Source organism: Pinus tabuliformis, chromosome 4_1 (assembly GCF_031772625.1).
Source record: "Pinus tabuliformis cultivar Carrire ecotype Pingquan chromosome 4_1, CPIR1, whole genome shotgun sequence".
Taxonomy (NCBI): domain Eukaryota; kingdom Viridiplantae; phylum Streptophyta; class Pinopsida; order Pinales; family Pinaceae; genus Pinus; species Pinus tabuliformis.
The window spans coordinates 53,896,401-54,184,758 of NC_142303.1; the positions used below are offsets into that span (position 1 = coordinate 53,896,401).

Consider the following 288,358-nt stretch of genomic DNA (forward strand, 5'->3'; position numbering starts at 1 on the left):
AAAGGTTGTGTTTGAGTCCGTCAACCAGCAGAGCATCATGAGCTTTTCCTTTTCCATTGATCAGATTAACTGTTCCTCTTCCTGCAATTTTGCCAGTTCCGCTTCCAAACGACACATTCCCTTCCTTTTTGCTCAGTGAGATAAATTTCCTTCTGTCTCCTGTCATGTGTCTGGAGCACCCACTATCCACAAACCACTGGTTTCCATTATTTTGCGCAAATAGAGCCAGGCCGCATTTGTCCATTGTAGAGATCTTGTTGCTCGTCTTTCTTCCTTTGAGTGGGCAGTTTTGTTCATAGTGTCCATTATTGTAGCAAAAAGAACAAGTCAGATCAAATTTAGTCAAGGGATTGAATGAATTGAAGGTTTTGTTTTGTCCCTGTCTTTTGGGAGCATATGAGTTGATTACTCGGTCCTTTTGCATTGTCTTTTCACTTCTGCGAGCCATACAGTGTCTAGCTTGGTGACCGAATTTTTTACAGTGAAAACAGTGTCCAAGAAATATGGTTTTGAAGCAACCACGGTTTAATTCGCTTTCCTTTCTGAGAATTACTCCTCCCTCGTCCTTTGGATTTTTGATGGGCCCTTGGTGGAGTACAGGTTTGTATTTGTTGTAGTGTCCATGATTCGACTCCACATTCTTCTTTGGAGTAACTCTTTCTTCATTCTTGGAATCTGAGATGCACTTTTGATAAGATACTTTTTCATCTTTTGGGTTGCAGGAAAGTGCATCGGCATAGCTTTTCGCACTATTCTTAGTGCTTGAGGATTCTCCCTTGAAACCTATTCCAGACTTATCATGTTGAGGTTTTTGATTTTTCATAATAGTATCAAGTATTTGAGAGCTTTTACAGCCCTTTTTAATTTGCTCCAACTCCTTTCTCAGAGATACTACTTCGGCCTCACGTTCTTCACAAGTCTCTTCTTTTTCCTTAAGCTTTGTTTCCAAGAGATCTTATCTCCTTCTTATTTCCTCGTTTTCCACTTTGAGAGAGATAATTTTGTTCCATAGTTTCTCGTTCTCTTCAATAGCACTTATTAACAGTTCATCCACAATTCCTTCTTGCCCCGAGTCATCATCATCTGTGAGTGCCATGAATAATGCTTCTTGGCTTTCATCATGATTCCTTTCCTCATCTGATTTCTTTTTGATGACCACAAACTCATCCTCATCAGACTCATCTTGCTTGGAGAGAAGGTTTTTCTTATTGAACCCTTTCTTTTTGTATGTCATTCTTTTAGAATTTCTTTCATCCTCACTGTCATGTTTATTAGGACATTTTGCTGCATAATGACCTATTTTACCACATTTAAAACAGATAAGAGGATACTTACCTTTAAGCTTAGATCCTCTCTTCAGCTTTCATACATATTGAGCCAATTCGGATTCCACATCTGACTCATCACTACGGTCATTCCTTTCTTTCCCTTTCTTTGACTTTGAGGCCTTGAATGCTGCATCTTTGGAGCTAGGGCCACCTTTCCTCATTTCATAGGCAGTGAGAATTCCATGGAGTTCATCCATTTTGAGGGTGTCAAGATCCTTTGATTCTTCTATAACACTTATTTTGGAGTCAAATCTGTCTGGAAGAGACCTTAATACCTTTTGTACAATAGTACTTTCTTCAACTTTTTCATCCAATCCTTTCAGGGAATTTACCACTTTAGCTACTCGGAGGAGGTATGCTGCAATATCTTCTTCATCTTCCATCTTCAAACTTTCAAATTGTCTTCTGTGAGTTTGAAGCTTTGCCTTTTTGACTTTTGAGTCTCCATCGTACAAGCTAACTAGCTTCTCCCACATTTCTCTTGCAGAGTTACAGTGCATGATTTTTGTAAACTCAGAATCAGTGATTCCACTAGTGATAGAGTTCATGGCTTTTGCATTTGCAATGTAGGCTTTCCTCTCGTCTTGGTCTGTTGGAAGAGTAGAAGTCGCTCGGTATTCAGTTTGACAAAAATGCCAGACTTCAGGTCCAAGAGACATTAAATAGTAAGTCATTCTTTTCTTCCAAAACCCAAAGTTAGTGCCATCAAACAGAGGAGGTTTTCCTAATGCTTCATGATTTCTCATCATGGTTGTTGATCCTTCTTCAAGATGTTAGGCTAGAATGAAGAAGCCTGCTCTGATACCAATTGTTGGAAATACTGATGGGGGGGTGAATCAGTATTTCTTTTTCTCACTATTGTTTTACTAGTTAAAACATATATGTTCAGAAACACAAAATGAACAGCAGGAATAAATGCTTTTATTAATATAACTGTGCAGTAAAATAAATACAATAAATAGATTGTCACAATTGGTTGCCAAGCTCCAACTTGGACTTTGGTGAGGCTCCAACCTCCTGAGCACCAACTCTATTTTGCCAAGACACCAATCTTGGACTTAGGAGCACCAACTCCCAAGGACTTCAATCATGTTCTATTCTGAGGCTCCAACCTCTTTGGTATACACTGGTGTGCTGCTGCGCTCTTTTCAGGTTTCCACTGCTTCTGCTGCCCCCTTTTCTTCTGCTGCTTCCACTATCTCATGCTCAGGTTATACCGTCCACGAACGACAACTCAGTTCTCTGTTTTTGCTGCTTTTATATGCTCCATGCCCCTGTCCATTCGTTTCCTCTTACGTGCTGGCTCTTTGGCTTCCTCCTCACTTGATCGCTTGACACTTCGGCTTCCATTTCTTTGCTTTCTTTTTTTTTTCTTACAGGCTTTATCGGTGCTTTTAATCACCCATCGGAAGCCACCACCTGAGCGTTTTAATCAACCATCGGAAGCCACCACCCGAGCGTTTTAATCACCCATCGGAAGCCACCACCCGAGCGTTTTATCAACCATCGGAAGCCACCACCCGAGCGCTTTAAAGCCCGCAAGCCTTAACCCCTGCGGTCATATATCATATAATATATCAATACACGGAAGCCATATAATCCCCACTCTACTTCCAATGCTCGAATTCCAAATCTTTATAATTTCGCCTTTATAAATTTTGGCGGGTCCGGATTTCGGCGGCCTCAATAAACCCTTAAGCCCTGACCTCCGACGAGGTGCGGACCCGACGCCCTTTTAGACTCCCGTCTCTATATTGAATTCGGGTGTGGGATATCGGCAGGTTCGCTTCAGCGGATTTGTAACGCGAAGGTTTAGCGGACCCGATCAACCCATTAACTCCCTTCTATATCGGTTTCGAATTCGTCATATCGGCGGATTCGTATCGGCGGGATTGTTATAACAAAACGGGTTTGCGGACCTGATCTCCCATTCAACCAACCTCTATATAATTTCGGCTCCGGATGATTTGGTGATTTCGTTGATCGCTACCTTCGAAATGATACAAGTCCTCCGCGGACCCGATATGAAATGCACCACAGTTTATATTTTATCGTATCCGCCTCCGCCCAATGGTAATTCATCGGTGATCGGCAATCGCTCGTCGCGCGTTATATCTGTATGCATCTGTCGATACAAAACCGGACCCGATTTGGCATTTTAACTCGATATATATTATATCGCGTCCATTCTCATCCCTAAGGGTTCCGATACGATATCGCTGCGATATCGCCGATATCCCGATGCGATGGTATTATCGAACCCGATAAGCTCCACAGGCAAATTTAATATGGTTTCAAGTCCGCCAGTGCTCCGCTAAGGGTTTTTGGCGTCGATTCTCTATGTTAATAGCTTCTCTGCTCTCGGACTTTAGTTAACCCAGCTTTGCCTCCACTCCCGATAGGTGTTATCTGTGGCTGTATATGAGTTCTGCTTCCTCTATCGCTCCGATAGCTCTGTTTTTGGCATATATTACAAGCAACGTTCCTCTTGCTCTGATATGGCTCCCCAATGACTCCGATGGCCCTATTTGCTTGTAATATATATATGTCTCCTCTTGGCTCCTCTTGCTCCATCTACTCCTCTCGGTCCACTCTGTTTGCTCCTGTAGCTCCTCCTCTTTGGCTCCGATATGACATATACATATGTGGTTCCTCTTGCTTAGTCTGCACCTCTTGGCTCTGTTTGCTCCGATAGCTCCTCCGATATGGCTCCTCTCTGCTCCAATGTGGCTCCTCTGGCTTGGTCTGCTCCTCTTGGCTCCTTTTGCTCCTCTTGGCTCCGATATGCTCTGTCTCCTCCTCTTGAATATTGCCATATTGACATCAATGACAATCTGTGTCCAACAATCTTGTCCTGTCGGTCCTTCATTTTCGTACTGCTCTCTAGCTGCCCCTTAGTCCTTTACAGGACAACACATAGAGACTCCAAGAGGGCTACCACCTAACGTTGTTGCAATATACACATTTTGATCCAATCTGCTCTCTAGGTTGGCCAATACCTGAGCTCCAATCTACCTTCTAGTAGCCTCTTTCATCCATCAAAGAGCTACTCATAAGGCTAAAAACTTCACCCAATATTCAACTATCTTTATCACTTCAAGATTGCTTGTATAGGGCTACTTTGGTCACTTTCTTGTTGCCCTCCACCAACCACTAAGTGCCCAATCCAATCATTGTGAAATCTGCTCCTAATTGAAGTCCTATTTTCACCCAATTCAACTTCAATTCACAGCTCCCACGGGCTGCAATACAACTGATCCAAAATGGTCTAACTCCAAACCCAACACAAGGCAATTTACACACCTAACTGCTCACTGTTTGGGGTAGGTTCCACTATTGTCAGTCTGGTTAGGGAAAGAAACCAATCCCAATCTAACCCTTGTTTTCAACACTTAAGCCCTCCTATGATCCAGGTGGATATTGGTGGCCACTCCCCTATTCCACCTAGACCTCTAGTTAGTTTCATCTGTTTCCTTGTTTATTTCAACATTTACTATTTTTAGTAGTTTTTCAGGTCTTGAACTTCCAGAGCAATTTTCACCCCCTAAATGACGTTTTTTTTTAGATCTGTAGTAGGCTCGTGACGTAAGGGCCTAGAGAAAATCCTATAGTACTTGAAGAGACCTTTCCAACAAGGTGTCGTACATGCCAAATTGATATAATATGACCAAGTTACGACCCCGGGAAGTTGGCTTCCCAACTAACCCCAACGGGGCCCACAAACGCTTGGCATTACATCTCCTAGGGTTAGGGTTTTCACTTGTTGTTCAATAATAAATAGGCCCTTAAGCCTCATTGTAACATAGTGCAGAGGCATGTAGTCACCACATATCTTCTCAGAGGTAAGCTACCATCGATCGATCTAGTTTATTTCTGTTCTGTTTGTAAACATATTTCAGTATTTTGATATTAATGAAATGAAGTGTTATTCCTATTGCATCTATGTATTTATCGTTATATATGTAATATGTTGCGTTCCTATTTAATTTTGGATCAGTGGTATCAGAGCGGTATGCTCTTTTGCATGTCCCCAACGAGGTCAAGGTATAAGGAGTTAGGGCTCAAACTGGTTGAACCTTTGCAAGACCGCCTCACAAACAACGATGACCTCCCATGGCAGAATTAAAGAAAGACTAGGGGTAGGAGATCCTTTCAAAATATTTCTCGAGGAAGATCTCGAGCGACAGAGGAACGCAATGATGGATAATTTTGCTTAGATCCTCTCACGGCTACCCACAGGTGACACATCTTCATTCGGCAACCACTCTGGAGGTGCCAACCCTTTTAAGGTACACATTAACTTTGATATTCCCATATTTGAGGTCCAGATAGATGCAGATGCCGTAGATAAATGGTTGAATCTGTTGGAAGGATATTTTTCAGTTCAAGACTTTTCCAATTGAGAAAATATTACTTTTGCACTTCTCAAAGCCGCCCCACACGTCAAGCACTGGTGGGAAACCTACTGTGAACAAAAGGATGAGAGGGAATCCTCACTATTGATCCAGGTGGATATTGGTGGCCGCCCACCTATTCCACCTAGACCTCTAGTCGGTTTCATTTGTTTCCTTGTTTATTTCAACATTTACTATTTTTAGTAGTTTTTCGGGTCCCGAACTTCGAGAGAAATTTAACTCCCTAAACGATGTTTTTTTAGGTCTGTTGCAGGCCCGTAGCTATGCATGATCCTGTGACAAAATGTGTAGTACTCAGAGAGACATTTCCAACAAGGTATCGTACGCGCCAAATGGAGATAAAATGAGCAGGTTATGACCCCGGGAAGTTGGTTGCCCAACTAACCCCAACGGGGCCCACAAACTCTTGGCTTAACATCTCTTAGGGTTAGGGTTTTCATTGTTTAGGGTTTTTCTCATGTTTTTCAATAATAAATAGGCCATTGGGCCTCATTATAACACAGTTCAAACGCATGTAGATGCCACATCTCTTCTCAAAGATAAGCTACCATAGCCCGAGCTAGTCTTGTTTCCATTCTGTTTGTAAGCATATTTCAGCATTTGATATTAATAAAATGAAGTGTTATTTCTACAACATCTTTGAATTTATGGTTATGTCTATAATTTGTCACGTTCCTGTTTAAATTCAGATCAGTGGTATCAGAGTGGTCTGTTCCTTCTCTATTTTTCTTTGCATGTCCCCAATGAGGTCGGGATATAAGGAGTTAGGGCTTGAACTAGTCCAACCTTTGCAAGACCAGCCTCGCAAATCCCAACGACCTCCAATGGTGGAAGAAAAGAAAGACGAGGGGTCAGGAGATCCTTCCAAAATCTTGCTCGAAGAATCCCTTGAGCGACAAAGGAACGCGATGATGGAGAACTTTGCCCAGATCCTTCAACGGCTACCAAATGGCAACGCATCTACTTCCAGCAGCTACTCTGGAAACGCCACACCCTTTAAGGTACATGTTAAATTTGACATTCCCATATTTAAGGGTCAGATAGATGCAGATGTCGTAGATAAATGGTTAAATCTGCTAGAAGGATATTTTTTTCTTCATGATTTTTCTAGCCGGGAAAATATTACTTTTTTTCTTCTCAAAGTCACCCCCCATGTCAAGGACTGGTGGGAAACCTAATGTGAGCAAAAGGATGAAAGTAGGCCTCACTATTTTCAGCCGCACCCACTTGTGATTCATTCCAGGATGCCATTAAGGAGTAGTATTACCTTGTCAGGAGCTATGAGGATAAATAGATAAAGTGGACCACACTATGACAGGGAAGGCACAAAGACGTGTTAGAGTTTACAATGTTTTTCATACCCTTCGCACGAAGTTGGGTATCAAGGATTCTGAGAAACATTTCGTACTCAAGTACTATGGTTGCCTACATAGGTACATCCTGGATGAGATGGAGTTCCTAGACATCTCCTCGCTCGGCATGACATACCGATACACTGTCAATATTGAGCATAATCTTAAGCAGAAAACGCAAGACTTTGGATCTACAAATCCAAAGCAAGGGAAAGGCGCCCCCAAACCGTAGAGAAAACGGCAACGTCAAGGCAGGATGACCCAGCATAAGATGTCGAAAGCCGTAAGCAAAGAAAAACACCATGAAGACAAATAAGGACATGGGATAGTGGTGTGAGTTCCATAAGAGCTCCACTCACAACACAATTGAGTGTCAGGCCAAGCAATCACTGGTGGCCAAGTTGAAGACTTCTGAGTCCAATGCACTTCCGACATTGAGTCAAAACTCGATAAAGGGAATGAAAAAGGGAAGCATATCATTGACGTGGAGCCCAGTGCCACTATGGCCACCACCAAGATCCAGAAGATTGATCCTGAAGATCCAGAAGAGGGGGAGAGCCTATTCTACTCACAGATGTGGGTGAAGGGTTCTCCGCTGCAGTTCATTGTCGACAATGGGAGCCAAAAGAACCTCATTTCAGCAGAGGTCGTGAAGCGAATGGACCTACCAACTATAACACAGCCACAACCATACACCATCGGGTGGCTTTACCAAGGGCGAGATTGTCAACCAGAAGTTCCACCTTCCCTACATCATCAAGTCCTTCACGGATGAGGTACTATGTGATGTCGCTCCTCTTGAAGTTTGTGATGTATTATTAGGACAACCATACTTATGGAAGCAACATGTTTTTTATGAGTCTAGACCTCGCTCTCTTATTATTTCTTTGGGTACTAAGTTATACAGGATACTGGAGGTAGCCCCGCTTACCACCATCTCTTTGATCTCTACTAAGAAATGCAGTAAGGTCATCTCCCAGACTAGGAATTTTTTTTTATTTTTTATTTGCTCTCAAAGTAAGGGGAAGGTCGTGGTCACATCCATGGCCCCCAGGAAGGGTTCCTCCATGCAACAAAAGCAGGTGGATACAATCATGGGAGAATACAAGGACATCTTCTCCTCACCCATAGGGGTACCCTTGCATTATTAGGTCAAGCATTCAATCGATCTTACTCCCGGAGCACCTCTAGCCAATGGGATGATATATCGTCGCTCCATTATGGAAAATGAAGAGATCAAGTAGAAAATCTAGGAGTTGCTACAAAAAGGGCACATCTGACCAAGTTCCTTGCCTTGTGGGAGCCCGAATGTACTTGTACAGAAGAAGGATGTGACCTAGAGGCTCTGCATTGATTATTGGGCATTAAACAAAATCGTAGTCAGGAATAGGTATCCAATCCCACAGATTGATGACCTGCTGGACCAACTCAAGGGGCCCAAGCATTTCACTAAGATCAATCTAAAGTCTGGTTATCAACAGGTTCCAATAGAGCCCAAAGATGTATGGAAGATCGCCTTTAAATCCAAGGAAGGCCTTTTCAAATGGTTGGTTATCCCCTTCGGGTTGAAAAATGCCCCTACTACTTTTATGAGGCTAATGGATGACATCTTGTGGCACTTCACCAACTCGTTCATGGTGGTTTATCTAGACAACATCCTCATCTTCAACAAGAGTTGGGAAGAACACTTGCAACACATTCAGTAGGTCCTTCAAACCCTTCGGCAACACAAACTGTGTGCCAACTTAGAGAAATGCACCTTTGGCATGAGTCAGGTCCAATACTTGTGTTACATCATAGATGAGTGTGGCGTGCATGTGGACCCGACTAAGATCCATGTCATTCAAGATTGGCCAGCCCTGACCACTCTAACGGATCTTCGCAGCTTTTTGGGCCTTGAAAATTTTTATTGGAGGTTCATGTTGGGATTCTCCCATATTACTTATCCTTTGAGTCAGATTACTAAGGGTGGGGTGAAAGCAAAGTTTCCCGTTTTCGAGTCCCAACAGAAGGCGTTTGTTGAGTTGAAGCACCACCTCTGCACTGCACCAATACTCACCCTGCCATACTTGCAGCAACCATTTGAAATCGAGACAAACACCTCAAACTATGTTATTGGTGCAGTCCTCACCCAGCATGGGCATCCAGTGGCCTATCATAGTGAGACACTTTCTGATACAATTCGGAAGTACCCCACCTATGATAAAGAGATGTATTCCATTGTGCAGGCTTGCTAATAGTGGAAGCACTACATTCTGGGGAAGGAGACGGTCATCCACACCGATCACCGACCTCTTCAGTTTATATAGACACAGGGGAAGTTGCAAAACGATCGCCATTAGAAGTGGTCTACATATTTGCAACAATTCCACTTGAACATTAAATACAAAAAGAGTAGAACCAATCATGTTGCAAACTGCCTCAACTGGCCCCCAGTTGTAGCATTGATTACTGTTCTCAACTCTTGTGGTCATGAGACCTTTGGATGGCCGCAATTATACAAAAATGATCCAGAGTTCGCCTCCACATACCAAATGCTAGTAGATAGAAAGAAAGTTCTCGATTTCCACCTCCAGGATGCATTATCATTTTAACTAGGCCACCTTTGTGCTCCTTCAAGTGAGTGTGTCAAGCTAACTTGGGAGGTGCAATACATTCGAATCGCAGGACACTTTGGTGTGGAGAAAATTGTGGTTGTACTAAAAAAGTACTTGTATTGGCCCAAACTCAGACTGGATTTTGGGAAATATATCAGATCCTGCATTATCTGCACCATTGCCAAGCCAATCATCAAGAAGCAAGGCTTGTACACTGCTCTGCCTACTCCCAGCCAGCCGTGGGAATCCATTTTCATGGACTATATGTCTAGCCTCCCTTCTACCGAGCATGGTAATGACTGTGTATTCGTGGTCATGGACAAATTTTATAAGATGGCTATATTAGCGGCCTACAAGAAGAGTATCACTGCAGAGGACAATGTCAAACTCTTCTTTGAACAAGTATGGGTACATTTTGGGATCCCGCAAACCATTATATCAGATTTGGATAGCAAGTTCCTGAGCACATTTTGGTCAAGCTTCTAGACACTATTGGACACCAAGCTCACCAAGTCGTCAACCTTCCATCCCAAGACTGATGGACAGGAAGAGGTCATCAATAGAATGATAATGCACATACTCTGCATGTACAACTCCAAGCATCCTCGATCCTGGGATGAGAGTCTTCCATATGTGCAGCACAATTATAATAGAGCTCTCCATAGCTCGATTCATTGCATTCCCTTTCAAGTGGGTCTAGGATTTCAACCATTGTGTCTAATTGATGTTGCCATTCCTCACGTGACTACACAAACATAATCCACACATGTATTGTCTAAGGTTGATAAAGCAACTAGATTTATTGAACGCATCCAACACATCCGCCAGTAGGTTCGTGACATCCTGGAGAAGTCATATTCCAAGTACAAGCAACAACATGATCAACATCGGGTGCCACACAAGCTTCAGGTGGGAGACAATGTTTGGTTGCATTTGTAGAAATAACACCTTACTGGAGCCCATCGAAAGCTCAAGCCACTCTGATATGGTACTTACACCATTACCAAGGCTGTGGGAGACAATTCTTTTGAGCTCAGAATTCCTCCATTCCTTGGCGTGCACCCAATGTTCAATGTGGACCGCCTTCAGCCATACTTCCCCCCATTACTGGACACATCAGACATTGTAGAACATCTCACACCAACAGAGTTAAACCCGGGCTGCATGGAAAAAGCCACAACTAATCGGATTATGGACACATAGGTCAAGAACACTCGTCAGCAAAAGATCCAACTATATTGGGTTGTCAAAGTTGGCCAACTCCTGCACCAAGGTAAGTGGCTCACCAGGGACCACGTTCAGCATAAATTTCCTCACCTCATGGAGGCTCTGCACACAATGGGAACCATTGCTTCCTAAGGGGGGAGGAATGATCCATGTGGATATTGGTGGCCACCCACCTATTCCACCTTGACCTCTAGTCAGTTTCATTTGTTTCCTTTTTATTTCACCATTTACTATTTTTAGTATTTTTTCAGATCCCGAACTTCAGAGTAGTTTTGACCCATTAAACGACGTTTTTTGAGGTTCGTTGTAGGCTTGCAGCTGCAGGCAAATGCCTGCGGCCAAACCTATGGTACTCGAAGGGACCTTTCCAACAAGGTATCATACGTACCAAACAGAGATAATATGACCAAGTTATGACCCCTGGAGGTTGGCTGCCCAACTAACCCCAATGGGGCCCACAAACTCTTGGCGTTACATCTCCCGGGGTTAGGGTTTTGGTTGTTTAGGTATTTCTCATGTTTTTCAAAAATAAATAGGCCCTTGAACCTCATTGTAACACAATTCAGAGGCATGTTTCCACCACATCTCTTCTCAGAGATAAGCGACCATTGCCGAGCTAGTCTTATTTCTATTCTGCCTATAAGCATATTTCAGTATTTGATATGAATGAAATGAAATGTTATTTCTGTTGCATCTTTGTATTTATGGTTATATCTATAATTTGTTTTGTTCATGTTTAAATTCGAATCAATTGTTTTCAACCGCACCCACTTAGGATTCTTTCTGAGATGCCATCAAGGAAAAATATTACCCTGTCGGAAGCTATGAAGATAAATACATAAAGTGGACCACGCTACCGCAGGAAAGCGACCAAGATGTGTCGAAGTTCACAAATGTTTTCCATACCCTCCGTACGAAGTTGGGTATCAAGTATTCTGAGCGTGATTTGGTACTCAAGTACCACGAATGTCTACACAAGTAAATCCAAGACGAGATGGAGTTCTTGGACATCTCCTCGCTCAAAACATCATACCGATACGCTATCAAGATTGAGCATGCGTTTAAATAGAAGAAGAGAGACTTTGGATCTGGGAATCTAAAGTAAGGAAAAGGCGCCCCCAAACCATAGAGCAAAGGCCAAAGCCAAGGTGGGGTGACCCAGCACAACCCGCCGATGCCGCAATAAAATAACAACACCACGAAGACAAAGGACATAGGGAAAATGGTGTGAGTTCCATAAGAGCTCCACTCCCAACACAAGTGAGTTTCGGGCCAAGCAATCACTAGTGGCCAAGCTGAAGGCTTCCGATTCAAACACATGTTTCAACTCTGAGTCAAAACCCGACAAGGGCAATGACAAAGGGAAGTAGATCATTGACGTGGAGCCCAGTGCCACCGTGGCCACCACCAATATCCAAAAGAATGAGCCTGAATATTCAAAGGAGGGGGGACGCCTTTTGCACTCACAGATGTGGTTTAAGGGTTCTCCACTGCAGTTCATTATCGACAGAGGGACCCAAAAGAACCTCATTTCAGTAGAGGTTGTCAAGCGTTTGGGCCTACCAACAACAACACATTCACAACCGTACACCATCGGGTGGCTTCGCCAATGACGAGATCTCTACATCAGCCAACAATGTTGCCTTCCCTACAACATCAAGCCCTTCACGGATGAGGTAGTATGTGATGTTTCTCCTCTTGAAGTTTGTGATGTATTATTAGGACAACCATACTTGTGGAAGCGACATGTTGTATATGAGTCTAGACCTCACTATGTGATTATTACTTTGGGAAATAACTTGTATAGGATATCAGAGGTAGCCCTGCTTACCGCCATCTCTTTTATCATTGCAAAGCAATCCAATAAGATCACTAAATAGACTAGGAAATTTGTTTTCTTTATGATTCACCCTCAGGGAAAGAAGAAGGTTGTGGCCACGGCTTTCGGACAAGGCTCCCCCGCACAGCAGCAACAGATGGACAAGGTCATGGAGGAGTACAGTGACATTTTCGCCTCACCTACAGGGGTACCTTTGCACTATCAGGACAAGAACTCCATCGATCTGAACCTGGGCATGCCACTACTCAATGGACCAATCTATCGATGCTCTGTTCTGGAGAACGATGAGATCAAGAGGTAGATTCAAGAGTTGTTGCAAAAAGGGTACATCAGTCCAATCTCGTCACCCTGTGGGAGCCCGATTGTATTGGTACAGAAGAAGGATGGGACCTAGAGTCTTTGTATTGACTATTGGGCACCGAAAAAGATCATTGTACGAAATAGGTACGCAATCCCACAGATTGATGACCTTCTATACCATCTCAAGGGGGCCAAATATTTCAACAATATTGACTTGAAATCCGGTTACCACTAGGTGCCTATCAAACCCTCTAATGTGTGGAAGACTGCCTTCAAATCCAAGGAGGGCCTTTTCGAATGGTTGGTCATGACTTTCAGGTTGACGAATGCCCCTGTAACCTTCATGAGATTGATGGATGACATCTTGTGACCCTTCACCAATGAATTCATGTGGTGTATTTAGCTATCATCTTGATCTTCAGCCAGAGTTGAGAAGAGCACCTCCACCATATCCGAAAGGTCCTTCAAACCCTGCGACAAGACAAGTTGTGTGCCAATTTGGAGAAATGCACTTTTGGAATGACCCAGGTTCAATATCTGGGGTACATCATCGATGAGCAGGACGTGCATGTGGACCCAGCCAAGATACAAGTCATTTAGGATGGCTAGCCCCAACCACTCTAAAAGAGCTATGCATCTTTCTGGGTCTTGCCAATTTCCACCATAGGTTTGTTTTGGGGTTCTCTCATATCACTTGGCCTTTAAGTCAAGTCACCAAGGGCGGAGAGAAAACAAAGTTTTTTTGGTTTGAAACCCAATAAAAGACATTTGTTGAGTTGAAGCATTGCCTCTACTTTGAATCATTGCTCACATTACCAGACTTGCAATAACTAATTGAGATTGAGACAGATGCCTCCTACTATGCTATTTGTGCAGTTCTTACTCAAAAGGGGCATCTAGTGGCTTACCACAGTGAGACACTTTCAGACACAGTATGAAAGTATCCCACTTACGACAAAGAAATGTATTCCATTGTGCAGGCCTGCCGTCAATGGAATCATTAAAATATGGGGAAGGAAGCGGTCATCCACACAGACCACCACCCCCTGCATACAGACACAAGGGAAGTTTCAGAATGATTGCCATCAGAAATGCTCCACCTACCTACAACAGTTCCATTTGAACATTAAGTACAAGAAGGGAAACACCAATAATTTTACAGACTCCTTCAGCCGACCACCAGTCACGTCGTTGATCATTGTGTTTGAATCCTATGGGCACGAGACTTTAAAGTGGCCACATCTTTACCAGAGCGATCTAGAATTCGGCAATACATACCAGACACTCCTATAAGGGAAGCAAGTTCCAAATTTAAACCATCAGGATGCACTGTTATGCCACCTAGGACACATTTGTGTTCCTTCAAGCGAGCATGCCAAGATGATTTGGGAGGCACACTACAGTCAGTTCGCTGGACATTTTGGAGTAGGGAAAATAGTGGCAGTATTGCAGAAGTATTTTTATTGGCCGAAACTTCGTCAAGATGTTGGGAAGTACATTAGATCATGCACTGCCTATGCCATTGCCAAAACAACCATCAAGAATCAAGGCCTATATACTCCTCTACTTACTCCTAGTCGACCTTGGGAATATATCTCCATGGATTACATGTCAAGCCTTCCTTCTACTAAGCATGACAACGATTACATTTTCGTGGTCATTGACAGATTCTCTAAGATGGCCATCATGGCGACCTGCAAGAAGAGTATCACAACAGAGGCCACTGCTAAGCTCTTCTTTGAGCGAGTGTGGGTACACTTTGGGATCCCATAGTCCATTATCTCAAATCAGGACAACAGATTCCTAAGTGAATTTTGGTCAAGTCTCTGGTCGATGTTGGATACCAAACTTACTAAGTCCACGATGTTCCACCCCCAAACTAATGGCCAAACAGAGGTCGTCAACAGGATGATCGTACACATTTTGTGCATGTACAACTTGAAGCATCCATGCACATGGGATGAAAACCTCCCCTATGTCCAACACAGCTACAACAGAGCTCTCCATAACTCAACAGGCCATAGCCCCTTTTAGGTAGGGCTGGGATTTTAGCTGTTATGTCCCATTGATGTGGTCATACCATTTGTAGCTACTCAAGTAGATTTGGCTCACATCTAGTCTGAATTCGACAAGGCTAATAACTTCATTGAGTGAATTCAACATGTCAGCTAGAAGATCCATGATATATTGGATAGAGCCAATGCTAAGTACAAACAGTGCCATGATCAACATCGAGTGCTGCACAAGTTCAAGGTTGGCGACAAAGTTTTGCTACATTTTCAGAAGGAGCACCTCATTAGACCCCACCTCAAGCTTCACCTGCTTCAATAAGGTCCATACACCATCACCAAGGTTGTAGGTGACAATGCCTTCGAACTTAGCATCCCATCATTCCTTGGTCTTCACCCAGTGTTCAATGTAGACCACCTTCATCCATACTTTCCACCATTGTTGGACACATCCGACATTGCAGAACAACTCACACCAATAGAGCTCAACCCGGACTACATGGAGAATGCCACAATTGATCATCTCATGGACACACAGATCAAGAACACTCACCAACAGAGCATCCAACTATGTTGAGTTGTTAAAACAAGCCAACTTGTTCACCAGGGCAAGTGGTTCACGAGGGACTAGGTTTAACAAAAAATTCCTCACCTCATGGAGGCTTTGCACGCAATGGCGACCAGTGATTCCTAAGGGGGGAGGACTGATCCAGGTGGATATTAGTGCCACCCGCCTATTCCACCTAGACCTCCAGTCGGTTTCATCTATTTCCTTGTTTATTTCAACATTTACTATTTTTAGCAGTTTTGACCCCCTAAACGACGTTTCTTTGAGTTCCATAGCAGGCCCATAGTCGTTGATCCGAAAACACAGAATTGACTGTTTGCTCAATTTCACCAAATATTAACTAAGGTTTCTTTTATGTGAATGAATGAGAGAAAATTGATTTTTAAGTGCCTTTAAACATAAACTTGAAATCTGAACATAAGCATAAACAACAAAGAAAATAAGAAGCAAACTCAAGATATTTGATGATGGAGTTCATCCCTCCTAGACTACATCTCTGGGTCTACTTCCAAGTGGGCATTCGCTATATTAGGAATGCTCAAAAAGTAACTTTACATAAAATTTATCCATTTTAGACTATGCACGCAGGCACCAATGGCTATTGTCAGAATGAAGGCCTTGACCTCTGCTCTCCAACGCAACTTTTCGTTCTCAAAAAGGCCCAAGGATGGCCAAGTTATGCCCAAAAAGCCCTATGACATGCATAAATAATACAAATTCCACAGACTCACTATTCATTTCTCATTGCAAGGGCACACTGGTAATACTTTTATAAGGCCGAGGGCAGGTCCCGGGGTCAAACACGTGAATTTCCCGAGATTTTGAAAGGAAACAATAGCAATTGTTGGAACGTATTACAAAACATGGCATTGAATTGTTACATACCCGCTCCACATATTTAATATATATTTTAAAACCAAAGTGTTATATTGGACCGACGGATAACCATATACCATATATAATATATGGTTTCAAACTTTGCATAAATATAAACCGGTGGTTTTATCCAACTAGCATTTGGTTGGAAACATTCGGCGGACATGTTAACTTTGGAATAATTGTTATAACCAAAGTCCTACAATAGATTGGCAGTGATGTGGTTATAACCAGCGGTGTCATATAACTTCAACCTGTGGCATATGAATGGAACCTTAATCCGACGGTGATAAGTCTTGTGGCAGGTGGTTGTAACAACATTTAATATATGTTCACTATGCCATTTGTGGAGACTTCGTTAACCATTTAACTTTGGAGCACTGATCAAAAACATACGTTAGCTTTGGCGGAGCCGCCATATATGGCGAGCTCTGCCAACCCTACCCCAACTTGCCTAATAACTAAACCATAAATATATGTATGTGCCTTGCTATTAATAAATCAAACTCGTGGCATGTTGGTATAGTTTTGTAGTGTGAAGTTGGAGGTCACGAGTTCAACCCCTGACCCTGACAATTGACCTGTGCCTTGTTTTGACTTTGACTGTTGTGCGTTGACTTTGACCTACCACGTATCATACTGAGAGATTGCCACTTGGCCCGCTCTCGCCAATTTTTTTCTTGTTGGAGGAAAACTTCAAAACATGTTTTCTCCCTCATACGGAGGCCATTTTTGAAACCAAATATACTATCAGAATCAATGCGATGAGCTCTTTGACGTGGCGCTAGTTTCATGATCATCTGAGGCTTTTGAAATTTGAGCATTACGAGGAAAACTTCAAAACATGTTTTCTCCCTCATACGGAGGCCATTTTCAAAACCAAATACACTATCAGAATCAGTGCGATGAGCTCCTTGACTTGGCACTAGTTTCATTATCATCTGAGGCTTTTGAAATTTGAGCATTATGAGGATCCTCCTAGATCAGATATAGGCAAGGCCTCGCAATAAATCTTGTAGTACTCAGAGAGACCTTTCCAACAAGGTATCATACACGCAAAATGAACATAATATGGCCAAGTTACGACCCCCGGAAGTTGGTTACCCAACTAACCCCAATGGGACCCACAAACTCTTCGCATTACATCTCTTAGGGTTAGGGTTTTGGTTGTTTAGGGATTTCCCTTGTTGTTCAATAATAAATAGATCCTTGAGCCTCATTGTAACATAGTTTAGAGGCATGTAGCCGCCACATATCTTCTCAAAGATAAGATATCATCACTAGATCTAGTTTAATTCCATTCTGTTTGTAAGCATATTGCAGTATTTTGATATTAATGAAATGAAGTATTATTTCTGTTGCATCTTTGTATTTATGGTTATATCTATAATTTGTTGCATTCCTGTTTAAGTTTGGATCATCCTAATTGCTGCGGGCTCCTTCATAGGATAGGAACCTTCCATACGCTGAAGTTCTAGGCTATTTCCAACCCTTGTTCAACACCTAAAAGACCTATGGTTGGGTTTCATCCCTCCTTCAGGATCCTATACAGAATTGCGACCTACTTTCATAGGAGTACCCACACACAAAGTTACCCAAAAATAATCCAGTCTTACCTCTCTTGAATGTGACCCTGCTACTAGATAAATTAGGTCCCCAAATAGTCATAAAGAAGTTCCCTAACAACCTTCTTCTCCTTTGTTGGTTCTCCTTTCTTATTTGCAGCCCAAAACATTGAGAAGTCCTCCTCAACGAGCTCCTTCTTTGTCATGTGTTTCACTTTTGGATGTGTGAAAATCCTCCATCTTCACCTTCTATTTATACACAATAGAAGGGCTCCTTCCAACATCCTCAATGGGATTTTCCAGTTGTCAAGGAGGCTTATTTAAATCAATCCGACCTTAACACATATGGTGCAAACCCACTCCATAACTTCAAAAATTCATATCTCCATTTCTACAACTCAGAAACAGGTAATCTTCGTTGTGTCGGATTTGTCTTGACGCGAGATATCATATTAATCCTTTACCTGTCAAAATGTGTTCATGGTTTTGGCCCAAATCACGATGGGTACAAAACCCCAACCTTGGGTTCCAAGCCCACAAGTGACTCTTGTGGAGCTTTTCCCTCCAAACCATGAACCCTAGGGCTTGGTGTACCTCCCAAGCTACTAAAAAATAAACACTCCCTCTTAGCAAGGGAGGTACTTCCAAGACTAGGAAGTAACTCATTATCATCATCACTACTCGCAACACTTGCCCAAATCTTGGCACTCACCACTGTAGCAATCCCTGTAGCATGAACTATGCCTCTCTTAGAAGTGTTGCTATCATTAGAAGTGTCTTCCTTCTTCTTCTTCTCCTCTATCAATTTCCAATCCCTCCATGATACCTTTTTTCCAAATGTGGAAGCACCCTTGATTCCTATAGACCATGCGCTCTTCTTGGGCTACAAAGTCTCCCTCTGAATTTGCAAGCTCCAACTAGAACTCGACTCCCTCTGATTCTATGGAATCTGGACCTTCTTCTCAGAAACCTACTCCTCTAGAGCCTGCACTTGCACCTACTCCTTTGAATCCTGCACCTGCGCATGCTTCTATAGAACCTGCACCTGCTCCTTCTTCTTCTTCCCATGATCCATAGGCTTGCCCATCAGCCTGTATAGACCATGCTCTCTAATTCCAAGCACAATCCCATTGGAGCTAGAGCCTCTAGGCCTAGGTTGCCTTCCCATCCTGGAACAAGACCTCAAACCCCTTCTTCTCGATCATCGAGGCAGCTATCACTCTATATTTGAGTCCTGGTACAAACAATACATCTTGGACCTGCATCACACATCCTATCTCCATCCCAAATGGCACAACTACCGATCCTCAGATCTCCTTCTGACTCTTGTCTCCCAACACCATGTGAAACTTCGAGTCCTGGTGCAACGTCGAGTCCCATTCAGCTAGAGTCTCAAAAACCTCATGTGACCCTATCAAATATTTCGTCACACCACTATCCACGTACCATCAATCCTCATCGATAATACCCTGCGGAAATGAGAGATCATAGCAAAGTCCTCCTCCTCCAATCTCCTAGTGAGAGAATCTATCTCAACAGAAGTGGTAACACCAATGACTGCTTTCTTTTCTCCTTCTAGTCATCTCCCTTCTTCTTCATCAAACATCTCAACAAAAAATGACCCATCTCGCCATAGTTGAAACACTTGAATTTACTCAAGTCCTTCTTCTGCTTACCCTTCATTTGTATTGTAAGTGCCATGTCATCCTCTGAAGCCCTCTTATTTGGATGAAGATCCTCATCTCGCAACACTTCTTGAATGAAGTCATACTACAACCTATTCCAGAATGACAACTTCTCTCTAGCAACAATCCCTTCGATGAAGGGCTTCCATTCCTCGATGAACCCTTTCAAAGCAATTCTCACCATATCTGAATCTGAAATAGTCACAGTGATGACAGCAAGCTCATCTCTAACATGAGACAATCTCGTAATATACGAAGTCACACCTTCACCCTGTATCATCTTGGTGGACTTCAACTTATCCTGCAATGCCAATACCTGGTTCTCATTCTTATTTTGGAACAAGTTGGGGATATCCATCCACATCTCATGTGTAGTGTTCTTCTCGAACAAATGAGGTATTAGGAATCCTTCACACCATCAAGGATGATCAATCTTGCCCTCGTATCAGGCTAATCCTCGTACACTTTCAGCTCCTTTGGGTCAGTTGGCTTCTTGATGGCTTTCTCGACGAACTCCCAGATCCTATTGAAATGCAAGACCAACTTGATCCTTTCCTTCTGTTGACGGTGTTGGACCCGCGAACATTCAGGGGATCATCCCGGTATGAAGTCTCGACTAGACCTCACACCATTTGGTGTGGGAGCCCCATCTAGTATGATGGACCAGTTTCCATTGTCTTAAGGATTTGCCTCAACTCTTACTTGTCAGCACAAGAGAGTGATCTGCTTTGCCTTCGAGAAGTGAGGTTCGCGTGCATGGTGATTGATAGTGTACTAGTGTCAATGGCTCTTTCACTGTAGAGGGAGAGTGTGAGAGTGAGTACCAAGTTGGTTGGGATGAAGTCTCAAATCGGCTAGGAACAAACAACACAACTAGACGTGCACAACTTCCAGAGGAGCAGCCCACACAGATGTGGTAGTCACAACACACAAGGTAAGATAACACGTACAACACTCAACATGACTCCACATGAGTGCAACAGTTGTTACAACAAAATTTATGTGAAAGGTTTGTCTGATGTCTGGGGAGATAGCCACAACGGACGAGACAACCTTAACACCATATACAACACATTTTCATTAATAGATTATGTATTACAACAAGTGAAATAGTTCAAGTGTTCAACATAGGTTAAAGCAACATGCATTACAAGTGTTCAAGATTAGTCTTACAATAGTTACAATACATGTGTGAAAACGTGTTGGCCTGTTAGCAGGCTTCTGAATTAAGCGAAAGTTCCAAGACACATCGTTACACCATACATCACTAACCCCGAGCGCGGTGTATTGGAGCCACTACTTATTCCTCAAAGAAAAGATTACAGACTATCTTGGCTATGTGGGAGGAGCTAAGGTGAAAAGTCCTTTCCATGTACAAATGAGGGGGTATTTATAGCCAAGGGTGAAACTGACCCTTGTGGCTATTCGACTACCCTCATGACTATTTGACTTCCATGACTTTTCGACTTTACATGACTCTTTGTACAACAAGTGGGTCTCTTGGACTTCCACGTTACATTACATTGATTTGACAACATGGCCCGCAGTGGATATGTGGACAACATGACTCGACATGACAGAGTTGGTACATTTGTGCTGTTGCTGGACTACATGTCGAGCTGTAGTGCTGCTGGGAGATGGATGTCTTCAGGGTGTATCATGGCTTCACCTCCGCATGGAAAAGTGCGTGGAGTCTTCGATGGTCGTTGGTTCGCTTGATGTTGCTTTGGCACGTTTCTCCTTGCTTGTATGTTGGAGGGCTTGATAGGCTCATATGTTCGCGAAAGGTGCATGCTTGTCCATTCATCCGTCCGTGAGCACATCTTGCATGTTTGCTCGTACGTCCGTCCACGAACACATATTTGCATGATCATCCATTCACGAGCACATCTCTTCGTATGCATCGTTCGTTCATCCGTGGGTGAACCTGTCTTTCTGCATGTGCTCCCTTCGTTCATTCCGTTCGTCATCACGCCATGTTTGTTAGTGTACCTGTGCTTGCTATCACTCATGACAAGACAACATCAAATCCAAAAATCTCCTAGTCTACCATGACACATGATCATTTCGGATGCAGGTGACCGGGAGAAGCAACAAGGTTGCGAGGTGGGATTATAGCTCCAGGCACTGCTGATGAAAACTGCGCAAGAGTCATTAGGTGATGAAGATGGGCAATCCAAGTCGACACTGACTATCCGCAAAGTCTGGCTCGGTTGGAGGGAAAAAAATGTGCAAAATTTTGGAGGGACAGTCTGGGCTGCAGGAAGGGAAGGCAAATAGAATCTACGCATTTTCTGGAATGAGCAGGTAACAGGGGCTTGACAACAAAATTTGTGCAATTTTCTGGGGGAACAGGCTAGGCTGCATGGAGGATCAATAGGTAGAAATTGCGCAGGTTTTTGGAGGAACTGGCTGGGAGCCTGGCATCCAAAACTGTGCAATTCCTGGAAGGAATTGGTAGTTGGCTGTTGGGTCAATGGTAGCAGAAACTGTGTAATTCCCAAGGGGAACAGGTAGTCAACTGCCGAGAGCTTGGCAGTAGAAACTGCGCAATTCTTGGAGGGAACTAGTAGTCTGCTGTTGGGAGCTGCTGGAGTGGGAAACTGTATTGAGGCTAGGAAGCTGACCTGCTGATAATCTCTGTGCAATTTCTGAGCTAAGCAGACTGCTGGGCAATAAAATTCTTGCTCATGAAAATTGCACAATTTTCTGGATGAGCAGTCGGTAAACTGTCGGGAGGACTGACTGGAAAAACTGAGGGAGATAGGGATGGGCACTGGGTGTTTGTCCAGCCTATCTGCGCAATTTATTCAATCAGTAGAACGAGCAAGGTCAACGACCTCTACGCAATTTTTTAGGGGAGTCAGTCCCGGGGTGGCTGTCGGGTCCGACTCTCCGGGTGGCCAGCATGAAGATTGAGTGAATTTCTTGTGAGCGGCGAAGCTTGAAAAGCCTTGCTTGGTGCTTCTGCGCTGTTCTGGGTGACAGTCGATTGGGTCGATGGTGGGGTGATGGTACGGCTATCAGAGGGGAGTCTGGTCATCAAAACTTCAGCAAAATGACTAAGTGTGTGAACGAATGAAAGATGCAAATGTGATCTTACAAACACACACACTCATGAATTGACGATGAGACGACTCAAACCAACCAGACACACATGTTCAACATGATTGACGGATGGTGTAAGAGATAAGCGTGACACTCGTGATTGATCGTTGATCAACCATGATGACACTTGTGTGACAGTGAATGTGACTCCGTGTACAAGTGCAACAGATGTTTTCATAGCGAACATAACATGTACACACAAAGTGAAGACCTTGAGCATGACCAAAACATGGTTGCAAGCAAGACACTGACATCAACATGCAGAAGCTTGAGTGGAATGAACAAGCAAGGTGGGTGTGAAGGCTCACACGAGCTCACAAAGTGAACTCGAGTGTATGCAACCATCAAGTGAAACTCTCAAGGGAGGCTCCAAATTTGGGTGCAGGCTCCGATTAAACCAATTTGAATAATACAACAGTCTATGGTATACAATATACAATGAGAATCTTCGATGCAACTTCTATGTTGTATCTTGTCTTGTCGGTCCTTCACTTCCATATGGATCTCTAGATGCCCCTTAGTCCTTCAAAGGACAACACATAGAGACTCCAAGAGGGTTGTCACCTAACACTGCTGCAATTCACTTTTGCTACAATGTACACTGGCTAATCCAATCCGTTCTCTAGGCTAGCCAATTCCTGAGCTCCAATTTTCCTTCTAGTAGCCTCTTTCATCCATCAAAGAGCTACTCATAAGGCTACAAACTTCACCCAATCTTTAGCTATCTTCTTCACTTCAAGATTGCTTGTCTAGTGCTACTTTGGTCACTTTCTTGTTTCCCTCCACCAACCACTAAGTTCCCAATCCAATCACTATCAAATTTGCTCCTAATTGAAGTCATCTTTTCACCCAAGTCAACTTCAATTCACAGCTCCCATGTTGAGATTTTCTGTTTTAAATAAAATAGGCAAAAATCTCAGTGTGTGACAACAATAGGAATTTGTTGCTAGATTAGCTCCAGGTTGTTGGGAGAGAGTTAATGCATCCTAAATTTGATGTGAGAAGATTTATGAGGCAGTTAGATTCTCCTTGCTATAAAATAGGTATCCATACGGATGGTTTGAGAGTGGTGTGAGAGTTTGTGAGGATTTGATTAATTATGTAATCTCCTGTTTGATTAATAAGATTGCCGATGCCTATGTTTGGTGGACGTAGCCCAGATTGGTTGGGTGAACCACGTTAAATTGCTGTGTCTCCTGTGCTTGATTTTATTTGCTGAGTATATGTTTAATTTGCTGTGCATCTTAGCTCCAACAATTGGTATCAGAGCAGTTGGAGGCGTGGCGCAGCTGGACCGGACTGAAGGTGGAGCACAGTTGAGCGCTGGCTGTGTTGAACTTCTGTCCGCCTGCGTGGAGGTTTCTGGTGCGTGGATCATTGCTGGTGGTGCATTGGATCAGGCAGCGTGCTGGAGTGCAGGTGTTGCTGGAGCGTTGGTGCGCACTGTTGTTGATGCGTTGGGCATGGACCAACTGCTGATGCATGATTGAGCCTGCGTGGAGTTCTGGAGTGCTGGTGCGTTGAGTCCCGGAGTGCTGAGCTGATTGGACCCGCGCTGAGTTGAGGTGGTATTCAATCGATTGCTGCGTGGATTCCAGTGGATTGCTGGAGCATGGATCGTGGATTGCTGCGTGGATTCCAAGGTTTGCATTTCACTGTAATCAGCAATGGTGTGGTTTCTGTGATGTATTATTTTTTGAATTCACTGGCTCATTAAGCGGTACCAGATCTATTTTTTTAATCCTTGACAAATCTGTTGGAGTACACCAATTTGAAGCGCTTGTGGACGTTGTGAACATTGTTTTGATTTAAGCGGATTTGAATACACAACTTCCAAGTTTGAGGAATTAATCACAGTGAACCATCAATTTTTTAAAAATTGGAGAGCAGAATATACGCTATGAGAAAACTCTAAGCACTTCATAAATGATCGTCATTCGATTATCACAGCAAAACATTGCTGCCCGTATGCCTCTCACGAGTGGCATTCAATGATCTTTTTGATAATGAAGTTGCGTTTCTTTAATCAATGAAATCCCAGATCTGAAGGATTCTTTTCCCACAACAGCCTCGGCTTCTTGCCTGCAACAGAGTGTTTGCCCAGAGAATTTAGTCCTGTACAACGTAAATCTATTGAGGTACATCCATCTTAGCCTCCATTTAAACGCCTGGGTTCTTTATGTTTGAGCTTCAAATTAAATTGGGTTGATTCAGATCAGAGATTTTGCATCTTATTCCTGTTTTTGGTGACTAGAATTTTTTTTTAAATTTTCAGATCAGTTTGTTTTAATCAATCACACGGATGGAACAAATAACGTTAATATGCGATATCTATGTTTTGGAAAGTGTATTTTTTCAAATTTAATTGAAGTGTTAGGCAAGATGTTGGGGGGGAATTTTTTGCGATTGTAAGGCATAGGCAATTTTTTTTGTTAATTGCTGGTATTTAAACATTGGTTTTTTGGAGATTATTGTGGTTTTTTGGTTGATATAAGATGGCGAGAACTCAGAGTGCCCGGTTTGAAATTGAGAAGTTTAATGGCAAAAATAATTTCGAGATCTGGAAGGTGAAAATGTACGATTTTCTTGTCCAACATGGTGTGTCAAAGGCGTTGTTGGGAAAATCCAAACAGCCTTACAACATCACAGATAATGAGTGGGCCGAGATGGATGAAAGAGCGATAAGCGCAATTCGACTGTGTCTGGCTGATGATGTCCTGTTTAATATCGTGTCGGAGACAACAGCTGCTGGTTTGTGGATGAAACTGGAGAAACTGTACATGACTAAATCCTTAACCAATAGGATTGTCCTGAAGCGACAGTTGTACAGTTTGCGAATGAAGGAAGGTACATCGATTGCTGATCATTTAAATGCTTTTAATACTCTTCTTGTGCAATTACAAAGTATAGAAGTAAATATTCAATCCGAGGATAAAGCTATTACTTTATTGTGCTCGTTGCTCGAATCATGGGATCATTTTGTTACTTCTATAAGTCTTAGTTCATCAAAAACTATTGAGTTTGATGATGTAGTTGCATCCTTATTATCGGAAGAAACAAGGAGAAGGTCGAATTCAAAAACCTCTACATCAGAAGCTATGATGGTTAGAGGTCGTTCGAAAGAAAGACGCCCCAGGAGGCCGAGCGACTCACGTTCAAAGTCGAAAGGGAAGAAGAGTAAGCTAAAGTGTTGGTTTTGTGGCAAATCAGGGAATTTAAAGAAGGACTGTTGGAAGCGACAACAGCAAACTTCAAAAGCAGATTCTTCGACAGAGAAGAAGGAGGCAAATACGACAGATACAGGTTCGGCATCTGGTTCAGGTATGAGTGATGAAGTATTATCAGTTAATGTGTCAAATCATGGTAAACATTGGTTGTTAGATTCCGGTGCATCAAACCACATGTGTATTCATAAAGACTAGTTTACGACATATAAATCAATTGATGATGGTGTTGTGTACATGGGTAATGATGTAACATGTAATATTGTGGGGATTGGGAGTATACAACTGCAAATGTTTGATGGAACAACTAAAATGTTAACTGATGTGAGGCATGTACCAGATTTAAGGAAAAATTTGATTTCATTAGGAGCACTTGATTCAAATGGATATAAGACTGTAATTCAAGGTGGAGTAATGAAAATTTACAAAGGTATTTTACTAGTTATGAAAGCTAAGAAGGTAGGAAATCTATTTCAGTTAGAAGGAAGTACAGGGTCAGATTATGTGTCTACGGTGTCTGAACATGACAGTAGTTCCATTCACTTATGGCATCAAAGATTGGGGCATATGAGTGAAAGAGGGTTAAAAATTTTGGCTGATCGCAAGTTACTTCCAAATCTAAAGTCTGGAAAGTTAGATTTATGTAAGCATTGTCTGTTTGGAAAACAAAGTAAACAAAAGTTTAAAACAGGCAAACATACTAGTAAAGACATACTTGATTATATCCATTCAGATGTTTGGGGACCAGCTCCTACAACCTCATATGGTGGCTCGTCTTATTTTGTATCATTTATTGATGACTTTTCTAGGAAAGTGTGGGTCTACATGTTGAAAAGGAAGTCTGATGTTTTTTCAGTTTTCAAGCAGTTTAGAGAATTGGTAGAAAACAGCACTGGTAGAACAATAAAATGTTTAAGAACTGACAATGGTGGTGAGTTTACTTCCAAGGAGTTTGACAGCTATTGCAAGGATGCAGGGATCGAGAGACATAAGACCACGGTTTATACTCCTCATCAAAATGGAGTTGTTGAACGCATGAATAGGACTCTTCTAGAGAGAGCAAGGAGTATGTTGAGTAACGCTGGGTTGCAAAAGGAGTTGTGGACGGAAGCGGTGGCAACAGCTTGTTATGTGATAAACCGATCTCCATCGATGGCGATAGGCTACAAGATTCCGCAAGAGGTATGGAAAGGACACCTTTGTGACTATTCTAAACTTAGAGTGTTTGGTTGTGATGCATATGCTCTAGTGCCTAAACATCAGTGAACTAAATTAGATCCAAAATCTAAACAGTATATCTTTGTTGGGTATGGTGTTGGAACAAAGGGATATAGATTGTGGGATCCTACTACCCGCAAAATTATCATCAACAGAGATGTAAAGTTTAATGAATCCTCTCTTGTACAGTTAGATGTAGATAGTACATTGAAACAGGATGATGTCTCTGACTTTCAGCACATTCAGTTTGATAGCATTTCTAATGATAGTCATGATGACCATAGTTCAGATACTAGTCATGAACAGGTTTCAGAATCAGAACATGAACAGGGTTCAGGTTTAGATCATGAACAGGTCTTAGATACTGATCATCAAGAAGTTCCTACAGATGGTAGTCAGCCAATCGAGGAAGCGCCAGAAACATCCTTAAGGAGGTCGACAAGAATCAAACAGCCACTGAGAAGGTATGATGATTATGTCACTTCTGTTGCATTTACTGCTAATGACGATGAACCTCTGTGCTATCAGGAAGCAATAGAAGGTTCGAAAAGTGACAAGTGGAACGCAGCCATGAAGGACGAAATGATGGCCTTAGGTAAGAACGGCACATGGGATCTGGTTGAGCTTCCGAAAGACAGGAAAACTATGGGGTGTAAATGGGTTTTCAAGCTGAAACGAGGTGTGAATGATACGGAAGATAGGTACAAAGCAAGGCTGGTTGCAAAAGGGTTTTCTCAGAAAGCCGGCATTGACTTTCAAGAGATTTTTTCACCAGTAGTTAAAATTGTTTCAATTAGAATGGTGTTAGCATTAGTGGCTTTGCCTGATTTAGAGTTGCAGCAGTTAGATGTTAAGACTGCATTTCTACATGGAGACTTAGATGAGGAAATTTATATGGAACAACCGGAAGGGTTTGTTCAGCATCGCAATGAGAAATTTTTCTGCAGGCTCAAGAAGTCATTATATGGCCTGAAGCAGTCGCCTTGGCAGTGGTATAAGAAGTTTGATTCTTTCATGTTGAGTCAGAAATATGTTAGAAGTGAATATGATCATTATGTTTATTTTAAGCAATTTAAAAATGGCATATTCATTATCTTAGTATTGTATGTTGACGATATGCTTTTAGCAAGCAAAAGCATAGAAGAAATCAACAGGTTGAAGGCTCAGATGGCAAGGACATTTGATATGAAAGATCTAGGAGCAACAAGACAGATTTTGGGCATGGAGATTTTCAGAGACAAGAGCCATGGTAAGCTATGGCTATCACAACAAAAGTATATTGAGAAAATACTTTTGAGGTTTGGTATGAATAACGTGAAGCCTGTGTCAGTCCCTTTAGCTTCCCATTTCAAGCTTTCTTCCAGTTTATGTCCTAATACAGATGAAGAAAAGGATTATATGTCTCGAATTCCATATGCCAATGTAGTAGGATGTTTGATGTATGCGATGGTGTGTACACGACCAGATATTTCACATGCAGTTGGGGTTGTCAGCAGGTATATGGCAAATCCGGGTAAAGAACACTGGTCAGCAGTGAAATGGGTGCTTCGGTATTTGAGAGGCACAAGTAGTTATTGTATTACTTACAATAAGAGTAGTGAATCTGTTTGCGGATATGTTGATTCTGATTTTGCAGGTGATTTGGATAAGAGAAGGTCAACTTCAGGGTATGTCTTTACTCTTGCAGGTGGAGCTATTAGCTGGATGTCAAAGCTACAAAACATTGTTGCTTTATCCACTACTGAAGCAGAATACATTGCTGCTTCGCATGCTTGCAAAGAGGCGGTTTGGTTGAAAGGTTTGCTTGGTGAGTTTGGTAGGTTACAGGACAACATCAGGTTACTTTGTGATAGTCAAAGTGCAATACATTTGGCTAAGAATCCGGCCTATCATAGTAAATCAAAGCATATTCCAATTAAGTACCATTTTGTAAGACAGGTTATCACTGAAAGGGGAGTCTCTCTTGTAAAGGTGCATACAAAGGAAAACTGTGCAGACATGTTCACGAAACCAGTTTTGTTGGAGAAGCTACACTGGTGTTTGGCTTCTCTTGGCTTGCAGAAAAGATAAAATAATAAACAAACAGGGCATCAGGCTAATTGTTGTCAAGGTGGAGATTGTTGAGATTTTCTGTTTTAAATAAAATAGGCAAAAATCTTAGTGTGTGACAACAATAGGAATTTGTTGCTAGATTAGCTCCAGGTTGTTGGGAGAGAGTTAATGCATCCTAAATTTGATGTGAGAAGATTTATGAGGCAGTTAGATTCTCCTTGCTATAAAACAGGTATCCATATGGATGGTTTGAGAGTGGTGTGAGAGTTTGTGAGGATTTGATTAATTATGTAATCTCTTGTTTGATTAATAAAGATTGTCGATGCCTATGTTTGGTGGACGTAGCCCAGATTGGTTGGGTGAACCACGTTAAATTGCTGTGTCTCATGTGCTTGATTTTATTTGTTGAAGTATATGTTTAATTTGTTGTGCATCTTAGCTCCAACATCCCACAGGATGCAATACAACTGACCTAAAAAGGTCTAACTCTAGACCCAACACAAGGTAATTTACACACCTAACTGCTCACTGTTTGGGGTAGGTTCCACTATTGTTTACCAAGACCTCATTAGGGCAAGAAACTAGTCCCAATCCAGCCCCTGTTTTCAACACTTAAGCCCTCCTAACGGTTGCGGGTTCCTTCATAGGATAGTCACCTTCCATACCCTCAAGTTCTGGGATATTTCCAACCCTTGTTCAACACCTAACAGACCTCTGTTTGGGTTGCATCCCTCCTTCATGATCTTGTACAAAATTTCGACCTACGTTCACATGATTACCCACACACAAAGTTACCCAAAAATAGTCCATAATTACCTCTCTTGAATGCGGCTCTACTTTTAGATAACTTCGATATCTAGAAAGTCATAAAGAAGTTCCCTAACAACCTTCTTCTCCTTCGTTGGTTCTCCTTTCTTATTTGCAACCCAAAACAGAGAGATGTCCTCCTTAACAAACTCCTTCTTTCCCATGTGTTGCACTTTTGGATGTGTGAAAAGCTTCCATCTTCACCTTCTATTTATACACAATAGAAGGGCTCCTTCTAACATCCTCCATGGGCTTGTCCAACTATCAAGGAGGCTTATTTAACTCAAGCTGACCTTAACACATATGGTGCAAACCCACTCCATAACTTCAAAAATTCATATATGCATTTCTACAACTCGGAATCGGGTGATCTTCATTGCATCGGATTCGTCTCAATGAGAGCTACCATCCTCATCCATCACAATGTTGAAATATTCAAGTGGAAGATATCTTCAAAAACAATCCACTGGATAGATAAGAGATCATGTTCTTCATGTTGGAAATACTGGGGGGAGGGGTGGTGAATCAATATTTCTTTTCAATTGTTACTTTTACCAGTTAGATCATTTATATTTAGAACACAAAATGAACAATAAGAATAAATGATTTTATTAATTTCTTTTTCACAATAAATCAAGTACAATGTATATAGGGCTCCAACCCTAGATGAGGACACCGATCTTCAATCTCCCAGGCTCCAACCTATTGCCAAGCACCAACTTGGACTTTTATGAGGCTCCAACCTCTAGGGCATCGATCCTACCTTCTCAAGGCATCGACCTTACGTTTATAGGCTCCAACCCCTAGGGTGCCAATCCCTCTCTGGTACAGACTCTGATCTAGTTTCTTGAGGATGATGATCCTCTAGGGCTCCAACCCTATCTTATCCAATGTACCAACCTTGAGTTTAGGAGCACCAACTCCAAGGACACCAATCTTATATTTTCCAAGCACCAACTTGGACTTTCCAAGGAACCAAACTTGTCAATTCTGAGGCACCAACCCCAAGGGCTCCAACCCTATAGCTTCACTTTGTCAAGGTATGTGTGGTTGAACTTCATAGCTCCCAATGTCTTCTTCACCAAGCCCTATCAATCTTCAGTTATCCCTTCACTTAGTCTCCACGTCATGTCATCAATGACAACCTTGTTCTTCACATGAAGGTGTCACCACAACTCTTCGTGTTACCCAAGCAAAAATTCTTCAAGATCGCCTCATGATGGCTTCAATGCATCATGGTCTTCAATGATGTCTCAAAGTGTCTTCAATGGGATGCTAGATGAGTCTCCAAGATATGCTCAAGAATATCCCCAAGGAAGCTACAAATCCACAAGATTATTCTTCAAAGCAAAGCTTCACAAGTTCCAAAGATAATCCTTCAATTTGTCATCATGACAATGTTCCAAAGTAACTGCCAACCCAAGTCTACTGCTAGGATTGTTTCAAGATGTCTACATAATGCTGCTTTAAGGTCTTATCCAAACAAACTGTCAACTCTTCAATGTTTGCTGCAAAGGGTCTTCTACAATTTTTCTCCAAAGATGTCTTTAATAATTCTTCAAGGAGACTTCAAGGATGTTTCAAGAAGGTCTTCAATACTAGTTCTAAAAATGGCTTCAATTAGTGCTTCAAAATCTTCTTCGAAAGTTGTTCATTGTTCATGCCTTCAAGTTGTTCAAAGGTCGCTATCTTGTCTATCCCTTCCAAATTTCTACAAAAGAGTGGAGAGTTTTATAGGTACCAAGTCTGGAGTGATGACAAGTCTGAGGTGATGTATTCTTTCACAAGTAATTATCCAAGGTATCTTTAATAGGCAGCTCTACGAGTTTCTTATAAGTCCTTCAAATGTTTTCAAAAATTGATCAAGGTGTCTTTAATAGAATTCTCCAAGAGTATTTCAAAAGGTGCTCCAAATGCCTGCTCCTTTAATCAAGGTTCCAAATTTCTTCAAGTTTCTTATCCAACAACAGGATTTGTCCACTTCAAGATTTCTTCAAGGTTTCCTTTAGTTTGTCCCAAAACTACTCCTATAACCTGGGCTTCCAAACTGCTTTCAAAATTTACTCTAATAAGGTTGTCTCCAATAGTGCTCCAGGTGGAGACAAGGATGCCCACTCTATATTAGCTCAACAAGAAGGATTAGATCAAAGTTCTGGTCAAGAAAGTCTGCTTCAAAACATTTATGCACAAGGGTCAACAACTACTCCAAAGTCTACATAAGTCTGTTCTAAAACAATGCTCAGTAATGCTTCAAAGAACTATATACAAAAAAATTGGTTGTAGCTTCCAGAAGGTCCTCTAAATAAAGTCTGATCTTTAAGAGTGATAAGGTCTGCTTCAAAGAGGCCAAATAGAAGCCTCAGGACCAGGTCTGTTCCAACGATTAAATGTTTCAGGTCTGCAGTCAATATAGTCATATTTTCACACTTGACTGCTCATGAAATTCACTTAGATGGGCTTTAGATAGAGTGTGAATTGTCTTTAGATGGAGGCCACATGAAGGTCAAATTAGGCCTCTGTCAGATTTGGACAGGGCCTCAAAACAGGCCCTTGTTTCTCCACAAATTTGACTCTAGATATCACAAAAAATATGCCTAGAAGACTTCCTTAATCAACTATCTCATTCTGCTTCCAAACATTAGAAAAATACTCCTCCTTTCACCCTTGATCTCTCCCTTTTATTCTCCTTTGTCCTCTTTATAGCTTCTATACCTTTTATGTCCTCCTCAGCTTTTTATCTCCTTTTGTGGTTCTTCTCTGAACTGATCACTGAAATCTGATGGTTAAAATGAGGAGTCTGAACTCATATTAATACTAGTTTGATGTTTAAGATTAATGGACGTGTCTTATGGAGGGAGGTCGACATGACAGGCCTAGCACAGGTCAGCTCAAGAACCAAATTAATATTCCTAACTTAAAAAATTAATATCTCCCAAACTATTTGGAGTTTCGGGCCAAGTAATAGCTCATTAGAAAGCGAAAAATATGCTCTAAAGGATGTAGAAGGTCTCATAGAATTCTTCCTCTAAGATAGTAAAAATATTTTTTAATGTGACCGTCATTTATTAGTGTAGAAATGGAGGTATGGCAGAATGCCTTTGAGTGTTGGGCTTCTTCATAGTTTGTTTTCTTCATTGTTTGCCTTCTTCATCATAGGGTCATAATTTCATTGTCAATGTCATCGATTCACCATGTCATTAAGATAGTGCAATGATATGTCATCAATCATATTCAACATCATTTCATCATGTAGTCTTCCATCACCAAGATCATCTGAGGTAAGGACATTTAAGGTTATGGCTTTACACCATCATCAAGACCATCAAACGTAAGGGCATCATCTAGTCCTTCATCAAATGTGGTCATTCATCAAGGTAGTCCACATAAGTCATCAAAAGCTTCTAGATCATCAAGGTACATGATTGGTACTTGGTACTTGGCACTTCTTCATGAGTGATTTGACATCTTCCTCGATGGATATCATCATCTGGCATCTCAAGAATATTTTCCATCCCGGCCAATGCCATATTGACATCAATGACAACCTTGATTAACAATCTCCCCCTTTGTCATTGTTGGTGTTAACACCCAGGTTGTTCCCTTTGACTCTTGAGGGAATACGGCCAGGGTAACCACTAACCAAGCTTTGGATTACAGGTTCTAGCCTACCTGTAATCAGAGAGGGATCTCTCTTTTAGTTTTAACTTTGTTTTTTGAAGATTTTAGGCTAGTTATGAGGTGAAAGTTTTGTTTAAATTTTGGTTGTCAGCTATTGTTCAAAGAAGGGCATGCAAGCATCAAAGAGAGTTCAGTCCATTGGGCATGTGGAGTCCAGAAATGAATAGGATTTGATGTCTGTGATAAAGAGAGGTTCACTGCAAGGCTAGATGGGTATTCATGATACAAACTTTGATTTTTAGAAAAGAAACAGTATAAATTACACCAGGAAAGGCAATCAAGAGTTCTTTCACAGTGCAACACGAAATGAAGAACAAATCCTACTCAACAGCAACAGAGAATTATTGAATAAAGACTTATCATGTGATTAGAGAAAATAGGAGCATTTAAGAATTCCATAGTTGCAGCTAACCCTGAAGAAAACATATTTAGTAGTAAGGATTGAGTTTAGGGTGTCTTTAATGGACAAATCCTGAACTAGTCTTTTACCTTTCTACCAAGATTAATCACCATACATCACAGACAGATTAAGTAAGAAATGAAATACAAATACGGTTAGAAAACACTTATTGTAACACGCCATAGCACGAGAATCCTGCAGCAGTCAATAGTTTCATCACAGCACGTCCAAGCCAAACAGATTTTTTGGAAACCAACAGCTCCTTTGTATTATATCTTTCAGAGAATATACAGCCGAGTTCTCTTGAACAAGTGAGCAACAACAACCCCCAATAAGCTATGCGGGGGTGCATATATACAAAATATCACAAAAATATCTCAGCACTGAGTTATTGCATAATAACTGCTCCTACCAACTTTCTAAGATATTTTTTACAAAATTAAAAGCTACTTAAATGAATATACAACAGCTGCTTGCTGTTTGTCAGAAATTCTTGACTTTTGGGGGCAACTGGGTCTGCCGGGTGTTTCATATTGATTCTGGGTAATAAGCCCTTTATTGCTTTGTCGTGCTGCAGCTATCTCAGCCCCGTCATCTGCATCTGTCGGTGTTGCTTTAGTGGCCAAATTGGTTTGTTGAGTTGGCTCTGTCCACTCTTTTCCAGTCATAGTAAATATATCAATTTTCTAAACATGATGACTTATAATTGATGTATAGAAATTTGGTGAAAAATCTATTTCTTCACAGCAATGTCTGTATCATGCTTGTCCACCATTCCTGAGTAGGCAACTGATGTCTCAAAATTGTGCCTAAGGTTTCATCTACCTCAGTATATTTGTAGTAATTTGGAGGCACTTCAAATAGATGTCTAATCTCATTCATGATAAAAAACAAATTCTCTATTCTGTCATAGAGACTCTGCCCAGATGCAGGCCCTGTTTCCTCTGGAGCACTTGATGCTGCAGTGATCTGATTTGTAGCAAATGTATTTACCCTCTTGGCATAGTTTTCATGAGATAGTAACCTTCCTGCACTGTTTAGTAAGCTGGGAAGGCCTCTGTTATGAAAAGCTGTAAATTTCTCCATGAATTTGTTCACCTCTGTCTGCATTTCCTGGCACCTTCTATCCAATGTTTGCACATGATTTCTCAAAGTGAGCACCCTTTTTACTAGTAAAATGGTATCAGTTCTGTTAGAGATACCCATTGCTGCCAGCTGGGGGCCTGTGCGATTGTTAAGGACATTGATCATCCTATTGGCTATCTCAGGCATATTGCCTAGAGATGCCCTTGCTCTTTGACTTTCTTTTTGGGCCCTGCCTATGAGATCTATATGCTCATGGATGGTTTCAATATATTGCCATTGATCTGTTATAGACTGACCAATATTGGCCCACAGGACTTTCTTGATTTCAGCCACAACTTTATCAAGAGAGAGCTCTTTCTCCAGTTCTTTTATCTTCTTCTCAAGAGCCCTTACCTCTCTTGTTTTTTCAGCTACACTCTGCTTTGATTTATCATATTTTTCATTAAGTGTAGCCAATTTTTCCTTGGCTTCATTTAATTCTGCCATCTGGGCCTCCAGAGCTTGAAGTACTTTCATCATATTTTGCATATCAAGGCTGGGTGCCTGTCCTGATGTTGTTGCTGGTGCTGCTACTGAAGGGCCTGCCTCTGGTGTTTGTCCTATGGGAGGACTTATAATTTGAGGAGGTTCCTCAATGTTAATTACTGGCTGAGGGGGCTGAGATATCTGCCCTCCTTCTTTCTGTTTCAGGGCTGCCTGTAATGCACCCTCGGTTTCTATCAATCGTCCTTCTGTTTCTACCAATTGTTTGTGTAGTGTCAACAGCATGGCCACTACATCTTGAACCTTTCTCTGCTGAGCAACATCTTCTGTTTGGGGGTGAAGGGTTGCTGGAATTTTGACCATCTTCCTCAAAGCTGCTATATCTTCATCCTTTTTCTTCATTAGCGCCTGCACAGCTTTGGGATCACTTGGGTCATGCCCAAGCTCTATAATGATATCTTCCAAAGACCTAATCCTGTTGTCTTTGGCTTGAGAAGAAGCTTTCTCAAATTCTAGTTGGGCAGTAGTATTATGGAGAGAATTTTGCAGTTTGTGTGTTAGAAATGTTTTATCTGCAAGAGTAGAGTAGACCATCTCACCCGTTTGCTTATGTAGCTCTATTTGGTCCATTGGGTGGATGTCTTTTGCAAATACCTCTAGGTTGGTTCTGATGTAATCTGCAGCTGACTGTGGCTGCAGCATGGTAGGCATAAAATGGCTCATAGTCATCTTCCCTTCTGCAATGTCATATGCTGACATGAGCCTCTGTTGATTAGTGGGAGCCATCTTGAGCAAATGATTATAAAGCTGGATTCTGACTGGCTCATTCCTAGCTTTTATATCCATAAATTGTTTCTTGATTCCAGACTCTGCTCTTCTTTGCTAGCTTGAGGAACTGACCTCTCCTCCAAGCGGTCTCTCTTGTTCCTGCTGGAAGGAACTGGCTGATGCTTCCATACTAGGGGGGCCCATACCCATGGATGGTCCAATAGGCATCTCTTCTTCAGAAAAATGGTTTAATCTTTGCCTTTTCTCCCCTTGTTGACTTGCTGATGTAGTGAGGGGAGTTTCTTGTTGTCTGTCCCTCTTCCTAGTTCTCTCTTCATTTTTTGGGGTTTGAAGTACTGAGGTATCCATTGCTGTTTCCTGCCTTGGAGGCACACTCTCTTGAGCCTGTTGCTCTGTGGACACAGGGGCCTCAGCCATTTCCTCTTGCTGTTCTGCTTGTTCTTTCTGCTGTTCTGTTGTTGGGAGTGTTTGCACCTGCTCCATTTCTTTTCCCTTATCTGTGCTAGCTGCTTGAGGAGTAGTTTGAGCTGCTTGCTGGGGAGCTGTAGAAGATGAGGCAACTGCTCCAAGTTGAATATGATGAAGAGAAAAAACCTGCCCACAATATTCCAAGTCAGCTTCCTTCTCAAGTTTCTTTGCTTCTTTCTGTGTTATTTCTTCTTTAGAACTTGCCTCTTCTAAGGTGCCCTCTTTCCATCTTAATAGATTTGCATATTTTTCAATATGAGGCAACCTGACATGATCATAGCTAGCCAACTTATATTTGACCCTTCTAAGACTAATGAAATGATTGGGATCATAGGGTATCCAGAGGAAACTGGTTTGCAACCCGAGGCGTTGCAGGATCTTATCTGCTTCTTGCCATGCCTCTTCTCTTTTATTATAAATAAATGGGCCTAGCTGGTTTCTGACTTTGAGTTGTACCTTCTTATTTTTGCTGTGGAAATGGACCATGTCTGCATTTCCAAATTGTCTGAAATATTCTAAAGCAAAAAGTCTCATAGGGACATATCTTGGTAGCCTATATGGGGCTAACTCACAACCATATATTCTGATCACTGTATGGTGTTGGTAAAAGTACCAATCCCCAATGCTGTAGGCCTTTGAGAGCTGGAGGATTCTTTGCATCTCATCTGTCAATCTTGGAGGAGGGGAACTCAACAGCAAGGACATGGCTGGATGGATAAAAAGGTCTATGAATTCACAGTAGCTATGTGGTGAAAAAGATATGTGATGAAAGACTGAAGACAAAAATACTACAGACCTTTGGTTTCCCTGAGCATCAAACTTCTTGAGAGTAATAGGGAAGCTATCAGGCTGATAAAATAGGAACAAGTGATAGATGTAAGAAGTGTATCTAAATATCCTTTCCCTCTCTAAATTCATCAATTGCTCATGAATTTTATTGGCAATGTATGTAGCATAATCATAGTAAACAGAAGGAGGCTTTCCAGGGGAGAAGATAGACATCATGGCTAGAATAGTTTCATCAACATCCTCAGATGATCTGTATCCTAGGACATAACTGATCATGTCCACAAGCATTTTGCCCAAGTCATTGAGATATACATTTCCAATAGGAGGAGTCCTCACAGTTTGAGAGCCTGATTGAATGAATAGTTGATTAATCTCTATGATTTGGGCACTGGACAGCTTGCCTCCTTGCTTTATCAAGTCCATCATAGATAGAGGAGTCAATGGCTTTGTAGTGTGAAAGTGCAGCATTTGATTTATAGCCTCAGGGGTGACATGGAACAAAACTGAGCCTCAGGGACTGAGGACAGCTCTCTGACATGGGTCATAGTTGGCACTGCATCGATGGATTAAATCTGGGAGGATATTGACTTGAGGAAGATTGAAAATGGGAAAATTGGAGTCCCAAATCCCTAGAATATCATTTCCACTGAGATGTTCGGCTTTCAGCTCATTGAGTACATGAATATGGTATCTGCTGTACTCAGGGATTACTTCTACCATTTGGTAGTCTCTGTCAGCCAGGGCCAGCCATTCTAGCTCTCTTTGTGGGGCATTTAAGGGTGCAATGTTCAATGCCACTGGTGTCTCCATGGTCAATTGATACTTTGAATTGTATTTGAACTTGTTTTTCTGGGCACAGCAACACAGAGCAATGAATTTTGCAGGAGCAGGGCAATTTGCAGAGGGGAAGAGGCAAACTGGGGTGAAAATAAGTCAAATTGCTCCTAAGATAGATTCAGAGAGCAAATGTCAGGATTTGGGACTTGCTTTCCCGGTGAATTTATCTAGCAGAGGTTTGGATTTGCGAATGCGCAAACAGACTGCGAATTTGTGGAATTTCGGCACAATGGGGACTTCTGTGAGGGAAATTGGGCTTACAGAGTGGAAGAGGATCACTGGTTCATGAGAATTTCTTAAACTTACTGTGTTTTTCTTCTCTTAGCTTGTTCAGTGAATTATGTGAAAAACCAGGCGCAGAGGGGAAATTTTGATAAATACCTGGTATACTCGGGAAATGGTGGAAGAGCAGGTGAATTCGGGGCGCTGGCAGCACGGGAGCAGTCTTCGAAGTTGGCTGGTAAACGACGTTCTAACTCACGCAAAAGCACAGTGCATGAATATTAAAAATAACGCGAAAAAAACGGGTTTTTTGGGCAAAATAGTGAAAATTTGGCTTTTGGCGCGTTTTTGTCAAATGATGTCAGCATGACGTCACGGGTGGGGTCAGGTACGGAGTGATGACGTGGCGGCCAGTGAGTGGCTCCATGTGGGTAGGTGACATGGCGGACAGCTCGGAGTGATAGTGGATAGAGCGGGGATGCGACGCTGAGGTGGCAGTGATGTACGCGTGACATGGAAGTGACGTATGGCGGAGAAACAAAGGCGGTAAGTGGTAATTTCGGACCGCTTATTGTACAGAAGCGGTTTTGGCAGGCGACCTCCCGATACGACTTGGGAACGACACGTGTCTGAGCCCTGACGTCATGCTCTGACGGATTTTGGGAGCTATCGTCCGGGCATCGGAGGCGGTCCGATATTGATGTGAGCCATCGGATGGGAGGGCCCAGATCCGACGGACGACGGACTGTGGAGGTGCGGGATGGATACGGAGGGTCCCGGCGGCATTTAAATAATATTTCCTTTTGTTTTTTGTGTTGAGCACGCCGAGAGATAAAACTTAGGATATATGACATTTGTGGGTTTTATGGAACAAGCGGGTAGACGACATGTTTCTTTCAAAAAGGCGCTAGGGCTATTAAACCAACCGGTTGTTAGTTTAATTCCCAAAACAAGATATGAACACAAATTTGCACTATTGCCCAACTGTTTTAAAGCTATATTGCCTAGGGAAGGGGGAATATATACTTGTGGGGCTTTTTACATCCAATAGTGATATAATGATAGGGAAAAGGGGGACATAGGGAGTTAAGAAATAATAGAGTTAGTAGTTAGTATGGGGTGGGGATGTAGAAGAGAGGAAGCAAACACTAAACTTCTTAGGGAACAAACTTAGTTAGGAGAGTAGATCAAAATGAAAAGATTTTTACACAGGAAATGTGGCTCTTTATGTAACAAGAATCAACAAAAGAGTTTGATTTCTCTCATGAACCAAGGTGATAGTGGGATGTTAGTAAGGAGTTTGATGGGGAATGATTGGGAAGTTAGACATGCTTTACTTTGTTGCTACAAAACTGCTGAATAGGAAGATCTGCACTGGCCACCATGTAATTCCTTTGCTTAGGCCAATGATATGAAAGAAATCATGCTTCTGCAACCCCATCTACCTACCCATTCTATTGCCTAGCATTTTTTGTTACTTCAAGGAGGGTGCACTTAGATTGGCAAACCCTCAATTGCTCTTTTTCTTTTCTTTTTCCATTTTCTTTTGATTTCTATCTAAGGCTAGCCTTATTACTTCCAAGGCCCCAGATTAAGCAGTTGGGAACCTTCATTCTCTACCTGACTACTGATCTGCCAAGATTGAACAGTTTGGACAGATTTCTTTCTCTAGTCTACAACAAAAATTGAAATATGGCATGACCCAGCTTAGACTGTTGGATCACCCATTCAGAAGTAGGACATGCATCAAACAATTGTAGATATGTGTTTTCCAAAAAATATGAGATCTTTGCATCACCAAAGTAGAACATATTTGGCACTTCCCCTGCCAATCATGAAAAATGAAACTTATTGGTATAGGTAGCTAACAGTGGCTCCACTTGGGGATGGTTTTTCTACTTTGAAAGACCAAGAACAGCAGGTCAGAATGCCTTGGCTCTTGACTTCTCATCAAAACTTGAGAGCTTTCTCTTTGGATTTCAAAATTGGAATCTTTCACCATTGTGGAACTTCTGAAATAAAAGCCTTTTGCTGCTTATTTACAAAACTTCTGAAGCTGAACTATCTATATGCTGAAAGAAAATACTATATACAACTGATAATGTACAGGGCAAGGCCATGCTATATACATGGAAAGTAGTCAAAATAATGCTTTAACATCCGGCCATTTACAGGGCCCTCTTCAGCTTCAGTGCCATCCAAATTCTTCAAGAAATAAGTGTTATTTCCTTGTACTGCTTGAATTACAAAGGGTCCCCTCCAAAGGGAGTCAAATTTGCCATGCTTTCCCTTGTCTTCTCTTCTTGAATCCCATTTAAGCACTTTATCACCAATAAAGAAATCTTCAGCCTTGGTTCTTCTATCAAAGGCTTTCTTCAGCTTCTCTTGTAGGACTTGAACTCTGCTGTACACTTGATCTCTGGTTTGTTGTAAACAAATTATCTGGTTGATTCTTCTTTGCATGTCATTTGGTTCAGCCTGACTTTCTTGAAGTAGCTTCATGACAGGGACCCCTAATGATGAAGGGAATTTGGCTTCCATTCCATAAACCAACTCATATGGGCTGACCCCAATAGATCTTTTAGTTGTTAACCTGTCTGCCCATAAGGCATTTACAAGCTTCTTATGCCAATTTTTCTTATTCTCTTCCAGTATCTTCTTAATGATGTTGATAAGACTTTTGTTAGATGATTCAGCTAAACCGTTGCCTTGAGGGTAGTATGCAGTAGAATGGCCCAAAGTAATATGGAATTTATGGCAAAAGTTCACCATCTTCTTGGATCTGAAAGCAGCAGCATCGTCTGTTATAATCTTGTCAGGACAACCAAATCTGGAAAGAATATTAGTTTCAAGGAACTGAATGATAGTAGAATCATTTGCTTGTCTACATGGAATAACCTCAATCCATTTAGTGAAATAATCTGTGGCTGTTAGGATCCATTTATGTTGGCCTGAAGATGAAGGATGAATTTCCCCAATAAAGTCCAAGCCCCATTGCTGAAAGGGCCTTTCTGTTGCAATAGGCTTTAAGGGAAGTGGTAGTAACTTTCTTTTTCCCTCAAACACTTGACACTTGTGACATGAAGTGGTAAAATTTTTAACATCAGAGAACAGAGTGGGCCAATAGTAACCTGCCCTTAATATCTTATCCACAGTGGACTTCCAGTACAAATGTCCACCACAATCACCTGCATGGAATTCTTTCATAACATTGTTAGCCTCATCCAAATTTAAGTAATTCAGCAGTATACCTTCATGATTTTTCCATAGTAAATTACCATTTATAACACAAAATCTTGAAGCTTTCATTTTTAGAAATCTAGATTTGGTTCTAGACAATCCTGGGGGAGCACACAAGTTTTGCAATATATAACAGATATCAGAATACCACAGGGATTGTTCAAAGGCTGCATTGATCTTTGGAGTCGCCAGCTCCGGTTCATTGTCCAGTTGGTTAATATCCAAGGCTTGGAAGTTTGCTTCTAACATCAATTTAGCCAAACCTTGCCCTTTTATCAGTTTTGTAGGCCTTATTTCAATGTCAAATTCTAAGATGTTAGCAATCCATTTTCCTCTTCTGCCCTCTAAGCTTTCTTGAGTCAGTATGTCTTTCACAATGGGATTTGGTACATAAGCAATAACATGGGAGTATAGGATGTAAATCCTAAAGTCTTTGATGGCCTTGACCAAAGCATAAGCTTGCTTTTCCATGATCTGATATTTCAGAGGTGCATCTCTAAGGGCTCTACTAAAGAAAGCAATAGGTTTTTCATTCCCTTGATCATCTTTCTGCAATAAGACAGCAGCAATGGTATGCTGGGAGGCAAAAGAGAAAATGATAAATTCTCTGTCAAATTGAGGATTTGTTAAGACTGGGGTTTGGGTAAGGGCCAATTTAATACCTTCAAAAGCTTGATTTGCTTCTACTTTCCACTTCACTTTTGAATCCTTTTTTAGCATGTTGTTTAGTAATCTGATCAATTCTGCTAAGTTTGGGATAAATCTCCTTAAAAAGTTGATCTTTCCCAAGAAGGCTTGTAATTCTTTAATATTTCTTGGATGGGGCATTTGCAAGATGGCCTGTATTCTGTCTGGGTCAATTCTAATGCCATCCTTTGAAATGATATGACCCAATAGCTTACCTTCTTCCAAACCAAATAGAGACTTCTTGGGATTTAAGGAAATTCCATATTTCCTACATGTTATGAATATTTGTCTCAAGTGTTTCAGATGTTCTTGGTCAGATTTTGAGAAAGGTGTGAGGTCATCTAAGTAAATAACAAGGAAGTCGCGAATCTCTTTAGCAAAAGCAATATCCATTGCTCTTTGAAATGTAGCTCCTGCATTTTTCAACCCAAAAGGCATTTTGACATACTTGAAAGTTCCCCATGGGGTTGTGAATGTTGTTTTATCTTGATCATCAGGGTGGACTAGGATCTGATTGAAGCCTGAAAATCCATCAAGCAATGAGATTCTTGAAGCTCCCACCACTCTTTGGAGAATGTGATCCATTTTAGGTAAGGGATAATTGTCTTTGAGGGACACTTGATTCAAATTCCTTAGATCAACACAAAGCCTAATCTCACCAGTTTTCTTTCTTGGGGACCAAATTTGAAACCCAATCTGAAAACCTGATTGGTGCTATGATACCAGCTTTAAACATTTTTTGTACCTCTTTCTCAATTGAAGGGAGAAGCATGGGATTGATTCTTCTTAATTTTTGCTTGAATGGCTTTTGATTAGGCTTGAGAGGGATGGTGTGTTGAATAACAGAGGTGTCATAGGATTTCAAATCCTCATAACTCCATGCAAACACATCTTGGAACTCTTTAAAGAGGTCAATGTATTTGGGCTTTTGGTCAGGAGGTAAAGATGCAGATAATTTTATTATCTTGGGTTTTTCAGTAGTTCCAATGTTGCATTCTTCAATGGCAGCATTAAGGGGTTGCATTTTTGGTTTTCTAGGAACATCATTTGAGTCAAAAATGTCCTCCAACGGAGTCAAGCCTGTTGGTAGAAAATTGTCTTTTAACTGTATGATTTCAGCCTCTGCACCAGTTATTTCATCAAAATGCAATTGTTTAAGTTCTTGTATATCTTCCTTGTCAAAGGTTGTTGGACAAAGTATTTGATTTGTTGTTTTGGGCGATATAGTTGTTTGGTTCTGTTCACTTAGTGGTTGTGTGTCTTTCACAGAATCAACATCAATGTTCAAACCTGAAAATTCATGCTGCAAGGTCAAGAAACTATTTATCTGTGTGTCATCCTCAAATACTTGCCAATCTTTAACATTGTTTGGGATAGAAGGTCTGTGTTTTATCTCAGCTGTAAAACAATGGTTGGGTTCAAAAGGCAATTTGCATGTACTGGCAAATGTAGCTAAACTATGTGCATGAAGGTTGTGGGTCCTAGATATTTTGGTCATTTGAAATTCAGTGAAAGCCTTGAGTATTTCAATAGTAGCAGACCTGTATGATCTTAGTCTTTTGTCATTGGTGACAAAATTGCCTTTCACTTGTTGAATAATTAGATCTGAGTCTCCCATGATTGAAACTTTTGTGGCCTGCAAGGATTTTACCAGTTTGAGACCTAGCAAGAGCGCCTCATACTCTGCCATATTATTAGTACATCTGAAATTAAGCCTATAGGCTTGGCCTTCTGCATGATTGCTTTGTTTGTTATGAATCCACACTCCAACTCCTGCCCCTAATTTGTTGACTGATCCATCAAACTCAAGAGACCAAAGGGTTTCTTGATTTAGGGGAGATTTAACAGCCTCTTTATGACTTGGAATTATAAGCTGGAGATCTTGTTTTTCATCTGGTTTGTCTTCTAGAATGGTCTCATCAATTGGTTGCCTAACCTGGATTTCTTGGGAACTTGATTGCTCATTCATATGCAGGTCTTGTTCAAGTAAGACAGATTTGTCATCAGATATTGGACTTATATCATCATTAAACAGAATGAAGGAATCCATGTCAGAATGGACTGCACAAATAGGGAAATTTTGAGGTTTTTCTTCACTGCTCACCATGTATTTCATGAGTGATTCTCTGTATAGCCTCTTCGGTTGCCCAAAGACAGAGATGGTGGCATATGACATATCCAATTGTAGGGAACCTTGGATTTTAGCTCCCCATGATCTTGATAACAACATTCCATATCTGGGTGGGATATCAGCAACTACAACATCCATTAAAATTGTTTTATTTGGGTACTGGACAAGGGAAACACGTAGATCTTTTATCAAGCCTAAACACTTAACTTGGCTGGAGTCAAATGAAAATAGGTCCTTATATGGTCTTGTGATGTCTAGATTCAATCTCTCCATTACTGACTTAGGCATAAGGTTATGAGAGGCGCCTGAATCAAACATTGCATTGTGTAATATCTTATCATGAATATGCAAGCTGACATAAAAAGGTAAGATCCCAGTACTTCCTGTCTTTCCATCAACTTCTGGACCGAAAAGTAATTCTGGGGTATCATCCAACACATTGACATCATCCTTATTATGGGTCAGGTGAAGGGACTTCTTGATTTGTTGCTTGTAAATGTTATGTTTGGCTAGCTCTGAAAGAGGAATGGCTATCTTTAATTTACCAATTTCAGCTTCTAAGTCAAAGGGTTTTTCATATTGGATCTTGGTGTTCTGGTTGACAACTTTTTCTTTCTCAATTGAGTTTTTTGAGGTTTCTTCTTGACTTTCAATTTGATCTTGAGGTTTGTCCTTTTTGCTCACCTTTTGAAAAGTGTTACTTGGATTGTGCTGTAGAGGCGGTGTAGCCATGGGTTGTTGATTTGAGGGAAATGCTTTAGTTATCTCTTCAACTATTACTTCATTTGTAATTGTATCAGTTTTGTCAATTGGCTCTGTGATAATAACCTTCTTAGGCAGTGGGGTATCCTTTGTTTTCTCAGGCTGTGTCACATTTATAGTTCTGCTTCTCAATTTGCATTGCTTATGAACTTCAAAAACAGCTGTGTCATAGCCTTGTTTGAAATCAAATGATTCACCTGATTTAGTTTGGAACTGATTGATGTCATTGTCCTTGTGATCCTCTTGAATCAGAAAAACTTGTTGATCATCATTCAGGCCCATCAAGTTAATGTGGGTATCATCTATCTACTCACTAGAAGTGGATGCTTCAGCATAGTTTTCTTGGAATGGAGGCCCAATCTCTGGTTCAGGGCTGGCCTTGCCAACATTAGGATTTTGATTTCTTCTAAAATTGGGATTCTTGATAGGATTATTCTGTGGTGCTTCCCATGATGACTTCCTCTCAACTGATTCTACTCTGTCACCTAATCTATGAATACCGGTGATTTTTGCATCCAATTTCTGATCCCAGCCTGAAGGCTCTTCTTTGAAGGTAGTCTTTCTTTCAGTTCTGGTCCTATTTCTCCTAGCTATCAGGTTGGCTTCTACAATGACTGTTATATCTTGCATCTCAGCTAAAGTTCGGGGAGCTCTCTCTCTCAATTGGTATGCCATATCTGAATCAAACCCATCAGGAAAGGTGTATAGGGCCAGATCAGGTGGGGTCTGAGATTTTGGGGAATGGCATTGTAGACATTGTTGAATCGAGCACAATAGTCCAAGACAGTTTCTTGGGGACCTCTCTTGATAGCATTGTATTCAGATAAAATATGGAGTGGATCCTTTTTCTTCTCCCATCTGTTGATAAAGGTTTGGTACAGGGCTTCGGGGTCAGCTATGGAGTTTTCTGGAAGTGACCTGAACCATGATCTTACATCTCCGGTTAGACTTTGCACAAAAATTTTCATTCTGACCCCATCATCATCTATCTCATAATTTTCAAAATAATCCTGCATTTTCTTAGTATGTTGAAGGGCTGAATGAGAGCCAGTACCATCAAAATATGATATTTTGGTTTGATAATCTTGGGGCATAGGCCCTGGGTTGGCAGGTAACTGCAATGGAGCATATCTGTTAGCCATGTTTGGTGGAACAATAGGGATAACAGGAATGAATGGGATAAGTGGAGGAAAGGGGATGAGAGGGGTATGTGTAGTTGATGGAGGGGTTAAAAGGACACCTTGTGACGTGGATGCAGAACTAGGAGAGCGTGGAACGGTGGTATGAGGATGTAGAGAAACCTTAGCAGGGGTTGGGATATTAGTTTGAAATCCTGCTTCAGAACTTGAATCTGATAAAGTCCCTTCTGATTTGTGTTTCTTAAGGATTCTTGGAATCAAGTTTGGGTTTTGAAACTCAGGTGATGGATCTGGATCTGGGTTAGATCTTGTATGATGAGTTTTCTTCTTAGGAGCCAGTTTCTATGATTTTCTTTAGGAGAATTTTCTTAAGAAGTATTGATGTTTGACAAGGACTGATCAAGTATCGCACAATTGTATGGAACTTAAGACTGAATAAAGATTGACTGAGGCAGCTTTTATATACTCCTGCAAGTGCAAAGCAGAGGCAGTTTCTAAGGCTGTCTGGCTGTCACTCAGGCTTTATCTACAGTATTAAGAATCAAACAGGGGTTTATGAACTTCACTCAATTCCCCAGTGGAGTCGCCATTTATGTTAACACCCAGGTTGTTCCCTTTGACTCCTGAGGGAATACGGCTGGGGTAACCACTAACCAAGCTTTGGATTACAGGTTCTAGCCTACCTGTAATCAGAGAGGGCTCTCTCTTTTGGTTTTAACTTTGTTTTTTGAAGATTTTAGGCTAGTTATGAGGTGAAAGTTTTGTTTAAATTTTGATTGTCAGCTATTGTTCAAAGAAGGACATGCAAGCATCAAAGAGAGTTCAGTCCATTGGGCATGTGGAGTCCAGAAATGAATAGGATTTGATGTCTATGATAAAGAGAGGTTCACTGCAAGGCTAGATGCGTATTCATGATACAAACTTTGATTTTAAGAAAAGAACAGTATAAATTACAGCAGGAAAGGCAATCAAGAGTTCTTTCACAGTGCAACACGAAATGAAGAACAAATCCTACTCAGCAGCAACAGAGAATTACTGAATAAAGACTTATCATGTGATTAGAGCAAATAGGAGCATTTAAGAATTCCATAGTTGCAGCTAACCCTGAAGAAAACATATTTAGTAGTAAGGATTGAGTTTAGGGTGTCTTTAATGGACAAATCCTGAACTAGTCTTTTACCTTTCTACCAAGATTAAACACCATACATCACATATAGATTAGGTAAGAAATGAAATACAAAAACGGTTAGAAAACACTTATTGTAACACGCCATAGCACGAGAATCCTGCAGCAGTCAATAGTTTCATCACAGCACGTCCAAGCCAAACAGATTTTTTGGAAACCAACAGCTCCTTTATATTATATCTTTCAGAGAATATACAGCCGAGTTCTCTTGAACAAGTGAGCAACAACAACCCCCAATAAGCTATGCGGGGGTGCATATATACAAAATATCACAAAAATATCTTAGCACTGAGTTATTGCATAATAACTGCTCCTACCAACTTTCTAAGATATTTTTTACAAAATTAAAAGCTACTTAAATGAATATACAACAGCTGCTTGCTGTTTGTCAGAAATTCTTGACTTTTGGGGGCAACTGGGTCTGCCGGGTGTTTCGTATTGATTCTGAGTAATAAGCCCTTTATTGCTTTGTCGTGCTGCAGCTATCTCAGCCCCGTCATCTGCATCTGTCGGTGTTGCTTTAGTGGCCAAATTGGTTTGCTGAGTTGGCTCTGTCCACTCTTTTCCAGTCATAGTAAATATATCAATTTTCTGAACATGATGACTTATAATTGATGTATAAAAATTTGGTGAAAAATCTGTTTCTTCACAGCAATGTCTGTATCATGCTTGTCCACCATTCCTGAGTAGGCAACTGATGTCTCAAAATTGTGCCTAAGGTTTCATCTGCCTCAGTATATTTGTAGTAATTTGGAGGCACTTCAAATAGATGTCTAATCTCATTCATGATAAAAAAACAAATTCTCTATTCTATCATAGAGACTCTGCCCAAATGCAGGCCCTGTTTCCTCTGGAGCACTTGATGCTGCAGTGATCTGATTTGTAGCAAATGTATTTACCCTCTTGGCATAGTTTTCATGAGATAGTACCCTTCCTGCATTGTTTAGTAAGCTGGGAAGGCCTCTATTATGCAAAGCTGTAAATTTCTCCATGAATTTGTTCACCTCTGTCTGCATTTCCTGGCACCTTCTATCCAATGTTTGCACATGATTTCTCAAAGTGAGCACCCTCTTTACTAGTAAAATGGTATCAGTTCTGTTAGAGATACCCATTGCTGCCAGCTGGGGGCCTGTGCGATTGTTAAGGACATTGATCATCCTATTGGCTATCTCAGGCATATTGCCTAGAGATGCTCTTGCTCTTTGACTTTCTTTTTGGGCCCTGCCTATGAGATCTATATGCTCATGGATGGTTTCAATATATTGCCATTGATCTGTTATAGACTGACCAATATTGGCCCACAGGACTTTCTTGATTTCAGCCACAACTTTATCAAGAGAGAGCTCTTTCTCCAGTTCTTTTATCTTCTTCTCAAGAGCCCTTACCTCTCTTTTTTTTTTTCAGCTACACTCTGCTTTGATTTATCATATTTTTCATTAAGTGTAGCCAATTTTTCCTTGGCTTCATTTAATTCTGCCATCTGGGCCTCCAGAGCTTGAAGTTCTTTCATCATATTTTGCATATCAAGGCTGGGTGCCTGTCCTGATGTTGTTGCTGGTGCTGCTGCTGAAGGGCCTGCCTCTGGTGTTTGTCCTATGGGAGGACTTATAATTTGAGGAGGTTCCTCAAGGTTAATTACTGGCTGAGGGGGCTGAGATATCTGCCCTCCTTCTTTCTGTTTCAGGGCTGCCTGTAATGCACCCTCTGTTGCTATCAATCGTCCTTCTGTTTCTACCAATTGTTTGTGTAGTGTCAACAGCATGGCCACTACATCTTGATCCTTTCTCTGCTGAGCAACATCTTCTGTTTGGGGGTGAAGGGTTGCTGGAATTTTGACCATCTTCCTCAAAGCTGCTATATCTTCATCCTTTTTCTTCATTAGCGCCTGCACAGCTTTGGGATCACTTGGGTCATGCCCAAGCTCTATAATGATATCTTCCAAAGACCTAATCCTGTTGTCTTTGGCTTGAGAAGAAGCTTTCTCCAATTCTAGTTGGGCAGTAGTATTATGGAGAGAATTTTGCAGTTTGTGTGCTAGAAATGTTTTATCTGCAAGAGTAGAGTGGACCATCTCACCCATTTGCTTATGTAGCTCTATTTGGTCCATTGGGTGGATGTCTTTTGCAAATACCTCTAGGTTGGTTCTGATGTAATCTGTAGCTGACTGTGGCTGCAACATGGTAGGCATAAAATGGCTCATAGTCATCTTCCCTTCTGCAATGTCATATGCTGACATGAGCCTCTGTTGATTAGTGGGAGCCATCTTGAGCAAATGATTATAAAGCTGGATTCTGACTGGCTCATTCCTAGCTTTTATATCCATAAATTGTTTCTTGATTCCAGACTCTGCTCTTCTTTGCTGGCTTGAGGAACTGACCTCTCTTCCAAGCGGTCTCTCTTGTTCCTGTTGGAAGGAACTGGCTGATGCTTCCATACTAGGGGGGTCCATACCCATGGATGGTCCAATAGGCATCTCTTCTTCAGAAAAAGGGTTTAATCTTTGCCTTTTCTCCCCTTGTTGACTTGCTGATCTAGTGAGGGGAGTTTCTTGATGTCTGTCCCTCTTCCTAGTTCTCTCTTCATTTATTGGGGTTTGAAGTACTGAGGTATCCATTGTTGTTTCCTGCCTTGGAGGCACACTCTCTTGAGCCTGTTGCTCTGTGGACACAGGGGCCTCAGCCATTTCCTCTTGCTGTTCTGCTTGTTCTTTTTGATGTTCTGTTGTTGGGAGTGTTTGCTCCTGCTCCATTTCTTTTCCCTAATCTGTGCTAGCTGCTTGAGGAGTAGTTTGAGCTGCTTGCTGGGGAGCTGTAGAAGATGAGGCAGCTGCTCCAAGTTGAATATGAGGAAGAGAAAAAACCTGCCCACAATATTCCAAGTCAGCTTCCTTCTCAAGTTTCTTTGCTTCTTTTTGTGCTATTTCCTCTTTAGAACTTGCCTCTTCTAAGGTGCCCTCTTTCCATCTTAATAGATTTGCATATTTTTCAATATGAGGCAACCTGACATGATCATAGCTAGCCAACTTATATTTGACCCTTCTAAGACTAATGAAATGATTGGGATCATAGGGTATCTAGAGGAAACTGGTTTGCAACCCGAGGCGTTGCAGGATCTTATCTGCTTCTTGCCATGCCTCTTCTCTTTTATTATAAATAAATGGGCCTAGCTGGTTTCTGACTTTGAGTTGTACCTTCTTATTTTTGCTGTGGAAATGGACCATGTCTACATTTCCAAATTGTCTGAAATATTCTAAAGCAAAAAGTCTCATAGGGACATATCTTGGTACCCTATATGGGGCTAACTCACAACCATATATTCTTATCACTGTATGGTGTTGGTAAAAGTACCAATCCCCAATGTTGTAGGCCTTTGAGAGCTGGAGGATTCTTTGCATCTCATCTGTCAATATTGGAGGAGGGGAACTCAATAGCAAGGACATGGCTGGATGAATAAAAAGGTCTATGAATTCACAGTAGCTATGTGGTGAAAAAGATATGTGATGAAAGACTGAAGACCAAAATACTACAGACCTTTGGTTTCCCTGAGCATCAAACTTCTTGAGAGTAATAGGGAAGCTATCAGGCTGATAAAATAGGAACAAGTGATAGATGTAAGAAGTGTATCTAAATATCCTTTCCCTCTCTAAATTCATCAATTGCTCATGAATTTTATTGGCAATGTATGTAGCATAATCATAGTGAACAGAAGGAGGCTTTCCAGGGTAGAAGATAGACATCATGGCCATAATAGTTTCATCAACATCCTCTGATGATCTGTATCCCAGGACATAACTGATCATGTCCACAACCATTTTGCCCAAGTCATTGAGATATACATTTCCAATAGGAGGAGTCCTCACAGTTTGAGAGCCTGATTGAATGAATAGTTGATTAATCTCTATGATTTGGGCACTGGACAACTTGCCTCCTTGCTTTATCAAGTCCATCATAGATAGAGGAGTCAATGGCTTTGTAGTGTGAAAGTGCAGCATTTGATTTATAGCCTCAGGGGTGACATGGAACAAAACTGAGCCTCAGGGACTGAGGACAGCTCTCTGACATGGGTCATAGTTGGCACTGCATCGATGGATTAAATCTGGGAGGACATTGACTTGAGGAAGATTGAAAATGGGCAAATTGGAGTCCCAAATCCCTAGAATATCATTTCCACTGAGATGATCGGCTTTCAGCTCATTGAGTACATGAATATGGTATCTGCTGTACTTTGGGATTACTTCTGCCATCTGGTAGTCTCTGTCAGCCAGGGCCAGCCATTCTAGCTCTCTTTGTGGGGCATTTAAGGGTGCAATGTTCAATGCCACTGGTGTCTCCATGGTCAATTGATACTTTGAATTGTATTCGAACTTGTTTTTCTGGGCACAGCAACACAGAGCAATGAATTTTGCAGGAGCAGGGCAATTTGCAGAGGGGAAGAGGCAAACTGGGGTGAAAATAAGTCAAATTGCTCCTAAGATAGATTCAGAGAGCAAATGTCGGGATTTGGGACTTGCTTTCCCAGTGAATTTATCTAGCAGAGGTTTGGATTTGCGAATGCGCAAACAGACTGCGAATTTGTGGAATTTCGGCACAATGGGGACTTCTGTGAGGGAAATTGGGCTTACAGAGTGGAAGAGGATCACTGGTTCATGAGAATTACTTGAACTTACTGTGTTTTTCTTCTCTTAGCTTGTTCAGTGAATTATGTGAAAAACCAGGCGCAGAGGGGAAATTTTGATAAATACCTGGTATACTCGAGCAATGGTGGAAGAGCAGGTGAATTCGGGGCGCTGGCAGCACGGGAGCAGTCTTCGAAGTTAGCTGGTAAACGACGTTCTAACTCATGGAAAAGCACAGTGCATGAATATTACAAATAACGCGGAAAAACGGGTTTTTTGGGCAAAATAGTGAAAATTTGGCTTTTGGCGCGTTTTTGTCGAATGACGTCAGCATGACGTCATGGGTGGGGTCAGGTACAGAGTGATGATGTGGCGGCCAGTGAGTGGCTCCACGTGGGTAGGTGACATGGCGGACAGCTCGGAGTGATAGTGGATAGAGCGGGGATGCGACGCTGAGGTGGCAGTGATGTACCGTGACATGGAAGTGACGTATGGCGGAGAAACAAAGGCGGTAAGTGGTAATTTCGGACCGCTTATTGTACGGGAGCGGTTTTGGCAGGCGGCCTCCCGATACGACTTGGGAACGACACGTGTCTGAGCCCTGACGTCATGCTCTGACGGATTTTGGGAGCTATCATCCGGGCATCGGAGGCGGTCCGATATTGATGTGAGCCGTCGGATGGGAGGGCCCAGATCCGACAGACGACGGACTGTGGAGGTGCGGGATGGATACGGAGGGTCCCGGCGGCATTTAAATAATATTTCCTTTTGTTTTTTGTGGTGAGCGCGCCGAGAGGTAAAACTTAGGATATATGACATTTGTGGGTTTTATGGAACAAGCGGGTAGACGACATGTTTCTTTATAAAAGGCGCTAGGGCTATTAAACCAACCGGTTGTTAGTTTAATTCCCAAAACAAGATATGAACACAAATTTGCACTATTGCCCGACTGTTTTAAAGCTATAAGGCTATATTGCCTAGGGAAGGGGGAATATATACTTTGGGGCTTTTTACATCCAATAGTGATATAATGATAGGGAAAAGGGGAACATAGGGAGTTAAGAAATAATAGAGTTAGTAGTTAGTATGGGGTGGGGATGTAGAAGAGAGGAAGCAAACACTAAACTTTTTAGGGAACAAACTTAGTTAGGAGAGTAGATCAAAATGAAAAGATTTTTACACAGGAAATGTGGCTCTTTATGTAACAAGAATCAACAAAAGAGTTTGATTTCTCTCATGAACCAAGGTGATAGTGGGATGTTAGTAAGGAGTTTGATGGGGAATGATTGGGAAGTTAGACATGCTTTACTTTGTTGCTACAAAACTGCTGAATAGGAAGATCTGCACTGGCCACCATGTAATTCCTTTGCTTAGGCCAATGATATGAAAGAAATCATGCTTCTGCAACCCCATCTACCTACCCATTCTATTGCCTAGCATTTTTTGTTACTTCAAGGAGGGTGCACTTAGACTGGCAAACCCTCAATTGCTCTTTTTCTTTTCTTTTTCCATTTTCTTTTGATTTCTATCTAAGGCTAGCCTTATTACTTCCAAGGCCCCAGATTAAGCAGTTGGGAACCTTCATTCTCTACCTGACTACTGATCTGCCAAGATTGAACAGTTTGGACAGATTTCTTTCTCTAGTCTACAACAAAAATTGAAATATGGCATGACCCAGCTTAGATTGTTGGATCACCCATTCAGAAGTAGGACATGCATCAAACAATTGTAGATATGTGTTTTCCAAAAAATATGAGATCTTTACATCACCAAAGTAGAACATATTTGGCACTTCCCCTGCCAATCATGAAAAATGAAACCTATTGGTATAGGTAGCTAACAGATGGCAATATTCTTTCCCTTTCAACATTCTCTCCCCCTTTGACATCAATGGAAAATGGGGTGCCCAAGTACTCCCCCTATCAAACTTCTTCTTTTCTTCACTAATAGTAGTTCTTCATAGGTATGTTACTCCCCATAACATGGTGCTCTTCTTTCTTGCAATGTGGTTCATGATAGATGTGCTTACATTCCTTTATGTGATGAACCAACTCCCCCTATCTGCACAACCTCCTCTGGCTGAGGAAAGATTACCTGCTTAGTGATCAAGTGGAAGACATCTTCAACAACAATCCATCTGATATATAAGATATCATGTTCTTCAATGTAGTGTTCCTGAAAAATGATCTATCAAAGAATGATTGTCAATATAGCTCATCAAGGATTTCATAGGGCCCATTCATGGATGGCTTCTGTAAGAATGCTTAATCATCATAAGCTCCCCCTATCTGTATGCATGGTCTTCCTTTTGGCAGAGTCTCCCCATCAAATACTTGGAATATCAAGGATAACTTCATCAGGTCAAAAACATGTGTTGTTGGCTCGAGTGTTCAAGGAACTTCTTGATTCAATTTGCTTCCTTCTCTGGCACGGTTCTAGCTTGTGTAGGGGCCCAAGTCAAGTTACAATCACATGCCATATGTCCAATGTTATGACACTTGAAGCACTCTATGTTGTTCATGAATAAGAATTCACGACACTTGAAGCACTCTTGTTGTTCACGTTATCAGCAATCTCTGATTTCCAGACTTCAATGCCTTGAGTCTTTAAGAAATTCCTCATTCTTGCTTCCCATATATCAAAGTTTCCATTGAACAATGGAGCCTTCACAAATTTATTGACTTTAATTTCGGTGGTTGAGGGAGACACATTTTTAGGAGGATTGGAGACTTTCTTCCTTGGCTTTGCCATTTGTGTTCTAATGATCAACCTTAAAGCTGTTAGGCTTTGAGTGAAGGTACTGGCTTTGAAACCAATTGTTGAAAATACTGAGAGGTGGGTGAATCAATATTTCTTTTCAATTGTTACTTTTACCAGTTAGATCATTTATATTTAGAACACAAAATGAAAAATAAGAATAAATGCTTTTATTAATTTCTTTTTCACAATAAACCAAGTACAATGTATATAGGGCTCCAACCCTAGATGAGGACACCGATATTCAATCTCCCAGGCTCCAATCTATTGCCAAGCACCAACTTGGATTTTTGTGAGGCTCCAACCTCTAGGGCACCGACCCTATATTCTCAAGGAACTGACCTTGCATTTAGAGGCTCCAACCCCTAGGGCACCAACCCTTTTCTGGAACAGACTCTGATTTGGTTTCTTAAGGAATCCGATCGTCTAGGGCTCCAACCCTATCTTATCCAAGGCACCAACATTGAGTTTAGGAGAAACAACTCCAAGGACACCAATATTTTATTTGCTGAGCACCAACTTGGACTTTCCAAGGCACCAAGCTTGTCAATTCTGAGGCACCAACCCCAAGGGATCCAACCCTATAGCTTCACTTTGTCAATGTATGTTTGGTTGTACTTCACAGCTCCCAATGTCTTCTTCACTGAGCCTTGTCAATCTTCAATTATCCCTTCACTTAGTCTCCACGCCATGTCATTAATGACAACCTTTTTCTTCACATGAAGGTGTCACCACAACTCTTCATGTTACCCAAACAAAACTTCTACAAGGTCACCTCATGATGGCTTCAATGCATCATGGTATTCAATGATCTCTCAAAGTGTCCTCAATGGGCTGCTAGATGAGTCTCCAAGGTATGCTCAAGAATATCCCCAAGGAAGCTACAAATCCACAAGATTATTCTTCAAAGCAAAGCTTCACAAGTTCCAAAGATAATCCTTCAATTTGTCATCATGACAATGTTTCAAAGTAACTACCAACCCAAGTCTACTTCTAGTTGCTTCTAGGACCGTTTCAAGATGTCTACACAATGTTGATCTAAGGTTCTATCCAAACAAACTGTCAACTCTTCAATGTCTATTGCAAAGGGTCTTCTACAATTTTTTTTCCAAAGATGTCTTTCATAATTCTTCAAGGAGACTTCAAGAATGTTTGAAGGAGGTCTTCAATACTAGTTCTAAAAATGGCTTCAATTAGTGCTTCAAAATCTACTTACACAAGTTGTTTATTGTTCACGCCTTCAAGCTATTCAAAGGCCACTAGCTTGTCTATCCCTTCCAAATTTCTACTGTCAAAAGAGTGGAGAGTTTTATAAGTGCCAAGTCTAGAGTGATGACAAGTCTGAGGTGAGGTATTCTTTCATAAGTAATTGTCCAAAGTATCTTTAATAGGCATCTCTATGAGTATCTTATAAGTCCTTCAAATGTCTTCAAGAATTGATCAAGATGTCTTTAATAGACTTCTCCAAGAATAATTCCAAAGATGCTCCAAATGTCTTCTCCTTTAATCAAGGTTCCAAATTTCTTCATGTTTCTTATCCAACAATAGGATTTGTCCACTTCAAGTATTCTTCAAGGTTTCCTTTAGTTTGTCCCAAAACTGCTCCAATTACCTGGGCTTCCAAACTACTTTCAAAATTTACTCTAATAAGGTTGTCCCCAATAGTGCTCCAGGTGGAGGCAAGGATGCCTGCTCTATATTAGCTCAACAAGAAGGATTAGATCAAAGTTATGGTCAAGAAAGTTTGCTTCAAAACATTTATGCACAAGGGTCAACAGGTACTCCAAAGTACACATAAGTCTGTTCTAAAATAATGCTCAATAATCCTTCAAAGAACTATATACAAAAAATTTGGTTGTAGCTTCCAGAAGGTCCTCTAAATAAAGTCTGATCTTTAAGAGTCATAAGGTCTCCTTCAAAGAGGCAAAATAGAAGCCTTAGGACCAGGTCTGTTCCAGCGATTAAATGTTTCAAGTCTACAGTCAATATAGTCAGATTTTCACACTTGACTGCTCATGAAATTCACTTAGATGGGCTTCATATAGAGTGAAAATTGTATTTAGACAGAGGCCACAAGAAGGCTGAATTAGACCTCTGTCAGATTTGAATAGGGCCTCAAAACAAACCCTTGTTTCTCCACAAATTTGACTCTAGATATCACAAAAAATATGCCTAAAAGACTTCCTTAATCAGAGATCTCGTTCTGCTTACAAACTGTAGAAATTCCCACTGTAGATCAACAGATTATGCAATATACTAAAACACAATACAAGATCTACTTCTACAACACTTTGCGAAAGCTTAATCAATTTGAGCATGATCAATTGAACACATATAATTGATAAGAATGAGAATCAATCACACATAACACGGAAGAAATAACTCGGGGAAAGCCTCAGCCTAAAACCCCAACTCTGTATTGTCCTACAAGTGGAAATATAGTCTGGATTACAAAAAGAATCAGCTCACAAGCTATCCTGCTCTCTCTGCAATCCCTCTGCTGCTCATAGACAGTCAAAGGCCTCTCTCAAAGCTTCTCCTCTGCCCTCCAAGCCTCCTATTTCTTTGCGCAATTTTCCTTGGGGTCCAGTGCAGCCACTTGTGTGAATTGGCCTCTTCACACACTCACTAACCTCTAATCCAACTATGCAATCCTGAAGGAGATAAATCCTTCTCCATCCAACTGATAGTACACTGTCCCTGATCTGAAATTGAAACTACTTGTAAATGCTTTGCAAGGTATTCAATTCAGTAACATACATGTTTAGAAGATGTACATGTCTTGCAGTTAAAAACAAATGAAATTTTCAGTTGTTCATGACCCATTTAAGTATAGTAAATTTTTTTCCTTTTACTGTTTAACACACTAAAACGAATTTTTTCTGCAAAATAACTCAACCACAGATGCAAAAGAAGTTGATAAAGCAGTTCACCCCTCCTAGGCTACATCTGCTGGGTCCAAGGCTCCCAAATGGGCATGTCCTTGCTTTGATTAAAAGCTCAAAATGAATATACAGCTGAATAAAAGCCTCAACAGGCGAAATAGACTGTAATACTGGATTTAGAACACTCAAATCCGTCAGGAACGAGTACTGGTTCTCCTCCAATGGGTACCTACAGCCCTATATAGCTCCCACAATACTGGCCCTGGTGGCTCCTAGAACTTCCACGGAGCAAAAACACCCGCAAATGACCTCTCATTGCTCTCTAACCTGTGCCAATGGCTTCAAAATCATCTGAATAGTCAAAATCGAAAAAAAAATTCGTCCAAAAAGGACTTCCCTAGCCAAAGTTATGGCCCATTGAAGTTTTCCTCCAATTGGGCCTAGAATCACTCCAGCTAACTGTAGTTGAGTCCAGTTAACTCCCCCAATTATGGCGGGATCGCCCAAATTTGGCAGTCTGCTGAAAATCCACCAGTCTAACCGCACATTACTCGCCAGTTATCCGTTTGATTTAATGCATGTGAACGAAGTTCGGTGGTGGTTAGGCTCTCCATCAGATTTCGCGCCATGCCTTTTAATGAATGGTTAATAAAATTGAGTGTTAACCTCTGGATTTCTTGCATATGTGAACACATCAGCGTGACCGTTTGAATTTGGGCGCGCGGTTAGGAGTTAGGCCTGTGGTTCCGGGCGCGAGGTCGTATTACGTGGGGGCTGGCCCCCTTCGGGCCCTGCCTCAACACAATTCAAACTTTTAAAAAAGGTTTTTGCCGCCTCCATATCAAAACCCACAGCGTTGGCCTAACGGTAAGACTGTCCATTGATGCGAGGGAGGTCCCGTGTTCAAAACTTACCAACACCAAAAGTTTTATATATGCGCCCAATATAGATATGATGACGTCATCCTGGGCCACGTGGTGGCCTCTGGGCCTGCCACGTGGCAGCCTACCATTCGCTGCCGAAAAGGAATATTCTCTGGAATATTTTGGGAACATTCTATTTCAAATTTTTTTTGAAAAAAATTCAAAATTTCAATGTTATTGGGCAATTTTTCTTTTTGGCATAACTTCCTCATACGGAGACCGTTTTTCGAACCGTTTGCAGCACCGAAATCAGGAGGATGAGCTCTTTCCAGTCATTCAATTTTGAACCAGTTTTGAGCACTTTCATTTTTGAGCATTTTACGACACTTGGAACATGAGCACCTGATCAGTCCCTCCTCTGATCTCAACTGGGTCTCTGTCTAAACTGACATGCATGAGTTATTCATGAGAGAATATTCAGTTATCTGAAGTGCAGCATTTATATGCAAGCATGCATTAACTAACTGAACTCACATTAATTTAAACAAACTGTTTAAATCAATCTAACTGGACTTGACTCAATTAACTGAGCCAAATAATTACAACTCAAATTAGAACTCATCCTTATCTCTTTAATTGATGGATAAATTCCTCAATTAATGGAGAAACTGTTGCATGTCCACACATAGACTTCATGTTTGATTTTTCACAACTAATTAACTCATGGTGAATTAATTAATTTATTTTCAAACATCTATTACGTTCAAATTCAAATTTTACTTCCTATTTTAGTCCAGGGACTGACTAAAATTGGAATCCATCTTGAACTGCTAAAAATAGCAATGCTATTTTTATCACTTCCATTTTTCATTCCCTATTGCTCAATCCAGCACTGGTACCCAAACTACTATTTATAGCAGTGCTATTTTTAGCACTTCTATTTTTAGCATTTCTTGTTGCTATTTTCAACACTCCCTCTCAACAAGAAAGGAATTCAACTCGAACCCGATCATGTACCTTTGGAATGTTATGCATGCAACACTTCTCCCAAGTGTGGTTGCTCCAGCAACTTTAGAAACAAAAAGAACTCCCAACTGACCTCTTTGTTGGGCTAGAAACATACTCTGATGCTGAAGCTCTACCTGCTGCTGACAAGTGCTCCCTCTCTGACCTCTGAGCTGCTGCAACACTCCATGCATCTCACACCATTGCACACCTCTCTGTGCCATCCTGCACTGGTGCAACACTCTTGTGCCTCTCACATTGTTGTAGCCTACTAGCTCTACACAGTCCTGGGACTCCTGCACTGTAGCTCTCTCTGCCGCTCCATCCGCATCTGTCTCTACCCAATCAGCCAGTCCTGCTACTCCTCGTCAGGGCTCCTGTAGCAAAGTCAAATCAAAGAGGTTGGGTACCTCAAGGATCCTACCCCTATTCCAGCCTTCTTGGGACGATCACTCCACATCGCCCACCTCGTACCTGGAGGTATGGATGCATGTGATCCCTCTGCCCACCTGGCTCAAAATTTCCCCCTACTAGAGGTCTCTGCATGAGTAGATGTCTCTACTCGATCTCCTCTCAACTTCTCTAGTTGTGGCTGCTCCACAACCTCCTGAAGCTGCTTCACCAATTGTGGCTCCTCCACAATCATCTGAGACTTCTTCTGGCACTGCATGTTGAGAGGTAATGTACTCTCCCTCTCAACCACCAAGTCTCCATCAGTTGCCTTGCTCCTCAAGGCTTTGCATGCATCTTGAACCTCAAGAGCATACAGGTTCTTGACCCATGAACTGATCTGCTTCACCTGTCTAGTGATGATGTGTCTAAGGAAAACCTTTCCCTTACTGAAGACTACATCATAGCCTCTGTCTTCCAGCATCGCGATCGACACCAAATTTCTCTTCAGTCCTAGTACATACTTGACATCGGTCAAGGTAATGCGAGCTCCATGCTCCCTCTGAAAAACAATTGTGCCTACACCTGAGACACTATACTTTTCATCATTACCCATCGCTATGAGTATCTGGAGATCTTTCTCCTCCAAAGTACTAAACAAACTCTTATCGCCGGTCATGTGGAAAGAAGCTCCACTATCAAGAAACCAACCACTTCCCACCATGGATGAAACCATGCATGCAAATAGTGTGAAATCCAACTCGAATTGTGAGGCCAGTGCCTCACCTTCTGATCCTTCCACGGATCCCTTCTTGGATTTCCTCAGTGGATAATTTGTAGCAAAATGGCCCACCTCATGACAACGAAAGCATCACACTTTCGATTTGTCAAACTTCTTCCCACCTTGGGAAGAACTGGATTGGGAAAGAGAATCCTTCTCCTTCCCCTTCTTCGCCTTACTCGCTAAGGCGCAGTTTTCTTCATCCTCCATGGATGAAGAACCATCTTTGGTGCTTCTTCTTATCTCCTCTTGCATCAGATCCGACCAAAGTTGTTCCCAATCTGGCAGTTTCTCTCTTCCATTAACCGAGTCCTGGTAGCTATGCTAGCTCTTAGGAAGATCGAGGAGTGCAAGACTCACCATGTCATCATCGGCCATCGCAATCCCTACACTTCCAATCTCATCCCTGCATGTGGTGAGCTTGTTCAGATACATAGAGATCATGTCGCCCTTTTCACACTTGATCTTCCGAAGCTTGTTCTTCAGCGCCAGCTTCCTCATAGATCTTTCAATGTTTTCCGCATTGAAAACGGTGTCTCCTTCCCATGGAGACTCGAGACTATGTGGTCTCGAAATCCCTCCAGAAGAATCCTCCTTGCTCTAGCCACACATTTCCTCCATTCTGCCAATTCAATAGCATCAGTCCGCTTGGGGACTTCTTGATTAATGAAGTCCTTTAGATCGTTATCCTCCAATACTGCTTCCATGCGATCCTTCCAGGCTATATAATTTGAACTACCATCAAGGGCATATTCGAGTCTTAAACCATTGAACGCCAGAGGTGAAATAGAGATGTGATAAGAACTCGATTTCTATATTTAGGAACCATAAACTTCGAACTTCTCCCTTCTTGTATATTATTCTCTCCTTGACCACCTTTGCTCCGATACCATGTAGAAATTCCCACTGTAGATCAACAAATTATGCAATATACTAAAACACAATACAAGATCTACTTCTACAACACTTTGCGAAAGCTTAATCAATTTGAGCATGATTAATTGAACACATATAACTGATAAGAATGAGAAGCAATCACACATAACACAGAAGAAATAACTCGGGGAAAGCCTCAGCCTAAAACCCCAACTCTGTATTATCATACAAGTGGAAATATAGTCTGGATTACAAAAAGAATAAGCTCACAAGCTATCCTGCTCTCTCTGCAATCCCTCTGCTGCTCATAGACAGTCAAAGGCCTCTCTCAAACCTTCTCCTCTGCCCTCCAAGCCTCCTATTTCTTTGCGCAATTTTCCTTGGGGTCCAGTGCAGCCACTTGTGTGAATTGGCCTCTTCACACACTCACTAACCTCTGATCCAACTGCGCAATCCTGAAGGAGATAAATCCTTCTCCATGGATGAGTTTCCTTTATAGGAAAAATCCATCCAACTGATAGTACACTGTCCCTCCTCTGATCTCAACTGGGTCTCTGTCTGAACTGACATGCATGAGTTATTCATGAGAGAATATTCAGTTATCTGAAGTGCAACAATTATATGCAAGCATGCATTAACTAACTGAACTCACATTAATTTAAACAAACTGTTTAAATCAATCTAACTGGACTTGACTTAGTTAATTGAGCCAACTAATTACAACTCAAATTAAAGGAAGCTCATCCATGGAGAAGGATTTATCTCCTTCAGGATTGCGCAGTTAGATCAGAGGTTAGTGAGTGTGTGAAGAGGCCAATTCACACAAGTGGCTGCACTGGACCCCAAGGAAAATTGCACAAAGAAATAGGAGGCTTGGAGGGCAGAGGAGAAGGTTTGAGAGAGGCCTTTGATTGTCTATGAGCAGCAGAGGGATTGCAAAGAGAGCAGGATAGCTTGTGAGCTGATTCTTTTTGTAATCCAGACTATATTTCCACTTGTATGATAATACAAAGTTGGGGTTTTAGGCTGAGGCTTTCCCCGGGTTATTTCTTCTATGTTATGTGTGATTGCTTCTCATTCTCAGTTATATGTGTTCTCATTGATCGTGCTCAAATTGATTAAGCTTTCGCAAAGTGTTGTAGAAGTAGATCTTGTATTGTGTTTTAGTATTTTGCATAATCTGTTGATCTACAGTGGGAATTTCTACACAAACATTAGAAAAATACTCCTCCTTCTAACCTTGATCTCTCCCTTTTATTCTCCTTTTTCCTCTTTACAACTTCTATACCTTTTCTGTCCTCCTCGACTTTTTATCTCCTTCTATCATTCTTCTCTGAATTGATCATCGAGATCTGATGGTTAAAATGAGGAGTCCGAACTCATATTAATATTGATTTGATGTTTAAGATGAATGGACGTGTCTTATGGAGGGAGGTCGACATGATAAGCCTAGCACAGGCCGGCTCAAGGACCAGATTAATATTCCTAACTTAAAAAATTAATATCTCCCAAACTATTTGGAGTTTCGGGCCAAGTAATAGCTCATTGGAAAGCTAAAAATATGCTCTAAAGGACGGTGAAGGTATCAAAGAGAAATTCTGCCTCTAAGGTAGCAAAAATCATTTTTTAATGTGACTGGTCATTTATTAGTGTAGAAATGGAGGTAGGGCAGAATGCCTTCGAGTGTTGGGCTTCTTCATAGTTTGATTTCTTCATTGTTTGCCTTCTTCATCATAGGGTCATAATGTCATCGTCAATGTCATCAATTCACCATGTCATTAAGATAGTGCAGTGATATGTCATCAATCATATGCAGCATCATGTCATCATGTAGTCTTCCATCATCAAGATCACCGGAGGTAAGGACATTTAAGGTTATGGCTTCACACCATCATCAAGACCATCAAAGGTAAGGGCATCATCTAGTCCTTCATAAAGTGTGGTCATTCATCAAGGTAGTCCACATAAGTCATCAAGAGCTTCTAGATCATCAAGGTACATGATTGGCACTTGGTACTTGACACTTCTTCATGGGTGACTTGACATCTTCCTTGATGGATATCATCATCTGACATCTCAAGAATATTTTCCATCCCGACCAATGCCATATTGACATCAATGACAACCTTGATTAACAGGTTTTGGCCCAAATTACGATGGGTACAAAACCCCAACCTTGGGTTCCAAGCCCACAAGTGACTCTTGTGGTGCTTTTCCCTCCAAACCTTGAACCCTAGGGCTTGGAGTACCTCCCAAGCTACTAAAAAATCAACATGGAGAATCGAGTTTACAGAGGGTGAGTCACTTCATCTTTCCTAAAGGTTAAAAATAGATTTTTTGGGAGCGTTATGAAATGTTAGACCATGGAGAATTGAGTTTGCAGAAGGCGAGTCACTTCACCTTCCCTGAAGGTTGAAAATAGAGTTTTTAGGAGCGCTATGAAATCATTTCGTAGCGCCTACAACAAGAATTTTCTGCACTATGTTTTGGCGTCCAGTTTGCCTTTTGCCTTGCCCATTTCCATCATCTTACTAACTTCTCCCAAATCTCACACTTTTGTTGAACCCTTCCATTGAATGAGCCAGTTCCCCTCACTTCAAACCTATCATAGATATACATCTATCACAAGTGAGTATTATTAGGACTCTGTCCGTCGGTGAAAATCCAAGAAGATTAGGGGACTTAGGATGTGGTGATATAGGCCTTTGTCCTAGGTGCTGTTGTTCCCTCTAGATTTTGCCTATTCACTAGGCCTGCTAGTTTGTGCAACAATAGGAAACTCTTCCAATCTTTTGACAAAATATTGTGGTTGAGATTGCCTTCATTTTCTTAGAATCATGGGTTGAACTAGGAAGTTGAATGCCTTTGAGCGGGTGTCTCCCATGGCTTACAACCTAATCTATAGATGGAGGTGATAACCTTTCTCTTACTTAGGCAATAGATTTGCTTAGCTCCTAGTGAGGGTGAATTGCAATCTTCTCAAACTCCAAATCTAGCCAATGGGCTCTAGCATCTAGTCTTATGCAACTAAAAAATGGCCATGCATCTCTTAAAGCTTTAGTGTGGTGACTATGGCTATCTAAAATTCTTATTTGAATTAGTTTACATATCGATCACCCTATTCCACAATGAAATCTCAATTCCTTTTCCATTAAATTTTGTTTTGATCTCAATGATAACTTAAATTGGAATTAATTTTGAAGAATATATATATATATATATATATGTGTGTGTGTGTGTGTGTTAATGACCCAAGACACACATTCAACAAGAGTAGATGTTTACCCCTTTAGTATTGGTTTTTACAAGTGGCTAAGGCTTGTTATATAATTCGACTATGGCTTGCTATATAATTCGACTATGCATCAAGTAAAAACCAATACTAAAGGGGTAAACATCCACTCTTGCTGAATGTGTGTCTTGGGTCATTAACCTATTTCCTTATTTTCTTAGTTAAGTAGGAACATTTTAAGGTCTTACTTCATCAACATATATCAATTCTTTGAATTTATTATGAGTTGAGAGGGATCAAATCCCTTGAGGTGCAAACCTTTTTTTAGAGTACAAAACTTGAAGATCAACTTGTAGATGTTTGTAATCTTCCTCATATAACTTCTAAACCAACCAAGATATTTTTATGTTTCATAACCATGATATATAGATATATCAATCTTAGGTTTAAGAGGTGACATCTTATATTTTTATTCGCTTGATGTATATTTTTTAAGTGCTACTTGTTAGCTCTAGATTGATTTTGGAAGGAATCACACACCCCCTATCCTACAAAGTGTTTTAGAGGATTTCAATCTAAATAGTATCTCTAAAACGACTCATATTTCATACTATTATCATTAAAACTATAGTAATGAGGTCATGTGCTTTTAAGTCATATCTAACCTTAACTTAAAAGAAATTCAAACAAATACATTTATATTTACCTTTTCTTTCACAACTAAACATTTCTATTTTTATTTTTCAAGATTAAATTTAGGCTATGGCTTACCCTATAATATTAGATAAAAGAATGATTTGTTTATGAAAAATATTGTCACTTAAAGCTCAATCAAACTTAAACACTCAATGAGATATATGTATATTGTGACAACTATTTTGTAGTGATTCGTGTCAATTTCAATGACAAAAAGATAGATGCAATGATTTCTTATGAATCTTAGGAATTAGGGGATGGACCTCAGTGTTGAAAGTGAATCATGGTCAGATTTGAAATTATACAAAACATGTAAAAAGTGTGGTTTAAAAAGAATGGATTTTTTTTCACAATTTTAATGAAGTTGTTAGAAATCTAAATTATAAATGTGAAGTTTTAGAATTTTAGGTGTTCCACAAGTTTTTATGAAATGAAATGATATTTTAAGGTCCACGTGACTAAAAATGGTCTATGAGACCATTAGTTCCCTGTTTTTCGCTCTTTGCAATTCAGTCCTTTTCCGATTCAAATTGATGATGAGCTGACCGAACCTTCCAACAATCCCCTTGCTAAAAAGACAATGACAAGAAACTGATGCTAACATGTTCTCATAACTTTCTCTGATGTCTTTGAATGCATCACATTCCAAAATGAAATGTTTTTCCGATTCCACAGCTCCAGACGTATAAAATGTACACACCCGTTCTTCTCAAGCTTCTTTAGGCCTTTTCCATTGTCCTGTTTCACATCAAAGTTGATGTGAGTTGGTCCTTAATTGAGCAATAAGAACCTTTGCCCTCCACGAAATGCTAGCTCCAATGAACTCTTTTTGTTGTAAATCACACGTAGGATTGAATTTCTCAATGTAATATTTCTTCTTTCTATCTAAGTCTTTCCCCATACCTTTTTACGAAACTTCTCCATAACAAAATTCTTTAACTCCTTATTATTTGTGGAACAAGAATTGAAAAATGTTAAATCTATTTTCACAACTAAAAAAACTATTCAAACACCCCACTTTCAAATTTAAAAAAAAAATAAAAATAAAATTGAACCAAAAAAATATCATTGTGGAGGCGCATAACAATAAAAACGCTGAATCTATTTTCACAATTAGAAAAACTATTCAAACACCCCACTTTCACAATTAAACAAAAAACCCCAAAAAAACTAGATTTGAACGATAAAATCATTGTCGAGGCGCATGTCTAGACCAGTGCCATGTAAAATATATAACGCAATGGGATAAATGCCACATAATACAACCAACGTACGATAAACATTTACACACATTAACTCCAAGTGATACATAAACGATATTTATCTTCGCTCCCAACGAGTGATCAGAATTGAATCCAGTACAACAACCAATTAACACCAGGCTCTCGCACACGTGATTTTCTGCCATAGAATTAAGAAAACCGGATAGAACCCTTCTGTTCCTAAGGGCCTCCAGCTGTAGTTATGCTCACTGACCATTCTCTCACAAAAAATATTTGTCAAATTCAACAGCATTGTCCGACCTGAACATCAAAATGGATGGTCTGGAAGGGTCTATCAGCAATGCCGAACTGGAGGTAGCACCACAAATGGACATCGTTATTGCGGGTGGTGGACTGGCGGGCCTTGCTCTGGCGCTGGGCCTTCAAGAACGACACATCCAAGCTCACGTGTTCGAATCCCACCCTGTTCTCAGCGCAGCCACAGCTACTGTAATAGGTATTGGCAGCAACGGTATCACTGCCCTGGAAGGCATTAAGCCCGGACTCACCACCGCAATAGCCGAAGCAGGCGCTTACACTATAAAATTCAGCTATAAGTCCTACATTAATGGACAGGAAGAGATATCCAGAACCACAAGAAGGTCCTCTGGTGATTGGATCACTGTGCGATGGGAGTCCGTTCAGCGAATTCTTGCCAGCTTCCTTCATAAATCCTCAATTTACTTCTCGCACAAACTAATAGGATACAAGCCATTCAAGGTCGGTATATGTTCACATTATATTCTAAAATTCTGTATATGACTAATTAATTATGATGGTGATATATATATACCCATCTCGAGTTAATTAATGATGATACATGCAACAGCGTAGAACCATCTCGACTTTGAAACATAAACAATGGTTCTACCTTCTGCCATTTTTGTGAACTATGGTACCTTTCTCTCAGCTTATTATACAGGGTTTGAATTGGTTTGGTAACCGTTTTTGGATATTAGCTATATCAGATATGAGTTTGTGTGCCCATATGAATATGACTTTGAATTTGAATATTAATTTAATTTAATATGTAAAATTTAAAAAATATAATAAGATTTTAATATGGAATGATGTATTTTTTTATTCAAGTGGGAAAATCTATCATAATTTAGTTGTCAAACTAATAGCGTAGTTTTAAAAATCGGAATCGGTCACTGGACCGGTCCACTTAATAAACTGGGTTTCAAACTAGAATTGGTCAAACTGGGACTGGTTAGATCTCAATGAACCGGTTTTAAAAAAATACATGAAATAATTAATTTTTAATGAAAAACTATTTTTAAGATTTAAAACCATTATTCCAAACCAATATACACAAAATATGCAAAGTTTGCTAATATATATACCCATGTAAAGGTGAATATATCAACATGGCACCAAGTGCAATACATATTAGCAACAAAATATATAATCAACGAGGCTCTAAATGACCTCTAGAGTTCAAAAACAAAGCCTACAAACTATGGGGCCACTGACCTATTACAAGTCTACATATATGATACTAGTGATCAGTGTTATCACTTGAAACTTCTCATCATGATCAAACTCAGTTGGTTGAGTTTCGACTCCCAAACTTTGCAACTGCTTGAGTCACAAACTTATCTACTGGTTCAGTGACTTGAGTCTCAAACTTTTGAAGGTATTCTGCCCTAATATGCCCTATCACTTTATTTGGTGCTCCACATAGCTTTACATGGCCTCCTATCCCAGCCAATTGTTGCTTGAACCTGTTAATATCCCTTCCTTCAATAGATTTTTGGCAATATTTGCAGATCATTTTGCCATCAATCATATCACAATGAGTCCATGTAGTATCCTTGGATTTTGGAGGCGTGATGGCTACTACTTAGCTCAAACTCTCTACTGTGTGAAAATTCTATCACTGCAGCAACTGATTTACTTTTCCTACTTATTCCACAATAAGTTATTTATGAAATTACTTCAATAAACATTAAAATAAATACTGCCGCAGATATCACAACGTAATACAGAAACAAACATATGCACAAGAATCAACACATTGACAGTTATTTTGGACAATAGTCCCGGAAAAACCCAATGTGGGAAAACCGGTGCAACAAGGGAGATTTTTATTATTCAACAATTCTTCAGTACAACAGGGTGCCAAACTGGCATACCCATAGAGAGAAAAATTCTCCAGCACTTCTCCCAATCCCAGCGTCAGCTCGACTGACCTCTGCGTGGCTCTCAGACCCTCTGCGTCAGCTCCTGCTTGACTGCGTTAGCCTTGGACCTCTCTGCGTCATCCACGCAGGCCCAGTTAATGACTACGCAGTCTCCTGCTGCCTCTACGTCTGCCTGAAATGCCTTGCGTCTGCCTCTCCTGCCTCTGCGTTGATCTCTAGTGGCTGATCCCGACCCTCTGTTCCGTACTTCCTGTCTCCTGACTGCTCACCAGACCACTGGTTCAATTTCTCAGCTAACCCCGCTCCAGAAATTGAACTGACTGGTCTCCCTCAGTGTGTTCTCCAAGTGACCCTCAAGCCTCTTATACTTTTCTGGTTGATAGATCAACGACTGAGATTAAGTCCTTAATCAACGACTAAGATTATAAGTGGCTTGATCCATGACTTTTGGACCATTCTAACATAGTTTTATATTAATTCACATTAATATTTTAATTTCCCTAAGTTTAGACTTAGGGACTCCATTAAAAATATTAATTATTTAATATCTCCCAAACTGTTTAGAATCTGCCCAAACCCTTTCTGGGTATTGGATATCTCATGTGCTTTAGCCTCTCCACAAATTTTCGTGGCTAGAGCACATCCGATGCTACCCCAAATCAACACTCCCTCTTAGAAAGGACTGTGCTTTAGTAATAGTCACTGAGTATCACCCTGATCATCCAGCATCGGTTCTTGTGCTGATGCTAAGCCTCCCTACCCAACATCCTCTGCACTGCTATGTCCTGTGCTGCTGCACATGGCTCTGCCACTGTCACTGTTGCCTCTGTACGATAACTCCCTTTGCATCTATGCTGTTATCACTCTCGTTTCTGCTATTGAAACGGGTTCTTGACCATCCCCATCTTTTCCCTGAAGTAGTCAAACTTTGTCTTCCCAAGGGCCTTGTTGAGGATATCCACCACCTGTTCTCTTGTGGGAGTGTAGCTCAACTGTACAGCTCCTCGTTGGACAAAATCCTTGACAAAGTGACACTGGATATCAATATGCTTTGACCTATCATGAAACACTGGATTCTCAGAGAGCTTGATGCAACTCTGATTATCACACATGATCCTGGTTGCCTCCATATTCCTTCTGAATAGGTTCACAAGCAGTTTTCTATGCCATATGGCCTCTCACGAAGCTGTGCTCGCTGCCATATATTCTTCCTCCGATGAGCTCAGAGCCACAGACTTCTGTTTCCTACTGCACCAGGGGTTCATTCCTGATCCAATGTTGAAACAGTACTCAGAGGTACTTTTCCGATCCACTAAACTTCCTGCCCAATCTGCATCAGTAAATCCACTCAATTTGATATCCCTACCTTTGGTGTACAAGAGTCCATAGTCGATTGTTCCTTGTAAATACCCGAGAACGTGTTTGGCTGCTGCCCAGTGTGCCCTCTTCGGTTCCACCATGAACTGACTGAGGGTGTTGACAGCGTAGCAAATGTCTGGCCCGGTATTGACTAGATACATCAGGGCCCCTATGAGCTACCTGTATAGGGTGGGATCGACATCCTTGTCTTCTGATGCATCAATCTTCTTCCAGTTGGTGATCATTGGCGTAGCCATGGGTCTATAGTCCTCCATCCCGAATCTTTTCATGATCTCTGTAGCATACCTCCCTTTCCCAAGGAAGATCTCTCCCTTCTGCTGCCAAACTTTCAACCCTAGAAAGTAGTGCATTCGTCCCAAATCCTTCATATCGAATTCTGTGGCTAGGTTCTTCTTGCAGTCCCCAATGAGTCTGGATGATCCTGACAGAAAGAGATCATCCACCCACAATACTGAGATTAGTGGCTCGTTCTCTACAACCAGATAGTAGAGATTCGGATCCGCGTCACTCTTGACAAATCCCATCTTCTGCAAGTAGCCATCTATTCGACCATACCATGCTCTCGGTGCCTGTTTCAGCCCATACAAGGCTTTCTTCAATCTACATACATGAGACTTCTTCTCATGAGTCTCAAAGCCCTCTGGTTGTTCAATGTATACCTCTTCTTCTATTACCCCGTTTAGAAATGCCGTTTTGACATCCATCTGATGGATCTTCCATCCCATCTGGGCTGCAAGAGATATCACGGTCCTAATAGATGTATACCTGGCTACTGGGGCGAAGGTCTCCTCATAGTCAATCCCTTCCTTTTGAGCATACCCCTTAGCCACAAATCTGGCCTTGTATTTATCAACACTATTGTCTGCAACGTATTTGATCTTGTAGATCCATCTTGAACCTAGCACTGATCTGTCTTGAGGTCTTGGCACCACCTCCCAGACATTGTTCACCCTTATGGAGTTGTACTCCTCCACCATCGCATCTAGCCAAACCTGATGTTGAATTGCCTCCTTGAAACTGACAAGCTCTCCATCCTGAGCTACTAATGCCTGATATCCATCTGGCTGTTTTCACTCCCTCTTATTATTTCTTGGCTCATCGATGAATTCCTCTGCATCTTGCAGAATCTGACGAAGTTCCCTGCTAGTTCTTCCTCTGCTAGCATGTGTTTCTGTTCGCTCCTCCTCCTCATCCTGAGAGTCTTCCTGATCTGAGGAAGAATTCTTTACTTCTGTTGGTCGAAGAGGCTTAACCAACAGTTCCTCTTTCGACTGCTCCTCGGAAGGCATCTCGCGAGATGAAAGCCCCGTCCTCCATGAACTTTACATCTCGTCGTACTACTACCTTCCCGCTCCTGGGAAGATAGATTCTGTATGCCTTAGCGTTCTCACTATATCCCACTAGATATCCCTTTTCCGCAGTCTGATCCAGCATCTTCCTCTTTTCTTTGGGTACGCAGCAATATGCTAAACTCCCAAATATCCTGAAATGACTGACTTCATGTGCCTTCCTTGTGAAGACTTTCTCTGGAGTAATTTTGCCCAAAGCCCAATGAGGAGTCCTATTCTGAACATAGACAGTTGTGTTGTATGCTTCCGCCCATAGGAATTTTGGCATATCCTGATCATACATCATGGCCCTAGTTGCTTCTACAATAGTCTTGTTCTTTCTTTCTGCTACCCCATTCTGCTCCGGATTGTAGGGAGCGGTCCACTCTTTTCTGATGCCCTCCTTAGCACAAAAATCAGTGAAGTCCTTATCGACATATTCTCCACCATTATCCGAGCGCAAAACTTTTATTTTCTTCCCAGTCAGATTCTCCACCAGAGCCTTGAACTCTTTGAATCGACAGAAAACCTCATCCTTGGTTTTCAGAAAATAAATCCAAGTTTTCCTTGAGTGTTCATCAATGAAGGTAAGGAAATACTTGGCACCACTGAGAGCTTTGATGGACATAGGTCTACAAATATCTGAGTGTATCAATCCTAGTACACTCTTGGCTCTGTGTTTGCTCCTAGGAAATGCTGCTTTGGCATACTTTCCTAGAGCACATCCCCTACATACATCATCTCGTTTCGTACTCAGATCCTGAACTCCTGTTATAGTGCTCTTGAGAATTCTCAGAGCTCCATGGTGCAAGTGACCCATTCTTCTGTGCCATAGTCTCCATGAATGCCTATTAGTGCCATTGGTGATTCTAGTTGTAATCTATACAACCTATTACTTTTGATCCCGATCTGCACTCTCTTTTTCTATCCTGGGTGTTTGACGTATACCTTCTCCTTGATAAAGTAGACGTCATAGCCCTTGCCTTGTAGTTGCGACACGGAAAGTAAGTTCATCCCCAATCCTGGTACTTGTAGCACATTTGTAGCATGGAACCATTCTCCAGATTCTTTTTGAAAAACTATGGTACCCTTCTCTACTGGAGTACACTTTGCCTTGTTCCCCATGGTGATCAGAAAGTTCATCTTCGCTTCTCGATATTCTGAGAAACACTCCCTGATTCCCATCATATGCCACGAGGCGCCACTGCCTATATACCATACTTATGATGATGCAACATTAGTCATACACACCACTTCTTCTTCTAGCCTGGAAGCCGACATAGAGAAATCAAAATCTCTTTCTCTTGTGCAATCTTTTGAAAATCTGTGTGAGTCCCTTGACGTGGATGCCTCTGCATCGTGGTCTCGACCCATAATTGATTTTCCCTTTTTGTCTCTGATTACTTGCTCTGATACCATGTGAAAATTCTATCACTGCAACCACTGATTTATTTTCCCTACTTATTCCACAATAAGTTATTTATGAAATTACCTCAATAAACATTAAAATAAATACTGCTGCTGATATCACACCGTAATACAGAAACAAACATATGCACAAGAATCAACACATTGACACAGTTATTTTGGACAACAGGCCCCAAAAAATCCCAATGTGGGAAAATCGGTGCAGTAAGGGAGGTTTTTATTATTCAACAATTCTTCAGTACAACAGGTTGCCAAACTGGCTTACCCACAGAGAGAAAAATTCTCCAGCACTTCTCCCAATCCTAGCGTTAGCCTGGCTGACCTCTGCGTGGCTCTCATACCCTCTACGTCAGCTCCTGCTTGACTGCGTCAGCCCTGGACCTCTCTGCATCACCCATGTAAGCCTAGTTAATGACTGTGTAGTCTCCTGTTACCTCTGTGTTTGCTTCTCCTGCCTCTGTGCTGATCTCTAGTGGCTGATCTTGTCTCTCTGTTCCGTACTTGTTGTCTCCTGACTGTTCACCAGACCACTGGTTCAATTTCTCAGTGAACCCCGCTCCAGAAATTGAACTGACTGGTCTCCCTGAATGTGTTCTCCAAGTGACCGTCAAGCCTCCTCTTATACTTTTCTCGTTGACAGATCAATGACTGAGATTAAGTCCCTCATCGACGGCTAAGATTAAATCTGGCTTGATTCATGACTTTTGGACCATTCTAACACAGTTTTATATTAATTCACATTAATATTTTAATTTCCCTAAGTTTAGACTTAGGGACTCCATTAAAAATATTAATTATTTTAATATCTCCCAAACTGTTTAGAATCTGCCCAAACCCTTTCTGGGTATTGGAGATCTCATGTGCTTTAGCCTCTCCACAAAATTTCGTGGCTAGAGCACATCCGATGCTACCCCAAATCAACATGTTGTTCCACTACTCAAGCAAAAGCTCAACACTCTCCAAGCTCCCAATCAAACTCACAAAAACTCCAAATGGGATGTGTGAGGCAAATGAGGGGGGTGAGCTCCTTTTAAAGGCTTGGATAGGGTGTTTTTGGAGGGAAAGAACCCTTACTTTCCCTCCAAAACACATAGGAAGTTTCCAAAAAGACTCTGTGTGTGTCCACTGTGGTCTTGGCATTTCAAAAAGACTCTGTGTGTGTCCACTGTGGTCTTGGCAATGAATCGGCCTGTTTATGACGAAATCGACCGGTTTGACCATAAACCAGTGTTAATTTTAGTTAACAATAGTATGTTCTATGCTTGGCACAATTTACTTCAATGTTCCTTAGTAGCCCAAAATCAATTTCCAATTTCCAATAACAATCACTATAATCATATTGACAGTAAAAGCAGATAGAACATAAAACAAGCTGCAAAAGACAAGCCAAGACGAGAGGACACCAGATTTGGCGGATGCCAGGGAAAAACCCCAATGTGGGGAAAACCCTTTGATCAATTCTTCTTATTATTAAATCAAATTGACTTGCCTAATACAAAGTCAAAACAACCCTGTAAATTTCTGCAGTCAACTGCAGTCAAACTTCAACCCTATCTAGAAAGTCAAAGCTGGTCAAAACAACAACAATTCTTCCTTGAAGCAGCTCGGTCTTCCTTGGTCAAACTCAGCTTGATCAGGAGGTCAATTTCAGCCCAAAACAACTCAGTCAAAGGAGACAGAAAACTGATGTAATTTTCTGTGATCAAACAACAGTCAACCCTAAAGTCAACGCAGGTCAAACAACCCAGAATTTCTCAGTTTTTGTTCCTAGAGATGTGGCCTAGAAAAATCGAACCTTTGACCTCAAAAACGCAGTCAAATTCTGTTAGCAAGTCCTTGGTCTACGCTGGTCAAACCTGTCCCAGAACTCTGAAATTTTGCCCTGTAATTCTGCCCAGAAAACTTGTCCTCCTTGCCACACGTGTGAGAGAGAAGCCGCCCAATGTTGTATGAACCAATCAGATGAAGAGAGAGAAGAATGTGCCAAATGAGGTGTGAGGTCTCTTGTATTTATACAATTCATTGTGGGTGAAGAGACACATCCATTGGGCTTTTTGAGCCTATATGATGATGAGGTCGACTTGGACAATTTGCACGTGTGGGCATAAATTCAAAATCACACTTCTTCTTGTCCGAATGAGATGATCTTTATACCAATCTTGGACCTCTTGGAAAGAGGAATCCAATGCAATCATCATCTCCATCAAATGAGCTGTCCCAAGGCGGAATTTGGCCTTAGTTGCCAATTTTAACACTCCCTCTCGACTAGGGAGAATTCCACCTGCCAATCCATCTGTCGTCATCATGCCTCATGCCATCCTATCATCATGTACTATCTTTGTCATCTCATCTCTGCTTTGCTAAACCATGAAGTAATAATGAAGAAGAATTGAGTGAGTCACAAGATCTTACCACTCTCCACTAACAACAGTCAGTCCAAAGGTAGAACCTCAAATGATCCCAAATCAAGTTGTTGAACGCCATGCATCCTAGACATAGGGAGTACGACAGTACACGATGTGTCTATCGATAGTGCTATATTCCCTATCCATGTTTCCCAACTCATTGGCCAGATCAGAGGTACTTTCAATGAGTCCCGGACTACATGGGTAGGATGTATGCTGGGGCATCAACAGGAGCAAGTGAACCACTCATCCTGCTCATATGCCATAGGAGAAGGTGAACTACTCATCCTATGCATATATCAATCACAGGGGAAGGTGAACCACTCACCCTACACACATGTGTCTAGTAGGGGAAGGTGAACCACTCACCCTACACACATGTCATAATGGGGTATCACAGGGGAAGGTGAACCACTCATCTTGTGATTGCTCATAGCTCCAAGAAGTACCCCAAGCCCCCAGGAGCTCCCATATCTCAGTGTCCAACTCAGGCGAGACCCTCATGGGAGGGTCTTTCCACGGCTCCAAGTCTCTCTTGGAAGGTTAAGAATTTGACCTTCCCCAAAGGCTTCGTGAGAATATCTGTGACCTACTCATCAGTCTTGATGTGTTGGAGCCTTATTGCTCCCCGTTGTACCATATCCAGGATAAATTGGTACTTGATATCAATGTGCTTGGAGCGGTCACGGAACATGGGATTCTCTAAAAGGTGAATCCCACTCTGGTTGTCGCAGAAGATCATGGTGGTATCCACCACGTGCTCAAATAACTCACTGAAGAGATTCCTTGTTAGTTTTTGGTACCATTGGTTGTGTTCTAGCCATGAAAATTGGTGGAGAGGCTAAGGCACATGAGTTCTAAAGAACCCAAAAGCCGTTTGGTGAAATTCCACTTGGATTGTATTTTATTAAAATAGTTAATATTTTTAATGGGGTTCCTAGTCTAAACTTAGGAAAATTAAAGTTTTAATGGGTATTAATCAAAATATGGGTGAGAATGATCTAGAAGGTGGATCACGTCAAGTTTTAATCGTAGTTGTTGATTAGAGACTTAATCTCGGCTGTTGAAGTCCCAACAAGAAAAGTATAAGGAGGAGGCTTGGGTTCATTTAGAAACACACACGGAGAGAACGAATTGATTTGGAGTTCGATTTCTGGGGCTAAGAAGATGAGAATTCGAACTGAGTGATCATTTTGAAGCAGAGGGGCAGGGATAGTGCGGGAATACTGGGCAGAGAGGCAGAGAGACACTAATGGAGGCAGCGCAACATCCAGAGGGACTGGCGCTGGGCCAGTCTGGGCACATGCAGGCCTGACACAGAGCTAGAAGGGCTAGTGTAGAGCAGAAGATGCCCTCCACGTAGAAATCTGAAATTGTCGAGGAGCTGCCAAAACAGCCGGGAGAGGTTGACGCAGAAGCTTCGAGAGGCAGAAGAGACAACACAGGGCTAACACAAAGCTTGTAAGGCCTATGCAAGGATAGCCGGGGTTAGCCAGTTTTGCTGTCGAATCAGCTAGAATCTGCCGGGTGAAGTGAGGTAAACGCACTCAGTTTTCTGCCATTATATTTTCTCTGTCACTGGATTGTCGAGAGGGCAGCCAACATCGTATTTAGAATTATTGCTTAATAATAGAAAACCCTCAGCGCTGCTGCGCCGATTTTCCCGCATTGGGTTTTTCCGGGGACTATTTTGTCAAAAAATCATTGTGTCCTATATATCTTGTTCTTTCCTCATTTTTTTGTTTTATGTAATTAAAGTAGTGTAGGTTGCAAAAGTAATTTGCTTCAGTATTCAGAGAATAACTTGATGAATGAATATTAAAATCAAGTAGGTGAAGTAGATTCAAATTTGCTGCAGTAGGGGTTCCTTGAGGATTAGGAATTTTCACATGGTATCAGAGCATTGATTTTGAAACAGGAAGAGTAGGTCCAATGTTGAGTAGAGAGGCCAATAGCTGCATTTGGCAGCAATTTGAATCCCCTTGAAGGGATTGCGCAGTCCTTGCCGGGAAGTAGAGATTCCGAGGAAATCTCTCTCTGAGAGAGTCAACAAAGAGGTACGATTTCTAGTTCGTGAGTTTGCAGAGGCAGAGAGAGTGACGCAGAGCCTCAACAGTGCTTGAAGGGTGCAGTTTTTGGCGGGGCAGAAATCCGTCGGAAAAAGAGCGAAGACACATACAAGGGGAATTTTCTCCTCAGAGAACTTTTTGCCAAAATGTTCAAATTTCTCACTTGCTGGGCAGCTGAGCAGTGTTGAACAATGACTAGAGGAGTCAGTTCGATAGTTTGGGTGAGATGGCATCGCATGGGCTCAGAGATTAGGACAGGTTGGAAGGAGCTTCCAACTATGTCATATGGAAGACCAGAATCTTAGTTGTTCTGGAGGAGTACGTTCTCGAAGCTTACGTCAAGAGTGTTGTGGCTGTTCCCACTGACAATGATCAAAAGAAGAAGTACAAGGCCGAGCAGGGGAAGGCAAAGAGGTTCATACTTGATGGAGTTCGAGATCATGTGGTCTCACACTTGCAAGGCAAAGATATAACCCGAGAGATGTGGGAAGCTTTGTCTTCATTGTATGAAGGCTCTTCCGAACAATGGAAGATGTACCTAGAACAAAAGTTGCAGCGAACATTGATGCAGAAGGGAGAAGGGGTTAACTCCTATCTTCAATGTCTTCAGGACACTAGAGATCAACTTGCTGCAGTGGGGTCTACTCCTTAGTCTACTGCGATGGTAAGGACAGCCTTGAATGGAGTCTCGGATGAATGACATGTTTTCGTCCAAAGTATATTGGGCAAGGAAAGACTACCTTCATGGGAGGAGATGTGGGCAACCCTTCAACAGGAAGAATTAAGGAGGGATCTTGTTAAGGTCAACCTTAATGGCAGCAGTGGGAGTGGCACGAAGAGTAAGGAGGAGGAGGAGAACGCAACTCTAACGTCAAAGGGACAACAGAAGCCGAAGCGAAAGAAGGACATTTCGAAGGTGAAATGTTTTAGATGTGGTGAGATGGGCCACTTTGCATCCCAGTGTCCTTTGAAGCAAAAGGATAAGGATGAGAAACATGATCCTAAGGTTGCTCCAACAAAGATTGACGAAGATGAGTTTGCCATGAGTGCCCATGCATCTCCAGGAGGGAAATGGGGCAATATTGAGCTATAGTCGGGAGGACTACATGTGGGCAGGATCCTTGAGGAGTCCACCTCTTGGATCAATTCCTTGCTACGGGAGCCCGAGATTCAGCAGTAGCGAGATGGACTTAGTGTCAGATGATGCAGTGGATTGTTTGGAGAGACAAATGCAATAGCCTGAGACCAAAGACTGATTAGCGTAGAGCAAGGTTGACAACAGTGCAGAAGTCAGTAGTAGCGCAGAAGATTCAGAGGGTTAGAGACTAGTAGTAGTCAGATTCCAACATTCATGGTATTATGCTGAACACAGTTAAGTTTAGTAATTTTGATGTTTTTCAGTTGCTTCTCTCAGCAACTGAGTTGCAGACGAATGTAGTGTTAACAACATAGAAAATGCAGCATTTGAGAGGGAGTTGTAGTACAAATGCAACAGTGGAAATGACAGTGTCATGGGCAGCTGTATAGTAGCAGCAACAACAGTGCGGAAAGGAGATGCTTCAGAGACAGAGCAACATACAGTTGGACATTGTTGCTAGAGCACTTTCCTTGCTAAGAGGGAGTGTTAGTTTTTGGTAGCATCGGTTCTGCTCTAGCCATGAAAATTGGTGGAGAGGCTAAGGCACATGAGTTCTAAAGAACCCAAAAACCGTTTGCTGAAATTCCACCCGGATTGTATCTTATTAAAATAATTAATATTTTTAATGGGGTTCATAAGTCTAAACTTAGGAAAATTAAAGTATTAATGGGTATGAATCAAAATATGGGTGAGAATGATCTATAAGGCGGATCAAGTCAAGTTTTAATATTAGCTGTTGATTAGAGACTTAATCTCGACCGTTGAAGCCTCAACGAGAAAATTATAAGGAGGCTTGGGGTTCATTTAGAAACACACATGAAGAGAATGAATTGATCTAGAGTTCGATTTCTGGGGCTAGGAACCTGAGAATTTGAACTAAGTGATCATTCTATAGCAGAGGGGCAGGGATAGTTTGAGAATACTCGACAGAGAGACACTAGTGGAGGCAACGCAACATCTAGAGGGACTGACGTTGGGCCAGCCTGGGCCCACGCAGGCCTGATGTAGAGCCAGAAGGCCCAACGTAGAGTAGAAGTTGCCCTCCACGCAAAAATCCGAAATTGCTAGAGAGCTGCTGGAACAACCGGGAGAGGTTGAAGCAGAAGCTTCAAGAGGAAGAAGAGACGGCGCAGGGCTAACGCAGAGCTTGGAAGGCTGATGCAGGGCCTACGCAGGGCCAATGCAGAGATAGCCGAGGTTAGCCAGTTCTACTGCCAGATCAGCTGGAATCTGCCGGGTGAAGTGAGGTAAACTCACTCTATTTTCCGCCATTATATTTTCTCTGTCACTGGATTGCCTGGAGGGAATCCAACATTGTATTTATAATTACTGCTTAATAATAGAAAACCCTTAGAGTTGCTGTACTGGTTTTCCTGCATTGGTATTTTTCGGGGAATATTTTGTCCAAAAATAACTGTCCTATGTATCTTGTTCTTTGCTTAGTTTTCTGTTTCATGTAATCAAATTTAAAGTAGTGTAGGCTGCATAAGTAGTTTGCTTCCGTATTAAGAGAATAACTTGATGAATGAATATTAAAATCAAGTAGGTGAACTAGATTCAAATTCGCTGCAGTAGGGGTTCCTTGAGGATTAGGAATTTTCACATTCCTCAACCAAACAACTTCACAACAAGCCATACTAGCTGCAATATATTCGGCCTCGGTGGTGCTTAGTGCAATCGATTTTTGCTTCTTGCTCATCCAAGAAATTGACGCAGATCTCAATGAGAAGCAACATCCAAACGTGCTTTTACAATCCACCACACTGCCAACCCTATCAGCATCTGTGTATCCATGCAACCTCAAATTCTTGGCAGTGTATCTCAGTCCATAATAGATTTTGCCCTGGAGATATCTCAAGAGATTCTTAGCAACAATCCAATGTATGTGATGAGGTTCGACCATGAATTGACTCAACGTGTTCACATCAAAGCATATGTCAGGATGGGAGTTTACCAAGAACATCAGTGCCCCAACGAGTTGTCTATATTTGGAAGGGTTCGCCAATTCGGGCCCAGCAACACTTCCACATAGCTCCTTGAAGTTGAGTTCCATCGGAGTATACATAGACTTGCAATCCACCATCCCACATCTTTAAAGCAGCTTCACAATGTATTTTCCTCACCTGGATTTTGCCAGACCTCCAGGCCTAGGAAGTAGTGCATCAATCCTACGTCCTTCATCTCGAACTCGGAAGCCAACTCCTTCTTGCATTGATAAATGAGAGGGTCTGCACCTGTCAAAAAGAGATCATCCACACAAAGGACCAGAATGAGAGGTCTGTCATTCTCAATCTTGAAATATAAGTTATGGTCAACATCGCTCCTTGTAAATCCCAACTTCATAAGATAGCTATCAATCCTCTCATACCAAGCCCTGGGGGCTTGCTTCAACCCATAGAGGTCTTTCTTCAATCTGCATATGTGTGTCCTTTGATCCTGTACTTCAAACCCCTTAGGTTGTTCCAAGTAGACTTCCTCCTTAAGCGATCCATGCAAGAAAGCAGTGTTAACATCCATTTGGTGTAGGCTCCATCCTTGAGAGGCAACAAGAGCAATAATTGAACGGATAGTGGTATATCGGGCAACTGGTGCAAATATCTCATCATAGTCCACCCCTTCCTTTTGAGAGAAGCCTCGAGCAACGAACCTGGCCTTGTATTTTTCAGCACTCCCATCAACTCCATGTTTGATTTTGTAAAGCCATTTCAAGGTGACCACAGACTTGTCCTTGGGTCTAGGAACCACATCCCAAACATCATTCTTCATGATTGATTCATACTCCTCATTCATCGCATCCTTCCATACTTGGTGTTTCACAGCTTCTTCGAACGTACAAGGCTCAGATTGAATAATGGTACTCATAGCAGCAAGGTATCCTTGATACCTGGTGGGCTTCTTACTTTCACGAAATGTCCCTCTTGGAGCAATATGCTTTTCAACATCTTCGAGAGTGTCTTTGAGCCACAACAGTCTTTTCCTTGAGGTAGAGGGATCACTAGGAGGTGGATCAATGGGATCCATCGGACCTTCAACATTGGGCATAGGATCATCGAATGGATTCCTCCTGCTTTCCTGTAGCATCATCATTTTCTTTTTCTAGAATGGGGAGATCTCTGGCTTTCCCAAGAGCAGTGTCTTCATCGAATGTAACATCATGGCTTACTTCCACATCTCGTTTACCAGGCACATAGATTCTATATGCCTCTGAATTTTCACTATAGCCCACAAAAGTTCCTTTCTTCCTACATGCTCCCAACTTGTTTCTCTTCTCTTTAGGCACATGAAAATATATAGGACAACCAAATATTCTAAAATGAGAAACATCAAGTTTCTTATTAGTGAAAACTTCTTCGGGTGTCTTGAAATTCAATGCTTGATGTTGACACCAATTTTGAACATATATGGCGGTATTTGTAGTTTTTCCCCATAAGAACTTTGTTAGACCTAGATCATGAAGCATGGCACGGGTGGCTTCCATGATTGTTCGATTCTTCCTTTCAACAACTCCATTTTGCTCGGAAGTGTATGCAACGGTTGTCTCCGTCTTAATGCCAGCTTCTCTACAATAGTCATTGACTTCATTTGATTCATATTCGGTCCCATTGTCAGTCCTTAGTATTTTGATCTTCTTCCCTGTTTGATTCTCCAACAAGGCTTTGAAAGCACGAAACCATTTGAATACTTCCTCCTTCTTCTTCAAGAAATAGATTCATGTTTTGCGAGAGAAGTCATCCACAAAGATAGCATAATATAAGTATCCTCCTAATGATGTTACGAGCAACATACCAGATAGATCAGAATGGACCAGTTGAAGAATATCATAAGTCTGACTTTCGCTTGAGGGGACTGGTCCCCTTGTAAGTTTCCCAACTGCACAACCCTGACAAACACTTTCATGATTCATGTTGAAATCGGGCATATTTGTGACCATCTTCCTTACCCCAAGTAAGGCTTTGTAATGAAGGTGGGCAAATCTCTGGTGCCATAAATCAGATTGAAGAGATGTGTCGCAAGACATGGCTCCCAAAGGACTTCCTCCAACTTGATTGTTAAACACACATGGACAGCAAACAATGTGAAAGATAAATCAGTGAGTACATTTTTTTATTAACAGGAGATGTAAATTTATAATACAATGTTGTGACTCTTGGGTTTCAGATCCCAAGGTCTCTTGGACTGCTTAGTCTTTTCGGCTTCCACACTAACCCTTTAGGATTAGGTGTCCAACATTCCCCCCCTTAATCCGAAGGGTTATGTATGGGTCCAAGAAGAGAGCTGTAATACAAAATGTGCAAAAATGCATGGCAGCACTAGGCTGAATGTGCTCTATGAAATGTTGGTATAAAGGGCGGTGGTTTAAGGATGACCACCAACACTGGAACGCTTAGTGCAGTTCCCGGAACTCTTCCAAAACTGGCAAGAAACTGAAGTTTTATGCTAGAGGAAGTGATCCTATTGTTTTAAAGAGGGAAACCTTCAACCATAAAAGGGAGGTCTCACCCCGCATAAAAGGTAAAACTTCAACCTAAAAAGGGAAGTCTCAACCTGGATGGTTTAAGGATAACCAACAACTCTGGAATGCTTAATGCAATTCCTGAACTCTTCCAAAACTGGCAAGAAGCTGGTGTCTTCTGCTAGAGGAAGTGTTCTCAATCTGTGATGGTTTAAGGATGACCAACAACTCTGCAATTCCTGGAATTCTTCCAAAACTGGCAAGAAGCTGGAGTCTTCTGCTAGAGGAAGTGTCCCAGATTGCCAACTGAAGGCATGTTCAGGCATCTTTGTCTCTGGCTACAACTCTGAAACTGGTGTGGCAGGTTGTGGCTCAGGCTCGCTTGATGTGGCTTTGAAGCTTGTAGATGACCATCATTTCCCCCCCTGTCAGGTACAAGGTGAGAAGATGGAGAAGACTCAACTGCAAGACTGTTCAATACTCTGGAACAAGTTCTGACATGTGTTTGGAATATCTTCTTGGCTGTTGATGCCCATTGCCAAGAAGCGATCCATCCAAGATGAATCTTTGTTCTTGCGGGACGTTTGTTTCTGAAGCATCTGTGTGAAGAATGGCTGGTTTTATGACAGTGCTCACATGGATGAAGATCAAAACAGTGATCTTTCAGATGGCCAACTCGATCACAGTGTTGGCATTTCACGATCTGTTGTTTTTGTTGTTGTTGTTGTAGTTTTGGAAGAGGGGCAGAATATGGAACAGCTGAAGCTGAACTGTCATGAGGAGCAAGTGAACTGTCATAAATGAATCCAGCACTCTGAAACTGAATGGGCTTGGCATAGTCTGGAATATGAAAGGACAAGTCCTTGTCATATCCAAGACCAGTTCTGTGCTTGTTGTGGACAAGCTGTTCCCAAGGTCTGATGATGGGCTTGGGAAGTGCACACTGAGTTTCTGCATCTGTATATACACCTGCTTCTTTATTTGAATGAACAGTAACATTATTGTCTTGCTGCTGATGGGTGGTTGTATCAATGCTCTGAACAGGTTCAGAATGATGTCTATTTTGATGTAGCTCTTCTTGTTGTAGCTGTGATTCAAGCTGCAAAAAATCAATCTTTTCCTGTGCATTTTGTAGACATGTCTGAATTTCTGAGAGAAAATCCTTACTGATTTTGACTGTCCCATCAGGAGTGGAATGAATTAGGATATTCAGTAACTTTAATGCATCTTCAAGTCTGGTCATTTCCTTCATCATCTTATACATTAAAGAAACTGATCACGACTATCAACCAGCAACAATCACTCACAATTTAATGTCATTGCAATATCCTTTATAAATGTGAGCAAATGAGGAGCATGCAACATAAAAGATTACAATCAGCTCACCAAACTCTTTATACAGCAGTGGAATCAAGGAATGTCAAGCTCTCTGAAACTCTAGAATGTGAAATCATACTTCACTTCATCAATACATGTCTATAGATCAACAATGTCAGCAGTACCAACTCAATAGATGCTTTATCATAGGCATTTACAAAGAATAATGTGTCAATACTGTCATATCAAATCTCTAAATCTAATCTCTGTTTAATGCAAACAGTCAACAACACTCCTTGCATCAAAGATTAGAGTACTGTATAGGCAGGTTCGGATTTTTAGCTTACAATTGTGCCTTCTTCAGAATTATGACACAAACCTGGGTAGATGTACTTCTACTGCATCTTTCAGAGTCTTCAAATCTGATTCTTATTTCAGTCTTCAATGATTATGGAATGTCTTGCTAGATGATCCACTTAGCGTTAGAGACCATAATGCTTATTCAACCCTTGAAGACCGAACCTCCAAGACCGCAACCATTTAAAACTCCAAGCCTATTGATCCTCTGGAAAATAAATCAATACTCGCGAATATTTACTTAAGTAGAATATGCTCACAGAAAGACTTCACGATAGCCAGAGACAATGAAATAGTCTGCACTTCCAGATTGTAGCAGCTTGTTCAACCAGCAATTAATAGAGGGTGCAATCAGCTTGCAACTCGAAACTTTATGCAGTCAACAGTAAACCCCAAACCATGATGACAGGCAGCCCCAATGCACAGTTAACTACAGCAACTTGGCCCAGATTTTATTAGTGGCTCATTCAGCTATAAAGGACAGTGACCACGGTTCTGGAAACAAATGCTGGAGGAATTGAAGCAGGGGCAGACACAGCTAGCGGCCGACGCCCTTTTTCTTGAAGGTCGTTATCAGACAGAGGTGTCAACAGTTCTTGAACAGTTTGTAAGAAAATTATGTGATTTCTTCAACATTACACTTCAATATATATACAATGCAGCATATGACTATGTCATTTCTCTGTATTAATATATCACTATTTTGAAAGCAGCGTAAAATACTTCAAACGTTTTTAATTTACTGGTGTAGAGAACCAGCAAGACGGCCTCGAATCCGGCAGGTGCTTTGATCAACAGTCTTCACAGCAAATGCTTGAATTAGAGCTTAAGAATTTGACAAACTATGTCTAGTCCGCAACGTGTGCGCAAGCGCCCGTTGGTAGAGACGTCTTTGCACCAGTACAAGCTTCCGAGCCTATTTGTCCATTTTATATCTCCGCTTTAACTCTGTCTTTGCTTCTTCTTCTTCACAAATCTGCTTCACTTTTTCTCAAATTGGTTTGTGCAAATACGAGGCACAAGCAACCAAGTTATCTTCTTTGATTCATAACTTGCAAAACACATATGTATTTCTGGTCCTTCATAATGATATGAACTTCCAAGTGCTATGAGCAACTTACGGAAGTTTCCAACTTGTATGTGCAGCCACGTCTTCTTCGAGAGACATTTTGGCCCGAATATAATATGCTTTCCTCACCATCAATAGTTCAGCTGAAGATCGAGTATTAGAATTTCTAAAATCAATATATTCTTTGCATTACACTTATTTATTTCATCATGAGATATGACCGTATCATGTTCAGTAGAATCTTAATAAAAAACAACGGTTGGTTTTCCTTGTTCAGAACAGGAAAAAATTGCGGATGCAAAGCAAAGGGATGTTGTGATGAGGCACTGTGAGAAGCATTAGACTTGTAGTGAAAAACAAATTCGAGCTTTCTTTCCTATCACATTAATTTAGAACCTCCACTACGCCTATACCACTAATGACAGAAGATAGGATGGTTTGAAATAAGTTAATGCAGTAGAGAATAAGTCAACAACTACAACAATGAGTCGTAGATCCCAGAGAGTGTGTAAAAAATTTGGTCACACCAAATGAGAATTTTGACGAGAGTTTCAGCACAGACAATATAAAGGGATATCTACTATTGCATTTTGCATCTTGTTAAACTGGAGGATAAACTGCTGCTTGTTGATATTGAATGATGAGTACGGTTCGCCTTCGGAAACCTTTGTCCGTCCACCTACGCCTTACGTTTCATATACAGAGATAACTGCCAGAGCGTGTAATGCAATAGTCGTGATCTTTGCCGATACCAGAGATAACTGCCAGAGCGTGTAATGCAATAGTCGTGATCTTTGCCGAAGATATAACATAGAACTTAGAGGAAAAAGGCAAGCCAGAGCTTGAATAACTTTAGTGGTCTTTGCACCAGCTAAAGCTTGTCCCTGTTGACGAAGGAAAACGAGTCACCAACCTCCATTTTCGAAGAGCTGACACTGATGTTCGTTAAATCTTCCATCCTTGGTTCGCCCATGGAGATCTCCGTAGCCACTATATCTCATTACACTCATTACACTCACAACCTATTCCAAATGAACAGTCCAACTACAAGCAAAGCATTAATCCTGAAACGGACATATGCGCAGTGAAACAGATACTGGATTTTGGGAATCTCTGTCAGAACCCACAAGGAGGAGCACAGTTACTGGGATTTCATGATTGACAAGGGATCATTTACTGCGTTTTACAGCGATTTCGCTGAGAGAGAGGAGTGTTCGTTCATAAGAATAGGTCTGCACAGTACAGAGGAATGGCAGAAGCGTTTTTTCATTTTTGCATGGGAGAATACAGAGAAATGCAAAGAATAACGCACACAATGGTATCAAAAACTGAACAGAATAGGCGTTACTACACAGTGGCGCAGAAGCGTTTTATGTAGAAAGGCCACAAAACAAAACAAGTCGCTCAAGTATGAGCTGACAAGGGCAGAAATACCGTGTCAGTGTCAGGCCCAGAGCGCAGGAAAGAATATGGCGCAGAATGAGGAATAAAACGCTCAATAAGGTGGCAATTCTGATCAATTCTAATTAGTAGAAAGACAGAACTGACATGTAGGTAGAGACCACAAAACAAGTGGCTCAAAAATGAGCAGGGCCAGAATTCGCCTGCTCTGATACCATGTTAAACACACATGGACAGCAAACAATGTGAAAGATAAATCAGTGAGTACATTTTTTTATTAACAGGAGATGTACATTTATAATACAATGTTGTGACTCTTGGGTTTCAGATCCCAAGGTCTCTTGGACTGCTTAGTCTTTTCGGCTTCCACACTAACCCTTTAGGATTAGGTGTCCAACATTGATAAAGACCATCAACCCTAAATCCAAGTGCAAATGCATCTTTAGGGTTTTTCCTTCTTTAAATCCCGGCTTAAATCCTTGACCTTGTTTCCTTGGACCAACATTGTTCTTCCTTTTAGCATGAGCGGAGAAATCAATAGGATCATTTCCATTTGAGGGCTTATCTCTCTCCATCACCCTTATTTCTTCTTGAGTGCATCTAGTCAATAATTCATCAAAACCCAGAATCTTGTCATTGTTGAGGATGGTGGTGTTAAACACATCCCATGCTCTTGTATGACCTCCAAGTGCAATAAGAGTGAGCTCCCTGTCACCAACAACTTTTCCAATAGATAGAAGATCATTCTTGATTTCGGTAATCTTCATGAAGTAGGATTGAATGGACTCTCCTCTATCCATCTTGATGTCTTTCAAATTGTTCTTGAGAAAAAGGACTTGATTTGCATTGTTTACTTTGAACATCCCTTGTCATACATCTCCTTATATGTTTCAATATCAGAAATATAGACAACCAAAGGCTTGTGAATGGAATCTACAATAATTTTCTTAACTTTGACCTCACCTTTCTTGTACTTTGTTTTTGCAGCAACGGGTGCATTTGAAGGAGGCTCCACCATTCTTCCCTTTACATAGTTCATAGCATCATTCTCTTCCAAAGTCAAATCCAAAGACATTTTCCATGCATGATAGTCAGATTTGACCTTGAGCTTGTCTTCGGATTTGAAGTATGATGTAGTCGTCATTGAAGCTAGACTAATATTCTTGTCCAACAACTTTCCCTAGTGATTTCTTTTCTCACTCTTATTTGGGCTTTGTCTTTGCCTAGGCTTAGATACCATGTTAATTTTAGTTAACAATGGTATGTTTTATGCTTTACTTCAATGTTCCTTAGTAGCCCAAAATCAATTTCCAATTTCCAATAGCAATCAAAATAATTACATTGACAGTAAAAGCAAATAGAACATAAAACAAACTGCAGAAGACAAGCCAAGATGAGAGGACACCAGATTTGGTGGATGCTATGGAAAAACCCGAATGTGGGGAAAACTATTTGATCAATTTTTCTTATTATTAAATCAAAATTTAGCAGAGAGAGAGAGAGAGAGTGCAAAAGTCAAATTGACTTGCCCAATACAAAGTCAAAACAACCCTGTAAATTTCTACAGTGAATTGCAGTCAAACTTCAGCGCTAACCAGAAAGTCAACACTGGTTAAAACAACAATTCTTCCTTGAAGCAGCTCGGTTTTCCTTGGTCAAAATCGGCTTGATCAGGAGGTCAATTTCAACCCAAAACAACTCGGTCAAACTTGGTCAAACGAGAGAGAAAACTGCTGTAATTTTCTATGGTCAAACAACACAACCTTGAAGTCAATGCAGGGCAAACAACCCAAAATTTCTCGGTTTTTGTGGCCAGAGATGCGGCCTAGAAAAATTGAACCTTTGACCCAAAAACCACAGTGAAACTCGGTCAGCAAGTCCTCGATCAACGCTAGTCAAACCTTTCCCAGAACTCTGAAATTTCCGCTTGTAATTCTGCCTAGAAAACTCATCCTCCTTGCCACACGAGTGAGAGAGAGAAGCTGCCCAATGTTGTACGAACCAATCAGATGAAGAGAGAGAAGAATGTGTGAGTAATGAATGTGAAAAATGAGGTGTGAGGTCTCTTGTATTTATACAATTTGTTGTGGGTGAAGAGAGACATCCATTGGGCTTCTTGAGCCTACATGATGATGAGGCCGACTTGAACAATTTGCACATATGTGGGGATAAATTCAAAATCACACTTCTGCTTATCCAAATGAGATGATCTTTATATCAATCTTGGACCTCTCGAAAAGAGGAATCCAATGCAATCATCATCTCCATCAAATGAGCCGTCCCAAGGTGGAATTTGGCCCTAGTTGCCAATTTTAATAATTGGCCGGTTTGGTCTGATTTTTGTGTTTTTTGGCTAAGTCGGCCCTTAAATTGGGTTTTTTTCCCGGTTTGACCAGGTTGCCTAATGGACCGGCCAATTTGACCGGTTTCCGGTTCATGCTGACCGATTTTTAAAACTATCACTAATAGTGGGACAGTTATCACTGACTATTATTCCCAAATGCTAACTCATCACTGTTATTCAAGGAAAACCTCGCCACCTGGAATTACCTAGATGGTGGTCCATAAGGGCGCAAGTTTTTACTCTTGTCAGATGCCACATGGTCTTGGGCCATTAACGTGTTTCCTTATGTATGAAGATTAGCTCTTAGCCAAGCAAAAACAGTTTTAGGGCATACTCCAAACACATGGAAAGACATGTTGTATTATTAAAATATATATTTATAGAAAATATTTTTTTTAAGTTATATTCTATATGAGCAAGTTCGGCATTGGAGAGGCTACATCATAGTCCAAGAATAACACCTGAATAGGGCGGGGAATTGAACCGATGAATTAACATCTAGGAGTATCTTAAAATCGCATCCAATCATCATCTATCCCAGACCTGTGGACATATTTTATAAAAAAATATTAAAAAAATATATATTTTTCAAATATTTTTATTATTTTTTTTAATTTTAAAATATTTTTAATTTATGATTATGAAAAAATAGAATTTGTATTTTTTAACTTTTTAGAGTTAGAATTTTTATTTTTTATTTTATTTTATTTTATTATATATATATATATATAATTTTTTTTTTCATATAAAAAAGCTTTAATTTTATTCAAAGACAAAATTACATTTTTGCAGATGCCTAGAGAATTACAACTACATTAGCCAAAAGGCCATCCAAAAAAAAACACTTCATGAGGTAACAAAAAAAACTGAGAAGCCAACAAAAAAGGCTAGCAACACTTTAAACAAAGCCTGGGCACAAGCTGCCCAGATAGCCTTGAAAATCCCATAGAAACTGCAGCAGAAACACAACAATTACGAGATCAACCACAAAAGAAGAGAAAAGAGAAGCCAGGGCCAAAGCAGCAGGGGAGCCACTTTGACCCCGCCTGTCACGCCCCTACACCTGCGGTAGTCTTCCAACCGCTTGTAGCAAGGTGCGGTACCACCGAACGCTTTCTTTTCACCAATACTAACATTCATGGACTACACCTACTTTCACATTAACATACTTAGCTTGTGTTTCGCAACTAAGTAAAATGCAATTATCCTTTATACTTAATGAAGCCCATACTCATTCATTATCATCATGCAATTATACCAAGAACAACAACAATTGCAACAAGTATAAAGGGGAGGGGCAACTCCCCGTAACGTGAGTCTGCCCGACAATATATTAAGACTATTAGTTTTACAATGTACAAGTGTGCCTTGCCAAACCAAGTCTACACTTAGCCAAATATTACAACCGAGAGGCAACCCTGCCTTTTACAATACATGTGCACCCTTGCACAAAGAGAAGTGCTCACCCGAGCCACTTAATTCCTCTCCACCAAGTCCTGCACAATCTGCACATATACCAACTCCTCGGCACGCTTGCCCACACCTCAAACCGGCACAAGATACTCCAAAACCGCACCTAGATAGTGCGCATGAGCTATGCGCAGCTCCTATCTCCCTTGCGCAGTTTTACCCCTTCTCCTTATGCGTAGAGATGATGTGAGTTGTTGAATGTTGGAATGAGCTCTCAAAGCTCCCATACTTATACCCAAACTTGCGTGGGTTTACAAGGGGTGTGCAGCCCCTTGGCCGACCCCCAAAACCACCATCCATGCGCCCATAAGCCTTATGTACAAGTCGGCTTGTACACTTCTTCCCATCGCATATATATGTAATACGCTCCAACACTTAGTCGCATAAGTGTTTGCATATCGTCGCATATTTTGTCACATTTTCTCCGCAGCTCGTCGCACGCCCGTGTCGCCGCGCCCGCCCGTCGTGCAGCCCTCGCCCGCCCGTCATGCAGCGCGCGCCCACTTTGTGCGCCCGTGCCCGCCCGTGCGCCCGCGCGCCCGTCGACCGCCCGTGCACCCGCACGCCCGTCGACTCACCCGGCGCCCAACCGCGCCCGCGCTTGGGTAGAACTCGAGGACCTTACACCACCCCCTCAACTACCATCTCCACAACACAACGGGCAAGGGTGCCACTCCAAAAATGACCCCACAGCTTTCAGTAACAACCAACGTGATCCAGGTGGATATTGGTGGCCACCTGCCGAGTCCACCTGGACCCCCACCATTGTCTTTCTTAGCATTTTCAGTTTCCTTAATTGTAGCACAGTTTACTATTTTTAGCAGTTTTTCGGGTCCTGAACTTCCGGAGCCGTTTTGAGGCCCTAAACGACGTTTTTTTGGGAATCTGGGGCAACATGGGTCCATGGTAGTACTCGGATAGATCTTTCTAACGAGCTATTGTACGCGTCAAACGGAGATCATATGCCAAAGTTACGACCCCGGGAAGTTGATGTACCAATTTACCCCCAAACGGGGCCCACAGTTTGGCGTTTCATCTCCTAGGGTTAGGTTTTGGAATGTTAAGGGTTTTCCATTGTTTCTCAACAATAAATAGGCCTTCGAGCCTCATTGTAACACAGTTCAGAGGCATGTAGCCATCACATCTCTTCTCAGAGATAAGCTACCATCGCCCTAGCTGGTTTATTTCCATTTCTGGTTGTAAGCATATTTCAGTATTTTCCATTAATGAAATGAAGTATTATTTCCGCTGCATCTTTGTGTATATGGTTATCTCTGTAATTTGTTGCGTTCCTGTTTAAATCCGGATCAGTGGTATCAGAGCGGTCTGCTTTTTCTCTGTTTTTCTTTGCATGTCCCCAACAAGGTCGGGATATAAGGAGTTAGGGCTTGAACTGGTTGAACCTTTGCAAGACCAGCCTCGCAAATCCCGACGGCCTCCCATGGCGGACGAGAAGAAAGACGAGGGGGCAGGAGATCCCATCAAAATCTTGCTCGAAGAAGCCCTCGAGCGACAACGGAACGCGATGATGGACAGCTTTGCCCAGATCCTTCAGCGGCTACCCAGAAGCAACGCATCGGCTTCCAGCAGCTACTCTGGAAACGCCACACCCTTTAAGGTACAAGTTAATTTTGAAATCCCCATATTCGAGGGTCAGATAGACGCAGATGTCGTAGATAAATGGTTAAATCTGCTAGAGGGTTATTTTTCTGTTCATGAATTTTCGAGTCGGGAAAAGATTGTTTTTGCTCTTCTCAAAGCAGCCCCCCATGTCAAGGACTGGTGGGAAACCTACTGCGAGCAGAAGGATGAAAGTACTGGCTCACTATTTTCAGCCGCACCCACCTGGGATTCGTTCCGGGATGCCATCAAGGAGCAGTACTACCCTGTCGGAAGCTATGAGGATGAATACATAAAGTGGACCACGCTGCGGCAGGGATGGGACCAAGACGTGCCGGAGTTCACCAATCTTTTCCATACCCTTCGCACAAAGTTGGGTATCAAGGATTCAGAGCAACATTTGATACTCAAATACCGTGGCTGCCTGCACAAGTACATCCAGGAAGAAATACAATTCCTAAACATCCCCTCGCTCGGCGCAGCATACCGATATGCCGTCAAGGTCGAGCAAAAGTTTAAACAAAAGAAGCGAGACTTTGGGTCTGCGAATCCAAAGCATGGGAAAGGTGCCCCTAAACCACAGAACAAAGGACAAAGCCAAGGCGGGACAGCCCCAGACAACCAGCCGAAGCTGCAAGCAAAGAACAGCGCCGCGAAGCCGAGAAAGGACACTGGAAAATGGTGCGAGTTCCATAAGAGCTCCACTCACAACACAAGTGAGTGTCGGGCCAAGCAATCACTGGTGGCTGAGCTAAAGGTTTCAGAATCAGATGCATGTTCTGACTCTGAGTCAGAACCCGAGAAGGGGTATGAAAAAGGGAAGCAGATCATTGATGCGGATCCTAGCGCCACTGTTGCTACCGCAAAGATCCAGAAAAATGAACCAGAAGATCCAGAGGAGGAGGAGCGTCTCTTCCACTCCCAGATGTGGGTAAAGGGCTCCCCGATTCAGTTCATTGTTGATAGCGGGAGTCAAAAGAACCTCATTTCGGCAGAGGTCGTGAAGCGGTTGGGCTTACCGACCACAGCACATCCACAACCATACACCATTGGGTGGCTTCACCAAGGACGAGATCTTCGCGTGAGCCAGCAGTGTCGCCTTCCATACAACATCAAGCCCTTCACGGATGAGGTATTGTGTGACATTGCTCCCCTTGAAGTTTGTGATGTATTACTAGGACAACCATACTTGTGGAAGCGACATGCTGTGTATGAATCAAGGCCTTGTGCTGTTATTGTTACATTGGGAAATAAGTTGTTCAGGATACCAGAGGTAGCACCACCTGCCGCCATCTCGTTGATTACTGCAAAACAATGCAGTAAGATCATTTCCAAAACCAGGAAATTTGTTTTCTTGATGATATGCCCTTAAGGAAAGAAGAAGACAGTGGCCGCGGCCTCCAAACGTGGTCCCTCTGCACGACAACTACAGATGGACAAGGTTGTGGAGGAGTACGAGGACATCTTCACCTCCCCGGCAGGGGTTCCTCTGCACTGTCAAGTCAAGCACTCCATCGATCTGACCCCAGGTGCGCCGCTACCCAATGGACCAATCTATTGGCGCTCCGTTCTGGAGAACAATGAAATCAAGAGGCAGATTCAGGAGCTCCTGCAGAAAGGTCACATCTGTCCGAGTTCATCGCCCTGTGGGAGCCCGATCGTGTTGGTACAGAAGAAGGATGGGACGTGGAGACTCTGTATTGACTATCGGGCGCTGAACAAGATCACTGTCCGTAATAGGTACCCGATCCCGCGGATTGATGACCTCCTAGACCAACTAAAGGGGGCGAAATATTTCAGCAAGATCGATCTAAAGTCAGGATATCACCAGGTACCAATCGAACCCTCCGATGTGTGGAAGACTGCCTTCAAATCCAAGGAGGGCCTCTTCGAATGGTTGGTCATGCCTTTCGGATTGACGAATGCTCCTGCAACCTTTATGAGGCTAATGGATGACATCTTGCGGCCATTCACCAACTCCTTTGTAGTAGTATACTTGGATGACATTCTGATCTTCAGCCAGAGTTGGGAAGAGCACCTCCACCACATCCGACAGGTTCTCCAAACACTGCGGCAACACAAGCTATGTGCCAATTTGGAGAAATGCACTTTTGGCATGACCCAGGTTCAGTATCTGGGATACATCATTGATGAACAGGGGGTGCATGTCGATCCAGCCAAGATCCAAGTCATTCGGGATTGGCCCTCTCCAACCACTCTAACAGAGCTCCGCAGCTTTCTAGGTCTGGCCAACTTCTACCGCAGGTTTGTGTTGGGGTTTTCTCATATTTCTTGGCCCTTGAGTCAAGTCACCAAGGGCGGGGCGAAAGCAAAATTCTTTTGGTCTGAATCTCAACAGAAGGCATTCAGGGAGTTGAAGGATTGCCTCTGCACGGCACCAGTGCTCGCGTTACCAGATTTACAACAACCATTTGAGGTCGAGACAGATGCCTCTGACTATGCTATTGGGGCAGTCCTTACTCAACATGGACATCGAGTGGCATATCACAGTGAAACACTTTCAGACACAGTCCGGAAGTACCCCACTTATGATAAAGAGATGTATTCCATTGTACAGGCCTGCCGACAATGGAAGCATTACATTTTGGGGAAGGAAACGGTCATCCACACAGACCACCGACCTCTGCAGTTCATACAGACCCAAGGGAAATTGCAGAATGATCGCCATCAGAAGTGGTCTACATACCTGCAACAGTTTCACTTGAATATCAAGTATAAAAAGGGCAGCACCAATAATGTTGCAGATTGCCTCAGTCGGCCACCGATCATGGCGCTAACCACCGTGCTCAACTCTTGTGGGCACGAGACTTCTGATTGGCCACTTCTCTACAAAAGCGACCCAGAATTCGGCCACACATACCAGACACTCTTGGAGGGTCGGCATGTTGCAGATTTTCACCTCCAGGACGCCCTATTATGCCACCTCGGTCACCTTTGTGTTCCTTCAAGCGAGCGTGCCAAGATGATTTGGGAAGCACACTACAGTCGGGCTGCTGGGCATTTCGGGGTTGAGAAAACAGTGGCAGTACTGCAAAATTATTTCTATTGGCCGAATCTTCGACAGGATGTTGGGAAGTACATCCGATCATGTACTGCCTGTGCCATTGCCAAACCAACCATTAAGAAGCACGGCCTCTATACCCCGTTGCCTACCCCTAGTCGACCTTGGGAATCCATCTCCATGGATTACATGTCAGGCCTTCCTTCCACTAAGCATGGAAATGACTGTGTTTTTGTGGTCGTCGACAGGTTCTCGAAGATGGCCATTATGATGGCCTGCAAGAAGAATATCACAGCAGAAGCCACTGCTAAACTCTTCTTTGAACGAGTGTGGGTGCACTTTGGGATCCCACAGTCTATCATCTCAGATCGGGACAGTCGGTTTCTCAGCACATTTTGGTCCAGTCTCTGGTCAATGCTGGACACCAAACTCACGAAGTCCACAGCCTTCCATCCTCAAACTGATGGCCAGACAGAGGTTGTCAACAGGATGATTGTGCACATTCTGCGCATGTATAGCTCAAAGCATCCACGCACATGGGACGAGAGCCTCCCCTATGTTCAGCACAGCTACAACCGAGCTCTTCACAGCTCCACTGGCCATAGCCCTTTTCAGGTGGGTTTGGGATTCCAGCCACTATGCCCCATTGATGTGGCCATGCCCCTTGCAGCTACTCACATGAATTCAGCTCATGTCCAGTCCGAAACAGATAAGGCCACCAGCTTCATTGAGCGCATCCAACATATTCGCCAGCAGGTCCATGACATTCTTGAGAAATCAAATGCTAAGTACAAGCAGTGACATGATCAACACCGGGTGCCACACAAGTTTCAGGTGGGCGACAAAGTCTGGTTGCATTTGCAAAAGAAACGCCTTACTGGAGCCTATCGGAAATTGAGACCACTCCGATATGGTCCTTACACCATTACTAAGGCTATGGGAGACAATGCATTTGAGCTCAGCATTCCCCCATTCCTTGGCCTGCACCCAGTGTTCAATGTGGACCGCCTTCGGCCATACTTTCCACCATTGCTAGACACATCCGACATTGCAGAACAGCTCAAACCCACAGAATTAAATCCAGATTGCATGGAACAAGCTGCAACTGATCGGATCATGGACACACAGATCAAGAACACTCGCCAACAGAATATCCAACTGTATCGAGTTGTCAAAGCAGGCCAACTCCTTCAGCAGGGCAAGTGGCTCACCAGGGAACAAGTTCAGCAGAAGTTTCCTCATCTCATGGAGGAGCTCAACGCAATGGGGACCATTGCTTCCTAAGGGGGGAGGAATGATCCAGGTGGATATTGGTGGCCACCTGCCGAGTCCACCTGGACCCCCACCATTGTCTTTCTCAGCATTTTCAGTTTCCTTAATTGTAGCACAGTTTACTATTTTTAGCAGTTTTTCGGGTCCTGAACTTCCGGAGCCGTTTTGAGGCCCTAAACGACGTTTTTTTGGAATCTGGGGCAACATGGGTCCATGGACCCATGTTGCCTCCCAAAGTGGTAGTACTCGGATAGATCTTTCTAACGAGCTATTGTACGCGTCAAACGGAGATCATATGCCAAAGTTACGACCCCGGGAAGTTGATGTACCAATTTACCCCCAAACGGGGCCCACAGTTTGGCGTTTCATCTCCTAGGGTTAGGTTTTGGAATGTTAAGGGTTTTCCATTGTTTCTCAACAATAAATAGGCCTTCGAGCCTCATTGTAACACAGTTCAGAGGCATGTAGCCATCACATCTCTTCTCAGAGATAAGCTACCATCGCCCTAGCTGGTTTATTTCCATTTCTGGTTGTAAGCATATTTCAGTATTTTCCATTAATGAAATGAAGTATTATTTCCGCTGCATCTTTGTGTATATGGTTATCTCTGTAATTTGTTGCGTTCCTGTTTAAATCCGGATCACAACGACATGAGGGCATCAGAGCCATGAGAAGCCACCATAAAAAAGTTGGCCTAGAAGCCCACCCACGGCAACAAAACGTGGCCTCCATGATAACCTTGAATCCCAACCAAAATGACGGCCCCAAAGCACGAGGACCTTGCACCAGCAGTGGAAGAGGAAACAAGGGAATAGGGCCATAGGGCCCAAGGCAGCCCATGACATACTATCACGTCGACAACCTTGGGAGCGTCAACAGTGGAAAACAAAGACAACGAGAAACGAGCAACAGACACCATGAACAGATTGGCCCCGGAAAGAAACCACTTGAAAGGGCTCCCAACACGCACCTCACACCTCCGGAGGAACACCCATGAAACCACGCCTCCGATGTCACCAGCGAAAAAAGAAGCCGCAATGCCGAGCAAGGGGAGGCATGAAACCAAGGGCGAGGATGACTAAGGTTAACACCTCTGTCCACAACCCCCTCAACTAATGCAAAAATGTATTTTTTTTTTTTAACTATTAAACAATAGTTTAATATATTGAACAATATATGAAAAATTAAAATGTTCCCATTATTTTGTTTAATCAAATATCGTGATTGAGATCTGTCCTGGTGTCTATATTGAATAGGTCCAAGATATTTGAAAAATTAAAAAGCTCACATAATTTTGTTTAATCAAATATCGTGACTGTGGGCTGTCCTGGTACCTATATTTAGTAGATCCAAGATATCTTTTAGTTCAATCCATTTTCACAAACAGAGATGCAACAAGGGTCAAGGGATCAGTCTAACTCCAATGCTCCTCCTCTCAAAAGCCCTGAAATAGGCCAATCTACTTAATTTTGAATAATCTATCATTTATTTCATCGGTCTATAATTTATATATATAGTGAATATAAAATTATATATATTTATAAGGCATAGATTAGTTAAGAGAATATAGAAGATTATATATTTATAAGGTGTAGTTTAGTTTTTATATATAGGGAATATTTATATTTATAAGGTATTGTCATTGATGTCAATATGGCATTGGCCGAGATGACAAATATTCTTGGGATGTCTGGTTCCAGATGATGATGTCATGGCTCGTGTTTGACAAGGATGCCATCAATTAATATGTCAAGTCACTAATGAAGAAGTCTTAAGAAGTGCCAAGTGCCAAATGCCAATCACGTGCCTTATTTGATGATCTAGACCTTAACCGTTGATGACATATGGAGGACTACACTTGATGAATGACCACCCTTGATGATGGCACTTGATGAGTTCTTAATAACATGGTTGGAAGACTAGATGATGACGTGGAAGATCTCATTTGATGGTTGGAAGACTACCTTGGAACTTTCCTAATGATGTTGCCAATGACATATCACTGCACCATTATATGATGACACGGGATGATATGTTGAAGTTTCTAAGTCTAATAGTTAGAAACCCTCCATGTACTTTCTGATTTATTTCTGCCTACTTGTTTTGATTAATTAACAAGTTATTTACCATGTAAATACTGAAAATAAATACAAGTACATGCTCAACACATTACAGATCATCAACTGAAGGAAACAAAAACAAGCACACAAGTGACATCGTTGTTTTTGGACCAATGTCCCCGGAAAAACCCAATGCGGGAAAACCGGTGCAGCTATCTGAGGGTTTTATTATTATGCAGTTTCTGAATACAATTTGGGTGCCAAAACCGACTCACCCAACAGAGAATAATCTCGGCAGTAGTACCTCTTAGCCGGAGATAGATGTTTTGGTTGAAACCTCGGATAATCACTCTGGTAGCTTCACAGCTCCAATTTTCCCCACGAAACCCCAACGTCAGCCTCTAGGGACAACGTTAGCCCTTTCTGGCCCAGCGTTAGCCCAGCGTCACTTTGGCTTGGCTTGCGTTAGCCTTTGGAGGCACTGCGTTAGTCCTTTGGCCCTTTGCGTCACTCATGCTGGCCCTCTGAGGCACTGCACAGCTCCTGGCTACCTCTGCGTGAGCTCTGGCTGGCTTTGCATGAACCCTTGGCTGGTTCTGCGTCCTTCTCTCTGGCTACTGTGCTGATCCTCCTGGTGCTATCTTTGCCTCTCTGCTTCTGTATTCACTGCCCCTCAGCTGCAACTCTGATCACTCTCTCAACTTTCTCAGCAATCCCAGCCTCAGAAAGTCGAAATCTTGATCTCTCAGTGTGTTCTCCAAGCGACCCTCAAGCCTCCTCTTATACTTTTCTCATTGACAAATCAACGGCCGAGTTTAAGTCCCTAATCAATGGCTAAGATTAGATGTGGCTTGATCCATGACTTTTGGACCATTCTAACAAAATTTTATATTAATTCACATTAATATTTTATTTTCCCTAAGTTTAGACTTAGGGATTCCATTAAAAATATTAATTATTTTAATATCTCCCAAACTGTTTAGAATCTGCCCAAACGCTTTCTGGGTATTGGAGATCTCATGTGGCTTAGCCTCTCCACCAATTTTCGTGGCTAGAGCACATCCGATGCTATCCCAAATCAACATTCCCTCTTAGCGAGGACTGTGCTCTAGCAATACTCCTCACTGAGTATCATCCTGATCATCCGGCATCGGTTCCTGTGCTGATGTTAGGCCTGTTGCCCCTCATCTGCACTGCTGCATCTTGTATTGCTACCCATGCCCCTGCCACTGCCACTACTGCATCCGTACTGCAACTCCCTCTCATCCTGTTGCATTATGCTGCCCATAGCACTGTCACTGCTAACTGCTGCACTGCAACCCACTTACTGAGAAGTAAGTAACAGATCTCCCAACTCTGACATCTCTGTCAGGCTAGAGACACCCTCGATGCTGAAACTCCCTCTGTCGCTGACAAGTGCTCCCTCTTTGACCTTTGCGCTGCTGCAACAACTCCATGCATCTCGCACTGTTGCACACCTCTCTGTGCCATCTTACACTGGTGCAACACTCCCGTGCTTCTCGCACTGCTGCCTCACGCTGTCCTGGGAATCTTGCACTGTAGCTCCCTCTGTCGCTCCATTCGTATCCGTTTCTACTGACATCCGCCAATACTGCTACTCCTCTTCGGGGCTCCCGTAGCAAGGTCTAATCCAAGAGGTTGGGTACCTCGAGCATCCTGCCCCTCATCGCTTGTAGTTCGTCTGACTACAACTCGATGTCTCCCCACTTTCGCTCAAGTGGCGTGTGAGCACTCATGGCACAGTCATTGTCTGTCTCCACTTCCTTCTCTGCCCTTGCTGGAGCAACCTTGGTCTCGGAGGCCTCTCCCTCGCTCTTCTTCCTTGGACACTGGGTCGCATAATGACCCAGCTTCCCACAGTGGAAGCATTTGACCTTGAGAGGTCCTTCTTATTTCCTTTCTCCTGCTTTCCCTTAGATGCTAGGGCAGCATCCACCTCCTCTTCCTTCTTGATTATGTTCCCCTTGCCGTTGCTTCCCGCTTTGCTCAGCCTTCTAATCTCTTCTTGGCGAAGAGCTGCCCACATTTCCTCCCAATCTAGAAGAGTTGCCCTGCCCAGTATGCTCTGGACAAACACCTTCCAGTCTTTTGAGACTGCGTTCAGGGCTGTTCTCACCATCAATTCTTGATTCGGTGTGGCTCCTATGGAAATCAGCTGATCCCGGATCTCCTTCAATCGACCAAGGAAGGGGTCGATCGGTTCTCCCTTCTGCATCTGGTATGATCGCAGCTGATTTTCTAGTAACATCCTTCTCTGCATAGAAGTATGCTGGTGCAATTTCTTTAGGGCCTCCCACATCTCATTTGTCGTGTCCTCTTCGGCAATATGTGGTACCACATGGTCCTTGACCCCGTTAAGAATGATGCTCTTGGCCCTCGCCATTGTCTCCTCGTACTTGTCGTTATCAGCTGGGTCAACTGGGATAACTATCGTCCTCAAGGCGAAGTGCTTGACACGATTCCTGTCTAGAACAGATAGGATTCTGGCCTTCTAGACTACGAAGTTTGAGGCTCCGTCCAATCTGTCCTGGTCTCTTACCCCGTTCACTGCCATCTTGCTGCTCCTCTACTTCCCTCCTGGAATTTCTTGGTGTGACTCCCTCTGAGCCTCGATTTCCCTCCTGGAAACCCTTCTGCTAATGTCGAGATGCCCCCACTCCGATCGTTAGTGCAGCTGCACCACTGATCCGGATTTCTCGGCTAGAAATCCTCGGTAGCAACTCCCTCCTCCTTGGCCTTGCCCTGTTAGGTACTGTTCTGACTACAGTACCCCACTAGCTCCACTTTGCAACTTACCCACAGCTTCCTAAACCCTAGTAAACTGAAGGTTAGAGCTCCTAGGCTCTGCGCAATCCCGACACTGGCAAATCAGCTTCCTCAGCCAACTGCGTCAGCTCTCCTGGCCTCTGCGTGAGCCTATCTTTGCCTCCCTCAGCCTCTTCTTAGCTCAAACTTGATGACGCAAGCACTGTGTCACCCCTTCCTTGCTGCTTCTCTACTAGGAACAACTTCTGTTACTCGAAACAACGGTTTTCTATTGTTGCTGCTCTGCTCGGCTGATGTCCTCAGTTCTCCTGTGATCTGCAACCACCCTCTGATACCATGTTGAAGTTTCTAAGTCTAACTGTTAGAAACCCTCCATGTACTTTCTGATTTATTTCTGCCTACTTGTTCTGATTAATTAACAAGTTATTTACCATGTAAATACTGAAAATAAATACAAGTACATGCTCAACACATTACAGATCATCAACTGGCGGAAACAAGAAAAAGTACACAAGTGACACCGTTGTTTTTGGACCAATATCCCCAGAAAAACCCAATGCGGGAAAACCGGTGCAACTATCTGAGGGTTTTATTATTATGCAGTTTTTGAATGCAATCTGGTGCCAAAACCGGCTCACCCAACAAAGAATAATCTCAGCAGTAGTACCTCTCAGTCGGAGACAGATGTTTTGGCTGAAACCCCCAGATAATCATTCCGGCAGCTTCATAGCCCTAATCTGCCCCACGAAACCCGAACGTCAGCCCTTTCTGGCCCAACGTTAGCCCAACGACACTTTGGCTTGGTCTGTGGCAGCCTTTGGAGGCACTGCGTTAGTCCTTTGGCCCTCTGCGTCACTCACGCTGGCCCTCTGAGGCACTGCGCAGCTCCTCGCTGGCTCTGCGTGAGCCCTGGTTGGCTCTTTGTGAACCCTTGGTTGGTTCTGCGTCCCTCTCTCTGGCTATTACGCTGATCCTCCCGGTGCTATCTCTGATTTTCTGCATCTGTATTCATTTCCCCTCAGTTGCAACTCTGATCACTCTCTCAATTTTCTCAGCAAACCCAGCCCCAAAAAGTTGAAATCTTGATTTCTCGGTGTGTTCTCCAAGTGACCCTCAAACCTCCTCTTATACTTTTCTCGTTGACAAATCAACGACCGAGATTACGTCCCTAATCAATGGCTAAGATTAGACCTAGCTCAATCCATGACTTTTGGACCATTCTAACACAGTTTTATATTAATTCACATTAATATTTTATTTTCCCTAACTTTAGACTTAGGGATTCCATTAAAAATATTAATTATTTTAATATCTCCCAAACTGTTAGAATTTGCCCAAACCCTTTCTGGGCATTGGAGATCTCATGTGCCTTAGCCTCTCCACCAATTTTCGTGGCTAGAGCACATTCGATGCTACCCCGAATCAACATGATACACTCATTACTGGATACTATCACGATGACATGGATGTCCTACATGATCTTATGATGATGAAGAAGCCAAACAATGGAGAAGCCATACTATCCCAAACATTCCTCATGTTGTCCCAAACTTTTTATGCATAAAATTTAAGGTGAGTCACAAAGAAATTTTTTTTTTCCACCTTGGAGGCATCTTTTTTCAGTGGGACCTAGACCATCTTAAAGGGGATTTTTTCTTCTTTCTAATGAGCCCTTACTTGCCTCGAAACTCCCAGTGGTTGCTGAGAAAATGAATTTTTAAGTTGAGAAATATATATTTTAATGCAAACCGTCATGAGCCAACTCATGCAACTTGGCCTCTCATTCAAGTGACGTGTCTCCTCACCTTAAACACAAAACCAGTATAAATATAAGTCCGTCTCCTCATTCTAGCCATCAGATTTCGGTGATATTTTTTGAGATTGAGTAAATTCGGACAAGAATTATAGGAGAAAATAAGAGGCTGAGGAGGACATTGAAGTTCACTGTTTGGGCAAATTTTTAAGGAAGTCGTGGTTGAAGTTTCGGTAGTTTTATTAAAATTGGCAACTAGGGCCAAACTCCATGTGGGTCATATTATTTATGACAGTTGATATTTTTATTGGATCCCTCTCATTGAGAGGTGTAGGATTGATCTAAAGATCATCCGATTCCGATAAGTATTTATGAAGTTATGCATTTATTTATGTTATGGACAGATTGTTAAGTTGGCCAGCAACTTATGTAGGCTCAGAAGCCAAACAGTCATGTCTATTCAACCTCGACGTTTTAGTATAAATAGAAGAGGACTTCAAGTCATTTCTACACACACTTGGATCTCTTCCTCTCTCTACTTGTCTTTGGGTTTGTTGTCGCGCAGACTGACACGACAACGCTCAGACCGGGGGCTGTCACTCTGATCCCCGATCCCTCCGTTTAAGCCTGTCTCCCGCGGCTAAGGGGGGTAGTCCCTGTGAGATGATGAGGCCAACTGTCGACCAGTTGGTTGGGAGACACGAAATACAATTAAGATAGGCACTAAAAAGATTTAATTAATTTAGCAGACCAGTGCCTTAAGAGATTATGGTTAAGATGATTGCTTGTTAGAAACGTAAATCGTGAACAACAATCAAATGCTCTTAGAATGATCAAAACGATATCCAGCAACTGGAAATTTAAAAAAAAGATGAATGCTTTAAACCACCACGAATCATAAATCATTAACCAGATATAACATATTCGTATCTCGACTTGAAAATTTAGATCTCAGCATGAAAGATATAACATGATAGTTCCCGAAAAATCACTGGATCTGACGAACAGGAAAAATTCCGCAAAATTTTTATCCTTTTTTTTTTTTTAACTAACTATATAAAACCAAAATAATATATATATATATAAAAGAAAACTTTGAACATAGACTAAAACAATAGATTAAAATCTAAACAAAAAATTTAGGACTAAAAATTAAAATCTATGTTAATTTAAAATTAAGATCTAAAAATTTAAAATCCAACTAAGCCTAAGATTAAAACATAAAAAGAAGGAAAACAAATAAAACAAGAAGTGAACCCTAACTAAACCTACGTAACCATACAGAACCTCAGCACGCATTGTATGACCACAACAAACAAATACGATTTACCTGCTGCGTAGATCCATATCGTAAACTCCAGCTGCTTGAACGATTGTATCTCAGTCACTGGAGGAAGGAGGTACGTGACCCAGCCTCGAAACTGATAAAATTTCTGCGGTGAATGATTTTAATCTGGAACAGATTTGCTACCTGCTCGGTCACGTCAAAGGCTGCCTCGAAACACGCCGTTTTCCTGACGGTTTCTATGACGATGATTGGATCTGCAGATCAACTGTGTAAATATACAGTGACAGCGTGAGAAAACCGGTTCGAAATTACCAAATTTTAATATCACGCAGAGGGCTGGACGTGTGGGTAAAAATCCCTCATGGCAAGAGCTGACGAACACTTGATACCACTTGTTCGTTTTGATGATGGACGCAACTGACAGTTTGAATGTTGCTGCACAGAGTGGGTTTCGTTGGTATCGTAAGCATAACCAGATGCGTGAAATGGCTTGGACGCTTTGATAGGGATCAATGCAAAAGGTGGAACTCGGCTTTTGGTCTGGAAAAGAGAGAACGCTAAGTGCTTCGACACTGGAACAATTTCATGCCACCGTATGCAGTCTTCAAAATTTTGCCAGGTGACGGATATCTTGCATTATCCAGCTTTTCGATGGCGGTGACAGTTGCATGAGTATTTAGGCGTAGTTACAGGTTGCTATGTCAAGTGTCCAAATGTACCAATCCAGAGCTGAATGAAAACTGTGGCCACGCAAATCTGCTTTCAAAAAGGAAAAAGAGATGAAATTGTCCCTGTAACAAAATTAAACACTGAGAAATAACCAGAGAATTGATTAAACCCTTGAAAGTCTCAAAGAACACCATGCAACCTGTAACTGCAATGAGAAAACAAAAACCAAGAATAATGTGCGCAGCAAATGAAACTAAAACCCTAGATCAGCAAGAAATTTACAGATTTGGCCCCTTAACAGCCAGATTCAGCAATGAGCACAGAAATATTTTGAAGAAATAAAGATTTCAGATTTTCACTGTGAAGAACTTCAGAAAATCTCTCATGCAAATAAACAAAATAAACTGAATGATAAACCCAGGATCAAATTCAACTGGGCTCAGCAAAAAATGCTTGTGGGAGTTGGCTGGTTCAGCCGAGAACTTCCCCTAACGCCCACAATTTCCTTCAGAAAGGGTTTTCTGCACAACTCAGAAACAACCATTAGTAAAGAGGGAAAAATGCTGCTAGATCTCAGGAAGTAATGGAGATACCTGCCATTACTTCAGAAACCCTAACAGCACCCAAACCCTAGCAAGTGAACAAGATACCTGTGCTCACAATACTCTACAAAAAGCTATTATTAACGGCTGAAAATAACATATACAGAAAATTAAACAATCTCACAGCATTTCAAGAGAGTAACACCAGCAAGATATGGACCCCAAAGTCTTCTTTTATTAACCAAAAACAGATTTACAAGAGAGCTTCTTCAGTCTTAGACTCACAGATCCCATGATCTGAACTGACCCCTGGCACCCTACTTAAAGGAAATGACTCCAACGGCTAGTTCGAGTGATCCATGCTGAAAAGATCTCGACCGTTGATGAGGATCAAGACATCTCTTGATCTCATCCGTCGATTTATTAAAAAATAATATTTTACATGCATTCACTTAAAATATTATTATTTTATTAGTTAGGGTTTTTGCTTTATTTTTTAATTTTTTATTATTTTTTTATTTATTTTAATTTTTTAATTTTTAATTATTTTATTAATTTTTTAATTTCCTAATTCAATTTAAAATGGATCGCCGAACTAAGCCTTCGGAAACATCACCTAGGACCTAGGACTTAGGACTCATGAGGGGATTTACAACATTTTTCGACCCTCAAGACACATTTCATGATGACTTTTCACAATTTACATCTCAAGGGGACAAACCCACTTAATACAGACCCTCACAAATCACCCAGCTCTGCGACACAACGATAATCTAGCAGATCAACACACTAGGATTCTCCTAAAGTTCTAATGACAAAATCCATCCCGGCTTTGGGGTCAGGTTTGAAGGAAAACTCTGCCGATCCATGGATCGGTGAGACGAAAAACCTTCCGGGACGTAGATTACCACTAGAAAGTTAGGTCCACCTAGGCAATTTACATACATGACTCATATCTGCTAAGACTATTTACAATTAATACATGCAGACTGGGTTTACAATTAGATTGATCAAGCTGCTGATGACTGCTGGATGGCACGGACACATAGATCAGGTGCTGCCCCTTTCTGCCAAGAAAAGGGGGGGGTACTGCATGGGTAGTTGACCAGTGGAGGTCAACATCTGGCTCTACTTGGGGACACGTTGCTGCTTGCAGGAATGTGAGAATCCAGAATCTGCATTCATACAACACCAAAATAAGTAGCGTCCATCCAAAATCATCATATAACATTAAGCACAGGAAAGATAAAAGCTCTTCATTTATTGACTATCTAAAGCAGAAACAAAAATGCGGAAAAAACAAGGAGTAGGGTTAGAAATACGATACAAAGGATGCCCTACGGCATCAGATGTGTTCAATATAGTGCATACTGAGCATTTGCCTGCTTTCAGGCAAATCTGTCGGCTGCTTGTCGGATGTACCATGTCCAATTTTGCATATGGTAGGACTCTTTCCTATCCGAAAATCAAGCTGCTCGCGGCCGTCTGATGCGTCAAATCTTCTTCTTATTTTCTTTCTCTTGCGCTTTTTCTTTCTGGCAGGTTGAATTACTGATGACCTGGGACTTTCTGTTTCAAAACTATCAGATGAAGTATGCGTGATATGTCTTTCTTTAGCCTGCATCTGATCTTTATCATTCTTAAGTCTATCCGGATCACCTTCAATTAACCACCTAATGACCTCCTCATAATAAGATGGAACTTGTTGCGGCAAATGAGAAGGCTCCTGGTTTCTCTTATCATCTGACCATTGTTGAATCTTTTGAACTTGTATTCTAATGGCATCCATCTGACTAGAGCATTCATCCCTTATAGCACTGATTTGTATGGCATGGTGTTCTTGCATGTGTTTTATTACTTTATCATTCTTTTCCTTTATGTCCATCAAGCAATGTTGCATGAAATTTATTTCTTCTTTATGATTCGCTTGCATGTCAGCCAACTGATGATCCATAATTAATAACTTGTTTTGCATAGAATCAATTTCCCTATCATGATCAGCTTTCATGGTCACCATATTTTCTTCTAAGACTGACATCTTGCTTTGCATGCTTCTAATTTCTGTTTCATATTTAGTTTTCATGGCCTCAATTTCCTTAGCATGCTGATTTTGTGTGACCTCCAACTCCCTATTACGTTTTTCCAGGTGGGTGCATAAAGTTTTAACATCATTGATAAGACTAGTTTGATTGCTTTCCATATTTCTTACCAGCATCATTAGATCTTGTATAATTTGCTTTTGTTCTTCCCTTTCACTATCATTTGTCCCTGATTTTTCACTATCATGAACTTGGTCTGCGATATTTCCGGTGGATGACACATTCTGATCTTGAAAACTTTCTTCAACAGCTGGATTTTTTATAAGATTACTTTCTTTCTTTTGCACAATTTTAGAGGTAGAAGGCAAGCTGTTTGGACTATCATATCTATCTTTAAAAGCATTGAGAATGTCTTGTAAAGAAGTGAAAAAATCATTAGGAAAATTATTAAACCAATTCAAGGCATCACCCTCTAAAGAATGGACAAATAGACGCATCTTGAAATCTTCATGATTATATTGAGGAAGTCTACAATATATGATCATTACACAAGTAAACATGTTTAAATGCTTTCTAACAGCGACCGAATCACCACCCGAGAACTTAAATAATTTAGAAATGGCCTCTTTCGGAAGATCATGGAGATTATTAGTAAAATGACATGGTTTAAATGAATAATCCATGATGAACAATAAGGGATCAAATGGATGATAGAAAGAGATTTCTGCTCAAGAAAATTAAGAGATGAAAGAAGTGGAGTCGCCACTTGAACAATGAATCTGATTCTAGGATCCAAAAAGTAACCACAAGCAGATATGAGGAAAGCTTCTTGTCTGGGAAGAATGAGAAAGTGGAGTCGCCACCCAAACAAGAAACAAACCGAAGAGATGCTACTGATATGGCGAAAAATAAGGCAATAAAAGATCCAAATGATAACCCAAAAGGTTGAATTTGCCAGCTCAAAAAAGAGAGATGAGAAAGATGAGAAGGTGAATGTCGATGAAACTTCCAGGAACAGAAAAACTCTATCCCCGGCAACGGCGCCAAAAAATGTTGTTGCGCAGATTGACACGACAACGCTCAGACCGGGGGCTGTCACTCTGATCCCCGATCCCTCCGTTTAAGCCTGTCTCCCGCGGCTAAGGGGGGTAGTCCCTGTGAGATGATGAGGCCAACTGTCGACCAGTTGGTTGGGAGACACGAGATTCGATTAAGATAAGCACTAAAAAGATTTAATTAATTTAGCAGACCAGTGCCTTAAGAGATTATGGTTAAGATGATTTCTTGTTAGAAACGTAAATCGTGAACAGCAATCAAATGCTCTTAGAATGATCAAAACGATATCCAGCAACTGGAAATTTAAAAAAAAGATGAATGCTTTAAACCACCACGAATCATAAATCATTAACCAGATATAACATATTCGTATCTCGACTTGAAAATTTAGATCTCAGCATGAAAGATATAACATGATAGTTCCCGAAAAATAACTGGATCTGACGAACAGGAAAAATTCCGCAAAATTTTTATCCTTTTTTTTTTTTTTTTTTTAACTAAATATATAAAACCAAAATAATATATATATAAAAAAAAGAAAACTTTGAACATAGACTAAAACAATAGATTAAAATCTAAACAAAAAATTTAGGACTAAAAATTAAAATCTATGTTAATTTAAAATTAAGATCTAAAAATTTAAAATCCAACTAAGCCTAAGATTAAAACATAAAAAGAAGGAAAACAAACAAAACAAGAAGTGAACCCTAACTAAACCTACGTAACCATACAGAACCTCAGCACGCATTGTATGACCACAACAAACAAATGCGATTTACCTGCTGCGTAGATCCATATCGTAAACTCCAGCTGCTTGAACGATTGTATCTCAGTCACCGGAGGAAGGAGGTACGTGACCCAGCCTCGAAACTGATAAAATTTCTGCGGTGAATGATTTTAATCTGGAACAGATTTGCTACCTGCTCGGTCATGTCAAAGGCTGCCTCGAAACACGCCGTTTTCCTGACGGTTTCTGTGACGATGACTGGATCTGCAGACCAACTGTGTAAATATACAGTGACAGCGTGAGAAAACCGGTTCGAAATTACCAAATTTTAATATCACGCAGAGGGCTGGACGTGTGGGTAAAAATCCCTCATGGCAAGAGCTGACGAACACTTGATACCACTTGTTCGTTTTGATGATGGACGCAGCTGACAGTTTGAATGTTGCTGCACAGAGTGGGTTTCGTTGGCATCGTAAGCATAACCAGATGCGTGAAATGGCTTGGACGCTTTGATAGGGATCAATGCAAAAGGTGGAACTTAGCTTTTGGTCTGGAAAAGAGAGAACTCTAAGTGCTTCGACACTGGAACAATTTCATGCCACCGTATGTAGTCTTCAAAATTTTGCCAGGTGACGGATATCTTGCATTATCCAGCTTTTAGATGGCGGTGACAGTTGCATGAGTATTTAGGCGTAGTTACAGGTTGCTATGTCAAGTGTCCAAATGTACCAATCCAGAGCTGAATGAAAACTGTGGCCACGCAAATCTGCTTTCAAAAAGGAAAAGGAGATGAAATTGTCCCTGTAACAAAATTAAACACTGAGAAATAACCAGAGAGTTGATTAAACCCTTGAAAGTCTCAAAGAACACCATGCAACCTGTAACTGCAATGAGAAAACAAAAACCAAGAATAATGTGCGCAGCAAATGAAACTAAAACCCTAGATCAGCAAGAAATTTACAGATTTGGCCCCTTAACAGCCAGATTCGGCAATGAGCACAGAAATATTTTGAAGAAATAAAGATTTCAGATTTTTACTGTGAAGAACTTCAGAAAATCTCTCATGCAAATAAACAAAATAAACTGAATGATAAACCCAGGATCAAATACAACTGGGCTCAGCAAAAAATGCTTGTGGGAGTTGGCTGGTTCAGCCGAGAACTTCCCCTAACGCCCACAATTTCCTTCAGAAAGGGTTTTCTGCACAACTCAGAAACAACCATCAGTAAAGAGGGCAAAATGCTGCTAGATCTCAGGAAGTAATGGAGATACCTGCCATTACTTCAGAAACCCTAACAACACCCAAACCCTAGCAAGTGAACAAGATACCTGTGCTCACAATACTCTACAAAAAGCTATTATTAACGGCTGAAAATAACATATGCAGAAAATTAAACAATCTCACAGCATTTCAAGAGAGTAACACCAGCAAGATATGGACCCCAAAGTCTTCTTTTATTAACCAGAAACAGATTTACAAGAGAGCTTCTTCAGTCTTAGACTCACAGATCCCATGATCTGAACTGACCCCTGGCACCCTACTTAAAGGAAATGACTCCAACGGCTAGTTCGAGTGATCCATGCTGAAATGATCTCGACCGTTGATGAGGATCAAGACATCTCTTGATCTCATCCGTCGATTTATTAAAAAATAATATTTTACATGCATTCACTTAAAATATTATTATTTTATTAGTTAGGGTTTTTGCTTTATTTTTTAATTTTTTATTAATTTTTTATTTATTTTAATTTTTTAATTTTTAATTATTTTATTAATTTTTTAATTTCCTAATTCATTTTAAAATGGATCACCGAACTAAGCCTTCAGAAACATCACCTAGGACCTAGGACTTAGGACTCATGAGGGAATTTAAAACATTTTTCGACCCTCAGGACACATTTCATGATGACTTTTCACAATTTACATCTCAAGGGACAAACCCACTTAATACAGACCCTCACAAATCACCCAGCTCTGCGACACAACGATAATCTAGCAGATCAACACACTAGGATTCTCCTAAAGTTCTAATGACAAAATCCATCCCGGCTTTGGGGTCAGGTTTGAAGGAAAACTCTGCCGATCCATGGATCGGTGAGACGAAAAACCTTCCGGGACGTAGATTACCACTAGAAAGTTAGGTCCACCTAGGCAATTTACATACATGACTCATATCTGCTAAGATTATTTACAATTAATACATGCAGACTGGGTTTACAATTAGATTGATCAAGCTGCTGATGACTGCTGGATGGCACGGACACATAGATCAGGTGCTGCCGCTTTCTGCCAAGAAAAGGGGGGGGGGGTACTGCATGGGTAGTTGACCAGTAGAGGTCAACAGGGTTTTAGTAGGAGGAGAGATCTTAAGGAAAAGTCGGAAACGCTGGAACTGCCGGAAAAGCTGGAAAAGCCGAAACTGCTGGAAAAGTCGGAATAGCCGAAAAAGCTAGAAAAGCTGGAAAAGCCGGAACTGCCGGAAAAGCCGAAACTGCTGGAAAAACCGGAAACGCCGGAAAAGTCGGAAATACTGAAAAAGTCAGAAAAACCAGAAAATCTGGAAAAGCCAGAACTGCTAGAAAAGCCGGAACTGCCGGAAAAGCTGAAAACGCCGGAAAAGCCGAAAATGCTGGAAAAGCCAGAAAAGCCGGAAAAGCCGGAAATGGCGGAACTGTCGGAACTGCTGGAACTGCCGGAAATGGCGGAACTGTCGGAACTGCTGGAACTGTCGGAAAAGCCAGAACTACCGGGAACTGCCGAAACAGCCGAAGCAACTGTCTTCGAAGGAAGGCAGCATGATGTATGAGATCATGGGCAACATAATAAGCAACATGATGATAGGAGCATGGGCAGCATAATGATGCATGATGATATGAGCATGGGCAACATAACGATGAATGAGATCATGAGCATGGGCCGTTTGATGATGAATAAGACCATGGAAGATGCAGCATGATGAGCAGCATGAAGATAAGAGCAGCTTAGTCATCAAGGGTCAACACATGTGATAGTACAGCAAGGTGTCACATGATAATGTGCAGCAAATGGACGAGATGCAGCACTGTGATAGGTGAAGAAGTCACCTTAGAGAATTAGTTGAAGCAATATGTTTTCAATTGATCTTTGTAGATATCAAAAGTCAAAGTGTTGACTTCTATTGTAAATGTACTATCTCTCTCCTTTTTCTATTGAACTTTGAAGAACATAAAAGAAGAATTGATCAAGGGTTTCCCCACATTGGGGTTTGTCCCTGGCTAGCGCCACATCTTGTGTCCTCTTGTCTTGGCTTGTCTTCTGCGATTTATATTTATGTTCTATCTGCAGTTTACTTTAATGCTGATGTGATTGCTAACTATGAAAATTTAAATAAATTGATCTAGCATAGAACATACCTAAAATTAACATAGTATCAGAGGTGAGGTGAAGACAATGCCCAAGCAAGAGTGAAAGAGCAATCACCAAAGACAATAGGGACAAGACAAAAGGATCAATGGGTTCCACATCTCTCTTCTAAGTTCACAAAGAGTGAAGTCAAAGCAGAACATATTATCAGAATGGCGTAGCGGAAAGTTTCTGATGTTCTACCTAAAGATCACTTCATTGGGAAGTTAGGATCAAAGGGTGGAAGGAAAGGCGAATGCCTTGAAATAAGTTCGGCCATTATGCAAAGGAGTGTTCGAAGGATAGGGACACATCTCTTGATGAAGATAATAATCATTCCAGGGACATCTTCAATGATCAGAGGAATGACAAGTAATGCAGGTCATCAAGGAAATGGCCGACTCTTCAAAGAAAGCAAGGAACCCTAGAATCTCTTTTATGTACCTGATCGCAAGAAGAACTTGGTGTCCATCTCGGAAATGGAAGTCAAAGGTTTCAGGGTGGCACTCATCAATGGAAAGGTACGTATTTGAAAATAAAATTTTCAAAGACGTTTTTGAGTTCAGGGTTGTATTAAGTTACAGGAAGTCCACTGGGGACCATGTCTATTGACACATAGCACCTGAGGTCTATGAGTCAGATGGTGATAGGGAAGCTTGAATTCAAAAGGAGCATGAAAGTACATGTCTGAGATGTACCGAAGGAAAATCTTACAAGGGGACCATTCCCCTCATGTACCGAAGGAAAATCTTACAAGGGGACCATTCCCCTCATGTAGAGGATTGATAGCTGTTTGATGAAGCTGAGATTCACTAGGAGTGAAACTGATCCAAACCATCCGAAGGTTGTGGATGATAGACCTCTCATACCAGCACCTTATGAGGACGACCTACTTCTAATAGGTGCAGACCTCCTCATTTGCAGAAGCAAGAGGGAATTGGATTCCAGATGTAGAATGGTGAACTGCAAGCCTGTGACTACCTCGAGGATCTTAACTTTCAGAAGTTATATGGTAATGATGTCGGACCAGATTTAGGAAATGCTTCTGAATCTCATAAACTCATTTGCGTTGATGTTCTTCGTGAACTTCCGTCCGGACATATGTTTTGCAGTTAGCATGGTGAGCTCATATTTGGTTGAACTTCACTGGATTGGTGCCAAGAATCTTCTGAGATGTCTTCGGGGCACAATCTCTCATGGATTGAGATACACTGCCGGAAATATGAAACTGCATGATTATTCGAACGCTGATTGGGCAGGCAGTGTGGAGGATCACTAGAGCACTTCTTAGTGTTGTTTCTCTTTGGATTCTGCTTCGATATCATGGATGAGCAGGAAGCAGAAGTCGATTGTTATAAGCACCGTTGAGACCGGATACATATCTACGAGTATGATCTCGTATGAAGCTGCCTGGTTGGGGAAGCTCTTCAAGTGAGCTGTTTGTACCACTGTGATTCTCTGTGACAACCAGAGGTGGGATTCGATTATTGAGGAATCCCGTATTCGACGATTGCTCCAGCAGATAGACATCAGATACTACCTTATCTGGGATATGGTAAGTCTATGAGCAAGGAAGCTCCATCGCTATGAGATGATGTACAGGTCGCTACACTTTGTCTAAGCCCTGGGGGAAAGATCAAATCTGTGATTTTCCCGAACGACTTGGAGTCGTCAAGAGACCCTTGTACAAGGGTCCTGCATGTTGTATACATTGAGCTCTGGGAGCTTGTGGTTCTTACTGGAGCAACATACGACCACAAGGTGACTCACCCTCCCCTGGTGGTGTGCACTGGGATAGGATGATTCGCTCTCTTGTGGACAGGATGATTCGCTCTCTTGTGAACAAGATGATTCGCTCTCTTGTGGGACAAGATGATTCGCTCTCTTGTGGGATAGGATGATTCGCTCTCCTGTGTAGCAGGATGATTAATTCTGCTATGAGGTCTGGATGATGTGTTCTCCATGACGACTATGTAGCAGGATGATTAGTTCCCCTGTGAGGTCTGGATGATGTGTTCTCCAAGACGATTATGTAGCAGGTTGATTAGCTCTCCTGTGAGCCCTGGATGATGTGTTCTCCATGGCGATTGTGTAGCAGGATGATTAGTTCTCCTGTGAGGACAGGATTGATTAAGTTCTCCTGTTGAGGCATCTTACCCATGCAGTCTGGGACTCATGGGAAGTACCTCTCATCTGATCAATGAGCAGAGAAATGAGGATAGGGACCATAGTAGTACCGATGGACGCATCGCTGTATCTACCGTACTCCCTATGCTAGGATGACCTTCATTGATCTGGGATCAATGATACTGGTCTGGGACCAGTGGTAGGAGTTGTACCCACTATGACACTGACTTCGGGTCGGTTGAGGATTGGTCTGGGACCAGTGGTACATACTCTGAGACTGACTTCGAGTCAGTAGAGTACTGGTCTGGGACCAGTGGTAGGAGTTGTACCTACTATGACACTGACTTTGGGTCAGTTGAGCACTGGTCTGGGACCAGTGGTACACACTCTGAGACTGACTTCGGGTCAGTGGAGAATGGTATGACACATTCTCGATCAATTCTTCTTCATGGTTCAGTAGAGCTAAGTTGAGCAAAGCAGAGCCAGCAGAGCTGAGCAGAGCAGAGCCAACAGAGTAGAGCTGAGCAGAGCAGAGCAGAGCCAGCAGAGCACAACAGAGCCAGCAGAGCTGAGCAGAGCAGAGCAAAGCTAACAGAGCTGAGCAGAGCTAGTTGAGCTGAGCAGAGCAGTGCAGGGCACTGATAGCAGAGATATTACAGCTGGACATATGGATTAGCGGATGGAGTTCTCCCTAGTTGAGAGGGAGTGTTAAAATTGGCAACTAGGGCCAAACTCCATGTGGGTCATATTATTTATGGTAGCTGATATTTTTATTGGATCCCTCTCATTGAGAGGTGTAGGATTGATTTAAAGATCATCCGATTCTGATAAGTATTTATGAAGTTATGAATTTATTTATGTTATGGACAAATTGTTAAGTCGGCCAACAACTTATGTAGGCTCAGAAGCCCAACAATCATGTCTATTCAACCTCTACGTTTTAGTATAAATAGAAGAGGACTTCAAGTCATTTCTATACACGCTTGGATCTCTTCCTCTCTCCACTTGTCTTTGGGTTTTAGTAGGAGAAGAGATCCTAAGGAAAAGCCGGAAAATATGGAATCGCTGGAAAAGTCAGAAAAGTTGGAATTGCTGGAAAAGCCGGAAATGCCGGAAAAGCTGGAAAAGCCGGAACTGCTGAAAAAGTCGAAAATGCCGGAAAAGCCGAAAACGTCGGAAAAGCTAGAAAATCCGGAAAAGCCAGAACTGTCGGAAAAGCCGGAACTGTTGGAAAAGTCAGAAAAGTCGGAATTGCCGGAAAAGCCGGAAAAGCTGGAACTGCCGGAAAAGTCGAAAACGCCGGAAAAGCCGGAAATGTCGGAACTGTGGGAAAAGCCGGAAATGCTGGAACTGTGGGAAAAGCCGGAACTGTCGGAAAAGTCGGAACTATCGGGAACTACTGAAACAATTGGAGCATCTGTCTCCGAAGGAAGGCAACATGATGTATGAGATCATGGGCAGCATAATAAGCAGCATGATGATATGAGCATGGGCAGCATAATGATGCATGATGATATGAGCATGGGCAGCATAATGATGAATGAGATCATGAGCATGGGCAGCTTGATGATGAATAAGACCATGGAAGATGCAGCATGATGAGTAGCATGAAGATAAGAGCAGCTCAGTCATCAAGGTTCAACACATGTGACAGTACAGCAAGGTGTCACACAGTAATATGCAACAAATGGACGAGATGCAGCACTATGATAGGTGAAGAAGTCACCTTAGAGAATCAGTTGAAGCAATATGTCTTCAACTGATCTCTGTAGATATCAAAAGTCAAAGTGTTGACTTCTATTGTAAATGTATTATCTCTCTCACTTTCTTTGCTGAACTTTGAAGAACATAAAAGAAGAATTGATCAAGGGTTTCCCCACATTGGGGTTTGTCCCTGGCTAGCGCCACATCTTGTGTCCTCTTGTCTTGGCTTGTGTTCTGCGATTTATATTTATGTTCTATATGCAGTTTACTTTAATGCTGATGTGATTGCTAACTATGAAAATTTAAATAAATTGCTCTAGCATAGAACATTCCTAAAATTAACGAGTTTCCGTGGTCAAAACTGCCATAGTTTCTGTGGTCGAAGTTGCCGTAGTTGTCGTGTTTGCAGCTGCACTAGTTGCTGTGGTTGAAGCTACCGTAGTCAAAGTTGCCGTAGTTGTCGTGGTCGAAGTTGTCGCAACTGCCGTAGTTGCCGTGGTTGAACCTACCGTGGTCGAAGTTGTCGTAGTTGCGTGGTTGAAGCTGCTGTGGTCGAAGTTGTCATAGTTGTCGTGGCTGAAGTGTTGATTTATTGGGATTGGACAAATAGAGCTTATTGAAGTCTTCACTTGAGAACAGAATAGGGTAGAGTTGGAGAACTTTGTGAAGCAACATATTGAATATTTGTGGAGATTGTTGAAGACCATGATACATTGAAGCCATCATGAGGTGACCTTGAAGAAGTTTTGTTTGGGTAACATGAAGAGCAATGGTGACACCTTCATGTGAAGAACAAGGTTGTCATTGATAATGAGACGTGGAGACTAAAGTGAAGGGATAGCTAAAGATTGACAGGGCTCATTGAAGAAGACATTAGGAGCTGTGAAGTATAACCAAATATATCTTGACGAAGTAAAGCGAAAGGTTGGAGCCTCGAAAAGACAAGGTTGGTGCCCTAGAGGATCAGAGTCCTCAAGAAACCAGGTCGGAGCCTGAACCAGATATAGGGTTGGAGCCCTTGAGGTTGGTGCCTCAAAATTGACAAGGTTGGAGCCTTGGAAGTCCAAGTTGGTGCTTAGCATATTATAGGTTGGAGCTTCGGAAATTGAAGAGCAGTGTCTTCATCTAGGGTTGGAGCCCTACATATATTGTACTTGATTTATTGTAAAGAAGAAATTAATAAAAGCATTTATTCTTATTGTTCATTTTGTGTTCTAAATATAAGTGATCTAACTGGTAAAAATAACAATTGAAAAGAAACACTGAGCCCCCTCTCAGTATTTCCAACATATATTTATAAGGTATTGAAAATTATATATTTATAAAGTGTAGATTAGTTGATTTGTGTAAAGTTTAGTTTTTTTATTAATAATTTTAAATTGTATATCATTAAATAAGTTAAAAGAATATATATAATTTATGTAAGGAAACATGTTAATGGCCCAAGACCGAGAGGCATCTCACAGAAAGTCTGCTCTCTTATAGACCACCAACAGCTAATTCTAGATGACATGGTTTTCCTTGGATAACAGTGATGAGTCAGCCTAGATTTGCTCATAGCAGCAAGTGATGACCATGGCAGCACATTTCCTTGAATAACAGTGATAAGTAAGCCTGCATTCCGAGATAGCAGCCAGTGATGACTATCCTCATTGTTAGTATTTTTTCTGTTTAATTTTAGCCAAAATCCGACAGAGATTTTAAAAAAATTGAACTTGAGTAGTTTAATCTGTAAAATTTATTCTAAATAACAAAAAATCACAATCTTACTTGAAGTTTCAAGTATATAACCAAATTCCAAATTACAGTGGAATCTTACTTGAAAAAGTATATAACCAAATTCCAAATTACAGTGAAAAAGACTATTTTGTATATAACTTAGACTACCCATTTAAAAATATATATTAAAAACCAGCTCTACATACAGTTTGTTAAACTTAGACCAATGTAACTCTGAGCTATATTTAAACGCTATGAGAAGCACAATTTTACTTGTATCAGCTCTGATCTCAAATTTTAGATCAGCCGAGAAAGAAAGAAAGAAAGAAAGAAAGAAATTATTTTAACGTCCACGAGGCTAAAGATAGCTTATGGGACAGACTGCGTTTTCATTTGCTTGATGTATTCGGCCCTTTTTCTGAAGCTTCACAATAAATGCTCCCAGCTTCTCGACAAACCCTTCGCTAAATAGATTATTCCAAGAGTTAGCTCTCAGTATATCTGCATAACTTTACTTATATCAATAGAGATGCACAATTTTACTTAGATCAGCTCTGATGTCAAATCATACGTCAGAGCAGCACCCGGAGATATTTAAACATGTAGAGTTGAATAACTTTATTTATACTAGCTCTGATCCTAATTCCCGGATCAACGTAGCAGTGAAAGATATTTAAACATATGAAGATGCACAATCCAGACCTCGTTCGTTCATTTCGTCGAAAGGGAGATTGTGTGGTTTAAGGGTTTAATATCTCTCGAGGCTTAACTGATCCACGACTTAGGATCAGTGTCTGTAGCTGCCCGCATCCTGCCCAAAGGGAAGACTGTTCAGTGGTAGGAAAATGGTAGTCTCTACATGCAGTCGTGCTAATGTCGGTGAATCAATGAGCAGTTTGTCGAAGAATCGGGTCAATTGAATGAGTTGAGAGTTCTATATATATATATATATATATATATATATATAATAGTATCAAAGCTTTTGTCTTAAAAACAGGATTCCCCTATTTTTAACATTCATAAAGTTGTCAATTTTAACTATGCCTCCTGTCTCTGTGTAATAATTTGTATATTCTGCAGGGTGGTGTTGAAGCCTATTTCAGATACACGGCTGATAACATAGAGAAGATCAAGATGATTCCTTGTAAGCTCTTAATTGGGGCAGATGGAATATGGTCTGTTGTGCGTAAACAGATGGTTGGCGACCCTCCCAGATATCTCAAATTAATGAATTGGAACGCGTTGGTGTACGACCCGGATCTCAAGTGAGCATTATACTTTTCTTTCAATCCTTCAGCTGGATTAGGTGACTTGTGGGAAGGGTGGCTACTCTGCCAACAAGGAATGGCTACTTTGCCAAAATTGCTTGGCACTTCCATTTGGCCTCATCCATTTGAAACTAGTGGCATGCCGTACAAATAGGGCACTTTACAAAATAACTAAACCATACTGGGTAACTTAATTCTAGAGCTTCATCAACAGTGAATCTACGCCCCATTGGCCAACGAATGACTACTAATGTTTCTGGATATAGAAAATTTCTGGTTCATGTCATACTTTGTTGTTTAATGAAATTTTCACAGTTTGAAATTTGTGAGTTGAATGACCATTATTTCATAGACATTAGAAAATGTTTGGTTAATATCATAAATTTTTGTTCGATGAATTTTTCACAGATTGATATGTGTGAGTTTTGCAGATTATTTGATGACGTTGAGAGAGGAGATATTATTTACCGCTCTGACGACAATGGGAGAACTAGGAATATCATAGCTAACACAGGTATATATGCTGTTAATCTTGTTTGGTTTTTTCAAATGTATCACTAGGCTAATCCCAATAGCTTTGCATGTAACTTGTATGAATCCTGAATGTCATTTTTGTTTGGGCCTATGCGCCTATTCTGCTAATCAAGGCCTCAAAATCTTGAGCGTGTGAGGAACATACGTCAAACTCACTAATTGCCAATTCTGTAAACTAAGGCTTACAAGAATTGATCATGTGTTGGATTTTGATATTAAGCTTCGATACAATGCACCGCCAAAATAAAAGGCAATACAGAGAGAAGAGAGGATGCCAGAGAGCAAAAGTGCACAAATTTCAGCAGTATTTGGTATTATAGAGCATTACATATCGGTTAAAGATAAGATTGGCCATAGAAAAGAAATTTAAAATAATCTAAAATAAATAACATTCTTAATATAACATTCTTCACATGAGTAAGCTGAACATATACTACAGCTCACGTGCCCAAATTAAATAATTACAGGCAGAAACTATGGAAAACAAATTATTGGAAGATGAGTTTTAGCTCTTAGGTGAGACAACGTTCACATTAGAGACTGCTCGCACTCACACTTACATTCACCAAGCCAGAAATCAGGTACGTATATAGAATTACAATATAGTTGAACAAAATCCTAGAATATAGGATCTGGAAACTATCAAGTACCAATTACGACAATTACTCTTAACAAAACTCTAACATCGCATAACATTTTCTAATAAGGAGTTGTCTATATTGCGACTTTTCGGAGTTTCCGGTGCCGGAATCCAGTGAAAATTTTGATGTGAAATCTTGATTTGTGTTATTTAAACTAGTTTTTTTGACTGTATATATGGATTCAGCACCATGAAAAACCCCTAGCGCACTTCTATTGTGCAGGGTTTACCTATCAATCTTGTGATTTCAATGAATTCGTGTCGGATTTTAGAGAAATTAGATTGGAAAAATCCACCGGAAAAGCTTCCAAAAAAGTCGCACTAAAGACAACTTCTAATAATAGCAGATTCTAGATTCACCATTAGCATGACACTCCTACGTAATGGAGAAATGTGTTCTCTACTACACCTAACTAATTCCTACATATTTCATCTTTTGCCTTTTCGACAAATTTTGTAAAGATGTCAACCACATTTTCATTAGTATTACAATAAAGTTATAAACTAAATCAATTTCCTTACACTGCATCTTTCCCCTAACAAAATGATAGTGAGTCTCAATGTGTTTTGATCTTGCATGGTATACAAGATTGTTGGCTAGTTTGATGGAGCTTTGATTATCACATTTGATAATTGTTGGCATTTTCTGTTCTTCTCCCACATCTTCAAGAATTTGCCTCAACCAAACTGCTTCACACATAGCATTGCCCAAAGCTTTGTATTCAGCTTCTGTTGATGACAAAGAAACAGTTGATTGTTTCTTGCTGCTCCATGCCTTGATCCCGGATCCAAAGATAAATCCATATCCTAAGGTTAATCTTCTGTCATCAAGATTTCCGACCCAATCTAAATCAGAATAGCTTGCCAACTCGACATCAAAATAAACAGTATATTTAATACTAAAATTAACTGTACCTTTCAAATACCGAAGGACTCTCTTCATTGCTTTCCAATGGCTTTCAAGAGGCTTGGCCATGAACTAGCTTAGGATGCTGACTAAATATGCTATGTCTGGTCTAGTTGTAGTGAGATAGTTTAGACTTCCCACCAACGAACAATACAATGTAACATCTACCTCTCTTGTACCATCATCACTATAGAGTTTGGCATTTTGTTCTAAAGGTATTGATACTACCATACGTTGATCCATTTTGAACCTTTTGAGTGGCTCTCTTGTATATTTTCTCTATCTAACCAATGTTTGACGAACTTTTATCCATATTCAAGACCTAAGCAATAATGCAATTAACCAAGGTCTTTCATTTCTAAAACCTGTGACGGTTGTCTTTTAACATCATTAATTAACTTAGAAGCATTGTTTGTTATAATAAGATCATCAACATAAAGGAAAACATAAAGGGAAACCATAGCAGCATGCCCCTTTTGACCTAAACTTGATATATAGGTTAGTGTCACCCTTGCTTTTCATAAAACCTTCATGAAGGAAGAAATAGTCAATCTTCACATACCAAAATCTTGGTCCCTGTTTTAATCCATACAAAGTTTTCTTTAATCTGCAAACAAGATGCTATTAACCAATGTTGCATGAAGCTGGTGTGTTTTTTGGAAGCAAAGGTTCGAAAGCGTCATTTTCCGAAAATCCTCGAAAGCGAAGCATCTATTATCATTGCATTTATATTCAAAAAAACATCTAGAATGCCAAATTAGTTGTAGAATATATCAAAACATGCATACTTGTATGTAAATTAAGATAGATGAAATTCATAGTACATTAATAATTAATTATTTGAGCATCAACCATCTAGAATCTATATTCTTCTCTTGTCTAACCTTTGCCTCTACCTCGATTCCCTAGGGACATTAGTCAACATTGCCCAATTTTGATCAAATTGCTCAATCCAAGCCTTAAAATATAGTAGAAAAAGCTTAAGATACCTGATCAATGATTTTGACTTGAGTGAAGGGTACTTTTTTGCTAAGGCAATGACAAAGGAGTTCAACAATCAACACCACCAACACTGGGTACATATAGGGCTTGGTGATCTTGATTAAATGCCAGTCATATACCCTCGTATGTTATATAATCTAATGAAATGCGACAATCCCATTGATCCTGAAATCCTGAAAATTGTTAACTTTGCTGAATTTTGAATGGGATATGAAGTTTTATTTTCTCCATATGAAGTTTGATGAGGTTGGAACCACTCTCAAACATCCCGAGTCATTTCATGGTAAGAATATAACATTACCATTAGGGAGCATCTAAGAAGTGTCTAGGAAGCATTAAGGGAGCACCTTAGGAGTGCCTGGGAAGCATGGTTCCTCACATAGCAGTTCCAAAATTCCAAGAACCGTGCAAATCTAGCTCGAAACGTGGTTCCATTTTTTGAAAGCGCAGTTTCGAGCACACTTTGCTCATAGTTCCACATGGTGTGTGGTTTCGAGCGTACTTTGCTCACAGTTCCACATGGTGCTTGGTTCTAGGGTTTGGTGCGTGGGGGGGGGGGACGGTCACTACAACACTACTCTTGAACCTCCTTTACGAATCCTTCTGGATAAACAAGATATACTTCTTCTTTTAGTTCCCCATTCAAAAAACCAAATTTAACATCTATATTCTGTGGTTTCCATTTATATTTGTAGCTAATGTGATCATTATTCTAATTGTGTTTAGCTTAGCTACAGGTGCAAAAGTTTCTTCATAATCAATTTCCTCTTTCTATGAGTAATCTTTTGCAACCAACCTGACTTTATATATCTATACTTCCATCAACATTAAATTTAGGTTTGAACAACCATTTGGATCCTATGGGTACTTTATTTTTAGGCAATTCTGTTAATTCCCAAGTATCATTTTTCATTATGGACTCATATTCTTCCTTCATTGCATCTCTCCATTCTTTATGCTCATTAGCTTGTTTGAAATTCAAAGGTTATATGACATTCATTACTTTAGTCATTAAGGAATAATCTTTAAATCTTACTGGTGGTTGAGTTTGACATGATGACCTCCTTGGTGCTTCACTGCTTTCATCTCTTCTTTTGCTTTACGGTGAATTATCTCCTTTTGGTGTGTTGTGGCTACTAGAGGTGTCCACGTCCCTGGATTCTTCCTCATCTTTCTATTCTTTCTTATCATCCGCCTCTTCTTTAAAATCATCATAATCATAAGGAATATGCCATGCATCATAACTGTCCTCCTTATGGCCTTCATCTACATGCTCATGAAATAACACATCTCTGCTTGCAAAAACTTTATGTGTGTAGGGATCAAAAAACTTATATGCTTTATGATCAAAACAATAACCAATGAAAATACACTTGATAGCTTTTGCATCAAGTTTTCTCCTATCTTCTTTTGAAACATGAGAGAATGCTTTGCTTCCAAATATTCTTAAATGGCTTACTACTGGTTTATAACCATAAAGAGCTTCAAAAGGAGTCTTATGATCTAAACTTTTAGTTGGAATTCTAATTTTCAAATAAACAATAGTACTAACAACTTTAGCCTAGAAGGCAGTGGTAAGGTTTTTACCTTTTAATATGCTTTGTGCACATTCTACTAGGGTTTTGTTCTTCCTTTTAGCTACTCCATTTTATTGTGGAGTATGTGGTACCATGTATTGTTGTACAATTCCCTTGGCTTTGTAGTACTTGATGAATTCACTTGAAGTATAATGTCCCCTTTGATCTGATCAAAGCTCTTGATGTATTTCCCTATTTGCTTCTCAATCGGATTTTTGAATTCTTTAAAGTAATCAAATACATTACTTTTCTTTCTCATGAAATAAATCGATGTATATTTTGTACAATCATCAATAAAGATAAAAAAATAATTTGCTCCACCTAATGATCTTGTTTGCATAGGATCACACACATTTGTATGCAAAAGTTCAATAATATAATTTTTTCTTCTATTTGTATGAGTAGGGAACTCTTTTCTATGCATCTTCCCTAATGCACACCCTTCACATGCAAAATATTCATTCTTAGTCATTGGAAGTACTTCTACCATTCCTTGTTTTTGAAATAGCAACAAATCATGATAATTCATGTGGCCATACCATTGGTGCCAAAAAACTTTTGTTGGCATGGTTGTGGATGCCAACGCTTGATGACTTTTGCTTGTCACATTAAGCTTATATAAACCTCCAACTCTAACACCTGTTGCAATGACCTTGAAGTGATCCTACATATCTTTCACCACACAATTTGAATTTACAAATTTTGCCTTCAAACCTTGATCTATTATGATAGAAACTCATATTAGATTCTTCTTAATACGAAGCGCATACATCACATTGTGAATCTTTTTAACAAAACCATTTGGTAATGTCACAAATACATCACCATCCCTGATGGTGTGAATATTTGAATCCTATATGAGGAGGTAATGGTATTTATTACCCACCACCAGTGGGTGACCCCATAGGAGAATTTTTCTCCTAGATTTGTCTTCAGCGGACATCCAACAGCGCCCTGACAACCACTAGTGTAGCCGATATATGTGCTAGTTGATTTTTGCTACCTAAGCCAGTCATATGTCCCCCGCCCATTTGTTGAGAGCATATGTTTAAAGGTGGGCCATCCAATCCTAAGGGTATGTCTTCATTGTGCAATCGGGTGCTTATGCTTGTTTCTCCTTGGGCACACTTGATATGGAATATTGGGTGACTTGGAAAGATGAAGGGTTTTGACTATAGTCTTATTCTCTGAACTTAAATGGGGGGTTAATCGTCAACCCTAGTCCCGTGGGATCTCCCCTATTGGCTTATAACTTCAGGATGGGCACTACTTGGGAAACCTTGATTTTGGTAACATGGTCTCGTTTTCCCGTTTCATATTTTTGACTCCCCTCCGCACATTACATGCGCAATTTCATCATCTTCCCTCTCTGGGTCCACAAGGCTCTAGTACTCCCCCTTCCCTTGTCCACATGGTTGGGTCGGGCTTGGAACGTTGCCCCGGAGGTTGATGCAGCGAAAAAAAAGGTTAAAAGCATATCATGGCCACATACAAAAGGAAATAATACCACAAAATGCAAAAGATGGCCAGGATGATATATTAGCGCGCGGTAAAAAGCCAAACATGATCTCTACCCCTTATCGTTATGGCCATCACCCTGGTTCTTAGGGCCCCTATGAGCACCTCCTGCATCATTAAGGAACCCATGCATGTCCCAACCCATATGGACGATGAACTGCCCCACCTTAATGGGATAATCACTGCTTATATCATACATAGTACGCTCTCATCCCTTGGAGCCCTGAGCAATATAATAAAAGAAAAATCAAGGAAAGGCAAAAGGAAAATGAAGAAGGGTGGAAAAACAAAGGTCGGGGTAACTCATGTATCACGATTGCTCCCTCCTACGTCTCTACACCCAAATATGTGGATATCCCTCATCATTACCACCCTTGAACCCATGGCATTTGGCCTTAAGACCCATGTGTCTCAATCCATCTCATCGTTATCCACATGACCCCTATCACTTGAAGGATGTACCTTGGACTTTTCTTTCCCTTTAAGGGTTGGGAACACCTAATAGAGTTGTTTATTAGCCACTCCTACCTAGGGAGGTAACACTATTACATGCTCAAGGCCCCAAATTTGGAAGTGGAGCCCATTATGAAGTCTCATTTGTGCCCTTGATTAGCAAGCTTGATTCACTTAGATGCATTAATGAATTATTGTACCTGATGGTAAGGAGACACATTGGATCTTATGTGTAATTGGTAGGTGGTTTCATCATGGGCTAGGCAACTTAACTGGGGCCAAGCCCACCAAAGGATCATATTTACACTTGTAGGGGATGCGTTGAGAGACTTGGGACTCTGTCACGTGAGAAATAATTATCTCATCACATGGGCACCCTCAGCACCTTCAAAAACTTTTTCATTGCCCCACATTATTCACAAGATGATGCACTTGGACCAGCATTGCCCTCAATTGACTTAGTAGTGTACACATGGTTTGGCAGCTGATCCAAGGCCTAGAGGAGGTTTTTCTCACCCTTGAGATATGGGAGGGCAAGCACCATCCTCAATGCCCTCATTTGGAGCAGTCTACATGCTTATCTTTCACCAGGAGACCCATGAGACCAGTACCTATGCCCCATAGCCGCTTTGGAGCACCACATTATGATTTACATAGAGATTAAGGGGCCATCCCCTTGTCCATCGTTCATGGAGCCCTCTCCCTCATCACGACACCTTGAGGACTCAATGAGGCCCTCCAACGACCCTTCTAGATCACGATTTCATCATTTTGTCTCACTTATGGAGGGCTTCTTCATCACTTTATTAACTACTTGGTGGGATTGTCACCAAGGACTTGTTATTTTGCACATTAAAATAATGTTATGGGCAAATTTGGTTAATCGAATTAGATTGGACACATATAAATAGAGATGACTCTCATTGTGAGAGATCATCATCATCATCATCATCACTTGGAACTTCTCCCTTGTACGAATTTTGCACTTTTTCTTGGATTCTACTTGGACATTCTTTGATGCATTTTGATGTCTTTGGAGGCGAAATTTTCGATCTTTCTTTGAGCTACTTCATTCTCTGGTTGGATATATCTCTTGTCATCTTGTAAGTTCTATTTTGTTGAAGATTTCTTTTGAATCATGTCTAATGTGTGGAATTTTTGCAACTAGCTTAATCTCTTGTGCTCTAATTTCTTGAATATCATTGTAAAAGATAGTTTGGTTGTAAATTGCACATGTTACTCATTGAATGACAATAGATGAATGTTCTTAGTGGATGAGATTTCGTTCTTCTTCCATGAAACACCATAGATATTGAGTAGGTAATTGTTGAAGAGTGGTTGCTAGGGCATCATTATTTGGCCTCCTTGAAGATGAGTTTGGAAAATCTTGAATCATCATTGACTCTATAGCCCAAGAATTAGGCACTGGTCTAAGTAAAATTGGTGGTCAACCTCTGTTTCCTTCTCTTTTGTCCTCTCTAATTTTTTTTGCCCCTTTTCCTAGATGACTAGCTAGGGCACCCTACGAAATCCTTTAGGAGATGAATTTTTCAAATCTGTTGGATAGAAACTTGTGTTGGTGTCTCCTCTAGAGGATCTCAAAGTTTGGTGGAATTCTCATGGTCAAATTTTCGGAAATCTTATGCCATAGGTGTGCCCTTGGAGGAAAGACCTAGTTGGTTTTCCTTGGATAAGGTGGTCTTCTTGAGGGTCATATGAACATAGTATTCAAAGGAATAAATCTTACTAGGCCCTTTCTTCTATCTTGCCTTGACCTAGAGAGCACTTTGGAGGAATTTCTTCCCACGTTTTTCCTAAAAACCCTAGGTCTAGCATAAGCCCTAATTAGGTCTCTCAAGGATAGCGAAAGCCTATTTGAAGTGATAAATCATCTTGCAAAGCTTCCTAAGAGGTCCTATCTCATCTTGGAAGTCTTGTTCCTAGGCATACCTATCCTCATTGCAAAAATATCAAGCCCTAGGTCTTGATTTCCATCCTAGGTCTTTCTTGGAGAGCTTTTCTTTCATCAAGCCTTAATTGAGCCTCTCTTTGAATGGGCTTAGTGGAATCACTTCACATAGATCATTGATCCTCCTTTTTCAAGTGATTCCTATCCTACCGGGACTCCTCCCATTAGTGAAAGTTCGTAAAGAGCAAGGGACACTGACTGAGTCCACAGTGGGTCTTTGTCCCATTGTTGTCATTTGGTCTAGTAGTTGTCCCTTAAGTTCCCCTCCTAGGACCCTTGCTAGATTGTGTAGCAATAATATTCACTTATCTTTAATTTTGTCAACCTAGGGTCTAATGACTTGTGAGGTTCTCAATGTTGCATGCACAAGTATCATAATTCCCACCACTTCTACATGTGGCAAACTAAACTCAAGGAAACTTACTGGTGATATGAGGCCTAAGGATGAATTGGGCCTGTTACCGCTCAAACTAGCAGGGGGTCCTGTTGACCCTGCCGCCTACACCTACCTACAAATCAGTGAGAAAAACCTTCAACCCCAAAAGGTGTGGTTGGTGGCAGGGAACTCAGAGAAGGGGCTGTCACACTAATCCCGACTTTCTCCGTTTGAGCTATCTCCTAGGTTAGCTAAGGGGGGTGGTCCCTAATGAAAAATAAAGTTAAAAGATGTGAGTTTCTAGAAGAGTGTTATAGTGAAAATGGATTACTTTTAAGGATTTATGGGCAAATATGAAGTGAACAACTTGAAATAACAATGCCAATAATTAATATGATTAAAAACCATAAAACCAGTGCCTTATAAGGAATTTGCTCAACAATTTAAAGATATATTTGCTCAGAGTAAAATGCAATGCTCTCAAAAGAGAAAACAAAGTAACCTTGAAATGTAAATAAGAATTGTTAGCACAAGGTATGTAAGATACAAAATGCTTTTGAGATAAACAACTTTATAAATCAAAACATGTGAAACATATCTTGCGAAAACCCAAAAATTAGTAATTAACTTGGAAATGTAAAAGAAAGGAAGTGCTAAACCAAGACATCAATATGCAATTAGACTTGAAACATAAAAAAAAAAACACTTGTTTGAAATGATTACAATACTTGCTTTTGGAATAGACTTTGCATATGAAAACTCAAACCATCAAGAGATAAGTAAAGTAAATATAATGGAAAGTGCTCTTGGTTAATTTTATTAATTAGCTTTACAACAAGATTACAATTGAACTCTTCAATCCTAAGACCTCACTCTCGCCCAATGATATGGATCTCATAGTGAGGAGTCAATAGAGGAGTAGAGGATCCCTAAGATGTCTACTTCAACCAACTTATGTTGGAGGTAAAATTTTAATGAGGCTTGGGGCCTTCCTACATTAAAATGGCTAGATGAAATGCAAATTGTGTTAATTTCCCAAATAACAATAATGATACATGCAAATGTTTCAAAGAGATTGATTTGCAATGCTTGAAAATGAAATAGTGTTCAACATAAGTTGCAATCATAACTTCAATTGGAGGAATAAAATTAGCTTACAAGTGTTGCATGTGTTTCATCAATGAATTAAAATGATATAAGTAATTTGCTTGAAAGTAAAATTTATTTCAAATAGACAATGACAATAAATTGCTCCAATATTCAAGATAACAATGTAGCATAAAATTGAAGCATGTATTCAAACGCTTATGAAACAATTTACCAAGGTAAATGGAAACAAATCAAAGTTTGTTAAGAATATAAAATGCTTGCATGTAAAGGATGAATTGCCCAAAGTAAAGTGTAAGCTTGTAGCTCCAAGCAACAATGAGAAAGAAAATGCAAAGCTCAAATGAAATTGTAACAAACTTTAACTTAATGAAATGTGATAGTGAGGTTGTGTTAATTCCCAATTAAAGCATGCATGTAAGTGAATGAAGTATGAAAGTTTAAACCATGCAAATGTCAATCCACCCAAGAGAAGCCTCCCTCTAAATGGGGAGATAGGATACCATGGGAGAAATCCCAAGCTCCCACAAGCAAGTTAGATCTTTTATTAATATTACAATGAGAAGAGGGCCCTTCAAAGTTTTCAACTATACTTCAAGGAGAGTCCTCACAATAATTGCTTGAAACTTGGACACTAGACCTCCTTTCTTGAGAAAGTAGTGACAAGATCTCACAAAACTTATGCAAGGGAAACAAGGTGTGAGTTTCCTCCAAATGCCCACGGCTTAAAGAGGAAAATGGGCAGCCCTCTAGTGAACTCTACTTGGCCAAAATGAGCCTCAAAAGGGCTCACGACATCCTTGGAAATTGAACCCCCAACACTTGCCAAAGGTCCTACAAACACTTGTTAGATGTTGCGGGAAGTTGCTCTTCAAATTCTGCCACACAAGAGTTAGCAAACAATCCAAACAATGACTGCAAAATAAGTTAAGTATTAATGGGAAAATCAACAAGATCAAATGTATATGTACAATTATAATTTACAAAAGGCTAAGCTAAAGAGTGAGAGTAAACTCTCGTCTTTGTTTAGCCATCTTCAAGCTCTTAGATAGCAAATGAAATAAATGAAGTACAACATTTTTTTTAAAAAAAGATTTAAATTTAGAAGTTCTTGGCTTGTGCACAAGCTATGTGCCGAAATCCCTGCAAAACCACTTTGTAAGATAAGACTATGAAGGTTCAAAGAACAAATGAGAGCTCCTTTAAGAATGTATCAAGAGTGGGTTGGTCTCTCCAAAGACTTCCCCTCACGCTTGATTCTATAATCCCAACAAGATATTCCCTCTACAAAACTTCAATCAAGAATTAGTTCCATATAGGTTTAACAATAAACAATGACAAGAAACTCTAGAGATTTATTTAAAACCAACTAGAGCATTCTATACCTAGAGCATACTTCTAAATCAAATGTCAATGCAAGATAGCTCTACATTAACAAATCTACAAGAGCATATGGAAGCAAATTAGATCAAAGCATGAGTAAAAGGAATTATATCAATGCTCAATAATTCATCACACTCGAAAAGGAGGAACACCTCATGAATGAAACCCTAAAGTCTTTATTGATAATTCCAAAAGTGTACAAGGCAGTAGCACTTCTGCAAGTACAATAGCTAGTAACAATCTTATCAATGTGAGAGCCCATGGCTCTATTATGTAGAGAGTTGGGAGCAAATCCCAATGAAGAATGACAATGACAAATGGCATTAGAGCCAATCCCAATGTAGAAGTGATTAAACAAGTGGCATGAGGTGACAATCCCAAAGAGAAATTCGAATTTGTTGAATGGAGCTCCAATCCCAAGTGTAAAAATCGAATTCTGGCAAGTGGACATCATTTCTTCTTCCCTTATGTGCCAAATTCGAATTTTATGGTGGAATGACAAGTTTATATGGGTGGTAACCCATGTGGGGACAATTTCTCACAAAAATCTCCACCAAATATTCTCCAAAATCCTCTCAAATGTGCATTAACTTCACAAATTCAAATTTCCAAGCAGCGTTTTCATTTAATGCAAGAAATTCGATTTTATTTGAGCACATGTCCTTTCCTTGATTTTAGGAGTCCACATCACCTTGGGACTTCACTTTAACTCCCCCATAATTTTCCACCTCATTTCTACAACATTTAGCATGTGTGGATATTTATTTTTCTCCATTTATTTAATTTCTGGCTTAATTAATTACCAGATTTCCCACTAAACTTAGGAAAAGTGGGTTTTGAGGGTCCAAAACACATTATTAACCCCTCAAAGTGTGTCATAGTAGAAAGTTGAGGGTGAGAGGTGTAATTTTGATTACTCATACCCCATACAACTTTTCTAGACTACACTTATTACAATTTAAATACAATTTTATTTGCAATTTTTGACTTGCGGAAAATCTAAAAAATTAAAAAATGAGTACCTAGACTTAACCAAATTCCACGAAATTTTTTGTGTGATCTAGTATGGTAATATACATCGAATTTAGACACTAAGATGTGTTAGGGGTTCAACCTTCAAACCGTCACCCCAACTTTGGGGTAAAAAGTGAGTAAAAAAACCTAAAAATTTATCAGCCTCTGAAAATGAAGGGATAATTAACCAAATAAAAAAAACACTCCAAGGTGTATTCATTTGCTGATCGAGTCCCAACATCCTAGGCCTGTTACAGACTCAAAACTCATCATTACTAGTATCACTTATTACAATTCCCCGCAGGGTGTGGAATCTGAGTACAAGAAAGATGATGAGAAGATAGAAGTAGAGTTTAAAAACTCTGTTGATTGATGATATCTGATGGTACAAGCGTCCTCTAGATCATCCTTGGGCATGGAGTCTTCATATAATCATCAGGTGCCACTCCAGTGGTCAACAGGTCCTAGAGGGGCATTTGCTAGGTCAAGAGCAACAATGAAGCTAAAGCTTCCTACTCTTTATGGACTTTCATTGATGGGAGGAGACCCGATGTATATAGAATCACATATGAAGGATAGATTGTTGAAATTTGGTACCGGAGGACAGGTGGTTCCTTAAGGCTTTGATCTTTGGCCTAGGGAAAAGTGTCCAAAAGAATTTAATTTTTCTCCTAAAGTAACTTTATAATTTTTTATAAAGTTAAATCTAATTTGAAAGTGACTTTAAGTGATAAAGTTACTAAGTCTAATTTTAAAGTGACTTTTATAAAGTCAATGAAAAATTAGAAAGGAAAAGTGACTTTGGAAATAAATGACTAAGTGGGTCTTTATTAAAGTGGGGTGAATTAAAAAATAGAAAGTGAGATTTAAATGAGCATTTAATCTCAGCCATTGATCTAAATCTATTTCAGCCATTGGATTTAGGGATCACCCAAAAGTCATTTAGGGTTGGGTTAAGGGAGGAAAAGGAGGAAAAGATCATTCATTCTTTCATGAGCAGATTGGGAGAAGGAGAGCAAGAGAGCAAAGGAGATTTCTGGACAAGGAGGAGAAAGAGGCAGCAGTTTGGCACACATACCAAGGCAGCACTTCAGCAAATCCGTACAGCTCAAAGAACAAGCAGAAAAAGGCAGTTTTTGTGAGCAAAACAGTGGAAAAATTGATTTTCAGCACAAATATCGAGGAGGTGATTTTCTGCACGATTTTCGAGGACTGTCCGTACAAGTCCGTACGGCCGTCCGTACGGTCCGTACAGCACGTTCAGCCATTTTCCAGATTGTCTGTTAGCTGAAAAACAGATAAGTTTGCTTGCTGGAAAAATTTTTGTTTTGCTGATTTTTGCTGAAAAATTTTCTCTCTGTAAAAAGACATTTTCCAGAAATAAAGAAGAGCTCTCAAACTGGTTTTCCCCAAGAGTTGTAGGGGGTTTTTCCAGGGTCAAGTTGACCAAAAATATCAGTGTTTTAATGTGTTTTAATGGCTGTTTTTGATTGCTGATTTTTAATTCTGCAATTTCCAGCATTCTGAAAAATTTCCAGAATTTGTGTTTTCAGCAATATTTATTTTTTCAGTCTGTTAAATGTATGGTTATGGGAATGGGCATTTAACTACATGGGAGAAATAAAGAGAAACTGAAAACCGGGGTGGGAAAACAGAAAATTTTACATAGATCAGCTAAGATGGATGTGAAGTGACCTTGATGACCCTTTCCTAGTAGAGACTCAAGGGTAGGACTTGCTTGCTTCTTAAGCAAGGTACAAGGTTCTCTAGGATAAGGGAATAGGGATTTGAGAGCTTGGCTTAGGGAATGTGACTTGTAAAGGAGCTTCCTAAACCTTAAAATCCTTGTGGAACTTGGTTTCCCGAGTGGTTCTTGAAGAGTTGACTTTAATTAGATACGAGATCAAGTGGACCCAGGTTAGGTCAAGAGGAGGCAGTTTAGCAACCGATGATATGCTTGACCTAATTAGGGAGGTGAAAGAGATCAAGGAATGAATTTTCAATGAAAGGCAATGCAAGGATCCAAGTGAGATTTCTAGCCTAAGGGAAACTAATAGCAATAATTGGTCTTCGAGCTAGGGCTTGCGATATCTCAAGATCCCACCGTCGGAATCTCATGAAATTTGGAGGGCTTCTTGAGGACACACCAGCGTAGTTGTGGACCAAAAATCGAAGTATTTGGATGGCTAGATCATGAGATAATTGATGCCCTAGGTGACCTAGAGGACTAGACCTAAAGAAGAGGAAAGGGGAGAAGGAAAATAGGTTTAAGGTGATCACCTTTGGGTGGACCAGTGCCTAATCCTTTGGGGAGATTGGAGTCAGGTAGAATTATGACTATGGACCTTTGAATTTTCTAGGTCAAGGAGGCCTCAAAGACAACTTTGCTTGGCACTAGGGCAACAACAAAAGCAACTTCAAAGACTTTATACTTCGTTTTGCAAGATAAATGGCTTGTCAAGATGAATTTCAGTAATGAAACATCCCTAGAAACATTCATTCATTATACATGGCCCATACATGAATCATTCACTATCCAGAACAGAATTTCCACAACTTCGCATAAGAGATGCAACAAATAAGCCCTAGTATAGTGAAATCCTTGCAACAATGTATGTGACAAAATTAGAAAGAAATAATAGCATTAAAATGTACTTACATGTATAAGAATATATCCAACCATCCAAGAACTTGCCATCAAGAAGCTCCAAGACATATGAAAATTATCCAAACATCAAAAGTCATTCTATGCTCCAAAAATTCGTCCTCCAAGAATGATAGCGAAAATGTCTAAGGAGATACTAGTTCCAAATCCAAGTGATGATCATAAATAAATCTCATCATTTGTATTTATATACTCTTAATGAATTTGATTTAGCTATTTGAGCCTACATTAGGCCCTAAAATAAAAATAATGTGCAAATAACTAACTTTTGGTGACAAGCCCACCAAACTAGCTCATAAACAAAATAACAAGCCTCTCAAGAGGTCGAATGATCAATAATACATATCATTGGCTCTCTAAGAAGCCTGATGAATTCCGTAAGTGCCATAATGATGAATATGACTTCCAAAAGTAATGGACAAGGGTTGGCCCCTTGTTCTCCACATAACAAACCTGTGGTGCTCCCAATGGGTGTAAGGGCACACAAGTGACCCCATACGTCTCCAAGTAAGTCGAAGATGCCTGTAGACTATTTGTAAGGGCTCAGATGATGGTGTAAGTGATGACACATCAGCGTACAAGTCCTGTGTCATCTGTCAAGTGCATGGTACTACTGTGGGGCTGGCTAGGCAAAGGTGAACCGGGTGCATATTCCTCGTCCAATAAGTGAATCTCGAGCAATCTCTAAACATCTATGGGGATCCATGGAGTGGTGTTTACTGCTGTAGAGGCCCATGGCTCTTAACACACACCCTACATATGCCATTGTAGCCCTCTGGAGGGTTAGGACCTCGTATAGGGAGACCAAACCCAAGATGTAGACCACCTGCAATCCTGCATAAGATCCAATGCGTCCCCTAGCCTTCCAGTACAACAAGTCATCAAGGAAATCGAGTAAAAGAGCTTACAAACCATGGACAACAGGCAAGGACTTCATAATGACATGTCCTTCCATAGTGGGCTTTGGCATGTGCTAATGTCTCCAAGCTCCAAATGGGGTTAACCAAGTATCTTATTAGGTGGTTTCTACGTCTAAAGGGGATAGTATGTCCAAGGTACATCCTTTAAAAGGTGGTGGCATGTGATAAAGAGATAAATGGAGTAGTGAATGAAAAGGGGCCTTGGGCCACATGCTGGGGTACAAAGGTAGCTAGTAAAAGGGAAGCTCACACTTGGGTATATAATGTATAGGAGGGAACAATCGTGGTACATGAGGTGCCACGACCTTGAATTTTCTACCCTTCTTTATATGCCTTTTGCCTTTTATGATTTTTCTTTAGTTAACTGCTCGGGGCTCCAGGGGTAGGAGCATGATGTGTGAGATATAGTAGTGGATACCCCCTTTAAGGTAGGGCGGTTCATTGCCCACCAGGGGTTGGGACAATCATGGGTTCCTAAATGATAAAGGAGGCTCATCTAGGGCCTGTAGGAACTAGGGTGATGGCCATGATGATGGGGTAGAGCTCATGTATTGGCTTTTTCCCACGTGCTAAATGTGTTTGTCTTGACCATTGTTTGCATTTTGTGGTACATTTTCCTGTTGAATGTAGTCAATTATGTTTTTACTTTTCTTTTTAGCTGCATCAACCTCTGGGGCATCATTCTAGGCCTGACTCAAGGTGTGGGCAAGGGGAAGGGGAAAGCTAACCCTATGTGGACCCAGTGGAAGGATGTGGACCCAGGTGGGAGAAATGATGAATGGGGTTATAATGAGTGGAAGGGGGGTAATATATATGGATGAGGGAGCAGGACCACGAAACCAAAATCAGGGTTTCCCATGTAGTACTATCCCTAAAACCGAAAGATTAGTAAAAAAGATCCCACGGGACTAGGGTCCAAGGTTAACATCCAAAAGAGGTCCAGGGGACAAGAGCATAGACCTAGCTCACTCTTTTATCCGAATCCCCCCATTAAACCATACCCAAAAGTATCCATGATAAGTAAACTACAATACTCAATTACCGAATGACAAAGCATACCTTTAGGTTCGGGAGGCCCACCTTCATACATACGATCATGACAGATGGGTGAGGGACCACATGGCTGGCTTAGGTGGCAGTGAAATGGCACAACGAGCTAGTTGGTGGCTGCAAGGGGCTGCTGGCTGTTGGTTGAGGACCATCTTAGAGAATTTTTCTCTTAGGGATATCACCCACAAAATGGTGGGTAACATCTGGCTCCAACATATGTTTAAAGTTCAAGAAGAGTTAAATTGAGATTATAAAGGAAATCTTTTAAAACCATCAACATTGTAGTTAAAGAAGAACAAATTCTTACATCGGACAATTTGAATGAAGAATCAATTCATTAGTAACTTTACAAAAGAAGAAATTGAATCATACAAAGAGGGCATTCTCCATATCTATACAAAATGCAGAAAATAAAGCCCATATATCTCGTAGCAAGCAAATGAACAGACATTCAAATCCACTGTATTTGCGAATCTATTCTCTACAGTCATTGAGATGAATTTTTTTGGCATTCAATACTAAGAGAATTTCAAGAACAACAAATTGTTGAACAAAAGGGTACCATCGCATGCCATTAAAAGGGGCATCACTAGCATTGATTAATTGCATGCATTGAAAACCTTCAAAGAAAAAGGGAGATCCCTAAGAGTTCAAGAAAACTTAGAGTAAGCACCAGGAAGGAAATGGCAGCCCAAAGAGAATTGAGCGTTCAAAGTAATTCTCATATTTAATGGAAACAATGAATTGTTGAAGGAAAGGTAACGCAAGGAAGAAGTAACGACTATGTGGTCAGAAATATAGCAATGATAGGTACAGGATGGCAGGAGACAGAATGGGAGCAGGATGTCAGGAGTCATAAGGATAATGAATATGGACAACCCCAACATAAATACGTTACTGTTGCAAATGGTCAATCATAATATGGCACATGATAAGTATATTTGAATATGTAATTAGGGTTGTGTACCCTAATTCTACACATTGTAAATGGCATACTTATTGCGGCCTCCTCAATACAACTAGAAATACTTATGAAGGATATTTGGATCTCTTTATGAACATTGCAACAACATTCATGAAACATATTTATGAATAATGCCGACATTATTGTAAATAATGACTGGCAAATTTATGAATAACATTGACATTGACTCGTTTGGCTCAACATTATTCTTGGTATCATTATTCCTGGCACATTGTTATTATTACAATGGGACTATTATAATGATGGTATCAGTATTATTATATTGATGCATATGGTTGAATGGATAGTGTATATTCCCCTAGGCTTGGAATGTAATGTTAAAATCATGATAGCATTGGAAGAGGCAAAATGATAGCTACAACGTTGATAACATAATGAGAGACATTGAAAGAGGCAAAACGATACATGCTCTAGCATTAATTATAAGCTCTAACACTGAATAAATTACAGTGTTACACATTGAATGGAGCATTACAATTGAATGGATACTGTTACAACGTTACATATTGAATGGAAAACGACCCTGCAATACGGCAAACGAAAATTAGATGTTACAAAGTTACACATTGGATGCTCAACCGACCCTACTACACGAAAAACGAACATCTGACTTGGAGAACTTGATAATGAATACAAGGTTGGACCAACGAGACATACTATCACTATCCCTCAGCCCCACAACAACCATTAGATAGTTCAACCAGTGGGAAGGTAGAGAAAGAGGTTGCATAAGCTTGGGGGTGTAGGTTATTGAACATTGTTATACGATGGACAGTGTTACACATTGAATGGAGGCTACACATTCTCTGCAGTCTTATTTTATTTTGTGTGTCAAAATATATAGTGCCCATCAAATGTAACATATACAGTTCATTAATGCAGCATATACAGTTCATCAATGCAGTGTTGATTAACTTTATTTTGCTAAAGCAAAGGTTATTCCTCTTGGCCATGGCAGCAAGCGTAAACCAGGAGGAATGCAGAGTCACCAAGAACAAGAACATGCTAATCATTAGTTGCTCTATCGAATCATTCTCAAATTGGGTAATTAAAGATCGAAAAAGCTAAAACAAAGCCCTATTCAACGATTCCTCCAACACAGAACCACTCAGAAATGATTTCATCGAAGGGGACTTGCCTAACGATGAAGATTTGATATCAGAGGACAACGCCGAAGAAGAGGAGCTTAACATTCCTGGATAGCGATTATGTGAGACCAACTAGGTGTAATACGATGTGTAGCTGTGTTTTAATGAAATTATGCAACATTAAGTCGGTATTGTTTATTTTTGGGTAGCATCGGATGTGCTCTAGCTTCGAAATTTTGTGGAGGGGCTAGAACACATGAGATCTCCAAGACTCAGAAATCGTTTGGTGGAATTCCACTTGGATTGTATTTTATTAAAATAATTAATATTTTTAATGGGGTTCCTAAGTCTAAACTTAGGAAAATTAAAATATTAATGGGTATTAATGAAGATATGGGTGAGAAGCTTCTAAGAGACGAGGATCAAGTCTAATTTAATCTTAGGTGTTGATTAGAGATTAGATCACTGCCGTTGATATCTCAACAGGAAAAGTATAAATGAAGTCTTTGAGAATCATTTGGAGACACACCGGGCAAATACTCAGTAACCTGAGGGAAATCGATTCTCAAGAAGCAAGAGTTCGATTTTAGAGGGAGAGTTGCAGGGTGAAGGAAGGGGAGGGTATCAGCATCAGTCAGAGATTGAGGAAGAGGGGACGCAGTGCATCGGAGGGACAACGCAGAGGGATAGCTTAGAGAGGTAGCGCAGCGAAGGATGCAGTCCTCATGCAAAGATGACGCAGAGGTGATGCAGTGGAGGCTGGAGGGTCTCTTGGGTGTCAGAATTTCTCCAAAGGGTGGAGGAAAATTATCTCAGGTGTTTTCTTAGAGGTTTCTCTATGTTCTGCAAATCATTCCTTGTAAAGAGATTGTTGCTGAAGAATAATAAATAAACCCTCATCTGCTGCACCGGTTTTCCTGCATTGGGTTTTTCCGGGGACTATTGTCCAAAAATAACTGTGTTGATGTGATTGATTCTTGTGCTTGTATTTCTTTGTTCTTTTCTCTATGCTATTATGTGACAACTGCAGTAGAATTTACTTTGATGTTTACTGAAGGGTTTTGTAAATAACTTATTGTGGAAAATAAGTAGGAGAAATAAATCAGTTATTGCAGTAGAATTTCGTGTTAGAAATTTTCACATGGTATCAGAGCTAAGATCAGGCAACAAGATTAGAGAATCTGCAATGAGTCGTGAACATGATGCTAGAGCAGCAACTCAAAAGGACTCACACAGTTCTCCCAGGAAAGAGGAAAGCATGAAGAATATAATGGATCACGACAGTTCTGTGTTGGCTTCCAGACTGGAAGAAGAAGTCGCTTGCTTGGCAAGTTCTGCTTCCTCTAAGGTTTGGTATATTGATAGTGGGGCTTCTGCGCACATGATGGGAATACGAGAATGTTTCTCGAGCTATCAAGAAGAACATATGAACTTCCAAATCACCATGGGAAATAAGTCAAAATGTACCCCCATAGGAAGAGGTACTGTAGTTTTTCAAACAGAAGCAGGGGATTGGCTTCGAGCTACCAATGTGCTGCATGTGCCTGGATTGGGAATGAACTTACTCTCTATATCTCAGTTATAGAACAAGGTCTATGATGTTTACTTCATTGGGAAGAAAGTATATGTTAAACATCTGAGTTGGAAGAAGAAGGCCCAAATTGGAGTCAAAAGTAACAGACTGTATAAGTTACAGCTAGAATCTCCATCGGCATTGATGAGCAGCAGTGGTGAAAAATATTTGAATAAACTATGGCACAAAAAGATGGGGCACTTACACCATGGGGCTCTAAGAATTCTTAGAGGAACCGTCACAGGAGTTCCAGAATTAAGTACCAAACGAGACTATGCAGAGGTTGCGTACTGGGCAAGTACGCCAAAGCGGCTTATTCTAGAAGTAACAGTAGGGCAAAGAGTGTTTTGGGATTGATACACTCAGATATCTGTGGACCCATGTCCACAAAAGCTCTTATTGGTGCCAAATACTTCGTCACCTTCATTGATGACCATTCCAGGAAGACTTGGATCTACTTTCTAAAACCAAGGATGGGGTTTTTGATCGATTCAAAGAGTTTAAAGCTCTGGTTGAGAATTTGACAGGGAAAAAAATAAAAGTGTTGCACTCAGACAATGGTGGAGAATATATTGATAAGGACTTCACTGATTTCTGCGCAAGGGAAGGCATCAAAAGAGAATGGACAATTCCATATAATCCATAGCAGAATGGAGTAGCAGAGAGGAAGAACAGAACTATTGTAGAAGCAACAAGGGCAATGTTGTATGATCAGGATATGCCCAAATTTCTATGGGCAAAAGCATGCAGCACAACAATATATGTTTAGAACAGGACTCCTCATAGGGCATTAGGTAAGATTATTCTGGAGAGTGTCTTCACCTGTTAATTTTAGGCAACAATGGTATGTTCTATGCTTTAAAGCAATTTTACATCAATTTCTTTATTAGCCCAATATCAATATTCAAGTTAGCAATCACATCAACATGATAGTAAAATGCAGATAGAACATAAACATAAACAGTAGGAGGCAAGCCAAGACAAGAGGACACAAGATGTGGCAGCAGCTAGGGACAAACCCTAATGTGGGGAAACCCTTGATCAATTCTTCTTATATTCTTCAATAGTTCAGTAGAGAGAGAGATTACAGTTTACAAATCTGATAATTTATGACAGCAGCAAAAGAGCCCTAATAAAAATAGTCAACGCTGGTCAACAGGGCAGATTTGACCCTCAACAAACTGGTCAACTTCAGCCTCCAAACAACAAGACAAATCAGCCCAGTCAAATCTGGTCAAACAACCAACCTGCAGTCAGCCCTATCTACAGTCAATGCTGGTCAAAGTCAACATTTGACCTCAATTTCTGTACCCAGAAATGCGGCCTACGCAAACAAAAATACCTCAACCAAAAACACAGTCAAACAGGCAACGCTGCTAGTCAAACTGTCCGGAAATTCGGTCTCCTGAAATTTCGCTCTCTTGAAATTTTGGACGTGTGGAGAGAGAGAGACCCAGAAATCCGTACCCAATCAATGAGGAGAGAGAGAGAGAAGTGTGAAGATGAGTGTGTCCAAATGAGACTAAGTCACCTTCTATTTATATGCAACGTTGAGGATGAATAGACGTGACTGTTGGGCTTTTGAGCCTACATAAGATTGTTGGGCGACCTTGACAATTTGACCATAATCAAAATAAATTCATAACTTCATTTGTACATGTCAGAATCGGATGATCTTTAGATCATTCCTGATTCCTACACCTCTCGGAGAGAGGAATCCAAGAAAAATAGTAGCTGTCATAAATAAGATGACCCATGTGGATTTTGGCCCTAGTTGCCAATTTTAACATCACCGGCAAGAACCCTAAAGTGAGCCATTTCAGAATATTTGGGAGCTTGGCATATTGCCATATACCTGAAGAAAAGAGGAAGAAGTTGGATCAAACTGCAGAAAAACAATATCGTGTGAGATATAGCGAGAATGCTAAGGCATATAAAATCTACCTTTTGGGAAATAGAAAGATTGTAGTACGACGGGATGTAAAGTTCATGGAGGACAAAGCTTTTAGGAAATCCCGAGAAATGCCTTCCGAAGAGTAGTCAAAGGATGATCCATTAGTCCAGCCACTTCGACCAACAGAAACCAGCACCAGTATTTCTCCAAAGGACAAGAATCCAGAAGCATCACAACGGGTGGAATCTCAGGAGGAGGAGCAAATAGATCTACCCACTACCAGTGGAAGAACGAGCCGAGAACTTCGACAGATACTACAGGATGCAGAGGATTTCATTGGAGCTCCTAGGAACGAGAAAAGGGAGCGTAGACAACCAGATAGATACCAAGCTTTGGTGGCTCAGGTTGGAGAACCCTCCAGTTTTCGGGAGGACGTTCAACATCAATTATGGGTAGGTGTTATGGTGGAGGAATACAGTTCCATAATGATCAATGATGTTTGGGAAGTGGTACCTAGGCCTCAGGACAGATCAATTGTAGGTTCGAGATGGATCTACAAGGTCAAATATGTTGCAGATGGCAGTGTGGAAAAATACAAAGCCAGGTTCGTGGCTAAGGGGTATGCTCAGAAGGAAGGGATAGACTACGAAGAAACCTTCGCCCCAGTAGCCAGGTATACTTCTATTAGATCTGTGATATCCCTTGCAGCACAGATGGGGTGGGAGATTCACCAGATGGACGTCAAGACTGCGTTCTTGAATGGGGTGATAGAAGAAGTATACATTGAACAACCAGAGGGTTTTGAGACACATGAGAAGAAAACTCATGTATGTAGGTTGAAGAAAGCCTTGTATGGGCTTAAACAAGTGCCTAGAGAATAGTACAGTCGAATTGATGGTTACTTGCAAAAGATGTGATTCATCAAGAGTGACGCAGATCCCAACCTTTACTATCTGATTGTAGAGAATGAACCTCTAATTCTGGTGTTATGTGTGGATGACCTTTTCCTAGTAGGTTCATCTATGCTCATCAAAGATTGCAAGGAAAACCTAGTTATAGAATTTGACATGAAGGATTTGGGATGGATGCATTATTTTCTGGGGTTGGAAGTTTGGTAGCAGAAGGGTGGAATTTTCCTTGGACAAGGGATGTAGCATATATCCCTTGTCCAAGGAAAATTACCTTTTCCTGGTAGGTTCATCTATGCTCATCAAAGATTGCAAGGAAAACCTAGTTATAGAATTTGACATGAAGGATTTGGGACGGATGCATTATTTTCTGGGGTTGGAAGTTTGGCAGCGGAAGGGTGGAATTTTCCTTGGACAAGGGATATATGCTACAGAAATTTTAAAAAGGTTCAGAATGTAGGATTGTAGACCCATTGCTACTCCAATGATTACCAACTGGAAGAAGATTGATGCGTCTAAAGATAAAGAAGTAGATCCCACCTTCTACAGGCAGCTCATAGGGTCCTTGATGTATCTGGTCAATACCAGCCCAGACATTTGTTACACTTGCAACACCCTTAGTTAGTTCATGGTGGAATCGAAGAGGGCACACTACGTAGTAGTCAAGCATGTTCTTAGATATATACGAGGAACAGCCGAGCATGGATTAATGTACACCCGAGGCAATGATATCAAGATGAGTGGGTTCACTAACGCAGATCGGGCTGGAAGTTCAGTAGATCGGAAAAAGTACCACTGGGTATTGTTTCAACATTGGATTAGGAATGACCTCCTGGTGTAGTAGGAAACAAAAGTCCGTAGCTTTGAGCTCAGCTGAAGTTGAATATATGGCAGCTAGCACAACATCATGTGAAGCCATATGGCTTAGGAAGTTGCTTGTGAATCTATTCAGGAGAAGGATGGAAGCGACCAACATTTTGTGTGATAATCAGAGTTGCATCAAGCTCTCTGAGAATCCAGTTTTTCATGATCGGTCGAAGCACATTGACATCAGGTGTCACTTTATCAGAGACTGTGTCTAGCGAGGTGTAGTAAAATTACAATACACTCCGATAGGAGAACACGTGGTAGACATTCTCACCAAGGCTCTAGGAAGAACAAAGTTTGTTTATTTCAGGGAGAAGATGGGGATGATTGAGAATCCGTTTTAGTAGCAGAAACGGATAGTGCAGTTCTTAAGAGGGAGCTGCAGTGCAGCAGTTAGTAGTGACAGTGCTATGGGCAACATGATGCAACATATTGAGATGGAGCTGCAGTATAGATGCAGTAGTGATAGTGGCCGTGGTAGTGTCATGGGAAATAGTACAGATTACAGCAGCGCAGTGGATGAGGGGCAGCAGGCCGAGCATCAGCAGTGCAGAGGACCGATGCCATGGATCAGTGTGATACTTATGTTGGGAAGTATTGCTAGAGCACATTCCTCGCTAAGAGGGAGTGTTGATTTTTGGGTAGCATCGGATGTGCTCTAGCTCCGAAATTTTGTGGAGGGGCTAGAACACATGAGATCTTTAAGACCCAGAAATCGTTTGGAGAAATTCCACCTGGATTGTATTTTATTAAAATAATTAATATTTTTAATTGGCTTCCTGTCTAAACTTAGGAAAATTAAAATATTAATGGGTATTAATGAAAGTATGGTTGAGAAGCTTCTAAGAGACGAAGATCAAGTCTAATTTAATCTTAGCCATTGATTAGAGATTAGATCACGACCGTTGATATCTCAACAAGAAAAGTATAAATGAAGACTTGAGAGTCATTTGTAGACACAACGGGCAAATACTCAGTAACCCGAGGGAAATCGATTCTCAAGAAGCAAGAGTTCGATTTCAGAGGGAGAGTTGCAGGGTGAAGGAAGAGGAGGGTATCAGCATCAGTCAGACACTGAGGAAGAGGGGACATAGTGCATTAGAGGGGCAATGCAGAGGGACAACTCAAAGAGGTAGTGCAGCAAGGGACGCAGTCCTCACGCAGAGATGACGCTGTGGAGGCTGGAGGGTCTCTTGTGTGTCAAAATTTCTCCAAAGTGTGGAGGAAAATTATGTTAGGTGTTTTCTCAGAGGTTTCTCTATGTTCTCTAAATCATTCCTTGTAAAGCGATTGTCGTTGAAGAATAATAAATAAACCCTCATCTGCTGCATCGGTTTTCCCACATTGGGTTTTTCCGGGGACTATTGTCCAAAAATAACTGTGTTGATGTGATTGATTCTTGTGCTTTTATTTCTCTGTTCTTTTCTCTATGATATTATGCGACAACTGCAATAGAATTTACTTTGATGTTTGCTGAAGGGTTTTGTAAATAACTTATTGTGGAAAATAAGTAGGAGAAATAAATTAGTTACTGCGGTAGAATTTCGTGTTAGAAATTTTCGCAGGTATTAGGGTTTTGTGCGCTAGCAATGTCAAATATGAATATCTGCTCATGTGAATTGAAATGAGATAGCCAACGTTGAATTAATGTACAGTGTCAACTTATTTCTCAAGCACTAATATGGATTCCAACAACACAAATCTGTGGTGGCATTATATTAATTTCATGGTTGACATTAATACATCATGTACAACATTAATATATGTTTGACCTATATCATGTTTGACATTAATATTATGTTTGGTGGGTGAAAAATATCATTTATCAACATATCGACCAATGTCCAACATTATATATGTCAACTATTGACCAACATGTACTCCATTATATATGAATATCGACTATTGACCAGAATATCAATATCTACCAACATTATATCAGTATCAACCAACATGTACTCCATTATACATGAATATCGATTATCAACCATAATATCAACTATCTACCAACATTATATCAATATCGACCAACATGTACTCCATTATTGACTAGTGTCCAACATTATATATGTCAAGTATCGACCATGTACTCCATTATATATAAATATCGACCATCATTATATCAATATCGAGTATTGACCAACATTATTCATATATAGTATTCATATATATATCGATATGGATTATTCATATGTTGGTATTCAAGATTTGATTGAAGATTGGAGATAAAAATATATACAAGATTTGTGTTCATATATACATAGATATGTATATTCCATCAGTCATTTGTATATATATATATTATTGAGGAGATGTTATATGTATGTATATCCATGAACAACATCTTTATTAATTAAGCCAACAAGGGTAAACACGTAATATTATCTATTGCCATATGTGCTGGTGATCATTGTTAGACGCACATGGAATTTGAAGAGACATGAATGATGTTGGAATTTCTAAGTCTAACCCGTTAGAAACCCTTCACGTACTTTCTGATTTATTCCTACCTACTTGTTCTATTAATTAACAAGTTATTTACCATGTAAATACTGGAAATAAATATAAGTACATGCTCAGCACATTACAGATCATCAACTAAAGGAAACAAAACAAGTACACAAGTGACACTCTTGTTTTTGGACCAATGTCCCTGGAAAATCCAATGCGGGAAAACTGAAGCAGTTGTCTAAGGGTTTTATTATTATGCAGTTTCTGAATACAATCTAGGTGCCAAAACCGGCTCACCCAACAGAGAATAATCTCGGCAATAGTACCTCTCCTTCAGATAGATGCTATGGTTGAAACCCCAGATAAACACTCCGCAGCTCCTCAGCTCCAATCTGCTCCACGAAAAACCCCAGCGTCAGCCTCCTCTGCCCTCTGCGTCAGCTTTCCCGGCAGTTTCGACAGTTCCCAGCAGTTCCAGCTGTTCCCGGCAGTTCCGGCTTCTGCCCTCTGCGTCAGCTTTCCTGGCTGTTCCAGCAGTTCTAGCTGTTCCCGGCAGTTCCGGCTTCTGCTCTCTGCAACTTTCCCGGCAGTTTCGGCAGTTCTGGCTTTTGCCCTCTGCGTCAGCTTTCCCGGCAGTTCCGTCTTCTGCCCTCTGTGTCATCTTTCCCGGCTGCTGCGCTGATCCTTCCGACACTATCTCTGCCTCTCTACTTTTGTATTCACTGCCCCTCCGCTGCAACTCTGATCACTCTCTTGACTTCCTCAGCAAACCCTGCCCTAGAAAGTCGAAATCTTGATCAACTCGGTGTGTTCTCCAAGTGACCCTCAAGCCTCCTCTTATACTTTTCTCGTTGACAAATCAACGGCCGAGATTAAGTCTCTAATCAACGACTAAGATTAGTTAAGGATTGATCCATGACTTTTGGACCATTCTAAGATTGTTTTATATTAATCCACATTAATATTTTATTTTCCCTAAGTTTAGACTTAGGGACTCCATTAACAATATTAATTATTTTAATATCTCTCAAACTGTTTAGAATCTGCCCAAACCCTTTCTGGGTATTGGAGATCTTATGTGCCCTAGCCTGTCCACCAAATTTTGTGGCTAGAGCACATCCGATGCTACCCCAAATCAACACTCCCTCTTAATGAGGACTGTGCTCTAGCAATACTCCTCACTGAGTATTACTCTGATCATCCGACATTGGTCCGTGATGCTAGGCCTGTTTCCCATCATCTGCACTGCTGTATCTCGTATTGCCACCCATGGCTCTGCCATTTCCACTGCCATTGTTTTGTCTACACTGCATCCCCTCTTATCATGCTGCATTGTGCTGCCCATAGCATCGCCACTGCTAACTGCTGCACTGCAACTCAGTTACTGAGAAGTAAGTAACTGATCTCCCAACTCTGACATCTCTATCAGGCTAGATACACTCTCGATTCTGAAGCTCCCTCTATCATTGACAAGTGCTCCCTCTCTGACCTCTGCGCTGCTGCAAGAACTCCATGTATCTTGCATCGTTGCAAACCTCTCTGTGCCATCCTGCACTGGTGCAACACTCCCGTGCCTCTCGCACTGTTGCAGCCTACTAGCCTCGCGCTGTCGCTCCCTCTGCTGCTCCATCCTTATTCGTCTCTACCAACATCTGCTAGTACTGCTACTCCTCATCGAGGCTCCTGTAGCAAAGGTATAATCCAAGAGGTTGGGTACCTCGAGGATCTTGCCCCTCATCGCCTGTAGTCCACCTGACTACAGCTCGATGTCTCCCCACTTCTTCTCAAGTGGAACATGAGTACTGATGGCACAATCATCATCCCTCAAGGCGAAGGCCTTGATACGATGTTTATCTAGAATGGATAGGATCCTGGCCTTCTAAACCACCAAGTTGGACGCTCCGTCCAGCCTATCCTGATCCCTCATCCCATTCATGGCCATCTCTCTACTCTTCTTTGTCGACTCCTCCGAGTCTCTCTACTTCCCGCCTGGAAGTTCTTGGTTCGACTCTTGCTGAGTCTCTCTACTTCCCATCTGGAAGTTCTCTATTCGACTCCTCCGAGTCTCTCTACTTCCCTTCTGGAATTTCAATTCTAGACTCCCTCTGAGTTCCGATTTCCCTCCTGGAAATCCTTCTGCCAACTGTCAAGTTGCCCCTCTTTGATCGTCTGTGCAATTGCACCACTAATTTGGTTTTCTTGGCTAGAAATCCGCCTCGGCAGCAACTCCCTCCCCTTGGTCTTGCCCTGTTAGGTACTGTTCTGACTATGGTACCCCACCAGCTTCACTCTGCAACTTACCCACAGCCTCCTATCCCCCAGCGACTGAAGGATTGAGCCACTTGGCTCTGCGCAATCCCGACACCGGCAAATCAACTCCCCCAGCCAACTGTGTTAGCCCTCCTAGCCTCTGCGTGGCTCTGTGTGAGCCTGATTCTGCCTCCCTTAGCCTCTGGGCTATCTTTCTCTGGCCTAGAATGATGAGGCAGTTCCTCTGCATCACTCCTTCCTCTGTTGCCTTCTGCAAGGATCAACTTTGTCACTTGGGACAACGGATTTCTGCTGCTGCTGCTTTGCTCGGTTAATGTCCTCAGTTCTCCAGTGATTTGCAACCACCCTTTGATACCATGTTGGAATTTCTAAGTCTAACCCGTTAGAAACCCTTCATGTACTTTCTGATTTATTTCTACCTACTTGTTCTGTTAATTAACAAGTTATTTACCATGTAAATACTGGAAATAAATACAAGTACATGCTCAACACATTACAGATCGTCAACTGAAGGAAACAAAACAAGCACACAAGTGGCACTGTTGTTTTTGGACCAATGTCTCCGGAAAACCCCAATGCGAGAAAACTAGTGTAGCTATCTGAGGGTTTTATTATTATGCAGTTTTTGAATACAATTTGGGTGCCAAAACTGGCTCACACAACAGAGAATAATCTTGGTAGTAGTACCTCTCCTTCGGAAACAGATGCTCCTTCTGAAACCCTGGATAAACACTCCGGAAGCTCCTCAGCTCCAATCTGCCCCACGAAAAACCCCAGCGTCAGCCTCTTCTGCCCTCTGCATTAGCTTTCTCGGCAGTTCTTGCTGTTCTCGACAGTTTCAGCTTTTGTCCTCTGCGTCAGCTTTCCCGCATATTCCGAAAGTTCCCAACAGTTCCGGCTTCTGCCCTCTGCGTTAGCTTTCCCGACTATTTCGGCAGTTCCCGACAGTTCCATCTGTTCCCGGCAGTTCCAGCTTCTGCCCTCTGTGTCAGCTTTCCCGGCTGTTTTGGCAGTTCCCGACAGTTTCAGTTGTTCCCAGCAGTTCCGGCTTTTTCCCTCTGCGTCAGCATTCCCGGCAGTTCCGGCAGTTCCCGGCAGTTTTGGCTTCTGCCCTTTGCGTCAGCGTTCTCGGCTGTTCCGGCAGTTCCCGGCAGTTCCGGTTGTTCTGGCAGTTCCCGGTAGTTCCGGCTGTTCCCGGTAGTTCCGGCTGTTCCCGGCAGTTCCAGCTTCTGCCCTCTGCGTCAGCTTTCTCGGCTGCTGCGCTAATCCTCCCGACATTATCTCTGCCTCTCTGCTTCTGTATTCACTGCCCCTTCGCTGCAACTCTGATCACTTTTTCGACTTCCTCAGCAAACCCTACCCCAGAAAGTCGAAATCTTGATCAACTCGGTGTGTTCTCCAAGTGACCCTCAAGCCTCCTCTTATACTTTTCTCGTTGACAAATCAATTGCCAAGATTAAGTCCCTAATCAACGACTAAGATTAGATCTGGCTTGATCCATGTCTTTTGGACCATTCTAACACAGTTTTATATTAATTCACATTAATATTTTATTTTCCCTAAGTTTAGATTTAGAGAATCCATTAAAAACATTAATTATTTTAATATCTCCCAAACTGTTTAGAATCTGCCCAAACCCTTTCTGGGTATTGGAGATCTTATGTGCCTTAGCCTGTCCACCAAATTTCGTGGCTAGAGCACATCCGATGCTACCTCAAATCAACAAATGATAGAACAATTAATTACCTTTACTATTAACATAAATGTATATTTATAATACATTCTTGTGACTGTTGGATTCATCTTCCAACGTCTCTTGGGCTCCTTTGACCATTCAACTTCTACACCTTAACCCTTGGTGGATTAGGTGTCCAACATCCCGCCTTAATTCGAAGGGGTGTGTATGAGTCCAAGAAGAGAGCTGTAATACAAAATGTGCAAAAAATGCATGGCAGCACTAGGCTGAATGTGCTCTTTGAAATGTTGGCATGAGGGGGTGGTTTAAGGATTACCACCAACACTGGAATACATAGTGCAGTTCTTGGAACTCTTCCAAATCTAGCACGAAGCTGAAGTCTTCTGCTAGAGGAAGTGCTCGTAATGATTTCAAGAGGGAGACCTTCAACCTGGAAAAGGGAGGTCTGCAACCTGCGGTGGTTTAAGGATGACCAACAACTCTGGAATGCTTAATGCAATCCTTGGAACTCTTCTGGAAGATGAAGTCTTCTGCTAGAGGAAGTGTCCCCCATTGTTTGAATAGGGAGAAGCTCAATCTGAAAAGGTAGGTCTCAACCCCGCATAGATGGTTTGAGGCTAACCGCCAACCAAAGGCATGCTTAGGGGCATGTCTGTCTCTGGCTACAACTCTGAATCTGGTATGGCAGGTTGTGACTTAGGCTCGCTTGATGTGGCTTTGAAGCTTGTAGGTGACCATCACTTCCCCCCCTGCCAGATACAAGGTGAGAAGATGGAGAAAACTCAACTACAAGACTTTTCAATACTTTAGAAGAAATTTTGACATATATCTTCTTGTCTGTTGAAGTCCATTGACAAGAAGCGATCCATCCAAGATGAATCTTTGTTCTTGCAGGAGGCTTGTTTTTGAAGCATCTATGTGAAGAATGAGTACGCTGACCACAATGCTTGCATGGATGAAGATCAAAACAATGATCTTTCATATGGCCAACTTGGTCACAGTGTTGGCATTTAACAACTTTTGGTTGTGAATGTGGAGGAGCAGAATCTGGAATAGGTGAAGGTGAACCGCCATGAAGAAACCCAACACTTTGAAATTGAATGGGCTTGGAATAGTCTGGAATATGAAAGGATGCCTCTTTATCATATCCAAGACCTATTATGTGCTTGTTGTGGACAAGCTCTTCCCAAGCCCTGATGATTTGCTTGGGAAGTGTAGGTTGAATTTCTACTGCTTCATTGGGCACTGGATTTGAATCAACTTGCTTCTCATGGGAGTTTGTTTCAATGTTTTGAACAAAAACAGGTTCAAAATGATGATTCCACTGTTGCAATTCTTCTCGTTGAGCTGAGATTCTAGTTGCAAAAATTCAATCTTATCCTGTGCATTTTGCAGAGAGCTTTGAATATCTGTGAGAGTGTCTTTGCTGACTTTTGTGGTACCAGACTCAGCAGTGAAGAGTATGAGTGTATCTAGAACCTTTAATAACTCAGTAATTCCAGCCATTTAGTTAACAACTCACGTTCAACAAATGGGAAAAATGTTAAGAAACGAAATGTACAGTGTTGTTGCAAATCCGCATCAGAACAATACGCCAATCAACAATAGTTTCCAACCACCAATTGTTGCACTACAAAATGATAATGCTTAGAGAAATAAAATGGGAAAGTGGTGACAAATCTTCTAAGGACTGTTCTTCAATAATAGGTTCAAGCTACAAAAGGGCTTATTAGATTGATAGTTTTAATAGGAAATACTATCTCCAAAAATAGGAGTGTCCTTCACTTATGAGCAACCTGACTATGAATATGATGTTAAGGACAACTTTAACTTGCCCTTATACCAAGGTTGCTAGGGCCTTTTCTCCACTTGAATAACCTTTCCCTCTAAGTTCAGTCGACACTGCAATTCTTATGTGTGTTGGCAGCTCCATTATTTGACCCAGCTTAACGATATCAGAACTATGAGGTGTTCCTGTCTAAGTATTATACGACGCAACACATTTTGACATGAACTAAGTCATACTAATATTATAATGGATTCAACCAAGAGCGATTCCAAGCATACGAGCAAGTGTCATTGCATTGGAAAAGAAAACTCACAATAGACAGTATGGACATTGTGTAGAGGATCATTAGCGACAGGTCCAAAAAAATACATAACCATTCAAGATTCTAGATCATACGTTGCTCATCAAAAAACGAACACCAGAGCTGACCACACTGCTCCAAATCTCATATGTGCAGTGGAGAATTTTGTGAAGCATCTTGAACCATTTGACATGACTTTGGTAGAGTACACAAGTTATGCCGACACACATCAACAATACCTGGTCACTACGTGTTGTATTGGGAACTTGGTTTCAACAACTACAACAAAGAAGTTGTAGTCTCAATTCCCGCTTCTGTGTTTGAAGATTGCTGTTTGGCTGTGGAATAATCGCTGAATTATGTGTATCGCCAGGGTAGAGTGGCAAAATCCATTGAACAGGGAATTGATGGATTATACTCTCAGCTGAGGGGCATCCATCAATCAATACAAAGTGCCTCGATGCATGAAGTGTAGTCCAGTTGTGGCTAGTGTTGTATTTCTGATTACTTTAAACACAAAATCACAGGTGTTGTAGACGAACTTGAGTTGAAGGAGGCTTCTTTCAGGGGAAGGAGATTGGCAAGGACAACTCTACCTATGCTCGAAAGCTACTGTGGATTTGTCCTGGAAAAGAAGAATTCCAAAAGGGAAACAATTTCTACTAAAGGCTTAACCTCAGGAAAAGTGGGGTTGGATACTTGGAATGCAACTGCATCTTTTCAGAATATAACTTACTGGAATCATGGCACCATCCCATCGGAAAGTGACACATTTAATTGTTGTTTCCATTGGTTTGTGGTTGCAAATGCTATTCACAAATCTATTACTGCAGCTAAGGTTGCGTCCGAGACTTGTGAAAATGGAACAAAAAATGTAGGTGCTGCATGCAGGCAAAAGAGGAAATCCAATAAAAGATGCTGATATTGATGAATGTGCTTTGCAATTTCAAAACACTTTTTGTCAGCCGACTCACCTTTCCCTAAGGGATTAAAAACCATTTTGATTACTTAGCTGTATTTAAGGCCCAATTTTTACTGTGCGTAGGAGCCACCATTCAACCAACGCCGAAAATATGGACGAACACAACTGGGAATTGGTGTATTAACTAACCTGTGTTAATGTCAGACATTCAATAAAACTAACGCGTAGGATAGAGAGCTTTAATTTAGCTTCAAAGAAATTCAGTGGTGCAGGTCAGTGAAACAGTGCGTAGTAAAAAATATGCAAGCACACAACAATGGCAGTTCTGACACACAGGAAGGCAGAACTAACATTTAGAGAGTCCACAAAACAAGTGGCTCCAATTAGAGCAGGGAAAGAATTTTCCTGCAGCTCTGATACCATGTTAGACGCACATGGAATCTGAAGAGACATGAATGATAGAACAGTTAATTGCCTTTACTATTAACATAGATGTATATTTATAATACATTCTTGTGACTGTTGGATTCATCTTCTAACGTCTCTTGGACTCCTTTGACCGTTCAACTCTCACACCTTAACCCTTAGCAGATTAGGTGTCCAACAATCATTGGTGCGGACTAATCTTAGGATGTATGTGCTTGCTAGACACTCTCTTTCAGCGAGAAGCAACGCTGGAAAGAATGGGTTCTGAACCAGTGGTCTCATATATAGAAAAACCATATACGTATTGGAGCAACATTCATACTTGTAGATCTGTTACCTGTTGCATGCAAAGTTATGGATTTTTTTTTTGGCATGGACTTCAAAGACTAATTGGTCACGACCACTCTTTGCCATTGATGTCAAAGGGGGAGGTAAGTAGACGCAGATGGAGGCAAAAGAAGAGATGGAATAGTTGTGTTGCCATCAATGCCAAAGGAGGAGAATGTTGGTAATGTTGACATTAATGTCAAATGGTCATGTTGACATTGATGTCAAATGGTCATGTTAAGGAAACTTGATATCATTATGTTGGTTGATTAGTGTTAATGTCATCGTTGCAAGATTGCTTGGAATGCAAAGGCTGAAATTGATGTGAAGTGCAAAGGCTAAAACATTGATAAGTATGTTGATTGAATTGGAAAATGGCTCATTACATAGCTGTTTGGAAAATGTATACTTTTATTAATCATTAACAAGTAACTCATACAAATCTGGAAAATGTAACCAATACAACCTAAGAAGTTTCAAGATTTGTCTTATACAATCATTGTAGCTGGTCCATTTTATTGCAACTTTATTTCATATTACAAAATTCTGATTTTCGACATTGAAAATGAAGAGACAGATTGTGAACAGTCTTGGAAGACCAAGAGACAACTTCTCATTTCATATTCTTGTAGAGAATACAAACAGCTAACAAGCCATGCTTATAAAATATACATTGTTGAATGGAAAGAGAACTTTTGATGTTAAGCAGTTTGTATGAGAGCAGCAGAAGAGGAACAAAATTGAAGAGGAGAAGCTGAGATGATGTGCAGTAGACTTGACAGCAGAAATTCATATTAGGTAACCATAACTCTTGACTTGGTATTGTGATTGAAAGATTGCAGTCTCTTTTCAAGTTGTAGCTTGATAAAGAACAAGTTGTAGCTTGTTGAGGTAGGAGCCTCCTGTGGGTTGTAGCCTGCAGAAATTTGTGGGAGTTGGAGCTTCCTTTGAGGTAGGAGCCTCTTGTAGGTTAGAGCCTACAAAAAATTGATGTAATGAGGAAGTAGGATCTTGAGTTCACATCGCTTTCAACCAAAAATTCATGGTTTTCTCCCTTATGGGTTTCCACTTATATCTGGTTGCCTCCATGTGTTGTTTCTTGAATATTGTGTGAATGCTTTTGAATTTTGAATAAGTATATTTGCAAATGTCTCTCTCTGGTAACTGCAAAAGGAAACCATAAGTAATTGAGTATATACATAAATCATGAGCTGCATAAAAAGAAAGTTAAGTTGAGCAAAAATTAAGTTTAAAATTATTGATTCACCCCCCCAGTAATTTCCAAACATAAATATCAGAGACAACAACAAAAGAGGACATGGGAGAAAGAACTTTAGATAAAGGGGGGGTTGACGAAATCAGACAGAAAGATTAGATCTGCATTGTGTCCATTGTGGAAGAAATGGACATGAAGCAAAAATATGCAGAATTCCATGGGAGAAGATCAAAGAACGAGAAGAAAAAGACAAAGACAAAACTTCAGAACCAGCAAAAGTCAATGCACCAAAATATGCTCACTATGTTGTTGCTCACTGGAATATTGGTTTGCATGAGGATGTGTTTAACATTGCATCTGCTTCTTGGAGAGACACATGGATGCTTGACACAGGTGCCACCTGCCACATGACGTTTCAGAGAGAAGCTTTCAAACAATTTGATGAAAACATAGATGGTGTAGTATACTTTGCTGACAGGTCTAGTCTCAAGCCTTCAGGGATTGGAACAATTAGATTGACGCTGACCAAACTTTCAGATTATGTCCTACATGATGTTCTCTATCTTCCTCAGTTACGAAGGAACCTACTATCCCTTGTGCATGTATGCCAACAAGGTCATTCCATCCACATTTTTTATGGAAAAGTTGAGATAAGGAGGCGTTTCGACAATAAGGTCGTGATGAATAGAGAGGAAGAAGACAGGTTGTTGAAGCTAAAGGGGACATCTGCATCTTCTGCACGACATTCATGCCATCTCGCTTAGTGGAATGAAGGTACAATGTCTTCAACTTTTCTATGGCATGCTAGTTTTGGACATGTTAATTATGATAGTTTTTGTTTAATGAAGAAGAATGGCGTTTTTGGTCTTCCAACTTCTTGTTGCTCAGATTGTACAGGCACTGCGACAACGACTCAGGTCGAGGGCTGTCACTTTAATCCTCGACCTCTCCGTTCTAGCTGTCTCCCAACAACATGTAGATTTTTGGGTAGCATCAGATGTGCTCTAGCCATGAAATTTGGTGGAAAGGCTAAGGCACATGAGATCTCCAAGACCCAGAAATCGTTTGGAGAAATTCCACTTGGGTGAAAAGTTATTAAATAATTAATATTTTTAATGAGTTCCTAAGTCTAAGCTTAGAAAAATAAAAATATTAATGTGTATTAATAAAATATGGGTGAGAAAGTTCTAAGAGACATGGATCAAGCCAATTCTAATCTTAGCCGTTGATTAGGGACTTAATCTCGGTCGTTGATTCGTCAATAGGAAAGTATAAGAGGAGGCTTGAGGGTTAGTGGGAGACACACCAAGTGATCAAAAAATTCGATTTTTTGGGGCGAGGTTTGCTGAAGAAATCGAGTTAGTGATCAGAGTTTTAGTGAGGGGCAGTGTTGACCACTACGTGTCAACGACCCATAGCAGTACACCTCCTTTTTTCGCAAAAGGGATGGCGCTTGATCAACGTGTCCGTGCCGTTCGACTATCATCATCAGCTTGATCATGTTATATTGTAAACCCTTTCTGCATGTGTAAACTGTAAATAATCTTAGAAGATCTGTGTCGTGTATGTAATTGTCTAGGTAAACCTAATTTTTTGATGACGATCTACATTCCGGAAGGTTTTTTGTCTCACCGATCCATGATCGGTAGAGTTTTCCTTCAGCCTTACCCCAAAGCCGGAATGGATTTTGTCACTGGAATCTTAGGGGAGTCCTAGTGTGCTAGATCGAGTCTATGTAAAAGTGATTTGGGAATAATCCTAACTATTTGGTTAGGTTATTTTATTACAAATTGCTTGATCTGCTAGATTATATTTGTGTCGCAGAACTGGGTAGTCTGTGAGGGTCTTGTTCAAATGGGTTTTCCCCCTTGAGATGTAAAAATGTAAAAATCATGATGTAAAATGTCTTGAGGGTTAAAAAAATAATTTATCCCCTCATAGGTCCTAGGTCCTAGGTAAATTTAAATTTTCCAGAAGTAAAATTCGTGGATCCTTTAAAAAATTAAATCTTAACTGGTCCAGGGACTAAGGTTAATTGATTATTTTGCTAAGTTTTAAGGCTTTGGTCCCTGGGATTAAGTCAAAGTCAAAGTTTTGAGGAAATAAATGCAAAATTTTAATTTTTGAATATATTAAAATGCATTTAATTGAAAAATTCGAAATTTCCTCAATATTTAAAATTTCGACGGATGAGATTAAAAGAAATTTTGATCCTCATCGACGGTCGATATCGCTTTGACAAGGATCACTCAAACTAGCCATTGGGAAATTTATCTTTAAATAGGGGGTCATTTTGTCAGTCAAATTCGTTCGATCTTGGAGTCGTGTGCTAAGTGAAAGCTCTCTTGTAATCGTTTTTCATGTGCAATAAAGAAAAACTTTGGGGTTAATTTCTACTGGTGTTACTCTTCGTGGAAATGCTGTAAGATGTTTTATTTTCATGCATAGATCTCATTTTCAGCCATTGATGATAGCTTTATGAAGAGTGGTTTAAGCACAGGTATTTTGCTTAAGCACTAGGGTTTGAATGGTAGTTTAAATTCTGAATATAATGGCAGGTATTTCCATTAAGTCTGAATTTTATTGTCGTTTTCTCTCTCTACGTTAATGGTTGAATTGAGCTGTGCAGGGAATCCCTGATTTTGAAATCATCGGGCGTTCGGGGAAGCTTTCAGTTGGACCAGCGAACTCCTGATTAGCATTTTCTGAAGAGCCCAACTTGATTGAATCCCGGGCTTATCATTAGAAATTTCATTGTTGATGCGTGAAGGGTTTTTTGCGAAGCACCTCTTTGTTTCTATCTAAAATTTTAAAATATTTGTGGCATAATGATAAATCTGGCTACTTAGAGCCTTCAGTTTGTAATTACTGTAATTATTTAGCTAGGTTTTTGGGGTTTTTGATTGCATTTTGTTTTTGCGTATTTTGTTTTTCTCATCGCAGGTTGCAGATCTGAAGGGGATTTCTTGTTTGAAGCTAGATTTAGGCCCTGGAGGGTAAGATCTGGCCTCAGAGTCAACTCTTGCAGGGGTATTTATTTCAGATCTGGAAAATTTTTGTGGGGTTTTCATCAGGAAAATCTGAAGCAAAAGGATCTAAAATTTTTCTGGAGAATTTTGAGGGTTTCTGGGTCATCTGTCTGCTGCTGCCTGGGGTTTCATTCTTTACAAAAAAAAAAAAAAAAATTCCTAATTTTTTTTTACGCTCCTCAAACCCTCTCCTCTATACGCAAACCCCTTCTTTGCTGCCTCATCATATTCCTCAGCAATCTGCGATCCTCACGCTACACGCAGCTCTAACCTGCGTTTCCAGTCATCTCCACACATACCTCAGCCTCACTTCGTTGCCTTAAGTCCTCACACAGTCACTCCCTCAAACGTGGTTTCCTATTTGCAATCAAACTCTCACCTCTCCACGCTATCCTCAATTCGCAGTCGGGTTTTCCCTCAGCTCCCTCACCCGCTGGCAGATATCTCTCCTACGCTGCCCATAGCCTCTGATTTCTTCACTCCTCACGCTGTCCAAATCCACATCCTCATTCCATCTGCCATATCCCTGTCTGTATTTCCTTTGATCTGCGTACCCATCGCTCAGATCCTCCCGCAGCCATCACTGTCCCTTCTTCCCTCCGCGTGTTTTGCTTGCAAGCCTTAAAATCTTCTTGGCTATGTTCTCTCCCTACTACCCGACGAGCAGCCTCCATCCATTTCCTCAAACCTGCGTCCAACTCGTCTCTTTTTTTTCCTGGCTCCACCCCTTTCTCCCTCACGCAGACTTCTATTCCTGCTGCCATAACTTGCGTTATTCCTCTAGCTCCCTCCTCTCGCTGCTTTGATCTACCCTCGACATCTCCTCACGTCGCTGCTGTCTCTCCTCTCTCACCTAAAAACCTGCAAGCCCAAACTAAAGTAACATTTCGATTAGTGTTTGTATAGTAGCTAGCATTAGTCATATATATTTCATATTTATTTGTATATATGCGTGTATATATATATATTTTTTATTTTTTTTTATTTGTTAAGGTTCAACTTTGATTTAATTTTAGGTTTGTTTTAAGGCTCAAGTTAGATTCATAAAAAAAAAAAAAAAAAAAAAAAAAAAAATCGTTTTTGATTTCATTTTTTATTTTTCGATTTAAATTTTAATCTAAAAAAATTTAAAATCCTAAACATAAAAAGAAAAAAATTTCTAAAAAAAGTCCTAAAAATATAAAATTTTCAAAAGTTAAAAAAACATTAAATTTTTTTTCTAAACATAAAAAATTAAAATTTTAAGAAAAAAAAATCACAAAAATTTCCAAAAGATTAAGAAAATCTAAAAAAAGATTTTGTGATTGAGAATAAATAAAATTTAGGGGTTTCTTTTCGCTTAAACTCTAGAATTTTTCATGTGGCCTATGGCCCATTAAAAATTTTGATTTTTTAAAACCCTTTGATTAGATTAAGTTCCTAAGGAATAATTAAAAAAAATTAACCTAATGTTCCCTAGTGTCATTTGGTCATTAAGTGCGAATTTTTATGATTTTCCTATAGTCTAGTGCGATAAATCATATTGACTTTTCTAGATCTTGTCATTAGCAATAATAATTCTAAATCTGTAATCTTTTGCATGTGACAGTGTTGGGCGTTTTCGTGGATTATTTATGTTTGTCACTTTTTGTCACATATTGAAAATCATTATGATAGCTTGTTTTATTGATGGTCGATTCAGATATCGAAGGCACTGGTCTAAAATTATTTCTATCTTGTGGCTGTGTCTTTTTTACTTTGGTTTTTAATCTATCAATATAACTTAATCATTTAAATTCATCAAGTTATCCATCATTAAAATCTCCTAGAGTCTGTTTTTCACAGGCTGTCCTCATCTATTCACCGAGGGACTACCCCCCTTGACTTACCTAGGAGAGAGTCTAGATAGAGTGAGTAAGGATTTAAGAGTGACAGCCCTTACTTTGAGCGTTGTTGCGCTACCTAGACATTCTGTGCAACAATAGGCAGTTCAGCAAGGGATTTTCATCCGAGGCTGAAAAATACATAGCAGAGAGGCAGTGTAGTGCTGGGAGAGATAGTGCAGGCCCTAGAAGGGCTGACGCAGAGGACGGAGAAGGCTGATGCAGAAGTCGTAGAGGCTGATGCTGGGCCTCAGAGGCAATGCTGGGGAGATTCCGTGGGGCAGACTGAGAGTAGATTAACAGATTTTGAGCCGGGAGAGGGTGACGCAGATCTTGGAGGAGTGACGCAGTTCTAGAGCAATGCGTGGAGCAGCTTTCGCTGTCCAACATAGGGAACAGCCGGAGTCACTGTCGGGTTTGATCATTCAGTTGCTGATTTGCCGAAATATCTCTCTGGATAGAGGTACTACTGCCGAGGATATTCTCTGTTGGGTGAGACATTTCTAGCACCCTAGTTGTATTCACAAAATCTGCTTAATAATACAAACCCTCTATATGCTGCACCGGTTTTCCCGAATTGGGTTTTTTCGGGGACGATTGTCCAAAAATAACGGTGTCCCTTGTGTTATTGTCTTAGTTTATTTCAGTGCATGATCTGTATATTTGTGAAGGCTGCAATAGTGTTTACTTCGATGTTTATGCAATTAAATAACTTGTTAATTTAAAGAACAAGTAGGAGATTGTAAACCAGTAATTGCAGTAGGGGTTTTTGATGTGTTAGATTCATGAATTTTCACACAACAGAGTATGGAGGGTAGTCCTTATGGAAATGTGAAGATGAAGGACAAGTTGGCAACCAACAAGTCCGGGAGACACGATTGAATGTCCTAGCTACTTGGTTAAATTTAGCAAGACTTAAAGATTAGATTAGATTTAAATGTGGGACCAGTGCCTTATGGATTCAACTTCTTGCTTATTATCAATTTGATACCAAGTAACAGGATGAAAAATCGCTGCTTGGATGCTTGACTATTCTAGATGAAGTGCAAATCCTACAAGCTAGGTGAAATGCAAAAACTTGGTTGATTTTATGTTATATGCCTATTCTAAGTGTAACTTGTTGATTTGGGATAGCATCGGATGTGCTCTAACTACGAAATTTGGTCGACAGGTTGGGGCACATGAGATCTCCAATACCCAAAAAGGGTTTGGGCAGATTCTAAATAGCTCAAGAGATATTAAAATAATTAATATTTTTAATGGAGTCCCTAAGTCTAAACTTGGGGAAAATAAAATATTAATGTGTATTAATATGAAACTGTGTTAGAATGGTCCAAAAGACATGGATCAAGCCAGATCTAATCTTAGTCGTTGATTAGGGACTTAATCTTGGCCGTTGATATGTCAACATGAAAAGTATAAGAGCAGGCTTGAGGGTCACTTGGAGAATACACCAGAGTGATTACTCATTCTATTCTTTAGAGCGGGGTTTGCTAAGAGAGATAGGATTAGTGATCGAGAGATGCAGCTGAGGGGCATTTGAGTACAAAGAGACAGAGAGGCAGAGATAGTGTCGGGAGAGCAGCGCAGTAGCGAAGGAGAGTGACGCAGATCCAGCCAGGGATCACACAGGGCCATGCAGAGGCAGCCGGGAGCTGCGCAGAGCCTTAGAGAGGCCAGCGTTGTTGACGGAGAGGGCCAAAGGGCTAACGCAGGGACTCCCATGGCTGACGCAGACCCATTCGAGGTGACACAGAGCTAGCGTGAGGCAAAGAGGGGTTGACGCAGTCCAGTGAGAGGTTGACGTTGGGGTTTCTAGGGCAGATTTGTGCTGAGTAGCTGCCGGAAGGATTATCCGGGGTTTCGGCCAGGAGATTTGTCAGAAACTGAGAGGTATTACTGCCAAGGAAATTCTCTGTTGGGTAGGCGAGTTTCGGCACCCAGATTGTACTCTGATATTGCTTAATAAGAAAACCCTCAGATCGCTGCACCGATTTTCCCACATTGGCTTTTTCTGGAGACATTAGTCCAAAAATAATGGTGTCATATGGTGTGTTTGTTTCTGTTTCTTTTAGTTGCTGATCTGTAATATGTTGAACATGCACTAGTTTTATTTTCAGTATTTACATTGTAAATAACTTGTTAAGGAAAATAACAAATAGGTAGGAATAAATTAGATAAAGTGCGTGGAGGGTTTCTAACTAAGTAAACTTAGAAACTTCAACATAACCTTCCTCTTAACTATTTTGGAACTAGTTTCTAGAGTAGTTTGTGGGATAGAAGCCAATGGGAAGCAAACAGAGGCTTATTAACGATACCTCCCCTTGTGTTTTAACCACGTGATGCCTCCGACATTGCAGAGATTGTGGCTTTGACGATTGCAAGATCACCGTGTTAACCATTAAAGAGGTGCTAAGCCCTTCAAGCTAAATTGAGAAAGGTGGTCCTATTCTCTATCAACCAAGCTTATGCTTAGAGGTAAATTATTAATGCAGGAGGCTATCCCTAGTATGCAAGTGCAAGAGATGAATGCTCTTAAGGCGAGATTACTTAATTTGTTAAGTACTTAATGAAAATGATTTTCAATTAAGAACAATAAGTTACTTAAACAATAAATGAATAAAATATCAACCACAAGAGAAAGTGTTCAAGCTTAATAGTGCTAGAGAAATGCGGTAGTAATATAAATAGACAATTGCTCAAAGACAAGATTAATGCTACTTAAGACAATTAACAATCTCCAAGATTATAATAAATAAATCACCAATATGCCACTTAGATACAAGAAACCAATTTAAATCTCTTATCACCATTATGATCAGAATAGCATCCACACGACATATCCAATTTAACAATGAGCAATGAATCCACTCAATGATAGTAATGGCAATGAGAAATTAAGAGCATTAATCCACAATGTCACTTAGAGCAATTAGCCAATTAAACACTTATCAACTTGATTAGAGCACTTGTGTGAATGCAAGAGTGTAAAAGATGCCAATGACTAAAATTAAGCCCAAATCACTCCAACCATGAATGATTATGAATTGTAAAATTTCTTTACCCAATTTGAAAGACTTATATGTGATTTATTATCACTGTCACCTTGTATTCAGATGTCTGCAATTTTATATCAGCAGTCAGGAAGTGATGTAAGATGCCAAAGATAAGCTAGAAAATCAATGCATTTAACTTCCAATGATATTCACTTGATTATAGGACTACTTAGACTCTATAGATTAGATTTATTATGCATAGATCAAACTTCAAAATGATATATAATGTAATAACTCAAAAAATCAATGATTCAGTCTTTAATAAACCAACAAGGTGCCTAAATATTAATGCCAAATAATCTCCAATGATTAGCTAATCAATTTGAGTGTTTTTTAGATGGTATTCAGTCAATTTTCATGATTCTTATTTAATTTATATGACTACATAAATCGCTGTAGCAAATATATCAGATCTGGAAATTGCCCAACGGTCCTCAATAAAACTTATATGCAATCAATTTAACCACAAGATTAATGTTCAATGCCTTAAGTGTCTTGTTAATGAATTTAGGCTTATTTTATGTGTGTTTATGCTCTGAATACACCGCTGTAACAATTATATTAGACTTGAAACTTTCAGATCAGAGCTCTGCAATTTCAAATCGGACCTTAAAAATTATATGACAGCCAACATAAAATAATAAAATTGATAGATCAAACCTTTGTAATTTATTCTGATGTCTTGTATGAGTTATTAACTTAATGTGTGGGTTCTTTAGGCTTGTATTATGACGATTATGCCACTATTATATCAATATATCAGATCTGATATAAATTATGCAGTCAATTAAAATGAAAGATGAAGGCAATAGAAGCAAACTCCAAGGCCTAATGTCTTATGCCAAATTTGGAGTTGTGAGAGAAATCACACCTCAACTCCTGCATTCAAAATATGTTAGCTCAAAACCCAAAGACCAGACCTTTATGACTGTGCAATCACAAATTATTAGAGATAAAATGTCAATCCCTTGAAGAAACCCTTCTTTGCAATGAGATCTAGCCCTTACGACCACCTTATTGCTTGAAAAATAGGTCCCAAACACTAGCCTTTTAGGTTGGGTAAGGGCTAGGGCTTTCAAAAAATGAGTTTCTTCTCCATTTTGAAAATAAACAACCTACAAAAATGGGCTCAAAAACCCTAGACGTCTAGGGTTTTTAAAGGTTGGAAACTTCAAAAGTTTACTCCTTTCTTTGATCCCTTGAGAGATTTCACCTGTACAAATAAAATGAAATTTTCCCAAAAAACCCAATATATACAAAAATAAAATAAAAACCGCAAACCCCAGTTGTTGCAAAACAAGGGTTAGAAAAATTTATTTACAAAAAATTATCTTACAATTTTTTTTTACAAATTATATATACAAAAATACAATGTTTGAGATTTTTTTTGAAAAATAGAATTTTTGTAGATCTTGACAATGGCTAGATGTATTTCGAAAGATAAATGTCAAACCACAGCCTTAGTGAAGTTAGAAAATCACATAAAATATTCAGAATCCAAACATAGTCGGCATGTGCCCACAGTTTGTGAACTTGGAGCCCAAGGACTGGGGAACTTGCAAATTCTATATATTTTCTCAAGAAGAAACTGTTAGAACATACAATGAATCAGATCACCTAAGATAAGCCCAAAACTTACTAATAGAATGTTCTTATCATCTACAAATGAAATAATGATTCAATTAATATTTGAAGCACAATATAGGAATGCCCATACCTAGCACATACCACAAATCAGCGAGACAAAGACACCATGAATTGCACCCCAAAGTCTTTTATTATGATGATCAAAACATTCCCAGCGGGACAATGGCTTTACACCAGCTTTTACAAAGATACATCAGAGCAGAGCTCAAGATTAAGATGAAAATAGAAGAAAAAAACCTTCTATTTACAGAGAAATTCCTTCAAGTGGAAAATAACGGCTAGTTGGTCTGATCCCCGTCAAAATAATCTTGGTCATCGATAAATCTTTGATGATTTTTTAATCTCTGCTGTTGATTTTTTTTGGAGAAATTTTCAAATTTTTCATTAAAACCAACTTTTATTAGCTCAAAAATAAATATTTTGAGCTAATTTCTTAAAGAATTTGACTTTGACTTAACCACCAAGGTCCAAGGGTTCAATTTTTCATGAAATTTCCAATATTTCCTTAGTGAGGGACCTCCAAAATTTGATTTCTTTAAGACTTACGAATTTTGTAGAGTTGAGGCTTCTGTGATCCATAACAAGTTTATGATAGATTTTTCGGCGAAAATCACATGAGAAACCATTTGTCGACGCGTTTCGAACCAACCAATGACGATGAACCACATTGGTTGGTTCGAAACGCGTCGACAAATGGTTTCTCATGTGATTTTCGCCAAAAAATCTATCATAAACTTACGAATTTTTTGACTTGGAGAATTTAATCTCTAACATTTTAATTTTTGACTTTAATTAATTAATTTTCTGGCTTAGGATTTAATTTTATTTTTTTCCAGAAAAATTAATTAATAGAAACTTGAGGAGATTAATAATTTTTCCACCCTCAAATATTTTAGCCATGGTGTTTAAGTGTGAAGGACCATGCACTAAAATATTTTTTACATAAGATTTTACAATTATTCAACTTTTAAGGGGGAATACTTGTTCGTTATAGACCCTCAAATAACTTATCCAATTCTGCGACAAAATATGATTTAGTAGACCGGGTTACTTGTAATAAAATAATTTAGCTAATTAGCTTAAATGATTTCCAAATCACTTTTACAGAAGACTCGACTAGAACCCTAGGACTCTCCTAAGACTTTGATGATAAATTCCACCCTAGCCTTGCGTGAGGCTGGAGAGAAAAACTTTGTCGATCATCCGTGTTTAGAAACACAAATAATCAGTGTGATGTAAAACCTCCTAGGATGAAATTCGTCACCAAAATAATAGGCTTACCTAGGTTGTTACATAAATACATGGTCTTACTAGCATCATTTACATTACAAATTTGAAAAATGGGTTTATTGTTGATTTTGGGTAGTATCAGATGTGCTCTTACTCCAAAAATTTTATGGAGAGGCTAGAACACATGAGATCTCCAAAACCCAGAAATCGTTTGGAGAAATTCTACCTGGATTGTGAGTTATTAAAATAATTAATATTTTTAATGGGGTTCCTAAGTCTAAACATAGGAAAATAAAAATATTAATGGGTATTAATAAAAATATGGGTGAGAAGCTTCTAAGAGACGAGGATCAAGTCTGTTTTAATCTTAGCCGTTGATTAGGGATTTAATCTCGGCTGTTCATTCATCAACAGGAAAAGTAGAAGAGGAGATTTGAGGGTCAATTGGAGATACACCATATTGATCAGTCAGTTCGATTTTTTTGGGGCGTGGTTTGCTGAGAAAATCGAACAGGTGATCTGGGTTGCAACAAAGGGGCAGGGATAGTTGGGGTTGGAGGATCTTCTCCAGGACCTCGAATACTCAGCAGAGAGACAAAGATACACCAGAGGAGGCAGTGCATACCAAGGAAGGCTGATGCTGGGCCAGGAGGGCCCATGCATCGCTTGGCGCAGTGCCAGCGTAGGGGAACAACTGCCCTCTTGCAAAAGTTCGAATTCAGCTGGGAAGCAGCAGGATCAGCCGAGAAGGCTGACGTCAGAGCTCCAAGAGGCAACGCAAAGCTGACGCAGTGTCTCAGAGTGCTCCATGCAGGCCTATGTAGCTACTGCGAAGGGGCAGCGTAGTTGTAGCCGGTGATAGTCAGTCCAATTGCCGAATTGGAGGGATTTGTCGGGTGAAGTGAGGTAATCTCACTTAGGTTTCTGCTAGTATATTTTATCTCTGTAACTGGATAGCCGAGAGGGCATCGAGAGTTGTATTCAGAACTACTGCTTAATAATAGAAAACCTTCATATCTGTTGCATCAGTTTTCCCACATTGGGTTTTTCCGGGGACGTGTTGTCTAAAAATAACGGTGTCCCTTGTGTGTTTGTCTCGTATCTATTTCAGTTTATGATCTCTATGTCAGTGTAGCCTGCAATAGTATTTTTCATCAGTGTTTAAATAATTAAATAACTTGTTGAACGTAAAAACAAGTAGGAGATGATAAACCAGTGATTGCAGTAGGATTTTTGATGTGTAGATTCAAAAATTTTCACATGGTATTAGAGCATTCCAGAGCATAGGACACTGAAGACATCAGCCAGGAGATCCAGGGAATTTGCTACAGAGAAGCAACTGTCCCGAGTGACAGTGCTGTTTTAGAGGCGGAGGAGCAGCTGAAGAAGTGATGCAGAGGCTCACGCAGTGCCTGCATCAGCATTTCAAGCCTGTAGAGGGTGACGCAGTATCCGAGAGGAGCTCACGCAGTGATTGCGTCAGCTCTTTGGGCTAGCGCAGAGCCTGAGAGGCTCAAATCAGTCAGTTGTCGGGGCTGGAGGAGCAGAGCAGATTTGATCAGTGGAGCTTGTGGGATGTTGTTGCTGTTGTTGCAGAACAGTGTCTGTGGAGACGAAACCGAGGTAGAGGAAGTCATTGCCTTGATAGATTTCTAGCCAAACAAATCTAGATCCAGGTTGTAGCAGCAAAGGAGGATTGGAGAGGAGTGATTCGACATTTCGCTGGAGGATTTCCGTGAAGGAAATCAGGACTCAGATGGAGTCTAGAGGAGCTTGTTCCTTAAAGGATTTCTAGCGCCGAAAAAATCCAGATCCGAGTCTTGTTGGATTAACATCAGGAGAGGGAGAAGAGAACCAATCCTATAATTGTTGAGCAGAGATGGTAGTCAATGGAATGAGGGATCAAGACAGACTGGATGGAGCATCCAATTTTGTCATCTGGAAGGCCAGGATCCTAGCAGTCCTAGACAAGAATCGAATCAAGGACTATGCCTTGAAGGTAGTTGCTGTTCCGGTCAACGCTGATCCGCTGAAGAAGTACGAGGAGGCCCAGGCGAAGGATGAATGCATGATTCTAGACGGAGTCAAAGATCATGTGGTCCCACACATCGCTGAGAAGGAAACAACAAGGGAGATGTGCGAGACGTTGACCACCTTGTACCAGGGGACTTCCATGTTGAAGAATCTAGGGCAAAGTAGTGTAGAGTGATTCTTCGTTACTTGATAACAATTTGTGGAGTCTTTTTACTTTTCTTGTTAGCTTATTTTTTTTCTTCTTGTTATTAGTGCATATGTATGTACTTCATCAAATTGCTACCAAAACATAAAAACAAGAACACAAGATGTTGGCTCTCTGACAGGGCCAAAACCTCTCTTCTCTTGAGAGGAAAACCCTTTAGTGAATTTCTCTTATTGAAGCTTCTATTGATCAATGCCAAACCCTAGACCCTTGAAAAGAGTATCCTCCAAGCACAAGTCAAGTCCTTCCTTCTTTCTGCACCCTATTCCCCGACACTTCTTCCATCACTTTGTTCTCTGGCTTCGTCCTCCTTCTTCCGGCACTTCGTTCTCTCACTATGAATGTTGTCTAGAGATAGACCTTCTTGATTGAGTCTTCTACATGAGATGTTCCTCTTCTATCCCTAGTTCAAGTATACTTCAACTTCAATTGAGATCCTTCTTGAGTGTATGACTGTTCTGCTGCCCTAGTTTCTTGCACGTGTGGAGAGTATTGCTAAGTATTATATACCCTTCTCTCCTTCGCTTGAGTATCTTTCTTCCACGCTGGAGGAGGAGGCCTTGTAGGCCTCGTTTTAGCCCAACCGAAGGTACGTGAGTGTCTATAGATTGTTGTTGTCCTAGCCACAGGGACAACCCTTAGTTTTCCCGCACGTGTGACTGTAGCAGCCCTTGGAACACATTTCTAGACTCCGGTGGTGTACCCTTTCTCTTCGTTGCCTTTGGAGACCTTCTTACTTCCTTCTATCTTGCCTTCCCTTCGTAGATTTCAGAGTTGAGTTGATGCGTTTCATTTGGAGTGGACAACCTCTATAAATAGAGGACTGTCCCTCCATTTAGGCCGACTAGTTCTCTTAATTGTAGGCCGACTTTGAGGGCAGTTTGGTGGTTGATTTGTTGAGAAGACTTCAGATAGTTTCCATGGTGGTGTAGCATGCTTGAAGGAGCTTCTTGAAGGTGCCATTGCATAGGAGTAGACTTGACTTTGCTTGGAGGTTTTCCCTTTGACTTTAATATATATTTATACATAGTGTAACATGCCCTTAAGGCCTTCAATATTTTCTCTTGACTATTTGACTCACCTATAGCACTTTGACATGTGCTAGACCTACTTCAATGAGCAAGAAACTCATTGACATATATTATAAAAATAATATCTTTTTTCTTAAATAAGTACAAATATCAAAAGTACATTTATGAAGACCGAACCTAATTACACTTCCTTCAACACTCCCTCTTAACTAGGGAGGTATTCATACAACATTACAAGGTGTTTGGCTATTATCAATTTTGAAGAATTCACATAAGAGAAACCAGATTAGCAATCCATTTGTTATAGCATCATATCCATCAACATTGTCATAGTGCAAGGCCTTGACTAACAACTCCATCTCTTTACGAGACCATGAGTTACAATGTTGGCGAAACCAATGATTTATAGACACCTTCATCATTGTCTCTCAAGGTACATACCCACCTTGGTGTTCTCCGAGTATGACCTTCTAGGACTATTCTTATTTTGGGTTCCCAACCCTTAAAGAATATCGTTCCTCTGGTCTACTTTTGTCTTGGATGCCCTACACATCCTCAAAGAGTATTGGATGCCAGATGATTACCCAATCCTCCCATTCTTTCTTCCTAATTGAAGACAAGATGTAGTGTCTATCTTGTGCCTACATTTCCAATAATGGTCTTCATCTAGACTTATGGCTATTAGTCCTGGTCTAGTGCATGACCCATGAGATGGAAAACACAAATGTCACTCCTTTGTAATTAGGGGTGATCCAAAAATTCCCTCTTGATCAAGGACCTGTCAGAGCTCCCTCTTAACTAGGGACTCTTTCCTTCATCAACAACTTCTTCTTCGTGGGTCCTTAAGCTGCTTGATCTCCTTCCTTTCTTGATGTCATGAAGTCTTTATTTGAACTTCTTCTAGGTAGGGCACCATCCATCGATCTCTTTCCTCCCTGGTTTGTCATGTCATTGCTTCCTTCGAGGAAAGTGGCTTTCATATCATACATCAGGATTTATTGTCATCTTGGCTACTCCTTTGTCATCTTGTCCATGCTTCAGAATATTCTTCTCATGGATGCTTCGTTGTACTTGCTTGTTTACATGCTTCGACCTAGTAGCCCATCATGACCTCCTCTTGATATTGCTTCAACATTGCTTTTTGTTGGATGGTTTCTTCATCACAACATCTTCGTAGAGTAGAATTAGTTATCTGAATCTTTTATATATCCAAGGCCTTCATAGGTGTCAAGGGTCCTTTCTTTCTTTATCAGAGTTGTCCTGCGTTTCTTCGGGAGATATCTTCAAAGTATCTTGTCAAATAGTGATTCTCGGTGATCATGGTGTTCTTCCACATGCTTGATCTCTTTCTTCATTTGCTTCTTATCAGATAGATAAGTCAACCATCTAATGCTTCCTGTGAGAGCATTCCTTCATTGCTTGCTTCCTAGACTTGTCAGCATTTCTTCTTGCTTCTTAGTCAGCAATCTTATGCTCCTTATGTGAGCATATTCTTTTGTTGACCTTCATTGCATTGTAGTACATGCCTTCGAGCATGTCCTTGGTGAAAGAGATTCTTTCATACTTGATCATGTTATAGAACTATTCCCATGACTCAATAATATACAAATGATAACATGACTAAACTTTGATGCATACATACCTCATATTGATTCTCCTTTGATCATCCTTGCTTCATTTGATTGACCTTGGTGTGGCCCTTCTTGCTTCATCTTAGCTTGCCTGCATATCATTTTTTTTTCTTGAATCCCATGAATGGGATTCCCAATGAGACATCTGCTTTGGTCCATGAACCTTCCTTTGAAGATTCCATCAAAGGATCTTAAAGACCCTTGACTTGCAAATGTTTATTTTCTTTTGATGATGGAGGTCTTCTAAGATTCTTAATCATGATCAATTTTCCTTTCATCATGTATGAGGTCCTATACTAGGTATGCTTCTTCTACATGAATATCTTGAGCTATATCTGCCATGCTCCTATATTCTAGAAGATATTTCTACTTATGCATTTTTGTTCTTATCATAAATGCTACATCTTCATGAGTATCTAGAATTCTATGTACATCATGCTTCTAGATTCTAGAGGATGTTTCTAGCCATGCAATATTAATCTTATTCCTACATGCTCCTATATTACTCAAAACTTTGAAAGAAGTCTAGAAGTAAAGAGTTTGACCTAGTCATAGTAGAGATCCGAAGGATCTTCCTTCTTTTGCTTCTTTCCTTCTTCTTTCACCTCTTGAGTCAAGTTTTTCCCTCTTTCTTTTGTTGTTGTTGTCCTTCTTAAGCTTAGGGAAATTCCTTTTGTAATGTCCATATTCTTGGCATCCAAAGTATTGGATCTTGGACATGTCTTTGTTGTTTGTTCTTCGTGGATCAAATTTGCCAAATTTACCCTTTCTCTTGGCCATGGTAGCAAATGCTTGCTCCTTTCATCCCACGTCTTCTTTTGCCTTAAGTCTGGTTTCCTCTGTTCTGCATAGAGACCACATTTCACTGAGAGTGGTTGCTTCCTTCTTGGCTAAATGCTTGATGTGAAGTTTCCCCACTTCTCAGGTAGAGCATTGAGTGCTACAGTTGTCATCTCTTTGTCAAACATGACTACCCCAAGCTCTTGAAGTTGATCTCTCATTTCAGAGATTTTCATGAAGTAGGGAGATGTTCCTTCATTTGTTATCTTCATCTTGTACAATTCATTCCTCAGTGATATTACTTCTCCGGTTGTGGATACCGAGAATAGATCCACTAGCTTATCATAAATTTCTTTTGATGTCTCAAATTTGGAGACATACGGAATGAGAGAGCCTTTGATTGATTCTATAAGAATCCTTTGAGCTCTTGTCTCATCCTTATTGTACTTGGCTAAGGCTTGAGTCTATTCCTTAGCAGGGATAGTGATATTCCATTTGACATGCTCTAGGAGTTCATTCTCCTTGAGTAGTAGATCAGTCCTCTTCTTCCATGTAAGAAAGTTATTGGTACCTACCAATTTATTACTTTCCTTGCAAAAAGGACATTGATGTATATTCAAAAGGGGACATGTACTTACTTGATAGATTTTGAGATGTGATTTGAAGGCTTGATGGCTTGTCTTCCTTGGATCTTGATGTTCGTCAAGTTGCCTTCTCCAAGTGAACTTGCTTGATGATGAGATTTGCTTGAAGACTTGTAGCTTGATGTAGGTCCTGCTTCAATCTGTTCTTCTTTGTAGGTGCCTTTATGTAAGGCTCTTCTTCTAGTTTTGTAGACCTCCTTGATGAATGATGGATTGTAGACCCTTCTTGTTCTTGAAGTTATTGAGACTTCTAGGCTTGATGCTTCAACCTTTTAGATGCTTCTCCTTGATGTGTCACCTTAGCTCTGATTCCATGTTGAAGAATCTAGGGCAAAGTAGTGTAGAGTGATTCTTTGTTACTTGATAACAATTTGTGGAGTCTTTTTACTTTTCTTGTTAGCTTCTTCTTCTTGTTATTAGTGCACATGTATGTATTTCATCAAACTGCTACCAAAACAAAAAACAAGAACACAAGATGTTGGTTCTCTGCCAGGGCCAAAACCTCTCTTCTCTTGAGAGGAAAACCCTTTAGTGAATTTCTCTTATTGAAGCTTCTATTGTTAAATTGGCAACTAGGGCCAAACTCCATGTGGGTCAGCTTATTTATGGCAGCTGATATTTTTATTGGATCCCTCTCGTCGAGAGGTGTAGGATTGATCCTAAGATCATTCGATTCAGATAAGTATTTATGGAGATATGAATTTATTTTGATTATGCAATTATTATCAAGCCGACCAGCTCTTATGTAGGCTCTAGAAGCCCAAATGTCATGTCTATTCAACCTATACGTTTTTGGTATAAATAGATGAGGATTTGATGTCATTTGAACACACATTCTTGAGTAGTCTCCTCCTCTCCACGTCTGGGTTTTTGGTGAAGGAGAGAGACACCATGAGTGATACGCTGGTCATCAAAGTGATGCCCTAGCTGCTGTACGTTGCCCTAGCTGCAGAGATCTGGCCGCAGTGAAGGAGGCCTCATATGCAGTCAAAAGAAAGGCCCTATCCGAGACTCTAACACACTGTGCTAGAAACTATGTTGCAGGAAACGTGGTATAGAGGTCCGTTTCCGTACGAAAACGGGTACGAAACGCGGAAACGCGTTTGGTACGGCCGTGAAACGCGTTTCCGACCGTACTGCCACGTTTCCCGAAACGGAAACGTGGCCAGTACGGCCGGAAATGCGTTTCAGGGCCGTACGACCCACGTTTCCTCATTAACTTGTGTTTATTTTTTAATTTGTTTTTTAATTTACTTTTAAGGTATGTTAGTGACTTCTTGTTGCTTCTAGATGCGTGTCTAAAGTTATAAAAGTGAATTTTTGTCCTAGTGTTGATATGCAGTTCATCAGGAAGTTTGAGGGATATGCAGTTCATGGTAATGTTAAATTCTTAAAGTAAAAGTGATATTCTCCTTTATTTTTCATTTTCATCCTTTTACTTAAATTTTTAACATTACCATGAAATGACTCAGGATGTTTGAGAGTGTTTTCGCCCTCATTGGATTTCATATGGAGAAAGTAGAATTTTAGATCTCACTCCAAATCCAGCAGACTTATGTGTTTTCAGGATTTCAGGATTAGAGGGATTGCAATGTTTCCATTGAATTTTATCATGTACTAGGGTATGGAACTTGTATTTAATCAAGAGAACCAAGCCTTCTATGCAGGGGAAACTCCCAATAATCAAGATCATGTAGGGTACTAGGGTATGAAACGTGTATTTAATCAAGAGCACTAAGGTCGTTCGACTATGTAGGAGGAGACTCCCAATACAACAGTGTTCCTTCTAAAGAATGGGATGTGGATGCAGAAAATCCTAATTTGGATCTCTCTCTTGCAGCTTTATAGTCTTTATTGTACTTGCAGCCTCATATATTAATATAAATAAAGGCTGATTTTGAGATTTGGATATATAATAAAGGTTGTTTTTGGATATTCCGATATTTTTATTTTCATTATGTGATCATTCATGAGTAAATGTGATGTAAATTAAATCTTAATGTTTAAGTGTAATAAATTATAATGTATCATCTATGCTTTATGATTGCACATATATATATATATATATATATATATATATTCGCGTTTCCCCGTTTCCAAAATTTGGGGAGGTCGCGTTTCGTATCGCTTCCTGTTTCGGAAACTCGTACCCGTTTCCCCGTTTCGTGCAACTTAGGCTAGAAACCCTTATACGCAGGCCCTAATACGCTGTCCAAAGAAGTATTAACACGCTGTTCATAGAGAAATTAACACGCTGTTCATGGAGATATTAACACACTGTTCATGGAGATACTTACACGCTGTTCATGGAGAAATTAACACGCTGCTCATGGAGATATTTACACGCTGCTCATGGAGATATTTACACGCTGTTCATGGAGATATTAACATCACTGTTCATGGAGATACTTACACGTTGTTCATGGAGAAATTAACACGTTGTTCATGGAGATACTTACACGTTGTTCATGGAGATATCCAACGCAGTCATGAATCCGTTGAGATGTAGTCATCTATGAATTGAACCCTAACACGCTGATATGATGATATACTTATGGTACGTGATGTTGTAAACCCTAACACGCGTAATGAACGCAGTCAAGGCTCACAAGTAATGAAGGCAGTATACATGTGAACGCAGTCACATACATATATGGAACGCAGTCATGTATTGAAGACTGTACATATGAACGCAGTCAAGGTAATGAAGGTTGTACATATGAACGCAGTCAAGGCACTCAGTAATGAAGACTGTACATATGAACGCAGGACAACAATATATATATATATATATATATATACGCAGGCCCTAGATCTGGCAGCGTGGTCACACACAATATATACGCTGGGGTGATACAAGTTATATGCTATGTATGTATATGGACAGTGATATGCTGTATATGAAGACTCATATATTCTGACCTATGCTCATATACGCAGGCAAATCTGCAGTACAACATATATACATGGCAAGGTATATATATGCAGGTTATGGCAATAAATATCTATGCAGGCAGAAGGACGTATTATCATAAGGATGCAGCTATGATATAATGATGCATGGGCAGCATGAAGCATGATGATGCATGAGTAGCATGAAGCATGATGAGATCATGGGCAGCATGAAGCATGATGATGAATAAGATCATGGACATGGACATCATGATGATAATCATAATTAGTGAAGCATGCAGTAGTGCAGCAAGTGGACCAGATGCAGCTCTACGATAGGTGAAGTCGTCACCTTGGAGAATCAGTCGAAGCAGAATGTCTTCAATTGATCTCATCGTTATACGAAATGATCTATGCTAGATCTAGATAAGTCAAAGTGTTGATGTCTATTGTAAATGTACTATCTCTCTCTCTCTTTCTCTGCTGAACTTTGAAGAACATAAAAGAAGAATTGATCAAGGGTTTCCCCACACATTGTGGGGTTTGTCCCTGGCTTGTGCCACATCTTGTGTCCTCTTGTCTTGGCTTGTCTTTTGCTATTTATATTTATGTTCTATCTGCAGTTTACTTTATGCTGATGTGATTGCTAATATGGAAAAGAAATTAAATAAATTGCTCTAGCATAGAACATACCTAAACTTAACATGGTATCAGAGCGAAGGTGAAGACAATGCCCAAGCAAGAGTGAGAGCAATCACTAAAGACAGTGGGGACAAGGACGAAAGGATCAATGGGTTCCTCATAATTCACCTAGGGAGAAGTCGAAGCAGAGAATGTTATTAGAATGGCGCAGTGGAAGTTTCTGATGGCCTACCTAAAGATCACTTCATTGGGAAGTTCGGATCTAAGGGTGGAAGGAAAGGTAGATGTCTTGGTTATGAGTTTGGCCCTTATGTGAAGGAGTGTCTGAATGACAGAGAAGCAGGTCATCAAAGACACGGCCGACTCTTCAAGGAAGCAAGGAACCCCATGTAAGAAGAATCAAATATTGTTTCTGATAAGATAGAGAAGTGTTATCTTGTATTGCCCCTCTCCTTCAGATTCTTTGGGACACTGGCATATTGATTGTAGTGCTTCAAGGCACTTCATCGGATAGAAGGATGCACTCTCTAATTTGATAGAGATGGAAACAATCATGGGATTACACTTGGAGCTGATGCCACCTATCCTGAAAAGGGAATGGAAGTCAAAGGTTTTATGGTGGCATTTGTCAATGGAAAGGTACGTGTTTGAAAATTGAATTTTCGAAGATGTTTTTGAGTTCAAGGTTGTATCAAGTTGCAGGAATTCCACTGGGGACCATGTCCATTGACACAACATTGGAGGTCTGTAAGTCAGACGGTGACAGAGATGCCTGAATTCAAAAAGAGCATGAAGGTACATGTCTGAGATGTACCGAAGGAAAATCTTACAAGGGGACCATTCCCCCTCATGTAGCAGGTCCACAGGTTTGGAACAACCCGTGGAGTTTGAAATTCATGAACAAGAATCTCATGTATACAGGTGGAAGAAAGCCCTCTATGGCTTGAAGCAAGACACCCCGAGCATAGTATGAGAGGATCAACCGCTGTCTGATGAAGCCTAGATTCACTAGGAGTGAAAACTATCCAACCATCCGAAGGTTGTGGATGACAGACCTCTCATACCGACACCTATGTCTGATAGGTGCAGACCCTCTCATTTGTAGAAGACAGAGGGAGTTGGATTCCGAATGTGGAAAGATAAACTGCTAGCTTGTGACTACATCGAGAATCTTAACTTTCAGAGGTTATATGGTATTGATGTCGGACTTGATTTGGGAAATGCCTTTGAGTTTCTAAAACTCATTCGCGTTGATGTTCTTGGTGAACCTCCATCTGAACATATGTTTTGAGTGTGAGCTCATATTTGGTTGAGCCTCACTAGATTGGTGCCAAGAATCCTCTGAGATGTCTTCAGGACACAATCTCTCATAGATTGAGATACACTGTTGGAAATATGAAATTGCATGATTATTCGAATGTTGATTAGGCAGGTAGTGTGGAGGATCACTGATGCACTTTTTAGTGTTGTTTCTCTTTGGATTCTGCTTCGATATAATGGATGAGTAGAAAGCAGAAGTCGGTTGTTATAAGCACCACTGAGACCGGATACATATCTACGGGTATTATCTCGTATGAAGCTTCCTGGTTGGGGAAGCTCATTAGTGAGTTGTACACATGATGAATACCACTGTGATTCTCTGTAACAACCAAAGGTGGGATTCGATTATTGAGGAATCTCGTATTCAACGATTGCTCCAGTGGATAGACATCAGATACTACCTTATCTGGGATATGGTAAGTCGATGAGCAAGGAGGCTCCATCGCACTGAGATGATGTACAGGTCAGAGCCCTAGGGAAAAATCAAATTTGTGATTTTCCCGAACGACTTGGAGTCGTTGAGAGACCTTTGTATAAGGGTCCTGCATGTTGCATACATTGAGCTCTGGGAGCTCTGGGGGGCTTGCGGTTCTTACTGGAGCAACATATGACTAGAGGGTGACTCACCCTCCCCTGGTGGTGCGCACTGGAACAAGATGATTCGCCCTCTTGTGGGACAAGATGATTCACTCTCTTGTGGAACAGGATGATTTGCTCTCCTGTGTAGCAGGATGATTAGTTCTCCTGTGAGGCCTGGATTGATGTGTTCTCCATGGTGATTGTAGCAGGATTGATGTGTTCTCCTATGAGGCCTGGATTGATGTGTTCTCCATGGCGATTGTAGCAGGATTGATGTGTTCTCTTGTGAGGCCTGGATTGATGTGTTCTCCATGGCGATTGTAGTAGGATTGATGTGTTTTCCTGTGAGGACAGGATTGATTAGTTCTCCTGTCGAGGCATCCTACCCATGCAGTCTGGGACTCATGGGAAGTACCTCTCATCTGATCAATGAGCAGGGAAATGAAGTTAGGGACCATAGTAGTACCGATGGACACATCGCTATATCTACCGTACTCCCTACGCTAGGATGACCTCCATTGATCTGGGATCAATGATACTGGTCTGGGTCCAATGGTAGGAGTTGTACCATACTATGACGCTGACTTTGGGTCGGTTGAGACTGGTCTGGGACCAGTGGTACATACTCTGAGACTGACTTTGTGTCAGTGTAGTACTGGTCTAGGACCAGTGAGAGTGGTACATACTATGACGCTGACTTCGGGTTAGTTGAGACCAATGTGGAAAAAGTCGAAGTCGGGATTAATTTGGCAAGGGTTCAAAAGTTGAAAAACTCGTCAAAGTCGGGAGTTTTTTGAAAAAGTCGGCAAAATTAAAAAAAACACAAAATTATTCATTTTTATTTTATTTTTTTAACATCTAGAGTATCCACAACATCAAATAAATGCATTTCCACATAAACATGTAAAGAAAGCTAATATATAATATGTATATGAAGTCTAATGCTACATCACATATCAAAATAGTGAATCAACTGTTGAATTTTGGGTCCTGTCTGAGTCTCAACTCTCAAGAGTCAAAATATCAACAAAAATTATAATAAATGTATATCATGAGTCATCTAAAAGTCATCAAGTAATCAATGATTGAGATCCTCTTCCCCTTTTAATTTTTGTTTCTGCTAATTGTATTAAGAAATAAGTCATGCATTTATTCAGTAGATTGTAATCTGCTTGGGTAATAAGGTGTCAAGTGGTAGGTCCAATGAAAATTAACAGTGAGTATCACAGTAGATGTGAAAATTAACACTTGGTGACTCCAAGCTGCTTATTTTCTGAGAAAACAGTAGATGTCAGATTACTATCCTAGCCTTGGCATCTATTATTCAAAAACTCTTGGAGGTAAAATCCACTTCTAATACATAACCTTTGCCCACATTTACAGGGAGTTCAACACTAAAGAAGATTCCCTTTCAAAACGTGCTCTCATTGCAAGAAGGATCTTTGTTGTCACAAGATTTCACAGGTACTTTGTTCCTGTCTGAAAAATGGGTTCTTTTTTGAGGCACTGGTTTTGTTTTTTTTGGACAGGTTGTTGCTATTTGATCTTCATGACCTCCTCTTTGTTGTTTCTTCTGGAAGCATTCAACAACTGTAACAATGTTTTTGATGGTGTGGGGTTCTTTCTACGGAAGACTGTTGTATGCCTATCCTTTTGGTACTTTTGTAATCTTTTGAAGGGGCAGTGGCTGTTAGAGTCTGGATCACTGAAAGCTTGGAGGCTTAGCCAATGTATATTTTGCTTTCTAACTAGAAATATGAAGTATAAAGATTTGTTTTTCCTTAGAAAGCAAAAACATATCTTAACCTTCAAAACTAACAGATTACAAATGAGACTGCTATGCTCGCAAGAAGTATGACAAACAATACAATGCAATAACTTGAAAATGCATGGATGGAAGCTTTAATTTACAGTTTTTTCACCTTTGCGGCCTCTTTATCCGCGGCCTGGGAAGGGAGGCAGACTTTTTGGGTCGACTCCCGATTAAATCGGGAGTATAAGGAAAAAATCGGGATTTTTTCCTTTGCGAAAAAGTCGCCAAAAAGTTGGGGGATTAAATCATTTAGTTCAAAAAATCGCGTTTTTAGGATTAAATCGGGATTTTTTCCAAACTTTTTCCACACTGGTTGAGACTGGTCTGGGACCAGTGGTACACTCTGAAACTGCGATACTGGTCTGGGACCAGTGGTAGGAGTTGTACCATATTATGACGATGACTTCGGGTCGGTTGAGACTGGTCTGGGACTAGTGCTACATACTCTGAGACTGACTTTGTGTCAGTGCAGTACTGGTCTGGGACCAGTGAGAGTGGTACATACTATGACGCTGACTTCGGGTCGGTTGAGACTGGTGAGACCAGTGGTACACTCTTTGAGACTGCGATACTAGTGTGGGACCAGTGGTAGGAGTGGTACCTACTATGAAGCTGACTTCAGGTCGGTTGAGACTGGTCTGGGACCAGTGGTACGCACTCTGAGACTGACTTTGGATTAGTGGAGAATGGTATGAGACATTCTCGATCAATTCTTCTTCTTCATAGTTCAGCAGAGCAAAGTTGAGCAGAGCAGAGCTAGCAGAGCTAAGCAGAGCAGATCAAAGCAGAGCCAACAGAGTTGAGCAGAGCTAGACAGAGTAGTGCAAGGCACTGATGGCAGAGATAGTACAGTCGGACATATGGATCAGTGGATGGAGTTCTCCCTAGTTGAGAGGGAGTGTTAAATTGGCAACTAGGGCCAAACTCCATGTGGGTCAGCTTATTTATGGCAGCTGATATTTTTATTGGATTCCTCTCGTCGAGAGGTTCAGGATTGATCCTAAGATCATCCGATTCAGATAAGTATTTATGGAGATATGAATTTATTTTGATTATGCAATTATTATCAAGCTGACCAACTCTTATGTAGGCTCTAGAAGCCCAACGTCATGTCTATTCAACCTATATGTTTTTGGCATAAATAGATGAGGATTTGATGTCATTTGAACACACATTCTTGAGTAGTCTCCTCCTCTCCACGTCTGGGTTTTTGGTGAAGGAGAGAGACACCATGAGTGATACGCTGGTCATCAAAGTGACTCCCTAGCTGTTGTACATTGCCCTAGCCGCAGAGATCTGGCCGCAGTGAAGGAGGCCTCATATGCAGTCAAAAGAAAGGCCCTATCCGAGACTCTAACACGCTGTGCTAGAAACCCTTATACGCAGGCCCTAATACGTTGTCCAAAGAAGTATTAACACGCTGTTCATAGAGAAATTAACACTGTTCATGGAGAAATTAACACACTGTTCATGGAGATATTAACACGCTGTTCATGGAGAGACTTACACGCTGTTCATGGAGAAATTAACACGTTGCTCATGGAGATATTTACACGCTGTTCATGGAGATATTAACACGCTGTTCATGGAGATACTTACACGCTGTTCATGGAGAAATTAACACACTGTTCATGGAGATACTTACACGCTGTTCATGGAGATATCCAACGCAGTCATGAATCCGCTGGGATGTAGTCATCTACTAATTGAACCCTAACACGTTGATACACTGATATACTTATGGTACGCTAATGTTGTAAACCCTAACACGCGTAATGAACGCAGTCAAGGCTCACAAGTAATGAAGGCAGTATACATGTGAACACAGTCACATACATATATGGAACGTAGTCATGTATTGAAGACTATATATATATATACGCAGGCCCTAGATCTGGCAGCATGGTCACACACAATATACGCAGATATATAAACGCAGGCACTAGATCTGGCAGCTTGGTCACACACAATATATACGCTGGGGTGATACAAGTTATACACTGTATATGTATATGGATAGTGATATGATGTATATGAAGACTCATATATTCTGATCTATGCTCATATACGCAGGCAAATCTGCAGTACAACATATATACATGGCAAGGTATATATATGCAGGTTATGGCAATAAATATCTATGCAGGCAGAAGGACGTATTATCATAAGGATGCAGCGATGATATAATGATGCATGGGCAGCATGAAGCATGATGATGCATGAGTAGCATGAAGCATGATGAGATCATGGGCAACATGAAGCATGATGATGAATAAGATCATGGACATGGACAACATGATGATAATCATAATTAGTGAAGCATGCAGTAGTGCAGCAAGTGGACCAGATGCAGCTCTACGATAGGTGAAGTCGTCACCTTGGAGAATCAGTTGAAGCAGAATGTCTTCAACTGATCTCATTGTTATACGAAATGATCTATGCTAGATCTAGATAAGTCAAAGTGTTGATGTCTATTGTAAATGTACTATCTCTCTCTCTCTCTCTTTCTCTGTTGAACTTTGAAGAACATAAAAGAAGAATTGATCAAGGGTTTCCCCACACATTGTGGGGTTTGTCCCTGGCTTGTGCCACATCTTGTGTCCTCTTGTCTTGGCTTGTCTTCTGCGATTTATATTTATGTTCTATCTGCAGTTTACTTTATGCTGATGTGATTGCTAATATGGAAAAGAAATTAAATAAATTGCTCTAGCATAGAACATACCTAAACTTAACATCTATTGATCAATGCCAAACCCTAGACCCCTGACAAGAGTATCCTCCAAGCACAAGTCAAGTCCTTCCTTCTTTCTGCACCCTATTCCCCGACACTTCTTCCGACACTTTGTCCTCTGGCACTTCGCCCTCCTCCTTCCGGCACTTCGTTCTCTCACTATGAATGTTGTCTAGAGATAGACCTTTTTGATTGAGTCTTCTAGATGAGATGTTCCTCTTCTATCCCCACTTCAAGTATACTTCAACTTCAATTGAGAGTCTTCTTGAGTGTATGACTGTTTTGTTGCCCTAGTTTCTTGCACGTGTTGAGAGTATTAAGTATTATACTAGAGGAGGAGGCTTGAGTATCTTTCTTCCACGCTGGAGGAGGAGGCCTTGTAGGCCTTGTTTTAGCCCAAACGAAGGTAGGTGAGTGTCTATAGTTGTTGTTGTCCTAGCCGCAGGGACAACCCTCAATTTTCCCGCACGTGTGACTGTAGCAGCGCTTGGAACAGACTCTTAGACTTCAGTGGTGTACCCTTTCTCTTCGCTGCCTTTGGAGAATTTCTTACTTCCTTCTATCTTGCCTTTCCCTTCGCAGATTTCAGGGCTGAGTTGATGCGTTTCATTTGGAGTGGACAATCTCTATAAATAGAGGGTTGTCCCTCCATTTAGGTCGACTAGTTCTCTTAATTGTAGGTTGACTTTGAGGGTAGTTTGATGGCTGATTTGTTGAGCAAACTTCAGATAGTTTCCATGGTGGTGTAGCATGCTTGAAGGAGCTTCTTGAAGGTGCCATTGCATAGGAGTAGACTTGACTTTGACCTGTGCTAGACCTACTTCAATGTGCAAGAAACTCATTGACATATATTATAAAAATAATATTTATTTTCTTAAATAAGTACAAATATCAAAGGTACATATATGAAGACTGAACCTAGTTACACTTCCTTCAACATTCCGTTCAACGGAAGATGCTACTGGAGAATCAGCTAAGATAGTACCAAATGCAGAAGGGAGAAGAGATCGATCCCTTCCTTCTCAGGTTGCAAGGGATTCGAGACTAGCTGACTTTCATGGGGTCTACACCAGATCCTGAGTTCATGGTCAGGACTGTCCTGAATGCAGTCACCGAAGACTGGGAGACATTTGTCCAGAGTATCTTGGGCAGAGCTTCTCTCCCCAGTTGGGAGGAAATGCGGGTAGCTCTTCGACAGGACGAGATCAGGAGGCTGACCAAAGTAGGAAGTAGCGGCAGAGGAGCCCAGGTCAAGAGGGAGGAGGAGGATGCAGCTCTCGCATCATCGAGACAACATGGGCAACAGATTAGGAAGAAAAAGGATATATCCAAGGTCAGATGGTTCAGGTGTGGTGAACTAGGAAATTTCGCCACTCAGTGCCCCCGAAAGAAGGCCAAGGAATAGGCTTCTGACTTGGAGGTTGCTCCAACAAAAGATGACAAGGAGGATGATGACGAGGATTGTGCCATGAGTGCTCATGCACCTCTGGAGAAGAGGTGGGGCGACATAGAGCTGTAGTTGGGAGGACTACACCATAGGTAGGATCCTTGATGTGCCCAAACTCTTAGATCACATATGACTCTGGGAGCCCTTAATGATAATAGCAAAATGATGGGTGTCGGTGGGTGCGAGGTGTGATGGAGCAACATTGGCAAAGCTAGAGTGCTAAAGTCTGAAGCAGCGCAGTGGATGTTGTAGCAGTGCGAGAGGCATAGAGCAGGCTGTAGCAGCGCAGGAGCCGCAGACGGTCAGCACAGATTAGCAGCAGAGCTAGCTTCAACATCACGAGGCATCCAAACTGACCAGAGTGTCAGATTTTGGGTGGTCTTTTTAGTTTCTTACTTGTCAGCAACTGAGTTGCAGTGCAGCAGTTAGCAGTGGTAGTGCTGTGGGCAACATGAAGCAACATTTTGAGGGAGTTGCAGTACAGATGTAGCAGTGACAGTTGCAGTGTCATGGGCAGCAGTACAGGTTGCAACAGTTCAGTGGATGAGGGGTAGCAGGCCAAGCATTAACAACACAGAGGACCGATGCAGTGGATCAGTGTAATACTTCTATTGAGAAGTATTTCTAGAGCACATTCCTCGCTAAGAGGGACTGTTGATTTTGGGTGGCATCGGATGTGCTCTAGCTCCGAAATTTTGTGGAGGGGCTAGAACACATTAGATCTCCAAAACCCATAAATCATTTGGAGAATTTCCACCCGGATTGTGAGTTATTAAAATAATTAATATTTTTAATGGGGTTCCTAAGTCTAAACTTAGGAAAATAAAAATATTAATAGGTATTATGGGTGAGAAGCTTCTAAGAGACGAGGATCAAGTCTGTTTTAATCTTATCAGTTGATTAGGGACTTAATCTCGGCCGTTGATTCATCATCAGGAAAAGTTTAAGAGGAGGCTTGAGGGTCAGTCGAAGATACACCATATTGATTAGTTAGTTCGATTTTTCTGGGGCGTGGTTTGCTGAGAAAATCGAATAGGTGATCTGAGTTGCAAGAGAGGGGCAAGGATACTTGGGGTTGGAGGATCTTCTATGGGACCTCGAATACTCAGCAGAGAGAGGCAGAGATACCCTAGAGGAGGCAGCGCAGACCAAGGGACGCTGACGTTGGGCCAGGAGGGCCCACGCATTGCTTGACGCAGTGCCATCGCAGGGGAAGAGCTGCCCTCCTACAGAAGTTCGAGTTCAGTTGGGGGGCAGCAGGATCAGCCGAGAAGGTTGATGTCAGAGCTCCAGGAGGCAGAGGAGGCAACGCAGAGCTGACGCAGTGTCTCAGAGTGCTCCATGCAGGCCCACACAGCTATTGCGAAGGGGCAACGCAGTTGTAGTCGGGGATAGTTAGTCCAATTGCCGAATTAGAGGGATTTTTCCGGGTGAAGTGAGGTAATCCCACTTAGGTTTTTGCCAGTATATTTTATCTTTGTAATTGGATAGCTGAGAGGGCATCCAGAGTTGTATTTAGAACTATTGCTTAATAATAGAAAACCCTCATATCTGCTACACCGGTTTTCCTGCATTGGGTTTTCCGGGGACGTGTTGTCCAAAAATAACGGTGTCCCTTGTGTGTTTGTCTCGTATTTATTTCAATTTATGATTGGTATGTGAGTGTAGTCTGCAATAGTGTTTTTCATCAGTGTTTAAATAATTAAATAACTTGTTGAACGTAAAAACAAGTAGGAGATGATAAACCAGTGATTGCAGTAGGATTTATGATGTGTAGATTTAGAAATTTTCATATTTATGATGACTCAAAAAGTTGCTGGCTGATGATCTTGATCTTTGAAAAAAATTGGCACAACTGCTTCCTTGGAACTTTGACGAAATGTGTGCAACACAACTATTCCTCGAAACTTAAAGCAATGTCCTACCTACATTCTTCGAAAACATAGTAAACAACCATTCCATGACTCTAATTCTCGAGCATGTAGAAAACTTGGTTTGATTCATTCAGATTTGTGTGGTCCTATGTTTGTGCCTTCTGCAAATCGCAATAAATATATCATGACATTTGTTGATGACCACACCAAAATGTGTTGGGTATCTTTGTTACAAAACAAGTCTAAAGCATTTGAAGCATTTAAAAACTTTCATGTATGGATTGAAAATGAAGCACAAACTAAGATTCGTGTCCTCCTAGGCTCTGTGCTGCCTCTTCCGGCACTCTGCTGCCTCTCTGATATGTATTCTTCGGCCTCCTGCCGAACTACCCCTCACTGCAACTGATCACTTGTTCGATTTCCTTAGCAAACCTCGCCCCAGAAAATCGAACTGACTGATCTCTCTTGGTGTCTTGGTGTGTCTCCAACTGACCCTCAAGCCTCCTCTTATACTTTTCCTGTTGATGATTCAACGGCCGAGATTAAGTCCCTAATCAATGGCTAAGATTAGATCTGGCTTGATCCTCGTTATTTAGAACTTTCTCACCCATATTATATTAATACACATTAATATTTTAATTTTCCTAAGTTTAGACTTAGGGTCTGATTAAAAATATTAATTATTTTAATATCTCCTCATCCGGGTGGAATTTCTCCAAACGATTCTGGGTCATGGAGATCTCATGTGCCTTAGCCTCTCCACCAATTTTCATGGCTAGAGCACATCTGATGCTACCAAAAATAAAAAAAAAGTCCCGGAATCTCCAAGAGTACAAGTTGGCCTAAAGGAGGGAATTCGACCCCTTGAGGAGGCTATATAAAGGAGCAGTTCGACTTTATTTGGGACACACTCACTCACAAGTTCGATATACCAGAAAGAGTTCGATTTGTAGTTGGAAGGGCAGAAAAAGAAGAGCGAAGGTCTAGAAGAAGCTGGGAGGACGAAATTTCTTATTTTTGGGCTCAATCTCTCACACACATTCGAAATTCTAGGGTTTTTGGATTGCAAAAATAGGCCAAAGTTGCAGGTTCGAGTTGCAGTAGGATGAAGTGCAAAATTTGGTAGTTGGAAGAGGGAAAACCCTTATCTTGACCTCGTTGACCTTGGGAGAGTTGTCTTGCTCTAAGTAGGTCTTGGGAGGAGGCTATATTAGGGTTTCCAAGAAGCTGCAAGGATGAAGTTGTCGGGTCAAAGTTGTAGGAGGAGTAGCAATGACGTAGTTGGTAGGTCGAAGTTGCAAGGTGTAGCAATTTGGTGTAGAATAAAGGAAGGACTTGAGTAAGGGCCGACTTGGTATTAGGAGAAGGACTTGGTCCAGGGATTGAGTCTTTGTATCTCATCTGAAATAGATTCTAAGAAAAAAAGAGTTTCTGGGTTTTTCCCTTGGAGGGGTTTTGCCTTGGCTAAGAGCCTATATCTATGTCCTCTTTTGTTACTATTATTGTTCTTGATATTGTTTGATGAAAGATCTAACTAAAGAAGATAACTAAAATTCACAGGCACTATCATGGTTAAGGAAAATAAGATATAATAACTGCTATTTTACATTTTCCAACAAAAACGCTATGTATGTACTTTATTTTCTTATTAATGAAAATGTTGACACAAATGACTATGAATACAAGCATTGATACAAACTATGATACTGTGAGTGGGAACTACTGAAGTGGTTGTGGGAATATCTTGCCTATATCTACCAAAAACGTTTCCAAAGCCATGTCGTGAAATTTGAAATAATTCCCTTGTTCTTCTCTCTTGCTCAAAGCTCATTGATTGAGAGAAGCCTGTTAGTTGAGCAAGATACCTTCCATATTTACGGAAGAATGGGATGGTGGTTGAGAAGTCTCTCAACATCAATTGCATGGCATGGGGGAGAGTACTCAGCATTGGAATTTATGGATGACCAAAGACTACCTTGGCAAAGATGGAAAATTGTGAAGTTTTGAGCAACAATGAGCAAAGAGTTGCATGAGTAGGCATATGTGTTTGTATGTGCAATTCAAAGAGAGTTAGTTTGGAGTAGAGGCACACGAGTGCAACAAAGAGAGGTGATCTTGCATGTAGAGACACCCACATACATGTAGAATGCTTGCTTTAGTAATTTGAGTTTGTTGTACTTAATTATTTCCCTTCAATCCAAGTAGGGAACCTCTAAGTCCACTAACGAACTGAGAGGTTCATGATTTGTTACTTGTTGGGTGAGCATGAGAAGCATGTGGTGAGGAAGTCACTAAGGAATTGTGTAGCAATGAAAGGATTTCCTTATATGCATGTGATCCAGCTGAGAGGCATTTGGAGATCAGCTCACTGGGAAGGAGTTACTTGTTTATCTTTTCCTATGAGGAAGAATGGCTTTCACTTAACCAATATCCTAAGTGTTTTAAGAAGTTCCCCTTGTGATATCATAGCCTAGCTATGGGGTCGCCATTTGTAGAGAGATTGATGTGTAGATGAGCTTATGGTTGGGTGGAAAAGTGCTCATCCCCAATCAATTGTCAATGTTTGTCTCAAATAAGAATATCCTTTGTTTCATGGCATCATGTCTATATACTTATAGGCAATTGGTTTTTATTGTTCCTCTGGTTAAATTGTAGAATGTCTATGTTGTGATAAATCACATGAAGCATTAATTTTTAAATACAATTGAATGCATATGCATGTTGAATTATCTTATAGAAATAAAATGATTTCATTTGTGTGAGTGGGCATGTTGAGTTGATGGCTCTTAAAATGGGCAGGGTTATTGAGCATGATGACAGTTACATAGTGTTCTAAGGAATGCACTATTGTAGTTTTATTTTTCTTTTGCTTGGTTTCAGTGATGCGGGGGAGCGCCCCCCTCCCCCCCCCTTCGAACGCGCTCCCGAAGCGCGCTCCGGGCGGGAGCGGCTCGGGAGCGCGCTCCCCAAATCGCTCCCGGACGGGAGCGATTTTCGGGAGCGCGCTCCCGTAAAAAAATTTGCGCTCCCTGGTCTGTGAGGGAGCGCTTCAGGGAGCGATCGCTCCCGCGCTCCCGGAGCGCTTTTTAATGCCCGGGAGCGATCGGGGAGCGATCGCTCCCTGATCGCTCCCGGGCATTAAAAAACGCTCCGGGAGCGAATTTTAGTGAACCGGGAGCGGTTCGGCGGAAAAAAATTCCGCGGACCCGAAAAAAACAAAAAATTTAACTAATTTTTTTGGGTTTATAAGCCCAATGGGCCAAAACAAAATCATTTCAATGAGATTGAGCTTGAGTTTGAGAGCAAAGGAGCAAGGAGCAAGAGCTGAGGAGCAAGGAGCCAGAGCTGAGGAGCGAGGAGCAAGTGCCAAGGAGCGAGGAGCAAGTGCCAAGGAGCGAGGAGCAAGCTTGCAGAGGTAAGTAACTTAATCATTTAGTTAGTTTAGTTGGTTAGGTAGTTAGTTTGTTTAGTTTAATTTACCTGTTTGAGTTTAAAGATCATTAATTTAAATTAAATTAATAAATTAAATGAATTAATCCCAATAAACTAAATTAATTTGCAGATTCAAGACTCAAACCCTACAAACATCAAACACGATGGACCTGGGGATTTTTATTGGCATTTTCCTCTTCCTGGTCCCTTTTCTGGTTGTTATGGTGGTGGAGAGTAGGAAACGGAGGGGGCCTGAAACTGAAGAGGTGGATGAAGAAGCCGGAGGAAGTCAAATAGGTGAAAACCCCAGTGAGGAGGATGTGGAGGGTGAACATGAGGGTCAAAAAACTAAACAAGACCAAACTCCATTGTGGAAATATGTTCAGAGGCCTGAAACAGGGAGAGGGGGTGGAACCACTAAATTTCATTGCCCCCATTGCAACAATGATTTCACAGGCTCATACACCCGTTTGAGAAGACACCTTTGCGGGAAAAGGGCATGGGATGGAGAGAAACAAATAGGAATCAGAACTTGCGACGCGGTGTCAACAGCAGATAGAGCCAAATACATAAAGGAAGAGGAGGACGCCCAATACAAAGCAAAAAGATCAAGGGGTTTCTTTGAAAGCTCACAAAGAACTCCTTCAGCATCCTCCCAAGGCAGTGGATATGGACATGGAGGCTCAGGGTCATCATCTTTACGCCGTAGAACCATATCAGATTTCCTTGATGAGGGGTGTAGGAATGATGTGGATTCAAAAATTTACAGGTTCCTCTATGCAAATGGGATACCATTCAATGTTCTACGCTCACCTTATTGGCACGAAATGGTTTCTGCCATAAATGATGCCCCTAAAGGATACAAGAGCCCTGGGTATGACAAGGCAAGAACAGTTGGCCTTGATCATGAAAAAGCAAAAATATCACATTCTTTGAATAAAATGACAAGTTCTTGGACTGACAATGGGGTGTCCATTGTATCTGATGGATGGACAAATGTAAAAGGCAAGCCATTGATAAGTGTTCTTGCTGTGTCCCGAAGTGGTCCCATTTTTCTAGCTGCACATGATTACTCAGACAAGTTCAAGACCGCTATCAACATTGCAGAAGCATTGCTTGAAACAATTGAGCGTATTGGCCCATACAATGTCATCCAAGTCATCACTGATAATGCTCCTAATTGTAAGGCAGCGGGAGCAATTATTGAGGATAGATACCCGAACATATTTTGGTCTGGATGTTTGGTTCACACATTGAACCTTCTGTTGCATGATATTGTCAAAAACAAAAATGAACAATACCAATGGATTGGTGATTTGTACAAGAGAGGAAAAAAAATGATAAAATTTATTACAAATCATAGCAATACCCATGGCCTTTTCCGCAGTCACTCGAGATTGGAGTTGCTGAAGATTGCGAGGACTAGATTTGGTAGCTATTACCTCACCTTCAGGCGCCTTTTGAAGGTAAGAGAGGGTTTAGCTAGCATGGTATCAAGTCCAAATTGGCAGGTGTTAAAGGAAAGGGCTACAAATGTAGCTGACATTGCAGGTTTTGAAACGGTGGAGGAGGCCGCTCTTGATGGGCAGTTTTGGACAACTGTGAGACAGGTATTGGATTTCACCAAGCCAATTTATAACATGATTCGGTTTGCAGATACAGACAAACCAGTGATTGGCGAGGTGTATGAGCAAATGGATACCATGTTGGGGGAAATAAAAGACATTGTTAATAACAGAGATCCCGACTTGTACAATCTGATTCACGATTGTGTGTGTGAACGGTGGAAAAGGCTTAACCTTCCACTACATTGCTTGGCGTATATCCTTACGCCAAAATACTACTCAGATTCTTGGTTGGGCAAACCTGCAGCAGGGGGTGGTGTTAGGACCAAACCCCATTTAGATCGAGAGGTAACTAAAGGATATCTGGATGCATTAGAAAAGTTGGTGCCTGACAGGGAGGAATGTGCAGCTGTGCGCCTTGAAATAGGCAGATACTTCACTGGCAGTGGTTTGTATGGTAACTTCCATGCAATGGACGACAAAGATAAATTTGATTCTCTCACATGGTGGGAAACATATGGCGGCGACGGACTTTTGCGAAAATTGGCATTGAAAGTTCTTGCACAGGTTGTAAATTCTTCTTCTGCAGAGAGGTGTTGGAGCACCTACAGTTATATACATAATGTGAAAAGAAACAGGCTCAACGAAAACCGAGCAGAAAGCTTGGTTTATGTGCACTACAATTTGAGGTTGTTGAGCCATTACTGTGATCGGGCTAATGAAGATCCCACATATAAAATTTGGGACAATCACCCTGAGGACGACAATTTGGAGGATGGCATTGTACATATGGAAGAACTAGAAGATGAGCTTGTACGGGATGAAGCTGAAGCAGCTGCAGCAGCCATGCCACCTCCACCTCCACCATCCAGTAGCAGTTCTCGGGGCCCGAGTCTTGTTCCCTTGCTGTCGCCACCTCCATCGACACCCTCGCGTGGAGGCTCTAGTTCTGGTCGTCGGTCTGGGCGGGAGACTCCTAGAAGACCGCCAAGACCTACTTATACTCCTGGAGACTCTCGTGGCAAGGGCCACTTGTAGATTTACAGTTTACTTGTCTTTTTTAGTTTCTATTAGACTTGTCACTTTAGTTTTCATAACTGTTCAGTGTTGAGTTTTGAGTCCTTGACTCTTGACTCTTGACTCTTTCATATCATTATGACATTATGATATTTTTTGTAAACATTATATCACTGTGACAATGAAAATTTGAAGTTTGAAGTTGGGCCTTGGCAATTATAACTCATTGGTAATGATTGTGAATTATGAATATGATGCTTTGTGAAAGACTAAAGTTGTTTCATTTCATCTCATTATTCATGTTTCATTTTATAAATTTTTAACATTTCATATCATGTTAACAGTTAGAAGTTAGGACTTAGAAATATCTTCGATATTACTTCTTGTAATGGTTAAACTTGGCTTACAAGTACAACTTGTTACTTTGGTGATCAATGATGATAAATGTTATTGAATTGAATGTTATTTTAATTTATTATTTTACTAAGGTTGATGACGATTATAATTTCTAGATGATTGATGTGATATGGTTCAATGATCAATTTATGTTTTTTTATGTTTTTTATGTCTATTTCATCATTCTACATGTTTTTGTTGACATATATGTATCAAAAATTAAAAAATATAAAAAATATATATATTTTTAAAAAATCGCTCCGGGATTCGCTCCCAAACCGAGAGCTTCTGAAAATGGTCGCTCCCGCTCCCGCTTCCGCTCCCGCTCCCCGCTCCCGCTCCCGCTCCCAAGTAACACTGCTTGGTTTATACATGAAGGAAATATGAATTCATTGTTTAATATAATGCCTTGTAAGAAAGTTTTCTATGTTATGGAAATGGTGGACTGTAAGGTCCAGTGTGGAGACAATTGTAATCTTGTGTATGCTTTGGCATTAAGTTGAAGGTGTAGACATGTAGAGTAAATGATACTTGAGATTGTGTTTTGGTCTAGTTTTTAGATTTATATTAAGTAAAGTTTTTGGCTTTATTGAAAGTAAGCCTTCTTGGGATCATGGAGTCCCTAGTTTTCATAGTCAACTATAGGAAGGACATTTCTAAGTGGTTGAAACCCCAAGTCTTGGATGCATACCATTTGAAACCCTAAGGGAAGGGGTTTGCCCCCCTTATCATATTCTTAAACAACTAGAGTCTTCAAAACTCTGTGCATTCATTTTTTGATACTTTAGGTAAGTCAATGAAGGCCAATAATAGGTTATTAGGCGTTGGTTATCCCTTGGCATAACTTAGGAAAAGTTTGGGATCAAATTGACTAGGTTTGAAGCTTTAGGAAACTAAGAAAGTTCTTTTGTTTCACTAAAAAGGAAAGATAATTGTCAATGATACACTGGCAACAAAAAAATAGATCTTGATGAAAGAGATACTATGTATCGGAAATAAGGAGAAGTCTATTAGCGAAAAAAAAAGAAAATCACACCAGTGCGTTGCCCAAAATAAAAGAAGATTGAGCAAAATGTTGGCGAGAAGAAAGCAAGGGGAGACGAAATGCCAATGGGAAACATAATGTTCATTGGAAATAAAGAAAATCATTCTCGATGATAAAGGAAGATGGTTCGATGAGATAGAAGGATGATCTTATCCAAAGGGAGAATGTGTATTTCTTATTAGCAATATAATGAAAAACATTTCGGTGCATGGCAAAACAACCTAGAGCTTAGTGATTTGACTATACAAATGATGATGTCGATAGGGTTCATAGTGGCTACGATCAATGAGTTGGAATATATGGAGGATGATGTGGATAGGGTCTACATGCTGAAATCCACAAAGGATCATGACTCAAATTCAATCTTGATCATGAGATGGACAACTAGACTTCATTGGCACTTTGGAAAATTAGTTCCATCAATGCTTCTCAAAAAATGTCTCGCATTGGACCTTTCAAAAAACCCTCGATGGTCATTGATGATCGACGATTGGGAGGAAATGTGCATTGTGGTACTTTTTGGCCAATGTCCAAATGCTATTGATGTTTGGGAGGAAATGTGCATTGTAGTACTTTTTGGTGGGTCTCCCAAAGTTTGTTTTTCCAAAGGAAAAAAACCCGTAATTTTATTCAACTTTTGAAAAAAGGAACAAAATTACATTTTGTAGATGCTAATCGCATTTAGCAAAAGAAACCTCTCGGCTTAGGTGAAAAACTAAATAAATAACAGAAACTTGCAAAGTTAAGTGTGATAGTAATCACTTAACTTCTCTTTCTTGTCTTTCTTTTTCTAAACCTTATACCATTCCCTTGAGTTGGGGTCAACTGGAACCATTGCCAAATCACTCTAATTATCTTCTATGGGAGTTCTTTCTTTGAATTTGAACTTTCTGAAACATGGACTCTCTTTGTGCCCATTGTCCCATCCTCTTTGTGTCACTTTTCTCTGCTATTGTTATGAAACCAACTCAAGAAAAGATAGAAAAGATAGATCAACGCCTTAGAATTCAGCCTTTTCGAAGGGGCAACCTCATTTACATTACATAAATGAACAATTCTTGGATGATACAAATGAAAAGACCTCCTTTTTATATATAGGAGTCTAAGGGGTCATAACATAATCAGAGCCGACATAACAATAATAATATAAGGGCACAATAATAACAATAGTGGGCTTCTATGGGGCACAATAGTAACAATATGGGCACTACATGGGTACATTGATATAATAAGTGGGTTGTACTAATAACAATAAGGGGTTACACTAGTAGTATAGGGGCCTAACATGCCCCTCTCCTTCAAAAAGCGTTGTCCTCAACGCTTGAGTAGTTCTTGATGCTTCTGTATAAAATTCTTGTCCTCCCATGTGGAATCTTCAACGGGTAAGTTCTTCCACTTGATGAGATACTCTGAAATTGATCGATTTCGTAGCTGTCGGGTTCTTGTTTCTGTGACTACTCCAGGTTCCAATATGATTTTTCCTTCCTCTTCAATTTCTGGCAATATTGTTTGAATTGGGATCTTTTGCAACTTTTGAATATCTGGCCATACTTCTTCGTCCTTTTTCCATTCATCCCTTGCTTCGTTTATCCAATCTAGTTGGATAATAGAAATAGCACAAAATGATTCTTCCACATCCTCATCCTTGAAGAGTCTTCCCATTCGGTAAGGTCGCCATTTTTTAAGTGCATGTAGTATTGCCAACATCTGCTTCTTATAAATAGTTTGCTTGAGACGTAACAGTAAAAATACCCAATCACCTACATCAAAACATTTTTCACTACGATGTTGATCGACCTGTTGTTTCATTTGATTTTGCACCGAAGTGGCGTTATCCTTTAAAAGTTGGAGAACTTGTTGTTGATGCTCGATGTGATCTTTCATTGCTTGAACCTTTTTCTTCTTGATATGTCCTTCTATCTCTAGAGTTTGAGGAGTGGTAATTTCTTCCAATCCTTTACAAGATATGGTTGGATTCATTTCTTGATGCTCGATGTGATCTTTCACTTCTTGAACATTGTTCTTCTTGATATGTTTTTCTATCTTGATAGTTTGAGGAGTGGTAATTTCGACCAATGAATTAAAAGATATGGTTGGATTCATTTCTTCTTTCTCAATGTGATCTTTCACTTCTTGCACCTTTTTCTTCTTGATATGTTCTTCTATCTTGAGAGTTTGAGGAGTGGTAATTCTTGCCAATGCTTTACAATATATGGTCTGATTCATTTCTTTTTTCTCTGGGGTGGGGTCCTGGCGTTTATCTTCTTCTTTTGATGTTTCTTGATCATTTTCTTCCTCCTCTTCATATTCTATGTAAAATAATTTCTTCTTAGCACACTTATGACCTTTAGTGCATTTGCTATCACAATTTTAACAAAGCCCTTTTTCTCTTTTTTCTTCCAATTGTTGTGGTGTAGCCCTTGTAGGTTGTGGAAGGCTAGGAGAAACAACACTTCCATCTTTATAGTTGTGAGGGGTATGCTTCCTGGTTTCCATAATTTTGTTTTCCACTATATCACAAAGCCATTTTACTCTTTCCAATTGTTGTGGTGTTGCTCTAAAGAAGGTGTTGCTCTTTGTATCCTCGTAATGTGCTATCATTTCCTCCATGAAAATTGACCACGTAACAAGTTGTTTATGAGAACAAAGCCCTTCATACCATAAAAATTGATCAGGTTCTAAATATGAAGATGCAATACATACCTTTTGTAATAGTGGTACACCATGTAGATCAAAATTTTGCTCCATCTGAAGTATCCAATTTACCGTATCCTTGCCATCAAACTTCCTCATCTTGCTTTTTCTTGATTTTAGGAGCTCGGTCTTGAAATGACTGTAACTTTGTACTTTCGGATCTTTAAGTTCTGAAATTGCAATCTATAGTAGCCCTCTGTGTCCTCTTTCCAATGCCACCAGTCTGATCCAAATTGGATCCTCCAAGAAAGAGTTATGCACAATCTCCCAAGATGACCTGATTATAGACCTTTCAGAAGAGCGAACTTGTATGAAGTGCCACTTGTCACTGTTTCGACCTTTGGCTCTAAAAAATATACACAAGAAACTGCAGTCTGTCCTCTTTCTGTACCTTCTTACGAAATTTCAATCCGATGCTCAGAGAGAAATTTATGAGGATTTTCCCCAGGTCACCTGTTTGGAATGTAATTCAGGAATCTGCAAAAAGACCAACTTCCTCAGATAATATCTCCACAAATATAGCGCAAAAAGCTCTGAAATTCAAACTCGAGATTCAACGCGGCTTCCTTTCAAATGGGTTTTTTTTTTAGCTTCTGAAATGTTGCAGAAAAAAGGTTATAGCGAAAATGCCACGATGACCTGTTTGGAGCAGCGAAACCCTAGAATCCAAAGCTCTGATACCAAATGTTATGAAACCAGCTCAAGAAAAGATAGAAAAGATAGATCAACGCCTTAGAATTCAGCGTTTTCGAGGGGGCAACCTCCTTTACATTACATAAATGAACAATTCTTGGATGATACAAATGAAAAGACCTCCTTTCTATATATAGGAGTCTAAGGGGTCATAACATAATCAGAGCCGACATAACAATAATAATATAAGGGCACAATAATAACAATAGTGGGCTTCTATGGGGCACAATAGTAACAATATGGGCACTACATGGGTACATCGATATAATAAGTGGGTTGTACTAATAACAATAAGGGGTTACACTAGTAGTATAGGGGCTTAACAGCGATTTTAGTTTATGGATTGCTTCTAATTCTGTACCATTCTACTTGTGGGTTGCATTGCCATTCTGGACCTGAGCATCACCTTCTTCTTGGTTTGGAGTGTTCTTTGTGATTCCTTCTTCTAGCTTCATGAGGTAGGGATCAAAAGTCTGCCATCCTTTTATTTTGTGGGCCTGCCCCTTTTTCTTTTTTGGGTTATTTTTTGCATGAGGGCATGTGTTCCGCAAGTGTCCTATTTGGTAACATGATTGACATCTGAATGCCGTATTTTGATAGTCCAGAAGTTGGGTCCATTGGAAGTTTTTGTGTTTCAGCTGGATGTGGTCATGTAGACCTTTGCTTAGGTCTATTTCTACACATATTCTGGCAAAGGTAAATAATCATTTCTTCGCCCTCTCGAGGTCCATATTTTTGAATGACCCCAAGGTGTTCCCAATTTCCTCAAGAACCTTGTGATGCCAAAAGGAAGGGGAAGATTTGGTAGCCTCACCCGTATTGGCATTGTTGAGAATACCATTGTTGTGGCATCAAAATCTGGGAACCAAGGGGTAATGAAGTGCCCTACATTTCCCCAAAACTAAGTTCCTTCTTTTAATGCTTTGTCCACATCTTCCTCGGTATCGAATTGAACAATGGAGAAACCTTTTGAGCAAAGGTATATGTCGTAGTTCCTGGTCCAAGTTGTAAAAACCCATTGATGTAAAGCATAAAATCTGAGCCAAAAACCATTGAATTTGCAAATCACTGCCCTGGATTGAAGAACAAAAAAACGTTGATTTACCTTTGTTATGTTTACCTCCGTGGTAGGCACTTGGTGGTGTTGTTCAACTATGTAAGGTCCAGGATTGTACTGTGGAAAATCCAATGGATTAGAGCTTGTGCCCCGCACCTCATCCTTGTAGGAAACAGAGTCTCCTGGGTTCCTAGCTCCCGAAGCACCCCCTCGCAACCTTAGATTCGAGTCAATGGTAGAATTTCTTAAGATGTTGTAATCCTGCAATTGAAAATGATCCTGTAGCTACTTCCCTTCTTGAAGGAGACATTGTATATCTGCGGGATATCCCAATCGATTCTGATTCGCCACATAATCCAAGCCCGAGACCCAAAAACGGGAGGACTTCCCATTAAGGGTCTTAATAAAGCGCTGATAATCCTCCCCTTGTGTCAACTCTTCAAACCAGATCGGTTAGGACAGGGGGTTTTTTCCAGTAGACTTGCGTCGTTTTGTCTGATTCAGGCACGGGAGATAACATAAATACTGATGGATTTCTTGATCTGTCGAACTAGACCCGGATCAATCATTTTGTTCACGACGTCCTCTAGTAGCTTCATTGCCATCACTGCTACGGCTCCGACCTGGTCTGCGATTCAGGCATACCTAGGATTATTCACGTGGACAATCACATTGTCTTGGAGCATCTGGACCAGGATAACTTTCATAACATATGACAAAAATTTCTTTGAATCGTTGTCGGCACATTCCAATAAAGCCACCACACCGACGTTTCCACTCCTGGATATCGAAAGTGCAGGTCCAAAATCTTTTGAGGCATCTACAAATATGTGAGAGGAATTGGTAGCCGAGACAGATGACGCCTTCACTTTCTCCATCTATGGATTCTGGAAATTGCAATACGAACTCACGATTAGATCGAAACCCTAAAATCTCAGAAAATAGAGCTCCCGTGGTCTCCCAAAGTTATCGACATTTGGGAGAAAATGTGATATCATGCACTTTTAGATGGACCTCTGAGAGCTATCGACAATGTGGGAAAAACTCACCCTATTACACTTTTTGGTAGAACTCCAAGACTCGTTGGTGATTTTCGAATGGGTTCCTTTTGGTGTTAACGATTCCTAAAACATTACTCAGTTGATCGGAGCTTGGGGGAAAAACATAGTAGTTCTACCTTGATTTGTGTGGAGACCAAGAGATAATTGTACCAAGGATGAAATGGCAGGTTATGGATGCCATGTAGTCCATTCTGACATGTCCAGAGTACAGATGCTGATGTGGCATGGGAAGAGGTAAGTAAATCTTAGAGGGTCATAACTTTGTGCCTCAAACTCAAAATTTAGTGAATTTACAGTTATTACAAAGCTCTTGATGAGCAGAATAGATGGCGAACTCAGAATTAGATTTCAAAGTATGTTTAAGATGAAAACATTTCTAGACCCCATCTCCTTAATGATGCCTAGGGAATTGGGTCTATTACATAGGTGGGGTAAGCATAAATGGAGATATGTGGGGTAGTTTTCTCATGAAGAGAGCTAGGCATCTCTAGCCATCATATTGGAATAAAGTAGAGAGGAAGCCCCTCAAATCCTGATAGAGGCAGTAGTAAGAACCTCTAATCACATTGTAAAAGGGGTACTAAAAAATGAGATGCATCTCTGTCTGAGTTTCCTATAAGTGGCACATTCGCAAGTCTTATTTGGGCATGAGATATGGTGGTCAGTCTCTATCCAAAATCAATAGGAACCCAACTCATAATTCTAAGTTTCCTTCTCCAATTGGAATGACGAATGACCAACAGAGCACCAGGATACTTCAGACCATATATCAATGAGGCCTCAAGCCTCTTCTCGACCTCATTGGTGGGTGGCATGCTGACATATTTGAGACCTATGTGCAGGTGTCTTTCCAAGCCATAGATGATACACCAACAAATGGACAAAAAAACCTTCTCTATACAGATCCAGAGTAGAGTGTTCTCATCCATCGGATTACCCCACAAATTTTGCCAAACAGGCTACAGCTAGTGTTCTATCTAAAGTTTCTTTCCTCCAACCTTGGATGGTAGGAGAGTAGGGCTTCCTCATTCCCATACTCCTCCCAGAATCGTACAGTCAAATTTCCTCAGCTGTGGCTACTCCTCAAAGAACCTCATCCACCATTGCAGCCCTTTCACAATGACCGATGACTTCAACAATGAGCCGGTATCTCAATCCCTCCCCTCACCCTCGATCATCAAGTTTCAAAGGGCCTTGACATCCTCTCTCTCTCTCCTGCACTCGACATTAGGATCTATAGTCTTTGGCTTTTTTATTTCATCACTGTACTTATACTATTGTATCTTGTGGTTAGAAAAACATACCTAGTAGTCCCATTTACCTACTTTTCTGGTCATTTGTTGAACATTAATAAAATTATCTATTTATAAAGTACTGATGCAGTTTGATATCTAATCCAGTGTATGTTTCAATCTCAGAAGATGTTTATTCTTCCTAACCTTGTGAACAGCGACTCTTAAATTCTGAAATTTGGTACAAATCCATCACAAGATTCGGCTTAAACTTTCTCTGGGTTGCTATTTTCCATTACAAACCACAAAAATATGGATTCTCAGCATGAATACTACAGAGCACCTATAGAACAAAGAGATTATGATTGCAGACTTATAACAAAAATATTTGAATCCCGTTATGCATGTTACATTAACTGGCTAAGCCATTTTACCGGCAAAAATAAATTCGTACATTTAAATTTCCGTCTTATCAGAGCTAGCACTTGAGATTCAAGTATAATGTTGCTGACCTTTTTCCATGACATTGGTTACAATATCCACATGTTATCACTGTTCTATGGGTGAGACGTCTTTAATCAGTATGAGTATTTATTGCAATGATCCTACTAGATCCTAAGGGCTTCTGAGTTTTGACGTTCAACGTCTCCACCCGACTGCCTGTACAAGTAACACAGGGTGAGATATGATTTCTTATAGTCTAAATTTATTTAGAACGCTATTGCAAGTGTACGGCTGAGACAATAGCTTTTGGTTTTCTTAGGGTTTGTGATACCATGTTGCAATTTGTCTGTAATGGAGTTACACATCATTTGTGATAAACTATATAAATTATATTCTAACTACAAGTTTCACTCTTGCAAATTTTCTCTGGTCTGGCTGATGCCAGTTCTTACCCAAAAGATCTGTGTTTATGGTTATAGCCATTTGTGCTTCAAAATGCCTTAAAGTTTCAATTAAATAGAATAACTGTCTAAACTACATTTTTCAACGCTTGCTACAGGAGATTATACCATGTGGTTACTCCGTAAAAGAGATGAAACAGGGGATCTGGCAAACTCACTTGTAGAAGGAAAAGCAAGGCGTGGTGCCCCTGGTTGTAAAAGTCGTGTTTTGAAGCAACTAGATGAAGTTGTTGGATGGGATGACCTACGAGTGGCTATAGAGGCCACTAATGAAGAGATCATAATAGAACGAAGAATGATGGATAGGTTGCCCATCAATAAGTGGAGTGATGCAGACGGTCATGTTCTATTGATTGGTGATGGTATTCCATTATACAATCATTTCACTTTTTCGAGGCAGAGCCTTTTATTCCTCTAAAATCAAGATACCCCTATGTTCACAAAGCAAGTTTTCCAAATGATACACTACATACCCCACATCATCATTACTCTTTCCATGTTTTAAATACCAAATCGAACCACCCAATTGCCACCACACTCATGTACACACTTAGATTGAGTTGCATATATTTAGTTTACAACATTTAACAAATTAACATTGAGCTTTGATTGTCATGTAGCTGCACATGCTCAGTATACCGGACCAGGGCAAGGAGCAAGAACTGCATTTGAGGATGCTCATCAGCTTTGTCTTCTCCTTGAGGCTGCAAATGCATCATATTTATCCACAGAGAGCATTGAAGAAGCTGTTGGAAGGTTAACAATGTTGCTGTCCATCTGATGCCATGGGCTAGATATAATATTTAGTATTTACTACAAAAATGAAAATAAATTGCTATCTACATTGGTTGCTTGTGTTCTCACCAAACATGCTAATGAAGGGATTATGAATCTCATATACTTGCTTTGGAATATTTCCAGGTTTGAAGAGTTGAGAATTCCTCGGATGAGGAAGATGCAAGAGTATGCAGCCTATCAAACCATGATTCCAGAATTCCAACCTGACTGGACAAAGAATTTAACAACCGAAGAGAGAGAGAGAATGAATCAGGAGTACATAAAGTGGGTTGGGGCATACCCTGATAAACAACAGGGTGATCCTGAGTCTTTCTACTACAAGTAGACAACTAGAAAAAGTCTTGCTTAATTCCAAATGGTCCCTGAGATATTTTAATCTAAGAAGCAACCATTAGCAGATCATCTTAAGGAATACAGTTCGATGAAAGGGAATCATTAGTTGCCTAGTTATGTTCCCTACATTGATTATTTTCTATTTTTTACTAATGGATGTAGGAGGGATCTCTATTTGATTATTATATAGCTACTCATGTATTCATCGATCACTGATCCAAAGGCCATAAACAGTTCTCTACACCTCTTTCTCTTGATGGATCAGCATGGCAAAGTTTTCCACAAAATGGGAGTTGAAGACTCCACGCATTTGGTAACAAAATCCCATTATCCTTTTCTAACAGGTATCCAATAAATTTGTTTACAGTACATCAACAAAATGGAATAAAGGTTAGCCTTACTTGGTTACCTTTGGAGGCTAGAGGGAGAGGACATCTTACCATTCACTACAACCTTACATGTGACATCCTAGGAAAACATACAAATTCCATTTTCTCACCCATTTATCACCAAATCCTATCAATTTCATGTCAAACTGGTTTGGACCCCGTATGGGCCCATTAAGTGGTGCTTATCACACAGTTTACACCAGCATTATGTACCTTGAAAACACTTTTTGACAGGAAAGAAGAAACATTTTGGACATGCATTAGCACACTGGAGGGTCATTGCCAACTTTCTTGAGCTATGTTTGAAAGGTGGAGGGCTACCTTCGCCTTGACCAACACTGGGTGAAAACCCTTGAGAAAAAGTTGAATTGTAATGGTGATGACTTTATCTCTAGTAACATAGCATATATGGTAGATTCGGATTAGTTAGTAATATAAACAAAAAGCATTAGCTCATGGGACTCTCATATTATCGGCTATAAAACCTTCCTCCTGTCTCCCTGAAAGGTAGGGTGGGCGCATGAGTTATATTTGAATTTCAGATCTATGCTCTTGTATGTGGTTGTCTTGGTGAATCAGTGCATTTAGTGGATTGTCAGGTTGGGCCTCCATAGTGGGAGGCCAAGTTGCCTCTTCCTTTCGTGAGATTCTAACTTCAACAAGTATATGCCAGAGCATAAATCTAACTTCTTTGTTATACTAATATATATAGGGACTACATAGCTTTGAGGGTTAGTTCAGTTGGTTGAATTCATATTGATATCGCGTAAAGGGCAAAGGACAATGTTTACTAATATTTATATGCTAGAAGTGTTAAAAGGTATGAGAGTGAAAATGGTATCAATTGATATATTGATTGAATAGAAGGAACAATGGCCATTGAAGTAAAGAGCATTATATGAGCATGGTTAGCGAATGAAGGATGAAATGGACACAAAGTAAAATTATGAAAAAGAAACATCTATGGAAGAGGTGTAAATGAGAGTATGTCAATATCCGAGATTTTATTTGAAAAAGGAATTTCTATACTTGTGCTTTTAATGATTTGTATCATGCAGGAACTTTAAGATTGATAATTTTTATTTATTGCTTATGTTAAAATTATTGAACATTATTTTTGCTATTTTATCCTTCGAATGTAAGTTTGTATATTTTCATAATTTAGTTATTGTGTTTGAGACAAGTTGATAAAGTTTGTAATAATAATGAACTCATAATTTTCGATTTATATGTATGAATCTTATATATTTTATTGGTGGTGCTTATAGTCATTCTTGTTGTACATGAAAATATTTAATTATTTTCTTTATTCTATTTTTCTTTTTCTTTTAATCATTATTTAATAAAACAAAATGTATGACATAGTAATATACATGCACATATTATATAAATAAAATGTTGATATTAATTTTGGAATTTGAAATATATACTTGGTAATCTAAATTCACAATATGATTTAGACACATACTTTCAAAATTTGTTATTTAAACTTTTGGGATTGAAACTCACACCTTCAATATTGAAAATCACATTTTCATATTATGAAATTCACACTTTCAAACCCAAAGTCACTCTTGGAAACATTGATATCCACACTTTTAGAGTTCGTTCTTTCAATTTGGAAACATTGATATGTAACACTTTTGAAAATGAAATCCACACATTATGTAATAGACCAAGGCCCCTTGGTGTCATTAAGGAGATGGTAGCTTGGATTTTTTTTCATTTTGCATGTTGCTCAAAATCCCATTCCAAGCAAGAAATTGTGTTCTACCCATCAAGAGATTTCCAACAACTATAATTTTGTTAAATTTCGAGACAGGAATGAGAACTTAGGGCTTCTCAAGGTCCTCGTCAAAATCGTCCAATGTCGATGGACCATTGTGCCAAGTGTAGATGGACTATTTGTCGAGTGTCATGGGAAGAAATTCATTGAGCATGTATGCAATACATGCTGAGTGTCAATGGAAATAGATTCACCAAGCGTTGATGGAGTATTAAGTGAAGTACCAAGGAACTATTTCGCTGAGCTCCAATGAACTATTTCGCTGAGCTCCAATGAACTATTTCGTCGAGTGATTGAAGAGTTCTTCATGAGGTTGAAGGAAAGTTCTTGTGAGTGCTAATAAGGTAAGTCTTAATCGAGCTTAGAAGGTTAGATTTTTGGTCAATTGTCAAAGGGGAAGGGGCTGTGAGCGCTAAAAGAGAAATTTCATCCAAATGTCGATGACAAGTTTTGTTAAGGCATTGAGAGATGAGTTTAAATTGAGTACCAAGAATGTTAATTGGATTATCCCTTCTATTGGCTAGGATTTTAGACTCTATAGATCTACCCAAGATCTATATACATAGATGGGTGAACCATGGGATACATTCCCTTAGATCTAGACTATGCTAAGCATTAATAGATTGAGAGGATGGAGATGTAGCTTGCATGCCAATACCCATGAAGTTTGATGTAGATCATAGATGGTGTAGTTGTTGAGAATCCTACTCCAGATCCTAAATCTTTTGTTCTAGTTGCTGACACCTACATCCTTCAGACATGTTGACACCTAATCATTAGGATTGGGTGAATAAATATAATCAATGTAAATAAATAATAAGAGATATGAATAGTCATCGGGAGATGAAGTGAACAGTCTCCCTCATGTATATAATAAAGACCAACCTGAAGGAATAATATGAATTGATTTGTTTTGAGGAGTTACTGCCTGGTCTGACATGGTATCAGAGCCAGCTCCCGAAATTAGTTGTAACTCCCTTCTGCCATTTTCTTGCAGTCTGTCCCCCTGTGGAGTCTGTCTACTACGCTCTCTGCCATAATTATTGTCTGCGCCATTCTGCGCTCTGTGTTACCCACTGCGTGGCTTCTGCGCATAACCATTGTCTGCCATATTCCATATATTCCGACCTGCCGGATATGAACCAGAGATTCCCTTACTGGTTTCGGCGCTAGTTCTGCCATGCCTCAACTTTGAAAACCATGGATTCTTCAGACAAAATGTTGGTTTGTGATGCTTGATGCAGCTGTCGCTATTTTCCTTCATTGCGTTTTCTCTTAATGAAATATGAGGTTTGAAGCTTGAAAGCTCGCGGTGCCTCCTAAGCCTCTCACCAACAACCACCACCACCGTCGCTCGCCCAAATCGAAGAAGCACCCGTTGTTTCTATTTCTGAATCGCTGCCATTCATTCATTCAATCCATCATTGATTCCAGAGGCGCTCGGCTGCCTCCTCTTCTTTCTTTCCATCGGGCAACCATCGCTATACAACTGGAAGTCCATCCTGGCACCATCCTTTCAAGGAGATCTGACATCGAATTCTGAGAGGAATTTCATGGTTCTTGAATCTGGAATCCGGATCCTTGCGTCTACCCATTATGGAGCCTGGACTAAAAAGTTGAATTTCTTCTTTTGTGATCCATTGTTATTTTTGTTCCTTAACCCGTAATGGGCGACGATTCCCCTTGTTGTCTTCATCGTTGATCCGGATTTAAACAGGAACGCAACAAATTACAGAGATAACTATATACACAAAGATGCAGCGGAAATAATACTTCATTTCATTAATGGAAAATACTGAAATATGCTTACAACCAGAAATGGAAATAAACCAGCTAGGGCGATGGTAGCTTATCTCTGAGAAGAGATGTGATGGCTACATGCCTCTGAACTGTGTTACAATGAGGCTCGAAGGCCTATTTATTGTTGAGAAACAATGGAAAACCCTTAACATTCCAAAACCTAACCCTAGGAGATGAATCGCCAAACTGTGGGCCCCGTTTGGGGGTAAGTTGGTACATCAACTTCCCGGGGTTGTAACTTTGGCATATGATCTCCGTTTGATGCGTACAATAGCTCATTAGAAAGATCTATCCGAGCACTATCATTGTTGGAACGGGCAACATCGGTCCATTTCATGGACCCATGTTGCCCCCGGATTCCCCAAAAAACGTCGTTTAGGGCCTCAAAATGGCTCCAGAAGTTCAGGACCCGAAAAACTGCTAAAAATAGTAAGTTGTGCTACAATTAAGGAAACTGAAAATGCTGAGAAAGACAATGGTGGGGGTCCAGGTGGACTTGGCAGGTGGCCACCAATATCCACCTGGATCATTCCTCCCCCCTTAGGAAGCAATGGTCCCCATTGCGTTGAGCTCCTCCATGAGATGAGGAAACTTCTGCTGAACTTGTTCCCTGGTGAGCCACTTGCCCTGCTGAAGGAGTTGGCCTGCTTTGACAACTCGATACAGTTGGATATTCTGTTGGCGAGTGTTCTTGATCTGTGTGTCCATGATCCGATCAGTTGCAGCTTGTTACATGCAATCTGGATTTAATTCTGTGGGTTTGAGCTGTTCTGCAATGTCGGATGTGTCTAGCAATGGTGGAAAGTATGGCCGAAGGCGGTCCACATTGAACACTGGGTGCAGGCCAAGGAATGGGGGAATGCTGAGCTCAAATGCATTGTCTCCCATAGCCTTAGTAATGGTGTAAGGACCATATCGGAGTGGTCTCAATTTCCGATAGGCTCCAGTAAGGCGTTCCTTTTGCAAATGCAACCAGACTTTGTCGCCCACCTGAAACTTGTGTGGCACCCGATGTTGATCATGTCGCTGCTTGTACTTGGCATTTGATTTCTCAAGAATGTCATGGACCTGCTGGCGAATATGTTGGATGCGCTCAATGAAGCTGGTGGCCTTATCTGTTTCAGACTGGACATGAGCTGAATTCATGTGAGTAGCTGCAAGTGGCATGGCCACATCAATGGGGCATAGTGGCTGGAATCCCAAACCCACCTGAAAAGGGCTATGGCCAGTGGAGCTGTGAAGAGCTCGGTTGTAGCTGTGCTGAACATAGGGGAGGCTCTCGTCCCATGTGTGTGGATGCTTTGAGTTATACATGCGCAGAATGTGCACAATCATCCTATTGACAACCTCTGTCTGGCCATCAGTTTGAGGATGGAAGGCTGTGGACTTCGTGAGTTTGGTGTCCAGCATTGACCAGAGACTGGACCAAAATGTGCTGAGAAACCGACTGTCCCGATCTGAGATGATAGACTGTGGGATCCCAAAGTGCACCCACACTCGTTCAAAGAAGAGTTTAGCAGTGGCTTCTGCTGTGATATTCTTCTTGCAGGCCACCATAATGGCCATCTTCGAGAACCTGTCGACGACCACAAAAACACAGTCATTTCCATGCTTAGTGGAAGGAAGGCCTGACATGTAATCCATGGAGATGGATTCCCAAGGTCGACTAGGGGTAGGCAACGGGGTATAGAGGCCGTGCTTCTTAATGGTCGGTTTGGCAATGGCACAGGCAGTACATGATCGGATGTACTTCCCAACATCCTGTCGAAGATTCGGCCAATAGAAATAATTTTGCAGTACTGCCACTGTTTTCTCGACCCCGAAATGCCCAGCAGCCCGACTGTAGTGTGCTTCCCAAATCATCTTGGCACGCTCGCTTGAAGGAACACAAAGGTGACCGAGGTGGCATAATAGGGCATCCTGGAGGTGAAAATCTGCAACCTGCCGACCCTCCAAGAGTGTCTGGTATGTGTGGCCAAATTCTGGGTCGCTTTTGTAGAGAAGTGGCCAATCAGAAGTCTCGTGCCCACAAGAGTTGAGCACGGTGGTTAGCGCCATGATCGGTGGTCGACTGAGGCAATCTGCAACATTATTGGTGCTGCCCTTTTTATACTTGATATTCAAGTGAAACTGTTGCAGGTATGTAGACCACTTCTGATGGCGATCATTCTGCAATTTCCCTTGGGTCTGTATGAACTGCAGAGGTCGGTGGTCTGTGTGGATGACCGTTTCCTTCCCCAAAATGTAATGCTTCCATTGTCGGCAGGCCTGTACAATGGAATACATCTCTTTATCATAAGTGGGGTACTTCCGGACTGTGTCTGAAAGTGTTTCACTGTGATATGCCACTGGATGTCCATGTTGAGTAAGGACTGCCCCAATAGCATAGTCAGAGGCATCTGTCTCGACCTCAAATGGTTGTTGTAAATCTGGTAACGCGAGCACTGGTGCCGTGCAGAGGCGATCCTTCAACTCCCTGAATGCCTTCTGTTGAGATTCAGACCAAAAGAATTTTGCTTTCGCCCCGCCCTTGGTGACTTGACTCAAGGGCCAAGAAATATGAGAAAACCCCAACACAAACCTGCGGTAGAAGTTGGCAAGACCTAGAAAGCTGCGGAGCTCTGTTAGAGTGGTTGGAGAGGGCCAATCCCGAATGACTTGGATCTTGGCTGGATCGACATGCACCCCCTGTTCATCAATGATGTATCCCAGATACTGAACCTGGGTCATGCCAAAAGTGCATTTCTCCAAATTGGCACATAGCTTGTGTTGCCGCAGTGTTTGGAGAACCTGTCGGATGTGGTGGAGGTGCTCTTCCCAACTCTGGCTGAAGATCAGAATGTCATCCAAGTATACTACTACAAAGGAGTTGGTGAATGGCCGCAAGATGTCATCCATTAGCCTCATAAAGGTTGCAGGAGCATTCGTCAATCCGAAAGGCATGACCAACCATTCGAAGAGGCCCTCCTTGGATTTGAAGGCAGTCTTCCACACATCGGAGGGTTCGATTGGTACCTGGTGATATCCTGACTTCAGATCGATCTTGCTGAAATATTTCGCCCCCTTTAGTTGGTCTAGGAGGTCATCAATCCGCGGGATCGGGTACCTATTACGGACAGTGATCTTGTTCAGCGCCCGATAGTCAATACAGAGTCTCCACGTCCCATCCTTCTTCTGTACCAACACGATCGGGCTCCCACAGGGCGATGAACTCGGACGGATGTGACCTTTCTGCAGGAGCTCCTGAATCTGCCTCTTGATTTCATCGTTCTCCAGAACGGAGCGCCGATAAATTGGTCCATTGGGTAGCGGCGCACCTGGGGTCAGATCGATGGAGTGCTTGACTTGACAGTGCAGAGGAACCCCTGCCGGGGAGGTGAAGATGTCCTTGTACTCCTCCACAATCTTGTCCATCTGTAGTTGTCGTGCAGAGGGGCCCCGTTTGGAGGCCGCGGCCACTGTCTTCTTCTTTCCTTGAGGGCGTATCATCAGGAAAACAAATTTCCTGGTTTTGGAAATGATCTTACTGCATTGTTTTGCAGTAATCAAAGAGAGGGCGGCAGGTGGTGCTACCTCTGGTATCCTGAACAACTTATTTCCCAATGTAATAATAACAGCACGGGGCCTTGATTCATACACAGCATGTCGCTTCCACAAGTATGGTTGTCCTAGTAATACATCACAAACTTCAAGGGGAGCAATGTCACACAATACCTCATCCGTGAAGGGCTTGATGTTGTATGGAAGGCGACACTGCTGGCTCACGCGAAGATCTCGTCCTTGGTGAAGCCACCCAATGGTGTATGGTTGTGGATGTGCTGTGGTCGGTAAGCCCAACCGCTTCACGACCTCTGCCGAAATGAGGTTCTTTTGACTCTCGCTATCAACAATGAACTGTATCGGGGAGCCCTTTACCCACATCTGGGAGTGGAAGAGACGCTCCTCCTCCTCTGGATCTTCGGGTTCATTTTTCTGGATCTTTGCGGTAGCAACAGTGGCGCTGGGGTCCGCATCAATGATCTGCTTCCCTTTTTCATACCTCTTATCGGGTTCTGACTCAGAGTCGGAACATGCATCTGATTCTGAAACCTTTAGCTCAGCCACCAGTGACTGCTTGGCCCGACACTCACTTGTGTTGTGAGTGGAGCTCTTATGGAACTCGCACCATTTTCCAGTGTCCTTTCTCGGCTTCGCGACGCTGTTCTTTGCTTGCAGCTTCGGCTGGTTGTCTTGGGCTGTCCCGCCTTGGCTTTGTCCTTTGTTCTGTGGTTTAGGGGCACCTTTCCCCTGCTTTGGATTCGCAGATCCAAAGTCTCGCTTCTTTTGTTTAATCTTCTGCTCGACCTTGACGGCATACCGGTATGCTGCGCCGAGCGAGGGGATGTTTAGGAATTGTATTTCTTCCTGGATGTACTTGTGCAGGCAAGCACGGTATTTGAGTATCAAATGTTGCTCCGAATCCTTGATACCCAACTTTGTGCGAAGGGTATGGAAAAGATTGGTGAACTCCGGCATGTCTTGGTCCCTTCCTTGCCGCAGCGTGGTCCACTTTATGTATTCATCCTCATAGCTCCCGACAGGGTAGTACTGCTCCTTGATGGCATCCCGGAAGGAATCCCAGGTGGGTGCGGCTGAAAATAGTGAGCCAGTACTTTCATCCTTTTGCTCGCAGTAGGTTTCCCACCAGTCCTTGACGTGGGGCGCTGCTTTGAGGAGAGCAAAAACAATCTTTTCCCGACTCGAAAATTCATGAACAGAAAAATAACCCTCTAGCAGATTTAACCATTTATCTACGGCATCTGCGTTTATCTGACCCTCGAATATGGGGATTTCAAAATTAACTTGTACCTTAAAGGGTGTGGCGTTTCCAGAGTAGCTGCTGGAAGCCGATGCGTTGCTTCTGGGTAGCTGCTGAAGGATCTGGGCAAAGCTGTCCATCATCACGTTCCGTTGTCGCTCGAGGGCTTCTTCGAGCAAGATTTTGATGGGATCTCCTGCCCCCTCGTCTTTCTTCTCGTCCGCCATGGGAGGCCGTCGGGATTTGCGAGGCTGGTCTTGCAAAGGTTCAACCAGTTCAAGCCCTAACTCCTTATATCCCGACCTTGTTGGGGACATGCAAAGAAAAACAGAGAAAAAGCAGACCGCTCTGATACCACTGATCCGGATTTAAACAGGAACGCAACAAATTACAGAGATAACTATATACACAAAGATGCAGCGGAAATAATACTTCATTTCATTAATGGAAAATACTGAAATATGCTTACAACCAGAAATGGAAATAAACCAACTAGGGCGATGGTAGCTTATCTCTGAGAAGAGATGTGATGGCTACATGCCTCTGAACTGTGTTACAATGAGGCTCGAAGGCCTATTTATTGTTGAGAAACAATGGAAAACCCTTAACATTCCAAAACCTAACCCTAGGAGATGAAACGCCAAACTGTGGGCCCCGTTTGGGGGTAAGTTGGTACATCAACTTCCCGGGGTCGTAACTTTGGCATATGATCTCCGTTTGACGCGTACAATAGCTCATTAGAAAGATCTATCCGAGCACTATCATTGTTGGAACGGGCAACATCGGTCCATGAAATGGACCGATGTTGCCCCCGGATTCCCCAAAAAACATCGTTTAGGGCCTCAAAACGGCTCCGGAAGTTCAGGACCCGAAAAACTGCTAAAAATAGTAAGTTGTGCTACAATTAAGGAAACTGAAAATGCTGAGAAAGACAATGGTGGGGGTCCAGGTGGACTTGGCAGGTGGCCACCAATATCCACCTGGATCAATCGTTGTTTGCCTGGTGCGCTCCTAGGGTTTTGGACAACAATTGCAACAGCTTCCCCAACGACCTGCTCTCTATAATTGATGCAGTTGATACATTCTGAATTGTAACTTCTATCAAATCTATGACTCACAGCAGTACATTTCTGTTGCTTAAATTATAAGCTTGGGAGACTGATTGAAGCTTGAAAGCTCGCGGTGTTTAAAGGCTTCCCAGTTTTGAACGCTGCCCCTATTCGTGTATACATTGAATGCCATGTGTTGAATAGAATTGTATAGAGCGTTGTGAATGATGTATGGTATAACGTTGTATTGTATATACCTCTGTTGAAGCGTTGTATTACGTTGATACACATTTTGATACACAGTTTTTTGTGTAATACATAGTTATGCTGCCATATATTTACACTGCTCCTGTACAGTCTTGGGTATTGAATTTGCTGTCTTGTCATATCAGAATTTTATTTTTTCCCATTAGGAGTAAAATTTTGCAGCAGAAGTTTTTTTTTGTTACAGAATGCATTCAATCATATCCATGGTGGGAATAGTTCTCACTGGCAAGGAGAACTATCCTGAGTGGTCCCGCATGATAAAACACACCCTCATTTTCAATGAGTTGTGGAAAGGAGTGTGCATTGGAGACGGAGACAAAGAACCAGAACAACCTAACTCAGACAAAGAGCTCGCCATTTGGGAAAATAAGAACAACAAAGCTTATGCATTAATCGCAACATCTGTAAATGAAGAGGTGAGTCGCCATATTTCGCCATTATCAACTGCTTTCGAAGCCTTTCAAAAGCTGAAAGAACTCTATGACTCACATTCTGCACTTGAAGTTGTTCAACTCATGATTAAACTCTTCACTCTTGAACTACAAAATAATGATCCTCTTGCTCTTGCATCTGAAGTAAAATCTATAATGCATGATATCAAATCCACTAAAGTTGAATTGGATATTCCTCTTATCGCTTTTCTCAAGGCACTTTATCCTACTTACTGCAATTATCTTGAGTCAACTCAAACAAATGGAAATATCAAAGATATTACCTTTGACTCTCTTGTGAAAAAATTTGCTGAAAGAGAGAAAGCTTTTGGAAAGAAGACAGCTCCTGAATCTTCTGAAGAGGCTGTGTGCCTTGCTCATAAAGAAAAGAATTTTGCTCAAGATTCTTCCAGAGGAAGAGGTGGTCGAAGAGGAAGAGAAAGTTATTTTAGAGGCAGGGGGGGTAGACACTCTCAAGGAGAAAAGGCAGATTTGCACTGCATACGCTGTAAAAGAAATGGATCACATGGTGCCTCTACATGCAAGTTACCATGGGACAAAATTGAGCAGCAAAGAAACCAACAGAATAGTAAAACTAATGACACAGACAAAGGTAAAGCACCTGAATCTGCTCACTATGTTGTGGCACAATGTAATATTGGAGTAAATGAAGATTTATTTAATGCTTCACTTGCTTCTTGGAAAAATGATTGGTTGCTTGATTCAAGAGCAACTTGCCACATGACTCGTAGAAAAGATTTTTTTGAAGAATTTACTGACAATGTTGGAGCAGTATACTTTGCAGACTAATAAAAAATCGAGCCATCAGGGCTTGGCACAATCAGGCTTAAATTGCCTGGTCTTCCAGACTTTCTTCTGCATCATGTTTTATATCTCCCACAGCGCAAGAGAAACTTCTTGTCCTTGGTCCACATCTGCCAGCAAGGTCACTCCATTCATATGTTTGATGGCAAGCTTGAGGTGAGAAAATCATCTGACCATTCACTTGTCATGAGGGGAATAGAAGAAGAAAGGCTTCTCAAGCTGCAAGGTACTTCTGCTTGTGCACAACATTTCTCATACAATTCTCATTATGAAGAAGGTACACTTCCATCAAGTTTATTATGGCATGCTAGATTTGGACATTTGAACTATGATAGCCTCCGCTTGTTGAAGAAAAATGATGTTGGTTTGCCTACAATTCCTAGGAAATTTAAGCAATGTGATGCTTGTATTCTAGGAAAACATAGGAAACAGTCTTTTCATGATTCACATTCAAGAGCACATAGAAAACTTGAACTCATTCATTCAGATTTATGTGGTCTAATGCCTGTTCCTTCTGCAAATGGAAATAAATATATGATGATATTTATTGATGACTACACCAGAATGCGTTGGGTTTATTTATTGAAGAACAAATCTGATGCTTTTCAAACATTCAAGAACTTTCATAAATGGATTGAAAATGATGCACAATCTCATATTGGGTCTATTCACACTGATAATGGAAAAGAATACACGTCAAATGAATTTGAAAACTATCTTCGCCAACATGGGATCAAACATCAAACAGTCGTGCCTTATAATCCCCAACAGAATGGTGTAGTTGAAAGAATGAATAGGACAATCTTAAATATGGTACGATCCATGCTCTTCTTAAAAAATGTAAAGATAATGTTTTGGGCTGATGCTGTTCTATGTGCTGCATATATAAAGAATAGATGTCCATCTAATGTTATTAGAAACAAGACTCCATATGAAATGTGGTATGGACATGTTCCTTCGGTAAAGCATCTCAGGGTCTTTGGTTCCACCTGTTATGCCTTGATACTAAAGGTACATAGAAACAAACTTGGTGCAAGAAGTCGTAAGTGTATCTTCCCGGGATATTCAAACATCTCAAAAGCATACTGTCTCTATGATGAAGTCAATAAAAAGTTTGTTGTATCTAGAGATGTAATTTTTCTTGAATCATCCAAAACTGACAATGTTGGTGAGCGGCAACTTGATCGCTTGGATAGATTCGCAAATGCAAAATCATTTCAAGAATTTGATAATCAGATTCCACATCTTGAAGGGGGGATTCCTATACTAGATCAACATGTGGAATCTTCTTATGAAGAACACTCCCCCGCATGAAACTCCAACAAAGGATGATGCTTTAAGTGATGTGATTGATAGAATTAGGAGACTCAATCTTGATTCAGTCCCAACTCAATCAACGGAGCAGCCTGGACCATTTGAGAAAGGTCCCCCAAAGTGGCTGACAAAGACACTTGAAAGTGTTCATCCTGATGAGGTTGGAAAAATAGGAACTAGAAATTCAAACTGGGAAAACAGAGGTGATGTAGATGACTCTAATTCACCTGTTGATATGGATGTTTCTTATGATTGTGAATTGAACTTGTCTATAGATTTTTAACCAACTTCCTTCAAAGAAGCTGCTTCTAATGATGAATGAAAAGAAGCAATGCAAAAGGAGTATGATGCCCTCATAAAGAACGGCACTTGGAAGCTGGTTGATCCTCCATTAGGAACCAAACCAATTGGCTGCAAGTGGGTCTACAAGAACAAGTATAAAGTTGATGGCTCACTTGACAAGCACAAAGCTAGGCTTGTGGCAAAAGGTTTTGCACAGAAGGAAGGAGTCGATTATGAGGAGACTTTTGCCCCCACAGCAAAATGGGCTACCATCTGGACACTCTTTGCCCTAGCAGCTCAAAATGGTTGGAAAGTCCATCAAATGGATGTAAAAACTGCTTTCTTGAATGGAGATCTAAAAGAGAATGTTTTTATGTCCCAGCCTGAAGGATTTGCTGTGAAAGGACATGAACATAAAGTATGCAAACTTGTGAAGTCCTTGTATGGCCTCAAATAAGCACCGCGAGCCTGGTATGAAAAACTAACTGAGCATCTTCTGAAACTCAATTTCAAACATTATGATCTTGATGATGCAACTTTATTTGTTAAGAAAGTTGGCAAAATTGTTGTATATCTTGTGGTATATGTAGATGATCTTTTGATGACAGGGAACAATGAATGCTACATTGCATCCACAAAGAAGGAATTGGGGAAAAGTTTTGAAATGACTGATTTGGGCTATGTTTATTACTATCTTGGTATTGAAGTAACCCAACATCCGAAGTCTATATTTCTTTCTCAAAAGAAATACATTGGAGATCTGTTGAACAACTTTGGCATGACAGAATGCAATCCTCTTACTACTCCAATGGAACAAAACTTAAAGCTCGCATCTATTGAAGGAAAAGAATTTGAGGATGCAACAAAGTATAGACAGCTTGTAGGAAGTCTCAACTACCTAACTACTACCAGACCAGACATTTCGTTTGTTGTTGGAATCCTCTCCAGGTTTATGCAAAAGCCTTGTGAGGGACATTGGTCTTTCGCAAAAAGAGTTCTAAGGTACTTCAAGGGAACTCAAGACTTTGGAATCAAGTATACACAGGTGGATGACTTCAGTTTGATTGGATACTCTGATTCAGACTTCGATGGAGACAAAGAAACAGGGGTATCTACTTCAGGATATGCTATGAGTCTTAGATCAGGCGCTGTCTCCTGGAGATCACGCAAACAATCAGTTCCAGCAGATTCCACAATAGAAGCAGAATACTTGGCAGCAGCTGAAGCAACAAAAGAAATTGTGCGGCTCGGGAAAATTCTTGAAGATTTGCAGGTAAAACAAGTACAATCAACTCAACTCATGATTGACAATACCTCTGCAATAAAGTTGGCCAAGAACCCAAAGTTCCATGATCGAACCAAGCACATCCATACCAAATATCATCTGATTCGACATCATGTTGAGGCCAAAACAATCCATCTCCATCATTGTTCCACTAATGAGAAAATTGCCGACATCTTCACCAAAGCACTTGGAAGAGAAAAGCTTGAACGATTCAGAATGATTCTTGGACTCACCAACATCCCTTCAAATTAAGGGGGGGAATGTTGACACCTAATCATTAAGATTGGGTGAATAAATATAATCAATGTAAATAAATAATAAGAAATATGAACAGTCATTGGGAGATGAAGTGAACAGTCTCCCTCATGTATATAATAAAGACCAACCTGAAGGAATAATATGAATTGATTTGTTTTGAGGAGTTACTGCCTGGTCTGACAACACATCACAAACAAGGAATCTAAATCTACTCCAAATCCTGAAGATCTTGTTCTAGTTGCTGACACCTACATCCTTCACACATCACAAACAAGGAATCCAAATCTACTCTCCTATTAAAGATATATTAGAGTATTCACTACATCGAAGTTAGATTTCCCAAGTAAATCCAAATCCAATCAAATGCATTCAAATGACTAGAAAAGTTTGGGGGAAATATACTAGAATCCACATTAAAGAAGATAGAATGTTTACAATAGTTTACTTTTGATGCAAACATTTTGTTCTATTACCTTGGTATTGACCACTCCTTGGTTGATAATTTAAAGTCAATCTCACTTGGACATGCAAAGAGACTTCTCCTGAGAATTTCACTAGCATTTACTTGTAATCTTTCTGTCCATATCCCCTTCTCCCTTAGGAAGGGTCTCTTTATGTAGGCTTCTCAAGGAGATGGGAGGATGTATTTGGATAACCAAGGCCAAGAGAATATAGTTTTAGGCACCACTAGACTCTTGGCAAGCCATTGCCTTCGAGGCCAAATTGATCTCCTTGGAAATAAGCTTTTCTAGAAGAGTGACCCTTCATCACTTTATTGTAGAGCATCTGAAGTCATAGAGGTAACTTCATCTTTCATTTTTCATTGCAGTGGAGTGTTGTATCACTCCATTGCAAGCTAGTTAGTGTAATGGAGCACTAAATATTGTCTTCCTAGGGTTAGGAAAAGGGTATTTTATCCTTCCAACTAAGGTAATTTGAGTAGGGTTTCTCCTCATCTCTAGGGTGTCGAACAAGGTTATAATAGATGCCACCTAATGTGTGATGTCAGAAGAGAAAATGATGGCCCAAATACATTACAATATGGTGAAGTATTGCAAGCAAGGATTCAAGAACCATGGAACCAGTTAGGACTTGCAAGACATCCAAGTAATTAATCATATAGATCATCCTTGAGCTAGGCATGCCCATGCTTGGTACAAGAGAATTGAACATGGCCACCAATATAATACACTACAGATCCATGACATGAAATGCTGATACATGGCCACAAAGGAATACATTGTAGATCCATGTTGTCAATAAAAATATCATAGCCATGAGCAAATACAATGTGGATCTATGTCATAGTATACACCCGTAACACATAAGACACAAAATAAGAGTGCCCTTGAGTGGTATCAAAGTACATAAGATGGTAAAATACCCCATTACAACTTGGGATGGATAGCACGTATGAGTGAGATGCCCTCCAAACCCAAGGTCTTTGTCCCAACCTCGATGGTACGAGTCTACATCATGTGAATAGATGAGTTGATGTCAAGCATGGTAGAAATCATCTGATTATTAATCTTTGAAGTATATCATTAACAAACATTGGGGGGATCTACCAATGATGAAAATGGAACCTAAAGTACTTAGCATAATTCGACGAGCATGGATAGATGAGTTGATATCAAACACTCATGGACTCAACTAATAAGAGATCAATGATGAAAATTCATTGTCATTCATGAAGATGCTTGCCACCAAGGACTGCAAGCTCCAAGGCACTACTAGTTTCAAGATCCCTTCCCTAGATAATGAGTTGACACCAATAATAACAAATTTGTAAAATGAAGACCTTGATGTATTCCCCATCAATCAACACGGAACAAATAAGAGTTGTTGTGAAGAGATGAAGTCACAAAGCACAACTAACACAAGGATAATCGACACAAAAGGTCAATAAGGCTGCAACTTGTTGACTAAGGTTTAGAATTCCCTTGGACATAGTTGACATGACACAAGAGTGACTTAGTAGAATTGACTTATGAGTACCATGTGATAGCATGCAACAATGCAGGAGGCATTGAAGCATGCTCCATACTGACTAGAAAAGTAACCTACCAAGGAGTATATGTCTCATATGCATGCTACAACTCTTAGGAAAGTTATAACATAATTGTAAGGCAATGATGCAAATAGGTACCATGTCCAAAATCCATGTGATAGAGGTTGCCATTTCTTCATGTGGACTCTAGTAAATTCCCCATTTATTTCTTTTGTACACCTTCATAGATTAGTGGGAACAAAAGACGATGGCAATAAGCTCAATGGTGTCTTTTTCGTGTAGTTTTAATGGGTTCGAAAAACAGATAAAAGTGTGCTCAATATTCTTATTGTGTTAATGAGCGAGAAAAATGGAGAAGAACAAGCTTGTCATATTTCATTGTTTAAAAAGAATGAGAAGATCACAAAGGAAACTCGTCTTGAAGAAAATAGTGGTATAAACAGATACCCTCTAGTTCTAGAGTGGTGGAAATGCTCTAAGCAAGAAAAAAACAAGGAGGATGGCAAGGTAGATTTGTTGAGTACACACTTATACTAAGGATGTGGGTGATCCGTATAAGATAATGTTATTTAAACATTTATGAACCATAAGAGAATGATCACATAAGAGACCCATCAATTGTAGAACATGGAACACAACATTTGTGTGGAAACTTTCTAGGCAGAAAACTTCAATTTATTTATTTATTTATTTTTTTTTAATTTGTTAATTCTTTGGAGGCACCAACCTACTATTACAAATTTTTTTAGGCACCAACCTACTGGAGATGCCAACCCCCACTGTTGTAAATATTCATAGGTACCAACCTACTAAAAACACCAATTCCCACTACTAGAGATATTTGTAGGCACCAACCTCCTAGAGATACCAATCCCTACTGCAACAAATATTTGTAAGTGTCAATCAATTCAATTGCATTAGAATTCCATTACATTTAATTCATCAATCTGGGTTGGTAATCTTGTGAATCATAAGGCACAATATATGTTAGGTCTTAGCTTCTAACATTTTAATCAATGCAAAAATTGACAAAAAGAAATGTTGAGGCAAGTGCCACAGATTACATAGGGTTCCGTCCTTGTGATTCAAATGAGCTAATCTATTCAACAAAATCTTAACTGTGAAATCGATCATCAATGTATAATGGTTTAGTTAAGACAAGTGCCATAGGTTACACAAGGTTCTGCGTAGGAAGGTTACACGTGGCTCTATCCTTATGATTCAACTAAACAATCAGATACAAACAATTTAAAAGAAAGCAAATATATTTATGGTAAACAATGATGTGATCACTTCAACTAATGTAATAAATCGTAATCAAATCTAGTTTTTTATACAAGTAAATGAAATTCAATCTATAATGAAAGTGTTGTAGTTGCTACAACACCACCCAAAATGTTAACCTATATATCTAAAATTTTGGGCCCCCCTGCACTTTTCAAGGTCTTAACAAATATCCCTTTGGCTTGAACTGGTCAAAACCCCTTTTATTTTTTCAATTATCATCAAAGCCACTGGATTGCTTATATTTTCGTGAGGCATATTGTTGTGTCTGCCAGCCTTGCTTCTACCTCATTCCCATTTCCTGGATAAGTTAGGGCTTAGAGTATTCGTGTACAATTAATGTTGCAAGGGGCTTTCAGCACTAATCCTCTATTCATGATTGTGTAAATAAAGGGTGCTTTGTTTTAAGAAGCAACACTTATGCATGTCCTTACATGTTTAGGTATGGTACATTTGTAACGGCCCATGGGATGAAGAAGATTGCATTCTCTTTACTCTGCTGCGAAGGTTGAAAGTTCCTCATTTCCCATATGGATCCCTCTAGGTGTTGTATGGCTTGTATGGATTTGAACCTTTGAGAATGACGCTCAACTATTCCTGGCTTCCAAAAACAAATAGATTGTTTTTTCAAGGAGTCTCTATATACGACATCGTGAACCAGCTCTGGCGACCATACCTTATGGGTTACAAATCAACGTTCATGTCATGATGAAGAGGAATGGACTATAAATCATCAAGTTACCTTGCCAACATTTTACCATAAGGAATGGTCTTTATGGTTCGATAAGCGATATGAACTGAAACTGAAGTAAAACGTGTTATCGATTTCCCACTTGTTCCTTGTTATTGCTTAAGGCAAAGAGAATTACATGAAGTGGATCTAGGATAAAGGTAATCCCGATTGGTGTCTTGTGTGGAGACCTGTTCATGGCCATGGTCATGTTGCTTTTAAAAACAAAAACAAAAACTGAGGGTGATTCTTATTACATTGTCATAGAAAATCTTCACCAAACAAGCACGGAAATGTTGTTGAAGATTGTAAACGAGGCCAAAGTTACAAAACAAACTAGGCTGCTTTTGGTGTCTCTTGGATGCAAAACCATGTACAATTGGTTTATCACTCAAAGGGTTTGAAGTTGGCCTTTTGAGAACTCCCAATAAGCCACAAGAAAGTGCATATAATTGGTACATGACTATCTCATACAACACTTGTTGGGCAATGTGCATAATCATATATGGTGTATCAGGTTTAATGTTATTGTCAATCTACAACTTTCAAAATAATTTTGTTATAGAGTTGCGCCCACAAGTTTACAAAATCGCATTACCACTTACTATGGAGTAGCACTGGCGGTTGGAAACTTATGCCCCTATGATGAGTCAAATATTAATCCTTCGAGAATTGACTGGGTGAGCGTACAAATACTTGAAGGAAATCCCTGTACCATCTATTTAGAGGAACTGACCAAAAAAAAAAAAAACATTTTCGAACTATGCGTCCATTGCGCAACATGTTATAACTATGACCTCAAGATAAAAGAGATATGTCTGGACTTCCCCATCTATAGGCAACCTATTCAACATAATTATTGGTGAGAAATCATGGTTTTGAAAACCAATTCGAGGTTGGATCTAACTACAACCTGTTGAGGAGAAATAGGAATTGTTGCATGTATTTAAGAAGGTCAATCACATTACATTTCACCCTCCTCTATCGCTTCTCTACCTCTTTGTATCATGACTTGCGACCAAGATAATAGAGATTATCCTCGAATCACAAATCACAAACTCAATACCCAATAACTTACCAACTATCTGCTAAATTTGTGACTTGTGACTTGCTCCCTTCCTCCCCGCATTTTGGAAATGTGACCTAAACTCATCGCATGCGATTAAATTTTATCGCATCTCTTAATGTGAAATTAGAGCTGGGATTTACGTTAGCGACCTTCCCTCACACACTATCATTATTTGTTTGTCTTTTGCTCAGGCACATAATCATTTCATCTACCCTGCTCAAAAATACTTATTCCTCTCATGTGCATTTCCTCTAGACCCTCTGATGCAGGAGCATGAGGCTTGAAGACAAAAGGCTTCGAATTTTATTCCAAAAATACAAAAAAAAATTACAAGCAAAGGAGTGGGATCCTTTAGCTGTCACTTTACAAAGCTTTCTAGATAGGATTTGAGCTAGAATTTAGAGATTTGGATTATCTTGTAATTAATTCAAGCAGTTAGGCTTAGTTGAGATTCTCGAGGAGAATATATTGCATATTAGATAGGATTAGGCAGTTTCGATCCATTGATTTAGGATTTGGTTGTTGTATGTACATGTATTTATGTAAGTTTTGAATTAATGTAAAGGGATTTGGTTGCATTTGGTTGTGGAGGATTAGACTGTAAAATTTGGAATTTCTCTGTGTCTCTATGTATTTCTGCGCATGAATGGTCAATCCCAGAGGTTTGAAGTTCCTTAGAAATATTTTTGAATGTTGTTGATTTCCAGTTTGGCCTCTCTAGAACTAGAGTTTTGTGTAATTTTGTGTTGTCGCATCTAAGTTTTTACTCACTACGCATTTAAATAAATCGAATGTATTTCGTACCCACAGAGCTTAATTAGCGATACCTTGAATATGATAGATAAGAGTAAACTTGGCGGAAGTGCAAATCCTTGGCGAAACGAAGAAAACCTCGATAAAACTCGTGAGAACCCCAGGAGAATATCTGAACCGTCTGATTGACAGGCAACATATCTCACGTTGATCGCTGGCTAATAAGCGCGAATGTTAATTTCAAAAACGGACGCGATAAATTATAAAATTGAGTTAATACCTCAGTTAATCATGACCGTTCGCTTGAAGCAGTCAGATCCGACAGTAATTGTGTCGAAAAATGCACGGAGTTTAATCTAGATTTCAGACGCGATATTTTATGAATTGTGGTTTAATCCTTTGAGTTCCGGATCAATTGTAACTGTTCATTGTGAATGAACGAGATCCGACGGATATCGCTTCCGGATATGCACGTGGATTAACTTAAGTTTCGGACCCGAGAAGGCTATAACCTGCAGTTTTATTTATTTTTGGTTTCGTGGGAAAAGTGAAGATTTGCCATATTACGAGTAAATTAACTAGTTCTGTTGTTTTAGCAAAATATCTAAAATTAGAGGTTGATGACTGATTTTCCAAAGGAAACCATACAAGATGTCCCGCCTGAACTTATAGAGATCGTTTCTGGTTTTAAACGATTATCCTTAACACCTGCAACCAACCCACCATTAGTGGTCTTAGAGCAGCTTATTGACACTGATCAGCATCTCAAAGATCAGAGAAAGAAATCCAACATGGATTTTAGAGTTGGAGGAAGACGTCGTGGTGGTCGAAGAAGAGGAAGACCAGTTGCAAATGTTGAAGTGTTGGAAGCTATGCAACAGATGCAAGCTAGATTAGAAGCAGTGGAAATGGGAAATCAAACAGATGGAGATGTCAGAGAGCCTGAAGTTGACGCTGCAGAAGAAGAGGAACCTGCAGAAGTTACTCTTGAAATGAGATTCTTTAAATCAGTGTTAGGATCCACATCTAAACCCAAACTTGAGGGTACAGTTTATATAGGAGGTTTAAACCCTGAGGAGTTGATAGATTGGATTAATAGCATGGATAAATTCTTTAATTATGAAGAAATGGAAGAAGGAAAGAGAGTGAAATTTGCTGTCACAAAATTGAAAGGACATGCAACACTTTGGTGCGATGGAGTGCAGGTAGAAAGAAAAATACTTGGTAAGCAGCCGATTAAAAATTGGAACAAGATGGTGGAAAATTTGAGATATAAGTTTTTGCCAAATGATTATCAACAGTCATTATTTAGACAGATGCGAAATCTTAGACATAGGTCTTTGACAGTGAAAGAATACACAGAGGAATTTTACAAAGTGAGCATAAGAGCTGGACAAATTCACGATACAGATGAGAAGGTTGCAAGATATATAAATGGTCTCAGAATGGAGATCCAAGATGAGATAAGTTCGCTGTCTCCTAAAGCAGTGGAAGAGGCTTATCAGATAGTATTGAACGCTGAAGAAAAACTTATGAGGGAGCAATCTGCCAGAAGTAGAGGTACTTTTCGAGGAAGGGGAAGTTAAGGTGGTAAAGGAAGATCTACAACACCTAGAGATGGAGCTAGCAACAACTCGAGTCAGCATACACCCACAGAAAGTGATGCAAGTGACAAGATTTTTTTTAGAGGAAGAGGAGGCAAAGGAAGAGGAAGAGAAACCAGATGTTACATATGTAATAAGCTGGGACACAGAGCCTATGAGTGCCTAGAAAATGCAGGAACAAATCAGAGGAATGTAATTGTTGCTCAGACTGAAGAAGAAACAGTAAAGGTGCCAGAAGAAGAAAGTGTACCAAAGAAAGGGGAATCTTTGGTAGTTAAAAAAGTATTTTTAAAGCCACCAAAGGAAGTTGTTGAACCAGCACAAAGAAAGAATTTGTTCAGGGCTGTGTGCAAGGTTCAAGGAAAGTGTTGTCAAATGAAAATTGATAGTGGTAGCACCGATAATTTGGTCTCTACAGAAGTGGTGGAGAAGTTGAAATTAAAGACAAAGAAACATCCAATACCTTATAAGGTGTCATGGATTCAAAAAGGACATCAGTTGTTAGTGAATGAACAGTGTGAAGTGGAGTTGCAGTTAGGCAAATACAAAGACAAAATTTTGTTTGATGTAATGCCTATGGATGTGTGTCACATATTGTCGGGAAGACCTTGGCAGTATGACAGAGGAGCTATGCATGATGGGAAAAAGAACACATACACATTTGGTAAAGATGATGTTAATCATACATTGCTACCTATGGAAGAAGAGGATGCATCAAGAAAATCTGATCCAAAGACCCTATTGCTTAGTGGAAAAGAATATTTGCAGCAGATTGAAGAGGATGAGGTAAATTTTGCATTGATTTGCAAACCCAAGGTAATAATTACTTCCACTAAGATTTCTGATTTTCCAATTGAAATTCAAGAGATGCTGGAGAATTATTGTGATATCATTGTAGATGATTTTCCTAATGAGTTACCACCCATTAGAAAAATCAGTCATTATATAGATTCGATTCCAGGAGCAAATATACCAAATAAAGCAGCTTACAGGATGACTCCCACAGAAAATGAAGAAATCAGAAATCAGGTTTAGGAACTGTTAGATGAAGGGTGGATTAGAGAGAGTTTGAGTCCTTGTGTAGTGCCAACAGTGTTGAGCCCAAAAAAAGATGGACGCTGGAGAATGTGCACTGATTCAAGAGAAATCAACAAAATAGCAACCAGGTACAAATTTCCTTTACCTAGAATTGAATATATGATGGATTGTTTAAGTGGAGCAAAATATTTTACAAAGCTGGATTTAAAAAGTGGTTATCATCAAATAAGGATTAGAGAAGGTGATGAATGGAAAACTGCTTTTAAAACAAATGAAGGACTGCATGAATGGATGGTAATGCCTTTTGGGTTATCAAATGCTCCTAGTACATTTACGAGGCTTATGAATGAAGTTCTGAAAGAATTTATTGGTAAATTTGTAATAGTATATATGGATGATATATTAGTTTACAACAGATCTAAAGAGGAACATATGAGACATCTGAGTTATGTCTTACAAACGCAACAACAAGAAAAGTTACTGCTAAATTTAAAGAAATGTTCATTCATGAAGGAAGAATTGGTATATTTGGGCTTTGTTGTTTCTGCTGATGGATTAAAGATGGATCCAGAGAAGATAAAGGCAATCATAGAGTGGCCTTCACCAAAAAGTGTTTTTGAGGTAAGAAGTTTTCATGGTCTTGCTAGCTTTTATAGAAAATTCATAAGAAATTTTAGTAAGATCAATGCTTCTATTATTGATACTATAAAGAAGGATAAACAACCATTTAAATGGACTGTTGAAGTAGAAAAGAACTTTCAGCTGTTGAAAAGGAAGATCACTGAGAAACCTATTTTAATTTTGCCTGATTTTAATAAACCTTTTCAAGTGAAATGTGATGCTAGTGGAGAAGCTCTTGGCGGTGTTAGTCAGGGGGACAGACCTGTAGCTTATTTCAGCGAAAAACTGAATGAATCAAGAAGAAATATTCTTCTTATGATAAGGAATTTTATGCAGTTGTACAATCATTGAAGAAGCGGAGACATTACTTGATGTCTAAAGAGTTTATACTTTATTCAGAAAATCATGCATTGCAGTACATTATGCAATAGCCAAAGCTTAGTCAGAAACATGCAAAATGGGTAGAATATCTTCAAAGTTTTAATTTTGTATTAAAACATATAAATGGCCAATCAAACAAAGTAGCAAATTCCTTAAGCAGAAAAAACATTTTAGTTCAAGAAAGTCAAATTCAAGTGTTGGGTTTTGATTTCCTTAAGGAATTATATGAGAAATATTTAGATTTTAATGAGGCATTTGAAGCTTGTAGAAATCCTGTTTTATTAGACAGAAGTAAGTGGCTAGATTTTTTCTTGCAAGAAGGATTGTTGTTTAAAAGAAATCAGTTGTGCATACCAAATTGTTCTATGAGAGAAAATTTAATCAAGGAGAAACATAGTGGTGGACTTGGAGGACATTTTGGTGCAGACAAGACTTATGAGCAGTTGAATCGGTTTTATTTATGGTCGAAGATGAGATCTAAAGTGGAGAAGTATGTGAAAATTTGTAAAGTCTGTCAGTATGCAAAGGGAAGGAGCCAAAACACAGGTTTGTATGTTCCATTACCTATTCTAGATAGACCTTGGGATATGGTAAGTATGGATTTTGTTTTGGGTTTACCAAAAACTCAAAGAGGAAATGATTCAATTTATGTTGTGGTTGACAGATTTTCTAAAATGGCACATTTTATTCCATGTTATAAAACCAGTGATGCTACTCACATTGCTAATCTATTTTTTAAGGAGATTGTAAGGTTGCATGGGTTACCTAAAAACATTGTTTCAGATAGAGACACCAGATTTGTTGGTCATTTCTGGAGGACATTGTGGAAAAAGCTTGGTACTAAACTGAGTTTCAGTTCAACTTATCATCCTCAGACTGATGGACAGACTGAAGTTGTAAACAAAAGTTTGGGTAATCTTCTGAGAAGTCTTGCAGGTGAACATCCAAAACAATGGGATCAAATTTTGGCACAGGCTGAATATGATTATAATGATTCTCCGAACAAGAGTACGGGGCAGAGTCCATTCCATATAGTTTATGGAATGCACCCAAGAGGAGTATCTGAATTAAGAGACTTGGGCAAAGCTGAAATGAGAAGTGCTAAAGGAAAAGATTTTGCTTTAGAGATTCAAGTAATACATGAATAGGTAAAACAAAAGTTATAGGATAACAACATAAAGTACAAGAGCAGAGCATATTTGAAGAAGAGAGAAGTTAATTTTGAGGTTGGAGATTTGGTTTTAGCACACCTGAGGAAGGAAATATTTCCAAAAAGGGAGTATAACAAGTTAAAATTTAAGAAAATTGGACAATGCAGAGCCTTGAGGAATTTTTTTGCAAATGCATATGAGATTGAATTACCCCCTAATATTGGAATATCTCCTATTTTCAATGTTGCTGATTTGTACAGGTATGAAAGTGGAAATGCAGAAGATACAACAGAAGATTAGGAAGAACAAGAGGTTGATTGGGTAAAATAGTTACCAATAGCAAAGGCATTGCAACCAAAACAAATTTTGGACAAGAGAGTATTTAAAAGGACAATAGTATTTTCAGTATTTGGTCAAATGGAAGGATCAAACAATTGCTGATGCTACTTGGATGACAGATGCCATGCTACAGAAGTTGGGAAGTTCTGTAGAAGAGCTCATGGACAGAAGCCCATGAAGAATTTTGTCCTCAGGAGTCTCATGCAGGAGCATGAGGCTTGAAGACGAAAGGCTTCAAATTTTATTCCAAAAATACAAAAAACGTTTACAAGCAAAGGAGTGGGATCCTTTAGCTGTCACTTTACAAAGCTTTCTAGATAGGATTTGAGCTAGAATTTAGGGATTTGGATTATCTTGTAATTAATTCAAGTAGTTATGCTTAATTGAGATTCTTGAGGAGAATATCATGCAGATTAGATAGGATTAGGCAGTTTCGATCCATTGATTTAGGATCTGGTTGTTGTATGTACAAGTATTTATGTAAGTTTTGAATTAATGTAAAGGGATTTGGCTATGGAGGATTAGACTATAAACTTTGGAATTTCTTTGTGTCTCTGTGTATTTCTGTGCATGAATGGTCAATACCGGAGGTTTGAAGTTCTTTTGAAATATTTTTGAATGTTGTTGATTTCTAGTTTGGCCTCTCTAGAACTAGAGTTTTGTGTAATTTTGTGTTGTCTCATCTAAGTTTTTACTCATTGCGCATTTAAATAAATTGAATGTATTTCAAACCGATAGAACTTAGTTAGCGATACCTTGAATATGATAGATAAGAGTTAAACTTGGCGGAAGTGCAAATCCTTAGCGGAACGAAGAAAACCCCGACAAAACTCGTGAGAACCCCAAGAGAAGATCTGAACCGTCCGATCGACAGGCAACAGATCTAATGGTGATTGTGTGCTAATAAGTGCAGACGTTAATTCCAAAAACGGATGTGATAAATTATAAAACTGAGTTAATACCTCAGTTAATCGTGACCGTCTGCTTGAAGGAGTCAAATATGACGGTAATCGCGTCGAAAAATGCATGGAGTTTAATCTAGATTTCGGACGCGATATGTTATGAAATGTGGTTTAATCCTTTGAGTTCCAGATCAGTTGTAACCGTTCATTGTGAATGAACAAGATTCGATGGATATCACTTCGGGATATGCATGCAGATTAACTTAAGTTTCGGACCTGAGAAGGCTATAACCTGCAGTTTTATTTATTTTCGGTTCCGTGGGAAAAATGAAGATATGCGATATTACGGGTAAATTAACCAGTTCTGTTGTTTTAGCAGAATATCTAAAATTAGACGTTGATGATTGATTTTCCAAAGGAAACCATACAAGAAGTCCCGCCTAAACTTGAAGAGATTGTTTCTAGTTTTGAACGATTATCCTTAACACCTGCAACCAGCCCACCACCCTCTCTGTGCACAACATTAATATACACTCTCTTGAGCATACCCTTGCATATGCACTCGAATCCCTCCTCATCTCTCCAATTTGGCATCCATAATTTTAGACTGTCACTCATTATCTTCTTTGCAATGATTTCCACCTCAAAATCTAATTCACAGTTCAACATTTCAATTTCCTATTACTTGAAATTATATTGACATAATCACACGAGCCTATTGTGGGAAACTGTATAGACTTGTTAGGGGAAATCAAATGAGTTTTGAGGCAATATCATATAAGTCCATTAAAGGGAAATTCATATATCTATTTGCTTGAAAGATCAAATTGCATGGCCTTAAATGCGTTAGCCCAATAGACTAAAACCATACATATCTATCATGTAAAACCATGTCTTGTTTCGAATCATGTTGGTCATTATAAGTGCAATCTAGGCGTTCCATTGGTGTCTTGGTTAAGCATATGCTTCTCCTCTAGTTGCCAATCACATTTATATGTCTTAATGACACTATGGTTCAAATATGTGACTAGACTTCACGTTATTCCTCCTTGGTTGGAAGTTGCACTTCCAGTCCTCAGAGGAACTACAAATAAAAAAATGTGACTTATATTGCACTTGAAGTTGCAACCTGTTAAAATTGGCAACTAGGGCCAAACTCCATGTGGGTCATCTTATTTATGGCAGCTGATATTTTTATTGGATCCCTCTCATCGAGAGGTGTAGGATTGATCTAAAGATCATCCGATTCCGATAAGTATTCATGGAGCTATGAATTTATTTATGTTATAAGAAAAATTGTCAAGTCGGCCAACAACTTGAGTAGGCTCAGAATCCCAATAGACATGTCTATTCATCATCTACGTTTTAGTATAAATAGAAGAGGAATTGAAGTCATTTTGACATCCTCTTAATGTGATCTCCTCTCCACATCTTGGGTTTTGGGAGAAGGAGAGACACTAAAGAATACGATGGTCTAGTATGATGCCCTAGCTGCAGATGATGCCCTAATCCAATGCAGTCATTTACACACAGTCAATAAAGAATTTTACGCAGTTATGGAAACCTTATATGTTGTTCATGGTGAAGCTGCAGTTGGAAGGAGCCCTACCACAGTTATACGCAGGGCATAGAGACTCCTTACACGTTGTTCTTGAAGACATCCATACGCAGTTCATGGAGTCACATATATGCAGGTCATGGAGACATCCATACACAATTAATGGAGGCACTGTCCAAACAGCCCTAAACGTAGTAAATAGAGACACCTAATATGCAGCAAGAAGACCTGTTCACGCAGCCATAGAACCATAGAACTCACGCATGGAGGAGCAGGTTGGTATTAAGGTATGACTGCACCTAGGCTAGGGTATTAGGTGTAGTCATGTTCAGATTTTGGAAGAAAGCATGAAGACGCAGTCAAGGCGTGAAGTCGTTGTCAAGTCATGAAGCCACAGTCATGTATTAGACTAAGGCATGAAAACCGCAGTCAAGCATTAGAAGAATTCGTAGTCATAATTGTTGTAGCCGCAGATCATACATGAAGCTCCGCACACCTGTGTATGCTAATTTAGTAAGTCTACATGATATGATAAACCCTAGGCATACTTGCAACAGTCTTGATGTATGATCACAATAGCTCGATTTCGGTTGGATGAAGAAGATCTTGGTATATAGATCTCGGTGACATACATCTTGTACAGCAGTGATGTGAAGTATTAAATATGCAGTCACAATGACAAGGATCATAGGCAACATGATGATAAGAGCAGATGAGAGTAGCTCAGTCATAGGGCTGCATGATGATGGAAGATGCAACACAATGGGCAGCATGATGATAAGAGCAGAAGAGAGCAGCTCAGTCATAGGGATGCATGATGATGGAAGATGCAACATAATGGGCAACATAATGATGAGAGCAGAGAGTAGCTCAGTCATCAAGGTCCAGCACTGTGATGGTATAGCTTGGTGCTACATGGTAAGGTGCAGCAAATGGATGAAATGCAACACTACAATAGGTGAAGTAGTCACCTTGGAGAATCAGTTGAAGCAATATGTCTTCAACTAATATCATGCAGATATCAAAATTCAAAATGTTGACTTCTATTGTAAATGTACTATCTCTCTCTCTTTCTCTGCTGAACTTTGAAGAACATAAAAGAAGAATTGATCAAGGGTTCCCCCACATTGGGGTTTGTCTCTGGCTAGCGCCATATCTTGTGTCCTCTTGTCTTGGCTTGTCTTCTACGATTTATATTTATGTTCTATCTGTAGTTTACTTTAATGCTAATGTGATTGCTACTTTGGAAAAGATATTGAGCTAACTATGAAAATTTAAATAAATTGCTCTAGCATAGAACATACCTAAAATTAACATGGTATCAGAGTTGAGGTGAAGACAATGCCCAAGCAAGAGTGAAAGAGAAATCACCGAAGACAGTTGGGAAAGGACAAAAGGATCAATGGGTTCCTCATCCCTTTTCAAATTCACCGAGGGTGAAGTGGAAGCAGAGAATATTATCAGAATGGCGCAACAGAAGTATCTGATGGCCTACCTAGAGATCACTTCATTGGGAAGTTCAGATCTAAGGGTGGAAGGAAAGGCGGATGCCTTAGTTGCAATAAGTTTGGCCATTGTGCGAAGGAGTGTCTAAATGGAAGAGACACATCTCTTGATGAAGATAACAATCATTCCGGGGACATCTTCAATGATTAGAGGAATGACAAGTAATGCAGATCATCAAGGAAATGACCGACTCTTTAGAGAAAGAAAGGAACCCTAGGTATGAAGAATCAAATGTTGTTTCTGATAAGATAAAGAAGCATTATCTTGTATTGGCCCTCTCCTTCAGATTCTTTGGGAATCTGGCTTATTTATTGTAGTGCTTCAAGGCACTTCATTAGATATTAAGGTGCACTCTCTAATTTGGTAGAGATGGAAACAATCGTGGGATTATACTTGGAGCCGATGCCACCTATCCAGGAACAGGTGTAGGGAATGTTATCCCTCAATTGAATGAGGGTAACTCAATTCATTTATAGAATCTCTTTTATGTACATGATTGCAAGAAGAACCTGGTGTCCATTTTAGCAATGGAAGTCAAAGGTTTCAGGGTGGCACTCATCGATGGAAAGGTACATGTTTGAAAATAGAATTTTCAAATATGTTTTTGAGTTCAGGGTTGTATCAAGTTGCAGGAAGTCCACTAGGGACCATGTCCATTGACACATAGCACCGGAGGTCTATGATTCAGATGGTGGCAAGGATGCCTGAATTCAAAAAGAGCATGAAATTACATGTCTAAGATGTACCGAAGGAAAATCTTACAAGGGGACCATTCCCCTCATACAGCAGGGCCATAGGTTTGGAACAACCCAAGGAGTTTGAGATTCATGATCACAAATCTCATGTATACAAGTGGAAGAAAGCCCTCTATGGCTTGAAGCAAAATTCCCTAGGCATAGTATGAGAGGATTGATAACTGTCAGATGAAGCTGAGACTCACTAACAATGAAACTGATCCAAACCATTACCCAAAGGTTATGGATGATAGACCTCTCATACCAGCACCTTATGAGGATGACCTATTTCTGACAGGTGCAGACCCTCTCATTTGCAGAAGTAAGAGGGAGTTGGATTCCAGATGTGAAATGATAAACTGCAAGCCTGTGACTACCTCGAAGATCTTAACTTTCAAAATTTATATGGTAGTGATGTCGGACCAGATTTGGGAAATGCCTATGAGTTTCATAAACTCATTCGCGTTGATGTTCTTGGTGAACTTCCATCCGGACATATGTTTTACAGTTAGCATGGTGAGCTCATATTTGGTTGAGCCTCACTAGATTGGTGCCAAGAATCTTCTGAGATATCTTTGGGGCACAATCTCTCATGGATTGAGATACACTGTCGGAAATATGAAACTGCATGATTATTCGAATGTTGACTGGGCAGACAGTGTGGAGGATCACTAGAGCACTTCTTAGTGCTGGTTCTCTTTGGATTCTGCTTCGATATCATGGATGAGTAGGAAGTAGAAGTTGGTTGTTATAAGAACTGCCGAGACCGGATACATAACTATGAGTATGATCTCGTATGAAGCTGCTTGGCTGAAGAAGCTCTTCAGTAAGCTGTTTTTACACATGATGAATACCACTGTGATTCTCTGTGACAACCAGAGGCAGGATTTGATTATTGAGGAATCCCGTATTTGATGATTGCTCCAGCAAATAGACATCAGATACTACCTTATTTGGGATATGGTGAGTCGATGAGCAAGGAGGCTCCATTGCATTGAGACTGATGTACAGGTTGCCGTCATTTTGTCAAAGCCCCGGGGAAAGATCAAATCTGTGATCTTCCCGAATGACTTGGAGTCATCAAGAGACCCTTGTAAAAGGATCCTGCATGTTGCATACATTGAGCTCTGGGAGCTCTGAGGGCTTGGGGTTCTTACTGGAGCAACATACGACCACAGGGTGACTCACCCTCCCCTGGTAGCGCGTGCTAAATAGGATGATTCGTTCTCCGTGGCAACTATGGAATAGGATGATTAGTTCTCCTATGGGCCTAGATGATGTGTTCTCCATGGAGATTGTGGAACAGGATGATTCGTTCTCCTGTAGGCCAGGATGATTAGTTCTCCGTGGCATCCACTGGACAAGATGATTCCCTCTCTTGTGGGACAAGATGATTCACTCTCGTGTGGATAGGATGATTCGCTCTCCTATAGACAATATGATTCGTTCTCTTGTGGGACACGATGATTCGCTCTCCTATGGATAGGATGATTAGTTCTCCTATCAAGGCATCCTACCCATGTAGTCTGGGACTCATGGGAATTACCTTTCATCTGATCAATGAGCAGGGAAATGAGGATAGGGACCATAGTAGTACCGATGGATACATCGTTGTATCTACTGTACTTCCTATGCTAGGATGACCTTCATTGATATGGGATCAATGATACTGGTCTAGGACCAGTGAGAGTGGTACCCACTATGACACTGATTTCGAGTCGGTAGAGGACTGGTCTGGGACTAGTGGTACACACTCTGAGACTGACTTCGGGTCAGTGGAGAATGGTATGAGACATTCTCGATCAATTCTTCTTCTTCATGGTTCAGTAGAGAGCAGAGCTGAGCAGAGAGCAGCGCTGAGAAAAGTAGAGCTAAATAGTGCAGGGCACTGATGGTAGAGATAGTACAGTCGGGCATATGGATTAGCGGATGGAGTTCTCCCTAGTTTGGAGGGAGTGTTAAAATTGGCAACTAGGGCCAAACTCCATGTGGGTCATCTTATTTATGGCAGTTGATATTTTTATTGGATCCTTATCATCGAGAGGTGTAGGATTGATCTAAAGATCATCCGATTCCGATAAATATTCATGGAGCTATGAATTTATTTATGTTATAAGAAAAATTGTCAAGTCATCCAACAACTTGAGTAGGTTCAGAAGCCCAATAGACATGTCTATTCATCATCTACGTTTTAGTATAAATAGAAGAGGACTTGAAGTCATTTTGACATCTTCTTAATGTGATCTCCTCTCCACGTCTTGGGTTTTTGGAGAAGGAGAGACACTAAAGAATACGTTGGCCTAGTATGATGCCCTAATCCAATGAAGTCATTTACACGCAGTCAATAAAGACTCTTACACAGTTATGGAAACCTTATACGCTGTTCATGGGGAGCCCTACCACAGTTATACGCAGGGCATAGAGACTCCTTACACACTGTTCATGAAGACATCCATACGTAGTTCATGGAGTCACATATATGCAGGTCATGGATACATCCATACGCCGTTAATGGAGGCACTATCCAAACAACCCTAAACGCAGTAAATAGAGACACGTAATACGCAACAAGGAGACTTGTTCACGCAACCATAGAAGCACAAAACTCGCGCATGGAAACTCGTGCATGCAGGATTTGTCAAGTCATGAAGCTGCAGTCATGTATTGGACTAAGGCATGAAAAGCATAGTCAAGCATTGGAAGAAGCCGTAGTCATAATTGCTGTAGCCGCAGATCATACATGAAGCTCCGCATACCTGTGTATGCTAATTCAGTAAGTCTACATGATATGATAAACCCTAGGCATACTTGCAACAGTCTTGATGTATGATCACAACAGCTTAGTTTCGGTTGGATGAAGAAGATCTCGGTGACATACATCTTGTACAGCAGTGACGTGAAGTATTAAATATGCAGTCACAATGACAAGGATCATAAGCAACATGATGAGAAGAGAAGATGAGAGTAGCTTAGTCATAGGGCTGCATGATGATGGAAGATGCAGCATAATGGGCAGCATGATGATAAGCGCAGATGAGAGCAACTCAGTCATAGGGCTGCATGATGATGGAAGATGCAGCATAATGATGAAAGCAGAGAGCAGCTCAGTCATCAAGGTCCAACATTGTGATGGTACAGCTTGGTGCTACACAGTGAGGTGTAGCAAATGAACGAAATGCAACACTACGATAGGTGAAGCAGTCATCTTGGAGAATCAGTTGAAGCAATATGTCTTCAACTAATCTCATGCAGATATCAAAAGTCAAAATTTTGGCTTCTATTGTAAATGTACTATCTCTCTCTCTTTCTCTGCTGAACTTTGAAGAACATAAAAGAAGAATTGATCAAGGGTTTCCCCACATTAGGGTTTGTCCCTGGCTAGCACTATATCTTGTGTCCTCTTGTCTTGGCTTGTCTTCTGTGTTTTATATTTATGTTCTATCTACAGTTTACTTTAATGCTGATGTGATTGCTAATCTGGAAAAGATATTGAGCTAACTATGAAAATTTAAATAAATTTCTCTAGCATAGAACATACCTAAAATTAACACAACCTGTGTGCACATATTTGGCAGCCAATGTGCTAAGGAACAAGAATAATGGGGGGCAGGTCCCATGTGACAAAGTCTAGGTCAAAAGAAATGATAGATATATATTAAAGCATGCAATGAAGGATAATACAAATGCTTCGATGGTTAATATATTGATGTTGCAATGGAGAATCTATAAATTTTGCAATAAAGGGTCATGCAAGAATTATGCTATGGATATTACAAATGTTGAAGTGAAACTTATATGAAAGTGCTATTTTATTCATTACTCATCAATATAGATGAGGAGCTCCCCTTTATGTTCTTATTATTTCTTGTGGGTAGTGGCATGTAACTTGGTATTAAACATTGGTAACCCAATGAAGTAATGTTTTGAACTAAGTAGTTCTTGGAAACGCTGACTGAGAATTAAATAAAATATAATTGGTTATTCTTAAACATTCATATATAAATATTAATACTATCTTAATCTTAATCAAGACCCTATCCTTTTCTAGTTCACTCTTTTTAAAACTCTTACCTAAAAATAACCTACATAAATAAACCTACATAATACATTAAAAAAAATAACCTACATATATAAACCTACATTAAACATTAATAAATAACCTATAAATAACATTAAAAATAACCTACATACAGTAACCTACATTAAACATTAATAAATAACCCATAGTGTTTTTAAGCTAAACATCAAACATCAAACATCAAACATCAAACATTTAAATATTTATGAAATAAGCCTTTCTTATATAAATATTAATACCATCCTAATCTTAATCAAAACCCTTTCCTATTTTCTTTTAGTTCACTCATTATAATACACTTACCTAAAAATATCCTACATAAACATAAAACTACCCTAAACATTAAAAATAACCTTCATATATAGACTTACATTAAAAAAAATAAAAAAAATAAAAAAATAAATAAAAATTTTAAACTCATCATTAAACAACACACACACACACACACACACACACACACACACACATATATATATATATAATTAATAATATACTAATATAATTCTAATTAATAAATTAGAAAATAAAACAAACTTAAATTAATCATTAAAATTAAGCAATTAAACAAATAAAAGAGCCGACAATAATATTCTTATCATTAAACTATCAACTATCAACTATTAATTGCTCCAAGCATCCACGCTCTTTCTTCTCAAACTTGCAGTTGACAGCCCTAATGATGGACTCACTTAGTCTGAAACAGTGGTTATAAAACAATAATAGGTTCTTCCATAAATTTTGAAAATGTTTTATTTGTTTATGTACCCATTTGCTAGTTCGTGGAACCTTGGAGCATTGAAGGTCGGTCACACAAGTTTGGATACTAGTGCATGTATTAAGTTGATGCAATGCAATGTTATATGAAATGTCGTGACAAAGAAATTAATACAATGCAGGGCAATGTGGGACTGGATACAATTGCTTACAACATGTTGTTGTCTTTTAGTGGGAAAGTAGGTAAATAGAAAGAAATGCGTCCATGGGGAAAATTGAAGCAAAAAATTGCAAAAGATATAATGGTGATCTATCATCATTTAAAGAGAGATGATTAACTTGAGCTTACAACGGATGCATACCATATTTTAATGGGTGAAAATCCATGGTATTTGTGCAAAAAGAGGACACTGAGTATTAGCGATGAAACTTATCCAAAAATATGGTTGGGGAAGCTCAGAATGATCTTGCATAGACCATACATACCTTGACCATGTTGTGATGTAGAAAAGTACTATATAAGGGTTTGAAATTAATATGTTTCTTTTTGTGAATATGTTATGTTTCCAGTACTGTTCTTTGATTGCAAATGCATATGACTTAAGTAATTTGTTTGCGGGAACTAGAAACGTGAATAAAGGAAGATGTGATCAAGTTGAAGGCAATAAGCTCAGATATTTTCAATACACCAACAAACTTTCTTGTAATACATCTTTTTCAAGATACGAAACTTGTCAACCATTAATGTCGGCTAGGTTTTCCTCACAAATATAGAGACAATTTAGAAGATACCATGAGTTGTATTTTCCAGCTAACGTTAATGAGTTTTCACTCCAAACTATTGGCATCCAAGTTCTTAGCTTAACCTATTGGTTTATTACTCAATTCCATGAGAAGGTTCCGCAACTAGGGTTTCGACAAGCATGCAAATTGGATCCATATAGGCTTCTAGTACCATTTAGCAATACCAAAGGCACAACATCATAAGTTGGTTGGATGACTACTTCCATGAAAATGGGGTACAAAGACAACTGATATATATTGTGCAATGAATGAGACTAATTATCACAGGATGGATCCATATAGCTACCCAGGGCATTGTGTCAACCAAGTTGTAGGGTATTGATATTGTTATTAAAGACTAATTTTCTTGATGGCAAGGAGGTAACAAACAAATTGACCTTCAATATAGCAAATGACCATCGCAACCCTGTTCATCAACTCATGCAATTATCCATGAATTTGCAACAAAATTGGAAACAAGTACTTTAGGGTTTCCAATAACCACCTCTATTCTCCTCATAACTTCTCTTCTATCATAGTATAAGCATTTCTTATCATGACGCCAACAACTATGTAGAGATTGATTTAGGCATGTAATAGTCATTAGACATTAGAGAGTCATGAGGAAGTCCAAGAGTCGTGAGGGTAGGCAAAAGGTTTGGTAGGTGAATGGTCAACTCATTTCTATAAATATACCCTCATGCCTCATTTTTAGGGGACTTTAGCCCTTGAGCTAGGACTAGCATTAGATAGTTGATTTGTGCTTAAAGAACTAGAGGCACTCAACTCTTGGTATCTAATAGGGTGATTTATGTTGAGGCTAGGATTTTTCTTTGGAAGAAGGTATGAAAAACCCATGTTCCACTACTAGACTTTGATGGAATTGTTGAATATATACTTGAATTTGTAGCATGGATAATGAGAATTTCTTCACTTTGAACATCGATTCTTGTGCATCTTTATGGTGGTTGCATTGGTTGTCCTGTAATTCCATTATGTTTGTATGTGTGCTTTCATGTGGGCGATATGTTAATGAACTAATTCATGGCTTATGAATTGCATGTTTACTTTGAATATTTGCTTACATATGTTACGTTATGCTAGTAACTTGTTGTGAACTAATTTGTAGTTAACTTTTGGCACTTTCCTATTCATGAATGCCTATTATGGTTTTAGCTTACTAACCCTTCTTGAGACATGCTTCTTCTTATTGTTTTGTTGTTACATTCTTGTATCTTGTTCCGCGGGTTGTCAATCATGGGTTGACCTCACTCCCATTTTTCAGAAATTTTTTTCTTGCCCTCACTCTAACATATCCATATTTAATGGTTAGGAGAAAAACATACATGGTGGCAGCCGGGCCCACATATTGGATGGGGCTCCTATCCCAAATGATGTGAGGTCTAATTAGGACTTCATGTTGGCGGGACATTTTTCCACATCAACATAAAGGAAATTAAACTATGCAAATGAATGAAGGGAGTGTGTGTCCTTGACATAGGGGGCTCTTCTGGTTGGGTTGTGCGTTACTAAAGTAAACTTAGAGCATTAAGATGTTGTATCTATAGTTCCAAATTAAATCATGAACAACACATCATACACACACATGAATAGAAGACTAGAAAATTTAATATTAACTACAAAGTGTTACCATACATCAGACTTGCTTCCATCGGAGGAATTACAAGTATTTATAAAGTTAAAACATAATAATTGTTTGAGAGTTATATTGCCTTACTTTAGGACAAAAAAATTGAATTATAGATTGTGTGAGATATAAGGATCGAGTTGTTGATATGAGAGATTCATGATGAGAACATGAATATCTCCTGTAGATTGCACAAATCAATTTTGTGGGATATAATCCATCATGCTACACCAACAAACTTATGATCTATCACATTACTTTGTCCACCACTCAAGACTATTCATGGGGATGTTGACCGATCTTTGTTGATGACGTGGATGTCTTATGGATGCATTCCATAGGTGGAAAACCATCTCCTTAATTTTTTCCACGTTCCTCAATTTTAGTTTCCCTGGACCATGTATGGAGATATCATAACTTGTGATTTGGCAACAAAAAGGAAGAGAAACTACATAATATGTTAGTTTCCGTAGTCATAACACTTCAAATTGTTTTTATTAAGAAACATACAAAACTATAGAAATATGGAAATTATTACCTTGTAACCATTGTAGCTCAGAGACAGGAAAAACTAAGGACAACAAAATCACAAAAAGAACTAATTTTTTAAACTTCAATATTCCCCCATGCTGAGGATTTTGCATGTCCTCATGCACAAGTAACAAAATTTTGTAACTCCTTTCTGGTCACAGTATGGTCTTAATATTCAAGATGAGGATATCCAAATTATTGCTCTGAGCTCCCTTATTCTTCAGAGCTATGGAAGATCTTGTATTACTCGAGAGGATTTTAGCATTTAAATTTTTGATCTTGGAATGCATCTTCTGATTCACTTCCTTTAGTTTTAAATTCTTCTTATACAAATGTTGCATCCTCTTTAACATCTTCTCATTATGTGTCTTCAGTAGTTCATTCTCATTCTTTATGTCTCTTTAAGACCTCTAATTGTCTGATTTATTGTCTAAAATTTTCTATTGTGTCTTTTTCTTCAAAAACCTCAAATGTTAGTCTTTATATAGGAGATGACACTGAACTATGGATAGTAGATGTTGGTGCACTAAAAACAAGAGAATAACTAGGAGATTGTTGTACTTGTTCTTGTTGGGATTCCTTTTCAAGTATATCAATATATTCATGCACTTTTTGTTGAGCAATATCAATTCATGGACTGCTATCACTCTGTTGTGGTGATACTATAATTGAGAATGTTGAGAAATGGCAACAAGAAATTCCAGTTTAATTTTTCCTTGAATTAAACTAAGAATTAAAATCGAACTCTATTCTCATATAAACTTGTAAATAGTTAATTAAAGTTTAATTAACTTAATTAGCTTAGGAATTTCGAGTTGGAAGTATTTCTGTAGTCATATATATGTTCTTCCTAAGTTTTAGGGGTCCAGTATGAGTTTAAATTGAGTTGGAAATTAGATCACTCAGTTTACTGAGTTAAGTTTAGTTAAATTAGTTCTAAATTGTTTTTGGAACTAAAAGAGGACTACCAATTAGTTGGTGCACTAATTCATCCACTAGTGCTACTCCAGTTAACTAAAGATTCCCTCATGAGAAATTCATGCATGTCAGTTCAGAGAAAGACCCAGTTGAGACTAGAGTGCAGGGACAATGTACTATCAGTTGTATTATTTACTGGAGTGTAAATATCATGCATGCATCAGAGATTGATCCTATGTTTGGATTGCGCATTTTTGGAAGCATGAATTCTCTTTAAATATGGGCTATTCATCCTAGGAATTACGCAAGAGATTAGGGACTTGGAGAGCTGCAGAATTGGCTAAGTGTTGGCCAAGAGCTAGCTTGTGAGCTGAGAGAGTTGAGCATACTTGTGTGGAATTGTTCTAGTGAGAACAAGATTTGTATCTTCACTCATATTTATGATATATGCAATATAGATAGCGAAGTTTTGAGTAGTGGCTTTCCCCAGATACATCTTGTGTTATGTGCCATTGATTTATCTTCTTCTTGTTCATATTGTTTTCATCGATCTATTGGCTTCTGCTGGTTGAAAGTAGAAGTAGATTCTTGTCCTGTGCTTTAGTACATTGCATGAGCTTGTGAATCTACATGATTTTCTACATGGTATTAGAGATGAGAACATTATACTAGAGGAGATTTCGAAGTTTTGAGTTTTGGGTTACAGGTGAAATTTGAATTTGCAATACATACTTCAGGATCGGCAGATGGCGTTCTACGGTTTGCGGCTCGAGTATGCCTTGGAAGGAAACTCAAATTTTATAGCCTGGAGGGACAAAATGGAGGTCGTGCTAGAGGATAATGGATTGAAGGAATTCATTGATCAAGAAATTCCTAAGCCAACAACATTGGATGAACAAAATTTAACCGAATAGAAGAAGTGTGTGGCAAAGGTGAGGCGAATAATCCTTGAGGGAGTTCGAGATCACATTGTCTCCAGTCTCCATGGAAAGGAAACTCCATATGCTATGTGGAAAACATTGAAGGACTTGTATCAGAACAACAATGACCAAAAGAAATTCGCACTGAAGGACAAACTTCAAAAAATCAAAATGGAGAAAGGCGAGATGATTCCAAAATACTTGACCAAGTTCACTCATTGTGGTGATGAACTTGGAAGTGTTGGAACCACGGTTGCCGAGGATGATATGGTGATTATTTCTCTTCTATGACTCCCAAAGAGTTGGCATAGTTATCAGGACTCTGTCAATGGTCGGGAGAAGCTGCTGGATTGGGAACGACTGTGGTCAAATTTGATGTAGGAGGAGTTTAGGAGGATATTAGGAGGAATACTAGAGATGGCTCTTCATCAAAGACTGGTGGTGAAGAGAACCGTGCCTTAAAATGTGAAGAAGGGGAAATGGAAAGCTTCCCATTCCAAATCGGATTCTTATCATGGAGGTAAGAAGAAAGACATGACAAAAGTTAAGTGGTTTCATTGTCATGAGCTGGGCCATTTTGCTACAAATTGTCAACTAAAGAAGTCCAAGAAGAAGTTCTCAGGAGGAACGACGGGTGAGGCTTTGGCCTCTCAATTCGAATTGGAATTTTCCCTCATTGCATGCATGGTGTCATCAATGATGGGAAGTGTATGGTACTTAGACAGTAGAGCTTCATTTTGTAGAAATTCCCACTGTAGATCAACAGATTATGCAATAGACTAACGAAAAATACAAGATATAATTCTACATAAAACTTTGCGGAAGCTTAATCGAATATGAGAAATATCAATTGAGAACACATATAACTATGAATGAGAAATCAATCACACATAACACGGAAGAAGTAACCTGGGGAAAGCCTCAGCCTAAAACCCCAATCTCTGTATTATCATACAAGTGGAAATATGTTCAAGTTACAAAAAGAATTAGCTCTCAAGCTATCCTGCTCTCTCTGCAATCAAACAATGCTGCTCATAGACAACCAAAGGCTCTCACAACCTTCTCCTCTGCCCTCCAAGCCTCCTATTTCCTTACGCAGTTTTTCCTGGGGTCCAGTGCTTCCACTTGTATGAATTCCCACCTCACACTTCTCACTTGGCTCAGAAATAACTGTACAAACCTGAAGGAGATACTGCGCAATCCTCAAGGAAAGAATTCCTTCTGAATGCAAGGGATATTCTCAATGGAATATTCTAGCAACTGATAGTATACTGTCCCTCCATCTGATCTCAATTGGGTCTCTGTCTGAACTGACATGCATGAGTTATTTATGAGAGAATATTCAATTATCTGAAGTGCAACAGTTACATGCATGCATGCATTAACTAACTGAACTCACAATTAATTCAACAAACTATTTGAATTAATCTAACTGGACTTGATTCAGTTAATTGAGCCAACTAATTACAACTCAATATTACATCTCTTTAACTGATGGATAAATTCCTCAATTAATGGAGAAACTGTTGCATGTCCCCACATAGACTTCATGTTTGATTTTATACAACTAATTTACTCATGGTGAATTAATTAACTATTTTACAAACAACTGCTAAGATCAAATTCGAATTTTTACTTCTCTATTTTAGTTCAGGGAATAATTAAAATAGGAAGGTATCCCGAAATGATATTTATAGCAGTATTAAATTTAGCACTTCTATCTTTAGCATTTCTTGTTGCTATTTTCAACACTCCCTCTCAACAAGAAAGGGATTATCAGTAACCCCAATCCTGTCTCTGTGGAACTCGTACTTGCATTTTGACAATGCCTTTGTCAAAATATCTGCATCCTGTTCCTCGGTCAAAACAACAACAACAACATGATCCTCTTGACCACACAGTCTTGAAGATGGTGATACTGGATATCAATGTGCTTGGACCTGTCATGAAAACTGGATTCTCAAAGAGTTTGATACAAATCTGATTATCGCAATAGACCATGGTTGGATCCATCCTCTGACCAAACAATACCACTAGAATCTTCCGCATCCAAATGACCTCACATGTAACTTGACTAGCATCCATGTATTCAGCCTCTGCTGAGCTAAGTGCAACTGACCTCTGTTTCCTACTGTACCAAGAAACTGCAGCTGAACCAAGGTTGAAGATTCCTCCAGAAGTTCTCTTCCAGTCTAATGGATTCCCTGCCCAATCCGCATCTGTGAAGCCCTGAAGCTTCACTCCCTCTGTCCGTCTGTACCACAATCCGAACTGAGATGTTCCTTTGAGGTATCTCAGCACATGCTTCGTTGCCTTCCAAAACAACTTGGTAGGCTGAACCATAGCTTGACTCAGTTGGTTCACCGTAAAGCATAAGTCGGGTCGTGTGTTCACCAGATACATAAGTGAACCCACCAGCTGCCGATAACTAGTAGCAGCTACTGCCTCACTTGAAGTAGCATCCTCCTTCTTCTAGTTCCCAGTTAGAGGAGTCTGCATGGGTTTGCACTTCTCCATGTGAAAGCGCCTGAGTATCTCATTGGCATACTTGCCTTGAGACATAAATACTTCACCATGTTTCTTCCACACTTCCATGCCTAGAAAGTAGTGCATAAGACCCATGTATTTCATTTTGAACTCTCCTGCAAGGTTCTCCTTGCAAGACTGTATCAGTTGATCATCACCTGTCAAAATCAGATCATTGACATAAAGAACAATGATCAATGGTTTACCTTCTACCATGATGTGGTAAAGGTTTGCATCTGCTTCACTGTTGGTGAAGCCCAACCCGGTGAAATAGCTGTCAATCCTGGTGTACCAAGCATAGGGTCTTTGCTTCAGCCCATACAAAGCCCTCTTGAGTCGACACACATGCGACTCACGATCGAAGGTCTCGAAACCCTTTGGCTGCTCAATGTACACCTCCTCATCAATCTTTCCATTGAGGAATGTTGTCTTCACGTCCATCTGGTGTATCTTCCATCCCATCTGAGCTGATAGTGCCAACATCGATCTAATCGATGAGTACCTTGCTACGGGAGCAAAAGTATCATCGTAGTCTATCCCCTCGACCTGTGAGAAACCCCAAGCAACAAACCTTGCCTTATGTTTCTCAACACTGCCATCAACTACCTGCTTTACCTTGTAAAGCCATCTGGAACTCACCACTGACTTACCCTGAGGTCTTGGGACAACATCCCACACACTGTTCTGAATGATAGAGTCATACTCCTCTAACATTGCATCAACTCAGACTGGTTGCTGTACTGCCTCCTCGAATGAAGAAGGTTCAGTATCCACACACTCCCCAACTAGGGCCATGTACCCAGTGTACCGCTCGGGTGACCTCCTCTGTCCCACATTCTCCTGCGCATCCAGCATCAACTTGTCAGCTTCCCTTGAGCATTTCCGCCCATCTCTGGAAGTCTCAGCATGAGTGGATGTATCCACTCCCAGATCCTATGCATGCGGCTGCTCCGCATCAATCTGAGGCTCCTCCTCCTTAGGAACTGAAAGTTCCTCCTCTGCATGCAACTTGAGCTCCATCTCAAGTGATAATCGCATGGCTTTCTGCTTGTTGAACTTCAGATCCCTGTGTACCACTGTCCTCTGACTAGTAGGCAGGTACACCCAATAGTTGTGGGGTGTATTCGTGTTCCCCACAAGTATTCCCAACTCAGTTGTTGGATCCAGCTTCTTCCATGCATCTTTGGTCACATGAAAGTAGACTTATGATCCAAAGATTCGGAAGTGACTCACATCTGGTTGCTTCTTGGAAAAGGCCTCCATAGGTGTCTTCATTCCCAGTATATGGTGCGGGCTTCTGTTCTGCAAGTATATTGTTGTATTGCATGCCTCGGCCCACAAATGCAGTGGTAGGCTTTGGTCATGCAACATCGCTCGAGCTGCTCCCACAATTGATCTGTTCTTCCTTTCAACCACCCCATTCTGCTGTGGGTTATGGGGTGCCGTCAATTCCTGTTTAATTCCTTCTGCAGTGCAGAAGTCTTTAAGCTGTTGGGAGACATACTCTCCACCATTGTCACTGCACAAGGCTTTTATTTTCTTTCCAGATTATTTCTCTGCCAAGGTTTTAAACTCACAAAACCTTAAGAAGGTCTGATCCTTCTTTTTCATAAAGTAGATCCAGCATCTACGAGAAAAATCATCAATAAAAATAACATAGTACCTTTGTTTAGCAGTGGAGGCTATAGAGAATGGTCCACAAACATCTGAGTGAACTCGCTCTAGGATTGCTCCAGCTCTACTGTCTTGATCTAGAAAGGAAGATTTCGCATACTTACCTAAGGTACAACCTTTGCATGTATTTGTCTACTCAAGTTTTCCCTTGGGTAATCTGGTAGAAATTTGCTGCATGATCTTCAGGGCTCCATGGTGCAAGTGGCCCAGTCTTCTATGCCATAGCTCGCCAACATCTTGGCTCTGCACCATCTCAGCTTTGGAACTCAATGAAGCACATTCGTCTAGCCTGTAGAGATTCTTTACTTGAATCCCAATTTGCTTTATCTGTCAAGTACTGATATGCCTCAGGAATACCTTTCCTTTACTAAAGACTACATTATAGCCTTTATCTTCTAGCATAGCGACAAACACAAGATTCTTCTTCAGACCTGGTACATACTTTACATCAGTCAGGGTGAGGGGAGCTCCATGCTTCCTCTGAAACACAACCATACCTTCACCTGAAACACGGTACTTTCCATCATCGCCCATCTCGATCAACATCTAGAGATCTTTCTCCTCCAAGGTACTAAAAAGATTCTTGACACCTGGCATGTGGAATGAAGCTCCATTTTCCAGGTACCACACACATCCCACCATGGATGAAACCATGGATGCGATAAGCGATAAATCCAGCTCAAACTGTGAGGCCATTTCCTCACCATAAGATCCCTTCGAGGAACCCTTCTTGGATTTCTTCTGTGGACAATTTGTAGCATAATGGCCCACTTCATGACAATGAAAGCATTGCACTTTCGATTTGTCAAACTTCTTCCCACCATGGGAAGAACCGGATTTGGGATGGGACGCCTTCCCTTTCCCTTTCCTCGCCTTACTCACTAAAGCTAGATTTTCCTCATCATCTTTCTTCGATGAGGATCCATCTTTGGTGATTCTTCTTATTTCCTCCTCCATCAGATCTGACCAAAGTCGTTCCCAATCTGGCAATTTTTCTCTTCCATTAACCGAGTCTTGGTAGCTATGCCAGCTCTTAGGAAGACCGAGGAGTGCAAGGCTCACCATGTCATCATCAGCGGTCATGATCCCTACACTTCCAAGCTCATCCTTGCAGGTGGTGAGCTTCTTCAGATATGTAGAGATCATGTCGCCCTTTTCACACTTGATTTTCCGAAGCTTTTCTTTCAGTGCCAGCTTCCTCTGATCGTTGCTATTCTGATATAGATCTTTCAATGTTTTCCACATTGAAAACGATGTCTCCTTCCCATGGAGACTCGAGACTATGTGGTCTCAAACTCCCTCCAGAAGGATTCTCCTTGCTCTAGCCACACATTTCTTCCATTCTGCCAATTGAGTAGCATCAGTCGGCTTGGGGACTTCTTGATCAATGAATTCCTTTAGACCGTTATCCTCTAATACTGCTTCCATGTGATCCTTCCAGGCTATATAATTCGAGCTACCATCAAGGGCATACTCGAGTCTTAAACCGTTGAACGCCATTGGTGAAATTGAGATGTGATAAGAACTCGATTTCTATATTCAGGAACTTCAAACTTCGAACTTCTCCCTTCTTGTATACTGTTCTTTGCTTTGATCACCTTTGCTCTGATACCATGTAGAAATTCCCACTGTAGATTAGCAGATTATGCAATAGACTAAAGCAAAATACAAGATCTACTTCTACATCAAACTTTGCGGAAGCTTAATCGAATATGAGCAAGATCAATTGAGAACACATATAACTGTGAATGAGAAATCAATCACACATAACACAAAATAAATAACCCAGGGAAAGCCTTAGCTTAAAACCCCAATCTCTGTATTATCATACAAGTGGAAATCTGTTCAAGTTACAAAGAGAATTATCTCTCTAGTTATCTTGCTCTCTTTGCAATCAAACAATACTACTCATAGATAGTCAAAGGCTCTCACAACCTTCTCCTTTAACCTCCAAGCCTCCTATTTCCTTGTGCAGTTTTTCCTGGGGTCCAGTGCTTCCACTTGTGTGAATTCCCACCTCACACTGCTCACTTGGCTTAGAAATAACTGCAGAAACCTGAAGGAGATACTACGCAATCCTCGAGGAAAGAATTCCTTCTTCATGCAACAGATATTCACAATGGAATATTCTAGCAACTGATAGTACACTGTCCCTCCATCTAATCTCAACTGGGTCTCTGTCTGAACTAACATGCATGAGTTATTTATGAGAGAATATTCAGTTATCTGAAGTGCAGCAATTACGTGCATGCATGCATTAACTAACTGAACTCACAATTAATTCAACAAACTATTTGAATTAATCTAACTAGACTTGACTCAGTTAACTGAGCCAACTAATTACAACTTAATATTACAACTCATCCTTATCTCTTTAACTGATGGATAAATTCCTCAATTATTGGAGAAACTGTTGCATGTCCCCACATAGACTTCATGTTTGATTTTCTACAACTAATTTACTCATGGTGAATTAGTTAATTATTTTACAAACAACTGCTAAGATCAAATTCAAATTTTTACTTCTCTATTTTAGTTCAGGGACTAACTAAAATAGGAAGGTATCTCGAAATGCTATTTATAGTAGTACTAAATTTAGCACTTCTATATTCGGCATTTCTTGTTACTATTTTCAACACATTTGACATGATTGGAGACAAAGAGTTATTCAGTGACCTGAAAGAGAAATATCTCCAGATGCATATCGAGATGGGTGACGACGGGAAGTATAGTGTTACTGGATTGGGCACGATTACTTTTTAGAGGGAGCATGGGGATCCACTCACCTTGAAGAATGTTATGTATGTGCCCGGGCTGAAGAAGAACTTGGTATTCATTGCCATGCTTGAGGATAGAGGTTGTGATGTGATATTCTCGAAAGGAAAGGAATTCCTTCGACACATAGCCACGGGTCAAGTAAAGAAGATAGGGATTCAGGTGAAGAATCTCTATAAGCTGGAGGTAGAGGAGTGTGCTGCTTTGATCATAGAAGTAGAAAGGGTGTAGAGTTGAGACGTTGGTGAGTTGTGGCATAGGCGATTGGGCCACTTGCATCATGGGAATTTGAGGATATTCCAGTAGATCGCTACCAGACTTCCCAAAGGTACACTTGAGTAAGTTGATACATGAAAGGGGTGTACTTTGGGAAACTACACCAAGTCTTCCTTTCACGACAAAGACAATTGAGCAGAGGCTATTCTAGAGGGAGTCCATTTAGATGTGTGTGGACCATTCTCGACAACATCCACAACTAAACATAGGTAATATGTTATATTTGTTGATGACTATTCTTGTAAATGATGGATATTTTTCATGTAGAAAAAGGATCGAACTTTCACAAAGTTCTATGAGTTTAAATCATTGGTGGAGAAAGAGTCAGGCAAGAAGGTTAAATCTCTATGGAGTGATAACGGTGGTGAGTATGTCTCAAATGAGTTTAAGAACTTTTGTGCAGTGAAAGGGATTAAGTGATTGTTGACGACACCCCATAACCCTCAGCAGAATGGGGTGGCTGAGCGGAAGAACAGAAGCATGGTAGGGGCAGCGAGGGCGATGTTTCATGATTAGGGCCTACCACTTCACTTGTGGGTTGAGGCATGCAGCACAACAATTTATGTTCAGAACCGTAGCCCGCATCGGATACTTGAAATGAAGACACCAAAGGAGGCTTATTCTGGTAAGAGGCCAGATGTTGGTCACTTCAAGATTTTTGGGTCATCGGTAAATTTCCATGTGACCAAAGATGCATGGAAGAATCTTGAGCCTACAACAGAGTTGGGGGTATTTTTGGGGTACACTATTACACCTCACAACTATCGGGTGTACTTTCCGACCAATAGGATGACAATGGTTCGTAGGGATTTCAGATTCGATGAGGAGAAGGCCATGTGAGTTTCCCTTGAGAGGGAGATTGAGCTACATGCGGATGAGGAGATTTTAGCTCCTAAGATTGAGGAGTCTTAGATTGATGTGGAGAAGCCACATGTAGAGGATCCGAGAGTGGAGACATCCACTTAGGCAAAGTCTTCCAAAGAGTGAAGAAAGCACACCAGAGAGGCTGACAGATTGTTGGATGACGCATGAGAGAATGTGGGAGCACACACTTCTTAGCGCAGGCATAGGAGGTCACCTGAGAGGTGTTGAATAAAGTGTAACTAGGTTTGGTCTTCATAATGACATGATCTTTGTATTTGATGTAATAAAAGGAACAAACTATTTTTTTTGTAATCTTGCTACATGGGTTTCATGAGCAAGAAGTGTCTCTAGGAAAAAGACTTCTTCTTGATGTCTTTAGGATTTATTTCTATGTCAAAGAATCATGTCATGAGTCCATGTAAATGTATACAAGTCTTCAACAAGTGTAACATCCCTCCAAGACCAAGATCAATGCCTCAAGACAACCCTTCCGAAGTCTGCAAGAAAAACAATAAGGAGATGATCACATCAGCTACAAATAAATGAATTAAATATATATATTGTCACGTCGGCTCAACATAAAGACATGACGGTTCATGAAGAATGTCGGCTCAAATGTATGGACATAACCACTATAAATAGGTGGCTAGGCTATCCATAAAAACGCACATTACAACTTTGCATTCCCTATCTGAAATTTCGGGTGAAGTATTGGGTGCAGGAATCTTAATCTTGTGTCACTGCAGGTAGATAAGAACTCACATATGTTATAGACATTTTTGTGCCTTACAGCATGAAGCATGAAATGTCAATAATCTAAGGGATCCAAAGTCCCTAAACATGTTGTTCCTACCCCTAGAGGAACAAGGTCAGCAAACCACAGCACTGAAAATCAGTTCTCCACCTGAAAACACTCAAAAACAAGCTATTTCTGGATCATGTCAGCTGCTCCACTGAGCATCTGCGCTGAATGTCAACTGCTCCACTCTGTACCTGCGCTGAATGTCAAAAGCAATGAAGGCTACCTGTGCTGGGCGAGATTGGCCAAGTGGCACAGTCATTCTGCAAGGTGTCAAATGCCCAGGAAGCTTCCAAAATGACACTTGGATCAGGGAATTCGCCTTGTGATGAGTAAGAGGATCTAGATCTCCAAGTGGAAGCAAGAAACTCCAAGTGGACTCAAGAACTGAAGTATAACTGAAGTGGGAGAGGACACTAGTCAGCTTCATGCCAACCTCAAGCTGACTCATCCTTTCTCCAAAACTCCTATATATAGAGCTCTCTCATGAGGTCTAGGGAGGCTGGAATCTTGTGAATGTAAGGAAGTGCTGTTGGTTTGTGCATAGAACTATTGGGTGATTGCTTTGAAGGAGGTGAAGAGGAGATTTCTTTCTGCTGGGAGGTGTTGCTGGATTGGGCCTCTTATGGTTGTAACATTCTCAGAACTTTACTTCTTCCATTAATAAAGCATTTGAGGTTCTTCTATATGCATGTGTCTTAATGGTGTATTGATGCTTGTATATTTGATTTATTCTAATCCTTGAATCAGTTATGGATGTATGCTTCTTGTAGTTTCCCTTTCTTGTGCTTTTGAAGGATCTTTGTGTAGCTGGGTCAGTGAAAGAGCAAGGAACTGGGAGCAAGCAGCAAAGAGGGAAGATTGGATCAATCATTAGCGGAAGATAACGGTTAGTGGATCTCTTCCTCCTCTCTCTTACATCTCATAAAGAAGTAATCTTGAATAGCTTTGCATTCGGTTGTTGCTGAGGTACTATCACCCTTAGAGTGGGATAGGGTCATTCCGTATTGGATACTTTTCCCAACAACAACATAGAGGAGCCGCAGGTAAGGGATGTAGCCGCAATCTAGTCGCAGTCAAGCCACAGTCAAAGCATGAAGCCACAGAGGAGCCGCAACCATGATGAAGAAGGAGCCACAGTCATAACGAGAGGAGCCGCAGTAGGGTTTGACTGCACCTAGTTTTGGTTTTAGGTGTAGTCACAACCCCGATGCATGGAGCGATGAATAATGTCATAACAGTGAATTGGAGTCTCATCATGCCTATGATCTGAAGGTATCTTCACTTAGAGAATGGCAACAAATAAGGTTTATAGTTTGAGCATGTCTCATCTCGGTATCTCGGTCTCAACATTCAGATCTGCATAGACACATCACAATAGCATAATTTATGACTTCAATATACATGTATGGATCATGGTCGAATAAAGGAGATCTCATCAAAGAGATTGTGGATCTCACACAAATGTTCTAGTATAGAGATCTCAGCGATATCCTTATGACAATTTCTTGGATTATAAGATGCTATGTAGTGAGAAAAGAGAAACGATGATCATCACTGTGAGGAGTGTCGATCTCATAATTTTGTAGTGCAATAAGGTGCAAGGATCATCTTAGCCTCAAGGAGAAGATCGTGGTGTTGCAATAGTGATGACGATCATAATGATAATTATCTCTGTGGTGAAGAGAAGAGAATGATCTCATGAAGAGGATTGATGGCTTGGTCTTGGAGAGTCAGATTGAGTCATGGGTCCTGGTCTTGATATTCATCAATAGAATCTCTATAAGAAGAATTTTCACATGGGTTTTCCTCTCTAAGAGGGAGAGTTTTTGGCCCTAGCAGATAACCAACCATTTGTGTTCTTGTCTTTTTTGTTTGGTATTAGTTTGATGAAGTCAACTCACACATGCTAATAATGAAGTAAACAATCAAGATAAGATATTATTGCATTAACACTTCATAAATTGTTATCATGTATCGAAGAATCACCCTAAATATGCATGCCCTAGATTTTTCAACATGGTATCAGAGGGATGGTTTCAGTAGTCAAAGTAAAGGCAGAAAAGGAGACATTCAAGAATCAAGTTCCTACAAGACACCAAAGCAGCTGAAATATCTACATGGCAGAATCAAACCCTGAATCAAAGGATCAATCTTCAAACAACTGTATTCAATAACAAGGGTTGTTGTCTATGCAATCAAAAAGATAAAGTTACAATAGTAAGATCTTGTACCTACACAATCCACTAAGAATAATTTGTCTCGAAACGGATCGAAGTCCAAGAAGCAGTCTACATCAATAGTTATAATCAACAAAGGGTTTGGAGATAAACAAGATGAAGCATTCAAATCACTGCTCTATGGCAATTTTTCTGATTATTCTCACATTTTCAGTCAATGACTCATTCAAGATCTGTCATCTCAAAATCCTGCAGACTACAAGGTTCCAAAAATATAACTATGTCAATAGCCTGAATATCAAGATAGCCCAAAGAAAAGAAAGGAAATATTTCTATCAAGGATCTCATCCGGTGGAAGCATCAAACAACCTCATCAACAACCATCATAGTCAGGGTGAAGATCTCATCTTCACATATCAAGTAAGTATCTGTTCATTCTATAATCAATTTTGGTTCATTGAATTCATGGTCACAAGGATATCTTTAGGATAGATGGGTTATCGAAAAGTCCTTGCAAAGAACACGAAGGATTTACAGAATCCTTATGAAGAAAAGAAGTCAGTGAACAAGTCTCCTATGAATCTATGAGAAGGAACTCTCAAAATTTTTTCTCATCTCTATGAAGAAAGAAGGAAGATAGAAAATAAATACATGGAGTGATAGAAGAGGCACTCTTCATGAGATCTCAATTACAAGGTCTTCGAAAGGTGATGAAAGAATAATCATCATCAATAAGCAACGTAACAAATGTCAATGGAAAAGGAGGTTATCTCGATCAACAATTTGTGGCCTCTATGTCAGATAGAGAAAGACAAGTTGATAGGACTCAAATAAGTGTAGGTAAGTAAAGGAAATTTGACAGGATAGAATAGTACTATGGAAGAAGAGCTCATATCACCGTAAGGGTGGAAGAAGTTGAAGAAAGGGATCAGGGAAAGAGGGAATAGTAGAACTCTATTATGAGTGAGATGGTGTCCCTTTCAAAAGTATCATATCAAAATTCTTTGAAGAAATTATCATGGTAAGAAAAATGCATTGTAGCATCATGGAAACAAAATATTGTATGACGATCAAGAAGAACAAAGATCTTAAGAATCTCATTGACTATCAAAGGTGAGGAAGAAGTCATCTAGGTCAAAGGGAACATTTTCTAGATGAGGATACACTAGATCCTGTAGACAGAAATCTCAGCGAAGGATCTTCGAGTTCGGGAAGGAAAAAAATGTTTCATCAGAATTTCCAACTTATGGAAATCATGGGATGAATGACTAATGACATGATGAAGCAGATCAAGGGATTGAAGATCCGTTCAATCAAGAAAGTAGTTGAATGAAGCCTGAAGGAAAATGAGGTATGTATGCTTTCATTTATATTTGTATTTGATATTGTAATGTCATGATATATGGTTGCAGATAAAAATAGATCAAGCATGATCAAAAGGGAAATGATCTCCTCCTCTGAAAGAATGTGAAAAGACATAAGTCTAACTAGATGAAATCAACATAATATTCTTGAGGGATGGGAACCAAAGATGAGAATAGTCCTAGTAGGGCATACTCAGAGAACACTCGGGTGGGTATGACCCTAAGAGAGACAATGACGATGCGTGTCTATCAGTTATTGGTCTTGCCAACATTGTGTGCTCTGATCTAAGTGAGAGATAGAGTTGTTAGTCAAGGCCTTGCTAAATGAAAACCATGTTGGTTGAAATGATGTTATAACAGATGGATTGCAAATCTGATTCTTCTAATGAGAAACTATTCAGATTGAGAATGACCAAGTACCATTGTGAATACCTCCCTAGTTAAGAGGGAGTGTTGAAGAAAGTGTAACTAGGCTCGGTCTTCATAATGACATGATCTTTGTATTTGATGTAATAAAAGGAAACAAATTATCTTTTTGTAATCTTGCTACATGTGTTTGAGCAAGAAGTGGGAAAGAGGATCGATATTCTTGAGGGTTGGGAACCCAAGATGAGAATAGTCCTAGTAGGGCATACTCGGAGAACACCCAGGTGGGTGTGACCCTAAGAGAGACAATGATGATGCATGTCTATCATTCATTTGTCTTTCCAACATTGTGTGCTATGATCTAAGTGAGAGATAGAGTTGTTAGTCAAGGCCTTGCTAAATGAAAACAATGTTGGTTGAAATGATGCTATAACAGATGGATTGCAAATCCGATTCTTCTTATGAGAAATTCTTCAGATTGAGAATGACCAAGTACCATTGTGAATGCCTCCCTAGTTAAGAGGGAGTGTTGAAGAAAGTGTAACTAGGTTCAGTCTTCATAATGAAATGATCTTTGTATTTGATGTAATAAAAGGAAACAAATTCTTTTTTTTGTGATCTTGCTACATGCGTTTCATGAGAAAAAAGTGCTTCTAGGTAAAATACTTCTTCTTGATGTCTTTAGTATTTATTTCTATGTCAAAGAATCATGTCATGAGTCCATGTGTATATAAGTCTTCAACAAGTTTAACAACCCTCCAAGACCAGGATCAATGCCTCAAGACAACCCTTTCGAAGTTTGCAAGCAAAACAATAAGGAGATGATCACGTCGGAAACAAATAAATGAATTAAATATATATATATATATATATATATATATATATATATATATATATATATATATATATATATATATATATATATATATATATATTTATTTATTTATATATATATTTATATATATTGTCACGTCGGCTCAACATAAAGACATGACGGTTCATGAAGCATGCCAGCTCAAGTGTATGGACATAACCACTATAAGTAGGTGGCTAGGCTATCCATCAAAAGGTAGATTACAACTTCACATTTCTTGTCTGAAATTTCGGGTGAAGTATTGGGTGCGGGCAAGTGTATTTTTGTATGGGTTTGGAAGCTTAATCTCATGTCACCGTAGGTAAACAAGAACTCACATAGACAAGCCACAGGTAAGGGATGTAGCCGCAGTCAAAGCATGAAGCCACAAAGGAGACACAATCATGATGAAGAAGGAACCACAGTCATAACGAGAGGAGCCGCAGTTGGGTTTTAGGTGTAGTCACAACCTCGATGCATGGAGCGATGAATAATGTCATCACAGTGAATTGGAGTCTCAACATGCCTATGATCTGAAGGTATCTTCACTTAGAGAATGGCGACAAGGAATGTTTATAGCTTGAGCATGTCTCATCTCGGCATCTCTGTCTCAACATTCAGTTTTGCATAGACACATCACAATAGCATAAATTATGACTTCGGTATACATGTATGGATCTCACACATAAGTCCTAGTATAGAGATCTCAGCGACATCCTTATGACAGTGTCTTTGATTATAAGATGATATGCTGTGGAAAAGAGAAAAAATGATCATCACTGTGAGGAGTGTCAATCTCATAATTTCGCAGTGTAGTAAGGTGCAAGGATCATCTTAGCCTCAAGGAGCAGATCATGGTGTTGCAGCAGTGATGAAGATCACAATGATAATGATCTCTGTGGTGCAAAGTAGAGAATGATCTCATGAAGAGTATTGATGGCTTGGTCTTGGAGAGGTAAATTGAGTCATGGGTCCTGGTCTTGATATTCATCAATGGAATCTCTATAAGAATATTTTTCGCATGGGTTTTCCTCTCTAAGAGGGAGAGGTTTTGGCCTTGGCAGATAGCCAACCATTTGTGTTCTTGTCTCTTTTTTTTGGTAGTATTTTGATGAAGTTAACTCACACATGCTAATAATGAAGTAAACAATCAAGCTAAGATAATATTGCATTAACACTTCACAAATTGTTATCATGTATCGAAGAATCACCCTAAATATGCATGCCCTAGATTTTTTAACAAGAGGTACATTGGATACAAGGCTCTTATGGGCGAATGTGTTGTGACTAAGCCATCTTCCTTTAAGGAAGTAGTGCAGCAGCCGGTTTGGGTTGATGCCATGGCAGAGGAGTATGACTCCATAGTTCGTAATAGTGTTTGGGATGTGGTCCCAAGACTAGAGGAAAAGTCAGTGGTGAGCTCCCATTGGCTTTACAAGGTAAAGTGAGCTACGGATGGTAGTGTGGAGAAGCATAAGGCTAGATTTCTGGCTCATGGCTTTTCACAAGTAGAGGGGATTGACTATGATGAGACCTTTGCTGCTATTGCAAGGTACTCGTAAATCAGATCTATATTGGCACTATCAAGACAGATGGGTTGGAAGATACATCATATGGATGTGAATACAACCTTCCTTAATGGCATGATTGAGGAAGAGGTGTACATAGAGCAACCTGAAGGTTTTGAGACTTTTTGACCATGATTCGCATGTGTGTCAGCTCAAGAGAGCGTTGTATGAACTGAAGCAAGAACCCGATGCTTGGTACACTAGGATACATAGCTACTTCACTAGGTTGGGATTCACAAAGAGTGAAGCGAATGAAAACCTGTACCACATATGGTGGGAGGTAAGTTGTTGATCATTTTACTTTATGTTGATGATATCATACTGATAGGTGATGATCAGTTGATCAAGTCTTGCAAAGAATACCATGCAAGAGAGTTTGAGATGAAGGACATAGGGCTCATGCATTACTTTCTTGGCATGGAGGTATGGCAGGGAGATGGGGAGTTCTTTGTGTCTTAGTGCAAGTATGCCAATGAGATACTCAGGAGATTCCGCATGGAGAGAAACAAACCCATGGAGACTCCTCTAGCAGTTAAATGGAGGAAGGAGGATACTACTTTGGGAGAAGTAGTGGAAGCTATTTTTTACAGGCAGCTTGTGGGTTCACTCATGTACTTAGTGAACACATGACCGGATATGTGCTATGCAATTAACCAATTTAGTCAAGTGATGGTTAGGCCTACAAAGCTATATTGGAAGGCGGCAAATGTTGGGAAAAATGTTGAGAGGGGGGGGTGAATCAGTATTTACAGATCATCAATAAGTTTTCCATTTCATATTCATATTTCTATACGTGACTTTACTAAATCGAACCTGTGTGTGCATGCGACTGTTCCTAAGACAACTAACGTATATCCAGTGCACTTATAATTCAATTAATCCATCATATGTTTGTCTTCATCTAGTGCATTAGTACTTTATTATAAGATTTTTTCTTGATTCTTGTCACACTCCTTTGTTTTCTTGCTTCTCTAGTCATGATAGTTTTGTAAGAAACACATTGAGCAACCTTATGACCAAAGTTATGGCATGAAAAACATTGTCCATTAAATAAGAAGTTTCTGTGATCATAAAATATTTTGGTATTGTTCACCTTTTGGTTGGTGCTTCTATTGATGTTCACCCTTGGAGTAAAATGAGCATGATTTACCTGGGGAGTACCTTTAGGCTTTTGCTGAGGATTGACACATTTTTCACTAGTTTTTGCTGCATCAAGGTAGCTTCTGGTGATGGCTGAAGGATTTTCTAGTTGGGATGTTTCTCCAATGTATCCAAGACCAGTCTTTATAAGAGGAGAACGCTGAACCTTGATGATTTCATCTAAGTTTTATGATCCTTTAGAAAATCTAAGATTCAAAGATTTTGTCTTCTCAAGTTCTTTTCTTATACCCACTACTTCACATTTTAATTTTTCATTGTGCTTTTCTCTTTCAGTGAGTTGATGTGTCAAGGTGTCTATGACCATATTATTTTCTTCCAAATAGATTTTAAGTTGAGTGAATTCTTCAAGAAAATCTTCCTCTTATAAGGCATCCATAAAATCATCATTGTCATAATCCATGGGTAGTTTAATATCTTGTTCAGATTCATCTTCATCACTATTAGACAAGCCATCACTATCTTCATGAGTATAATAACTTCTTATATTAACAAACTATTTTCTATTACCTTTTGCAAACTCCCTTCCTTTGTCATGATTATATTTATGAGGACATTTAACAACACAATGACCAACTCTACCACAAACAAAACATTTGAAGGGAATCTTACCTCTGAATCTTCCAGAACCCCGTTGAAATTTCTTCACAAAGTTTACCTCAATTTCTTTTGATATATATCCTAATTCCTTGAGATCTTCCTTTTCTTTTCCCTTTGACAAGGCCTTGAAAGTGACTTTTGTGATATCTGATGGACCTCCTTTCTCATTTCAAAGGCAGTTAAAATTCCATGAAGTTGAAAACCAGTAATAAATTGGAGATCCTTCTTCTCTTCAATGGCAAATACTTTTGACTCAAATTTAGAAAATAGAGATCTCAAAATTTTATCTACTAAAGTAGCCTCCTTTATTTCTTCACCCAGATTCTTCATAAAATTTACAATCTCATCTACTCGTAACAAGTAACAAGCAATACTTTCATCACTATGCATCTTGAGAGTTTTATATTGAATTCTAAGAGTTTGGAGCTTAACACGTTTTACCTAGGAGTCTCCTTCATAGCTCTGAATGATTTTGTCCCATATTGCTTTGGTTGTGTTGAGATGCATGACTTTGATGAATTTTGATTCTAATAGACTTCCCAATAATGCATTCATGACTTTGGCATTGTTTTCATATGCTTTCTTTTTTGCTGGATCTATGGGGACTGCTGTTGGATATTGGTATCCTCCTTCCACAATTGCCCAAACATCAGCTCCAAGTGATTGAAGATAGGGTCTGGTTCTTATCTTCCAATATGATAATTTATTTCCATTGAAGATTGGTGGCTTGATAGATCCCATTCCTTTGTTATTGTTCATCTTAAGAGATATCCCTTCAAGTGATCAAGCTTCTTCTGAAGGACCTCCTCTGATACCAATTGTTGGGAAAAATGCTGAGGGGGGTTGAATCAGTGTTTTACTTTCACAATAATGATTATCCTTTTCAAACAATATATGTTGTTTTACTGAAACCAACCAGTGTATGTCCGTGACTACAAAGAATGAAACTAGTGTATATGTAATAAACGACTAATTCATTGTCTTAAATCAAAGTGTGATGCATTAAGCAGTAAATAGATGAAGTAAGAACAAAATAAATCAACACACATAAGCAGCACACATGAACACCAGGATTTTTCAGGTGGAAACCCAATGTGGGAAAAAACCACTGCTATTGTCGTCTCAGTCTTCAATATTCTTATAATAAAAAGTGTTTACAAGTTTTGTACTGGTGCAGACTTTTCCAGTACACAGGCATCTATTTGCTGAAGGCTACAACCTTCACTCATTTTCCAGCTTCAATTGGAAGGGAGATCCAACCCCCTAGCTCTTGTAATGTGTGATATGTTTACCAGTACGTAGGCGCCGGCCTACAGAAGGCTACTACCTTCACTCTTCCTCTAGGGACAATGTTTCATTAATTTTCAAACTGGATACTCCTGGTACACAACAACACAATCATAAAACCTCTAAAGATACTGAATCATAAAACCTCTAAAGATACTGAATCATAAAACCTCTGAACCACAAATGTACCAATCAGTGACATTCTGAAGATCTACTGTCAATTTATAGAGTTCTAAACAGATAACAACAAAGATCACCCTTCTCACTTAATCAATCAATCAACCAGACTTAGTCTCCTTATATAATCAGATTTACTTTCAGATCTTATGAAGACATCATTGACAAACAATAGTAAAACAACAACACTAATCAGATAGATTAGCCATGTTTGAACAACAAGTTTTTCTTCTGCATACACTACTTGGAAGTGCCGAAGCAACGTGTATACGCCCCTTCACCAAGGTGAACCAACATACAGATCTGCAAATAATAACTTATAACTTTGCAGCTATTCCAAAATTCATACATACCCAAATCATAAGATATAAAGGATAAAACATGCATTAGCATTCAGATCTAGCCCAACAATTATTAGATCATACAATGATAAGTCATTTAAGGTCTCATGATCTTGATCCAACATTGTATCCAAAAGTGCACAAGATATTTTAGATCATATCATAACCATAGCCCTTACAACATAAAATATAATTCAGATAGAAGTATTCATGAAAAACCTTTTTTCTTGCACCCTTAGCCCTTTGATCTTCTCCTCCTTATATATTTTTAGCCTTTCTCAATACCTCAGACCAAAACAACACTTAGAACTTGTGGTATTCTTGGACGGGATCAAGTAACCATTATTCTGCTCAATATTGTGGGCTATTACCATGGTATGGACCCTTGGTATTTATTAACCTTAATTTTCCATCCCATACACACTTTTCCTCTTGTGAAAGTGCATGCATACATATACGCACCTTTTGTTCAATGAACCCACTCGTATACGCTACTTGGACTAGATGAACCAGTGCATACTTCTTAAAACATTCTCTTTCTTCAATCTCTGGAGTCTGATCTGTAATCCTTTGTTGTTAGCTCTGAATTGGCCTGTTGCACTGTGATCTGCCATCATACATCACTGATTCATATATGTGAGTTGCCGTCAAGGACAACACCTGTACCATAATGCATTATTGACATTATATTTTTCTTTAGAAGACCTTGGTACATAATGATGCTTATGAGATGATGCATCATACTATGCTGCAGACATAGGTGTCCTATGATGAAATCTCAGATGATACTTATATTGCTTGAGCCACATAGTTATTTTGATTCAGATGACTCTTTTGATGATGGACATATACATGTGTTGTTCTTGATGTTGCTAACATATTCTTATGGTGCAGATCATATATGATGTATGATAGTTGCTGATAACTATCATGGTCTTGTCTAAGTCCTTGGTCTTTGATGTCATGAATATCATTTGATGTAAAGGTCATGTAAAGACCTATGATGTAATTTGTAACCCCACTATGCATGGGAAGGATGATGTAATAATTGCAATTTTTCAGTCATGTATGAACATTTGGTATATCCCCACTTGGTTGGGTGATTGATGTATGTATGATTCATTGGTGATAGGAAGTTCATACTCACATAGTTGAGTGATAGAGTCATGCAATTCATTTCACATCCATTAGAGATTTCGGTAAATGCTCAAGGGGAGCATGATCAGATAATTCAGCATGTGTAGTGTATCTTTGAGGAGGAGAATATATTGGTCCGCCCTTTTACCTTGATGTCAAAGAGGGAGAGTATCTTGGTTTTGTTTGATATATCTAACAGGTTCTACAACTTGATGTAATAAACACCAATATGGTTGCCATCAAGTCCAAAGGGGGAGATTGTTGGCATTATGGTACATGTGTTTTCCTTGATGGCAACTCACATATATGAACCAATGATGTATGATGGAAGATCAACATGCAACAGGTAAATTCAGAGGTAATAACAAAGGATTATATATCAAACTCTAGAGATTGAAGAAAGACAATGTTTTGAGAAGTATACGCTAGTTCACCTAGTCCAAATAGCGTATACAAGCGGGTTCACTAAACACAAGGCACATATACATGCATGCACTTTCACAAGATGAAAAGTGTGTATGGGATGAAAAATTAAGATTAATGAATACCAAGGGTCCATACCATGGTAATAGCCCACAATATTGAGCAGAATAACAACTACTTGATCCCGTCCAAGAATACCACAAGTTCTAAGTGTTGGTTTTGTCCGAGGTATTGAGAAAGGCTAAAAATATATAAGGAGGAGAAGATCAAAGGGCTAAGGGTGCAAGAAAAAGGGTTTTTCATGATTACTTCTATCTGAAGTATATTTTATGTTGTAATGGCTATGGTTATGATATGATATGAAATATCTTGTGCACCTTTGGATACAATGTTGGATCAAGATCATGAGACTTGAAATGACTTATCATTGTATGATCTGATAATTGTTGGGCTAAATCTGAATGCTAACACATGTTTTATCCTTTATATGTTATGATCTGGGTATGTATGAAGTTTGGAATAACTGCAAAGTTATAAGTTATTATTTGCAGATCTATAAACTGGTTCGCCTTGGTGAAGGCGTGTATACATGCTGATTCGACACTTCCAAGTAGTGTATGCAGAAGAAAAACCTGTTGTTCAGAGATGATTGATCTATCTGACCAGTGCTGCTGTTTTATTGTTGTTTTTCAATGATATCTTCATAAGATCTAAAAGTAAATATGATTTTATAAGGAGATTGAGTCTGGTTGATTGATTGATTAAGTGAGAAGGGTGATCTTTGTTGCTATCTGTTTAGAACTCTGTAAATTGACAGTAGATCTTCAGAATGTCACTGATTGGTACAGTTTGTGGTTCAGAGGTTTTATGATTTAATATCTTTAGAGGTATATGCAGGTTGGGTTAAAGGAAGTAGCGTATACATGCAGGTTGGCTTCACTGAAGTAGCGTATACATTCTGACATATGATTTTTGAGGTTGTAGTTGGTTCTGGTTGTTGATGCAATGTTCTGGGTTTAGCTCTATGTTTTGGTGACAGTGATCTGATTGTTCAGATTGATTGATTGTTGATAGGTGCAGTTGTATTTGATAATTGTATTGCAGTGCTGATTGATGGGTCCAGTATGAAAATTTGATGAAACGTGGCCTTCATATTGTGTTGTTGTCTACTAGGAGCATCCAGTCTAAAAATTAATGAAACGTGGTCCCTGGAGGAAAAGTGAAGGTCGTAGCCTTCTGTAGGTCGACACCTACATACTGGTAAACATATCAACTAGTACAAGGGCTAGGGGGTTGGAGCTCCCTTCCAGTAGAGGCTGGAAAAAGAGTGAAGGTTGTAGCTTTCAGCAAGTAGATTCCTGCATACTAGAAAAGTTTGCACCAGTACAAAACTTGTAAACACTTTTTATTATAAGAAGATTGAAGACTGGGACGAAAACAACGGTGGTTTTTTCCCACATTGGGTTTCCACCTGAAAAATCCTGGTGTTCATGTGTGTTGCTTATGCGTGTTGATTTATTTTGTTCTTACTACATATGTTTATTGCTTAATGCATCACACTCTAATTTAAGACAATGAATTAGTTGTTTATTACATATACAATGGTTTCATTCTTTATAGTCGCAGACATACGCTGGTTGGTTTCAATAAAATAGCGTATACTATTTGAAAAGGAAAATCATTATTGTGAAAGTTAAAATATTGATTCACCCCCCCCCCCCCCCCCCTCATCATTTTTCCTAACAGAAAAGCATGTGTTGAGATAACTCAAGGGCACTTCTCAGTATGGATTATGGTACAAACTGACAGAGGGAGTGAATCTTCAAGGCTTCACCAACACAGATTGGGCAGGGAGTCCATTTGATCGAAAAAGCACATCAAGAGGGACCTTTAGTATTGGGTCAGCGACAGTTTCTTGGTACAACAAGAAACATAGATCGATTGCACCAAGTTCGACAGAGGTAGAGTACATGGCTGCGAGTCAGGTAAGATGTGAGGCCATCTGGAAGAGGAAGATCCTGGTTGGTTTGTTTGGTTAGTATATGGATCCAAATGTGATTTACTGTGATAATCAGAGTTGTATCAAACTCTCTGAAAATCTAGTTTTTCATGATCGGTCCAAGAATATTGATATCCGATATCATCATCTCAGAGATTGTGTATTGAGGTGGATTATGTTGTTAGAGTACATTCCCACGGAGGAGAAAGATGCTGACATTTTGAAAAAGGCATTGTCAAGATGTAAATTCAAGTTTCACAGAGACAGGATCAGGGTAGTTGATAATCCTTTTCTTGTTGAGAGGGAGTGTTGAGAAATGGCAGCAAGAAATTCCAGTGTAATTTGTCCTTTAATTAAACTAAGAATTAAAATCGAATTTTATTATCATAGGAACTTGTAAATAGTTAATTAAGTTTAATTAACTTAATTAGCTTAGGAATTTTGAGTTGGAAGTCTTTTGTAGCATGTACGTGTTCTCCCTAAGTTTTAGGGGTCCAGTATGAGTTTAAATTGAGTTGGAAATTAGATCACTCAATTTATTGAGTTAAAGTTCAGTTAAATTAGTTCTAAATTGTTTTTGGAACTAATAGAGGACTAACAGTCAGTTGGTACACGAATGCATCCACTAGTGCTACTCCAGTTAACAGAAGACTCCCACATGAGAAACTCATGCATGTCAATTCAGAGAAAGGCCCAATTGAGACTAGAGTGCAGGGACAATGTACTATTGCTTATATTATTTATTGGAGTGTAAATATCATGCATGTATCAAATATTGATCCTATGTTTGGATTGCACAGTTTTGGAAGCATGAATTCCCTTTAAATACGGGCTATTAATCCTAGGAATTACGCAAGAGATTAAGGGCTTGGAGAGTTGCAGAATTGGCTAAGTTTTGGCCAAGAGCTAGCTTGTGAGTTGAGAGAGTTGAGCATACTTGTGCAAAGTTTTTCTAGTGAGAATAAGCTTTGTATCTTCACTCATATTTATGATATATGCAATACATATAGCAGGGTTTTGAGCAGTGGCTTTCCCCAAATACATCTTGTGTTATGTGCCATTGATTTATCTTCTTCTTGTTCATATTGTTTTCATCGATCTATTGGCTTCCACAGGTTGAAAGTAGAAGTAAATTCTTGGCATCTTCTTTAGTACATTACATGAGCTTGTGAATCTACAAGATTTTCTACAGAGAAAGGAGTAGAAAAATCAATTCCTAGTCTGGTATTCTTTTGTTATGGAAGTGTTGTAAATGACAAAGGAGTAGAAACCCTTGGCTCCTTAATGGTTCTAACTTTCCCGATAATCTATTGTCTTCCCCATTATAAATTTTAATATTGATTATGGGTGATTTGCAACTTCATCATTTTCATGAAACACCAATTCTTTGGTCATATTACAAGTAATTCTTTAATGTCTCTCTTTAGACTTAGGGTTTGATTTCCTTGAAAATTTTCCTTTTATCGGTTATTTGATTATGAATTCTTCTGTGGTTGGACTATTCTTTGATTTTGGTATAGGGGGTTTCTTCTTTTCATGTTTCTTTACCACTTCTTTGATGATTACGTCCTTTTTGATTTTGCCCTAGTTTTTCCTTGTTTCAAACTTGAAACCTCTCTTTAATGATCTCCTTGACTTTGGAACCTTTAGGTTCAAAATTATTTATAGGCATAGGGTTTTCCTCAAATTCACCCACAGGCTCAATTGTTGGCTCATTTGTTGAATCTGATATGGGCTCATGGTTTTGAGTTTTGGCCTTTGAAACACTAGCCCTAGTGCATCTCTTTTTATGACCTGCAGTACTTGTTTCTTGTGAAGCTTCTAGAGCTTCTTTGAAGTGATTTCTCAAAAGGACATCGTCTCAATTCTCCTCTTTCTGATGTAACTTTGCTTCAATCACAATTTTAACAAGGCCAAAATGATACAGACTCCTTTCTATATTCTTAGGACTTTATAAACTTTAGACGATTTCTTTTTAAGACTATTAAGGAGGTAATGAGCTAAATGTATCTCATGACCTTTTTAAATATGCATAAAGAGAGAAATATGATAAAACATTATCAAACCATATCCGCCTTCACAAGTAACAAATTTCTAAAGAACGAAGAGAATGTCCCTCCATTTTCCTTTGAATGTTGAAATTGGTATGCCTTTATTCTAGTTTGTTGTTGTTATTTTAGGGTTTATCAGGAACTTTATCCATGTTTCCCATTTAATTTTATGTTTTTTAAACCATTTTTCACCAATCCTAGGCAATTCAATGGCATTAGCCAAGAAATAGTTTGTTACCTTCAATCAAATGTCTCTAATATATACTTCCACTCCAACAAAGGCTCTAGCAAAATCCCTTGTTACTTTGACATCATATCCTTGAACCTTCTCCAAAAAATTTGACCGGTCTGATTTCTAGAACCTCTCCCTGCATTTTGTATATGATTCTAAAAACTTAGTCCCTATAGGCTTGAATCTTACTACAGGCGTTGTCCTCAATGTTAAAGAAGTCTTGGTTCTCAAATTCAGCCTTATGTCACTGCTATCATGTGGTGATAGTATGAAGTATGAAACGAGTGATGGGTTGAGTGAATATAATGTAGTGGATTAGGATCGAGATTTGATGAATATGGAAAATCATATGAAGTGGGTGATTATGAGATGGATTGCTATCAATTATTAAAATTAGGCTTTGGAGTCATGCCTCTTGAGCTTAGGTTAAGGGAAATATGCCCATGCATTCTACGATTTGCAATTTATTTAAATAAAAACAATTAAAATGTTTATGTAATGTTACCTTTGACTAATTTAGGTTGGTTCATCATGCTTTAAAAACAAAATTGCTCGATGTTGTTGGATACCTTAATGTTAGAGATTTATTTATTTATTTTATTACATAGACTTTATATGTCACTCCTTAATGATCCTTATCACTGATAAAGTTGATGAGATTAATTTTGTAAATATACCTCATCACTTTTGAAGAATTTTCAGTGGCTATGAAAAAATGTGCACAACTATGGAAAGTTTGTAATCTGATAAAAAAATGTTGTAAACTAAATTTTTCTCTGAATTTGATTGAAATAATCCATGAATATTTGAGATAACATTTTGTATATGCTACTACAATTTGTTGTTGTTTGGCTTTAGAAAATAAATTTTGCATGTTGGACATATGAAGAAATTTGAATTTTTCAAAAGATAATATGAATTATATCTGCGAGGGACTGGTTTTTAGTTACAATTCCTATATAGTTACGCCAATATCATGGTTTTCATATATCTCTCTCTCTCTCTCTCTCTCTCTCTCTCTCTCTCTCTCTCTCTCTATATATATATATATATATATATATATATATATATATATCTATATATATATATATATATATATATATATATATATATATATATATATATATATATATATATATATAGATATAAGCCTCATGGGTTAGCTCAGTTGGTTGAGTCCCCATAGCTAAAGCATCTCTACTATTATGAGGCCACGAGTTCAATTCTCTCGAAACTCTTGAGTTCGGGCTCCATGGTTGAGCCGACAAGAAGTTATCCTTTTGGGTAGTGTTGTAGTTGCTACAACCACCTTCAAAATTTTTCCTACTTCTAATTTTGGAAACTCCTTTTGGTATTGCGAACTTTCGTTTTGAGTTACTCAAATCATCCTTGGTCTTAGTTTTCTAAGTGTCAAATCTTCTTCTAGTGATTCAAGTATCACAACTGCTTGATCTTGCATTGCCTAGTTTCTAGCTCCCAGCTGCGCACTTTGAGTTGACAGTCATTGCTTTCCAATCATAATTATGCATTGCCTATTGCTAGTGAATGTGCAATGCCTTAACTGAAGCAACTACGCAATCCTCTCTAACAGAGAACTTCACAGTCTCTTGTGATAGGCCACTGCACAGTCCCTTGAGCCAGTCAACTACGCAGTCACTATGGATATACACTGTGCATTCCTTGTGGATAACAACTGCACAACAATTGTTGACTGTGGTACACTTGTTAAAGTTGACTCAGTCACAAGTGGTAGTTTCTAATCCTAACTCCTAAATTTTAGGCATGCATGCGAAAAACCCTAACCCTAGATCTACAAGTGATCAACTATATAATAAGCTAGCCTAGAGCTCATTCTCACACTCATATTTAGAGCTCTTCACATTCCTTGAGCATAAGGAGCTTTTGGTCACATGTGCACTACTATTTCAAGTAACTTTTGTACCTGGCACATTTTGTTACTTTTTCTTTCACTTTTGTCGTTTTTTCCTTCACAAGTATCACTTTACCCTACTTTTAACATAACAAGCGTCGTTTTTACTATATTTAGCTGTTGCATGTGTCAATCCTCTCTTGCATGCTTCTTTTCAAGTGTCATTTAACATTCTAAGTCCTTTCTCATCCCTGTTATCATTGCAAATTAGTCTTTTTATGCACAATATCTTCTTGCAATCCTCATTGCTTGTTGTTCTACCATACTTAGCTGAATTTTGACTTGATATGACTCTCCATCATTGTAACTTCTCATTTCTCTGGCCTTGTCCCTTGTTGATCTGGCATGCATAGTTTTCAAGGCCTCTCTCTCTCGAACTGTACATTGCACAATCTCAATCACTTGTGAGCCTTTCTCTGCCATCTGTGACTGCACACTATGCAATCCCTAGCTTCCACTATGCATTTCACAGTTCCTTAGTTTCTTATTAATCCTTGCCCACTGTAACTATGAACTATGTAGTCACTTATCCTCTCTCCCCTAGCAGTTGTGCATTGCACAATCATCAAGCCTACACAATCTCTCTCCTCAACAATTATGCAGTGTGCACTTCTAGTGACCATTCATGTCACTTTTGCCTCAAGAATTGTCTCTTGTGCTCATTCCTTAGGCAATTCCTTCTCCTAGTAGTTCTCTATTGTGTTTCATAGCTTGATAGAATAGGATATTATCTGAGGAATAAATTTGTGTTTCCATGATCACTTCTCCAGTTCCTGGTGTTTCCATTTGAGAGCTTATCAACCTCTCTTCTTCCACGGATACCATGCCTCCGGTCACAAGACAAGCACTAGCCAAAGAGGTCACAAAAACTAGTATTGAATATGCTGGGGAAAGTTTGAGGCTATGAGCACTGATCATGGTAGATACTAGGTGTTTGGTGGATAAGTCCACTCCTATGTCATGGCTAACCATAAGAGATGTTTTCAATAAGGAGTTCCTAGAGAATCTAGAGGACGGGGAGATATACATCATGATTAAGAGATCTAGGTTCCATAATTTTTTTTGCAAGTATCTATTGTTCCCATGTGCAGAAGAAATTGAATGGATCTTGCAAGGTATAGACACCAAGAACATGATCCTGAGTAGTGTAAGTGGGAAAATGCTTGCAACATACCAACCACATGATCTTCATACATACTACAAACTGACGAGACCAGAGGTTTTTCTTAATATGAAGTATTATGCAGTTTGGGCTCACTTGAATACCAAGGATGTGATGAGATCATGGTGGTAGGAACCAACCAAGTTTCGGAAAAAACCAGAGGGGATTTATAGGATAAGATCAATAGGGAAGGTATATCAATACCTCATGGTAATGTGCTACATGTTGTATGGATGAGATAACACTGAGTATTGTGAGGAAGGTTAAATCTACATGCTCTACCTGATTGTGACTGGAGTGAAGATATTTAACTGGGTAGATATACTTGCTCAACAACTGCAGACAAATGTATCTAAGGTGAAGAAGGATGTTGAAACAAGGAAAACTCAATTTTTCATGTCTGCATACCTACTTGATGGAATCTATGCAATAAATGTGTTTCCAGGACTAGAATGGAATTTTATTCGAAAACAACCTTTCCTTGTCAATATGTATTACAAGATACTCTAAGGGTACAATTACAAAGGGATGTATGATAAGTTAGTTGGGCACTTCTTTGTGGTGCTCTATCAGATGATTTTCGAAGAATAGGCACCATGCATGACAGATTAGGCTAAAGAGGCGGTTAAGGAAGTTGCAAATTGGTTCACTTCTACTCAGAGCACCTATATAGGGTTTTCTGTTCTCAGAAGCCACCTCATCTCTTACCAAAGTATGTCATTGATAAGGTGGTCATGCAGGAGATTGCATACCAGCTTTGCTGAGGGTTGTCACAATTATTTCAGAATAAGAAGACACCATGTCCTCTCATACCTCTTCAAGTGGGGTCTTACGAGTTGAAGACTTTGAAGGCAATGAAAGCAAAATTTGAAGAACTATCTTACCTCAGATTTGGTGAAATGATTTTTCATAGGTATGACCCTGGGGGAGTATGTAAGCAGAATTATGCTAAGCTACATTTTTCCTGGCCTTATGTCTCCATGTCTATGAAGGATGAGGAGAAAATAAAGAATTGGTACAATGTTTTCTAGGCAACAAGGTCAGGTGATGAGGTGGGCCCTTCTAAAACAACTCACATAGTGGATATTGTGAAAGAATGGGAGAAATAAGAAGTGCCTACTCAAGATAGTGTTTTTAATTCTTAGAGGAAGATTCTGCATGATCTTGAAGTAGAGAGGAGTAGAAAGTTTAGAGTAGAACAGGCCACCCTAGGTGCAATTGAGGTAGAAAAGCAAAGAAAATAATTTTAAGAAGCTCAGAGGAAGTGGGAGGAAGATATGCAGAAATGGGAAGGGGAACACAAGGGAGACGAGGAAAGAAAATAGAAATAAGAACATAAAAGGGAATAAATGCAAAGGAGAAAGGAATAAGAAGAGCGACAAAGATATTGGAGGAAGAAAGCAGGAGGAAACAAGAGGAGGACTTGCAGGCCCAACATATTGTTGTTGAATAGGAGGATGAAGATCATGAAGAAGATATTATGTCTATCATCAAGGAAACAATGCTACCAATCTCATCCTCTTACTAGTGGCCACCTCCCATTTAGTGAGATGGGATTAGTTCCTCCATTGGATGACAGGGTCATGGACATCTCAAACTTCACCTTCGATCAGTTGAAAAGCAAGATAATACAAGAGAGGAGAAGGTGTTTTCAAATGACCCTCATCACCTTGTTTTTATTAATAGAAAGTGTGATTATGTCAAATACAAGAAAGAATTTTAGAGCAGTTGTAGCAGTAAATGCATACTTTTCCAATGCGAACAAGGAGAACATAGATTATCTGATGAGAGAAAATGAAACATTGATAAATCAGTTAGCTTCAGCAAGGAAATGTGTAGAACATCTCATGGGTGAGAACCAGAGGTTGTCTTCCACCATTGCTAACAAGATGGAATTTAAGGAAACTATACTTGCAAAAATTAAACCTTTGGAGGACACTATGAAGCAACTATATGATGAAATGTACAATCTTCATGAAGCAATGTTGCTTTGTAGGAAGAGCAAAAAGGATCACAAAAGATGGTGAAGTTCTTAAAAAAAACTTCTATTGCCATTGCTATGATCTAGGATTGGGGCACAAAATATACCAATCTACATGCATGATTGTATAATGGCTTTGATTCCCTGGTCAGGATGCACAAGATCCCTTCTATCGGTTTATTTATGAAGTTAAAGAGCAAAAGCATTATTGGAGAAGAAATAGAAGCTTTCTTAAACAATGTCAAACATGCGACCATTCAAGATGAACTTGAAGTGACCAAAGATATTATTTTGCAGTGTGTAATTGATCCAACTAAGATACACATGAAGTTGATCATGCTATTAAGTACCATTCAAATAGATTCTAAGACCATATATCTAAATGCACTGGAGTGCAAACTAGTGAAGGTTGAGTAGATAGCAATGAAATACAAATATTGGCATCAATATCATACTACATAATTACATGCTTTTGTCATCGAGTTACATTTTCAATATGTTATGCATAATGTAGTATTTTTGTCTTATGGCTAAGAGCCACATTTTTTTCTTATTGTAATTTTCATTTCAAAAATAATAAGAAATGTAAATGTGTAAAAGTGTGAGTCCAAGACTCACATGGGGAATGTGAAGGGTCATTAGGATCTAAAGGAAATAAGAGGAAGTCAAGAATCATGAGGGAGCTCAAGATTCACAAGGGGAGGTGAAAGGTCACCTCACTTGTTATAAATAAACCCTCATAACTCAAGAAAAAAGGGAATTTTGGAGAGTAAGCCTTGGCTTCTCTAGTCTAGCATAAGAGTGAGGATCATTCTTTGGAGAAGCAAGTGATAACTTCATGTTCCAATATTGGGCCTAGTGCTTCATCATTGTATTTGTGTACTTGGAAATTTCACTTAATTATCAGAAGCTCTTAGAGCCAAAACACTTTCATGCATGTATCATGGATATTGTAAGACCATTCTTTAAATGTTTACGATATATGTTCGTGTTTACACATACTAAAGTTAATGAACTATTTTGTTGCTTTGGTATATATCTTGTTGAACATGTGTTGTATTTAATTTAATTATCGTTGTTATCTTGTGAACTATTTGCAGGTTAACTAACAACCCTTTCCTTGCTTTTGTGTGTCTCTTTTAGGATAGTAATATTACTTTTCTACTAGAGGATCACTCTCTTTTCCCTTCCGTGAAAGTACCTTTTATACATTACAATTGGTGTCTCACAAAGTTTACTCTCTTGTTGTCCTCAAAGTTATGTTTATGATCTCTTGTGTTGTTTATTGTAGCCAAGGCATATCCTTAAGGATCACTTTAATGGTGTCCAGACTGATAATCTAGATGGGGCTCCTATCCCAAACGGTGTGAGGTCTAATAGGGACTTCATACTGGGGAGACCCCCTCACTTGTTGGTGTTTCCAACACCGTCAAATTTTTTTGGCGCTAGTAAGAGGGCCAAATGACAAGTTGAGCCTATGAATTATGGTTTCAATCTTCATCCTAAATGGATTCCTCCCAAATCATAATCTCAGGATGATTTTCTAAGAGTGAAAATCTGAAAATTCCTGCGAGAATAATTCATAACTTGTCAAATCTAAAGTTTAATGACAAGGGTGAAACAACCATTCTTGATCATACTCTTTGGTTTCTTTAATTTTTTGATGATTATGAAATTAACTATGAATATGTTTCTTCTAGGTTGTTCATTCTCACTCTTGAAGGTCATGTTAAACAATGGTGTCATACATTACCGTCTGCCTCCATTCACTCATTTGAGCAGCTTGTCTTGGAAATTCACTAAGCCTTTGATAGGTATAACTATCAGAATGTTTATAAGAATATTATTCGCCTTAGAATGAAATTCGATGAATCTTTGGAAGATTTTCTTGACCACTTTCTTCACTTTTGTTATGAATTTTCTGAAGATGATGTGGATTGGGATTTTATGAAAGAGAATTTTTAGTATTTAGTTCAAATTTCTTTACAACCACCTGAAGATGAATCATTTTCTAGCCTCCTGACATTTCTTGGTGTTGAGACACTTAAAATTTCAAAGGAGGACCTACTCTCATGTACTGATGATGGAATCAGGCCACTTGAAAATAAAATTGTTAATTCACCTATCCCACCTCCATGTTCATCTCATATTCATGAGGATAAGTTTAATATTGAATCCGATTTAGTGAATGATATTTCCCTTTCAGAAGATCCCTCTTGTTCTCTAGTATCTAAACCTTATGACCATCTTTGTCTTGATCTATAGGATCAAATGGTTTCTGTAACACTTGTACCTGATTCTCTTTCTTCTCAATCTACTGGTTCAAATGGTGGTCAAGTACAAGAGAGTTCTATCACTCGAATAGAAGAACAAGATGTAAGAGATATTTTTCATGATAATCATGTGCGCGATTCATATTTTGAGTAAGAATTGCTTTTTACTAATGATCCTTTGCTTGAGATATCCACTCTGTGAAAATTTGAAGATCCAAATCCCCTACTACAACAAACTGATATTACTTCTCCTACTTCCTTAATTCATGCAAGTTATTTAATGTGTTACACTGTAAATATTGAAGTAAATACGACTGCAACCTTCACTAATTAAATTATATGCGGAAACAAGAACCGAGCAAGGAGAAATAACGCACGCACAAGTGACAACGTTGTTTTTTTACAATTGTCCCTGGAAAAACCCAATGCAGGAAAACCAGTGCAACAACTGAGGGTTTGTATTATTATGCAGTAGTTTCTGAATACAATTCTTTGGATGCCCAAATTTCTAATCCTATACAAATATCTAACTAGACAAAAGATAGTGAGCTTGGCTAGGTTATACTTGGTTTTTGGTACAAAATGGTATACTAATGTGGTAAGAAAACATAAGAGACATCTAGCCCACAATCATAAGATAAATCATGGATTTTTCCCACCTGTGGAGTTGACACCTCATCCATGACATCAATAATTGACTCAGGTACACTTAAAATAGTTAGGAGACCAGATATTATAAGGGTAGTGATTCCTAAAACCACTGCCCTTATATCTTGGGATTTAGGGTGACACACAGTACTTCAATCAAGGAGTTGGTCTCTGGATACTATGTTTAAAATAAAAACTTGAGTTTCATCCTCATTTAGTTAGTTTTTCCAATAGTTTTAGAATCCTTGAGCACCCGAGACAAGGCCCACCCAAGGGTACTGCGAAGAACCCTCTATATTTCCATTTCATTGTATTTCATTTATGTTTAGTCATTATTAAGTATTTTATCACATAGAAATTCCTCACAGTTAGAATTACATGTCTCCTATAGAAGAAATTTTTTGACATGATTACTCCTTTTACAATATGAATATGTTATGCATGGATTGATTTAATCTATTCTTGTTTGCATGAATAAGGAAGCATCCCCCCCCCCCCCCCCCCCACTTCCTATAGCTCATTTTAACTTTTTATATATTTTTCCTATAATGTTGTAGGTTTCATCCAGAACTATGACAAACCCTATATAACAACATGACGTGTATTTTTCATTATATTTTCACTCAATTATTAACGTTTCCTTCATTTCATTATGGAGACATCAAACAATGGTGTTCCTAAGAGGAATAAGAGATAGATTAGACTTTGATATTCCTACAACACAAGCTAGATTTCCATTTTTCCATTACTCTTCTACAATTTACCACAACATTATTTTCTAGTAATTAGTCTTGATAATAATAGTCCATTTTCACTTTATTTAATAGTTTTCTTCCATAGGGTCATTTAATTTGCAATAGCTGGTGTGTAAAACATTTCTTAGATGTTTGCTTTAGTTCTCAACATTTGACAATTTAGTTGAATTTTAATCTTTATGCTTAGTAGTCATTTTTCTTTCATTGATTGTGGTTTTCCCCTTATCAAATATACAAAGTAAAACCTAGGATGTCACCAATACCAACCATTATATAGGCTTTTGCATAGCTTACTAGTTGCATAAATGAAGTAGAAAAGTATTTCTTGCACATATAGTGCATATCACCTTAGAAGTGTGGCCTTGGGTTGACAATTAAAGTAGGAAACTAAAGGAGAGTATTGTTGCAATTATGAATCCCACCACTTTTCAACACCTTTATTGAGGAGGTGATAAAATTTCACATTTTATTCCTTTAATTTGAAAAATTAAAAAATTAAAAACAAAACAAAAAAAATTTCACTCCTAATTTCTTTAACAACATGTATGTTTAAACTTAGGGATAGTTCGAGAAAAATTTTACCCAAAAACCCCACCGTTAAACCAAGACCTGACAATCAATAACAACTAGATAATTTGTAATCATACTCCCCCACTCCCTTGGGGGAGTAGAAGGGTTTAAAGTCTTTTTAGAGAGACAAGCAAGAGACTTTGAGAATATCCTAAAGGAGAAAAAAGTTGTGTAACACTATAAAATGGATGATAATGGATAACAACTAGAGGTATTTAAGTTTCCTATTTGGGAAACCAATGGAGAGGCAAATATGAACATGAACCCATGTGTACGTCCTCACTTCTATGGCCTAACTATATAAGATCCTAAAACTTTCATGTTTGATTCTTTTGTTGTATGCAATACCTATGACTACACTTCAGATGAGAAAAAATCTCAAGCTCTTTCCTTCCACATTGAATGATTCAACCTTGAGATGGTCCATGAGTCTACAAGGAAACAACATCACTAGTTGGGACCAAATGAAGCAAGCTTTCAACAACTAGTACAAATATTATTGAAAGACAAGAAGATATAAGAGATGAAATCTTCCAAATGATTTAAAGAGAGAATGAATCCCTAGATAATTATGGAGAAAAAATCTAACTTAGTTACAAGAAAACACACAATTGCATTGTGCATGCCAGATTCCCACAAACTTGTTCTATTGAGGGGAGTAAGAAAAAAACTCATGGATACACTAAATCTATTGTCAAATGGGGATATATACCAATTGGAATATTAACAAATCAAGCAAATATTCAAAAATCACTCTAGGGAAAGTAAGGAAAAGGGTGGAAATGGTAAGAGCATGGTAATTTTTTCTTCCTCCATACTCACAAAAAATAAATAAATGGATGCTAAAGGACATGAAAAAAAAATTACACTCACTAGCTACATAAATGGATACTTTTCAAATCAAGAATAAGCAAGAAAAAATAGAGATTGCACTAGCCATCTTTTTTTAGGTAAACTTGACTCGGTAAAAGAGTCAAAGTTAGTTGGCCAAACAATGATGGTTGTATGCACATGGTTTTTCTTACCCATGGTTTCATGCATATCAATTACACATAATGAATCCTTTAAAAGGCTTGGGAAACCTTCATTGCAAGGTGTCATGGAGGTGATTGGTGAAGACTCACTTAGCTAGCTTGGTTGGGTTTTGGCCAAGGGACTAATATAATTATATTAGCTGGTATTTTCTCTGAGACTAGGGTTTTTCTAGGATAAGAATTGTGTTTATGATTTGTGATTTTTTGTTGGTTGTTTTTAATCTTCGCTTAGTAAATTTATATTTCTCTTTGGTGATTTTAACATGGTATCAAAGCCAAGGGATTGTGACTTGTAGAAGGAGGTGATGGTTGCAAATGCTAGCACATTGTATGTTGAGGTTGAAGCTAACATAGAGAAGCTTGATTGGGATTTGACCCATATACATGGAGATTTACTAAGAGAAAATAGAGGTGTAGTAGAGTGATATGCAACCACAAAATAAAGATTTGGTGAGGAGAGCACCGAGTGTGAACATATGTGTAGATGTGAGAGAATGGTGGCATAAGTGCCAAATAATAGTGAAAGAAAAAATTATTGTAATGGAGTTGAAAGCATATATTACATGTAAATGTGCATGTGGTTGTAAGGCTTACTAAGGCATGCATACCCTTGAGAAATTATTGGTAAAGTCTAGACATAGACCTACATGAAAGGGTGATGGGACACGCCAAATCCTTGAATATAAACGTTGAGGGGGATAGTGCATGGAAGTGAGCGTAGTTTGCTCACTTGGCCAATTTTTACATATTTAGTCAAGGGAAGCCCCAAGTCAAGGTTTAAGTGGGGGGGATTATTAGGTAAACTTGACTTAGTGTAAGATTCAAAGTTTTTTGGTCAAATAGTGGTGGTTTTAGGCACATTGTTTTACTTTCCCATGGTTTCATGTTGATGGATTGCTTGTAATAAAACCTTAAAAGATCTTGGGAAAACTTCACTGTAATGTGTCACAGAGGTGAGTGGTGAAGGTTCACTTCGCCAGCTAGTTCAGGTTTTGGCCAAGGGAATAATAGAATTCTATTATTTGTTTTTTTCCCTAGATTGGGGTTTTTTCGAGATATACATTATGTTTATTATGTGTGAATTGTTGTTGGTTTGTTTTAGTATTCTCTTAGTAAATTTATATTTCTCTTCAATAATTTTAACACTTTTTTCCTAAATGCACCAATATATGTTCTCGAAATCAATTCCCACTCAACAATATATACTAGGTATGTGCTTTTTGTGAGGAACCTCCTTCAATTGAAAAATGGCCATCATTGCTAGGCTTAAAGGTTGTGTATTAGGGAGCGTAAGGAAGTGCGAAATTGATGTGCTTCATTGATCAAGAATACGAATTGTGCCAAGACCCTTCTAACAACATACGAGATATAAATACCCTTAGTATTTTGGTGGATGTAATGCATAAGTACCTTCCCAACCTTGTTATCATCCTAATATAAATACCTAGGCTATGAAAAATTAATGGAAGTATCCAAATCATAATGTACCTCCTCCTTGTCAACGATTTCAAAACCAAAACCCTTAATGGAATAATACTCCACAAGGGTGTAGGTCATCATTTCTTAAACAACAAGCTCTTATGCCTCCTCTTCCTTCACAACAAAACAACACTCCTCAACTTCTCCTTCCAAATAAGCCTCAACTTCCTTCTCAACCAGCTTCTAATCAAAACAATAAATAGGCTCAACCTATATGGAAATATTGACACTCTATCTAGGTTATACAAGGAATTAAATGAAATGAAACACATACATAGAGAAATATAGTTTTGAGAAAATATTGATATTTATGACAAAGGTTAGTCAACTGAAGAAGATAATATTGTAGACTTAAATATTATATCAAGCCCTTTCCATTGAGGTATGGATTTCCCCCTAAATCCTCTCTGTTGAGTAGATATGAAATTTTTAAGAGGAGAATTGAATTTATTTAACCCCTGCAAGTTAGCCCTCCCATAAGACAAGTCAGCTCCACTTGTGTTGGGTCAGTTCTATTTTAGGGATAATGAGGCATATAAATAAGTTTCCCTCTCTCCCATTGAAAAAAAGCACATTCGTTGAAGAACAAGAGGTCATTTAGATTTGTCCAGAAGTGAAGAAAAGAGAACCTAGGGAGCAAGGAGCAAGAAGTCTAGAAGTTATTTCTGAAGAACCTTTCCTCGTTTTTGAAGCAAGTTTTAAACATAAAAAAAAATAATAATGATAATAATAATAATAAAATTTGTAGCCCTCAAACTTGGCCTTATCTTAGGAATTTCAGCCTTGTTTCAAGAGTATTTCGGACTTGTATTAGCCTCAATTTCGCCATCTACATCATATATCTAATCCCTCTATTGGCCTAAGGATTCAGCCTATGAGTAGGCTCAATTTGGGCCTTGTTTAAGCCTCAGATCGCCACATATTCTGCCATGTAGCAAACATATTTTGGACCCTATGGCAGTCACATTTGGAGCAAACATTGTTACTTTTCCAATAGAAGTTTTGTTAAGATATTGATGCTTGTCTTGAAGTCCAGTTTTCAAGAAGCCTGGAGCATCTTATGAAGTCATCTTTAAGCAGTTTTTGGAGTTGTCTTGAAGCATCATTTGAAGCCATCTTGAAGTCAATATTGAAGTAGCCTTTGAAGCCATCTTGAAGTCTATTTTGAAGCAGCTCTTTGAAGCCTATATTGAAGCAATATTGAAGGAGTTTTTGGAGCAGCTTTCAATCGGGATTGGATCTTGTATTGAACAAGTTTTTGAGAATTTTTTGGAATAGTTTGAAAAGGTTGGTGCCTAAGAGGATTGGTGTCCTCATTTCTTCTATGTTGGTGCCTAGAATTACTAAAGAGTATTGTTATCCTTAATACCAAGTTAGTGCCTTGGATTATAAAAGGATTAGTGTCCTTATTTGACAGACTGGAACTTGAATTTGTAAAGGAGGATTGGTGTCCTCATTACCATATTCTAAGTTTAAAATATTAAAGTTATTTTTATTTTCATTTCTTGTGTCCTAGTATGGTGTTGTTGCTGCGACAAACACCCTCCAAAAATTTTCCTACACTCGAATTTTGGATCCTATTGTGGATCTCATGATCATTCGTTCTGTATTCACTTCTCGGTTAGTTGATGCTTTTGATATCCCTTATTGGATTAGAAGTGTTGAAGTCACTTTCTCACACACGCTTAGTCGATAACAAGTGCATGAGTGCATTCTTTTACACAAGCTTGAACAAACATAGCACGACCCATCAAGATTGTTCTTGTGTAATGTCCAATCCAATTCGACACTCAGTATACACTGACCTCGACAGTTTCTCACTTTTAACTATGTTTGTACTTCTATTTTGGTGAGTTTTGCAAATTTTCGCTTGGTGCACCTTTGTTCTTGCGAGTGTCATTTTCATGTTTTCGATTGTCACTTTCACATGCTTTCCCTTTAATTAGTGTCATTTTCATGTTATCTTTGCCTCAACATGTGTTGTTTTTAGCACCGTTCGCATATTGCAAGTGTCGTTCACACTTTTATTTTCATATAACATGTTGGGCCTCCAAAATGTCTTCAAAATGTCATACACTTTCACCTTCATTCTCACTTTATTGCTACATTTCATCACCTTGTCATCACATAATTCTACATTTCCATTACCATATGGGTTCATATTTGTATTTTCCAAAAATTATTAATTTCAAGTATTTAAAGTGAATTTATGATTAAAAGTTAGAAAAATAACATGTATTTTCTTATACCTAAAGGTGGAATGAGTTTGGTGACATGTGTAGGTGATTTGGAAGGTTCCAAGACACTCTTATGTGGCCTCCAAGACTCAAATTCGAATTCTCTTGAAGATTTGAAGGAGATTTGGGATAGGGGTCAAGCATATCTCATGGAGAAAAATCATGGATAAAGGAATATGTGTCTCATATTGGTTGTAACCATATGAAGGATTTGTGGATCTAGGAGGGATTAGTGGATCTCCATTAATGAGTTAGTTGCTTATGTTTTTGTATAAATAGGAGTACCTCCTCCATTCCAAAGGGAGGACTCTTGGAGCATGTATCCTAACTTATGATGGAATAGAATAAAGTTTTCTTTCTATAGTTTTACATATAAATTATCTTAATGTAGTATATGAATTTATGGAATAGTTTGTCACTTTGTTCTTAAGTGAATTGAGTTCACTCTAAAAGGATCAAAGAAACATTCTATTTCATTATAGATTTTATTTTCATTTAATTACTTAGATGTTTGAAGATTTTTCATTATTAATGAATGGATTTTAGTTTAAATCGTATCATCATATGAAAGGAAAAACAAGAGTCTAAGTCAGGCTCTCCTTCTATTTGGTCTGAACAATAATTAAAGTTCATTCCTTTTCTTTATTTCAAGTTATTTTTGAGTTTATGATTTTATGCAATGGTAATGTTGTTGGAATAGAACTATGAGGAAGGACAACCAAGACCTCCTAAGTTAGGAGTCTCTTCTCTTGCTTCCTATACATCACATACTGCTACTCTTTAGTTTCTCTTCTTCAGGACAGTATTGTGGGGAAGGACAACTAGGACCTCCCAAATTAGGAGCCTCTTCCTTCACTTACTGCATCTTGAATCAGAGACTTTTTAGTTTGCTTAGCTTAGAGTTAGTTGCCTACTCCTGCATATATTTTGTTGGCATCATCACAAGCTTACGAGTATCCCTGGTTGATAATTTAATGAAAATCAATTTAAGCAATTGAATTTCCCAACATTTTGGTGTCGTTGTCGGAGATGGTGCTAAGGGATTAGGCATTAGGAATTTAATTAAGTACTAGTGTTTTTCTTTGGTTTGATTCATGGAAAAGCTAACTTATGTTGAAAGGATAACTTGGTGACAGCAAGATCTTTATAACATGGGGAAGTATACATAGGGGTTAGCTTTGAATCTCATTTTTAGTTGCATATGTAAATCATGATAAATAAAATGCATAAATTTCAATCAATCTTTGTACTATAAGAACTTTTGAACTAACCCATTTATGGACAAAAGATCTAGAATGATGTTCAAGCATTTGGAGGAGAACCAAGAGAATGAGGACTATATTGAAGATTGGTTTCAAAAGGTGACTAGGGGACAACATTCTTCCATTCTTCAACAAACCCTATCACCTAATCCAAATGTGCAATTGATCTCTCATATCTTCACAAACATTCATGTATATTTTTCAAACTTGGATATGAGCATATTAGAGATTTTGATTCATAAATGGCTTCATTGGAAATACTCCTACACTTGAAAAAAAATCTCTTTCTCAAAATAGAGTAGGATAGAATAGGAAAATAAAAGCAAGCTTGGGGAGTTTTTTTTAAATTTTTGATTTTCAAATTTGATCTCATTTATTTCTTGGAAATTTTGGTGGTGCAGTAAGAGCCACTTCATTCACTGGCCATTGGCAGGAAGATCTACAATTAAAGGGACATTCGTGAACAAGGAGCACAAGTGGAGTTTAGAGAGCTAAAATTTGAGGTTTGAGATCGATTCTTCTTACTTTAATTCCAAATTTCAAATGAATGAAAAAAAATACAATAATCCTGAGTATGCTCTCTTATTGCACCTTATTGCGACCTGGAAGATCAGAAAGGAAAATTGGATAAGTTAGCCTTGAAATTTTACAATAAAAATCAAAGATCTAAAAATATGACTAGAAGATCAAAATTTACTATTCATTCTAAAAAAATTCTTAAATTTTGATCCCAACTCAATTACTTTTGTCTCATACCTTGCTAAAATAATATCTTTCTTTATTTAAAGAAAAAAAAAAAAATCTAATTAGATTTTTGTAAACTTCTAAAATAAGATTTCTTTTTAAATTTAAAAAAACAAATAAAAAAATACAATTGAAAACAAAATAAAAAATTAATTAAACAACAACAACAACAACAACAACAACAACAACAACAACAACCACCACCACCACCACCACCACCACCACCACCACCACCACCCTAAAAACTAAAATAAATAATAAAAAAAAGACCATTAAACAAAAAAAACTAATTCATAAAACAACAAAACAATTAAAATGCACGCCATATAAAACAACAAAAACTAATAAAACAAAATGAGACGACCCTAAGTTAAAAGGCCATGCATAAAATGAGGCTCCAATAAAATAATGAAACGAGGGCTAAGTGCGTAATGTAAAAACCTGCAATCCTAGTGGTTGGTTCAATCAAGTCTCAGGATTCGATCTCACATCTCAGCCTGCAAATAAAACTTGACTGTGCAACCATCCTAGCTTTGATTTAATTGTAATGATAATTGGGCGGTCGAATTGTTCGACAGATCTGGTTTTCTTGACATAAAAATGTTTGATAGGTGTGACAGAATGATTAAAAATGAGTGTTTGAAAACGACGAAAGCAAACAAGGTTCAGATCCGGTGTTTCTTTCTCTGCCGCTCCGAGCTTCAATAAACCTGCAAATAAAACTTGAATTCTGTCAAGCTTGTGCGTTTATGGCTTGACACTAATTTGTTGAATAATAGGTAGGCAGAGAGATCCGATATTTTTGGAGTAGGCTAACGAATTTCATTTAAAATCAAATATTGTCGTGGCATGTGACAGTTGCAAATTTAATTAACTCGGCGAAAATATCGGTTCAAACAAAGTCTGAACGTATATACATATATGGTTGTGTGTTCCACACTCTCGGGACTCATGGCCAGGTGGCTTGGACTCGCGGCCCTGGGATGAGGGGCCGCCACGACAACCTAGCAGGCGAGCACGGGCAATTTCTTGGTGATGGTGCTACTTTCAAGATGGTAAAGGGGTAAGTCTATCCATTTCCTTCAAAGATCGTGACGCATGTGGGTCTCAAAGGTTGGAAAATCTAGTTAATCGGTGGATATCTCGCAGCTTGATTTTTACGCCGTAAGGTGTTTCCCTATGAAATGAACTCCCCAAACTGCTGTCGTGTCAAAATATGTGCCATTCAATTTTGTTGTTAGACGATTGGGTAATCATTAGGCGTTGATTTGAATTGAGCAATGCCAGGTGCGACGGTTGTTACTCGGTTGTTGGATCCTGCAATAACTGTCAACTATCTTCCATACGAACCGTCAACCGTCTTAACATCCAGATGTGACGTATCAAATTACCAGTTTCTTGATTGTAGTGGCAGGGATTACCAAACAATTCATCGGGTACTCTACTTCTTCATTTAGGTTGTTAGATGATGGGGTCGCTTCCATTATGTCCTCAATGAATCAATGTCGCTTCCTTTATCCCGCTGATGAATCAGCTGGGTGGTTTATCGTTTCATGGTCGAGGGATCATTTCTCCATGCCACGTCGTGCTACTGTGAGAAAGGTAATATTAGTTTTTAGCATGAAATGCCATTGAAATAACATTGATTTCCCTTCCCAAGATATTTAGCATTTTTGGCGACAATTTGAGTAGGTCAGATTTTATGGCCTAGGTATGAGCGTTGGAGCAGCAAAGTAGCTTCACTAATTTAGCGTGATATTGGAGCAGTGGAGCAACTAGGTAGCTTTACTGGCTCTGCTCTAGATTTGAGCAGTGGAGCAACCACGTTACGATCCAATGACAACAACCAAATGGTTTTAATGGTGTTATTAGTATGTTTTTGTGCCATTATTCAATCTTGTTTCAAACTTTTTATTTATATGTTTATGATATGTTTTGCATTTTGTAACCAGGTTTTCGATATATTCTATGTCCATTAGGGCGTTAAAGAACATTGAAGAATCTGCGTATATCCCATGCCTGAGTACTCTACCCAGGAAGATCCACTTCAGCGTTTGGAATGGGGACAAATTAAAGTGGTCACCTAAGGAGGAAGGGTTAAAATAGATTGGCGCAAGACTTCGTTTGTGGCCTCTTACCAATCCGTGAATGCATGCAGGGATATGGAGATCCCTCCGTTCAAAATCTTAACAATGCCACTGCCAATAATAACAACAATGCTAATTTTGATTTTAATTCATTGCATATTTTGCATGAAATGGCCATTCGATTTTGTTGTTAGATGATTGGGTAATCATTAGCCATTGATTTGAATTGAGCAATGCCAGGCGCGACGGTTGTTACTTGGTCGTTGGATCCTGCAATAACTGTCAACTATCTTCCATACGAACCGTCAACCGTCTTAACTTATAAGTTTTTTCTTCATATTTTCAGGTATGCTTCTTTCGTTAATTTTGCGAGTCTGTAACTTGATCTTGCATTGTAAGTTTTGATTTACGCTGATATCAATAATATTTTGATCTATGAACAAGGTTTTTCTTCAGATTTTCAGGTTAGGCAGCTGGTATTTCGAAGGCAGAGGCGCATCTATTGCAGATCATTAATCCCCTGCAGCGGATCAATAGTTTTCCGGGCTCAAATTTGTAAGGTATGTATCGTATTATTGTACTTTTACCCCCCTTGCATGTGCATTACTTGCTAATGCCTGAGAGAGGATTTCGATGGTGATTTTCGCGCCGGTAGTTTTGTTTTCTTGAGCGTTTTCCGTTTGCTCGAAAGTGCCTCTCTGAGATGGCCGAGGTTTTGTTCTGGTTTTGGTAGATATCACTGGATTTTTTGTTTCTGGGTGTCGCAGTAGTCCAGCGTTTGTTTGGGGTATGACTGCTGTTTTTAGCATAAATCAACTGGGATTTATATTCTTGTAGTTGCTTTTATTAATAGTAAATACTGCAATGGTTATAGAATGTAATCTCATTGGGTATTTTTTTGAGAGGGATCTGGCATCGCATGGTAACTATGTTATTACATGACAACAGTTCTTTGGAGAAGGAAAAATGCCGAGCGGTGGGTTTCGTGTGCTGCATCTTGTGAGACCATTTCTTTCAATCTTACCAAAAGTCCAGACAGCCGAACGAAAAGTACCCTTTAGGGAGAAGGTTGTATTATATTTTAAACCCGTATATATTATATTAACGGTGTAAGGGGTTCCCTCTGAAATGAACTCTTCTCTGGTGTTAAGTGTCTTTGTTATGCATCGTCGGATCAAACGTTGGACGATTCAAATGTTTCCCTCCATTGATTGTTGGCAATTGACTCCTTGATTTATGCTTTCAACTAAATTTTTCAGTTCAACCGTTTGAGCTTTTTATTGTACATTTTTAATGCAATTGGAGCCTTGACATCCACCGATCCAGATGTGACGTATCAAATTACCAGTTTCTTGATTGTAGTGGCAGGGATTACCAAACAATTCATCGGGTACTCTACTTCTTCATTTAGGTTGTTAGATGATGGGGTCGCTTCCATTATGTCCTCAATGAATCAACGTCGTTTCCATTATCCGGCTGATGAATTCGCTGGGTGGTTGATCGTTTCATGGTCGAGGGATCATTTCTCCACGCCGCGCCATGCTACTGTGAGAAAGGTAATATTAGTTTTTACCATGAAATGCCATTGAAATAACATTGATTTCCCTTCCCAAGATATTTAGCATTTTTGGCGACACAATTTGAGTAGGTCAGATTTTATGGCCTAGGTATGAGCGATGGAGCAGCGAAGTAGCTTCACTAATTTTGCGTGATATTGGAGCAGTGGAGCAACGAGGTAGCTTTACTGGCTCTGCTCTAGATTTGAGCAGTGGAGCAACCACGTTACGATCCGATGACAACAACCGAATGGTTTTAGTGGTGTTATTAGTATGTTTTTGTGCCATTATTCAATCTTGTTTCAAACTTTTTATTTATATGTTTATGATATGTTTTGCATTTTGTAACCAGGTTTTCGATAGATTCTATGTCCATCAGGGCGTTAAAGAACATTGAAGAATCTGCGTATATCCCATGCCTGAGTACTCGACCCAGGAGGATCCACTTCAGCGTTTGGAATGGGGACAAATTAAAGTGGTCACCTAAGGAGGAAGGGTTAAAATAGATTGGCGCAAGACTTCGTTTGTGGCCTCTTACCAATCCGTGAATGCATGCAGGGATATGGAGATCCCTCCATTCAAAATCTTAACAATGCCACTGCCAATAATAACAACAATGCTAATTTTGATTTTAATTCATTGCATATTTTGCATGAAATGGCGAAGGATAGTCAGTGGTGCAGCGTTGATTTTGGTGGCAAGAAATGACACAAGCCAACGCTTATCGCATCAGTCCATGATGTCACATTCTAAGTGGTAACCAGTAATGTTTATAATTTTACTCCGTCGTAAGAGCGTGTTTTAATTTTAGGCGTAAGTGATATTTACCAAACCTCATAATTTTACCAAGAGTTTCGAGGTTCATACATTTTAATGTGTTACGGTAATGAGAAGGATTGTAACCATTTCATGTTCTATTTTATAACGCCCTATTGTCGTGACCCTACTTGATAACAAA

At 40.0% G+C, this 288,358-nt stretch overlaps 1 protein-coding gene and 1 pseudogene across 1 annotated transcript; both read left to right on the forward strand.

Moving 5' to 3' along the window:
* Positions 1-67,504: 67,504 nt before the first annotated feature.
* On the forward strand, positions 67,505-203,487 carry LOC149174119 (uncharacterized). Its single transcript, XM_089419183.1, has 6 exons — positions 67,505-68,150; positions 120,584-120,768; positions 121,203-121,285; positions 202,243-202,506; positions 202,765-202,900; positions 203,066-203,487. Exons 1-6 carry the CDS (start codon positions 67,704-67,706, stop codon positions 203,265-203,267), a joined length of 1,317 nt encoding a protein of 438 aa, XP_089275309.1. The 5' UTR covers positions 67,505-67,703; the 3' UTR covers positions 203,268-203,487.
* Positions 203,488-220,106: 16,619 nt separating this feature from the next.
* Positions 220,107-222,650, forward strand: LOC149174120 (E3 ubiquitin-protein ligase APD4-like; annotated as a pseudogene).
* The last annotated feature ends 65,708 nt before the right edge of the window (positions 222,651-288,358 follow it).

What these genes read in the sequence shown, in the direction of transcription:
- LOC149174119 (XM_089419183.1), top strand. Translation starts at nt 67,704, where the DNA reads ATGGATGGTCTGGAAGGGTCTATCAGCAATGCCGAACTGGAGGTAGCA. An exon ending in GTGTACGACCCGGATCTCAA is followed by an intron (nt 120,769 to 121,202) that starts GTGAGCATTATA and finishes TGAGTTTTGCAG; the next exon opens with ATTATTTGATGACGTTGAGA. An exon ending in TGTTCTATTGATTGGTGATG is followed by an intron (nt 202,507 to 202,764) that starts GTATTCCATTAT and finishes ATTGTCATGTAG; the next exon opens with CTGCACATGCTCAGTATACC.